General features: G+C 42.2%; 3 protein-coding genes, 1 long non-coding RNA gene and 1 pseudogene across 8 annotated transcripts; 2 read left to right on the top strand and 3 right to left on the bottom strand.

Annotated features, from left to right (window-relative positions):
- The first annotated feature begins 67,750 nt into the window (after nt 1-67,750).
- On the top strand, nt 67,751-72,423 carry LOC105726672 (protocadherin-8). Of its 2 annotated transcripts, none has more exons than XM_012466195.3 (3): nt 67,751-70,302; nt 70,776-70,983; nt 71,473-72,423. In XM_012466195.3, exons 1-3 carry the CDS (start codon nt 67,963-67,965, stop codon nt 71,844-71,846), a joined length of 2,922 nt encoding a protein of 973 aa, XP_012321618.1. In that variant the 5' UTR covers nt 67,751-67,962; the 3' UTR covers nt 71,847-72,423. The 2 variants fall into 2 exon arrangements, with proteins under 2 accessions (XP_012321618.1, XP_012321617.1); XM_012466194.3 differs by having other exon boundaries at nt 67,751-70,593.
- A 21,254-nt stretch (nt 72,424-93,677) lies between these two features.
- Nucleotides 93,678-108,271, bottom strand: LOC135273843 (peptidyl-prolyl cis-trans isomerase A-like; annotated as a pseudogene).
- A 61,778-nt stretch (nt 108,272-170,049) lies between these two features.
- On the top strand, nt 170,050-205,028 carry CNMD (chondromodulin). Of its 2 annotated transcripts, none has more exons than XM_012466197.3 (7): nt 170,050-170,240; nt 170,706-170,846; nt 176,146-176,286; nt 183,901-184,014; nt 195,836-195,989; nt 200,018-200,184; nt 204,507-205,028. In XM_012466197.3, exons 1-7 carry the CDS (start codon nt 170,088-170,090, stop codon nt 204,720-204,722), a joined length of 1,086 nt encoding a protein of 361 aa, XP_012321620.1. In that variant the 5' UTR covers nt 170,050-170,087; the 3' UTR covers nt 204,723-205,028. The 2 variants fall into 2 exon arrangements, with proteins under 2 accessions (XP_012321620.1, XP_012321621.1); XM_012466198.3 differs by having other exon boundaries at nt 170,156-170,240; nt 200,006-200,184.
- A 16,138-nt stretch (nt 205,029-221,166) lies between these two features.
- On the bottom strand, nt 221,167-258,703 carry SUGT1 (SGT1 homolog, MIS12 kinetochore complex assembly cochaperone). Of its 2 annotated transcripts, XM_064373614.1 has the most exons (14): nt 258,205-258,703; nt 258,060-258,117; nt 251,849-251,939; nt 250,969-251,038; nt 250,199-250,269; nt 248,065-248,160; nt 246,962-247,015; nt 246,565-246,581; nt 245,288-245,310; nt 243,598-243,694; nt 242,401-242,508; nt 233,108-233,198; nt 229,305-229,486; nt 221,167-221,288 (listed from the first exon to the last, which is right to left on the bottom strand). In XM_064373614.1, the coding sequence occupies exons 1-14, from the start codon at nt 258,240-258,242 to the stop codon at nt 221,187-221,189; spliced, it is 1,098 nt and encodes a 365-aa protein (XP_064229684.1). In that variant the 5' UTR covers nt 258,243-258,703; the 3' UTR covers nt 221,167-221,186. The 2 variants fall into 2 exon arrangements, with proteins under 2 accessions (XP_064229684.1, XP_012321622.1); XM_012466199.3 differs by lacking the exon at nt 248,065-248,160 and having other exon boundaries at nt 258,205-258,699.
- A 5,619-nt stretch (nt 258,704-264,322) lies between these two features.
- On the bottom strand, nt 264,323-281,933 carry LOC105726675 (uncharacterized). 2 transcript variants are annotated; one of them, XR_010341653.1, is made up of 4 exons: nt 281,755-281,933; nt 273,134-273,276; nt 268,077-268,324; nt 264,323-265,738 (listed from the first exon to the last, which is right to left on the bottom strand). It is a non-coding gene; the product is annotated as an uncharacterized LOC105726675 (long non-coding RNA). The 2 variants fall into 2 exon arrangements; XR_010341654.1 differs by having other exon boundaries at nt 264,323-265,559; nt 268,245-268,324.
- Between the last annotated feature and the right edge of the window lie 6,425 nt (nt 281,934-288,358).

The raw sequence follows: 288,358 nt of genomic DNA, 5'->3' as shown, positions 1-288,358 counted from the left end.
ATATAAAAACTATTAATGCAGCATTTTACCCCTTTATCATACTAAGTTTTCAAGATCTAGTATTTTACACATCTCAATTCTGCCACTAAATTTTTGACGGTTAAAGAGAAATATCTGAGTGTGATGGCTCGCACTCGTAATCCCAGCTACTCAGGAGGTTGAGGCAGAAGGATTACTTGAGGCCAGGAGTTCAAGACTAGCCTGGGCAACATAGCAAGACCCCAATTTCTAAAACACAAAAACAAAAACATTTTTTATAAAGTCCTACCAGAACAATAAAATACTCATTTTATTTAATAGAAAAAAATTTTTTACACTGTTTCAGTTTTTAAATTTTAATTACAGTTAAAAATTCATTTTCTCAGTTGCACCAGCCACATTTCAACTACTCAGCTGTTACATGTGGCTAGGCTACCTCACAGCACAGACACAGGTCTTGTAGTCCAAGCTGACAACAGGCTCTGAAGCCTGCCAGCAATGAGACCCCTGCTCCTCCCCAGAGGCAGCTCAGCCAGTCATGAACTCAGGCTGTTAGAAAATTTTTCCTTTGTCTTGAGCTGAAAACTGCTGCCCTGTCCTTTCCATCTTCAGACCCCAGGTATGTTTCCCAGAGTCTATCCCCCTCCCTATGGGGTGATGAGAGAAATCCCACAGCCCAGCCAGCCCCAGGGCTCCAGCAGCCCAGACACTCCCAGCTGGCTCTCCTGAGGTCTCCTTCCTACAAATCTGTCTGCCCAAAGGGCACCACATCCATTTAAGAGGAGTCAGGCTCTTTGAGAAACTCATTCTCATTGCTGTCCCCTTGATCAGGACAGAGGGGAGGTTGGACCAGAGGAGCAGTTAATAACAGCTTTTCCCTGAGGCAAAGTGGCTCTGCTCACACTGGGCTCACACCATAAAAAGAAGCTGCACAGCACTGACCCGGAATACAGGGAAAGAGCCTGCAAAACACTGAGCCCCCGGTATCTGGCAGCAGATGTTTTCAGATAGGGCATTTTTGGGGAAAAGGCGAGCAGAGCAGGTGAAACTGGTAAACTGTGATACACATAGAAATACTAGTTGTACATGAATGGGATCTTACGATAAATGCTGTTAGCATAGACATCTTACCCCGCTCCCATCAGCATCCTCACCTCATTGCATACCCTCACCCCTGTAACTCATTTTAAGAACTCCGCCTGTGTCCCAGATTTTCATCTGTGCTTGTATAATCCAGTACAGCCCTTTATATACACATGCACATGCGGAGTTTGAGCAGCTTGTCATGGTCCATTTTACAAAACAGAGATCTTCTTATACACGCTCTCCTGCACCTTGCTTTTCTCACTTAACTCTCTTTAAGCTGGATGAGAAAACAGAGCCTTCTGACTCTATTTCCCACTTATCCCCATTCCGCCCCTAGCCTGGTGGGCTGGCAGGAGACAGACCGCAACATCACTGGAAGGTATGCCCCTCTTGCAACATGTGCTCTGGGGTTCTGCTTATCCTCGCTGCCAAAGCAGGACTGGCTCCCTTGGCAAAGCAGAGGAGAGATCATCACCAGGACTCCGCCGGCTTCAAAGTGGCTGGGAGTGCGATTCTTCACACGTCAGTCAGCCTGGCCAGCAGCCCCACTTCCCATGCCCCGCCCCCACCCCTTCGGTGCTCTGTGTTGCAGTATGCACACAACCTCTCCCCATCCCCAAGATTCAGGGAGCATCCAGGAAATTGAAACTCAAGCCACTAATTGAAAATTAGTGCAGGTTTGCAGGTGTGATGGGAGTTCTTCACACCAGGTGTACTGAGTTGAAAGGAACAATTATGCAGTGAGTCCAGAAAGGAACCCTCATTCATCTTAGAAATCGATCACTACCCATTTTTTTGCTCACCTCCCTTCTCCCATCCTTGCCCCCACCCCTAAGACCCAGGCAGCAGTGGTGCCCCTGGCACGAGCCAGCTCTATCCTTCAGCTTCACTTGACCTCAGGGAAGGAGTAGAAGTACATTCTCCAAAATGTTTCCTGCTCCAGTGTCTGAAGTACCCCCCGGAAATGATGAGGAAATGTTTCCTTCATCCATTTTTAATTGCGGCAGATTATAATTACATTCTTTGGGAAATAAATACTTAACCACCTTCCCTTAGATGTTTTTTCAGGCCCAGGGAGGACGGTGATGTAAAGCTTTCAGTTAATAGCTTAGTTTATTCTGGTGTCATTTCTTTTATTTCCTTTCGGCTTGTTATTTATGGTTTAAATTTTCTGCACCCTGGTGCTTGGCCTGCTTTCCTCAGGAGGATAATTAAGAAAAAGAATTTGGATGTTCAGGCATTTTTTACCATTGGGCTGGAGGCAGTAGAAGTGTTTGGGGGAAGAGAGGGAAACGTGAGAGAAAGGAGCAAACACCATTGCAGTCACCACCAAAACCTCAAAATAAAATCCAGTGTTTTCCTAAAGTGCATTAAGGTGTTATTCTCGTCATTTGGAAGGGAACAACCCATTATCCTAACACTCAATGGATTCTGTTAGACAAATACTAAGTGACAGGACTCTTGCATGTGAATAAATTACCATAGAACTCCTCAGTGACCAAACGGTCCTATAATTGCAATGGGATCGAGATTCTCCGAAGTATGTCTGCCCCACAGCCAACCCGATCTTGTCTCACGTCTGTGAGTCTGTAAGACAAGCGGGATCAGAACAGAAGCCAAAATAAAACTGAAAGAATGCTGCTCCCATTACACAAAGCAGTGAGTGTTTAATCAGACAGGGGTCATGAATTGCAGCCTTCAAAATAGAAGGGGAAAAAAAACACTTTCTCCATGTGTGACTCCTCCTACCCTTGAAGACAATCACAATGAAACTGACAGATATACCTCGGAGGTCAGCTTCAAGAATCAAATCGATTTATTTAATAATTTAGGAATCACTTCCAGCCATCTCTCCCATTAAAATCTGAGGGGCCATTGTATTCTCTATTTCCTCGGCACCTTTCCTTTCTCTTAGTTATGCCTCGCTGCCTTTAATAAATAAGTAACACAGAGGGAAGAAAACACTTATCTGGAGTACCTCGCCTTCGCCTTCACGCTGCAGAGCTGATTCTTTTCTACCTGGAAATAAACGGAATCGGGAACAATCTTTTCTCCCTCAAAGGCTGGGGCGAGAGGGTTAGGCCCCTTAGTGCAGTCGTAGCAACCCCGGAGTCCAGAGTACCGCTCAGACAGGAGAAGAGCTGCAGAATAAATAACGTGTTAAGACAAACTCGGAGGGGCAAGGGCTCATCCCAAAGGCTGAGAGAGTGTGCACAGGCACCTCTCCGGCTAGCAAAGGGCAGGAAACCACTGCAGCTAGTAGGGGAATTCCGAGAGCATCAAAGTAAACTAGGATCATTTAAGAGTTTATTACTCAAAAGTGAGGGCTGCTGAACCCAACAGCAGTTATAGTTCCTCATGATGCTTTGAAGAAAATGGGAAAGAGATTGCTATTATACAGTAGGTCTCAGAAAGCAAACTAGCTGATGGAGCAGGAGCGCAGCCGACTCATCTAGGGCTCTTCCCTGCTCTCTAGCTCTGGGCAATGCATTCCTCCTTCTCACCTTGAGGTCACTGGGGATGTGGAATCCCCAGAGCTGCTGATCACTTGCAGCAGGGCGAGATCTTGCTCCCTGCAGAGCCACCCTAATGATAACATGGGAGCCATACTGGTCATGGACAACACTGACTTCATCGACCACCCTCAGCCTCCAGGGTTGAGCTGGAGGCACAAATGACATTCATTTCCCAGCTCCTGTCTGAGCCCTCTTCCTTCCACCTGCCATTTCTACTATTCACAGATCATTTTCCAGCTTTCCAGGGTTACTCCCCAGTAGAAAGCTGCCCCTCTTTCTTTCTCCAATCCTGGTCTGTAGCTATTCTAATTTTTTTTTTTTTTCCCCTATAGGCATGAAGCCTTGACCCCAGGAATTCCCCCCAGCCCTGGAGGACATGCATGTCTTGCCAGTGATCATCCAATCATATACTGTCTTTCTCCATGCCTGTCTCCACTTGCCAGACTGAAAGCTCCTTAAGGGCAGAAACAAGCCTTTTGGGTTTTGTATTCCCATACCCAGCATGGTGCACAGTAGGTGCTTAAGAGACATATGTTAACTAAACATTGAGGGAAGCTTAGTTGGCTCACTGCTGACAGATATGGGGCATTTGCCACTGGTTTATAGAGTAAATTGTGCTTCCCAGGTTTTTCAGGTAGGAGAAAGAGAAGGAAGAGGGAAGCACAAATGTCTGTCTCTCCTGGAAACCAGAATCTAGAGTCTTCACCCCACAGCTACTGGGAAGGTAATTTATCCCTGCCAGGAAAACACGGGCACCAAGCCACATAGCAACTTCTCTCCCTCCACAAATTAATCATGATTCCGGTGTTAATTCCATAAATTATTCATGAAGTCAAATATAAAAGTATCACAACACTCCCATCAGCTATACTGTGCAGCATCATACGCGGGAGAAATTTAAACATAAACCTGGAAGCTTCTCCAGTTTGCAGGAAGTTCTGATATGGCTAAATGCACATTAAATTTAGCCAAATGCCCTTTTAAAATAAATATTCATTGAACACCCTGTCTGTGCTAGGTACGATGCTGGGTGAAACCGAATAAAGGACAGTCTCTGCAGTAAAGGACATAGTCTCTCCCCTGCAGTCAAGAAGAAGAAGCCAGAAAACATCACAGAATGTTAAACGCTGAGCAGACAACATAGCAAGGTTGTATATATAGCACAGTGGTTAAGTCTCTGTGCTGTGCAAACAAACCTGGATTCTAATACCAATTCTTAGCTGTGTCCCCTCGAGCCAGTTAATCTCTCTAAGCCTCGTGTCCTCCCCTGTCTCCTCATCTGTTAAGTGGTATGACTACAATAATAGTATCTATCTCACAGGGTTGGCCTACAGAAAGAAGGCAATTAATGTTGGAGATTAACGTGATTAGCACTGCAACGTTAACATTACAATATATAACACACTCTCTGGGAGGCAGAAAAGGTTTCTTGGAGAAGGTTTCAAAGGCTGCCTAGGGGAGAATGAGAAATGTGGGAAAAAAATAAAAGTTCCATATTTTGTTAGGCTTAGTGCAAAATCAAAGTGCAGATCCCATTTTTTTGTGGTTTTTTTTTTTTTTAATTAAGACTTCAGGCAACCTACAGAATGGGATAAAATTTTTGCAATCTATCCATCTGACAAAGGGCTAATATCCAGAATCTACAAAGAACGTAAACAAATTTACAAGAAAAAAACTATCCCATCAAAAAGTGGGCAAAGGATATGAACAGACACTTCTCAAAAGAAGATATTTATGCAGTCAACAAACATGAAAAAAAGCTCAACACTGGTCATTAGAGAAATGTAAATCAAAACCACAATGACACACCATCTTACACCAGTTAGAATGGCGATCATTAAAAAGTCAGGAGACAACAGATGCTAGAGAGGATGTGGAGAAACAGGAACACTTTTACACTGTTGATGGGAGTGTAAATTAGTTCAACCATTGTGGAAGACAGTGTGGCAATTCCTCAAGGATCCAGAACCAGAAACACCATTTGACCCAGCAATCCCATTACTGGGTATATACCCAAAGGATTATAAATCATTCTCCTATAAAGACACATGCACACCTATGTTTATTGCAGCACTGTTCACAAAAGCAGAGACTTGGAACCAACCCAAATGCCCCTAATAGACTGAATAAAGAAAATGTGGCACATACATGCCATGGAATACTATGCAGCCATAAAAAAGGATGAGTTCATGTCCTTTGCAGGGACATGGATGAAGCTGGAAACCATCATTCTCAGCAAACTAACACAAGAACAGAAAACCGAACACTGCATGTTCTCACTCATAAGTGGGAGTTGAGTAATGAGAACACATGGCCACAGGGAGGGCAACATCACACACCAGGGCCTATTGGGGGATGGGGGGTAAGGGGAGGGAGAGCATTAGGAGAAATATCTAATGTAGATGATGGGTTGATGGGTGCAGTAAACCACCATGGCACGTGTATACCTATGTAACAAACCTGCACATTCTGCAATGTACCCCAGAACTTAATTTAAAAAAAAAAAAAAGACTTCCAAGAGAGTGACAGCAGAGCATTAAAGCAAGTCAAAGTCCTTCTAAAAAAAAAAAAAAAAAAAAACACTGGGCACCTGCATAGGTCATAACCCATAACCCCAGATGCTGTCCCTGAGAGAAGGCACGCTCCCTACAGTCCCAAGCATGGGATTGGTCCTTGCCCTGCAGGACAGGTGGTTTTGACTTCCTAGAGACCAAATTCTAAGCCTCAGCCATCTCACAAATGATGTTTCTGACTGAACTGCAGCATCAGAATTCACTTTCAAATTCAAGGTAGCCAGATAATCCACTTGCTAAAATCAGGTTGTGTGCACATATGTAAATGATGTAAATGCACCTCCCTTTCCTCTGATGCTCTCTGTCATGCACAAGGAAATGCATGAGGCCACTTCCCCAGGTCCCTTACTGGGTCTTAGACTACTTGGGGGAAAAAAAATCTTCAATGGAAATCACCAAGTCTGAGAATCAGGACTCCTGGGAACCAGCTCCAGGCCCTCCACTCAGGGCAAGTCACCTTGTGTCTTCAAACACCAGTGTCCTCACCTGTGAATTGCAGAGACAGAATCACTGATATCTAAAGTTCTTTCTGGATAGACTATTACATATTTCTGTGGAATAGCAGCAGGAGAAAGAAATAAAAGCCTGCAAAGCCAGAGTAAAGTAATAATAATTTTAAAACAAGCTCTATGCCTGCTGATTTTTTAATATACCATTTCTTGTCTGGAAAAAAAACCATATTATGCAAAATAAAACGCTGTTGAAAATTCCCATAATGTCCCCATGTGTGTTTCATTTAGCAGGTGTGGTGTATTTCATGCCATTAAGGCTTTGTTTAATAGGGGCTCTGAAGCCCAATCACTGATAATATTCTTATTTAGACCACTCAGCATGAGGAGCATATATTTCCTGTACATCATTGGCTGGTTTTATTGCTTAAAACATTTGCATAAAGCCAAACAATTATCCCCAGGGGATGGATCATTTGCTCCTGCTTTTCCTTACCTGAAGTTGCCATCCTTCAAACCCCCTTCTTGGAATCACCTCCCTGGAGCTCAGTTGTGAAATTATCCACTGAGTAACAAAGCCCAGGAGCTTGGGCAGACTCCCAAAGGCTTCTAGGTCGAGGGCTTTCTTCTCTAGAAACTCACCTGAGGGATCTGGTGTCTTAGAACGGTGGTTCTCAAACGGTAGCGTGCGTGGGAATTACGTGGAGGGCTTCTTAAACACAATTCCAGGGCTCCACTCCAAGTTTCTGATTCAGGAGATCTGGGGTGGGGCCTGAGCAGTTGCGATTCTAACAAATTCCTAATGATGCTGATGTTGCAGTCCCAGAACCACACTGTGAGAACCACTGTATTTAAAAGAAAAACATTAATTGTATCAAGGTCCTGGCCAACTCATAAGATAAAGACCTAAACCACAGTCAGGTAAAAGCTTGCCTTGCTAATGAATGAAAGGCAGGGTTCTTAGAAATGCTCTAAGGTCGGGCCTCTCCTAAAGGGGGACTCCTATCTTCCAACTAGGCTTCATCCGCTACGTAGAGAGATGACTGTTTTCCTGACGGTCATTCATTTCTGGATACTGTGGAGCACTGGAAGGGGAGGACCAATGACTCGCTGCTCACGGAAGTCTTTGGTCTGCCATGAAAAGAGTCTTCACTCTCAGCCTCCAGCATAAACACATTTCCCCGAGGTTGCGCTGCTCCCTAAATCCTTAAGCCAGCAGCAGCAGCATCACCTGTGAGCTTGTTAGAAATGTAGAATCTTAGGCCCCAACCCAGATCTACTGAACCAGATTCTGGCTGGATTTATCAAGATTCCTAGCAATTTGCATTCACATTAAGGTTTGAGAGGCACTTCTCTAAGTACCATGGGGATGGAGAGAAACACCTCTGATACCAAGGAGATAGATTTCCAAAGGTGAGTCTCCTTCTCCTGTGGATTTTAGCCTGGTTAGAGTCTAACTTGAAGAGAGAAAAGACATACACATACATTAACACCCCTCTGCATCTCCCAATCCAGTCCTATTGCAGCCAGGTGTGTTCTTCAGGTCTACGCGTGAAAAGGGGTTGAAAGTTCAGGTGCCTGAAAGTGCTAGGTAGCAAGTAATCAATGCATGAATCAGGCCTAATGTAAGCCAAGAGTGGCTGATGACACCTTTGACCAACTGGAGAGTGCATTCTCTCCTCAAGGTTTTCAGCTTCAACATTTTGAAAACACCGTGCTTGCCAAACAGAAGTGTTAGTAGGCTGGGCTGCAGGGCTGCGAGTTTTTGATCCTTGAACTAAAGTGTAATAGTATTAGCTAAAACGTACTGACCACTTACTACAAGTAGACACTGTTACCATTAACCCCATTTTCTACTTGCGAAAACAGAGGCATAGGCAGACCAAGTAACTTGTCTCCAAACCATGCAGCTAAGGAAGAGCAGAGCTGAGATTTGAACCCAGGCAGTGTGGCCACAGGAATGCCCACCTCCTGTAGCAAGGGCCACTTCTGTGGGGAAGAGTGGCACCTGTCCTGAAGGTAGGTAGAAGCAGATTCTATTAGAAGAAACCAGAGTTGTCAGGTGGTCTTCGATGGAACAAACATAATTGCCCACCCAAACTGGGATGCTTTTGAGACTAAAAGTGGCGTTATTAATAACTATGTACAGTCAACAGGTATATGCCAGGATGGTCCCCAACAAATGGAGAATGTGGGAGGACCCATAGGTGAGCTCTCTGACTGGCCCAGGGGTTTAGGATGGTCTCTGCCATGCAGAGGACAGGCAGGAGCCAAACAGGGAGCAGACCCTGAGTGGAGGATAAAGAAACTACACCTGGAGGATCACCTGAGGTCAGGAGTTCGAGACCAGCCTGGCCAACATGGTGAAACCCCCATCTCTACTAAAAATACAAAAATTAGTCGGGCATAGTGGTGGGTGCCTGTAATACCAGCTACTCAGAGGATGAGACAGGAGAATCACTTGAACCTGGGAGGCAGAGGTTGCAATGAGTCGAGATCGTGCCACTGCATTCCAGCCTAGGCAACAAAGAGCAAAACTCCATCTCAAAAAAAAAGAAAGAAAAGAAAGAAAGAAACCACGGCTGAAAGCAAGACCATCTCACTGTTAGGGGTCCTTTCCTCCATTTCCGCCTGCTTTTCTTTTGTTATCCTCAAACTCTAGTAAAGACTTGTTAAAGTACCTCTGACTCACCCCAGCCATCACCCAAGTCGTTGGACAGAAACCCCCAAGAAAAAGCACAGAGCATGGAGCATGGCCCACTCTTCCCTGTCTGCCTCACAGAGACTCCCCTCTGTTATTATCCAACGGAGGATAAAGAGGGAACTTGACCTAAAATTACAGTTCCCTCTTAAAGTCTCTGTAGCCAGAACCCTATCCTGGAATCGTACCTTGATCATTTTCAAAGAGTTTTCACATGCCTTTCTCATTTTGCTTTGGCCACAACATGGGTGACAGGTTACACTAACTCCATTTTATGCACGAGACTCAGACAAGAGCAGTGAAATCAACCAATTCTGAAATGGAGGCAATCAGACCTGATGGAAATCAGGTTTGACTGGGCTGGGTCCGGTAACTGGGACTCATTACCGTTTCTTTCCTTGAGGAACTCTCACAGTGACTCTTGGGTGTTTCCTCTTGAGTAAATAAAACGAGTAGGGAAGCATCTTTGTTTCGCAGAACTGGGTTTGGGCGGCAGGTCCACACAGGAAGCAGCCCCTGGACGGTACCCAGTCTGTGCTCAGCCTCTGCCTCTCCCGGCTGCCAGCAGCTGCCCTTCCCGACAGCCCCAGCCATCCAGATGGCACCAAGAGCCTAATTGCCATTGTTAGTACTCATGGCTCATTCCAAAAGAGAGAGGAACAGGCAGGAGAGAAAACAGCCCTTCTCTCTGCAGAGCCACCCATTGCCAGTGTTTAATACAGATGAGCATCTAACTCTCTGACTCCTGTGTCCACAGGAAAGCACTGAAGCCCCTTTGTGCGAAGGAACCATATGGAAGCCATTAGGAAGGGTGCCCTTGCCACTTATTGGCCCAACTCTCCTGAAGAGACATTAGCCTCAAAAATTAAAAAGCCTGACATGACCAAGTCGTGGTGAACATGTGGTGCTTCTGGATCTCTTACACAGCACTCTGCTGAGGAGCCTGTAAACTGGAACAACCACTTTGGAAAACTGTATGTTATCTAGTAAGGTTGAAGATATCCATTTCCAGCAACCCAGAAATTCCACTCTGAGGTGTGCACCCTATAGCAATGTGTGCCAGGATGCACAGGTAGAATGTTGAAAGTAGGCTGGGTGTAGTGGCTCATGCCTGTAATCCCAGCTACTCGGGAGGCCGAGGCAGCTGGATCACCTGAGGTCAGGAGTTCGAAACCAGCCTGGCCAACATGGTGAAACCCCATCTCTACTAAAAATACAAAAATTTGCTGGGCATGGTGGTGCATGCCTGTAATCCCAGCTACTCGGGAGGCTGCTGAGGCAGGTGGATCACTTGAACCTGGGAGGCGGAGGTTGCAGTGAGTGGAGATTGTGCCACTGCACTCCAGCCTGAGCAACAGAGCAAGACTCCGTCTCAAAAAAAAAAAAAAAAAAAGTTGAAAGTAGTATCATTCATAATCACCACAAACTCCAAACCACCTATATGTCCATCAGCAGATTAGATAAACAAGTTGTGGTAAAAGCAATCAATACCATTACCATTGTTATTATATGAAAATGAATAAATATAATCTTAAGCAAAAAAAAATGAGACAAAAGAATATACACTGTAGGATTCCACTTATATAATGTTCAAAGTAATCAAAATATAAGAATTATCCAACCACACACTGTAATGTTTAGGGATGCACTTGAGTGTGGTCAACATTAAGGTAAAGCAAAGAAACTACTACCAGAAGTCAGTACAGCGTGGCTAATTCTGGGAGAAGAAAGGAATTGTAGAGGGGGATGAGGAGTTACTAAGGTGCGGGCAATATTCCACTTCTTGACCTGGGGAAGGTGGCTACCCAGTGTCCGCTTCTGTATGAGGATGCCTTTGTGCATTATTCTGTTGATATGTTCCACTTCACACACACACACACAACAGAAAATGGTAAGAAGAAAGGCAGTTCCCAGGCCTGATAGCAGCTGCCCCCTACTGGAACCCAAGGAAAGTGCAGGTTCAGAGGAGGTATTTGGTGGGTGGGAGAGGGTGTTGAAAGGAACACAAGAGCCTTTACAGCCTCAGAAAAAGTTGTACCCAAATCCCTTTTGGAATGTTTCTTAAAGTTTTATTCATGAGTTGTTAAGCACTTTGTTTAGCAAATCGGTTTATCCCAACCACCTCTCTGGAGGTGGCAGATGGCACTAAAGAAAGCCTCCTAAATGCAGCCGGATCTGTTTGCTCACCCTCTGCTCAGGCCTGGGCCACTGTTCCCAAGGCTCAAAGAAGCAGTCGGAGAAGGAGGGGAAAGGGGGGAGGGGTTTATCAGCAGTCTGCAGAGTCTGTGAGGATGGAGAGAAACATGGTATTTACAAGAAACAGCAGCCCCAGAACTGAGCCTTTTCCTTTGCTGGACAGCCCCGCAAATGCACACCACTACTGAAGCCTGGGAAACCCCAGCTGCTAAACATAACCGCTGGGGCAAGGGCAGGGGTGTGCAAGAGGCAAAAAGCATGGGGGCATTGATTTGTATGAAAATCCAACAAGGAATTGTGTAAGAGTGAGGGTGAGCACCAAGGGGATGGAATTCTTAACTCCTTGATGCAGTCAATAGTCCCATCTGGTCCTTCTGACTGTGGGAGAGAGTCTGCAGTGAGGCCTTTTCCAGGCCCTGACAATTCATCTGAAAAGGAAAAGCCGGCACAGACGTTTCCAAGGGCTTCAGTCCTGAGTGGGACAGGAGGGAAGTGAAAACAGGACAATGAGACATAGCTCTATTATTTAATATTTTGTGAAATGGCATAATGGGACTGTTCATTAATCAGGTTAAAATGTGATTTTTCTCTGTGCCTCATGTTAGTGACAACCCAATTTAATAAAAGAGCAGGCACTTAGAGTCTTTGGGTCTGTGCTTTTAAGTGACACTTTGCATCTCTTACCTTTTCAAATTTGAAGATATTTGGATTTTCCTGCTCTAACAAAGACCTCCCACAGTTCCTGATAGATTGTTTCAGGGACTTTAGAAGCCATTTCTAATTTGTTGCCTTGAAAGAACTGTCCCCAAGCCCAAGGTTTCAGGCCAGGCACAGTGGCTCACATTTGTAATCCCAGCACTTTGGAAGGCTGGTCAGGAAGATTGCTTGAGCCCAGGAGTTCAAGACCAGCCTGGGCAACATAGCGAGACCCAGTCTGTCTCTACAAAAAAACTGCTTTAAAATTATCCAGGCATGGTGGCATGTGCCTGTAGTCCTAGCTACGGAGGAGGCTGAGGTGGGAAGATCGCTTGAACCTGGAAGGTCCAGGCTGCAGTAAGCTGTGCTCATGCCACTGCACTCCAGCCTGGGCAACAGAGCGAGACCCTGTCTCAAAGGGGAAAAAAAAGGCTACAAGAAATAGGTTACGTATAACTCTCCATTATTCCCCAAACCTGTGTTAAGTGCTGACTAGATGCCAGGCCCGGAGTGCACTGTGCCTCTCGGTGGAGGTGACCTCTGTGGGGAAGGAGAGTGAGACAGTGTGATTTGGGGTGGTGAACACTCTGATGCATGATGGCAGGGCATGCTGGGCATGTGGAAGGGGCACCTCACCCAGGCTCAGAGGCTCAGGGAGGGCTGCCCAGAAGGAGTGACGTGCAAACTGAGATCTGGAGGAGAAGCAGAAGCTGGCCGGGTGAATGGCAGAGGCCAGCAGTGTTCCGGGTAGAGGAAACAGCCCACGCAAAGGCCTGAAGAGAGGAGAAAGACGGCATGCCCAGGCTCAGAGTGGGGAACCGAGGAGTGGGGAGAAATGAAGCCCAGAAGCAGGAGGCTCCAGATCATGAGGAACCTGGAGGCCATCGGAAAGAGTCAACTTTTCTTCTAAACTCATGAGAAATCTCTGAATGGTTGGGAACAGATTTCTGGATTAGAAAGATACCATTGTGTAGAGCTTGGATTAGGGGGAAAACAAGACAGGCATCAGGAAGACCAGGTGGGAAGGTTCCTCTATATCCTAATGTGAGATGACAGTGAGCAGAACCAGGAAGTGAGGCTGAATGGGGACTGGGGACACAGGAGAGGAAGGGCTATGCCTATTTTGCCTCACTCCTCTGGTAAAAGAAAAACTTCAGAATACATTGATTTCCAAGACAAGCAATCAATCACTTTCTGTTAAGTGTGAATGTGTACCTACTATGCACCAGCATGGAGCAGCGCATGGACCATTGCTCCAACAATGCCGAGAAGCCGCTCAGCAGGCATGCTAACACAGCACCATTCCAGCCTCGTGGGCGAGGGCTCTGGGGTCAACCTGGTTTAAATTCTGGCTCCACTTACTCTCTATGTGACCAGAGATGTGGTATTTAATCACTTTAAACTCATTCTCCTCTAAATAAAGTGGGAGAAAAGTGCCTGCCTTTTAGGTTTTTGGGAAAATTAATTGGGATAACACATGTAAAGAGTCCGGCACAGTACCAGGCACAAAGTAGTTGTTCCATAAATGCAGCTGGTGCTGCTAGTGGTGGTGGTGCTGGTGGTGGTGATGGGTGGTGGTAGTGAACTTTTCAGTATTGCTTTCAATTCTACAAATCCTGTCTTAGCATAGCTGGTAAATCCTGTGCAGACATGCGAATATTGTTCTCTGCATTTTTCCTGTGGTTGCCGTGCAAGAGGAAGTCAATGCTGTGGTCCCGAGTGCCCCACCAACAACATAGCACAGTTCAAAAGAACATTGATCAGACACTTACAGGAGTGGGGATGCAGTGAGCAGTGAGATGCTGCCAGCATCAGTATGGTCACCTGAAGATGGTGACAATGACATCTCTGAAATACAGGTAACTCTTTATTCTCAGATTCCATACCCAAGAAGTCTAAATACAGTGGGTCTAAACAGCTTCACTGAGCAACACAAGGGTATAAACTGACAATAAGAAGACCAGGAACACACCCTGGATTGCAAAAAACACTACATGCATGGAGCTCAAAACATTCTCCTATAACACAGTGCTGAGCGCTGCCCTGAACGCTGTTGCCTAGGCAGCAAAACATCCAATGATGGACTGTGGAACAAGGAAATAGGAAAACAGACCTAGAAAAATGGCATGACCTTTGGGAGACTGAAAAGCAGAATGAGGCCAGAGCTACATTTAGCTCCACACTAAACCTACGCTTTATAGACCAAGAGTGTCTGACTTTCTTCTGAGCACCACTATCTGCTTTTTTAATTTTTTTTTTCACTTTACCAACAACAGGTCAAAACAGAATCATCCTCAAGTGCTCTAACACTGAAGCGAATCAAGCTGCAACTCAGCCCCATGGGGCTGAAACCATATGGAAGATGGATATAATAATAGCGAGGTAGTAGAAAATGTTTTGAGATTTTAAGCAATGTTCTCGTGCCCTGCAATACCTTCAGTCCTTCTACCCACCCCTTTCTCCCCAGGCAGACACTTCAGCATCTAACACTTACAGCCTCAGGAAAGGAATGGCACGGCAGAATCGCTGAGAGAAAGAAAAAGTCAATTCCTGATGTGGGAGTTTCAAATCTGAAACTCACAACTGAGTTTAAGGTGAAGACTTTCGCATTCCAAAAGCTTAGGAGAAAGCTATTGTTTTAAGGAGTTCAGTAGAGAAGATGGGTGCAGTCAAAGAGGAAGTGAAGGCAGCTGGACACTGATGTGTATCCCCACCACACCCCCTGGTAAGTGCCGGTGGAGAGGGCCCCGTAAAGACCCCCACAAGGATTCTAGAGGATGTGAGAGCTTTCCAAGGGAAGGCAACAAGAAGGCAGTGGCCTGGGATGGCTGTGTAGGGACCGAGGCAGGCAGACTCGAGAGAGCCTTGCAGAGCTTCCCTACTCCCGGCGTGTGCGGAGCAAATAGATCTTCCATGTGTCCAAAAAAAAGAACAGAAATGACCAAGTAAAAGACACATCTGGAGAGGCCTTGCAGATGACAGGAGAAAATGCAACCGCCATCTTTGCAGACAGAAGCCCGAGAGCTCGTGGGAATGGAAGGGAGGGAGAGCAGGAGGTCATAGCTACCAAGAACCAGACCTCCTCCCCAAAGAATCAAGTAGGCTGAGATCCCGAACTGATTGAGTTTAAATTTCCCCTACCTGGCTGAATAGAGACTTTAAAAATAAAAAAAGAAGAAAAAAACAAGAAGTCACATAGTACATTTTTGCACTTCTATGTGGCATGACAGAGTACTATCCTACCCATTGTTATTGGTAAGTATGATAGCTGCCCCTGGTAAATCACCTACTATATGCCAGCCACTGAGGGTGGCACATTGTACCAAGCCCTGTACAAAAATTATCCTCATTATTTCTCCAAATAATATTCTAAGGTGGGATATTATTCTCTCACTTTTAAAAATAAGAAAACTGAAGCAGAGATTTGAGTACTTGCCTACAACCTCACAGTTATTAAGCAGATCTAGAATTTTACCCAGGTCTTTCTCTACACTGGGGCATAGCCAAGTGGCTTTTGCTTGACTAATAGACCTGGCACAACCATAGACAGCAGGGATAGAAGGAGGTGCCGAAATTCACATCACACAGTGAGGCATACTGGCAAGGGCTGTGTTGCCACCCTTTACTCACATAAATGAGCTGACCTCTCCATGGGCAAGCACCCCAGTGACTCAGCATCAGTGAACCGTGTTCTTGCCAGGATTGGCGATGGATTTCCCACAACTCCTCAAGCCCATGCACATATAAATGTTTGCACACACAGTAATCCCAGGCAGAGAGGTGTTAGCCCTGCCAGGCTGCAGATGCCCCTTGACACCGCAGCCTGGCCCAGGACCAGCTCAGGCACCCGGAAGGACAGACCCAACAGGAGTTTTGTTTGTATTTTAAGAGATATCACAAATCCTTGTTCAATATGCATTTAGGGATGATTTATCATTTGCTCAATGAGCTGATAGCTTCCTGCACTCTTTGATTTTAGGCCTCTCATCCTGCCTGGTGGAAATGATGATGGCAAGGCAGCAAGCCCTGTCGCAGGCTGGGAAGGAGTTATTTCAAACTGGCAACGAAATAATCCTTTAAGTAACAGATTTGAGCTAAAAGCGGAGTTTTGCCCTAAACAGAGTCATTTATATAAAGTCATTGGCTTCCATCATGCACATCCTCTCCTCCCAAAGAGTAGGATTCCAATCAGGATGTGGTTTCCCCCACACAAGGATATTTGAGGACCATCTGAAGGTTGCAATTCAGATTGCAAGCATTCAGTGCTTAATTGTCACTATAGCTAACAGCAAATCCTTTTTCTTCCAAATTAAATCCTCCCTTCTAAATCCTAAAACCAATATCTTCAGTCCTTTTTACTTTTTTTCATTCCTTGCGCATCAAAATCCATATTATGTTGACTCTCCCTCCCCAGTAATCCCCAAAAGTGTCCTTTCCCTGCTCCCTAGTTAAGCCCCACATTCAAGTATAAATCCATTCCTATAACAATCCATCCAGCCTCTCTAGCATGGCCCACCCAGACTTTCTGCTTCTGTGTTAGTTTCCCTTTAACTTTTTCAGTAGGGCCCATTTTACCTTCCTCTAGTACCACAAAAGCCCAGATAAGAAAAAGACTCATTTGTTTAAAAAGCAAAAGGAAAATATCTGAATCAAATTTGATATGATCTTTCACCTTTACACCTGTTCTCCTCCTTCCTGCCTCAGACCATGGATTCATTGTTGGTAAATGAGATAGATTTTCTTCCATTGACATAGCACCCAATAATACAAGGGCACTTATTGAGCACCTGTTCTGTGCCACACATGAACCCTGCATGATGCTGGCGATATAAACATGTGTTCTTGCCAGGACTGGCAGTGGATTTTCTATAATTCCTCACGCCCATCCACACATAAGCACACACACAGTATGTAGGGGCAGAGAGGGGTTTTTAGGCCTACATGCCTCCAGGCGCCTCCCTGCATCCCCACCTGAATGCATACAGTTTGAATTGCAACCTTCAGATGGCCCTCAAATATCTCAGCATGCAAGGAAACACCTCAGAATTAGAATCCTATTGTCTGTGAGGTGAGAATGTGCATTAACGGAAGCCAATGATTATAAATGACACCGCTTAAGGGATATAAAAATAAAAATAATAAAACACAAGCTCACATTTAATGTGCAGAAAATGGGCATGTTCACAACAACCCATAAATACTTCTAACTCCAGCTCTCAGCTCAGGAAGATAATCTTTCTCACTTCTTTGTACTTCCATCCGAGCACTTACTCACAATGAATTGTAATTGCTGGATAATCTACCTATTTCTGCCACTATACAATGAGTTCCTTGAAAGCAGCAACTGCCTTATTTGCTGTTGAGTCCCCAGTATCTGCCACAATGCTTTGTACCTGGTAACAAGTATGTGCTCAGTGACTATTTCTTGAATAAATGAATGAATGAACTAATAAGTGAAGCACCATAAGAACGAGTAAAGGTGGATTGAGAAAGATTTTAGGAGAGGTAAAGCCTGAGCAGTGCAAAGGCTTGGAAGTGTGAAACTTTTTCAGGCACTAATGGAATGGCAGGTAAATGAATGCACCGGAGCACTGGACCATTCAGCCTCAGGAAACCAAGGTGGACAGCAGGTAGCGCTGGGCTGGAAAGAGCCTCACGCACTCAGGAGGTTGGATATGATCCTGTGCAATAAGGACCTTGGTGTTCTGTCCTCCCAGTATCCTCCAACCCTCTCAAATTACTCCTTCTCCTTCTGGTAAACATACCAACGTATAGCTGCCTTTCATTCAGGAGAGGAAAGTGTGATGGAAATAGAATTTCCTAAGGTCCACTCAACAACAAAATAACCCCAAACAACACAATTTAAAAATAGGCAAAGAGCTTAAATAGCCATTTCTCCAAAGAAGATATAGAGATGGCCAATACATATCTGAAAGACACTCAACATCCCTAGTCATTAGAGATATGCAAATCAAAATGACCAGATACTACTTTACACCCATTAGGATGACTGCTATCAAATAAACAGAAAATGGCATGTATCGGTGAGGATGTGGAGAAATTGGAGCTCTTGTGCATTGTTAGTGGGAAGGTGAAATGGTAATACCACCATGGAAAACAAGATGGTGGATCCTCAAAACTTTAAACACAGAATTACTGTATGATCCAACAATTCCACTTCTGGGTATATACCCATCTACCCAAGAGCAAAAGGTGGAAACAAGCCAAATGTCACCAATATGATTAGATAAACAAAATGTGGCATATACATACAATGGAATATTATTCATCCTTACAAAAAGAAGAAAGGAAACAAAGGAAATGCTGATACACAGTACAATGTGGATGAACCTTAAAAACATTATGCCAAGTAAAATAAGCCAGACACAAAAGGACAAATATTGTATGATCCCACTTATGAGGCACCTACAAGAGGCAAATTCATAAAGACAGAAAGTAGGATAGAGGTTTAGTGGCTCAGAGTAGAGGAAATGGAGAGTTATTAGTTAATGGATACAGAGTTTCAATATGGGATGATGAAAAATATCTAGAGATAGAGAATGATGATAGTCACACAATATCATGAACTTAATGCTGCTGAAATATACATTTCAATGTGGTTAAAATGATAAGTTTTATGTTAAGCATATTTAACCACAATAAAAATATTAAAATTAAAAGTTACTAAGGCCAGGCCAGGCGCAGTTATACACACCTGTAATCCCAGCACTTTGGAAGGCCAAGGCAGGCGGATCGCCTGAGGTCACGTGTTCAAGACCAGCCTGGCCAGCATGGTGAAACCCTGTCTCTACTAAAAATAAAAAAATTAGCCAGACATGGTGGCAGGCTCCTGTAAACCCAGCTACTCAGGAAGCTGAGGCAGGAGAATCGTTTGAACTCCGGAGGTGGAGGTTGCGGTGAGCCAAGATCGCACCATTGCACTGCAGCCTGGGCATCAGAGCGAGACTCCACCTCAAAAAAAAAAAAAAAAGTTTCTAAGGCCTTGTTTTTTCTTTGACATGGCAAATTTGAGGGACTGGGGAGCATCCCATAGTCACCAAATCTCCTCATTTTCTCTGCCAATTATAATGCTGGAACACACTGTTTTGGGTACTTCCTCTGTTATCCACTAAACCGCTTCACCTCTTCAAATTCTTAATGAATGTGAGTCTTTCCATGACACATTTCAGTCATCTTCCAGCTTTGAAGGGCTTTTCAGAATTCAGTGGGCTCAGAGGTGAAAACATAGCACCTCTTACAATTAGGTTTACTTGTTTCCCACTAATGATTTTACCTAAATTATCCACCTAGGATGCCAAATTTTTAGCACTTAGTGTTTTTGAATACATGAAAAGAACTGTCTGCAACCCATAAGTAAGAAATATAATTTGCTTACCTATAGGTGAGCAGGAGACTGTCATGACCCCTTGAGGGAAGGTTTTTACCAATTTGTGCGAGAAAGAAAATATCTGCTTCTTGCCTTCAAGAAGTGCCGTGTCTGGCCAGCCTCCTTTAACAGCCAAGTCACGCTCAATTTCTTGAAGGGATGGTGTTGGGGCAGACAGGAAGGCAAACAGAGGTGCCCTCAGGGACCATTGCACAGCACCTGTGGTTCTTTACACTGAATATTAGTCAGTCATAGGTAATCAGTTGAAACATTAATTGACGTTCGCCAGTATTTCCCATAATTGCAATACTTTCCACCACTCAGGCAGATGAGAATTATGTTCTTGTCTCCTCAGGGAAGGCCTGACATAGAAGAAAATGAGAGCAATAGTTTGAGAGAAAAGAGTTTTGAGTTTCAAAAGCCTAGGACTTGGGGCATAAACAAGAGACTTGGAATAAAATGTGATCAGTCAGAGCCAGTATTTCCTGTTCCTGAGAGCCAGGTAAAGTTTGTCCCAAATGAGGAAAGGAAAAAAGAACAAGAGGTTTAGAAACCTCTAAGCCTCTGAGAAGGGCTCTGTTCCCTGCCCCTGCCCAAATCAACCCACATCAGATAGCCCCAGAGAATGCCAGAGCCTCCTTCGCCCATGCCCCAAGAACCCAAAGGTCTGGCAAGACCGCCGAATGCCCACCATCAGCTGAAGACAGGAGCAGTAGAGGAGACATGTTGGGTTGCGCGTGAAGGTGGAAGGGCTTGGTCAGCTCTCTGAGTTTCCTGTGGCCCCAGAGTGACCAGGGAGCAACAGTCATGAGCATGTGTCAGGAAAGCAGCTAAAAGAGAGCCAGGCTGGGAGAAGACATGGTTGGCACACGTTCCCAGGTGCAATCCAGATGGATAAATAACTGGTCACTACCTAAGAACAAGGATGTCTTAGCAAGTGTGTGTTCACAGATGGCAACTCAGAACCAGAGACCCCTCCTCCATCACGTTCTGTGAAGGATACAAAGCCCTTCCACCCACCAGCCCAAGCGTGGCCCCCATCCCAGGAAAGGGAGAGGAGACTCTGAATTCATTTAAATTAAGTTTCTGCCTCTTGGTGCAACAAAAATTCAAATGAGAGATTCTGAAGTGATGGAGGTAACAGAGTAGTTCCATCTCTTAGAAACCTGAATTTGTGGTCTCTGATTCACGCCTGCTACATATGAATGTGTGTGTTGCTTGTTAATATCCAGTGAAGTCATGTTTGACTCAAGGGTTAAGTTTTAAAATTGGCCCATGAAGTGAAAGCCAATTGTATATTCACAATTACCCTTGAAAAACTCTTAATTTACTTATAAAAATAGAGTACTGTGCCATCATTCAATAAATTCAAAGCAGCCAGCTTTTTCTCCAGCTTTGAAACAGATTGATGGTTTCTATTTTCCAATTGAGCACCAAATATAGTAACTGGCTTTTGTTTAGAAGTATGTTCTTCAAAAAAATAAGTATTTTATCTTAAAATGCTAAAATCACACACACGATTTCATCACACAAAGGAACCAAGACCTAGTAAAGAAAACAGAGTCCTGTGTTCCCATCTCACTTTAGGGTACGCTCTCCTGAGGGGAAATGGAAGGAGAATCTGACCCACAACTTAAATTGTCATTTACTCCTTCTCAGAGGGCCTAACGCTGAATTCACATGCCTGAGACTTCTCCATATGTATTTTGTGTGGCCTGTGTTAGCAGCACCTTTAAACCTAACTTATGTAGGGGTGATAACAGAGGCATTAGAACCACAGCACTGCCATCTTGAATAGGGGCTGGGTAAAATGAGGCTGAGGCCTGCGGGGCTGCATCCTGAGGAGGTTAGGCATTCTTAGTAACAGGCTGAGATAGGAGATCACAAGGTACAAAGACCCTGCTAATTAAACAGGATACAGTAAAGAAGCCAGCCAAAACCCACCAAATCCAGGATGGCTACAAAAGTGGCCTCTGATTATCCTCACTGCTCATTATGTGCTAATTATAATACATTAGCATGCTAAAGGAAACTCCCACCAGCACCACCACTGTTTACATAAGCCATGACAAAGTCTAGAAGTTACTCTATATGGTCTAAAAGGAAGAGGAATCCTTAGTTCCAGGAAATCTCCACCACTTTCCCAGAAAACTCGTTACAGGTCCCTTGTTTAGCATATGATCAAGAAATAACCATAAAAATAACCAAGCAGCAGTCCTGGGGGCTGCTCTGCCTATGGAACAGTCATTCTTTTGTTTCTTCACTTCTCTAATAAACTTGTTTTCACTTTACTCTGTGGACTTGCCCCAAATTCTTTCTTGTATAAGATCCAAGAACCCTCTCTTGTGATTTGGATCAGGACCCCTTTCCAGCAACAGTGATACTTATGTGAGATGAACATTCTGGAAACTGTATATCAGCTGTAACTTCACATCAACCTTGAGATGAGACTTATCACTTCTTCACATTCACCAAAAGACCCACTCACTCCAAAACATTCTTCAGACATGTTTTCCTGAAGGTTTTGCAGCTGAGTAAGAGGAAGCGTTTATATCACACAAAACACAGCTCTATGTCAAATATCCCCATGAATGTCCCTCCCCAGCCTGACAGCCACTGGGTCCTCTTTCCTTTATCACCATCCCTGTCCAGCATTTGGCCCTCCAGGGTCCCCTTTCATACCCGTTCTCCTTCCCACATTTCTCAATCTCTCCACCTTTTGCAAATAGACTTCATCAATTCAAACTTACATTCTCCCCGCCATCAAGCCTCTTAACAAAAAGACACCTCTACCTACCAGAATCCACTGTATTAAAAGGTAAAGGAAAATGGGTAACCTTTTATTTTCTATTATACATCATCTATCACACATTAGCTCATAAATGTAATCTGAATTTAATTCACCACCTTGACAGCTACCACTTACTATTGAGCTAAATATGCTAGATGCTTTATATTTGTTATCACAGTTACTTCCTACAATAATTCCTGGAATGGTCTCCGATTCACAAACAAGGTAACTAAAGATCAAACAGTTGAAAGTAAAGTCTTATGTCCCAAGTCACATAGCTCAACCTAAAGTCCATAAGTTTCTTTACCACACTAGGCTGCCTTCTGCCAGGGAGAGTAAAATGGCTTTCTTACCCAAGCTTCTTTTTCATACCAGATTTGTCTAGGCAGCCCAATTTTCAGATAACCCACTCTGGAGTGGTAGCTAAAGACACAACCACATAAACCAGGATAACAGTGCCCAAGAAGAAAACTATAACAAACACTGTTAGCCAGCTAGTCTAACCTCATCTACACACCTTCCAGTTAGGAGGGGGCTACCTGACATAATTCTGACCCATGACATATAAATGGAGGTCACTGTATGGGGCTTCCAGGAAAGTTCTTCAGAAGAGAAACGCCAAGACTTCCCTCATCTCCCTGCCTAAAACACAGACGCCATGCCGGGAGGTGCGGCAGCCGTCTTGTAGCTAGAAAGACAAAAGCCATCTCCTGAGATGATATCATGGAAAGGTGGAAAGAATCCTGAGAATATGGCTGAGACATATTTCAATTCCAGATCATTTACCCTGGTCTAATGGATGGGAAAAAAAATACTCCTTATTTCCTGAAGTAAGGCTTTCTGTGACTTGCAGTCAAAGGCATTTCTAACAGATCCAGTTCTCTCTGCACTGCTTTACAATTGATGAGTGGTCTCTTTCCTACTATCAGACACACCTCAACAGCACTCACTAGCCAAGCACTGGCCACTGTCCGCTGTACTCAAACCGTGATCTTCACTTCTCAGATTAACAAAAGTCAAAACTGTCCTACCTGGGGGACAGAGTGGAACTTAGCAAATATTACAACTGAATGAATCAAAATTATACAGGCTGTGCCCCGGTGGAGTATGTGATTAAAGGGACTAAAATAATCATATGCTCATGGGGAAAGTTCTTTTCCTATTTTCATAAATTTTGTATTTAATAACCAACTCTTTCTGGGTAGATGGTGTCTCTGCTTAGTCCAGCAGGGCCCCCTGATGCACAGTGAGATCTGAAAAGCAGAGCTAAGATTGGAAAGAGAAATTCTGCTGTGTCACTTTCAAACCACTAAATGGGTTCCCTAATGATTCTGGGCTAGGAGTTTTGAACATCTGAAAACCAAAGGAGACACTAAGTCTGCTAAAAAAAATTAAAAGAAGCACGTTGGTGGTTGGCAGCCAGTCCCACGTTGAATGCCAGCAATGGGCATCTGACCTGAGCGGCATCCCCTGCTATAAGTCAGATCCCCACCAACAATAACCCACTTCCCACTAGTGTTAATAGGAACACCACCCGGGAGCATCAGGGCTTGCCACATTCATCTCGCACTGGGCACAGAAGAGCCCTCGGCCTTTCTGGGCAAGCCAGGCAAAGAGCATCACAGGACTTGCTGCACCACAACAGGACTGGGACATATCAAAAATTTAGACATTAACCCCTATTTACAACATTTGTTCACAGCATACGGCCGAGAACCTTTTTAGTAAATCACTTGAGATAAGCTGTCTGGCCCCAAATAAAAGATGTTTGCCAATTTCTTGGTAAGGCAGAAGAAGAGCTCTTTATCAAAAGCATATTAGCATATTTTGCCTCATTAATAACTTCACTGCAGCATTAATTTGCCTAATTATCACATTTGGAATTCAACATGGTATCTAATTAATTCCGAACCCAAAAAACAAATCCAGAATTATAAAGCACACTGACATGCTCCCGCCTGTGCATTCCTTCTTTCCTCTGTGTGTGCATTTTGTAAGCAAGTGTGTGTGCTCTCGTGTCTCCTCAGTGAGATCATATTCTTTATTCTGTCTCATGTAATAAAAATCCATTATTTTAACACAACTTTTCTTCTAATGAGGAGATTATCTCCCAGGCCTAAGAGTTTTTGTTTTCCAAGTCATCTTCAGGCCTCTTTCTTTCATTTCCTTTGCTTTCTTCTTCATCATGGGTCTTTCCTAAGATTTAAAGGAATGCAGACTTTCAGAGCCAAAAGGTCTCGACTTTGTGACATAAGGAACTATCATCACTTTTCTCTGTCAGTCAACACCTTCTGTAAGTAAACTAAGACTGTCCACATTTTTCCCTCCAGAGAAAGGTCCTCCTAACCAATTTTCAGAAGCCCTGAGTAAACATTAGATGGCATTATCAAAAATAAAACTCAAAGCGTATCAGCTGAAACTTCCTGAAAGGTTTGAGCTCTTGAAAAAAAAATGAAACTGCAGAAAACTTTTGTTCCTGGGCTCAAACCAACAGCTTTTTACTCAACAATATCACTCTCCATTCACCCATGCACCTCTCGCTTCCCACAAGGATATCTAATGGTAACAACAGACCATATGCTACCATTATAGTGGAAAAATACAGAAAAGGCTTAGATCTGCATGACATTGAAGGCAGATAAAATAGCTGTTTAAGTAAATGCTCTCTCCTCTATGCCAGCTTTGGGGCTATTTTTAAAGCGTAGTTAAAGTTGTGGCTAAAGCCAGATCAGGTCAATGTACTAGGGATATTCAGATTTTTGTTTTTTGTACGTTAGGTTCTGGGGTACACTTGCAGATCATGCAGGATTGTTGCATAGGACATACATGGCAAGGTGGTTTGCTGCCTTCCTCCCCACATTACCTATATCTGGCATTTCTCCCCACATTATCTCTCCCTACCCCCGCCATCCCTCCCCTAGTCCCCCCCAACTGACTGCAGTGTGTGATGCTCCCCTCCCTGTGTCCACGTGTTCTAATTGTTCAACACCCGCCTATGAATGATACCACGCAGTGTTTGGTTTTCTGTTCTTGTGTCAGTTTGCTGAGAATGATGGTTATTCAGATTTTAAGAGGCATTGTGAAACACCCAATGGGAAATGCAGCTCTAGCAATCTAAGATGGAAAACGTGGAGCCCGCCATCTTCAGATAATGCCTCCTAACTCAAAGAGCAGATATTTATAGATTACAAGGCCTCTCCTGCTATAGGTCAGATCCCCACCAATAATAATCTACTTCCCTTGGCAGATAATTTTCTAAATGAATGTGTATTTCAAATACTCCTAAACTAGAAGCTTACTAGGTTTTTTCCTCTAGACTATACTCATGACCAAGAATAGTCCAAATCCAACAGTTCAAGCACAAATATCAGCAATGACCAAGAATAAAAGATGTAGTTGTCCTGTGAGTTGAGTTTTTCCTTCTGATACGTGTAGCATCAACATGTTTCTGAAAGCACTTCCAAAATGCCCAAAATGAACACCCTTGAAACTAGTCTAGCAAGTTTCCACACTGCACAGGCCATGGTAAAAGGAAGACCTATCTAGGTCTTGGTATCTTATCATAATATCCTAGCAACAGGAGTAGATCACAAATATCTCAATATTAAAGACAAAGGCCTAATGAACACATGAGCCAATAAACCTTCAACAGAAAAATTAACCCATTTCAAGCTAACCTATGAAATAACATCATCGTCAATACTTTTTTATCCTGGAACTGTCAGACTGTTCATCTGAGTCACTGACCACTCCAGCCCCAGAGTCTGCCCTTTACCAAAGGGAGGATGTAACAGAACCAAATATCTGCCAGACCCCCAGCCTTATTCCCACTGACAGACACAGGCTTTGGCTAAATTATCAGTAAAAGAAGGGAAAATGCATTAAAGGCTATCTCGTGCTCCTCTGAAAATAGGCACGAATCCACATCGTAAACCTGCCACACCATCAGGAAAGATTTACTGCTTATTCAGGAGACACAGAAGCCCAGAATAACAAGGGTCCAAGGTTAAATAGCATAAGCAAGGAACTGTGTGAGCAGCTCTGGCCACCTCCCGCCCCTGCATCCTCACTTCTGTGAGCCCAGGAGGCATGGAGTCACTTTTCAAACCTCGAAAATGTTTCAAAAAATAAAAAAACAAAAGCATTTTCTTAATCCTTCATGCTCAATAAAGACTGTACAGACATAAAATCCCTCATTTAAATGCCTGCAGTTTTAATATAAAATGTATTATATAGGAAAAAGATTTTATTACCATTAAATGCTTGCTGCAATCCAACAAAAGAAAAAACTGACCTTGATTCTAAATCTTCTGCCTTCCCCCACCAACCTTTATTATCCTTAGTGTTACTTACTGAACATACTTTCATTATTTCTCTTCCTTTTTAGAGAAATAATGATTTTTCCCTGGAAGGTTAGAAAACGTGCATTGTTTTCTCAAGACAATCCAACAGACTGTTTTGTAAAGAAATGCTAATACAAGAATAACTTCTGCTCTGGAGACCAAAAAAAAATCCCTCTATCTTAGAAAATAATAATGGCAATTGGCTTCCTCTGGTCTTGCAGATTCAATTCAGAGAACAAGTAGTAAGGCGAAAGGAAAGTGATATCTTAAAAAAAAAAATCCTTCTGGAATTTATATTTAGAAGATTCTTAGGAAAAACAAAAAAAGGATAAAAATCGTCACTCTGTCTAATGAAAACAGTCATTACTAGATGTAAAACCAAGACAGCAACTGTGACCTCACTAAGGCGATGTATGCCTGTCAGTTAAGGTTTCAGAGATAACAAATGGCACACTCAAATTGGGCAATCCAAATTTCTTAATAAAGTGGCCAATTTACAAACGTGTGGGCAGTGTTTAGTGAAAGCACAAGGGACAGTGCAGTCCCCAGGAACTAGCAACAGAAGGAAGCTGTTGCTCCCCCAAAGCCCAAAGGGTAAGGGGAGGGAACAATTATTAAAACCTTGAGGGCACTTCACGGAGAAGGCCACCTGGCAGAAGCTGTGGCATTCAGCAGAGAACCAGAACAGAGGGAAAACTGGGGATGTGAATACTTGATGAAGTAGTCATTAGAGGCCAGTCTGCCAGGCACAGAGCAGAGTGGAGAATAGAGAATGGATCTGGAAGGACAAACAGAAGCCATCTAGCACATGAGGGCCAACAAGTTCAAACAAACACACCAACAATAAGAAAGAAAGTAGAAACTTGATCAAACCAGTCATTAAGAGCCTCATAATAAGAATGGTGAATTCACATAAACTTCCAACATCAGACAGATCCAGATTCAAATAAAGCCCAGCTCTGCCAATAACTGCATGATGTTGAAAATCTTATACACTGAGGCTGTTTCTTCCCCTGTAAAATGGGGGTAATACTACACAAACATTCACGAATCATACCTAAGATAGAGCCAAGTACTTACCGGACTCTCGATAAATACTGGTTCTTCCACCCTCCCTACTCACACTCCTTTCCTTTCTACAGAGACTTTTAATGGAACTCAGGTTACAAAGAAGAAAGAGGAGAGTCGAGTCACATGATTTTGTGGGTGCAGACACAGCTTGGTGTCACAGCACTGGAAGAATCAAGGACACCTCGTTCCACCACTAGTTTCTGTGATTTTGTCCAGCAACCTGTTGACCAGATAATGAGCCTGGAGTGGCCAAACTCAAAGCGCTGGAAGACCCTTTCCTGCATCATGTGCTCTCCCGCTCTCTGTGGACAGCTCCTTGTGAAGGTGGAATTGCTCTGGGCCTGTCATGTGCTTGGGCTACAGTGGGACTGGCAGATCTTCAGCCTTCTGCACCTTTTTTTCCTTTATTTACCTCGAATCAGAAGCAAGTGAGTACCCTAATGGGACTGACGCCAGACTGTGCACAAGTCCCTTCTAAGAACCTAATGCTAGGCTCTTTGCTGAAGAACAATGTCTGTCTGTTTCCATTCATCTTCTGAGAGACTCTCCATCTCATTCCTCAGGGCTGCTCCCCCTTCCGCCAGCACAAAGATCGGTACCTCTCTAGCTTTCGTGAGACATGAGGAAAAAAAACTTTACAGCTCTTCTGCACTAAAATGTAATAACTTTCTCCACACGGCTGCACAAAGGATTTCTCTGGGAACAAGGGACCAAGTTTCACAGTTGCATAAATATAAACTAAAGTAGAAATCCATCTTGGAGTCTGCAGGCACACAGTCAACATTCCCATTTTTCAAGAGTCTCAAGGTCATTCTTCACTATGTGTTCTTTTGGCTCAGCTTTAAAATTAAGCTGGTTAAATAATTCACGAAATCATACCCATTAAAATATGAGTATTTCTACCAAAGGAAACTGCCTTTTTTTTTCTGTTCACGGTGGAAGAGCCCCAGACAAGCCCCTACCTAGGAAAGCAGTAATGTTCTGCCACAGCAAGTGATGAAGTTTCAGAGAGAAGCTTGCAATTTCGTCTGCCACTGCACACAACCAGTTTTATCATGAAAAGCCAGCGCCATATGCCAGAGGAGACAGGTTAAGCCTCTTAAATGTTCCTGACAACAATGAGCTTTCATTTGTAAAAAGTAAACATCTGCCTCCTGGGGAAATAATCTACAAAACAATGGGGATGGTTATTTGTTTGTTTGATTTATTGTGACTGCACTAGGGGCTGGGGAGTTTCAGAAATCCACGATGTGTCAAAATATGGATAATTTCTTAAACATTAAAAAAAATTGAAAGCTTTTTTTAAAGACATCAAAGAAGAGCTCTGCCTGCTATAGATACTTACAGGGAAAAGCTGATGATTTCAAAGATTAGGAAATTGACGACCAGAATTCAGGCATTGGCTCTGCCACTACTAGCAATGTGTCTTGGGCAAATTATTTAACATCTCTGGGTCTTATTTTCCACATCTGTAAATGAGGGTCAAAATGGACTCTATTCTACTAAGTCAAAGGGTTATTCTGAGGCACTGATGATTTACGACTTTAAAAGTACTTTTTAAACTGTACAGAAAAACAAATGTTAAGGTGGTGGTTGGCATTAAACAGACAAAGTGGACATTTTCACTCTACACTTTTAAAAGTCAATGGGAAAATTTATTACCTAAATGGAAAAAGAAATTTCCTCTTACTTATGAATCTTCCTTGGAAATGTCTGCATCCCCCAGCTTAATATGGCTGAGTGTGCAGGTGACAATGATCAACTGACTGTCCCCTGTTAAAAGCAGGGACTATAGTGATCACTGGCATGGCTTGGAAGAAGGAAAGGTAATCAGCCTCGTCATTATCATCATCATCAACCCCTATGGTTTGCAAACATCCTTTTGGTCATTTTTTAATTTGATACCCATAAAAGCTCTAAGTGGGTATTTTTAGGCTTGTCTACAAATGAAAAAACTGAGATTCAAACAGACTTTAGATTATGCATAAGTAGCATGGACAGTATTAAAATCCAAACCCAAAGTGGAGAAAATAGTAATGACTGTCCCTTTCTGTTTTGTGCCCTACTGGTCCCCACACAGGCATTTAGTGTGGTACATGTAAATGCCCTCTTACCTTGCTTGCTGTCTTTCTTCCCCTACCAACTGCAGAAGAGTCCTGAGTAAGAACCAGTCTCTTGATCACTTTGAACCCCTAATCAATCCCTAACACAAAACTTGGCACATAGAGGCACCAGAAAGGATTTCTTGAAGGAATGGGAAAAGAAAGTGAAGAGTAGAAGAGGAAAATGATAGTGGTTTTGTTCTCTTTCCTTCTTTTTCTTTCTTTTTTTGCTTAACTTGTAGAAAATTCTCTCTACTTCTGAAATTCCTTAGGCTGTGGGAACAGGCCCCTCTCTTGGGCTCAATTATGGAGTCCATAGTTGGAAGGAAGCCAGTGAGTGCAACAAGATTCAGGGAGGCTCCAGGCATGTGCAGCTGATTGGGGAGGCAGTACAGAAAGGGGAAGTACAGCAAAATGCCTCCAGAAATCATTCCAAGAACCACTCAGGGAGATGCGTGCCAGAGTGTGACCAAAGCTGTCTACTGTATTCTGGACCCAGACCACACAGGGCTTCATCAGCTAATACAAGCAGCCAGCACTAAATAGGAGTTGGAAAAGTGAACAGCATGGATACCACAGCGTTGCTTCAGCGTGTGCTGTATGACTCGCATCTTCGAACAGATAATCAAATGCATCTGCACTTAATGACACCTCTAAAGGAACAAAATGAGCAGCTTGAGCAAATCATTTAAAAAAAACATTTTACGCAAAAGCTTGCTGTAGACCTAACAGACTGCCACTAGCATATCCCTTTCCTTCCACTTCAAAACTAGGTACCTTCCCAACTTCACCAACACTCCATCCCCCAGATTTACAACCATCATACTTTTTTTTGCCTTAAAAAGTTTTCAATTTGGGCCGGGCAAAGTGGCTCATGCCTGTAATCCCAGCACTTTGGGAGGCTGAGGTGAGTGGATCACCAGAGGTCAGGAGTTCAAGACCAGCCTGGCCAACATGGTGAAACCCCGTGTCTAGTGAAAATACAATAACTAGCTGGGTATGGTAGCACAGACCTGCAATCCAGCTACTTGGGAGGCTGAGGCAGGAGAATCACTTGAACCTAGAAGGTGGAGGTTGCAGTGAGCTGAGCTCACGCCATTGTACTCCAGCAGGGGGTGCCAGGAGCGAAACTCCATCTCAAAAAAAAAAAAAAAGTTTGTAATTTGAAGATACCAAGCATATGCAAAAGTGAGGGGGAAGCAGAATGCACTCTCATGTACTCAAAACCTATCCTCAACAACAATCATCTCATGGCCAGGCTTCTCTCACCAATAACCCACCCTCCCTGCCATCTTCTTCCCTACATAGGATTATTTTGAATCAAATCTCAGACATCATATCATTCCATCCATAAATATTTCAGTATGTATCTCCAAAGATAAGAGCTCATTTTTAAAGCATTTCTGGCACCATTTTAAACCTTCTCCTTTATCTTTCACATTTAATTTATCAATAACTCATAATAGTTATTTTTCTGTCATGGTGTTTCCCTCTTGTTTGTTTGTATTTCTGCAAACCTCATCCTGATCTTAGTTCTCAGCTTAGAAAACTGAAAATACCTCCTACTCGGTGTCCTCACTCTAAGCTACAAGCCATCATGTGTTAAGCAGTCTTTAACATTGTTCATCCATACCCTCTTATTATGCCTTGTTCAAGAATCCATGGTAGAGACCTCTGTTTCCCATTACCAATATTAGACTAATCCTCTTACTAAAAGAAACTTGAAATTAGACATAACGTATGAGGCAACTGTTCTCACAAATAATGTACAAACTCACAAAACTGATTTCTTCAGAGATAGGAAATTGACAAGTTGAGCTTCCATCTCTACACCAAGGACAGTTTCTCAACAGTGTGTTAGTAAGCTGGAGTCCAAGCAGAGCACAGCAGCCTGGATGAGCTAAGTAGGCAGAGACCATAGCTTGAGGCAGTCAAAGTGGGTGGAATCTATGAGACAAGGCACAAAATTGAGGGAGCTACACAGAGGGGTCCTCAGAAGTCCATGTGGGTATCTCCACAAGGGCTTAGCCAAAGACTGAATTGTACATGTGTAGGGAAAATTAGATAAGGCTACTCAGAATGTGGCCACTCTGGGATTGAGTGCAGAACAGAGATATCACAGGATAGATAAGCTTTGTTGGGGGATGTTGGAGTTCCAGCTCTGCAAGAGGGGAAAGACCTCAGTAACACCTTGTTTACAGCCCAAGCATCCAGCTGAGACACCAGAAATGCCACTACTAAGAGTAAGAATCACACCCCAGAGCAATGCTTAAAATAGTCCTACCCTACCAAAGTTTAAAACCAAGCTTTCACAAGTTCAACATGCCAGAAAAAACACAGACTGGAGATCGAGTCTCATGAGTTTAAAGAGCTTTGAAAACACCTTGGGTTTCCATGGCACTTCCTAAGAAAGCATGCAACCAAGTTTATACAAGTTCAACGTGATCTATTAGTCATTCCACTACCTACTAAAACAAAAATAAATGGAGGAATATCACAAGATTCAGTCTCTACACTGATTTATTCACAATATGCAGTATAAAACCAAAATTGACTGGACGCACACATACACACGTGTGAAATATAATGCATAATAAACGGAAAAAGCAGATAGTATGAACTGACCTGGCTGTGTTCCATATATGTAATTTATTAGACAAGCTATTATAAACATATTCAAAGAATTCAAAATATGTTCAAATTATTTTTAAAAATTCAATCTTTTGGGGTTTCATGTTTTTTGGTTTGTTGGGGTGGATTTTTTTTTTCCTTTTATTCCTGGCAAGCAGTGAAAACTAGACTTTAAAAAAAAAATTTAGAGATAGGATTTTGCTGTTGCCCAGGCTGATCTTGAGCTCCTAGCCTCAAATAATCCTTCTGCCTTGGCCTCCCTAGAGCTGGGACTATAGGTACATGCCCAGCTTTGAAAATATAATCTTAATGCATGAAAAGATATAAGCATTCAGCAGAGATAATGGAAACCTTAAAAAAATGGAAACACTAGAATGAAAAGCACAATAACTGAAATGAAAAATTCACCACATGGGCTTTCAGCAAAATAAAAGAGGCAGAAGAAAAATTCAGTGAATTTAAATATGAATCAATAAACATCCTATCTAAAGAAGAGAGAAAGAGATTATATGAAAATGAATAAAGCCTCAGAGACTTAAGGACAATATCCAACAGTCAAAAATATATAACTGAAGTCCCGTAAGGAGAATAAGGTGATAATAAACCAGGAAAATTATATGAGCAAATGGATGAGCTGTGAGACAGAGCTGAGCAGCCAGGCATCAGAGTAGCCAATTAAAGCAAAAAGCCAAAAATGAAAGAATTAAGCATTTAATCACTTACTGTGATGATATATGCAAGAGGCTAAAACAGGAAAACATCGACTGCCCTTTGTTTCATTCTTCCCTTGGAATGGTGTACCTGTTGAGGCTCAGGTGGGCCAGAGCAGATGCAGAGATGGTCTCACTGTAGACAGAGTCTCAAATAAAAGCCCATAGCAGTTTTATGAACCAGGGGGTCAGGAGGAGGAGCAGGGGGAGGGCTAGGGCAGAGAATTGCTGGGTGTTGGGTCAGAGCGGGGAAGAGCGTCTTCAAGTTTTCTTCCTCTTCCCTCCTTAAAGTCGCCTCAGTACAGGTGTCTGAAGAAGACTCTGCACAAAACCTCAAATAAAGAGACCTAGGAATGTAGATGCCAGCAATGAAAATATGCAGGCCAGGTGCAGTAGCTCATGCCTGTAATCCCAACACTTTGGAAGGCCAAGGTGGGTACATTGCTTGAGCTCAAGACCAGCCTGGGCAACATGGTGAAAACCCATCTCTACAATAAGTACAAAAATTAGTTGGGTATGGTAACATCTGTAGTCCCAGTTACTTGGGAGGCTGACGTGGGTGGACAGCTTGAGCCCAGGAGGTGGAAGTTGCAGTGAGCTTAGAGCACTCAGCACTGCACTCCAGCCTGGGCAATAAAGCCAGACCGAAGAAAGAAGAGAAGAGAGGAGGGGGGGGTGGAGGGGAGAAGAGAGGAGAGGTGAGAGGGGAGAGGAAGGAGGGGAGGGGAGGGGAGGAGGAAGGGAAGGGAAGGGGAGGGAAGAGGAGAAGAGCCTGACTGGCCAGGGGAACCTGAGTCCTTGACTTTGGCTCCCTTCAGGGACTGCAATGCACTGTCTGTGTGCCAAGTCTGTGTGAAGAGGTCAGCTTTCTCCATGAGGCCTACTATGCAAAGTCTTCTGAATTTGGTCAGGCCCAAAAAAATCACACAAGTGTGTTTAACCAGAAAGAATAGCTGAAAACGTCTTGTATTTGGTTGAAAACTTTAGCTTATATATTCAGGATCTCAGTGAACCTCAAGCAGAATAAATATAAAGAATATTACACCAAGTGCTTCCTTGTCAAACTGTTGAAAGCCAATAGTAAAGGGAAATTTTGAAAATAACCAGAGGAAAACAGACATTACATGCAGGGGAACAATAATACAAATGATGGTTGAGTTATCATCAGAAAAGGGGAAACTTTAAAAAGAAGGAGGAGGAAGAGGAAGAAAGGCAGAACAAGAATGAAAATAAATAAAAAATCAATTAAAAAATAAAAAAATTTCAGAACAAAGTTCTCTGAGGACAAAATAAAATAAAAAAGATGAGGGCCAGAAGTCAAAGAAATCACATCTTTAAAACATTGGAAAGGAAAAAAACTGTCAACCCAGAATTTTATATCCAGCAAAAATATTCTTTAAAAACCAAAGTAAAAAAAGACATTTTCAGACAAAAAAAAAAAAAAAAAAAACGCTGAGGGAATTTGTAGCAAGCAGACTTGCACTAAAAGAAATGCCGTCCCGGGTGTGATGGCTCATGCCTGCACTAAAAGAAATGCTGTGCCGGGTGTGATGACTCATGCCTGTAATCCCAGCACTTTGGGAGGCTGAGGCAGACAGATTGCTTGAGTCTAGGAGTTTGAGACCAGCTTGAACAATGTGGCAAAACCCCATCTCTTCCAAAAATACAAAAATGTGAGTCAGTCGTGGTGTCACACACCTATGGTCCCAGCTACTAGGTAGGCTGATGTGGGAGGATTGCTTGAGCCCTGGCGGTGAAGGTTGCACCTCCAGCCTCAGCAACAGAGCAAGACCTTCTCCCAAAAAAAAAAAAAAAGAAATGCCAGAGAATGTTCCTAGGCTTGGGAAAGGATACCATATGGAACAAGAAGAAAGAAAGAGCACCAAAACTGGTAAACATGTGGGTAAACATAAAACATTAGCTTTGTTTCATCTCATAATTTTCTCGAAGAAAACTACTTCAAGCACAAATAGTAATAGTGTGAGGTGGGATTTACAATTTATGTCGAAGTTAAAGATATGACAAACAGAACAAAGGCTGGAAGAGAGAAAAATGGAATTATACTCTTGAGGGATTATTAATTTGTGAAGTGAGAAGTAGGGAGTTTGAATTTTCAGGTTTGAAGTAGGAGGAAGTAGGAAGGGTACCATACTGACTGACACGTGACAACTACAAAATCACCTACCAAAAACCGAGTGTGACTCCTCTCCAGGTATTTGATTTTACTAATGTTTCCTAAAAAGACTTGAGACCCACAAAAAAAAAAGGCCATCTCATAATAAAATGGTAGGCTATGGTGCTTGAATTTTGGAGTAGAAATCTCTGCTACTACCACCTTAAGTCATCTAACACAGACAACTGCCTATTCTGCTGATGTATATGACCAGGCCTGATTCTAACTTTCAATTTGCTACAATCTCCAACTTACTAGAACCTCCTTTTCACCCTAGTATCTGAGATATATAAGAATATGCTTTAATTTTTATATTTTACTGCATATTGTCATGTACTGTATTGCATGTCATATCTTGAGTTATGTTTTACTATAATGTGTTAATGCTGTAACAAAAAATACCATTTTTAAAGAAGAAAAAGATACATATTGCATGGTATGTTATCTTCTAATCTATTATATATTATTGTACCAACTATTTTAAAATATGGCATTTTCTATCACAGGCTTGGGGAAAACACACATAACAGAAAATCAGCAGAGATTACAGCAGTCCTGAAAGCCAGCACAGTGAAAAGGAATAGAGGGAATCTTCCTGAATTCTTAGAAGCTAAGCCCTTTAGCTGGTCAACATACCAGAAAGGAATAATGTTATGATGATTAGTCAGCATTAATTCAAAACTTGAAGCCAGAGTGAAGAACTTGCAACGGCCCATATCTATCAGTCAAATTTGCCTCTTCTGTCTACCTCCCTCCCCCGACAACCTCTCTCCCTTTTTCCCTCTGCTCCTCACCTATTTCACCAGTCTCTTTCTTGTCATTCTCATGGGTCCCCTAAATCATTTCTCTGAGCTCCCTATAAACTTTAACTCCATCCTCCTCTGGGGCCAACCATTATTTCTTAGACCCTGTCAGGCCCAAGTTTGTAATGCGAACCCCTTCACAGAGACCATCTCATCTTAGACACATAAATCTGCCATCATGAAATAAAGATTTAGGCTTTAGTCGTGCCATTTTATTCTCTGTCCCTGACTGCTTTATAATTTGGGGCTGGCAAATTCTAATAACAGTATATTGATGCTTTGATGTGTTTGTTGCCCTGATGGACCAGAGAGCTATAAACATCTTACAAACAGTCCACTTGATTTTGCTGGCTCTTGAATTCTCCAGATGTCAGGACACTAGTTAAAATAATTTTTGATAGCCTGAACCTGTTACCACTTCAGGCCTCAAGCCCGGACCTTTGCAAATCAGCCGGCAGAGGGGGCGGTTTACTATTCCCACATTTTTAAAGTTTTCTTCTGATAATATTGCCCGAGTGGATTTCATCTTGCTAAAAGAGCATGAGGTCAGTGCTGCTACATCTGACAGCTGCTGTCCATCGTCCTCAGATGTCGGGGCAGTCAGTTGGTCACTCTCCCATCTCCATACTCCCTTTTCTTTCACTGCTTCTGACCGCTCTCTCTGATTTGCCCTCTCTCCCAGCACCCAGAAAGTCTGAGGTGAGGAGAGGGTGGGGAGGTATGTCCTTTCCAATCTGTGCCTCTCTGTTTCTTTTCTGTGCAGTGTGTGTACACCCATGTCTAACTCATTTTTTCTGTTTGGTCAATAATTCCCTCAATTTTTATAGAGTGCTTTCTATGCACAGGCATTGGGCAGCAGCAAAATATAGAGCTTATACTCAATTGGAGGCAGGAACAGCAGACATGAAACAACTGAATCGACATTACAAATGTGAGAAGTGTTAGATGGAAGGCCGGGCGTGGTGGCTCACGCCTGTAATCCAAGCACTTTGGAGGCCAAGGCGGGCAGATCACCTGAGGTCGGGAGTTCAAGACCAGCCTGACCAACATGGTGAAACCCCATCTTAAAAAAAAAAAAAAAAAAAAAGTGTTAGATGGGAAAGATACTATAAGGGTATGCAAGTGATGACTCAGCCCAGTCCAGAGTGGCAGGGAGGACTTCTAAGAGGCATGATTTTGAGCTGAGTAGAACTTAAGGAGCAAAATGGTTAAAGGAAGAGAGGCAGAGCAAATTGGAGGGGCCAGGACAAGAGGTAGAAAGAAATGTGGCCCTTTGGGGCCCTGGAAGATAGCTTTAGGGTGACTAGGGTGCCAGAGGAGAGTGCCAGCAGGTGAAGGCGGTGCAGTGAACAGGAGCCAGTTTTCAGAAGGCCCACAGGCCATAGTAAGGACTTGGGGCCAATCTGATGTAATGAAATTTGAGAGATTCCCAGTCATCCATATTATCAATTGCAGTCAGCTCTATAACCAAAAACCAAATCCACAAATATTGAGACATTGTCCAATTTCTAATGCCATTTAAGGCAGAGAAATCTAAATCCTCCAGCAACTGCAGCTCTGAGTCTCTGCTGTCCTGCCCAGGAATGCTCCTGGTTATATCAAGTTAACTGAAACAGCACAGTCAGCTGCAGTCCTGGCTAAATGGGCTGAGTGTGATCCCACCTTAGCCAGAGATGAGGCTCTGCCTTCATGCCATCATAACTTTCAAGAGGTCCAAGTACCCTCCTCTCTCATCTTTGGGCACCTGTAAATGTGCCGGTGCTGTTCATATATTTGGGGCAGATGGGGTATTGGGCAGAGTCTCGATGCACAGATGAGCATTGCTCCAAATGTGAGCACTCGTTGGACAACAGGCTTGATGACTAAGAATGGGTGGTCCTCTCTGGGTAGCAGTTAGATGGCCTCAGGCTGCTCAGCTTCCATGCAGCAACCTGGGACTAGCCACCTTGCTTACGCAAAGAGGCTGCCTTTCTCAGCCTTGCTTTCTGCTTGGTCCCATGTCCCCCTCCTCTCTAGCCTGCAGGTCTATGTCAGATGCCTTCCAGGCACTCCTTCAGTTCCACTCTCCCTTCTTCTCCACCACACTCCATAATCCAGAAGTTTGGCCCATGTGCACGACATCAATGAGCTCCCCTGCCCTCCAGTTTCTAGTTAAAATCAGCTCATGGGCAGCACTAGCGGGAGAACAGAGGGAGAGAAGAGAATATGTTTTGGGTTTATTACTTCGGCTCTCTCCCTAGGGGTCACCATGGGCTGACAATCCTCAGCCAAAGGTCGTTGCTCCTGCGAGATGGGTCTCTCCAGACAGCTGGTCTCACTGGCTCCAGGTACTGCTCCCTCTTTCTGTTCCTTCAGGCCTAGGGGTGGCAACAGCTCCTGGTGCTGCTAACCCCTGGACACTGCACCATCCCTTCTTGCTCTCCCTACACTCTGCCTGCATCTTTGTAAATAACACCTTTATTAAACTCAAAGTGCCTATTTTAGAGTGCCAAGTTTCCCTCCCCAAACCTAACAGATATAGCATGAGACTCAGAGCAGAGCAATCTCAGCATTCTAATTCCATCTTGGGCCAATGACTACTTGTTTTACATTTCTGGAAGATTTCCATTCAGATTCCCTGATGACTGACCTGTGTATACCCTCGAACAAAGTGAAGGAATTTGGCAAGTGTGGAGGAAAGAGAAACACGTGGATGATGTTTAGCTCCTCCCCTTTCTTAAAAGGCACCACCTAATCTGTGTCCCCCACCGGCACCCCCTACCTCCAGCCACATTGGTCTCCTTACCGTTCTTTGACCGCACCAGGCACAACCTGCCTGAAGTTTCACAGACCCTGTTCCCTGGGCAGTAGTCTTCCCAGCAAAATCCACGTGGCTCACTCCCTTGCCAGCTTTAGATCTTTTCAATATCACCTTTACAACTAGGCCTCTCTGCAACCCTGTTTAAAATTATCCCCACTCCAGCATCCCCCGCCCACTTCCCTGCTTCACGTCGCTCCATACCACGTGTCACTTTCTAACATACTCTGTAAGCATTTATTGTGTTTACTGATCATACACACACTCCCACACCATCGCATGAAGGATCTATGAGATGCTCCAGGAAGTCTGGGACTTTGTCTGCTTGGCTCACTATTACAACCCCAATAATCAGAACAGAAGCTCACCTGCTATTTGTTGAACAAATGAAATCCAAGTTTCAGGAAGAGATGTGTGGAAGGGAAGTGGTTGCATTATTTTGGCCCCCAAACTTCCGGTCTCTGGGCACAGCCCCTTTCTGCCAAGTCCTCCTTCAGTAAGGGTCCATGCTTCATCGACAGCATTCTGCAGAACAGGGAAGATGAGCTCTGGTGGGTGGTGCCAGATCTTGTCACATCCAGTTTGGCTGAATTCATGGGGAGGTGATGGGTCATTCCCTCTTGTCATGTCTCCATCTCAGAAGCTGAACTATGCACTGGAAGAATAAAGTTTCTCTTTACCTGGGAAAATGACCTCACTGATCCAGGAGGAAGATACGCACTTCAAGCAGATATATCCATTCACACTCTTCGTTTTGAGAGCTCCTACTACATGCTAGGCTTTGTGCCAGAAGCTGAGAAAGTAATGAATAAAATATGGTCCTTTCCCTCCAGGTGCTCTGACATACCGTGCTGGACTTCTATGAGGTGAAAAGATGAAAGGCATTCTCTTCTGTAATACAGAATCAACACATTAGACTTAGCCACCGCCGTGCACTGCTACATCACTAAATGCGTGGGGAAACTTTCATACCAGGAGAGGCAGGCCTTGGCCCTGCATTTATAGGCTCTGAGAAATCGGAGACACGGTCTACTTCAATATCTGAGACCCAGAGAGTGAAAGCCCAAAGTCTGGGTGAGTTACCACCACATTCTGGGACTGACAATGACCACAAATTTCTCGAGGCAGGGACAGAACTCTTGGGCTCAGCACCTGCAGAGTCCCTCACAAATAAATTTGTTTTGAGTGAGTGAAAAAAAGGAATGAATGAGAAAAAATAAAGGAGCTAGGTGAATTAAAGTCACAAGTGGGTCCGATAGTCAGCATATCTTCCATCACTTCTAAACTGTAATAGCTATGCTCCCAGAGCCTGCAGGTGTTCCGGCTGTCCACTGAAACTGGTGGGCTGACAGTCAGGGCCGCAAGAGGGGCTCAACATTAGGAGAACAAGCTCAATGGTAAAGATGAGAAACAGAGAACAAATCAGTAAATTTAGTTCAAGATTAGCTATTTGGACCCTCAGGTGTCAACTGAACATTGATTATTCATTAGATAATGCAATTTCACTCAACAAAAAGCACAGCAAGAGCCCTGGGTGGTTTTAAACAGCAGAGTTGGCTATTTGTACCCTTTGCGTTCATGTGCTCTGTGAGAACCTAAATGCAGTTTCTCAGGAATAATGCCCAGACACAGCTTTTTAAGATAGCTATCAATCTGGCCCACACACATCACTCTTTTCACAGGATTTCCATTAAATTGCAGTAACTATCTCCAGGAGGTGAGACTTCAAGAACCAGAATCAAGGATGCAGGCTCCAGGATGACCAAGGGGTGAGGGACAGGTCACACGGTGGCCTGTGCAAAGGGTTAATTCTCTGAATGCTGGGCTCAGAGGCCCAAGAAGATGGGATCAGACTTAGAGATCCACACAGGCCACCTCCCAGCTGCTGCTGGATGTCTCTGTCGTTCAGGTGGGGCTGATAAAAACTCTTGCCCCATTGCATCTCAGAGTAGCACCAGGAGTCTGGTGATAAAGCAACTAGATATGGAAATGACAATTTAATGTGCAAAGCAGATGTGTGCTGCTTCTGCCATTTCTTGGGCATAGTAAAATGTACAGGGTGTCAAAACCTCAAAACCACAGCTTTAAAACGCAGTACCTGTTCTAATTCAGTTCAAATTTCTAAAATGATGGTTGGCACCATCGTCGTGCAATCAGTCTGAGCAAGCTTCTGTCAACTCCTTTGCAGATGCTTTCAGTCCTGTGTATTTCCAGAAAGAACAGTACTTTTCTGTGAATAGTCTGCCAGCTGGTCTGAGAAAAGCAGGTGCAGATCTTTTTTAAATACCATATGTACTTGCATGCTTTCCCTGTACTTGCACACTCCCCTCCCTCCCCCGGCACGATTTTGAGAAAGGATTGTTTTGGTCGTTTTTTTTTTCTTCTACACAATTTTCCCCAAGACTACTATGGTCAAAAGCAACAGTTATAAAAACAATAACAAGTGTTCATGCTAGTCATTTTAACTTCAAAGCAGATTCTTAACACTTTGTACATGACATTCTGATTGTTTGAGGATCTGTCTAACCCAGGAAGAATGGCGAAGGCTGTTATGGAGAAGGAAAGAGGAAATTGGTCCTCTACCTCCTCGGACCTGTGTAAATGGTGGCATCCCATTATCTCGACAGTGGGCTAAGAATGGCACTGTGCTGCTCAGTCGCTGTGTTTCCCAGAATCACCGAGGCAAGAAGCTGGCTGCACTATTTCTTTGTGGCCTTGCCATCACTGCCATCCTGCCATTGCATTAGATTTTTTCATTTTGGGCATGAATGAAAATACAATCGGAAGACCCCAGCTATCTATGATACAAGCCTAGAATAGAAACTAGAGAAATAAACAGCTCCAGCACCGCACTCATCACTCTTGCAGGTAGAATCCTATTACATTTAAAAGTGTCTTTTGAAATTCTGATTAGCCTGAAGCATTTGAAAGCAGACAGTTATGCAGCAGCCCATCTATAAAGCAAAATTCTCTTACTATCTGACAGCTTCCCAGCCTTTTGACCCTACACCTTCTGGAAACCTTTGGTCAGCCTCCTGCCTCCACAATCAGATGTTTTTGAGCTCACTGAGGTAAAGACCCTCCATCCTTACCCCACAGAGACACATGAAGCTGGAGGCAGAGGGCAGAACCAGTCATGTTAGGAAAACAGTTACATAAATTGATCTGAGAGAGCAGACAGCACCAGTATAAATGCCACCAGAGGGACACTGACTTCATTTACTCATTGATTCAACAAATATTTATTGAGCACCTACTGTGTGCCAGGTACTCTGCTGTATAAGGATACAATGGTAAGAAAAACAGACACTGCCTTCTCAGGATGTACAGCCTGGTTAGGGAGACAAGCGTTAATTAAGTAATCGCATAATCATAGACAGCAGCTGCTTGGGCCAGAGCAACACAGCAAGGTCTACAGGGTCCTGAGAGTGTGTGGTGAGAGCTCTGACCTAGCCATGGGAGCCAAGGAAGACTTCCAGAAGAAGCAACATTTGACCTGAGTTCCACACAGTGAAGATATGAAGGAAGAAAACCAGGAGAGCCTTCACAGTGGAAGTTGTTCTGGTCCTACAGTTCAATCCAACCTGGATAGACTCAGAATGCCCAGTATGCAGCAAGCTACCTCACTCAGGCCAAATGTCTGACCTGCACAGGACCAATGAGGTCTCTTCTGTCATTTCATATGTTCTGAGAATTTATTCTTGGTCAGATGCTGTGTTGGCCCTTTGTGCATATTATCACGTCCATTCCTTGCAGCATCCCTGGCGAGTCAGCAGTGTCACTATCACCATTCCATAAAGAAGAAACTAAGGTGCAGAGTGGGTAGAGCAACATGTCCAAGGCCAACCAGCCAGTGAGAGTCTGTGCCACGATGTGAAGCCAGCTCCAGCAGCTGTAGAAAGAATATTTTGAGGCTGGGTGTGGTGGCTCACCCCTGCAATCCTAGCACTTTGGGAGGCCAAGGCAGGTGGATCACCTGTGGTTCTGAACTGTGTGCTCCTCACTCCACCCTTTACCATCTCAGAGCAAAGATTTTGTTTCATCCCAGGGTAGCAATTCATCCTTCTGAAGGCTGAGATGTTTCTTCTTTAGGTCTCACCAAAATTACTCTTGTTTGAAAGTAGCACCTTCCTCCCCTCTTTTATGAAATATAAGCAACAATTTGCCCACAACTTTTTCATAAAGCACCACACACATATACATAGACACACACACACACACACATACACACACACACACACACATTTTTTTTCCAAAATTTATTTAGGTTCAGGGGGCAATATGTGCAGGTTTGTTAAACAGGTAAATAGCACGTTGCTGGGGTTAGATGTATTAATGGGTTTATTCACCCAGTTAATAAGCATATACCCAGTAGGTACTTTTTTGATCCTCACCCTCCTCGTTCAGGTAGGCACTGGTGTCTGTTGTTCCTGTCTTTGTGTCCATGTGTATCCAACGTTTAGCTCCCACTTATAAGTGAGAACATGCAGTATTCAATCTTCTGTTCCTGTGTTAGTTGGCTTAGCATAATGACCTCCAGCTGCATCCATGTTGCTGCAAAGGACATGATTTCGTTTTTTATGGCTGCATAGTATTCCATGTACACACACAGCTTTAAATGCTTGAAGACAGAATATGGGCACCACTCAGCTTTCTCTTCTCCAGAAATAACAACCCCATGTCCTCTGTAAAATGGAAGTCTGTACCTAGAAGCAACAATAGGATTGCTTGGAGCAAAATAAAAATGAACAAAGTCCTAGTGGGGTCAACTACAACATTTCAGCAGCTGTGAAAAGAATATTTTTGAGGCCGGGCATGGTGGCTCACACCTATAATCTCAGCACTTTGAGAAGCCAAGGTGGGTGAATCACCTGAGGTCAGAAGTTCAAGACCAGCCTAGTCAACATGGTGAAACTCCATCTCTATGAAAAATACAAAAAATTAGTTGGATGTGGTGACATGTGCCTGTAGTCCCAGCTGCTCGAGGGGCTGAGGCTGGAGAATCGCTTGAACACGGGAGGCAGAGGTTGCAGTGAGTCAAGATCATGCCATTGCACTCCAGCCTAGGCAACAAGAATAAAATTCCATCTCAAAGAAAAGAAAACAGAATATTTTTGGAGGCAATAAAAGGAAATGTTTTTGAAGTTGGAGCCAAGTTTCAGGGTTTTTCTACAACTCTTTAATTTTCAGTTACCCCATCTTTCTTTTTTATTTGCATGAGACTCCCAAATCCTAAGAACTGAGCTTCTGGTTCTCCCCAGGAATGCAGCGGAGTCAGTCACTGTAACACATGAAACTAAATCATCAGGAGGATTGCTAGAGGATTGCACAGCTTCTTCCAATATTACTGATTTCAGGGACAGGTTCTGACGGACAGCCAAAATTTTTAAAAGGTGCTAAAACTCAGTGTATTTGCATTTACACATTGTAAATCTCATTAGAGATGTGTCGGCGTGCTGGGTTCCAGTGTGGAGAGCTGGCAAGGCCCTGCTGCTGGCGAACGTGGCATGCTGCCAACCCCAGCACCTGTCACATGGACCATAAGTCAGTTGCACCAACTTTCACTGTATGCTGCTCACCACCTTGTGGGTCACACAAAGATCAATCCCAAAGTTTCGTTTGTGGCCTTGGCTAATCAAGATGGGTGGAACATTCTGGAGGTATTCAGGGTACAGAATATACTCCTGAAAGAAATGTACACATTATTCCTAGCTGGAGTTCTGATCCTACATTCTTGAATAGTCTCCTAGTCTCGTCAGCTGGGCTTAACTACACATGAACTATCTGTTCATCAGGATTAGGCTCATTTGCTTATGCTTTAGCATAACCAACATAGAAGCTTATTTCTCTCACATAATGCAATCCAGAGAGCTCACAGGGTGGCTCTGTGATAACGGGGACTCAGCCTCCTTCTAGTTTGTTTCTCTGTCATCCTCAGTACATGACTTTCACTTCATGGTTCACGGTAGCTGCTCTCACTCCAGCTATCACATATGTATTCTAGACCATTGGCTGACAAATTGCAGCCCATAGGTCAAATCCCATGTTCCACCTGTTTTAATAAATAAGGTTTTATTGGAACATAGCCACACCCATTTGTTCACATATAGTCTATGGCTGCTTTCGCAGCTTAATAACAGAGTTGACTAGTTGCAATAAAGACCATACGGCCCACAAAGCTGAGAATATTTACTGTCTAGCCCTGTACAGAAGAAGTTTGCCAACTCCTATTCTAGATGATAAAAATAAAGACAAAGAAGATCACAGCACCCCAGGCCATTTTTCCAAAAGTCACAAATGACACTTCTGCTTACATTTTATTGCCAGAATTTATTCTCATAACCATACCTAGCTACAGGGAAGACTGAGAAATGTGGTCTTTATTTTAGATGACCATGTGCCCAGATAAAATTCAGGGATATCTTTCTACAAAAGAAGAGGAAAAGGGATTTGAGGAGTCACTTTGTCCTCCAAGGACCTTTTTAGTGCCTTAGACTCAGAACAGAGACAGGATGAATGGCTAACTCTGTCCCTTCCCTAGGGCCACAGATTGACTTTGTCCCTCTGGGTTCTAGCACCCAGTCAGGGTTCATGGAAACAGAACCAAGCAAAGTCGAGTTCTTCCCCCTAATGACTACGGCAGAGCTGGCCCAAAAAAGCGACCCCTGCCTCCTCTGCCTTGAGCCACTGCTGGGTTCTGCTTGCCTTTAACAGAAAGGCTCACCTCTGAAGGCAGGCAACCCAGGCCCCTGTTACCACATCATCCACATAGGAGGGACAAAAAGCAGTGCAAACAAGGATGGGTTAAGAGACAGAAGCAGTAAGTGTCCATCAACGGATCAATGAATTTTTTAAATGTGGTATATATACACAATGAAATACTATTTAGCCGCAAAAGAGAATCAAACTATGTCTTCTGCAGTAACATGGATGGAGCTGGAGGTCATCAAGGGAAGTAAGCCAGGCACAGAAAGTCAAATATTGCATGTTCTCAAGCACAAGTGGATGCTAAAAAATGTGAGTGCATGGGTTTAGAGACTGGAATGATGACAATGAGACTCAGGAGGGAGAGGGAGTGGGGAGGTGGATGAAGAGAAATTAGTCAGTGGGTACAATGTACATTATTCGGATGATGATACCCTAAAAGCACTGACTTGTCCACTATACAACCTATGCATGTAACAAAATCCACATGTACCTCATAAATGTGTACAAATAATTTATGAAAATTAAAAAGTATTTTAAGAGACAGAGGCAGAGAGAAAGAGGTGTAAGAGAGATACCCGGAGAAAGCTTTAAGGTAGGTATAAAATTTTGTTTAAAAATCCAGCTGTGAGAAAAATATTCATCACTTTATTTTCTTTACTAAACCCAGCTGTAACCCACCATCCTACTGAGCTAGTCAGAAATTCATTGCAGTGAGTACTGGGGCCTCCTTCTCCAGATTCAAGCAAAAGTCCCACGGGCTTCTGTAGTGACACCTCCCCCCACCATCAATGAGTCATGGCAGGTACTCCGGGACACCATATGGTCTCTTCAGGTGAGGCTGGGAGTCCCAGAAAGCAAGACTCCCTAGAAGCACCACTCCTTCCCAGGCCTTGCCCTTCCCCAGGGCATGGCACTCCTGTTTCTTTCCCAGCAAAGGGAAAACTCATAGTACACCGTCATTCATACTCCCAGAGGTTTACCCTTTTCTCTCCTGCACCTCTGGCTCTTTAAGCAGCTTCTATTCTATGTCCAGTGAAAATCCTGTAATTAAAGATTATCTGTTGGAATGGAAGGTAGTAAGAAAAAACGTAAAACTTAATATTTTATAGCTAGATAGGCAAGTAGATAGATGTCTATCTATAAATATAGATACAAAGATTTAAACTCTGTCTGTCTCCCCTACCCTGTAGCCCATTTGCATGTTTCTGTGGATCCCTGTAAATCTCGACCTCAGGCTGGATTTCCTCCTGTACAAGACTGTGGGGGAGTGGAATGATTGGGAGGTTCGGGCAAGAGGAGGCCATCTTGAGCGCCCCCTGGAGGCATGTCTCCAAAGAGCCTGAACCTGCTCTGATAACCACACTAAATTTAAGCCTATCCTAAAAAATCATGTATGTGGAGGTCCTTGTTGCCAGTGGAAACTGGTGTTTGGAGGAAATAATCAGGCGCCACTGATGAATGGACTTAGACAGGGGCCTGTAGCGGCCTCCTCAGGGTGGGATAAGCGGAGTTAATATTCAGCCCACATGCACAAGTAATGTGCTTATTGTTAAAATACTCAAGTACAGCTACAGTGCGTGGTATAAATCACTAGTACTGCCCTAGCCTCTCCCTCAGTTATCTCCTCAGCTTCCTACAATCCAGAAATTAAACAGCTAATGCTTGGCTCAATGGGAAGTCTGCAGATCTTGCCCCAAGGCTAAGGTCTGTGTCTATTCTAATTGGTCAGTGTCCATGACATACCAGTTGTTGAATATCTTGAAATAACTCCAGATGATATGTTTTAAATGGGAAGGAATAAGGGGTAAGGTGAGGCTTCACTTCAGGAGTCACCATGCACTTATGTGCAAGCTGTTCACTGCACAAGTTCTCCTGACTGGGGAGTCAGCGGGAATTCCAGCCTGTGCTCTGTTTGTCAAGCCATGTGTCCTGGTGTGGGACTGCATCTACCCAGAGGAAAGAAGACTCTTTCTGATGTGAATAGAGGTGCCATGTGTTCTAGCAGCTGGCTCACTTCAGAAGCTCTTTCAAGCTTCCAGGCCTGGGTGGAAGAGGGCCTGACATAGGATAGGGGCCATAGGCTGGAAAGTCAGAAATGGCTTCAAGAAACATCTGGAGGCATCATACAACCCTAAAAACGAACTGATAGGGCCAGGTGCAGTGGCTCACACCTGTAATCCCAGCACTTTGGGAGACCAAGGCAAGTGGAACGCTTGAGGTCAGAAGTTCAAGACCAGCCTGGCTAACATGGTGAAACCCCATATCTACTAAAAATACAAAAAAAATCCAGGTGACGTAACACACACCCATAGTCCCAGCTACTCAGGAGACTGAGGCAGGAGAATCGCTTGAACTCGGGAGGCAGAGGTTGCAGTGAGCTGAGATTAAGCCATTGGACTCCAGCCTGGATGACAAAGTGAGACTCTGTCTCAAAAAAAAAAAAAAAAAAAAAAACTGATGGTTAGAGGAGATGAGGGAGAGTGAAAATGTAAACCTGCTTCCTATCTGAAGTATCGAAAGACTCTGTGATGGTGACAGAAAGAGAGATCAGAAAAAAATTATCAGTTGGAGAAATGATGTGATGAATTTTGTTTGCTGCCTACTGAGTGGGAAATTATAGTAAGTATACAAACAAGATGCCCAAGTAAACCAGAGTGGGAGTGCAGGCGAGTGGTCAAGGCTGCCGATGGAGAAGCTGGGGTTCTGCACATTGCAAACCTTGAGGGGCACTCCTGTTTCTTTCCCAGCAAAAGTCCAGTGAAAATCCTGTAATTAAGGATTACCTGTTGGAATGGAAGGTAGTAAGGAGAGCAGACAGAGTACCCAAAGAGCCCGTGACAGCAAGAAGGTGGTGAAGTAGGGCTGCAGCTTCATGTAATGGAAAGCACTTGGGTTTTTGCACCATTAGAATTGGATTTAAGTCTTTCCCTGCTACTCACCAGCTGAGAGCCCTTGAAGACATTATCTTCTCTGAGCCTTGGTTTCTTTGAAACTTACCATAATAATACCTACTTTACAGAGTTGCTAAGAGAATTAAATTAGGTATGTGAACTGCCTAGCAGAATGTGTGGCGAAAAGCAAGTGCTCGACACCGTTACCATCGTAAGAGGCATTATTGCTATTATTATCAGCAGAGGGCTGCATTTTAAAAAGCCTTGGTGAGTACCTACAGGGCAGGATAGAGCACTTGCAGAGCCAGCCAGGACAGGTGAAAGGGATGTATCAGTGGCAGACTTCCCAAGATCTGTCCTAGGATGATACCCCTTTCTCCGAGAGACAGAATTTAATATGTGAGTGTGATTTTAATAAATGACATGTATTATGACCTTATCTGTGTATGAACTAGAACCACTTTCAAGCTGGGTTTGGCAACAGGACAGCTGAAGGCTGGGAAGCAGTGACACCATAACCATAAAGGCCCTTGATGAAGAAGAAAGATTCAGCAAAGGCTTAAGGCTTCGGCCAGCTGGAGTCAAGCAGGGGTGGCTGGCAGCCCGCCCTGTCTTAAAGAACCAAAGTCAGTCTGGAGGCTCTCAAGGAAGAGGGGTCAAATGTTTCCAGTTATGGACCCAGGAGAAGGCTGAACAGTCCAGGTGCCATCCCCATCTGCATCTGTGGCATCAGGACTTCCTAGTAGTGTTGTCTAAGTCCTGACCAGCCTTGAGATGCCCGTGTTGAGTTGAACCTTTGACACTGAGCCTACCTTGCCCCCAGGTCCTGACTCACACTTACTAAAATTAACCAAAAGGAGTCTTCAGCATGTGTGCAGGGCAGGTAGTCAATATCTGTGCCCCTGATACAACTCAGGGAGATGTTATTTCAGAAGAGCTCTAAGACCAAGACAGTCAGGTGAATATAGTATTCATTTCTCTTTGGAAAGTAGGCAGGTATAAGTGATACATAAAACAGTATTTTAACAGAGAATTTAAAGAATTGGAGGAGGCACAGGGTACCATCCTGGTCTCCTTGTCTGAACACTCTTAGTTGGTTAAATGAAGTGGATAATTCTTACCCTACCTATCTCAGAGTAGAGGTGAGGGTTCTGTGATATAAAGAATACAGGTCTTTTATGAACTGTAAGGCATTATATATATTAGGCCATAATGCTGATGGAGATGCTTAAACTAAAGAGACATTAAGCTAGTTGTGCAGAGAAAAGTGTGGGTGGAAGAGGACACAGGAAAAGAAGTGGCTTGGGGTAGCTGCTGAAAGGCAAGTGGGAGGCTAGGGCTGAAGTCCGTGGGAAAGTTTTGATGCCCTTGAACCATGGGGTGGGGAACAGTGGTAAAGGGAAGAAAGGAAGCACTCTCTTTAACTGGGGATAGGAGGGATTAGAGGCTGGATATTGGTTAGACAGGAGGGTGTTCACTGCTTCACGCCCTACACACATGAAGAAGACTCCTTTTGGTTAATTTTAGTAAATGTGAGTCAGGAGACAGGGGGCAGGGCAGGCTCAGTGTCAAAGATTCAGCTCAACACAGGCATCTCAGCCCCGTGGGCTGGGACTTTAGTCCCCAGCTCTTTTGGATACTGGTGGTTATAACTGAGCTTGGGGGTACACAGCAGCAATTATTCTTGCCCTATGTATACTCCTTGGAGAAGGAAGGGGCTGTCACTTGGCCTGAAATAGCCCCTTCCTTCTCACAAGGAGCTCACCACATCATCTCCTCTCCTTCTCAAATGAATTCCTAGAATCTGACCTCCTTTCCTGGGCAAATCTCTATCTATAACTAACCACCTTACACTAAAGTTGGTCAATGGTGTGACTGTCTTCCCCACTGACCATCATACCCTAGAGGGCAAGAGCATATACTCCAGTGCCCAGCACTGTGAATGACATGTAATGAATTAAATTCTCTTGGTTCAATTCTTCCTAAATACCATTCACGATCCCTTCTGCAAAGATTACCCGGCAAAAAATATTTGTTCTTCAGCCTTCCCTAAATGTTAATATTCATATAAATGTTGCTCTCAGTATTTTTCTTTTTTTTTTTGAGGTGGAGTCTCACTCTGTCACCCAGGCTGGAGTGCAGTGGCATGATCTCGGCTCACTCCAACCTCCACCTCCCAGGTTCAAGCAATTCTCCTGCCTCAGCCTCCCGAGTAGTGGGGACTACAGGTACATGCCACCACGCCTGGCTAATTTTTTGTATTTTTAGTAGAGACGGGGTTTCACTGTGTTAGCCAGGCTGGTCTCCATCTCCTGACCTCATGATCTGCCCGCCTCAGCCTCCCAAAGTGCTGAGATCACAGGCGTGAGCCACCGCGTCCGGCCTGCTGTCAGTATTTGTTTAGATGTCCTGAGTACTTCTGTCCATGTGCTTGCAGACTTCTGCAAGCAGGTGGTTTAACCAAACTGTAAAGCACTCAGCAGGCCTAGTTCCACACTCTGAAAGTTGCTTAGTAAAATGTTTTTGATCTTGGTGGTCGGTTGATGGTGGTAAAAGTAAAAGCCATTAGGACTTTAATTAATAAAGACGCTTTCTGCAAGTTTTCCCCAAGCGCAAGTGAGAGGACATGTAATCACATTACCAATACTCAATCTTTCACTCTCGGGAGACTTCCCCACTAATTAGTCTGAAACTGTAATTTAGCCTATACTTGAAGGAATGTGTCACATGAGGACACTTCTAATTTATTTCTGACCTTCTTTGAATTTAGAGGTACATATGCCATTGACCAGCATTCCCCCTAATTGCCACTTTCCTGCCACCAAAAAAAAAAGAAGAAGAAGAAGAAGAAAAATAAGATCATGATTTGTCTAAGACCTGAGAAGGGAAGGCAAGTTCAGAGTATTTCCTAGCATTCTGCTTGTCTAAAGGTTTTGTCCAACTGTCCTGCTCTGTTTTCTCAAGCCTTCCCAACCAATGAGCTTTCTTCTACATTTCCAGGACTTTGAAATGAACAAAGAAATGTAAGCAGAAGTGATGTCTGTCATACTTGGGTAGAAACTTTAAAAGCCAATGCACAACTTGTTCCATACCCTCTCCCTTCTGCCATAGCAAGGAGAAAGTTCCAGATGGTGGCTGCTCAATAAGCGTGAGTCTCCATGTGAGGACAGCACGTAGGACATCCCCCAGCCAATTCATGATGGACATGGAGAGTAAGAAAGAAAGAAACTTTGCTGTTTGAAGACACTAAGACTTGGGGGTTGTTACTGAAGCATAATGTGGCCCATCCTGATGGATGTAATCATCCTATGTCATGGAAACCTATCCCAGACTTAAACAAGTTATATTTGCTATTGCCCCCTGTATTTTCTCCTAGAAGCCTACCTGCACAGTTGACCCCAGTGGGCAGCCTTTCTAGTCCTTATAGATTTCATGACACCTTATTCGTAGAATTCCCTCTCCAAAATAATCTACTTACAACATTCCACTCCTGGAGAAAGCCACTCCATTCCTCCTTTTCCAAAAGTCCAGCAAAAGCCTCCACTGAGGTTTGATGGAAAGATGTGTAATCTATCACACATCCTATATTGTTCCCTTTTTCCAGCTCTCAGCCCTGAAGGATGCAGGGCCCGGCAGGGCCCCCTGGCCACTGAGGGAACAGGAGTCACCCAGTCGCCGTGTTCTGACAGCTTGTCACATTATTTTTCCCTGTGGGGGCTCTGCTCCCTCCATCTAACCTTCTCCTCTGTCCCCTGAGACCAGAGGCCTCTATACAAGGCCCCCGAGGCAAAGCAAAGCAAGATTGATGCCCTATGAACAGCCATGCCCGGGAGGGCTTGCGGTTCAATGCATAGAGCAGCCCATTCTTCCCCATTTCAGGTTCTCACACTGGACACCAAAGCGGGAGCTCAGAGCGAAGACAGCAAGAATTCAACCTTTGTTCATCCTCCGAACACAATTGATCCACCACACTCCCCAGTCTCCCCAACACAGGCCCTCGCACCTCGCCTACTCAAAATCTTTCTAAAGGTATCCCAGACCCTTTGGACAGAGGAGCTAGAATCAAAAGTTGATTCAAAACGTTTAATTGTAGCATGAAAAAAAACCCACTCATTTAAATATTGGCCAAGGAGAGGCCCGTCTCCCATTCCCACACCACCGATGTGCCTTTCTCCCCACTTGCCTCATTAAAGAAAGTGGTGTTTGAGGGCCATAGGCTGGGTAATCCTGCTACAGAATCATAAATTAGCATGAATGCTAATGGTTTACTTGCATTCCCAGTCCCCTGAATGGGCAGGTAAAAGCCTCCTAAGGGCTCAGGCCAAGAGCAGGGCTCTGGGACTTCCAGGGGCTGTCAGGCAATACATATAAAATATTTTCATCTAAATTCCCTGAGAGGTTTCATAGACCAAACACTTCTGAAGGACAAAGAGACAACTGTAAAATTACCTGAAAATAAATGCTTCTAAAGTGGTTGGAAGGAATCCAGGGTAAGGGGAACTCGAAGGCCAATAACTAATCCATCAGCCTTTTTTTTTTAAATCCCACATCTGGACTTTTTTTTTTCCTAGGCCATAGCCTGTCACCATGCAGTTTATCAGCTGTCACTCCATCTCGATTGTGGGTGACGTGAGATCAATGGTCTAAAACTGCTCTCAGATCTATAGAGAAATTTATAACACCAGGCTCCACCGTGTCCTGACTAGGCCTGGGTCCCAGGGTTCTGAGGCAGAGGCTGCCATGCAAACTTCATTTCCATTTCAAAAGTAGATTGTGACCCACTTAAAGCAAGTGAGTTCAAACTGTCAGATGCAAAGGAAGACCTAAGTCAGAAGTCTTCTGCACTTACAGAACAATGACTTTGAGAGGGAAGAAAGAAGATTAGCCAATGATTAAAATTCTCTCTGCCTAGAAGAGGCTCTAGCGTCCTGCTTTAATTTCTTTTAAGTCATGTGGGATTTATTAATAACAAAACCCTAAATTTGTCCCAACATGTTTTAGGCTCTGAGACTAATTAATCCATCCAGTTTATCTAACTATAGAACTCCTGCATGTAGTTTAAGCACAGATTTGTGGTTCTTCACCGAAGGTTTGCTTCATTACCCACAACCTTTTTTTCTCCTATGAACTCTGTAGTCTTTCCTAATTCTGCCTCAAAGTGCCCAAGCACCATAAACAAGGCCCTAGGAACCCAGGACACATCTCATATCCCACACCCTTCAGACAAAAGCCTCCAGGGAAATTTTTAATTTCTCCCCAACACACACTGAATCCTTGGGGTCATAAGGGATATATCCCTAGGCCATGGACAGCTGTAGAACCTCCCACTTCCACTCCACTTTCATGGTCAGATGTCCAACAGAAGATACACTGAGGTGCCACTAAATTTGCTTGTGGTTGAACCCAGAGAAGCCTCAACTTACTGAGAAAAAGTAAATCCTCTCTCCCACCACCATCCACCTGCATTCTTCTTGGAGCTAAACTCAAGAGGAGGCTCCCAGAAGGAACTGCATTCTCCAGATGGCTAGAGAACATCAACCATCACTTGCTTCAGCTCCTGGTTGGAGGGAGAAGGTGGGATTCATACAGTAGGAAACACAGTCCTCAGAATCAGCCTATAGATGAACAAGTGCCACCACAGAGCACTCTTCTCTCCCCTGAGCCTCTTGGAATTTGGCCTTACCAGTCACTCGCTAGTCACCGTTCCCCAAACAGCCACTTGAGAGAATTACCCATCGCCTTCTTTCCAGATCAAAGTTTCACCAGTGCAGTCTTCTTTCTCCACTTTCCCTGTACCTGATTTTCTTTCACTTTACCCTGTGAGCCTATTTACATCGGGGTGACATCCTTCAATACTCTCCATTGCCTTAAGGGTGAAACCCAAATGCCTTAACATGGTACACAAAGCACCCACCTGCTCACCCTGGCTTTCACGTCTCTGTACTCACTAGATCCTTTCATAGACCCTTATGTCCCAGCCCTGAAATCTTTGTGTCACTTGCTGTTCCTCCTGCAAGGAATGCCTTTTTCACCTCCACCCCTACCTTCTCCCTTTGTACCCCAACTAATTTCTGTTCATCCTTCAAAACTCAAGTGTCACCCAAAACCTTTCCCTGAGTACTCCCATTTCCCAGCACAACTAGGCCTCCCTCCTCTGGGCTCATATGGTCAGGCAGAGCATAACTGTATCACTATTCTTAGGCCCTGTGCCACATGTCCAGGTGTTCCTCTTCCTCAAGAAGCCGCCTGTGATCAGCTCACACGTCTGCACCTCACAGCACGTCTCACACCCATTTGGGTGTGAGACATTTACTCTATCTCCCCAGCCTCAGGGATGGCAGGATCTAACTTTTTATTTCAGTACACATTTACATTTATAGAAAAACTGTAGAGATAGTCCAGAGAGTTCCCATAACCCCACATTCCCTGTTACTAACATCTTACATCACTCTGGTACCTTTATTACAATTAATGACTAATATTATTATCTAAAGTCCATATTGAGGACGGATCCAAGATGGCCAATTAGGAGCAGCTCAGGATTGCAGCTCCCAGTGAAAGTGCGGAGGGTGAGTGAACGCCGCATTTCCAGACGGATTTTTATTGCCCACAGACCAGGAGATTCCCAGGCAGAGGAGCCCCACGGGTCGCCAATGTGGCTGTTTCGGCCGGCACCCCAGCACAGTGGTTCTCCATACAAAATATACGGGTCCGGGCACCGTTTTAGCTGGCAATTGGAGCTTGGGGAAGACAGAGTCACCCATTCAACTGATAGAAAAGGAGACTGAAATAGGGAGCCACGCCACGACATTCCCGGGCAAAAAAGTGCCACGAATCTCAGCACAGCTGTTTCAGCCGGCTCAGTGGTTCACTGCACGGGAAATCACACAGATCCCGGCACCTTTTCAACAGGCAACTGGAACACCTGGGAGACAAAAAAAAAAGGCTCTGAGGCAGGGAGCCAGGTGATCAGGCTCAGCTGGTCCACCCCTACAAAAAAAGAGCAATCTGAAACGCTCTGGATTGAGAGTTTCACAGCAAGCACAGCTGAACCCGGGACAGTCCAGCTCTGTGGGGGAGGTGTGTCCACCATTACCGAGGCACTCCACCACTACAGAGGTAGTCCGCTATTGCTGAGGCAGCCCACCATTGCCGAGGCAGCCCACCATTGCAGAGAGAGTCCACCATTATAGAGGTGGGCCACCATTACTGAGGCAGTTCTGTCTACACCCACATAAACAGGACTGCAGGGAAGTTCACACAGCAGCTGGGTGGAGCCCACAGCAGCTCAGCAAAGCCTCTGCAGGCAGACAGTGACTAGGCTGCCTCCTCGCTGGGCAGGGCAGCCCTGAAAAAAGGCAGCAGCACAAAAGAAACTCATAAATAAAGCCCTAACTCCTCGGGACAGAGCACCTGGGAAAAAAAAGGGGGGCGGGGTTATGAGTTCTGCTGTAGCAGACTTAAACGTACCTGCCCAGCAACTCTGAATGAACGACGGAGCTCACAGCTCAGCACTTGAGCTCCTATAAAGGACAGACTGTCTCCTCAAGCAGCTCCCTGACCCCCATATATCCAAAGAGTCACCTCATAATGGAGAGCTCAGACTGACATCAGGCAGGTATCCTTCAGGGACAAAGATAGTAGAAGAAACTGGCAGCAACCCTTACTGTTCTGCAGCTGCTGCAAGTGATCCCCAGGCAAGCAGAGCCTGGAGTGGACCTCAGCAGTCCTACAGCAGAGGGGCCTGACTGTTAGAAGGAAAACTAAGAAACAGAAAGAAGTAACTTCATCATCAACAAACTGAATGTCCACTCAGAGACCCAATCTGAAAGTCAACAACTACAAAGATGACAGGTGGATAAATACACAAAGATGGGAAGAAACCAGCGCAAAAAGGATGAAAACACCTGAAATCAGAACACCTCTCCTCCTACAAGGGATCACAACTCCTCACCAGCAAGGGAACAAGGCTGGATGGAGAAAAAGTGTAATGAATTGACAGAATCAGGTTTCAGAAGGTGAGTAATAAGAAACTTCTGTGAGCTAAAAGAACATGTTCTAACCCAATGCAAAGAAACTAAGAACCTTGAAAAAAGATTTGACCAAATGCTAATGAGAATAAACAACTTAGGAATATAAGTGAATTGATGGAGCTGAAAAACACAACACGAGAACTTCACGAAGTATACACAAGTTTCAACAGTCGAATTGACCAAGCAGAAGAAAGGATATCAGAGGTCAAAGATCAACTCAATGAAATAAAACGAGAAGGCAAGATTAGAGAAAAAAGGGTAAAAAAGAATGAACAAAGCCTCCAAGAAATGTAGGACTATGTGAAAAGACCTAATCTATGTTTGATAGGTGTACCTGAATGTGATGGAGAGAATCAATCCAAGCTGGAAGATACTCTTCAGGATATTATGCAGGAAAACTTCCCCAACCTAGCAAGGCAGGCCAATATTCAAGTCCAGGAAATACAGAGAACACCACAAAGATATTCCTCAAGAAGAGCAACCCCAAGGCACATAATTGTCAGATTCACCAGAGTTGAAAAGAAGGAGAAAACGCTAAGGGCAGCCAGAGAGAAAGGTCAGGTTACCCACAAAGGGAAGCCCATCAGACTCACAGCAGATCTCTCAGCAGAAACCCTATAAGCCAGAAGAGAGTGGGGGCCAATGTTCAACATCCTTAAAGAAAAGAACTTTCAACCCAGAATTTCATATCCAGCCAAACTAAGATTCATAAGTGAAGGAAAAATAAAATCCTTTGCAAACAAGCAAGTACTCAGATTTCATCACCACCAGGCCTGCTTTACAAGAGCTCCTGAAAGAGGCCCTAAACATAGAAAGGAACAACCAGTACCAGCCACTCCAAAAACATACCAAATGGTAAAGAGCATCAACACAATGAAGAAACTACTTCAACTAACAGGCAAAACAGCCAGCTAGCATCAAAATGGCAGGATCAAATTCACACATAACATTATTACCCTTGAATGTAAATGGGCTAAATGCCCCAATCAAAAGACACAGACTAACAAAGTGTATAAAAAGCCAAAACCCATCAGTGTGCTGTATCCAGGAAACCCATCTCACGTGCAAGGTTACACAAAGGCTCAAAATAAATGGATGAAGGAAGATTTACCAAGCAAATGGAGAGCAAAAAAAAGCAGGAGTCGCAATTCTCATCTCAGAGAAAATAGACTTTAAACCAACAAAGATCAAAAGAGATAAAGAAGGACATTACATAATGGTAAAAGGATCAATGCAACAAGAAGAGCTAACGATCCTAAATATATACGTACCCACTACAGGAGCATCCAAATACATAAAGCAAGTTCTTAATGACCTACAAAGAGACTTAGACTCCCACACAATAATAATGGGAGACTTTAACACCCCATTGTCAATATTAGACAGATCAACGAGACAGAAAATTAACAAGGATATCCAGGACTTGAACTCAGACCTGGACCAAGCGAACCTAATAGACATTTACAGAACTCTCCACCCCAAATCCACAGAATATACATTCTTCTCAGCACCACATCATACCTACTCTAAAATTGACCACATAATTGGAAGTAAATCACTCCTCAGCAAATGCAAAAGAACGGAAATCATAACAAACAGTCTCTCAGACCACAGTGCAATCAAGTTAGAACTCAGAATTGAGAAACTAACTCAGAACCACACAGCTTCATGGAAACTGAACAACTGGCTCTTGAATGTTGACTGGATAAACAATGAAATGAAGGCAGAAATAAAGATGTTCTTCAAAACCAACGAGAATGAAGACACCACATACCAGAATCTCTGGGACACATTTAAAGCAGTCTCTAGAGGAAAATATATAGCAATAAATGCCCATATGAGAAGCAAGGAAAGATCTAAAATCGACACCCTATCATCAAAATTGAAAGCTAGAGGAGCAAGACCAAAAAAACTCAAAACCTAGCAGAAGACAAGAAATAACTAAGATCAGAGCAGAACTGAAGGAGATAGAGATACAAAAAACTCTTCAAAAAATCAATAAATCCAGGAGCTGGTTTTTTGAAAAGATCAACAAAATAGACAGACCACTAGCCAGATTAATAAAAAAGAAAAGAGAGAATAATCAAATAGATGCAATAAAAAATGATAAAGGGGATATCACCACAGATTCCACAGAAATACAAACCATCATCAGAGATTATTACAAACATCTCTATGCACATAAACTAGTAAACCTGGAAGAAATGGATAAATTCCTGGACACTTGCCTCCTCCCAAGCCTAAACCAGGAAGAAGCCGAAACCCTGAATAGACCAATAACAAGGTCTGAAGTTGAGGCAGCAATTAAAAGCCTACCACCCAAAAAAAGCCGAGGTCAAGACGGATTCAGAGCCAAATTCTACCAGACATACAAAGAGGAGCTGGTACTATTTCAAACAATCCAAAAAGAGGGAATCCTTCCCAAATCATTTTATGAGAACAACATCATCCTGATACCAAAACCCGGCAGACACTCAACAAGGAAAGAAAACTTCAGGCCAATATCCATGATGAACATAGATGCAAAAATCTTCAATAAAATACCGGCAAACCGATTGCAATAGGACATCAAAAAGCTTATCCACCATGACCAAGTAGGCTTCATCCCGGGGATGCAAGGCTGGTTCAACATACGCAAGTCTATAAACATAATTCACCACATAAACAGAACCAAAGACAAAAACCGCACGATTATCTCAATTGATGCAGAGAAGGCCTTTGACAAAATTCAACAGCCCTTTATGCTAAAAACCCTCAATAAACTAGGTATCAAAGGAACATATCTCAAAATAATAAAAGCTATTTATGACAAACCTACAGCCAATATCATACTGAATGGGCAAAAGCTGGAAGCATTCCCTTTGAAATCTGGCACTAGACAAGGATTCCCTCTCTCACCACTCCTATTCAATATAGTATTGGAAGTTCTAGCCAGAGCAATAAGGCAAGAAAAAGAAATAAAGGGTATTCAAATAGGAAAGGAGGAAGTCAAATTGTCTCTATTTGCAGATGACATGATTGTATATCTAGGAGACCCCATCGTCTCAGCCCAAAATCTCCTGAAACTGATAAGCAACTTTAGCAAAGTATCAGGATACAAACTCAATGTGCAAAAATCACAAGCATTCCTATACACCAATAACAGCCTTAAAGAGAGCCACATCAAGAACAAACTGCCATTCACAATTGCTACAAAGAGAATAAAATACCTGGGAATACAGTTAACAAAGGATGTAAAGGACCTCTTCAAGAGAACTACAAACCACTGCTCAATGAAATAAGAGAGGACACAAACAGATGGAGAAACATTCCATGTTCATGGTTAGGAAGAATCAATATTGTGAAAATGGCCATACTACCCAAAGTAATTTACAGATTCAATGCTATCCCCATCAAGCTACCAATGAAGAACTGGAAAAAACCACCTTAAACTTCATATGGAAACAAAACAGAGCCCGCATAGCCAAGTCAATTCTAAGAAAAAAAAACAAAGCAGGAAGCATCACACTACTGGACTTCAAACTATACTACAAGGCTACAGTAATCAAAACAGCATGGTACTGGTACCAAAACAGAGATATAGAACAATGGAACAGAACAGAGGCCTCGGAGGCAACACCACACATCTACAACCATCCGATCTTTGACAAACCTGACAAAAACAAGCAATGGGGAAAGGAGTCCCTGTTTCATAAATGGTGTTGGGAAAACTGGCTAGCCATGTGCAGAAAGCAGAAACTGGACCCCTTCCTGACACCTTACACTAAAATTAACTCCAGATGGATTAAAGACTTAAACATAAGACCTAACACCATTAAAACCCTAGAAGAAAACCTAGGCAAAACCATTCAGGACATAGGTGTAGGCAAGGACTTCATGACTAAAACACCAAAAGCATTGGCAACAAAAGCCAGAATAGACAAATGAGACCTAATCAAACTCCACAGCTTCTGCACAGCAAAAGAAACAGCCATTAGAGTGAATCGGCAACCAACAGTATGGGAAAACATTTTTGCAATCTACCCATCTGACAAAGGGCTGATATCCAGAATTTACAAAGAACTAAAACAGATTTACAAGAAAAAAACAAACAAGCCCATTCAAAAGTAGGCAAAGGACATGAACAGACACTTTACAAAAAAAGACATACATGAGGCCAACAAACATATGAAAAAAAATGCTCATCATCACTGGTCATTAGAGAAATGCAAATCAAAATTACATTGAGATACCACTTCACTCAAGTTAGAATGGCGATCATTAAAAAATCTGGAGACAACAGATGCTGGAGAGGATGTGGAGAAATAGGAACACTTTTACGCTGTTGGTGGGAGTGTAAATTAGTTCAACCATTGTGGAAGACAGTGTGGCGATCCTCAAGGACCTAGAAATAGAAATTCCATTTGACCCAGCAATCCCATTACTGGGTATATATCCAAAGGATTATAAATCGTTCTACTATAAGGACACATGCACACGAATGTTCATTGCACCACTGCTTACAATAGCAAAGACCTGGAACCAACCCAAATGCCCATCGACGATAGACTGGACAGGGAAAATGTGACACATATACACCATGGAATACTATGCAGCCATCAAAAACAATGAGTTCGTGTCCTTTGTAGGGACATGGATGAACCTGGAAACCATCATTCTCAGCAAACTGACACAAGAACAGAAAATCAAACACCGCATGTTCTCACTCATAGGTGGGTGTTGAACAATGAGAACACATGGACACAGGGAGGGGAGTATCACGCACTGGAGTCTGTAGGGGGGAAATAGGGGAGGGACAGCGGGGGTTGGGGAGTTGGGGAGAGATAGCATGGGGAGAAATGCCAGATATAGGTGATTGGGAGGAAGGCAGCACATCACACTGCCATGTGTGTACCTATGCAACAATCTTGCATGTTCTTCACATGTACCCCAAAACCTACAATGCAATAAAAAATAAAAAAATTAAAAAATAAAGTCCATATTTTATTCAGGTTTCCTTGGTTATTCTCTGATGTCCTTTTCCTGTACCACAATACCACATTTACCCATCATGTCTCTTTAAGCTCTTCTTGGCTGTGACAGTTTCTCAGATTTTCCTTGTTTTTGATTATTTTGACAGTTTTGAGGCATATTGGTCAGTTTTTGCAGAATATCATCCTTCGGTTTGGTTCTTATCTGATTTTTTTCTCATTATGAGACTGAAGTTTTGTGGTCTTGAGGAATCACAGAGATAAAGTGCCATTTTCATCACATCATAGCTAGGGTGTGTACTATCAACACGGCCTATCACTGTTGATGTTGACCTTGAGCACCTGACCAAGGGAGTGTTTGACAGGTTTCTCCATGTAAACTTAGTCTTTTTCTCTCCTCTTCATACTGTATTCTTTGGAAGAAAGTCACAATCCACATAGTTCATACTTAGAGAGTGGGAAATTATGATCCACTTTTTTGTGGGCAGAGAATCTACTACATAAGTTGTTCGATAGGCTTCCTTATGGTAGATTTGTTTCTTCTTTCCCATTTATCATTTATTTGTATCAGTATGAATACTTTAGTTTTTAATCTCTGTTTCCACACATTTATCACAAAGTCTGGCACTTAGTAATTCTCAATAATGTGGGTTGAGAGAATGAAGGTGTTACGGACTGATCTCCGAAAACTCCTAAGTTCAAGGCCTAACTCCTTGGACAACAGAATCTGACTGTATTTGGAGGTAGGGCCTTTAAACGGATAATTAAGATTAAATGAGATCATAAGAGTGGGCTCTAATCCAATATGACTGGTGTCCCTTTAAGAAGAGGAAGAGATACCAGGGGGCTCAGCACACAGAGAAAAGGCCATGTGAGAACACAGAAGGCAGCCATCTGCAAGCCAAGGAGAGAGGTCTCAGGAGAAATCAACCCTGCTGGCACCTTGATCTTGGACTTCCTGCCTCCAGAACTGTGAGAAAATTAATTTTTGTCATTTAAATCACCCAGTGTATGGCATTTTGTTATGGCAGCTCTAGCAGAGCAATACGGAAGGGAAGCACAGGGTCAAACACTTTTTGTACATTGGCTCAGTATAGGTCAGCAGGGGGTTACCTGCTTCTCCTAGACATTTCAGAAGGGAAAGTCCCCTTAAATATTCTGCTCCTCCAGAATTACGGACTCCTGTCCATTAAATATCTGTATCTGTAGGTGGTTTCAGTCTGAATACATGGTTTTTATAGAAATGAGTAGGGAAAAAACTCTACTGAGAACTCCTTTTTGTCATCATCTGATCTCAACTAGTGAGTAAGGTACCAAATGGTTTTGAAATGACATGAGGGCATGAAAATTGCTGGAACCCTCATGCAACCACCGTCTCTTTCCTTTGGGATCTATATGCCCATCGCTATACTTATTATTTCCAGGGAGGAATGAGGGAATTGGGGAGACAGTTGTTACTAAAGAAGCAGACAGGAAATGGGAGAGTTTTTTTCTTTCTGAACAAATCCCTCACCTATAAAATAGGAGGTTTAGATTAAATAGTCTTTGATGTTTATTCCCTGTGCTTTAAAGGAAAAACTAACATATGTTCCTAAGCACCTGATATTATATCATCTCACACAGTCTTAAAAACAACCTTGCAAAGTACTATTATTATACCCATTCTGCCAATAAGGGAACTAAGTAAGATACAGAGAGAGGCTGAGTGCAGTGGCTCACGCCTGTAATCCCAGCACTTTGGGAGGCTGAAGCAGCAGGATCACTTGAGGTCAAGAGCTCAAGACCAGCCTGGCCAGCAGGCTGAAACCCTGTCTCTACCAAAAAATACAAAAATTAGCCAGATGTGTGTGGTGGTGCACGCCTGTAATCCCAGCTACTCAGGAGGCTGAGGCACAAGAATCGCCTGAGCCCAAGAGGTGGAGGTTGCCTTGAGCGAAGATCATGCCACTGCGCTCCAGCCTGGGTGACAGAGCAAGACTCTGTCTCAAAAAAATAAAAACAAACAGCAAAATACAGAGAGAAAATAATTTGCACAAGTCACACAGCAAATCAGTGGTAATGATAAGATTTGAGCCCAAGCAGGATGATTCCAGATCCTGCAGTCAACAGCTGTGTTCTGCTTCCTATCAGGTAAAGTAGGTCTCCCAGAAGGTCCTGACACACAGAACACACAAAATGATGAGTGGCCCAAGATCTGGAAATGATCCAGGGTCTGTGAACATCTGGCACTGGAACCAATCCAAAATCAATGTTTAAATAACAGTTACCTTCACCCCCAAATTGTCTCATTGTCTGACCGCTGAATTTGAATCGGGGATATGGAGAATGCTGCTCTGTGGTTTGCTATACAGTTTAAAAGTCACCATGCCAGTACCGACCACCCAATAAATACACGGAGAGAGAGATAACTTAAAAAAAAAATAGAGTAAGCATTTGGAGCGTAGAAAACAGCTTGGTTGCATTTCTAGAGCACCAACCCCAGTAAAACCCAGAGGCTTCAGAATTCGATGAGATTTTTGCAAAGTGTGCTTTCACTACAAAAATGAATTAGATGCCCCGAAGAGCTTCCTCTGTTCTTTGCTTGGCCGAGCACTTGCTGCAAACTTCCCTGAGGGGTTTGTCCAATGGAGTAAGCCTGTAGGAGGAAAAACCAGGGCCCTGGGCTTATTTTTAAAGAAAAAAAAAGTAAAAGGTTAAAAACATAACCCCTCTCTTCATCCATCCTTAGAATTACACTTTCCAGTGAAGTCTAGTTCCCTTTCCTGGTAGATATAATCCTAATTAAAAATAAATTACATGCTGTATAGAACTTGAAATGGACAAGATAATCCTATTACATATGAGAATATATCCTGATTTTCTTTCCCGCTAAACTGTGGGAGATATTAGATCAGCCTGAGCCCCTCATTGTCGCCTCTTTGAAAACTTTCCTAGAGCCCTAATCCATCACGTGACGCCCGTGTCAATCTCGGTGTTTGCACGCGAGTTTCACAATGCCGGCATTAGGCTCGGTAACAGAAACCCAGCTTTCCGGAGCCCGCAACATTTGCATGCCGAGAAAACGCCGGCCATTGTGGAGCTGTGTTTGTTCTCAAGATTGCGAGACAGTTGCCGGTGAAGTTGCTAAAACCGAGAGAAAGGGGCTCCTTTGAGCCTGCCCAGACCTTTTGGTATGATAACAAGGCGATTCGAGCGGCTTTTGTGGGGCCGGACCAGCGCCGGGGCGGGCGAGCTCCCCTCCTTTTCCCCTACTCCTCTCCAGCGCCACCTCCCCGGACATATTTTCCTCCCCGGGGAGTTGCTGCGGACGTTGATGCGCTATTTTAAATCGTATTTCCATAATCGAGCGGCTGCCCGCGGCCGGCCCGGAGCTCACGGTGCTCGCGTGCCTTCACACCTCCACCGCCGGCACGGAAAGGCCTGTGCTGGCCAGCCGCGGCTGGAGACTCGCGGCTCCCTTCCCCGGCTCCCCGGCTCCCCGGTTCCCGGCTCTCAGCCTCCTGGCGCCGCCGCCGTCGTGGCTGCTTCCGAGCGACAAAGACCTGGCCGCGGACAAAACGCTGTGGACCTGCTACCAGCCGCCCTACACCCCTCCTCCCGCCTCCTGGCTTTCGCCTAGGTTTATTTCAGCCTTGAGAATGGGCATGCTGACGCGGAAGCGCTTTGAGTAGGAATTGCAAGTAGTTCCGTATCTCTTTTTGTCCAAACCAAAAACCTAAACTTGGACAGCTCATGGCGGGGGCTCCCAAGTCCAGCGCAGAACTGCGAGGTGCAGGGGCGGAGGGGGCGCTGGCTTGAGGTCCGGATCCCAGCCACTCGCGGCCGGACTGTGCTCGCGGGAACAGCTGAAATCCCTTCCCCTGGGACTCCGGCCCCATTGCCTTCCTCCCACTTTCCCCACCTTCCGGGTCCTCCGCCGGGCAGGAGCCGCGCCAAGCTGGGCTGACCTGCCGGGATTACGCCAGAGGAAGCGCCGAGGCCGCTGTCCACCAGCCAAGTTCTGAACCTGTTCCCGTTTGGGCCTCCAGGGGAAGAGGGATGAGGAGAGACGACGTTAGCCTAGGGACGCTAAAGGTCACCAGCCAGCCCCAGGCTGGGGTGGGAGTGTTGCAGGGCTCGGAAGGAAATGCGTGTGACCCCCGCCAAGGAATATCTCTTGGGCGGGGACAGGGGGAGGGCAGGATATTAAATGGCACTTGGGAGGTGGAAGAAAGCAGAAGAAAGAGCTGAGATTTGGGCTCCTGTAGGGGGCGCTCCTCCTTCCACGTCCCCGCGCGGCTGCAGATGCCTGGCCTTATTGCTTTTAGCATTCCCAAGGCTGCAAGGTGCAAGAGGAGGAGAAGGGAACCGAGAGACACACCGCTCTGAGGAAGCCTCCAGCCACACACCGTCCTCCTCCCCAGTCTCATAAGAGCTTTTATTTATGGATGGCTGGGGCTGAATTTTCTGCTCTCTGACAATTCCAAGCACCTCTCTCATCCCCACCACCCAGCTCCCTGCTTGGTCACCCTACTCCAGGGAAACTACTGATCCTCTTATGAAAAGACCCCCAAAACACACTGCCTCAAGTTTGAAGGAAAGGAAAACATGGATAGGACGCTGACAGCAGGACTAAAATTGGGATTCTGAAGAATGTTTACTGAATGCAATCTGCTTACCAAACCCATCACTTAAAAAGAAAAAATTTTTCCAGTGAGTGGCTTTTGATTTTTACCTTTCCTCCTTCGTATGTATTTGCATAATCTGCTCAATCAAGCCCTTCAGTAAGAATCATTAAGAAACCGTCTTTTTCCAGATCCCAGCTCCATCTCCCTGGCCTTCAGGGATGGGAAGGGGCTATCTGTGGGGCAGCGCAGCCCCCGGCCAGCCCCAGTATCCGCCCAGTCCAGAGTTTGGCAGTGCCGAAGCTCCACACTTTCCTAAGCAGATGGTTAAGTTCCCCCACGTTTGTGCCAGGTTTCAACGTCACGCTGTGATTTTGTTCTTCTGGAACCGGACGAGTGTTGTTTCCCAGAGTGGCCCTATTAGAACAGAAAGAAAATCCTCTAAATAGGCGGAACAAGGCATCAGGAGGAAAAAGTTCTCTAAATGCACTTTAATACGAGCCGGGTATTGTGTGGAATTCAGCGCCCATCACCGTTTAGCCGGAGAGTTATGGCAGTGATTGGGGATGAATAGAGGAACATAATGGATACATGTGGCGTTTGCTCATTATATTCAAGTTAGCCCAACTCTGCTGTGGAAACTGTTCAACTTTCTCTCCCCTTAGCTTGTCACAGTGAAATAATACAGACATTGGGGCCTCCAATGGGATCGCCTGCCACACCATTCTATTTCCACTGCTAACGAGGGCTTCATAAACCTTTGATACAGTCTGATCTTTGAAACCTTTCCAAATCTCCTCAAGCTTATGCTAAATCCTATTTGGAACTTTTTTTTTCCTTGCCTGCTAGCGCCCAAGGCTTAAGAAAGCCATTTGGACAGTGACATGCATACTAACATATCGCGGGGCTCTTTTCCGAAAGGGAAGTGGCAGCTCTGATCACTGGGGCTCACATGAGCAAAACACAATTGCGTAAACAAATTTGAATAAAATCAATTTCCCCTTATACTTCAGGCTTCTTAATCGAGATGCTATTCCAGGCACCTTAGGAAGCTAGGAGAGAAGGAAAGCAGAGCCTCACTCAGCAGAGCAAGTATGTGGGTAGGGGGCTGCAAGGCTTTGGAAGCCCCAGAGGTGCAAAATGCCGAATGTGTGTGTGGGCGGGGGTTGTGGGGAACGGGGAAGCTGGAGCCACTGGGGTGAAACCCCAGCGTGTTCGCACTTAGTTTTAGCAGTGGCACGGAGGAGGGGCAGGCGACAATTAACAAAACCATCCACTCCTTTTACTCCGGGAGCCCTGTGCTAACTCCTCTATATGCAGGGTGCCGACAAGAAAAGGGGGAAAAGCAAAAGGAGTTAAAGAAACAAAAGAAAGATTTCCTAATTTTCCTTTCTTGTTTTCCCCTCTAAGCCTTTCCACATTAAAGGGATTGTCAGAGGCAGGCGGAGAAGCGACGCGAGGGGGAGGCGGCCATTGGCTGCCCGGCTCGGGTGATTAGCATATCGGCGGCTATAAAGGCAAAGGCGGCGCGAGGCGGCGCAGCTTCTGTGATAAGGAAGGGAGAGTCGCAGGTTGAGGGCGGGTCCGCGCTTCCTCAGAGCCCGCCGGAGCCGCGGAGCTGCAACCCGAAGACTTCTCCCGCACAGGGCTCGAAAAGGGCGTGATTCCGAGAGCCTGAAACTCACGCCAGTACCTGAAAACCAGGGAAGACTCTCTTTCTTAGCCTTTCGGATAGCACTTGAGGCTGGAGGCATGAGTCCTGTGAGGCGTTGGGGCAGTCCTTGCCTTTTCCCCTTGCAGCTGTTCAGCCTCTGCTGGGTGCTCTCCGTGGCCCAGAGCAAAACAGTCCGATACAGCACCTTCGAGGAGGATGCCCCCGGCACGGTCATCGGGACCCTGGCCGAGGACCTGCATATGAAAGTATCGGGTGACACAAGCTTCCGCCTGATGAAGCAATTCAACAGCTCTCTGCTCCGGGTGCGCGAAGGCGACGGGCAGCTGACCGTCGGGGACGCAGGCCTGGACCGAGAGCGGCTGTGCGGTCAGGCCCCGCAGTGCGTGCTGGCCTTCGACGTGGTCAGCTTCTCACAGGAGCAGTTTCGGCTGGTGCATGTGGAAGTGGAGGTGAGGGACGTCAACGACCACGCGCCGCGCTTCCCCCGGGCCCAGATCCCGGTGGAAGTGTCCGAGGGTGCGGCCGTAGGCACGCGCATCCCCCTGGAGGTGCCGGTGGACGAGGACGTGGGCGCCAACGGGCTGCAGAGCGTGCGCCTAGCCGAGCCTAACAGCCCCTTCCGCGTGGAGCTGCAGACGCGCGCGGACGGAGCTCAGTGTGCGGACCTGGTGCTGCTGCAGGAGCTGGACCGCGAAAGTCAGGCCGCCTATAGCCTGGAGCTGGTGGCCCAGGACGGCGGCCGCCCGCCGCGCTCCGCCACGGCTGCCCTAAGCGTGCGCGTCCTGGACGCCAATGACCACAGCCCGGCCTTCCCGCAGGGCGCCGTGGCCGAAGTGGAGCTGGCGGAGGACGCACCCGTGGGCTCCCTGCTTCTCGACCTGGACGCGACCGATCCCGACGAGGGCCCTAACGGCGATGTGGTGTTCGCTTTTGGCGCCCGCACCCCGCCGGAGGCGCGCCGCCTATTTCGGCTCGACCCGCGGTCGGGCCGCCTCACTCTGGCCGGGCCGGTGGACTACGAGCGTCAGGACACCTACGAGCTGGACGTGCGGGCGCAGGACCGCGGACCTGGGCCCCGCGCTGCCACCTGCAAGGTCATCGTGCGCATCCGCGACGTCAATGACAACGCGCCCGACATCGCCATCACCCCGCTGGCCGCCCCAGGCGCGCCGGCCGCCTCGCCCTTCGCAGCTGCCGTCGCCGCCGCTGCGCTCGGGGGAGCGGACGCTAGCTCGTCGGCAGGAGCCGGGACGCCCGAGGCTGGCGCCACCTCGCTGGTGCCGGAAGGGGCGGCGCGCGAGAGCCTGGTAGCTCTGGTCAGCACCTCGGACAGGGACTCGGGCGCCAACGGGCAGGTGCGCTGCGCCCTCTACGGGCACGAACACTTCCGGCTGCAGCCGGCCTACGCGGGCAGCTACCTGGTGGTGACCGCGGCGTCGCTGGACCGCGAGCGCATCCCCGAGTACAACCTGACGCTGGTGGCCGAGGACCGCGGCGCGCCCCCGCTGCGCACCGTGAGGCCCTACACAGTGCGCGTGGGCGACGAGAACGACAACGCGCCGCTCTTCACGCGGCCGGTCTATGAGGTGTCGGTGCGCGAGAACAACCCGCCTGGCGCCTACCTGGCCACGGTGGCAGCCCGGGACCGGGACCTGGGCCGCAACGGCCAGGTCACCTACCGGCTGCTGGAGGCCGAGGTGGGCCGCGCTGGGGGCGCCGTATCCACTTATGTCTCGGTAGACCCTGCTACCGGAGCCATCTACGCGCTGCGCAGCTTCGACTATGAGACGCTGCGCCAACTCGACGTTCGCATCCAAGCTAGCGACGGTGGCTCCCCTCAACTTTCCAGCAGCGCCCTAGTGCAGGTGCGCGTGCTGGACCAGAACGACCATGCGCCGGTCCTGGTGCACCCGGCGCCAGCCAATGGCTCCCTAGAAGTGGCAGTGCCTGGGCGCACCGCAAAGGACACGGCCGTGGCCCGTGTGCAGGCCCGGGATGCAGACGAGGGAGCCAACGGGGAGCTGGCCTTCGACCTGCAGCAGCAGGAGCCTCGCGAAGCCTTCGCCATCGGCCGCCGCACGGGGGAGATAGTGCTCACCGGCGACCTCTCGCAGGAGCCACCGGGCCGCGTGTTCAGGGCGCTCCTGGTCATATCCGACGGCGGCCGTCCCCCGCTCACCACCACCGCAACTGTCAGCTTCGTGGTAACAGCAGGGGGCGGGCGCGGGCCGGCTGCACCTGCCAGTGCCGGAAGCCCCGAGCGTTCCCGCCCGCCTGGCTCTCGGCTCGGGGCGTCGGGGTCAGCACTGCAATGGGACACGCCGCTGATCGTCATCATCGTGCTGGCCGGGAGCTGCACACTGCTGCTGGCCGCCATCATCGCCATCGCCACCACCTGCAACCGCCGCAAAAAGGAGGTGCGCAAAGGGGGGGCCCTCCGGGAAGAGCGGCCCGGGGCGGCGGGCGGCGGAGCCTCAGCTCCCGGCTCCCCGGAGGAGGCCGCCCGGGGAGCCGGGCCCAGGCCCAACATGTTCGACGTGCTCACCTTCCCTGGCAGCGGCAAAGCGCCCTTTGGCAGCCCCGCGGCGGACGCGCCTCCGCCTGCGGTCGCCGCGGCCGAAGTGCCGGGCTCAGAGGGCGGCAGCGCCACTGGGGAAAGCGCCTGTCACTTCGAGGGGCAGCAGCGGCTCCGCGGCGCGCACGCCGAGGTGAGGCCTTCCTTCGGCTGGGCGCCCCCCTCCGTGCTCCGCGGACAGGCTGGGGGAAGGGAGACTGGAGGGGTAGGGTGGGCGCGTGCAGGTAGACACTTAACCTGTGGCACTTGTTTTTTCTTTTGTTTGTTTCTTGTCCAACCCTCCCCCCACTCCCATTCCCCTATTCCCTGCTGCAGCCCTATGGTGCCTCCCCGGGTTTTGGAAAGGAGCCGGCGCCCCCTGTGGCTGTCTGGAAAGGACACTCATTCAACACCATCTCTGGCCGGGAAGCGGAGAAGTTCAGCGGCAAAGACAGCGGCAAAGGGGACAGTGATTTCAACGACAGCGATTCCGACATCAGCGGGGACGCTCTGAAAAAGGATCTCATCAACCACATGCAGAGTGGTGAGGACTCTTCTTTCCCGCCAAATTCAGCATTCGTCCCTTCCCTCGCCTTCACCACTGCTTGCCTCCCCTCAATCTCGGTTCCCACCCACTTCCCTCTTCCCCACTTTTTCTCACTCCTCCAGTTGTGGATCTGGGCCTGCCTCATATAGTGAATTTCAAAATGCCAAGTCGAGGCAACTCCAGCTCTTGAATAAAGTACACCCTCCTCCTGTTAGGCAGCAGCATGTGTGATATTAGCCATTAAAAAGGGGGTTCTGCTTATCAATTTTTTTTTCACTTCCAGCTGAAGAAGCTGGACAAGCTTTTCATTAAGATGGCTTTACAGGAAGCAATGTGCCTTCGGCTTGAGACACGGTGTCTATCTTTATGCGCACAGGCTTTCCTTTCAGCTGCTCTGACCCAGGCTGACATTCTGAAGATGGAAGCCTGGGTGTGTATAATCTCAGGAATAATCATCATGCTGTTTCCTTTTCCCTTTCGTGTTAGGACTGTGGGCATGCACTGCTGAGTGTAAGATCCTGGGCCACTCTGATCGCTGCTGGAGCCCATCCTGCAGCGGGCCCAACGCACATCCCTCACCTCACCCACCAGCCCAGATGTCAACCTTCTGTAAGAGCACGTCCCTGCCTCGGGATCCTCTGCGCAGGGACAATTACTACCAGGCCCAGCTGCCCAAGACAGTGGGTCTGCAGAGCGTCTATGAGAAAGTACTGCACAGAGACTATGACAGGACAGTCACTCTGCTCTCCCCTCCCCGTCCAGGGAGACTCCCAGACCTGCAGGAGATCGGGGTACCCCTCTACCAGTCCCCCCCTGGCAGGTACCTGTCCCCGAAGAAGGGAGCCAATGACAATGTTTAATCCCATGCTGCATGTCTTCACACATCTACAGGTCACTCCGAGAAGCCCCTAAGTTATTGACCGGTTTCAGTGTTGTATATATAAATATGCAAGATGTGCCTTAAAATGAAGTTGTTGGAAGCTATTTCCAATCACATTGGTACTGTTTGGTATTTGCAAACAAAAACGTAGTTAATGTAATTTTTATGAAATGTGTGCAGTATTTAATTTTTCTTATCATGCTATTGACTTTAATTTCACTTGCAGCTTGCCATTTTCTTAGTGTTTTTAACCTGTACATTGTGTAATGTAACGTTTGTATATAATGAAATTTTGTTATATTTTTATATAATAAAAGCTAAAGTGGAAGTTATTGCCAAAGGAACTGTCTGGAAGACAAAAAAACAAAACATGTTGGAATTAATTGAAGTTTATCTTTCACCTGAAACAACCTAGTGTTTGAGAGATTTTGCCTTGCCAAGTATAACTTGTATATCTTGACTCTGTGGTAGATTTCAAGTTCAATGTTATTTAATTACATTTGGTTTTCTGTAAACCGTGTCAATTATAAGCACAGTAATAAAGGATTTGTCATGTGTTTGAAGAATCCACTAATTGCTTTTCATGAAGTTGCCTATAGTTAGACATTCACAAATAATTTGAGTACCAGAATGAAACCTTCTTTCAAGTGCTAATTATTTGGGTATTATTAATTTTCATGACAATATTAAACCTGTGGGATTTCAAGTATTACAAAATGTCACCCAAGTATTAAAAATATGTGTTGATTTCATAAATTATGTGCATCTCCATATGCATTAGTCTATAAAATCCCTGCTCTCATTTATTCACTAGATAAATATTTATTGAGCATCCACCAAAAAGTGAAGAAAGCTAAGTTTGGGTTGTTCATTCACTAATTAAACAAGCATCTGTAGAACTTTTCCTAGCTGCTGGTAACTCCTCCTCAAGCTGGAGTTTGAGGTGAAGAAGTCATAGTCCCAAGGAGCCCTCAGCTTATTCGGGATGTTAGTATCAAAAAGACTCACATCTTAGTCTTTTGGAATGTAATAGGTTCCCACTACATTCTGTCCTACTTCCTCTTTCCTTGCCTTCATCTGGAGTCAGTCTCCAAAGTAACTATCAGCACTATCCCACTCAAATTTATGGGCAAAAATGACATAATGTTTCAGATTCACTTTAAAATAGTCTAGAAAAAAAAATAGGGGGCTAAGTGAAACAAGATTGATTTGATAAGATATTGGTAACTGTCAATGCTAGCCTGTGTGCATGTGAGGTAGGGAAATTTCACCAGTATCTCTATATGTTTGTGTTTGAAAATGTACATACATAATGCAAAGTCTTAAAAAAGACTCGAATACCATGCCTATGTCTTATACTCTATGCATTTCATTTGAAATTAAAATGATGATAATCATAATGAGACCTAACATTTACTGAGAAAGTCCTTGTGTGAGCAGAGCTCCTTATCAAGCATTCTGCATGAATTATCTCATTTAATCGGGAAGTATCATTAACTTCATTTGGCAAATAAGGAAACTGAGGCACAAAGAGGTTAGATAAAATGCCAAAAATCACACAGCCAGCAAGTATCCAGGGTGAGATTCAAACCTAGGTTATTCAGTGCAAAAAATAAAATGCAGTAACGAAACAAGTTTTTTGCTTGTTTTTTTCTTTTTTGGTTTTTGGTTTTTTTGTTTTTTTGGGGTTTTTTTTTACCTGAAAGAAGAAGTTAGGTAGAAAAGTCTCGAAGCGTTGCCTTTACCGCATGATTTCTGTTTAGCCCCTTATATTTGTGAAGTGCCTGTGTTCCTTTAATACTAATTATAGAGTGTGCGGCACTGTAATGAATAGAGGAGCCCTCAAAGCTGCCTGTTGAAATCATAATTGAAACCAGTGGTGGCTCCAAGTTGAACAGCAGGGTGGGTACACACGAGTGCTTCACCACCCACGGCCTGTGCAAAGTTCAGCGGTTTCTGCAGGCAACGAAGCCGCACATGCCCTGACAAGCTCAGACTGCCCAGATCATGGATTCCAAAAGAAAACATTACGGCTCCAGAGCCATGATGGCCAGGCCCCAGATAGAACTACCATTATAACATCTAAAACTTTATTCTCGAGCCAGTCCCATCAAATACAATACAGAAGAATGAATGATCCCACTGCAGTCTAAAAGCACTCAGTCTCCACATATGTTTGCTGCTTTTGTCCTTCAAAAGTAAAATAATGTTATTGCCATTATTTTATTTTGTACTGTGCAAACTATTTCATTACTCCAAATATTTGGGTTTCAAAATCTCTGACTTCACTATCACTTTTTTCCTTGGCAAAATGACCACTATCAGATCTTGTTTTGATTTGGAACATTAAAAAAATCAAATATAGGCTGGGTGCAGTGGCTCATGCCTGTAATCCCAGCACTTTGGGAGGCCAAGGCGGAAGGATCACAAAGTCAAGAGATCGAGACAATTCTGGTCAACATGGTGAAACCCCGTCTCTACTAAAAATACAAAAATTAGCTGCGCGTGGTGGCACGCACCCTGTAGTCCCAGCTACTCAGGAAGCTGAGGCAGGAAAATTTTTTGAACCTGGGAGGCAGAGGTTGTGGCGAGCCGAGATCACGCCACTGCACTCCAGCCTGGGCAATAAAATCGAAACTCCGTCTCAAAAAAATAAAATAAAATACACAATTTCAGTCCTTAACATTGTCTGCTTAAACAAAAAAGTTGGGGGTGGGGGGTTCCTCTATGGGCCAGCAGCAGAAACTCTCCAAGAAATAGGAGCTGTGCAAGGGAGGCTTTTCACTTTTCTCCAGAAATGTTTACTCTCAATCTCATTTTGAAGAAAATATATTGCTTTATTAAATTAAATGAGATAATATATATACAGAATACTTGACACAATTCTTGGCCTATAGTTAAGTTCCCACTACAGTCTATCCTACTTCCTCTTTCCTTGCCTTCTTCTGGAGCCAGTCTCCACAGTAACTATCAGCACCGCCCCCCCACTGAGAAAGACAAAGTAGACTCAGGATGCCCAGCCTTTTGCTCTGATCCTATTTTGCTGTCTTCACTTCCTCCACTTTCACCAAGTAGTCCAGAGCCTCATGTGTAACCAACACTTTACAAACAAGCACGGCTAAGGTGTATATCATTGGCAAAATCACAGGCCTTAGAGGTTTGTGATTATAACACAAATTCCTCTCTGGAAGTAGAGGCCAACAACGCTTGGGCACCTTAGCAGTGAATACTGGGAAATGAGAAAGCCCTTGGGGAAGGCAGAGATCACCTCAAGAGAGAAAGCTAAAACCAGACTGTACCTATTTCACATTTTTGTCTCTGGCCCCATTGACTTGGATGTTCTACACATCTTCCTATAATAAACATCTATAAGGAAACCACTTTAGAAAGTTAAACTGTTCATGGTTTCAACATCTATTGAAAAATGCATTCTGAAATAGAGCAAAAACAGGAGGCATGTCTCTAAATATAAATATATACATATATATATATGCATACAGAGGGAAAAATATATATTTATAATGAGGATGAGTTCCATGCCGTAATTAGCTAAATATCTGGCTTATTTCACTTGGCAAATATAAGCTTTTAGCATCTAAAAATTCCATTTTAGAAGACAAGCATATTCACTTTACTACTGAATATCCAGTAATAGGATAATTGGAATGCTGTAAGCTCTGAAAGCAAACTGAAGCAAAGAAATACAATACTTGATGGGGCGCTGTGCTCTGCAACAACTCAGAAGAGCTTTGAAATGCTGTCTTGGTTTTCAACAGCTATGCGATAACTCAAAAGGTTGTTTATTATTCCCTTTCTTCAGAGAGAGACAATCTGCAATAGAATTCACCAACAGGTTCAAAGTCAGCTAGTAAGTGAACAGCAGGTAGAAAGAGACACCAGGCTATTTTAAAAGCCATCACTTAAACCACCAGATTAAATGTGCAGGGGGGAAAATCATTCATTATCAAAGTCAGGATTTGTTCCCACAAAATCTGTTTAAAGAATTTCAAACATGTCTAACCGAAGTCTGCATAGTTTAATATGGAATTAGGAAAAATCCATTTACCAACCCAGTGTGACACTTTGCTATATCACAGACACCTCCGACTCAGGATGCCCAAATGAAAGCAAGCCCTCTTCTCTGCTATCACTATAGCCAAAACTATCCCTCTGGCAATTGTTTTAAACTCAATATATGGGACTGCAAATTTTAGACCAGACTCGAAAGGCAAAAGTCATTTTAAGACTCTAGCCTATTTCATACTCCCAATAATCCAATCACTTATCAAGGTCTATTAATTCTAAATTCCAAATATTGTTTAGTTGTCCCTTCACTTCATTGTAGCAGATATGATGCTCTGTCCATGTCCCCACTGCTGACCTCTGAGTCTACCTCTGCTAAAGTGGACAGTTCCGGTTGCACTATGGCAGTTTCCATTTCAAGCACCCATCTCTGCTGATGCAGACTTGAAGGTTGTTCAACCCCTGCACAAAGCAGTCTGGAAGTACTGAGACCTACAGAAGCAACCCTCAACCAATGAGGGATAAGTTGGTGGTTAAATATCCCAGCTTTCCCATCTCTCAGAGGAATCACTCTGAGCAGTGATTTGTAGTTCCCATGAGCATCCCCAGGGAACATAAGCCCCAGTTGCCCACAGCAGCAGCCCACCCAGTAACACCTCCTTTACTGGCTTCCCTGCCTTTCCCTGCTCACTTTCCTTACTGCCTCGCTTGCGCTTCCTGGGATCACTTCCCAGATAAGCCACCTGCACTCAAGTCCTTGTTTCAGTGCCTGGGTTCAGAAGGACAGTCCAAGTTAGGATGGCTGTATAATAAGAATAAGGGGGTTTTTTTAAGAGAATACTGTGTTCCAGGCACTTCACCAAGTATTTTATGGGTATTATCTCATCTTTACACTCCCAATTGTACATTAAACCATCTTATATATGGAAAAAACAAAGCTTAGAGAGGTAGAGTAAATTGCCACAGGTCACACAGCTAATATTAGATGGAGTTGGAATTAAAATCAAGGTCTGTCTGAAACAGACTAAATCATACCACGGTCTTCAAGTTTCATTGCTGCTTTTTTGGGTTCCAGCACAAATCTCCTATCTGCTATCTTTGTGTCCAATGCCTGTCCCCCTCCACTCCATCTTCCACACTGCTGCCATAAAGGTCTCTTTCTAAATGTCAGATCCTGTCACTCGTGATTTCACATCACCTTTAGGTTAAAGTCCAAGTTCTCCCTTTTGTGCCCTGCCTCCCTCCTCAGCCAGTCCCACTGCTGCCTTCTCTCCCATGCCTCTCACACACCTGATGCTTCAGCCGGAAGAATTACTTTGTTTCACCTCTCATTTCTGATCCTTCCTCCTGGAGTGGCATTCTACTTCCTCTCCCACTCTCCCCACCCACACTTTCTCTTCTCTGACCCATTCCTCTTAGCCTTCAAGACTGTTTAAGATTCACTTTACTCGGAAAGACTTCTATGCCCTGCCTTTCCCAAGCCCCTCTCCCACCCAACAACCAGGCAGGCCTTGACCCCCTGTGCAGCTTCAGCACAGAGCAAACTGAAGTCAATGTTGCTTCGCTTGTCTATCTTCCCTACTGGCTCATGAAGTCAAGGACTATATGTGTCATTCAATTGAATATCCCCAGCACCAGATACACTGGTTGGTACATAATCAGGATTCAATTTTAAAAAGCAACTTGTTGAATGGAATGATTCCCTGAGCCAAGCACAAAAGGTCATGGAATGATTCCCTCAGCCAAGCACAAAAGGTCATGGTTATGCACCATAGCCAAGAGACTACATCCTCTAGTCACCTTATCTCCCCACAGGGGGTCTGAGCTAAATAAGCCTCCAAATCAGACACAACCAATCAACTCAGCAACTCTTCCACCCTAGCTAGTATAGTGACTGGAGTGTTGGGAGGATGCAGGAGCAACACTGGCCCTGACCAAGTCCAAGTGACCTTACCCACAGAAGGTCGAGCCTTCCCCTTTTCCTGCCCTAATGTAGCAGGATCTTTTTAGACCCAACTTAAGAGAGGCCCAGAAGTTTCTGGGCCGTCTCATGTATCTAGAGATTGATATAATCTAGTCCATTTGGGTACCTAAACCCACGTGGCCAGAATAACTTAGATAATTGTCAAATTTCTACTTTGTTCTGTGCAAACACAGCAAACCCTAAAGTTGATGAAAACATCAGATTGTTTTCTTTGCTAAGTGTTAGTTTCTTATTTTATTTGGCCAAATTTTTCTTCCTATCAATTCTAGGAAAATAGCAGTATAGGGGTGAGGATTTGCTTCTAATGAATGTCACTAGATGATCAAAGAATGTGCTGGGCTATGAGGATGGGGGTAGAATCTCATTTTTATTCAGCAACTGACTTTCAGCCACCATTTAACCTCGTTGTGATTCATTCTGCTTATCAGCCCAAAGTCCTTAATCACCACCCTCACTGAAGGTTGGAGAATGAACTAATGAAGATGCTTAAGTGCCTCCTGGAATGCTAAGGACTCAGTCAGCTAAAGAAGAAATCCAATGTCGCCATTTGGTCCCTGGTATTCCTATCTGTGTCTGTGGTGGTGCATCTCCCAAACTATGTCTACAAGCAAGAGCTAGTAAAAATCACATTCTACATCATTATCTTGATATTTTTTAAGTACTCATATGGAACTCTTAAGCATCTTTATTTAAAAAAGTCCTTCAATTCCTCAATTTTAGATTATTGTTTTAAATCAAATTCCTGAAAAACACAGTCTGGGATGGGGATTCTCCTGAAAAACACAGTCTGGGAAAATCATTCATTGAGGAAGCACTCACAGAAACAAAGAGAAGCAACCAGGCTCTGTGGCTTATGCCTGTAATCCCAGCATTTTGGGAGGCTGAAGCAGGAGGATTGCTTGAAGTCAGGAGTTCAAGACCAGCCTGGGCAACAGAGCAAGGCCCCTGTCTCTTGAGAGAGAGAGAGAGAGAGAGAGAGAGAAGCAAGCATGCTAGGGTAGGAGAAAAGCTCAACAAATGGTGATCTATCAGCCTGGCCCCATCCAGAGCTCTGGAGCATAAATTGGTCATCCCTTGAGGCAAGAGGCCAGCTTTTTAATACCCCGCATCAGTCACTGGCCTCTGGATGGGGGAGCAGTGGTTCACTGCATTACTCCCATGGCAAGAGGACTCCACGTTTGGTTAATGGCAATTCTCTCGAGAAAAGAGCCACCATGAGCCTTTTGCAGCCAGTGCTCTTAATGGCCAGGAAGGAGTACACAGGTTCTTTAGGTGCATGTATGTGGGGAGGGCCCCAACGGAATCTAGTCTATCAGTGGTTTTCAAATCACAATCACCTGGAGGGACTGTTAACACAGACTGCACTGGGCACAGTGGCTCACACCTGCAATCCCAGCGACTCAGGAGGCTGAGACAGGAGGATCACTTTAGCCCAGGAATTTGAGACCAGCCTAGGCAACAGAGTGAGACCCCATCTCTAAATACACACACATATACAAACACACACAGAGAGACACACACTGCTAGACCCCAGCCCAGGAGTTTCTGATATTATAGGTTTGGGATGGGATTCTTTAATTGACATGGCTAACAAGTTCCCCAGGTGATGCCAATATTGCTAATCCAGTGACCACCCTTTGAGAACCACTGCACTACAGAGATTGATTATGCAGTGTTGGGCCAAGATACACCTTCTGACATGCTATGATTTGGTCAGGTTTTACCCAGCTATAGAATATAATCTTCAATCACTATCTTCAGAATGTTTGATTCTGTTGTCAGAAAGCGGTCCCATCCAGACCCCAAGAGAGGGACCTTGGATCTCACGCAAGAAAGAATTCAGGGTGAATCCATAAAGTGAAAGCAAGTTTATTAAGAAAGAAAAGGAATAGGCCGGGCACAGTGGCTCACACCTGTAATCCCAGCACTTTGGGAGACCGAGGCAGGTGAATCACCTGGGGTCAAGAGTTTGAAACCAGCCTAGCCAACATGATAAAACCCCATCTCTACTAAAAATACAAAAATTATCCAGTCGCGGTGGCAGGCACCTATAATCCCAGCTACTCGGGAGGCTGAGGCAGGAAAATCGCTTGAATCTGGGAGGCAGAGGTTGCAGTGAGCCGAGATCGTGCCATTGCACTCCAGCCTAGGCAACAAGAGCAAAACTCAGTCTCAAAAGAAAAGAAAGTAAAGAAATAAAGAATGGTACATTGGTTGCTCCGTAGGTAGAGCAGCCCCAGGGGATGCTGGTTGGCTATTTTTAAGGTTATTTCTTGATAACATGCTAAACAAGGGGTGGATTATTCATGAGTTTTCCAGAAAAGGGGTGAGCAATTCTTGCCACTGAGAGTTCCTCTTCTCCCCTTTTCAGACCATATAGGGTAACTTCCTGACATTGTCGTGGCATTTATAAACTGCCACGGCACATGGCACTGGTGGGAGTGCCTGTTAGCATGCTAATGCATTATAATTAGGGTCTAATAAGCGGTGAGGATGACCAGAAGTCACGTTTATTACCATCTTGGTTTTGGTGGGTTTTGGCCAGCTTTTTTACTGCAACATGTTTTATCAACAAGGTCTTTGTGACCTGTATCTTGTGCGGAACTCCTGTAACTTAGAATGTCTAACCTCCTGGGAATGCAGCCCAGTAGGTCTCAGCTTTATTTGATCCAGCCCCTATTCAAGATGGAGTCACTCTGGTTCAAACTTCTCTGACAATTCTATGCTTGTCACAAACACAAAGAGCAGGCATAAAACCCCTGAGTAGAGAAGGGGTAAAATGGTGAGTGTGGAGGTTACAGTGAAAAAGGCAGGGCCCTTGTCTCATCTACCAAGGCATCATCAACACTGCTTCCTGCCTCCTCCCCTTTTCCCCCACACTCTTCTCATCACAGCACTCAGATAGGAGGTGCAGGAAGAGGCAAAGAGGGCATGGAGAAGTCTGCTGATAATCAGCCCCTGCTGGACACAGATGGCCAGGCCCCCTCTGGAGTGCCATGCACAGCTCTGAGTGGTACACCTTGCTGGGGGACACAGAGCAAGTGAGGCATGTTCAGAGAGGAGGGATTCAGAGATGAGGGGACTCATTGCAATAATATTTTCTGAGGGAGACCTGGTAAACGATCCATAATGATGCAAGATATTCATCTTGCATCAGTATCTTGGGCTATCTCTAGAGGTGGTAAATCCTTGTTACTGGAAACTTTCAAGCAAAGGCTAGACAATCAGCTGATGGAATGAGGTGGGAGTGGAGGGCACCTGGATTGGAGGTTGAATCAAGTGTCTCCTAAGTTTCTTCCCAAGCCTATTAGTTGATGACTTTAATGGTAATTTTAGGTGTCAGCTTGGATGGGCTAAGGGATGCCCAGATAATGAAACATTATTCCTGGGTGTATCTGTGAGGGTGTTTCTGGAAGAGATTAGTATTTGAATCAATAGACTGAGTAAAGATCTGCCCTTAACAATGTGAGTGGACATCAGCCAATCCACTGAGGGACTGAATGGAACAAGAGTGTGGAGGAAAGGCAAGTTTCCTCTTATTGAGCTGGGACATCCATCTTCTCTTGCCCTGGGACATCAGAGTACCTGGTTCTTAAATCAGTAGTCACCTCCCTCACCCCATACTCCCACCTTGTTCTCAGGGCTTTGGTCATGAAATGAATTATGTGACCCATTTTCCCGGTTCTTATCTTGGAAACAGCATATTGTGGAGTTTCTCAGCCTCCATAATCACATGAGCCGATTCCCACAATCAATTTCCTCATATACCTATATGGTTCTATGTATTCTGTTGGTTCTAATTCTCTGGAGAACCCTAACCAGTACAATGACTTTATGCAAATTATGGGTGCATTCTTTCTTCCATTTTCTAGATGTTCTTAGGATTCTGTCCTGCTTTACCTGATTCTCAAATGACAGAAAGTTTAGCACTCTAGCTCTTATCCCAGTTGGCTTGTAAGAGCCCCTCAATTCCTTCCAACTTTCTGAAAAGTGCCAGAATAATTCCTGGTTCCCTGGTTGGATGCTTAGCTGATCTGGGAGACTAAGGCTGTTATTTTCTCCTTTTATGGTATAAAGCCCAAGTCTTGCCCCTGTGAAATTGCCTTTGATATGTTGTAAGGTATTTTCAAAGCCAACTTGTCACTTCTAAAATACTGCTCACAACAGCCCTAGGAGAGCAGATGAGGTTGAGCGGCCCATCATACAGAGAGGGAAACTGAGATTTTGAGATTATCAGAAGCAGGTGGCTTCCCAGCCTCTTCCTAGGGTTTCCACCTTATCTCTTTCTTTAATGCTTATTAAATAGAGATATTTATCCATCATGCTTCTCCAGACTTATAAATTCACTGTAAATCATTTAAGAATTGAGTCGCCGGGGTTGTGTTTTGGCCAACCTCCCACATTCATTCATCCCAGACTCATGTTCTAGAATACAAAGGCACTGTGATTCATTTCTACTCTTCAGCTTCACTAATCAGAGAAGCCCATTGCTCTTGCCACGCACTGGGTGATATAACGGAAATTTCTAGGCCGAGGGCATTAGATTCAGATGCAGCTAAAAAGAAATGTCAGGCAATCTGATTTAGTGTAGCTGTGGAGATGTGGGGAGAAGAAAAGAAAAGCAAAACTAGGTTGTTTGTGCTCTCTCTTGCTCCTGAAGCTGTAGACACAGACAATTGCCATTTGCTTGACCAAATCATCCGTGTGGGAATTGCTAGGCTTAAGTAGTCCCAACCAGACAAAAGGAATGTGCAGGCCCAGACGGTGCATGGGAAACCAATTTATAATAGGCTTCCAGCCCCCCATGAAATGTAACGAGATCCAGAAAATTATAATTTCCAGAACCCCTCTTAGAAAGAGTCCTGTGTGCCTGGCATTTTGGGAAGGGGGCCTCAGGCACATCAGGGTATAGGGGAAGTTGGCTGCTAAACTGCCTTCCAAGGGGCAACTATCATAAATTGTGTTGCTTTTTGTCTGCTGAGTGGACAGGCGAGTTTGGGGAAAGCTAAACTGCTGGGAGGAGGAAACAGTGATTATCCTCCTCTGCCCTTTCCTCACACAGCGCTCTGCTTCAAAATAAATGTGAAATGAATATTTAAAGAATACAGGCTTAGGGGACTAAAATCTTACTTATAATGTTTCAGTTCTTTTATTTAAATAGATCTACAATGAATATGACAAAACATTAATATTTGTCAATTCTGGTTAGTGGGGCATACAAGTGTTTGTTATATATTTGCTTTTAATTTTAACTACCACAAAATAGTTCTGCTTTGAAAGATCACGCCATTTATTATCTGGCCCAGGGCTTCCATAAGTCTTTATTTTGTAATATAACACTGCCCCCATTTTCTCCCCTACCTTCCTACCCCCAGCTGAGCACTGCTCTGGATAGGATAAAGATCAGTGTATAAGTGGTGACCATGATCACAGACTGAAGATATCTTGATCACATGGATATCCTCGTCAGAGAGAAGCATATGAGGGTCTGGGATGATAGATGATGCCTCTGAAAGCCCATGTCTTCTCCAGAGACCACCTCAGTGTCAGTGCCACCATTCCCATTGAGCCGATGTGAAGAGTACAAGGCAGTGTTTATGCACCTGGCTTGGCACTAGGCCAGGATCTGTCTCTAAGAGGGCACTGACAGCATAAATGAGCATCCTCCCTGGCACTGCTTGTAGGCACCTCTTTAAGGATGTTGACTATATGATGTTCACATCCAGTCTAATATGGCCACGCTTCTGTGAGTAAACATGATCTCTTCATTTTGAAAGGCCTTATCCTTATCTAAGGAAGAGACAGAAAGGGGGAACTCAGATGATGGCTGATATGCTTAGGCTCTGTGTCCCCACTCAAATTTCATCTTGAATTGTAATCCCTAGGTGTTGTGGGAGAGGCCTGGTGGGAGGTGATTGGATAGTTTCCCCCATGCCATTCTTGTGATAGCGAGTGAGTTCTCATGAGATCTGATGGTTTTGTAAGGGGATCTTCCCCTTTCACTTTCCACAAACTCTGGCCTGCTGCCATGTAAGCCGTGCCCGCTTCCCCTTACAGCCATGATTGTAAGTTTCCTGAGACTTCCCCAGGCATGCAGAACTGTGAGTCAATTAAACCTCTTTTCTTTATAAATTACCCAGACTCGGGTAGTTTCTTTGTAGCAGTGTGAGAATGGACTAATACAGTGGCCTTTGGGTAGATCAGAGAGGCAATAGTTCTCAGTGTATTAGGTCTGGACATAAAAGATTCTGGATAGGCTTGCAGTAACTCTGAGGAGAAAGAAGGTTAAAGCAGTGTTTCTCAAAGTGTGATCATTGGACTTCTGGAGATTCTTTTGAATCTTCTGGAAGGTCCACTAGGATAAAACATAATAATACTAAGATGTTATTTGTGTTTTTCACTGGGTTGACATTTGCTCTGTTGATACAAAAGAAACAGTGGGTGAAACTACTGGTGCCCTGGCACTAATCAAGATAAGAGTGCCACACTACTAATCATTGGATTTCTTGCACTTACAGAAAAAATGACATTGATGAATCAGTAATAAGTATTACTTTCATTAAATCTCGACCATTGAGAATATGTCTTTTAACATTCTGTGTGACAAAATGGACAGTATGCAGAGAATACTTTTGCTGTGTTCAGAAGCACTATGGTTGTCTCAAGGAAAAGCACTTAGCCCAGCTGGGCACAGTGGCTCACACCTGTAATCCTAATACTCTGGGGGGCTGAGGTGGGAGGATGACTTGAGCCTAGGAGTTCAAGACCAGCCTGGGTAACATGGCAAAACCCAATCTCAAAAAGAAAGAAAGAGAGAAAGAAAAGTGGGGAGGGAGGGAGAGAGAGAGAAAAGGAAAGAAAGAAAAAGCAGAGTTCTCTGCTGGTGATGATACTAACAAATGTGAATGTTTCAAAATTTAGTCGATCTACATGACTCAGTCAATCAATATTTTCCAAGTGGCCAGTAGATGATGTAACAAAGTCACGCATAGGTAAATGACCTGTTTAAAGTGCAAGACAAACCAATATAACAAGAGATGAAAAGTTCATTGATATGGTTTTAGATTCCAGGGCTACTAACCTCTAAAATACTACCACTTGTAAAGTTTTGGTATAGAAGATCACAAAGAAGGCCACGATTAAATGAAAGGCTAGTAAAATAATCTTCCCTTTTCCAACTACATATCTATATGATACTGGATTTTCTTCATATACTTGAACCAAAACAACATATTGCAACAGCTTGAATACAGGAGCAATTCTGAGAATCTAATTATCTTCTATTCAGCCAGACATTAAAGAAATTTGCAAAAATGTAAAATAATGCCCCTTTCTCATAAAAGTGTTTTGAAAATATACTTTTTTATAGTAATTATATTATTTTGTTAATATGCATTGGGTTTATTTTAAATTAGTTATTAATATTTTTAAGAATCTCAGTTTTAATTTTAATACAGTAAATATATATAGATATAACCTTCATAAACAAAGTCTTTTAGGGTTCTCAGTAATTTTCAAGAGTGTTACAGACCAAAAAATTTGAGAACCACTGAAGTAGAGCATTATGTGAAAATTAAATTAATAAATATTATATATAAAGCATGTGTCTTATAAAAACTGCCTAGTTATAATATTAATAGCCAATATATATTTACTATGTGCAAGCACTACTATACGTGTTCATTTAACCCTCACAATACCTCTGTGAGGTAAGTACAATTATCTTTTTAAAGATGAGAAAAGTGAGGCACAGAGAGGTTAAGCAACCTGTTCAAAGTTAAACAGCTAGTAACTGGTAGAGTTAGGATTTGAACCCAAGTAGTTTGACTCCAAAGTCTGGGTTCCCAATACTTATATTGTCAGTACCTGTTGATGTTGATGTTAGTCATGGTTAGTAATGGTTGTAAACTAGATTCTACAGTTTCACATGCTATATTTATTGTCCTCATTATTTTAGGCCTCTTTATAAGGTGTTATTTAATATTCCAAAATAGTCTCAAATCTGCCATGGGATATTAGGGGACTGGAATAATGGGTGCTATTAATGGAGAAAGCAGTACTACCTCCCATTTTTGTGATGGAAACAGAAATTCACAAAGAGCTCAAAAGAATAAGGGCTGAAAAGTCCAGCTGTCCTTCCTCATGCAGAGATTTCACATCTACAGTCAACCTTACGGGTTTCATATTACCTTTGTTAAGGAAGTTGGCACCTTCCCTAAATATGGACCCCAGCCCTCAAGAAAATGGCAATCTAATTGAAGGGGATAAAACAAACATATGAAATAACAGCTAGAACAGATGACAGTAGCTAATTAAGTGCTAAATTAATATGAAACCAGATTGAACTTTTAAAAAAACTCTCTTAGATGATTCAGAAAATACTTTGGAGTCTACAGTGCCTCTAGGTCATAATTAAGAACAGTAATTATTATTTTACTCCTGATGTCACAGAATTCTGAGTTAAACTCTTTCACATCTCAATTTGGCAAGTTTTTTCTCCTCCACTGGTAACCCTGGATTTGGTTCTTAGTTCTCCCCTACGCCCACATAGAGTGCTTTTTTCAGAATGAGCTTTGCTGGGTTGCTATCAGCTACCAAGCCTGCACTAAGGGATGCTTTTTCTGTGCATCACTGGGATATTGTTGAGGACCTTTGTTACAACCCACGAAGCTCTTTTTATGGGTGATGCCTGTCAGGTACTGGTACCGACAATGATTGGACTTCTAGAAGCTACTGGTCTATTTTGCTTTCATGCACATCATGAATGTTATATGTAACAAGGTTTCTTTTCCCGTTTTGATATATAGATGTTTAGAGCCAAGTTTGTGGCTAACATGTCGCAGGTGGCCTTTTTAGTATATATTTCTATTTTGATCTTACTCTCGGCTCGTTTTTAAGTTATATTCTTTCTTCTTTTGTTCCTAATTGTAATTTGCTAGCTTATATTTTACTTATCCTTGAAACCCAGCTTAAATTCTTGCAGGAATAAGGTGGGTTATAGATAACTGTTTCTTCTGCTACCAATATGGACTTGTGCAAGTCCTTCAAATCTCTGGGCTTCTTAAATGCTCACCTCTAGAGTGCCTTTCAGCTCGAACTTGTTATGATTCTTAATAGTGGATATATCAGAATTATGGTTAACAGGATCTTTTAGGGCAAGGTTAACAAATTGAAATGTGCACTAAACATACAGTATTAGCTGTGATCCTTCTTAGATGTTACCAATCAACAAGTGTTTTGGAAACAGATGCAAAGAGTGGAGAGTGGAAACACTGCCTTCACAATACTTCCCTCTCGTCTTTATCTGCAGCGAAGACATTTTTGCAGTGCCTTCTTGAGCACCTACTTTGTGTAAGGCCGAATGCCAGGAGCAGAAATGGCAAATAGAATATGCAAGATCTGGTCCCTGCACTTGAGAAGCTTAGCGAGGAAGGGAAACAAACGCTTAGGAAGCGTGTACAAGAGAAGGAGGGGTGGGAAAGGGGAGAAATGCTAAATGAGGGCTGAGATTAAAGGGCCAAACTCCTTAGCTCTTATAACTAAAGCACGATCAGCCTCCACCAGAGGAGAGGCACTGAAGCCAGGGAGTCCCTTGGATGACGGTGCTGTGGCAGCAGCAGAAGATGAGACCTAAGACCCACGGGGAAGAAGACGGCTCACCCTGCTGCTGGTGCCAGGGCTCCACTCATGTTCATCCATAATAATGAGTGCTTCACACGTGAGTTCACTTGTCTTTCCAGGCTCTGCCAAGTTTATGTGCCAGATGGCACTTGCCTCCCACATCTGATTTACTGTAGGGCAGGCCAGCTGTGCCTCAGCCCAGGGCAGGCCCACATCTGGCAGCCAGTTGGCAAAATTCTCTCCATATGACACTTGTGTCCCCATATCATATTCCCCAGAGCAATTCTCTGTCAACTTTTTTTTGTTTTTCTCTTCTCAGCTTATTCCTATGACTATTGTTGAATATCTGTTGGCAACGGATCTGCTTAAGCACCTTTATGCCAGAGAAAAGACTCTCACTGTGAAATGTAAATAATGCTACTACCACATTCTGTAGTAAAAATACTCATGGATAAAGTAAAGTGACAGACATGGGTGGCTGCATACCCAAGAATTATTTCTGCCTTTTTCCTGTGTTTGTAAGGATGACTTTATTCAGGGAGGCAACTCGCTCCTGGGAGGACCTCAACCACCCAACCCCAAAGGATGTGAAGGGATTGCTCCAATGTGACTTTATTTCCCTTTCTAGTAATTGGTTTGAGGATGTGAGGGTGACCAGGACTGGCCAATGATACATAAGTGAAAGTATCCTATGGGGACTCTAGAAATAATTTTGCTCTCTACAAAAAGAGAGAGAGAGAAACCAAGAAAAATAAAAACATGCATGTACACAAAGGCTTGTCCCTGAGTGTTCAGAGCAGCCTTAGTCATTCCAGCCTGTATTAGTTCATTTTCATACTGCTATGAAGAAATACCGGAGACTAGGTAATTTGTAAAGAAAAAGAGGTTTAATGGACTCACAGTTCCACATGGCTGGGGAGGCCTCACAATCTTGGTGGAAGGCGAAGGAGGAGCAAAGACACGTCTTACGTGGTGGCAGGCAAGAGAGTGTGTGCAGGGGAACTGCCTTTTATAGAACCATCAGATCTTGTGAGACTTATTTACTATCAGGAGAACAGCATGGGAAAACCTGCCCCCATGATTCAGTTACTTCCCATTGAGTCCCTCTCATGACACATGGGGTTTATGGGAGCTGCAATTCAAGATGAGATTTGGGTGTGGTCACAGCTAAACCATATCACAGCCCTAAACTGGAAATAACTCAAATGTCTGCCTGCAGATGAATTGATGAACAAATGGTGGTATATTCAAACAATAGACTACTACTCAGCAAGAAAAGGAGTGAAGCTCTGACACATGCAACCACACAGATGAGTCTCAGAATTAGCATGCAGCACTTGAGTCCACACTTTGTGTCCCATTTCTTTTTTTTTTTTTTTTGAGACAGATTCTTGCTCTGTCACCTAGGCCGGAATGCAGTGGCATGATCTCGGCTCACCACAACTTCCGCCTCCCAGGTTCAAGCGATTAACCACCCTCAGCCCCCTGAATAGCTGGGATTACAGGCATGTGGCACCACACCCAGCTAATTTTTGTATTTTTAGTAGAGATGGGGTTTCATCATGTTGGTCAGGCTGGTCTGCAAACTCCTGACCTCATAATCCATAATTCACCCGCCTTGACCTCCCAAAGTGCTGGGATTATCGTTTGTGTCCCATTTCTATGAAGACTTAGAAAATATCAATTTAATCCATAGTGATAGAAGGCAGATCACTAGTTGCTGGGAAATGGTGGGGAGATTGACTGGAAAAGGGCTCAGAAGAACTTCTTGGGGTGATGGAAGTCTTCTGTATCTTGATTGGAATGAACATTATACAGATGTACACATTTGTCAAAACTTATCTGGCCATATACTCAAAATAGGTATACTCTGTTCTATGAAATTCTATTGCAATAAACTTGAAATGGAATGAAAGAAGTAACGAGAAAGCTTGTACCTTCTTCCTGTATGAAAATTGTTGTACAGAGAGGCATGCTTGGAGCTGAGGCAACCATTTTGCAGCCACAAGATGATAAACTCGCAGTTCCCAAAACACGCACTGAGGCACCCTGGAATGCTACAGTGAACTCCAGAGGCATCACAATTTAAAAAACACAGATAATCAACATATCAAGCATCACGAAAACTGCTAGGACCAGACAGTTCATATTTTCAACATTAGATTGCACTACATTCCTTTTGATAATATCATCTTTATAAAGTGGGGTTTTCAGCAGTTGTGGTTTTTTTTAAAGTACTGTGCAAAAATGAAACTGCAATGTGAGTCGCGGATAGCAATAAGGTTCAGGAAGTTGCACAGTGCCCATCAGGATCATGGATCCCATTAGTAAGTAATTGTAGTTATTTACCAATGAAATGAAAATACTTTGTCTTTCAATGTATGTGTATTTTTTTTCAAAGGCTACTAGATTATTAGGACATGAATATTTATTAAATTGTTTGGATCTATTAATAACTACCCAACAAAAACATTTTAGGTGTTTATTTTGGCCTAGTGGCACCAATAGAGAAAAAAACACACTGAGACACTAAGGGTACCATGAACCAGAAAGTTTGGAAACCTCTGTAATAAACCTAAGAGTAAAAATCTCAATGAGTACAAATATACAGTTAGATAGAAAAAATAAGTTCTAATCTTTGATAGCAGAGTGAGGGACTGTAGTTAACAATGACATATTCTATTTAAAAATAGCTAGAAGAGAGGATTTGAAATGTTCCCAACACATAGAAATGATAAATAGTGGAGGTGATGGACACCCCAAATACCCGACTTGATCATTACACAGCCTATGCATGTGACAAAATATCACATATACCCCATGAATACATACAAATATGTGTATCAATAAACATTTTTGTTTAAGTCAATATGCTAAGGAATGGCTGAGCAGATAAAAAGAGCTAGGGTCTTTGGTAATATCACTGCCTTGCCACACACACATACAATGAAACACCTACCTCCAAACTTTTATGTGAGATACATAAATGTCAACACAGTAACTGTCTTTATGGCCTAAGCCACTATGATAAGACTAAAAAGTCAAAAAAATAAATAGGAAGAATCATCTACATACCCCACATCCTGACTTTCCTCCTTGGAAGTAAGGCATGTATCCTTTGAGTGCCTTCTCTATGCATCTGTACGCAAATAGTTATCATCTCTAAGTGTGTTTATAACATAAATGTAACAGTTTTATAACTTGATTTTTTCACTTGTGCCTTAAAGAGTTTTTGAAACTGCTGCTTATATCACACTGTGTGAATGTGCCATTCCATTACAGATGAATATTCAGAGGATATCCAATTTTTAAGATAAGCATCATTGTGGTGAATATCCTTGTAAATGTTTCTGATGCAACATGCCAGTATTTCTGTAGCTATAGAGATGCCTTGGAGTGATGATTTAAAGAATGTACAAATTTTAAATTTTGAAAGATAGGATAGGCTGAACCAATTCAGCAGCGAGTGAGAGTACCACCTTCGCCATGCCCTTGTTAAAGCAGTCATGGTGGATGGCTCCTTATCCAGGTGATAAGGATAAGCCCATTCCCCTTTCCAGAGATGAGTTTAGGGAGGGAAATGTGACCCAATTCTGGGTTAATGAACCATGAAGAAAAATGTGCCTGAGGAAACTTCTAGAAAGGTTTCCTTACTCCTAAAAGAGTCGCAAGAAAAAAGATCTGCTCTTCTTGTGAAACTTTTCAGGACTGGATATGGTATCTTGAACTGCCTTAACCCTTTTGCCACTCTAAGAGTTACAGCCTTAGGATGAAGTTTGGCAGAGCAAAAAAGAAAGAAGGGCCAAACGTGGTGACATGCCTGTAATTCCAGCACTTTGGAAGGCTGAGGTGGGTGGATCACAAAGTCAGGAGTTCAAGACCAGCCTGGCCAAGATGGTGAAAGCCTGTCTCTACTAAAAATATAAAAATTAGCCGGGCGTGGTGGCAGGCACCTGTAGTCCCAGCTACTCGGGAGGCTGAAGCAGAGAATTGCTTGAACCCAGAAGGTAGAGGTTGCAGTGAGCCGAGATCAGGCCACTGCACTCCAGCCTGGGTGACAAAGCAAGACACCCAGGCTGGAGTGCAGTGGCCCGATCTCAAAAAAAGGAAGAAAGGAAAAAGGAAGAAAGAAGGAAAGAAGAACCCTGGGCTCCTGACATCATTATAAGTCACTGACCACACCAGGAACTGACCTTATATCTAGATATTTGGTTATGTCAAACAACAAAATCACAAACTCTTCAAGGTAGTTTAAATCATGTGTTTATGCTACCTACAACCAAAAAGCTTACTGATATATATGTGATATTATTAAATGGTTTCTATCACTTAAAATTTGTGCTCAATCTTAATGTGGATAAAAATTGACATCACATTCATTCGCATTTTCCTTTTATTAATAATGTTATTTTTCACATGTATGTTGACTTTTGCATTTCTTCTACTGTGAATTGCTTATTCATGTCCCTTGTTCATCTTTCTATTGGGTTGTCTGTTGATTTATAAGAGTTCTTCAAGTATAATATATATTAATCCTTTGTGTATCTTATATCTTGCAAATACTCCCTCCCACAGAGAATTTTTGTGTCTTGGATTTTTTTTGGTTTGACATAGTCAAATCTATCCATTTTTTCTTTTCTATTTTTTTAATCTGTGTCTTACATAAGAAGGCCTTCTCTATTTCAACATGATTTTTCTTAAATCTCCTATTTTTTCAATATTTTAAAGTTTACATTTTATGATTAGCTTTTTAATATGTCACCCATTTATTTTTGTGGTGGCACAAGGTTAAATTCCAACTTTATTTTTCAAAATGAATAGGAAGTCGTCCCAACATCGTTCTGAACATCACCTCCCACTACCTGAAATGCCATTTTCATCAAAAACTAAACTGCCATAAATCGATTTGTATTTCTGGATCTTCTATTCTGTATTACTAATCTGTCACTTTTTGTACAGGTTTAATTCTAAAACCTGAGGACCACACTTTGATATCTGGGTAGGGCAAGCCCCTCTGCCACTACTTATCAAAATGTTTCCCAGTTAGTCTTGTGCTTTTTCTTCCCCGGATTAATTTTAGTTTATGTTTGCCAAATTCTGGGGATTTTATTTGGATTGCAGTGACTCCAAAGACTGCCTTGAGGAGCACTGTCATCTTTACAATGTTGAGTAATTCCATTTTGAGAGTGTCTCTCTGTTTTTAGGGTTTGATTTTTGGCTTTTATAATGATGTCGTCATCATCATGTCACAGTTCTTTTTTCATTATTGCTCTCGTCCGTTTCTTGTTAGGGTCCTCATATCAGTATTCTTGGTGTTTTGTGCACTTTATTGTGAATATGATTTGGATCTTTTATTCTTCTCATTTTCTAATTAGTTATTTCTAGTATATAGAGAAGCTATTAATGTGTGGAGGTTAATTTTGTGCCTAGTCATCTTACTGACCTATCTTATAGGACCCTACTCTTTGTCAGTTGATTTGCTTGCACTTCCTAGCTAGGTTATATAAAATACCGTTCTTCATTTAGTTTAACGTGTTTGACCTTGACATTATTTCATCTGACACCAATATGACCATACTTGCTCTTTTCATCAACCTTTTGCTGGGAAATACTTCCCCATGTTTTTATTTCAAATCTTAATGTGTGTGCACATGGTATGTATGGGTTGTTTATTTGATTTAGATCTGTTTTTTAAGCCAGGTGCAGTGGCTCACACCTGTAATCCCAGCACTTTGGGAGGCCGAAGTGTGTGGATCACCTGAGGTCAGGAGTTTGAAACCAGCCTGGCCAGGCATAGTGGCACATGCCTGTAGTCCCAGCTACTCAGGAGGCTGAGGCAGGAGAATCCCTTGAACCCAGGAGGCAGAGGTTGCAGTGAGCCAAGATCATGCCACTTCACTCCAGCCTGGGTGACAGAGTGAGACTCTGTCTCAAAAAACAAACAAAATATTTGTTTTCTTGTTTGTTTTTTGTTGTTGCTATTTACTTTTTATTTCATAATCATAAACTTAACTCTGCAATCCAGCTAGGCATGGAAAGGGATAAGAAAACCATGGAACCCAAAGGGAACTACAGCGAGAGCACAAAGATTCTAGCATCCTGTGAGCAAATGGGGTAGAGGGGTGCTCTCCTGAGCTACAGAAGGAATGGTCTGGTGGTTAAGTTAAACGCAAGTCAAGCTCATTAGAGTTGTCCACAGTCAACAATGGTGATCTTCCTGCCGGTCTTGCCATCCCTGGACCCAAAGCGCTACATGGCCTCCACAATATTCATGCCTTCTTTCACCTTGCCAAAGACCACATGTGTGCCATCCAACCACTCAGTCTTGGCAGTGCAGATGAAAAACTGGGAACCCTTTGTGCTGGGTCCAGCATTTATCATGGACAAGATGCCAGGACCTGTATGTTTCAGGATGAAGTTCTCATCATGAAATTTCTCCCCATAGATGGACTTGCCACCAGTGCCATTATGGTGTGTGAAGTCCCTACCCTGACACAGAAACTCTGGAATAATTCTGTGAAAGCAGAAACTTTGTAATCAAATCCTTTCTCTCCAGTGCTCAGAGCATGAAAGTTTTCTGCTGCCTTTGGAATCTTGTCTGCAAACAGCTAAAGGAGATGTGGCCCAAGGGCTCACCATCAACAGCCATGCTGAAGAACATGGTGGGGTTGACCACAGCTGATAGTACAGGGCTCCCAGCAGTGTCTGCAAAGCCAAGATCTGTTTATTAAACAAGACTGTTGAAAATCAAATCTTAGAGCATCTTTCCATTCATTCATTCAACAAATATTAATTGAAGGACTCAGCAGTGAACAAAACCAATTACAGTCCCTGCCTTCATGGTGCTCACACTCCAGCATTTGACATACTCTACTCACACACTTGCTGTGATCCCTGTTGTGTCTGAATTTATTTCTGTCACCTTGTTTTATGCTTTCTCTTTCCATGTGTTTTATTATTTTTCCACCTCATTTGCCTTTTATTGGATTGGGATATTTTCCTCCTTTACTGGTCTGGAAATTACACATCTTATTTCTATTTTTCTAGTAGTTGCCAGTACATTTTGACAAATGATTAAAATTTAAATTTGCTATTCATCCCTAGATTTACTATCTGTAGCTTCTCCTTAACTGTATGAAACTCTTAGACACTAACAGCGTTTCTGTCCTACTATTCTCTCCTATGACATAGTAATTCAGAAATTTAGTTCCAGACTATTATGGAACTAAATTTGCACTATACATCATGTTTATTTAATTACAACTTTCACTGATGACTTTGCTCAACATTATTTTGCATATTCCACAGTCTTGCATCTTAAATCCATTTTTTCTTGTTGTTACAATTCATTCCCAAGAAATTCTTTCAGAAAAGTTCTGTGAAAGGAACACTTTCTGAGTCATTACATGTCCTAAATATCTCTTTATTTTGCCCCCACACTAGAATAATAGTTTGAATGGACATAGAATTCTAGGTTCAAAGTTCCCACAGAACTTTGAAGAATTCTCTGTGTTATCTTCTTGTGTTCCATGTGGCTGGTAAGAAGTCTTGATGCCAATCTGATTTTCACTTCTTTGCAGGTGCATGTTACAGAAACAACTTAACTGCCTTCAGCCAAGTAGGGAATTTGGTGACTCATCCCTGGGAAGTCCAGAGATGGAGCTGGCCTCAAGTATGACTGAGTAGTTCAAACGGTGCCATTGGGGTTCTTTTCTATGTCTTGTGACTCTGTTTGTCTGTATTACTTTCTGTATGTTTGGCTCCTTCTGTACTACTTTAACAAGCTTCCTCTGCAAGAAAGACAACTACATACAGCTGTAGCCAACATCCCTGTGAGCCACATAACCCCAAAAGAAAGAGACCAGTTTCCCCATTAACACATGAAATCCTAGGGAGCTCTTTTTGGTCCCATGCCCACTCTGAGCTAATCACTCTAGTCAGAAGTGGGATTCTCTGATTAGTCATGTGTGGGTCCCAGGCTTCTCCCTGTGACCTGGGTTGGGGTGGTCCTGAATTCATAGTCCCATCTGAATGACATACAGAGAGGAAGGAAGGAAGGAAGGAAGGAAGGAAAGGAGGGAGGGAGGGAGGGAGGGAGAGAGGGAGGGAGGGACATTCTTACCGGAAGAAAGGAGAGAAAAAAGCAAACAAGAAAGCTAAAACTGTAACCACTATTGTCCACTATAGTAAATGGGATTTCTTTTTCTCTCTGGAAACATTTCAAATTTTCTTTTCACTAGTATTTTCTGGTGTGGATCTTTTTATATTAGTTTCGTTAGCTTTCAATGGCTCCTTTTAAGTAAATGATTCATGTCTCTCCTTAGCTTGAAGAAATATTTCCTCTATTATCTCCTTTCTGCCTCTGACTCTGTTTTCTGACTCTAAATTCCTGTTCAGTTGGTGTTTTGGGCCTTCCTGGACTAATCCTTTTTGTATTAACTTTTCCCTGTATTTCTTATCTCCTTGTAGTTTTGCTCTACATTTTTTTTCCTAAGATAATTTATTGTTGAATAAAGAAGTCACAAAGCAAAATGGAGTGGGACAGATGTCAAAGATAAATTGAAAACATAATTTCTGTCAAATGCTATTCTGGATTTCCTAAATTTAGAAACAGGAAAAGTGTCAAATGAAAAGGTACTTTTTCAAATTAAGTCTTTTTAAAAGTTCTGTGATTTGAAAGGAAAACAACTTTTCACTAAAAATATCCTTATTACATGAAAGCCATAATTTAAGAGACCAAGAAAAAAGCTTTTTAATTAACAAATAAACTGCATCTCCCGGAATCACTTAGGAATGTTTGTTTTTAATCAGTGGGTCCTAAAATCACTGCTTCCACATGACAAACTAACACGAATCTACTATGGATTGACATCATCTGATCCACAATGAAGTTTCCCATTTTTCTTCACACATTTCCTTTTCTGCAACTTTCAGCAAAAAGAGGAAAAGAGGATTAGAAAGAACTACAATTGGTTCCCTAGTGAATGACTTAACAAGATAAAACCTGCTTTTCCATTTGCATTACACATTCACAATCATTCACTCCTACATACTTTACTGATATATTTCAGACTCTCTCCACACCTAGAATGATTTGCCTGAACTTATCACCGTCCCCCTAAGACCAAAAAAAAAAAAAAAAAAATCTCCTAACGATACCTCTCAACACTGTGGTGTTCCATCCTCCCACACAGCTCCCTCCCTCGCCTGCCACGCAGCCAACAGTGTTTCCTGAACACCATCAGTGTCTCCAGGGGGGTAGATTTTGCTCTAAATTCTATTAGATTTCCTGAGCTTTATCTTCCAAATCACTCATTTAGCCTTTTCTATTGTTCAGACCCTTTGCTGAATTTTTCATTTCAGATTTTTTACTTTCCAGAATTATTTCTTCATTTCTGGTTCTTAAATTTTCAGAAGAACCTGGTTTAGTTGTTATTTAATGAATGCATTTTGATCATAGGTTGGTTTTTTTTTTAAACTTTTCTTCTGTTTCCTGAATTGTCTCATCTTCTTTTAAGATCAGCAGTTCTTCCTAATCCTAGTACTTCTCTTTCATGCTGTTGGTTTTCCTCATATATCTGGTACTCATTTGTAGTCTTTTCATACTGTGATCAGTGTAAGCAGCTGACAAGTTTTGGAGTGGAATTTTCTGCAATTGTGTTGACTGGTTTCCCCAAAAGGCCTTTCCTCTGAAAAAACTCTTTGTAAGGGGAAGAAGGTCCTTACAGGAAAGCTTGGGCGTGAGGCAGGCATGAGGCTGGGGGGCTCTCCCCAACTGCCAAAGGAAGGAGGACTCTACTCTAGCAATAAAGAATTTCAGTGGGTTTCCCTTTGGGAAAGTGGGTCTTTTCCTTCTTTATTTCTCTCCTCTTTCTTTTCTTTTCTTTTTTTTTTTTTTTTTTTTTTGAGATGGAGTCTCACTTTCTTGCCTAGGCTGGAATGCAGTAGTGCAATCTCAGCTCACTGCAACCTCTACCTCCTGGGTTCAAACAATTCTCTTGCCTCAGCCTCTTGAGCAGTAATTTTTGGATTTTTGGTAGAGATGGGGTTTCACTATGTTGGCCAGGCTGTCTGGAACTCCTGACCCCAGGTGATCAGCCCTTCTTGGCCTCCCAAAGTGCTGGGATTTCAAGCATGGGCCACCACACCTGACCTATTTCTCTCCTCTTTCTGTCTTTTATGAAGTCTGACATTTCTTCAAGGACACCTTGGTTATGTCCCTCCCAGGCCTCCAGTCACTTCAGAAGCCCTCCCCTACAGGATACTTTCCCCTCCTGTGTACTTTACCAGCCTTGCTGTTTGGTCAGAGGTTTAGTAAGAGTTGTAACTTGCCTTTCTGGTCTGAATCTTAATTTCCTAACAACTGCCCCAGGACTCTCTTCCTGTTCACTGCATATGCTAAAGCTGAGCTCGAAGTTTCTCTGGTTCTCCTCTTACCTAACAGTAATCTTCTTCTAGGTGGGTTTTGGATGATGGTTTTCTCAGCTCTTTCCAATCCCATTCATTTGAGGAATTTTTCTCAGTTTCTGATGTTAATCTCCTTTCATTGCATTGAGGGAATTGGAGAGAAAGAAAACTGTGTTCCAAAGCACATATAAATTCTTTTATATATTGCACTCCCCAAGGAGCACTACAAAGGAGTCAGTTTTCTAGAATTTAGGTGATATAAACAAAAATTTTTTAATTGCTTTTAATGTACTACGTCAGATACTATGCTAGTCACATTACATACATTTCCTCATTCAATATAACTTCTCTCTTTTTTTTTTTTTTTGGATGGAGTTTCACTCTTGTTGCCCAGGCTGGAGTATAATGGCACAATCTGGGCTCACTGCAACCTCCGCCTCCCAGATTCAAGTGATTCTCCTGCCTCAGCCTCCCCAGTAGCTGGAATTACAGGCATGCACCACCACACCCGGCTAATTTTGTATTTTTAGTACAGACAGGGTTTCTCCATGTTGGTCAGACTGGTCTTGAACTCCCAACCTCAGGTGATCCACCCGCCTGGGTCTCCCAAAGTGCTGGGATTACAGGCATGTGCCACTGCACCCGGCCCCAATTCTCATTTTTAAACATCTCTATGAACCAGAGATGAAGACTGAGATGGGGAGATGAAGAAACTAATGCTACACAGAGCAACTGCACAACTCACCCAAAGTCACACAGCAAGTAAGTCAAACGACGAGACTAACCCAAATCTCTCCAACCTCAAAATCCAAGAATATTAGATGCTAGATACACTATCTCCAAACAAATGGCCAGATTATTTTATTGTAATGTAAATCTGCATCTCGAATACTGATTGAAATAAGGGAGCCAATATATCTCTACTATGCTATAACTTTTTGCAATGGAACTTAAGAGAGTCCACAAAAGAAGTCTTTCAATTATTCCATGTGAAGGAGAATTAGAACATGTGGCATGCTGGGAATTAAAAGCAAATTAAGTTCTTTTCCTCCTCAGATATTTTGCATCTTTGGGCACACGTTGTCTTCTCTCTGCTTGAGATAACTTTTTTTTTTAAGTAAATCCTCCCCACTACCTTTTTCATAATGGGTCCCTTCACACTCCACTAAGAAGTCAACTCCCTAAAACAGTCCTCTCGTAACTGCATCTAAGATAGGTTCCCTCCTCTCCCACCCATCTTTCTAATTCAATATTCTGTTTCCTCGCTTAACACAACTTCTAATTGTTTTGTTTACTGTTGGGTATTTTTGTTTCTGTTTTTGTTTATCTGTCTTCCCCACTAAACTGTAGGCTCCAGGAGAGAAACATATGTTTCTTACATCAGCCTCTATTTGTTAAACAGTTAGTTAAACCATAGTGTTATTAAGAAGTAAAGTATGGCAGGCACGGTGGTTCATGCCTATAATCCCAGGACTTTGGGAGGCTGAGGTGAGTGGATCATTTGAGTCCAGGAGTTCAAGAATAGCCTGGGCATTATGGCAAAGCCTCGCCTCTGCAAAAAATTAAAGAAATTAGCTAGGCATGGTCATATGCACCTGGAGTCCCAGCTACTCAGGAGGCTGAGATAAGAAGATCTCTTGAGCCTAAGAAGCAGAGGGTGCAATGAGCCAATACTGTACCACTGCATTCCAGCCTGAGTGACAGAGTGAGACTCTGTCTCAAAAATGAAAATAAAAAAGTAAAGTAATTTTGCCCAAGCCAACAGTCAGTGAAATGTTCAAGGTTAGTAAAAGAAGAGAGATGTAAAAGCAAACGACCTGGAAAATCCTCACACTGTATAATCATTTCATAAACAATCAAAAGTTAAATGTTGAACCAGAGAGCTCACTTCTCTGTTCTCTACACATTCTCTTCTCAAGAAACTGCTTCCCCAGCCTTCTGCTGAAATCCCTGGCCAAAGATGATTGATCTAAAAGAGGTCACCTAATTGGACCCATTTTGTCAAATAACCATCTTTAGAATAATCCTATTAGTCAAATAGAATTGCTTATTGGGGAAATTTGGCTTGGGGACTCTGGAATTCTCCGAAGATCAGGGAAGAGGCAGAGATGCTTGGTGCATGTGTGACTTAAGAAAACCACTCAGCCAAGAAGAGAAAAATAAATCAAGATGACAGAGGGAAGCAGAGCCCCTGAGGCCTCTTGGTGGCTTTTGTTTCAGGAACTGAGCCCCACTCACCCCCATGGGAGCCCCACTGTTATCTCTGCTCCTGGACTCTGTGAGACAAATTTTCCTTTTTGCCTAAACCAACTTGAGCAAACTGTGGCCAAACGGCCCCTGATGAAGGCAAGGGTAGATTGTTATTTCTCACCTCTCTGTGTGTGCGTGAGAGGGTGTGTGTGTGTGCTGAGGAAGGGGCTATTTATTTAACCTTATTCCAAAGGCCTTCCCCTTTGTATATGGAGATGATAAATTCTTTCTTACAATTAGGTCCTGTCTTATGCACCAGCAGCATAAGCCATGGGGTATCATTTCTGAGACACCCCAAAAGTCCTTTGCGTTCTCCAAACTCCTCCTACTCTTAAAATTGTACATTTCTATTTAATTATTGGGCTTTAATCTTGTCTTCCTGAATCACTGTTTTCTGGTAAATGGGTTCCTTATAAGCAGAGACTAGCCCTGTTCATATTTGAGTTCTCACAGCACATAGACTGGTAGAAGAGTGGAACGTGGTGGGAACTCCAGCTGGAATAAATGAATCTAATGGGAAAATATGGTGAGGAGGGGAAGGTGTGGGCATCACACTCAGGCATCCTCAATTCCACCATTTTGGGCTCGATTAGTTTCAATCCTAGGTGAGTTGTAAGATGACAGTTACAAAGAATTGACAATTTCTGAACTGGGTGACAGACTCTACATCTGTCTTTGCAGTTTCCATTTGCTTTTATAAGCATTAATGCCACCTGGCCAGATTCATTTAAATGAAGAGAAGCAGAAAGGTTTATGTGCACAAGGGGATGGAAAGGCATAGAGGGGGAAGAAAAGAAAAAGAAAACTGCCAGGCAGAAAGGTGGAATCATCTGAATGTCTCCCTCCTGCTTTCTTTCTTCACCACCCTTGCTCTATTTCATAAGTTTTATTGCCATCTTGACATTATCTAAATTATGATTTGAAGTTCATTCAAGCAGACTCACTCATGGTTACATTTGTAAATTTGAAAAAAACAAATTTAATTTCTTTCTTCAGGAAAAAATGAGCCTGATAAATACAACTAAGGGACTGTTCATGTGCACCCAGTGACTGGAACAAGCAGATGCATGGTTTTAATATCCATTCTTATAAGCCTGGAGGTTAGCCTCTCAACGGTACCCTGCAGGATTCCACACCATCTTTTCAAAGCACTTCACTAATGAGCTGCCATCATTTGTGCAAACAGCCTTGTGAGAAGGAGGAGGCTGTAGCTGTTCCATTTACGAATAAGAAGAGTGAGGTTTGAGGAAAGTAGACCAGTTTTCCCAGCTGTACAGTAAACCCATATAGGGCTCGGAGCTCTGAGCTCCCTGCACCTGATCCCAAAAGCTACGTTACTATTTGAAATGAGACTCCTTCAGACAATGAATTCTTAGATTCTGATGTGGCTAAAATGGGGTAGAACGAAGAGAGAAATTCCACAAATGGAGATAGACTTAAAGCATATGATATACAACATCCATGGACTTACATCCAAGGCAAAGATACGATTCTTTTTTCACATGGCTCATGGACAAAGGCTTTAAGAAAAATAATAGCAGTCTCAGGAATCATGTTCTTCCTAACAAACGTGAGTGGCACACTACTCTACGTGGATATAGGCCCAAGGCCCATACACGGGCTAGACCTGTGTATGCTATTCTGGGTCTAGCCCAGGATGTGAGTTTAATTGGAACTGTTTTAATTCACATCTGGAATTTTCCAAAGAATAGCTCATTCCCTAATTGGCCCCTTGAGTTAACAAACGGTTGCTATTTTGATGACTAAGTTTTTCTATCTGTAACAACTTCTTTTACTCCCTTCAGTTCAACACACATTTACTGGGCAAGCAACAATGCTGGGTATTGAGCAAGGCAAGGAAGGAGAGAGAAGTTGGGAAACAAAGATAAATAATATGCAGTCTGTTGCCTCCAGAAAACATAAAGCCAATTTGCATAAATAACTGATTTAATTATAAGGCAAATGGAATTCGATACTATAAAAGAGGCAAAGATATGGGAAGGCAGAGGAAGAAGTAATGAGGGTTATAACAGGGAATGGAAAGAGGCAAGAGGCAGGGAATTACAAGGCTTCATGAAGGAGGCAGCCTCTGAGCTCGGCCATGTAGAATGCATACAACGTCAATCGGTGAAGAAGAAAAGAATTCTAGGGAGAGGGAACAGGACAGAAAAGACAGATGGAAGTAGAAAGGCTAAGAGTGACTAAGTTGGAAGTGTGAGTTGAGGACAGATTGTGAAGGACCTTGAATTGAGTTTTGCAGGCAGTAAGGAGTCACTAAAGATTTTTGAGTAAAGGCGTCAAGCACTCCCTGGCCAGCCTGAAACAACTGGGCTACTTCTAAGAAGCAATGAACTATTATCTTATGTAAATCACCCTATTTGGGGGCCTCTTTGCTACATCAGCTTAGCCTTACCCTAACCAATAAAAAGTCCCTCATTTTACAAATGAGGAACCTGAAGCTTAGAGGAGAGAAGTGACTTAACCAGCATCGTGTTACCATAACTCTACCATGTAGAACCAGGGCCAAACAGGAAATCTGGGACTAGGTCTTCCATGGCCCCAACAGATGAGATGATGGTGGTCGTGGTGTTGGTGGTGATGGTAATCGAGGGTGATGATGGAGATTTTTTGTTTTTGATAAACTGTTATTTCAAGGTTTTGTTTTTATACCTCTTCTTTACATTTTTCTATTTTTTTAATGTAAAAGTATGGAACAGATTAGCCATACAATCACTTTAATCAATTATTTGTGGTGATAACTTCCCCATAACTTAATTGGCAAAGTTCTTTCTCAGACTAACAGTACTACGACATCATCTAAAAGTCACCTCAAAATGACAGAAGAATTCATTAAAAACCACTAATGTCTGCAGGGTTTAAAGATGTGAAGTGTCCGTTTGGAGAATGAGAAATCAACGCACGCTGACTTTTGCCATCCGGGTTTGTCACGCTCTGTGTCCGTGGGATGACTCACATTGCTGAAGCCCGTTTAATTAACATGCTTTTTCTGTGCTGCTACTTCCATTCTAACAAATTAAATGTTTAAACAGCCAGTGCAAACATTTAGATCTGAGTCAAAATTGTTTGCACTCTGCCAGTTTAGGCATTTAATTTATTATAATCCTTTCCATAATACATAACTTGAAAGTCATTCTTTTGCACTGAAAAATATTGTTAGTATTTCAACTGATGCTATTGAATCTGAAACTATCAGAATGTGATGTGAGAACGAATTTGGACTATAAACAAGGCCAATAAATGAGATAATAAATGAATCCTCATCTGCCCTAACCTCCTCAGTTGACCAAGGGATAATAGTGACAGGTGCCGACTCGGGCCTGACTTTTGTCCCATAATCTCTGCTCTTGTGGAGAGATGCCGCAAGATGAGATGAGGATCTTAGAAGGCTCCTAAACATTTCTTCTTAAGACCTTTCCTGGATTCTGACCTCTTCCTCCCTGCAGATATTTTTTCAGCAGATAGATTAGCTAGCTTTCAACAACCTTCCCCTTCCCTGGGCTAAATAAAGTGAAAATGCACTGGAAGAAAAATTCTAACAAAAGCTCCATTGAAGCAATGTTGACTGCACTGATAAAGATCCCAGGCAAGCAGCCAAAGCTAGTCAGAGGGAGGTTCCAGAGGAGTGACCCTGTTTGGCCCCAGGTGACCACAAGGTGGCAGTGAAGGTCTTTTCACCCTCCCCATAGGCACCACCCTCCCCATAGGCACCGCCCTCCCCATAGACACCGCCCTCCCCATAGGCACCGCCCTCCCCATAGACACCACCCTCCCCATAGACACCGCCCTCCCCATAGGCACCGCCCTCCCCATAGACACCACCCTCCCCATAGACACCGCCCTCCCCATAGGTACCACCCTCCCCATAGGCACCACCCTCCCCATAGACACCGCCCTCCCCATAGGCACCGCCCTCCCAGGCCCGCGACCCCCAGATACTGTGCCTCTTCCCCACTGTCTCCCAGGGAAGCAAATGCGTACACCCAGATCTAAAAACCCGACATTTTCACGTTTTTAATAAAGGTAACTTTGTGTTGTATTGCGAATAACATGGAAACTGGAAAATGATTGAAAATTTCCCCCAGTATCTCTTGCTTGAAGAAAATGGAGCATGGCGTTGGAACCAAGAGGAAAATATCGTAGAGTAATAGATGCTGGTCATGCAAACTCATTAAATCACAGCTTTCTCATCTACAGAATGAGAGGTTAGGCTCCTCTCACCCGTGCGGTTTCTTCAGATATCCTTCCAGAGAGAGTAGCATGGATCAAACTCATCGAGCAAGGGAGGGGAGTGGGTTTCAGGAGGCAGCAATCAGCTTGGTGCTGTGTGCTAATGAAGGTCACCTGCCACAGAAAACCGGAATGCATTCACCCTCTGGTTCTCCAGGCCTCTATCTCCTGCTCAGAAATCATTCAAGGTCTTCCACAAAACATTCCAGATTGTTTATACTTTGAGATTGAATTATACAGAGTCAAGCTAGGTCAGATTTTATAATGAAGCTATATCTACCCAAAAATTGGCTGGTGGAAGAAAGGAGGAAATCGTTGAATTCAGCTAATGTGTTGTTTCTGAAAGCAGTCAACTCAGATCAATCCAGCTTTGTTTGTTTTTCCAAATAATGTAGGTCATTTAGACACAAGATAGGGCTTTCTCCTAGAGCCAGCTCAAGGAACTACCCATTCAAAAGGGCTTTGCTAAATGAGAATGGATGCCTGCCCCTCAACACACACTCACTATTTAAATGCCAGGAGGGTTAACTGAGAATTAACAGACAGAAGTCTTCCCACTGAACGTCTATGCTGAGGCATATTTTAATATTTTAATGTCTAAGGGTTGTAATTCAATGAAGCATTAGCTTTTCTAAACCACTTTTTAAAGAATTAATCATAATTAGCATGAATTAAATACTCATTATGTGCCAGACAGTGTGTTAAGCACATTATATGTATTACCTCACCAATTCTTATTCCAACCCTATAAAGAAGAAACCGATACTTCCCCCATTTTATAGATGCAGAAACTGAGGTTTCAGGAGATGAGGTCACCTACCCAAGGTCACATGACTGGAAAGCAGGTGTGCATGCCTGATTGCAAAGTCCCAGCTCTTGAAGGCAGTTTATCCAGCCCCAGTTCTGTTTTTCATTTCTTCATAATCCTCAAGGATGATTCCTTTTTTTGCTGGCATCTGTGCCAGTTTTACACATTTATAAGTATTTTAATATTTATAAAATGAGACCAACTCATCAAAAATTTGCAGAGGACAGCCCCAACTCCTTGTAGTGAAAAGAATACCAGGGTCACTTAGGGTTGCTCTCCACCTCTGTACCATTTACACCATGTGGCTGTTGGTCCCAGGCTCTGCATCAAATTTACCACCTAAGAAGACCCTACACTGTCAAGGAATCCACCACAGTGGCCTCAGCTAGCTTCAAACTGCCTTTCCTCTTGTCTTAATGCTCAGTGAACACAAAGAACAGCCGACTTTTCCTTCTGATTCTGAACTTGAGGACGATCAAGAAAACACGCAATTCTTGAGCCAGATATGACTTCAAGAGGTCCTCTAACCCTGTCTTCTGCTTCCAGATAGGGACTGTATAACTAAAAACAAATAACAAGTCACCAAATATGAACAACCATCACTCACTTTTTTGAACATTCACGAGAGTGCAAAAAGTTCTACCTGTATCAGCTCATTTTACAGTGGGGGAGACTGAGGCACAGAGAGGAGAAGTGACTTTCCCAAAGTCATACGAGTAGGCAAGGGTAGAGGTGGAATTTGAATGAAGTGTCCTCTGAATTTTATTTGCTAAATTCCTGTTCCCTCTCCCTGGCCTAGGTTGATGTGGGGAAGACAGGAGCAGGCACCTGGAGTCGTAGAATCATGGGCGAAGCACCGAAATGGTAGTCAACAGGGGTTCCTGAGCCTCCTTTGCCTCTAACCGGCAGGGTTTCTTTAGATGAGCTCCCCCCATGCCTGGGCTTCAGTTTCTTCACCCTCAGATTTACCTAAGGGACTTTTTTTGACTCTAAAATTCTAGGATTTGGGTTCAACAAGGCTAGTTGGGAGAAAAGCAGGGCAAGAACATAGCAAGTTGGGAAACCAGTGGACCAGCTGGTGGCCACAGCTGTCCTGTTCATTCTGCTGGAATTCCGCACCAGCCAGTGACTTTTCCTCACGATTTCCACATTATGCATTCACATCAGACCTCTGTTTTATCTTCAGCATGTTAGTATTTCGCATTTTTATTTTGCCAGTTATCTCTTCTATTAACCCGGGCACTCTGCAAAATGACTTGTCATTAATAACATGAACTGGCTTTTTCAGTTTAGACAGAAAGGAAGATACGGAATTGAAGGAACTGTGTTATCTAATGCATTTTCAAAGAGATTTGTTTGGAGAGAGTGCTTGTTAGAAATACCTAAGCAGAGCATCAAACCTTTGACAAAATATATATTTGAAATATTGCATAGAGGACTTTTAGGGATTAGAGTCTACAAGCATGCATTGCTTCAAATTTTCTGATGAAATTTTAGCAGCAAATATATTAGAATCTTATAATCACATTCACGAATGCCAATGCCCAAATCACAAATCCCATCTCTACTGGATATGGATTTGAGGGTATTTTTGTTCAGGAAGGTATTGTTAGCTTTAGGGTTTACTCTGCTTGTTTACCTTTTAAAGACAAGCACAGAACTCGAGAATTGGGAGAGTCCAGATAGATTATTCCCAATCGCACTGTTCTATAGATTAGGAAATTTAACCCAAGTGCAGAAATGCCCAAAGGTCATACACCATCACCCATAGCCAGGACTCAGACCAGCTGCTTGATTCCTAGTCCCTCATTTCCACCCTTATGCCAACTGTCATGTTCCGCAAAAGGACAGAACCAGAAACAAAGGAGCATCAGAAGACTATGCCATTAATCAAATGATCTCTGAGCCTAGAGATGGATGTCCCAGTGCTCAATCAGAGTCTTAGAAAAGGGTAAATAGATTCGATATAGGGAACGTCTGTAGAACATGGGGAGCAGGTGGGGAGGGCTGAGCTAGTAACTAACGCCCCAGGGGCAGAGGCCAAGCCTGGTGGTTGACTTGGGAGCAGAGATTTATGTGGAATGTGCCTCATATAGAGATACTGACAGGACTTTGACAGGCAATGCAATGGGAAAAGAATGGGATGCGGGGTCATGGGAGCTTTGATTGTGAACCCCAGCTCTGTCTCTCACTGCCTGTGACCTTGGACAACTACCTTGCTTCATCTCTCTGAGCCTCAGTGACCCCATCTGCAAACTCAGACATTTTTGTGTGTGGTACAATGCTGTGAATGTATAAATTTTAATATTGTGGCTTACATTTGTAAGTATGTATTTATGATACAGTCATAACTGGCCAATGAACCACAATGTGCCTCCTTTCCAGAGACACAAGCAACAAACTAACTCAAGGAAACAGGGCCTGGGTTTGAACTCCTACAACCAAAGTGGCCACAAATGATGCAGTGTAGACATGGATTCCCAGTCCATCCTTTCCATTCCACCAAGCCACTACTCTGCCTGCGTTTGTTTACATTGATTCAAACCCCATCAGAGCCAGGGAAGACACTGCTGTTATTGTAAGGGAGGCCCAGGACTGGCAGAGGGGATGCACTAAACAGCCCCTGTGGGTGCGAAAGAGAGTGCAGGCAGAGCAGTCTGCCCCCGGAAGGCTGGAAGGATTCTGCCACGGATTTGGAGAGGCAGGCAAAAGACGGCTGCCCTTTCCAAAACATGCACCCTCCAAGGCCTGCCAATAGGTCAGCTTACCATGGAGGACCCGAAGTGAGCCCAGAGCCTTTTAGGGACACATCTGCGATTAATGTGTAATGTAACGGGATCAACTCGGAAGCCGAGAGGCCTTAACTGCAGAGCTTGTCTGGAGGGAGATAATGAGGAGGAAGAAAAGGCCATTGAAAACAGAAAGTCCAGATAAAAAGCCCAGAAACAGATTAGGTCATCCCAGGTTTATTGTCCTGGAAGAACCATTTCTCCAAGAGTGAAAACCTTGCAGTCCAGTTGCTAAACAAACTGACCCGTGGATTGTTTTACCTTCCTGGCCTCATGTTACCTCCCTAGATCTTGATTCACCTCCCTGGGTCTACATTAACCTCCCTGAGTCTCTCTTGGTTATCTTTCAGCTCTAACACCAGAGATTTCCCAGATTCTAAGTCGTAAGAAACATACAGAAAGTAAACTAAATAACAAGTTTCCTTGAAATATTAATCAATCATGCTTTCCTTTTATGACTCGCTTTTGAATCAGTCAGAGGCATTCGTGTGGCCTCAAGGAGAATTAGGAATGCTTTAGTGGGAATGCAAAAGGAAGAAAATTTTTTTTTTTTGCTTTCAAAATAAGCCTTCAGAGCTCAAAATGAAGCCCTGGGGGAAGTCGGGGAGAGTTTTCATTATAACCATGGATGGAAAGAAGAGAAGGGGTGGCCACTCGGTGAGGGTTACACTGGACTGGGATGGGAATCAAGACCCAGGATGGGGTGGGGGATGGGTTGAGAGGAGGACACCAGACTTGGTGAGCAGGGAGGACACCCCAGGGAAAAAGGAGCCCTTACGGTCAGGGACCAGAACCGGAAGTCTCACGACAGCCAAGTCATTTGTTTTTGTTTTTTATTTTTTTCTTTTTTCTTTTTTGAGACAGAGTCTTGTTCTGTCACCCAGGCTGGAGTGCAGTAGTGTGATCTCAGCTCACCAAAACCTCCACCTCTCAGGCTCAAGCTATCCTTCCACCTCAGCCTCCCAAGTAGCAAGGACTACAGGTGTGAGCCACCACCCAGCTAGTTTTTGTATTTTTGGTAGAGACAGGGTTTCACCACGTTTCCCAGGCTGGTCTCGAATTCCTGAGCTCAAGTGACCTGCTCGCCTCAGCCTCCCAAAGTGCTGGGATTACAGGCGTGAGCCACAGGAAGTCTCATGACAGCCAAGTCACCCTTGACTCCTGCCCTCACTCACACTCCACGTATACTCCATCAGGAGAGCCTTTTCTGCCTGCAGAATGCATCCAGAATCTAATCACTTCTCACTACTTCTGCTCCTGCCGCCCTGGTGCCAGCCACCAGCACTCTCACTTGGCTTACTACACACCTCTCAGTGCATCTCCAGGCCCCCGTCCTACCCATACCTCTTCTCAGCACCGCAGTTGGAGCTGTATGCCATGTATGTCAGATCCTGTGATTCCCTGCTCCATTCCTTTGACAACTTCCCCAAGCATCCTCAAAGCAAAGCCTTTAGTCAGTCTCCCAGATCCTACCATGATTGGGCTCCTGTGTCTTCTGTGACCTCCTGTCATCTTTGCTGCTCCTTGAATATGCCTGACACTCTCCTGCCAAGGACCTCTGCATGAGCCTCCTCTTCCATGGATGCTCCAGCCATCCTCATGCTGCCTTCCTCTCCTCCCCAATCCCTGCTTAAGTCACCCTGCTGCCAGCTGCCCCATAAACACTCCCAATTGGTCTTGCACTAATTGCCTTTTAAGATATTACATAAGAATTTGTTATGTTTAGCCCTCCTTGTCTCTCTTCCCTACTGGAATATAAGCTCCATGAGGACAGACATCCTTGTTTTATTCACCAAAGTAGCTTAAGTACCTAAAAGAGTGCCTAGAAGGTGCTCAATAAATATTTGTTGAATGAATGAATGAACGAAACCATACGCACCCACTAAGCAATGTCTATGTGGTCCAGGCTGAATGGCCCGGCAACCACTGTTGGGTGAGTCTTCAATCAGCAGCTGCCTACAGACTGTCCAGCAATAGAAGATCCACCTGGGCCCCAGAACTTTTCTGGGCCTCATCCAAACCTGCCCCATACAGATACCTCCCCCCTTTAACTGCTAAGGAGGCTGTGGTGGTGAGAAGGGAAACACTGCATAGTGGGGACGCCCACTCATGGCCAAAGATCTGTTGATGTTCCTTTGTTCTATTTTATGCAGCAAAATTTTATCGAATGCGGAAGCCAGTAGTGCTCAGGCCTTGGAGAAATTTTTAAATGAGTCCACATCAGAATAAGTAAATAACGCTTATAAACCAATAATAATAATATAGGAAACCCAACAGAAAAATGGGCAAATGACTTAGATCCTTCACAAAAGATGATCTCCAAATGGACAATAAATACAGTAAATTGGTTAATTAATCATAAGAGAATTACTAACCACAACTACAATGCAGCATACCCATCAGAATGCCAAGAGTGAAACGTAGGAAATTTGTGTTGGCAAGGAAGCAGGGCAATGCAGGTCTCAAACACAGCTGGGGGAGTGTAGTTGTACAACTGCTTTGGAAACCATTTGGCAGAATCCACTGAAGCTGAACAATCTCATACCGTATGACCCAGCAATTCCAGTCCTAGGTATGCACCCAGCAGAAATGCATGTATATGCTCATAACAGATATGAACCTGAATGCTCACAGCAACATTATTTGTAAAGCATAAAACTGGAAACTACCTAAATACTCATCAACAGTAGAACAAATAAATTATGCTTCATTCATTCAATGAAATTTTTTAAATGGCCTATATCTACACACAAATATATGAATGACTCTTACAAAAGTCAGACAGGAAAGAGTACATACTGTATGACTTCATCTGAGTAAATTACAAAAACAGGTGAAATAATCTATGGTGCTAAAAGTCGGGATGGTGATTATCCTGGTGAGGGTAGCAGCGACAATAGGGGCTTCTACAGTGCTCATAATGCTGTTTCTTGATTGAAATGTTGATTGCATAGGAGTGTTAAGTTCGTGAAAATTCATCTAGGTCGATACACATACTATGTGTACTTTTTGTGTAAGCATTATATTATACTTGGAATTTACCTTTTTTTTTTTTTGAGACAGAGTCCCTCTCTGTCACCCAGGCTGCAGTGCAATGGCACAGTCTTAGCTCACTGCAACCTCTGCCTCCCAGGTTCAAGCAATTCTCCTGCCTCAGGCTCCCAAGTAGCTGGAATTACAGGCACATGCCACTATACCCAGCTAATTTTTGCATTTTTAGTAGAGACAGAGTTTCTCCATGTTGGCCAGGCTGGTTTCAAACTCCTGACCTCAGGGGATCCACCCATGTTGGCCTCCCAAAGTGCTGGGATTACAGGCATTAGCCATCATGCCCGGACTCAAAGAATTTACTTCCAATGAAGGGGACAGACACATGAGCCGTTCCTCATGCTGTAAGGTGGAACAAAGTAGGTGAAAAGCAGAAATGGAAGCCATGTGCTACGAAGGCCAAGAGGGACAGAATTCACTCTGACTTGGAGATGCAGTTCACAAAGAAAGTGGGCTTTGGGGAAAAGGTTAAATACATGAATGGAGAACAATCCAGGCAGAGCAAAGGCCAGAAACACAATACCAAGCATGCCTCATTTGAGGGCTGAGAGAAGTTTAGAAGCCAGAACTTGAGGGAGTGGGGAGGGAGGGGAAGGGAGGGAGCACCCCACGGACCCCGCCTTTCCTACCTCAACACGTTGGCATGTGTTGACTTTAGATCTCCTCTAACTGACTTTTACAAAACCACAGTATGTTCACAAGTATTAGCAATGTCACTGCATGATCAAAGGCATTAAGAAAACACTGCACACTAGATCTTTCTTGGAGATTCATAATATACCTTAGCATATTAAAAGCCTATAACATCCTGCAATCATGAAGCCTGCTGAATTCCGTGTTTCTCAAATTTAGCTCACTGTGGAATCTTTTCATTTTCCTTCTTTCTTTCTCATTCTTTCTTTTTGAACACATATTAAGATGCCATCTGATCACACCTAGTAGGTAATGCCATCTGCAGTAACAAAGAAATCCCAATTTTTCAGTGCCTTCCACAACAAAAGTTCACTGCTTACTGACATGGTACTATTAGTGAAATGCAGGAGTCACTTGTCAGTGGGTGGCCATCCACGGTGATTCAGGGCCCAGGTTTCTTCCATTTGATGACCTTTCCATTGCCTGGGATTCAGAATCTTAGCATCCTAGTCGGCAGACGAGGAAGACAGAATGGAAAAGCAGGCTCACTTCTTGACCACCTAAACCACTGATAAGAACACTAGTTACATGTCTCCATCTGGACACAAATGCATTTTGGAAATGTAGTCCCTGGTTGGGCAGCTATTCTATGGTATTAGAGAACACAAATTTTGTTGTGGTTTTTCTGCCATGTCCGTTAACTGAATATATTCCCTAAGCCATTGCTTTTTGTCATCACACCTTTAATCATGCCATTCGTTTTGCCTAGAAAGTCCCTTCCCCTCCCACAAATTCTTTCTCCAATTGGCAAATTCTTACCCTCCTCTGGAGCCCAAGAGAAAGGTCACCTGCTCCATGAGCCCTTTCCTGGCCTTTTCCTTGCTGATCTCTGTGTACCCACACGACTTTGGTGAGAGGTCATCAAAACCTTGTGTCTATTTCCAACCAGAAGAAGAACCCTATATGGGAAGGTCTCTACCTCAGATACCTTCATATCCCCAGTGCCCAGAGCTATGCTTGATGAAACAGTCAGGGCACAATAAATGGAGTGGGAAGGAAGGAAGGAAGGGAGGGAGGGAGGGAGGGAGGGAGGGAGGGAGGGGGGAAGGGGGGAAGGGGGGAAGGAGGGAGGGAGGGGAAGGGAGGGGAGGGGAGTGGAGGGGAAGGGAGGGGAGGGGAACGGAGGGGAGGGAAGCGGAGGGGAGCAGAGGGGAGGAACTGTGGCATATGAAGGAATATATTAGGAGGATGTTGCCCCCTCCAATCTGTTATTCTGTAATTAACAAGGGTAAAGGGGCTTTTTATAAGAGTTTTCCTCCTCTTAGGAGCCCAGGGGTTAGACATATGCTACTGTAGGCAATTTATGCTCTAATCTTTTCCTCTGAGTGTTTTTTGTAGACAGCCTTTAACAGCATGCAAATTTGCACCCTTTTGCTCATTCAATCTCAGGATTGACACTAATGTAAACAATTATTGAAGTCTCATATCTGGAAGATGCCTGGGTAATTGTTTTGGTCTGAATGCAGTCAAGCTGTACTTGATGCTATATAATTTAAAATAACATAATTAAAATGGGTAAGAAAAATCCAGACAAGCCAGGCACAGTGGCTCATGCCTGTAATCCCAGCACTTTGGGATATTGAGGCGGGTGAATTACCTGAGATCAGGAGTTCAAGACCAGCCTGGCCAACATGGTGAAACACGGTCTCTACTAAAATACAAAAAAATTAGCCAGGCATGGTAGTATCCACCTGTAATCCCTGCTACTCAGGATGCTGAGACAGGAGAATCGCTTGAACCCAGCAGGCAGAGGTTGCAGTGAGCTGACATTCCACTGTTGCACTCCAGCCTGGCCAACAGAGCAAGACTCCATCTCAAAAGAAAAGAAAAGAAAAATCTGGACAAGACTTACCACTCTGAAAAGAAACTGTAAAATGTAGTCTCACAATCTTTTTATTGTTATTCTCAAGATAAAATATTATTCCCAGAGAGGTTCATCAGTCTTTCTTCACCAAAAACCAGAGGAGGCACCTGACCAGAGAAGCTTCGCCTGCCTCAGCCCAGGGTGACCCAGGAGTCAGCGGCCCTGCCCCACCCACCCCACTCCAGGAGCCTGAGTCAGAATTTATTCTGCACAGCTCAGGCAGGACTTGAACCCAGAACCACAGAGTGAGCTCTTGTCAGCTGTGCTGAGTAAGAAATGAGAAATGTTGCAGGTCCTGAGGTCAGGTAGGTGGACAGTGGGATTCCTGAAGGATTCCGCGCCACCTGGCAGGAAGAACAAAGCGAGTCCCTGATATTAGCACTGACTTGTCTCTAAGCAGCATAAACAAGTTACTCAATCTTTGCTGATCTTATTTTTGTTATCTTTAAAGAGGGACTAACTATATCTATCCTCCCTTATCATCTCAGTGTGTTGCAAAAAACAAATCAGATCAGAAATTTACATTAAGCCAAGAGTGACCAGGAAGAGGGAAGATATCCGGACATCCTTGCTACCCTGGAGTTGTATGTCTTCCAGACACAGGTGCTGCCGCCCCCTAGGGCGTCCCTTCTGGCATCTCAGTTATTGCCCAACCACACAAAAACAGAAGAGCTGCCAGGAACAAGAGCTGGAGCCTGAGCTGCTGAATGTCCCACTGCCTCGACAGTGGATATGTGTTTGGCCAGGGTGTCATGGGGGCTATCGCTAACCATGACCTTAATATCTGACCCCACATTTCACATCTATCCCAGACTTTAGACAGAGCCATTCCCCTAAAAGCCAGTTTGATCTGAGGCTTGATGCCTTGTTTTCAGCAGCTTTCCTTCCCAAGACATGCTGGCTTCATTGATAAGTGTTGCTAGCTCTTTATCGACATCATTTTAGAAAAGGTTGCCAAGGCAACAGGATTCAGGAATGATTCTCATTACCGTACACTTCCCAACAAATGAGTGTCTGTGTACGTGGTCTCAACCAGTATTAGCACTCCCCTCTGCAAGCTAAAACACCAACACTTACAGTTTGCAGCACACAATTCAACATGTAATTATATATTGTCCCTAGTAATGATAGGCCGTCTTAGCGAACAATGCAGCTGTGGGCACCCATGCCAGCTCCCATTAACACCTCCTACGCTGGCATCCTTCTTCACTGATGGGCCAATAATACATATTTGTAGAAGCCATAAAGAAAGCCAAGATATTCACAAAAACATTTATCGACCAAACCTAAACTCTGACTACTGAACACTGCCTCAGTTTCCCTCATGTAGGACCCTGTGGTTCCCACTGCTGGAACTGGCCAAACTGTAATTGTTTTGTTTTACCCATTGGTTTCCCAGGAAGGAAATATCAATACTCTCACTGTATCCAGGGTTTGACAAAGACCAAGTGAGCCCATTCAAACTGGGACAAATTCCTACATATTTTCTAAAACTACGGAATATGAGTGAAACCACAATGTCAAAATAATCTCCAACTTCAACCCTGGTGCTTCACTGGGATGATGTCCCTGCTCTGTACCCAGAACTAGGAAACCTACACCAACCTCTTAGAAAGGTCAGACTTGACTTTTCTTCTTCTCTAGGCTGTGAAGGAAATCCATAGTGACAGAAGAGTTGAAGGGGGAAAATATAAATAATTTTAAATCTCTATGTGGATTATAATATATAGCTCTTCCTCTCCCCCATCTGCTCCCTTCTTCCCCAAAAAAGCTTTAGAGGAGATAATGGGATTACAGGAGGTCTGGGATTGTAAGCACTGAGTTGCATTTTAAAAGAATTGGTGGCTCCAGGTCATTTTAATCAAGTTGCATGTCAGTTTGCAAATTTTCCAAATTAGCTGTAGCTGGAGGAGAGGCAAGATGCCTTTCTTTCCTAAAGAATCAAAACAGATTGTTGTGACATGTTCTCAGTCATAATGACAGATTGGAGCCGCTGTTTGTGGTACAAGTCAGAAAACAAAGCAACTTTTTTTTCCCAAAAATTGTAACACTTGATTGATTTCTGTTGAGATTTGGGCATCTCTCGGTTTGTCAGTGATGTTGATGAAGTTCACGAAAATCTTAAAAGCCAGATGCAGACACAGAGACTGATTTAAAGACTGGAAAGAAAGGTTCTTGGTCTTGAGGGCAAATTTTAGGGATGCTTAGTTTGGATGCTGTTCAAATGTTGTTCCCTTGAAAAGAGAGGGTAATAGAAAAGGAATAGTTGGCACTCCCTTATCCCGGGCAGCACTCTGCTTCTGAAACAGGAATACTCCTACAAATAAAAGCTATGCGAGCCATCCTGGATAAGACCGGCTCTGCACATCAGACCAATGGATCATGCCCAGCCTGGGGTCTGTGTATCCCCCGATCAGTCCATGCAAAGGTCAGTCCTACAACACACCTCGTCAGAATGGCTGAGGCACAGAAGACTGGTTTTCACGAACCAGACAGGAAGGGTTTTAGACCTGTCATTCATCTTGAAGTCACCCAGTAAACAACACAGCTTAAGACTATGGTTCCTGAATCCATAAATAGAATATTGAATTCATATTTGCATAACACAAGGGAGGAAATAGGAAGCCAGGGAATGGACAATGATGGGATACGCTAGAACAATCCCTTAAAATGCCAACAAACCCCAAAATAAACAAGCACCTTCCACATTCTCAATAGCTCAGTTTCCCTTACCAACTATTTCTTACTTTCTTCTTGAACCCATTCCTTGTCTTAGTCCAGCTTTGAGGGTCACCTCCTCCCCTAGAGAACTTAGAGACATGAGAATGAGTGTGTTTTCAGAAAAAGAATAGAAAATAGGGGAATAGGCCCTGCATGGTGGCTCACGCCTGTAATCCCAGCACTTTGGGAGGCCAACGCGGGTGGATCACGAGGTCAAGAGATTGAGACCATGTTGGCCAACATGGTGAAACCCCAACTCTACTCAAAATATAAAAATTAGCCAGGCGTGGTGATGTGTGCCTGTAGTCCCAGCTACTTGGGAGGCTGAGACAGGAGAATCGCTTGAACCTGGGAGGCAGAGGTTGCAGTGAGCCGAGATTGCGACACTGCACTCCGGTCTGGGCGGCAGAGCGAGACTCCGTCTCAAAAAAAAAAAAAAAAAAAACAAAGAAAGAAAGAAAATAGGAGAATGATCCATTGAGCCGAAAGTTGCATAGATCTGCCATGAAAAGAGATACCAAGGGAATGAGAGGAAGAGAAACAGTTCAGAAGTATAATGAAAACTCGGAGAATTGAATGTCATCGAGGCACTCGGAGGAAAGAGCTTCAAGGAAGATGGGTTGCTAAGAGCATCCAAGATTACAGAGTATAAGGGATGGGCACTGCACAGCTCGACCACTGGAGAGCGGCCCCTGACCTCAGGAGTGCCATGTGAGTAGAAGCTGGGGAAGGTCACCACTGAGGAGGTTTAAGCTGCCCCAGGGATGAGATAATGTTGGTGGCAGATGATGATGACTGGTAAAGAAGCTCACCAGTGAAGAGAAGAATTGGGGGAGTGAGTTCAGTTGGGTCAAGTGTGTGCCTGAAAGCTGAGAAGGGCCAGTGGAGAAAAAGAGAAACAATCCAGACTACAGAAGAGAACACAGGGTCCCGAATGAAATGATGGCATCCAAGGCTGGCTCTGTTGACAAAAATACCCACCTTATCTTCAGAAACCACCAAGTGGAGGGCAGGGGAGGTGACAGACCAGAGACAGATCGGAGTGGAGGGGAGATGGCCAGAGATCACTCCAAGGGGCCTCAGTCTTCTCATGACCATCTGCCTAGTTAAGATGGGGGCAGGGAGTATCTGAAGAGAAGGGAGGACATTTGCAAGCACCTTGGATAGAATAGGATGGAAGGGGAGAGGGGAAAGTTTTAGGCAGACAATGGGGATTGGATGAAGAATCAAAGTGAGCTGGGTAGGAAAATAAATGCATTAAAACCCTGAAAGATCAGCAGTGGAAAATATTCCCAAGCTCTCTCTTCCTTCTTTTGCTGGCCTAAAACAAGGTCACAGTCCAATCAGGCCTCCTAATATCCAGTAAGATCAGCAGTGGGTAGGCTGTTCCTCGGGGCTCTAGTCCTAGACTCAAGGCTTAATGAGTCACCTGCTCGATATTTTCCACTTCAGGTCTTTGGCTTTCTGGGACCTCAGTCCACTCAACTGCAAAATTGACTTACAGGATCATGTCAATCGCCAGATGCTGCAGAGCGGAGTAGCGGGTCCAGCTTCTGCAGGTAAACGAACTGCCTGAAAGGAAATGAGCAGTGATTTCCCAGGGAGTCCCTTCTGCAATGTCGTTATAATGTCAGCTTTTGACAGCACAATGGTTTCAGTGGAAGACTCTGGAGCATCCTGTGAAAGTGCCTGAGCCTTATTAAAATGATGTCAGGGCATGCTACATTTCATGTCTAACACACATGAAAACCCCACAGTGGAAGGACTTGGTTCTCAAGCTACCATGATGCCTAGACCCTGTGCATGTGGCCTATGGTATCCCCCAGAGGGGCGTCTTCTCAGCACTAGCTCCAAACCCCAGTATTTGTGTCTCCATGAACTTGTACCTTTCATTTCCTCTGCATTCTCCTATAGTCAATAGGTCACGGCACATGGTGCCTCTGGGCCTCGTATGTTCAGTATGTTTTATTGAGAGCCTTCTCTTCGGCCTCTCCTACAAGCGTGGCACACTATCTTATGTTATTTTTATTTCATGAGGTTGATGTCATCATCCCCCCTCCTTTTTTTTTGAGATGAAGTCTTGCTCTGTCGACCAGGCTGGGGTGTACTGGCGCCATCATAGCTCATTGTAACCTCTACTCCCCAGGCACAATCAGGTAACACCCTCCACCTCAGTCTCCCAAACAGCTAGGCCTCCAGGTATGCACCACCACACCAGGCTAAGTTTTTAAATTTTTTTTATAGACATGAGGGTCTTGTTGCCTAGGCTGGTCTCAAACTCCTGGCCTCAAATGATCCTCCTGCCTCGGCCTCCCAGTGTGGTGGAATTATAGGTGTGAGCCACTGTGCAGTCCAATCCCACTTTTACTGATGGGAAAACTGAAGCTCAAGGAGACTCAGTTACTGGCCATGATCACACAGCCAGTGGTTAAAGAACTTGAACTAATGTCTATGTGACTCCAAAGTGCCTGCTCTGACCCTGGTGACACTCCAAAATCACCACATCACAATGGGGCATGAACTGTAACTGAGCACACAGGGTGGGATCCCAGTCTCTGTCAGGGGCAGTGAGGCCAACACCATCTGCACCCAGGAGCCCCACAGCCTCACCCAGAGGATAAATCTAGAAAGGTCCCCTGTCTGCACTCTCCCAGGGCCCCAAAGTCATCAGCGCCTGCCCAGGGAAGCTGACAGGGGCAGCAGATGTGCCGTGTGAGCAAGAACAGGTTGCACATCCACCCCTGAGGTGTTGGCATCACTTTCCCAGTATCCCAGGGCAAGTGTGAGCAGCCCCCGCCAGCTGGGCCTGGGTGCTGCTACCCCTCCACTTCCCTGGCTCATATATTCTCTCTCAGTCAACACTGACAGCACTCTGCGGATACCTCCCCAGGGCTTGGCCCCTGTGTCTTTGCAAGCAGGGCCTGGAGGAGAGAATAAAACAGCATGCAGTGATCCTTTAAAACACCATCCCATCCGACCTTCACAGCAACCTCGAGGCTATTATCATCCCCGTTTAATGATGAAGAACCTGAGGCTCACAATGGTGGGATCACTTGCCAATGCCCCCTAGCTGGTCAGTGATGGAGCCAGGACTTGATTCTGTAACTCTCTGCTCCAAAGCCCGGCCTCTCACCCAGGCCCCCACTCCAGTTCTCCCAATGGACTTGTCAGAGGAAACAACTCAGCTTAGAGGCTTGACCTTAGTCCTGCAAGAAGCTGGACTGGCTGGATTACCTCATTCAGTATCTGCATCAACCAGTCAGCAAGCGTTTTTTGGTGTATTGTGTTTTGTTTCTTTGGGGCATGTGGGTGTGTGCATGTGTGTGTGTGTTTACAAGCCTTTGTCTTTGAGACAGGGTCTTGCTCTGTCACCCAGGATAGAGTCCAGTAGTGTGATCATAGCTCACTGCAGCCTTGAACTCCCAGGCTCAAGCACTCCTCCTGCCTCAGCCTCCCAAGTATCTGGGACTACAGGTGTGCACCACCACATATGGCTAATTTTTTAATGTTTTTATAGAGATGGGCTCTCGCTACGTTGCCCAGGCTGGTCTGGAACTCCTGGGCTCAAGTGATCCTTGGCCTCCCAAAGGGCTAGGAATACAGGAGAGAGCCAAACAAGCGCTTTTTAAAGCACCTTCCAGGCTATGAGGGGAACCAAAAGGAAACGTGTGTGTATTACCTATCCCTAAAGTGCTCACAGTGGGGAGGGGAGGGGAGGAGAGGGGAGGCACAGGGCGGCGGTGCGGGGGGCGTGCAGCGGTGGGTGGGGGGCGGAAGTTGGCACTCAAGAAACAAAAGCAAAGGAAACCACAGGCTGGCCCTGGGCCTGTGGAATGCAGTGCAGGGGAGGAAGCTGAGGCAGGGGCAGGGGGAACAGGGAGGAGGGCCTGGAAATCCAGCAGCATTTGGCCGTGTGGAGGGGCCGAAGGGTTGGGGATGCAGGCAGAGCTGGAAGAGGGCCTTCCTTCTTAGGGAAGGTGGCCATGACCCAGGGACAGAGCTGGCCTCGCAGGTACTGCTGGGGATGGAAGGGATCAGAGAGAAAGAAGAGGACAAAAGGTAAAGAATATAAAAATAAAAAACAGTGGTGAAGGCAGAGACAACGAATGGTAAGGAAGGAAAGAGGGGGAAAAGGGAGATGGGGAGGCAACCCTTGGCAGAGGCATGGGGGACACGGGGGAGCCCACAGTTAGGAGGCTGTGCACTCAGCTTCTTGTAGGAAGGAAGAAGGCCCTTTAGAATGTCTACCCTAGTCTTTTGAAAAGAGCTCAGGACATGTGGGAGGAAAGGTATCTGGGACTAGTTCTGCAGTGGCCTGGATGATGGATTTCTCAGCAGCCACCTTCTAGGAGTGGGGGCTGCATGCCTTATCAGTACCTTTCAGGCTGCAGGGTGGTGGCAAATGGGGGTCTGTCTGCTGGGGGTCCCCTGGGCAAGGCCAGTGCAGCAAGGCCAGCACTCTCATGACTCAGGAGGGCTAATGAGGCTCCTGGAAAGGCCTGAAGACACCAAGATGGTGGGCACTCCTCAGCTAGCGCGAAGAGCAGAGGAGCTGAAGTCACGGCTGAAAGTGGACCCCTCCTCTCCTGGCAATGGCTCAGCCGAGGAACTAAGGGGAAAATCCTGAAAGCCTCAAACTCCATGCTCCTGTGCTCCCTGGAAAATCGCAGACACAGAAGGGGAGCTCCAAACACGACTGTGTGGAGGGGCAGCCTCTGCTGACATAACGGAAAGAATGGCCTGGGACGTGGATGGGAGGGATGAGAGGGGGGCAGCTTCGCAGCTGGCATGATTCAAAACGTCATTCACGTTACTTCTAGATTGAGTTTAGGATAAACCTCCAGATTAGCCTCAAATGCAAGCTATGAAAATAGAATTTTTAGTGTTTGAAACTTGCCTAAACTTTAACATACACTTTGTGGCCAAAAGAGAGGAAGAAACAGAGACAGAGAGAGAAAGAGAGAGGCATTTTTTTCTTCAGGAGGAATGGCTAGCATTTATAGTTCTCCCTTTACCTCCATGTGAAACAAATGCAGATGTTTAAGCCTCACTGCTTTCGAGAAAATCATTGTGTTCTGTTGTGTGTGTGTGTTTGTGTTTTTTTTTTTTAATTTTAGATCGAGTCTTGCTCTGTTGCCCAGGCTGGAGTGCAGTGGCCCCATCTCGGCTCACTGCAACTTCAGCCTCCCAGGTTCAAGAGATTCTCCTGCCTCAGCCTCCCGATAGCTGGGACTACAGGTGGGTGCCACCACACCTGGCTAATTTTTGTATTTTTAGTAAAAACAGGGTTTCACCAAATTGGCCATGCTGGTCTCAAACTCCTGACCTCAAGTGATCCACCCACCTTGGCCTCCTAAAGTTCTGGGATTACAGGCATGAGCCACTGCACCCAGCCCATTATGTTTAATGATTAATATAGACAGCCTGAGCACTGACCACTCAGAATAGATGCTGGACCTAATAACCAGATGGCCCAACCAAGGCATGGCAGCTGACCATTAGCCTGGCTGAATCTCGCTCACATGCGTGCATGCAGGAACACGTGTACACACACACACACACACACACACACACACACACACACACACCCCACTCATGCCAGAAAGTTCTGCCCCAGTTTGCTGGTTGCAGAAGGACCAGGTACTAAATACCAGATGCATTTCCAAACTAATTTAGCAGGGCTTAGTGATTGTCTAAAAATAATGCTTCAAGTCAAGTTTCTTCAATTCTCTAGCTGCAGTTTTTAGACACAGCTCCCCTGACCTTTTCAGATTCTTGCTATACAATTTGCCTCTTGTTCAAATAATTTGCAATTACCACACACCAACTAGTTGCTGATAAAGGCTAAATGTAAAATACCAACAATATCCGACTACAAAGCGGGGCTTAAGATTAGGGTAGTTAGTAACAATGAGGATCAAGGAGATGGGAGGAAAACGCTAGGTTTAATTGCATATTAGATGGCGCCATCACAGCTATAAGACAAGTGCTCCAATTCTTGGCGAGACAATCCATTGCCCTCAGGATGGAAACTCAAATCCATAGAGAATTACAGACGCTAGTTTTCTTTTAGTTATTAGACTAGTTGCAAAGAGCAGAAACCAGGTGCCTAACCTGCAATTTCTTCCTCTCCTCATCCTCCTCCCCCTTGCCTTTTCTTCTTCTTCTTCTCTCTCCCTCTCTCTCCCTATCTCTCTGTCCTCTCATTCTTCCTCCCTCTTTCTCAAAATTTTCATCCTTGTTTATAATGGGCTGGGCACTGTACTAGGCACTAGGTATATAAAATGAGAAAGACCATGCCTACCCTCAAGGAACTTACAGCCCACTGGGAGAAGAAGTCACAGAAAATTCAAATATGGCCAGGCATGGTGGCTCATGCCTATAATCCCAGCACTTTGGGAGGCCGAGGAGGGCATATCACAAGTTCAGGAGATCGAGACCATCCTGGCCAACATGTTGAAACCCCTTCTCAACTAAAAATGCAAAAATTAGCTAGGCGTGGTGGTGGATACCTATTCGGGAGGCTGAGGCAGGAGAATTGCTTGAACCCGGGAGGCGGAGGTTGCAGTGAGCCAAGATTGCACCACTGTACTCCAGCCTGGCAACAGAGTGAGACTCCATCTCAAAAAAAAAAAAAAAGAAAGAAAGAAAAAATTCAAATACAGTGAAGGGAAGTTCCAGGCACACCAGGAGCACCTAATAGTGGCAATCTAGTCAGCCAAGAGTCAGATCAGCTCCTGCACCAGGAAGGCCCCTGGGGACGGCACCAGCATGACAGGGCTTTGAAGGATGAGTTGTCCACAGTGCCCTGAATGTCCTGAGTAAAGTGCAGGGCCCCAGGGCTATGAAAGATCTGGGCAGGTGCAGGAGGTGTTCAGTGCCTTCGGCTCAACACCTAAGGTGAGACAGGAGCTGAGCTCTGCCTAAAGCAGCCTCTGACTTCCTCACCGCCTCCATCCGGTAGTGAACGAGGTAACTCCTAGGTATCTGAGGTTTCGGCCTCACTCGTACAGGAAGGTGTGAGTGGGCTTTGAGGAACTACAGAAGAAATCTCTCAGATGGCTCCTTTTTTACCTATAAAGGGAATCTGGAATTCCACCACTGAAATTTCATTCTTTGGAACCTAGAAATCTTGCATCCTTATTAAAGTATAAAGTTCCCTGGAAAGCCTTGCACTCAAGTTACAAGGAGGGTCCAGGTGAAGAGGTGAGCATCTAAGAGCAACACCCTGTGAGGCCCCAGAGGGATCAAAGACTCCTGGGAAGGGTTCTTGGGTGAGGAAAGGAAGAGGGACTGAGTTTACTGACAGCAAGAAACATGCCCTTTAAAGCATAATGAAGCCAAAATGAAAAAGGGGCATGTTTTTCTTTTGTGATTTCAGAAGTAGGCAGCATTGGTAACTCTCCCCTTACCTCTATCTGAAGCAAATGCAGACACTTAAGCCGTCCAGCTTTGGAGCGTTTCATTCTCTCACCCTGCAGACTGTATGGAGCACCCACTGTGTGCCAGGCTCTGTGCCAGGCTGGGACAGGAGGGGGTGTCAGAGGGCTTCTTCCTGCCCTCCAGTCACTTCATGTGACTGGAGCCCCTGGCACTGGGGCCAGGGAACAAAGGTGCCATGGTGGTGGGCAGTGCCCTACAGACAGGCTCCCTGCAGCTGACTTTGCTCAAAGACCACGCCCAGCGCCCTGCAGAGAGGGCCGGACAGCCGCAGGATGCATCAGCAAACAGCACCTTGACAAAAGGCTTACCCAAAATCCAGTGCCTGCAGATTAAAAAATAAACCAACAGGTGAAATGAACATTAGAGGAGCAACCTGCCGAGCCTCTTAATCTGTCACTTAAATCTAGGGCTTTTAGCTATAATTGAACATCCTACTGTGACTATTATGAAGAGGAAGAGGAGGAGGCATTGAAGTTGTGGTTTAGGAGGGTGGAGGAAAATAAATTTTCCTTCAAAACTAGTCAATAACAATGCCTTTGTGTTAAAGGGATGGAGTGCTGGCCCAGTCGCTACAGAGGAAAACAAGACAGCCGGTCACGGAGGGTGGCAGCTGACTCACCGCAGAGGCTGCCCATTACCCTGAGTGAGCCTAGAGGACCACTGACCGACCCGAGGACTGGAAAAGCACCCCTGACTTCTCATAAGCTTGAACAGAAGCCTCCCTGGCAGATAACTACAAGCAATATCATCCTAACTACTCAATCTGACTAAAAGAAAGAACAAAGGAAAGAAACGGAAGGTAGCGGGGGAGGAGGAGGGAGAGAAGAAAGGAAAAAAGAAAGGGAGAAAAACCCTCCATAGACTATGGCATCAAAAACTCCATTTACAAGCTCTGAGAAGATCACAGGGTACAGGAGTGATTTTGTGAAGAACAAATTCTTTCAGGCTAATCACCACCCAGCCTCATGGGAGTTCAACAGGGAGCAATAGCTCCTTCTCTTCTGGAAAGAGAGGATCTTCAAAGCATTCGGTCCCATTCCATTCGGAATGGCAGTGTGATATAAAAACAGGAGGTAGTTGTGGTGCCTGTATTACTATTATTATTTGACAGAATTGTCTTTGAGAGATTGTTCTCCTGCCTAAGAGGGAAATTAGACTGAGGGAGTGAATTGTTTCTACAAATTTCTTCTTTAGAGAAATTGGGCTCCTGGGGTAAGAAGAGGCATAGTGAGGGGTCTGCAGTGGACACCTCAGCAGGCAGACTCATTGCATCTTAATCTTCACCAGGAACCAACTTGAACGCTGGATGTGTGACCTTGTGAGAAGTTGGGTGGCACTAAATTTGCTGTAACTCTCTTCAGAAAGGATCAAAATGAATATTGTACTCCTCACATCAAAGCTTTTCCCAAGAACACCAAGCAAAGGCCACTTTCTTGCCCATCTGGAGTCCCTGCCTTTTAAGTGATGAGAACAGATCCTGAAACACTCCCTTCTTCAAGAACTGTGGTCAGAGCCAAGGCAAGAGGAGTGGTGACCCCCTTCAAACTTCCTTTCTATAAACGTGAGTCACTTGGAACACTCCCTTCAGCTCATCATGCCAGAAATACAATGGCTGGCGCCTTGTTCGCCATCTGAATCTTAATTCCTACACCTCTTTGATCCCTTCCTTGTCAGGGGATGAGGCTCGCGGGAGGAGTGAAAGTGCCATGTAATTTGGGCTTACTCCTTAAAGCACTGAATCGTAAAAAATAAACAAGGAACCTGGTCGTATTGCATGCCTTCCTGCTGAAATAAACACAGGACATTTCATACTTGAAATTTTATGATTCGGGCCATCGTCTTGAATAAGCATTATATTGTGCACTTGTAATTCACATACAGTAGGTAATAAAAGGCTAAGTAGTGGTGATTTCCACCTGGCTGGCTGATGCTTTTAATGGAAACTGATTTTTGAAGCATTACTTGTTATTAACTACTTTTCTGTAAGTCTCCTCAGAATTAACCCTATCAGGGTTAATGAAGGAAATGTTAAAAAGATATGGCTCAAGGTAAGAAGCTCCATTACAGAGATCAGAAACCATGTCAGTAATTCATTCCCAGCATGGTTGTGAGCAAGGAGACTTGAATACATGCTCTTGTGTAATGAGGGTGGTGCTCATGACAGGGAGAGTGCGTCAGTTAGGATTCTTGGTGTGAGCAACAGAAACCAACTCTGGTAACTTGAGCCAGAAAGGGTATTTATGATGAGAATTCTAAGCGGGTCCCAGTTCAAGGAAGAGCTGAACAGCCAGGTCCCAGAAAGAACTAAATGAAGGCTGCTTCCATCCTCAACAACAGAACTCAGGGACCCCTCCCTAGGATGCTGACAGTCCATCATTTCACTGCAGTCACCTCCAGTGCCTGTGTGTCTCCACTCAAGAGCAGACTCCTGGGAGAGGTGATGGCAATTTAATTGGCCCATTTCGGGCCGTGAGTCTATGCCTGCAGCCAAGTAGATGGAATCCTGTGTTTGCCATACAAACCAGAGAATGAAGAAAGGGCATCTCTCCCAAAGAAAGGAATGTTGAGTGGACAAAAAGAACAGAGCTCCATTAAAGACAGGCTCACTGACATAAATCTACACATTTTCATATTCCCTAAAGTCTAGACACCCCTGGTTTCATCTGAATGTATCTTCCTATCCCCAAAGCTGGCCTATAACCTGTTCTTCCCTCAGAGGTCGTGGTGGGCAGAATGTACTCCCCTGCCTGCTCCACAAAAAGTTCCATGCCCTAATTCCCAGAATCTATGAATAGGGGCCTTTGCAGCTGTGATGAAGGTCATGGACTATAAAATACAGCAATTAGCCTGGTTTACGCAGTGGGCTCACATGAGTCACGGAGATTCAGGACAAGGAAAAGTTGGAGAAATCCTGAGCATGAGAGGGACGAGACACGCTGCTGCTGCAGAAGCGCCACACAGAAAATGCAAGAAGGAATCCAAGCAGCGCTGAGGAGCAAGGATCAGCCTCGGACTGAGGGCCAGCAGGAAACCAGGGACCCCATCCCACAACTGCAAGGAACTTAATTTAGCCAACAACCTGAACAAGCCCAGAGCAGGGTTCAGACCTGGAGCTTCCAGAAAGGAACCCCATCTTGCTCCCATCTTCATTTTAGCTTCGAAGCAGAGGACTCAATGAGGCCACACTCTACCTAAACTTCTCACCCATAAAACTACGAAATGAAACTTTCTGTTGCTTTAAGCCACTAAATTTGTGGCAATTGGTTACGGCAACAATAAAAAACCAATACAGAGCCCATGTGGAGGTGTCAGCCACTATAACGTTAGTGCCAGCACCCGATAATTTTCTTGGTGACTCTCCAGTGGGGATAAGCTCTCTGGGTTTATCAACTTGGCTCCAGGTCTTCTCCTGCATCATCAGCAATAACAAAAACAACAAACTTAAAAAACTATTTATTAAGCACCTACCATGTGGTATATCCGTTATAGCCATTGTAATTTTTAGTCCTCACCAAAAAAAAAAAAAAAGATTTTACAGCTTAAAAAGTCTCCATGTCACTGCATTTTAGAACATGAGGACAGTAATAATGCCTACCTCACTGGCATTTTACAAGGATTAACTAAGATACAGAGAGGTTGCATAACTTGTCAAATTCACAGAAATAGGAAGAGAGAGCTGGGATTAAAACCCCGTTCTGTCTGACTCAAACCCGTGTGCCTACTAAGCCGCACTGCCGCAACAATAAGGCTGTGGGGCACACGAAATAACATGCCACTCAACTGGAATCCAGTATCGCTTCATGACCTCAAGGTTCTCCAGGGTCTTTGACATACGGGGCAGTGGAGAGAGCACTGGGGTCATCTGATGAGGTCTCCATCCCTCTACCAACTGGTCTGTGTGAAAGTTGGGGACACACTGAAAGTGGCAGCCGCTCTCAGTTCTCCTTGGTCTCTAGTCTCCCTGGGCCCTCTTGGGTCTCCCTCATGCAACATAATCTTCCAGTCAGCCAGGAATACATGGAGGATTTATCTCTGCTCTTTTGTGGTACTCTTTTATTTCCAGGATCTCCTCATCAGATTTCCTGCTAGTCCACAGCTCACCCCAACTAAGAACACAATCTTGGACTGGCAAAGTCACAGGATTTCCTCATTCTTTCCAAGTTGAGTCTTCCACATTTAGCTAGCAAAGCCACAGGTTTATACACACACACACACACACACACACACACACACCCCAAAGTGAGTCCAACTCTCCCGGCAGCAAATTGCTAATTTTCATGGCCAGCCCCGCGCTTTCAAAGCTGCAGTTCTGGCCAACTGTGCTGGTGGGAGAAGATGGAGCAGCTCCAAGCAAGAAGGCCAAAGATTCCTGCTACTCTTGCCCGAAGTTCCAGTAGTTTTTCAGGAATAAAACTTCACAATCTGTTGTCTGCCTTTGGTCAATTTACAGTGCTTTGAAATGGTTATTCTATTCCGATTTTCTGCTTGATTAGTGAAGAGGAATCACTGACCTCTCAAGCTGCAGTAATGGAAGTCCCTCCCACCATCTTCTCAAGAGACCCCGGCATGGAGGCTCAGCAGCTGTGGGGAGTCCTCTACTTACTCGTCCTGTCCACTGGCCCAGACTAGCCCCAGAACTACTCCAAGGAGCTGATGTCTATGCCTCTCACAGCTATCTCTCAGAAACCCCGCTCTCCACACCTCCCAGCTCTTCCCTGGGATAGACAAAATGGAGTCAGAATTTTTCAATAAATACGATCTATTTCTGTTACACGTATCTCATCTAATATCAGGAAATGCACAAGTCTGCCTGCTGAACCTTCAGCTTTGACTGTCTCTCTGTGTTTTTCGCTGCACTTAATGAACCATAACTGCCCCCAAATACTTTCACTCTCAGACTATCAGAGCCAACATTCCAAACTGAGTATCAATTCACCATTGCATTTATATGAAAGAACAAGAAAAAGCTTTGTTTTCATGGGTTTTTTTTCTACTCAAGCCTTGTTCCTTGTAGCTGACAGCTTAGCCTTGGACCATTTTAGAAAAAGGATCAGAATGGTTTAGCCTTTTACCCCTCTTTATTTTTGCTACACTATCCCTACGTTATTACACTCCTTTCATAACTCTCAGAAAGTAAAGCAACAGTCCTTCACGGCAATGGATGTGAAAGTCATCTAGTGAGGTAGTAATGTTATTGCAAGCTGCTCACAAATCTAAATGCAATCCAAGCATCATTGGTAGTCTGAATAAATAAAATAGGTAAAACACTTTTCAAATGCATGTACATCTTCATTGTAAAGTGCTGGCAAATTTACAGTAGCTAGTATTATATTATTGTACATTTCTCTAACATTGAATATCAAGTCAATAGCTGCTATATCACACTGGAAATGGGGAGAAAGATCAATGAAATTTATCAATGTAAGAAAGTGTTCCTCATTCTCAGGCCGGGTGCAGTGGCTCATGCCTGTAATCACAGCACTTTGGGAGGCTGCGGCAGGTGGATCGCCTGAGGTCAGGAGTTCAAGACCAGCCTGGCCAACATGGTGAAACCCCATCTCCACTAAAAATAAAAAATTAGGTGGACATGGTGGCCCACACCTGAAGTCCCAGCTACTCAGGAGGCTGAGGCAGGAGAATCACTTGAATGCAGGAAGCAGAGGTTGCAGTGAGCCAAGATCATGCCATTGCACTCCAGCCTGGGTGACAAAGTGAGGCTCTGTCTCAAAAATAGAAAAAAAGTAAGTTTTCCTCATTCTCAAAAAGATTAGGAATCACTGCTCTGGAGAAACTGGACCTCTAGTCAAACAGCATCCTTTCCCTTCTTTGGCCTAGGGTAGAAGTAATATTAGGGACTGTGTTTATAACCTCCCCCACCCCAGCACCACCTCCTCTGGCTCATGCCCATGATATTGGCCCAGTGTTGAGAGTCTGATCTGGGAGTCTGCAGAGCCAGCTTCCACTGTGGTATGCCATTACTTGCTGGAAAATCTTGGGTCTTTTGCTTCACTTTCTTGGACCTCCATTTATAAAACAATATCACTAAATGGTGTCAAAGACCCTTGCTGGCTCAGCCATTATTTGACTCAATAAATTGTAATTCTAGGCATCTTACACACATCTTCCTCCTCATAAACCCCAGAATGGCCACACATCTTTTACAGATCATTGTATTTTCCAGCTAAGTGTCAACAGTCTCTTTGCTTGGCTACTGGCCATAAAATAAAGTTCAGGGTATAAGTGGCCAACAGCATCAGGACTCAGATGGAGGAACACACCTGTGTCAATAACCACCACCATTTACCGAACACTTGCTAGGTGCAAGGCACACTGATAAGTGCTTTTTGTGTATTAAGTCATTTCATCCCCTTAACACCCTCTGAGGCATCCCATTATTTACCCCTCTCTCCAGGTGAGAAGACCCAAACCCTTCCCCAGCCTGCATCTGCATCATCTTCATATCCTCTAGATGATCTTCTCCTTACAGAGAAATGAAGTATGTATTTGTTCTTAGAATAGAATTTACAAATGTATAAGCCATCACCATGTGGGTTCCTTTCATGAAACACAGCAAGATTCAAGGAAGAAAATAAAAGGTTCATTTAACTATTACCATTGAACATTTCCTTCTCTGAAGCAAATGTCAAATGTCTATGTAATTATCCTTAACCCTCACTGGCAGCAGGAAAGAATTTGGCGAATCAAGGTTTGCCACTCCTTTGAGTTAATCTTAAAAGAAGAACACATAAAGCAGTGAGAAAGGAATAAACTGGACTGAGTTCCTAGCTGCTGAAAGCCTTCAGTGATGAAAGAAATCACAACTTCTGCCACTGAGTCAATCAGCCCCAACCCTAATCCCTTTGATAACTTCTTCAACCAGAACCCAACCCAAAGAAGACAAGGCTCATCCATTAGAACATACCAAATTAGAACAAAAATAAGCAAACAACAATTACACACAGGCTTGGGGATGTCGCTATGAAATCATCCTCAATAGATAATGCTTGTATATATATGTATAAGAATAGATTTGGAAAGTAACATGACAAAACAAAGCAACAACCATTTTAATCTGATTAATAATTTTTAGAAAAAGGGGCAAGGGTGAATTCAGGAAACAGCTGCAGTTAACCGGCTTAGGTCAAACCAAGATGGATGCACGGAGATTGTGGGCTGCAACGCAGGTGTGAGAGCAGCTGATGACCCAGTAACCAGAAATAGGCTAGAAACCGCAGCGAGAGTTAGAAGGAGCTGGGTATGCCTGTCACATGGATAGGAAGGACTAAGCCAAGGGGCTTCAGGTATCTGTCTCTGTTGGCTGCCTCCTGTATTGCTTCAGCCTAAAAGAGCTTTGCATAGCTTCTGACACTAACAATAGCTAATATCCTATTTGTGAGTTCTTACTATGGGGCTGGCTGCATGCCAAGAACTTCACACACATTATCCTGATTTCATTCTCCCTGAGTCCTAGGAGGAAAGCACTATTCATCCCCTTTTATAGATCAGAAAACTGAGGACTAAGCACCTTGTCCAAAGGCATGTACTGTACTTAGGAAATGTGGAAGCTACCGGTCAAACTCAGAAACCTTCACTCCGGAGCCTTGTGCCTAATGGCTTCCTGATTTCCTAGTCACCGTGCAGGTTTTCCTTGAAATGGAAAGGAAAAATGTGATACAGGTGGTAAAAGATCAAAGCCCAATTTTGCCAAATTCGCAAGTACGTTAGGTTGGGCCTGGGCAGGGGACAGCAGGAAGCAACAGGGATGACACTGTCAGTGGGGACAGTGGCACCCACCCCCCATTCCAGAAGTGACTACCTGAGTACCCAGGGGCTCACCCACAGAGACCTGGGGTGGGAGTGGGGGTGGGGCGCAGAACGCACCTAAACTCTAAGGAAAATCCTGCTTAGGTAGGAGAAGGTGCTGTTGCCATGGCTACCACAAATTCTTGGTCCAATTCTAGGGCAGTAGCTTGACTCCTAATTCAGAGAGGCCTGGTTTTCAGGGTGGAAAGAAATGAAATAAAACAGAAAAGAATCAGAGCCTCTCTCAGCCACAGCAGCCCTCCACAAAGGGGCAGTGTCTCTACTCAGCTCGCAATCTAAACAGATTAACCACAAATGCCGAGAGGCCACTGAAAGGCGCCTTGCAGAAGATGAAGCGCCCTTTCATACCTGACAGTATCCCAGATGGCGCTTAGCATGGCTTCACTAAGGAAGCTGCCAGAATAAATACACACACCGTTCCGACCGGATCTCGTTCCACTCGTGGGTCTCCCGCAGCAGCCTGCAGTTGGCCCCTTACAATGCTGGCTTTTTCCCAGCCAGTCAACTCTCATTTTCGCAACCAAGCTAAGCCCTGGAGGCGCTGGGTGCTTTCCCACTCAGCTGCCCGCAGCTCTGCCTGCAGCTCTTCTAGCCCTAAAAGCCCCCTGTTTAAACAGAGCTGGGCTGTAACTCCTCTGCAATGATGGCTTGCTCCTCAGGCCCAGCATGAGGAGTCCTGAGGCCACCGCCTTGTCCTCTGAGTGGTGCCTGCTTTGCTGACCCCAGCACACTCCCAGGCATACATGCACTGCCTACACGCCTGGAAAGGCACCCCAGAGTCCAGGACCAGGGAACTGACTGTAGGAGCTTACCCTCCCCATCAGGTGACCCAGCACGGCCACCATACTATTCCGGAACCCACCACGCTCACCAGCTAGGAATTGTGCAAACTGGGTCCTGCTTCTCCATTTTATACCCCTTCCCTGACGTGCCAGCAAAAACATTCAATGCCTAGGATGAAAAAAACAGTCTACCCAAATCTTAAAGCTTCCTGTACCTCAGAAGGAGTTAAAAATAGTGGAACCAACTAATTAGAGCCTAGAGACAATAGGTTCCATAATCCTTTGTTTTTACATTTATATCTTAGCTCGGGCAGAAATTATTGAAACATTAAACAGAATTCTAAATATGAGAAAGAAAATCTGTATCCCATTGTTGGACCCTAATGAGTTAAACTAGTTTCACGTGTCTGCATGCAACTGCTATTGCGTTTTCATGTTTCTAGAGAACTTTTGCTGCTACATTGCACCTGAAATTGAATCTCATGAGGAGAGTAAACCAGGCTTTATTATCCCCGTTCCACAGGTGAGGCCGCAGAGGCCTAAGAAATCCAGATGAACTCCTCAAAGGCAGTGGCTCAGCTGTTCTCTCAAGACAGGGCCACAGCACTGTTTTAGTGAGTCTTGGTCTATGGCTCAATCCAACTTCTCCAGAATAGCATAGGTTCCTGCCGTGCCCATGTCCTGGGTTGACCCGAGGCCTGAGTGGATTGAGGAGGTAGGTTTTCCTTTCATAAGCAGTTATCAATGATTGCCTTGAGGAAGGGGAACTGCGTGACTGGAGTCAGCGGTGAGATTTTTTTTTTTTTTTACTGTATACCCTTTTATGCCTTTAAAATTAGGGACCATATACATGAATTGATTATTCAGAAAATAGTCAGCACTTCATTTTAAAGGCGTTCCCTTTACAAGTCAATTTTATCCTACTTCCAAACTAATGGAATTGAAGCATGTTGTAATTACTAAGATCCTTAAGCCCACAACATGGGCTGTGAGCCCATATCATAGACGGACTCACAACCAAGCTCAAAGGAAATAGACTGAGATGGAAAACACTGCACACAGGTTGCCCAATTACACCCAAAAGGGGCACAGTTCCGTGGAAATAAAACAGCCAGCTTTTAATTATCTGTGTTAGAAAAAAACGTCATGGGGGTAGGTAAGCTACAATGTAAGTAAACATTAAAAGTTATATATATATACAGCTTTGGAAAGTGTACAATGCGCTTTGGAATATAGATCTGTTTTCTTCCATGGACTTACAGCACTAAAAACTAAATAAACCCAAAGGACTAAAATATTGGGAAGCTGTCTGTAATTTCCCTCTGTGTCTCTTAGGATGCTTTTGGTTACTGAAAACAAAAATCCTAACTGATGCTGACTTAAACAATGAGGAAATTAACTGTCTCACTAAACGGATCAGGATCTCAGGGTTTCTTGATCCCCCAGCTTAGCAATGTCAGCAGGTCCCAGGTCCTTCCATCCCTTTCCTCTGCAGTCCTCAGTGCTGGTTTCATTCTCAGGCTTGTAGCAACATGACAGAAGAACTCCAGGCATCACCTCCCGATCTAACAAAGTCAAGGAGAAAAAGGAAACACCTTTTCTTAGAAACAGAAACCTCTCTCGGAATCTTCCCACCCTCACTTTACCCCCAGACATCCCTGCATGCGTGGTTTCAGCACGTGTCCTTCCACAACCAACCACGAGCAACGGAACAGGATAATTGCAATAGGCTTAAACTAATCAAAGGGAGAAGAATGGATGTTGGTCAGTCAGACACCACATCCTCTGCACACGTCCTCATTCCCTGCTTCCCTGCAGTCACTCTGTAAGGGCATCACAGGCAGTAGACTGAGATTTCTGACTAACCCTGAACCTCATTTTACATGTAGATGCCCCCCTCCCACTTCCTTCTTTTTGGTCCCGCTAAGGAATGGTGATAAATTATCCATTTTAGTTTGAAGTTCCTGCTACCTGAGTGCTGTAAGTAATGCAAATAAGAATAAACAAAGGTAATGTTCACATCATTAAAAGACAACTTAGTCTGAATCGGGGATGAGTTCGGTAAGCCATTAAAAGCAAGATTTGCCATGAGGGAACAATAATAAGCTGCCAGCCCCGTAGTCAAGGTGAATGTGTCTATCAGGATGGGTATCTTGTGCATTATTGTCATTTCCAGAAATCTACCTGAGCCAAGAGTATGTTTCAAGGCTACTGATCAGATGAGGGGGTGTCGTGAACAGGTGTCATTGATTCAAAGGTTCCTGTGCAGAGTGGGATGGGTAGGTCTCGTCCTTGGCTACTGCCCCTGCCCCAGAGGCTCAGAAGTGGACACTCGGGGAGTGTGCTTATTAAAGGCATACAGTCCCACAGGAGAAAGAATGGATTGATGTCACTAACTTGCCGAGGTAATAACCACCTCAGCTGCACAAAGCCCCAGTTGGAGGTTAAGAAGAGAATTGCCTACAAGCAATTTACACAGAGCAGCTAAGAAATAAAGCAGTGTGTCAGATGGACCACTGAAAAGCAGCATGGGAATCTGCTGTTCCCTTTTTTTCCTAGAAAGAAACAGAAGGTACAGCCACTGGCCACATTTATTTTTGGAGCAGAGAGAAGAGAAATAGAAAAAGATGTAGACATATGGATTGATCCGATTCAACCCTAGAGAAACATCCATCTCAGCATGTCAGGGTTAAGAAGGGCCATGCACTTGTGACCTGCACCATCAGAACTGCACAGTTTGGTCTTGCTTTTTAATAGTAGAAAGAGCAAAAATGCCAGGATGGGATCATTCTGGAATCAAAAATTGGAGAAACAAAATCCCTGATTCCTCTTATATCATATACAGCCACACTGTGTTCTCGAGCAGTGCTTCTCAGGCTTTGGCATCATAAGAGTCACCTGGGAGCTTGTACAAAGGCTGAGTCTGACTTGGGCGGTCTGGGGTAAGGCCCCAGGGTCTGCATTTCTAACGAGCTCCCAGGTGATGCTGATGCTGCCATCTGGGATGTAAATTTTGAGTGGCCAGGTTCTAGGCTACCTACGGTACAGCGTAAGTTCTATTGAGTTCCCGTTGGTGGGATTTTAAGATGTGCAGATTTTCAGACAAGAAAAAGCCTTTAAAAGTCAGCTAACACAGTGGTTGTCAAAGTGTGGTCAGGGAACCTGGGGGGTTCCTAAGATTCTTGAAAGGGTTCATGAGATCAAAACTATTTTTATAGTAAACTAAGATGTTAATTTCTCTGTTTCACTCTCATTCTTTCACAAGTGTCCAACAGAGTTTTCCAGGGAGGTTTTGATGTGTGAGATCATGAAGACTAAATAGAGAAGCAAATCTAAGAATCCAGCTGTTTTCCAATAAGCAAGAGAATAAAGACTTTTGTAAAAATATACTTTTTAAGTCAGTTAACAGAAATTAACATCAAAAGCATATTAAAAAATGTCTCCTACAACCCAACAACAACAAAAAAGCCCAATTTAAAAATGGGCAAAGGACTTGAATAAACATTTCTCCAAAGAAGATATACAGATAGCCAATAAACATGCAAAAAGATGATCAAACCTCACTAATTATTAGAGATACATACATTAAAACCATAATGAGATACCACTTCACACCCACTTGGATGGCTATTTAAAAAAAAAATAACAAGTATTGGTGAGAATGAGGAAAAATGGGAACCTTTTGTGCTACTGATAGGAATGTAAAATGATACAGCCATTATAAAAAAAAGTATGGCAGTTCCTCAAAAAGATTAAACATAGACCCATCATATGGTTATGTATATACGCAGCAATTCCACTTCTGCGTATATACACAAAAGAACTGAAAGCAGGTACCAGAATAGATATTTGTACACCAGTGTTCCTGGCAGCATTATTTCGTGGTAGCCAGAAGGTAGAAACGACCCAAATGTTCACTGAAGGATGAACAGATATACGAAATGTGGTATACACATACAGTGGAATAGCATTCAGCCTTAAGGGAAATTCTGACATGTTTTACAACATGAGTGAACCTTGAAAACATTATGCTAAGTGAAATAAGCCAGACACAAAGGACAAATATTGTATGATTCTGCTTCTGTGAGTGATACGGTTTGGATCCGTGTCCCCACCAAATCACCTGTTGAATTGTAATCCCCGGTGTTGGAGGGGGGACCTGGTGGGAGGGGACTGGATCATGGGGGTGGTTTTCTCATGGGCGGTTTAGCACCATCCTCTTGGTGCTGTTCTTGCGGTAGTGAGTTCTTGTGAGATCTGGTTATTTAACAGTGTGTGGCAGTTCCCCCCTCAATCTCTCTTCTTCCTGCTCTGGCTGCGTGAAGTGCCTGCTCCCATTTCCCCTTCCACCATGACTGTACGTTTTCTGAGGCCTTCCTAGTAGCCAAGCAGTGCTGCCATGCCTCTTGTACAGCCCACAGAACCAAGAGCCAATTAAACCTCTTTTTTTTTTGTAAATTACCCAGTCTCAGGTATTTTTTTATAGCAATGAGAAAACAGACTAATACAATGAGGTACCTCGCGTGATCAGATTCATACAGACACAAAGTAGAAGGGTGGTTGCCAGGAGCTGGGGAGAAAGGAGAGTGAGGAGTCATTATTTGATGGGTATGAAGTTCCAGTCTGGGAAGATAAACAAGTTCTGAAGATGGATGGTAGTGATGGTAGCACAACAGCGTGAATCTAATTAATGCCACTGATCTGTACACCTAAAAGTGGTTTAAATGGTAAATTTTATTTATTTTTATTTTTTTGAGATTAATTAAGTCTCACTCTGTTACCCAGGCAGGCTGGAGTGCAGTGGTGCAATCTCGGCTCACTGCAACCTCTGCCTCCCAGGTTCAAGCGATTCTCCTGCTTCAGCCTCCCAAGTAGCTGGGATTATAGGCGCATGCCACCATGCCTGGCTAATTTTTGTGTTTTTAGTAGAGACGGGAACATCTTGGCCAAGCTAGTCTTGAACTCCTCACCTCAGGCGATCTGCCCACCTCAGTCTTCCAAAGTGCTGGAATTACGGGCGTGAGTCTGTAACATAATTTTATATTATGCATATTTTACCACAATAAAAAAAAGCTAACTTAACTCTCTGGTAATATATGAAGGGGGGAGACAAAAGATTATTGTGAACTGCTGAGCAGAGAAGCACAGCTGGCTGGTGATGGAGACCAGACAGAACCCCTGGGACCTAACTCCCAATTCTGTGTTTTTTGGCTTCAGAACTCTGATCCTGTGCTGCCCTGTGATGATGAGTAGATGCAAAAGGGTGTAGTGAAGAGATAGGAGGACCAGCTATCAGGAAACCAGGATTCTAACCATAATTCTGTCATTCCTGGGCGTGACACCTGAGAGGAGTCCTTGACTTTCCTGGGACTAGTCCTCTGGTCAGTAAAATTCAGAGACCAACAACATTCTCATCAGTGAAATAGAATGTCTCCCAAAATATTCTACTTGGAATACTGGTGTCAAGAGATATCTGTGGGGAAAAAGTATGGCTTTGTAGTCAAATATTTGGGACATGCTGCAAACTTAATCCCTCTTTTGGATATTCACAAAACACATTAGCATGTTAAAGGATCTGGAAAGTTCTGTGGTAAAGAAATCTGTTCGTTTCTCTTTACCCATGATCTTATGTTGGGCTCCCAAAGCAGGCACTGAGCCAAGGATTTGAGTACAAGCAGTTGATTTGGGAAGTGCAGGGAAAATGGTAAGGAAATCAGGAAGGAAAGTCAGTCTTAAAGGATACATAATCAAGTTAGCTGCCCTGGGGACAACCAACTCACAGTCCCACTGGGGAAATGCTAGAAGCCAGAGTAGAACACAGTTCAGTAACCACACCTAAGAGTTGGGGGTGCTGGGGTGTTTATACACCACCTCCCACCAGTCATAGGCTAAAGACGGCTTATGGTGAGTGGCAAGCTCCTGGCACTCTTACCCCATTATTTAAGGACAGAACAGCCCTCTGTGGCTTCAGAACAGCCCTCTGTGGCTTCAGAAAGGGCCCTAGACGAAAAGATTCAGACTTGAGCTGCTGGACATCAGCCTCTTGCGCCAAAGCAGTAAGACTAGAGGGATACAGCAGGGCGCAGGCAACATCTGCTACAGCAGCCTTTCCCAAACTGATGTGACCCTGGAACACCTCCTACCTTATTTCTCAACACCTAAGAAAATCCTACAGAACTTAGGAAACAAGGCACTCTGTAAGATCCCTCTGGCTCTAATGTTCTAATGACCTCTGATTTTAAGTTACTTAAAAAAACTTATGATCCCAGTTCCAAGCTTAACGACCGTTCTATTTCTCAGCCTTGAACCCACCCGGCACATGCTGGGCAAGGCTGGCCTCCTGCCGGAGCTGGCTGCAAAACAGGCTGTCCAGGCACAGCAGGTGGAACAGATCAGGGGCCTGCCCTCTTCTCCCGCCCCCTCTTGTGCCTCAGATCCATGGGTGTGTGTCTCAGGCTTTTCTGAGAATGCATCATCTGTGAGAAGTGGCAATCTCTTCTTCAAACGCACACATTCCTTGGCTATTATTAAAAAGTCAAAAAATAACAGATGTCAATGAGGCTGGGGAAAAATGGGAACCCTTTTACACTGTTGGTGGAAATGTAAATTAGTTCAGCCAGTAAATTAGATTGCAGTGGTGCAATCTCGGCTCACTGCAACTTCTGTCTCCCAGGTTCAAGTGATTCTCCTGCTTTAGCCTCCCAAGTAGCTGGGATTACAGGTGCACGCCACTACACCCAGATAATTTATGTATTTTTAGTAGGACAGAGTTTCACTATGTTGGCCACACTAGTCTTGAATTCCTGACCTCAGGTGATCTGCCCGCCTCAGCCTCCGTGTGTGGAAAGCAGTTTGGAGATTTCTCAAATAACTGAAAATAGAACAGCCATTTGACCCAGCAATCACATTACTGGGTACATATCCAAAGGAAAATAAATCACTCTTCCAAAAAAAAACCGACATGTACTCGTATATTTATCACAGCACTATTCACAATCGCAAAGACATGGAATCAACCTAGGTGCCCAACAGCGGAGGGTTGGATAAAGAAAATGTGGTACATGCTCACCACAGAATACTATACAGCCATAAAAAAGAACTAAATCATGTCCTTTGCAGCAACATGGATGCAGCTGGAGGCCATTATCCCAAGCAAATTAGCACAGAAACAGAAAACTGAATTTTGCGTATTCTCACTCACAAATGGGAGCTAAAGGATTGGTACACACAGACATAAAGACAGGAACAATGGACACCGAGGACTACAAGAGGGAGGAGGGAGGGAGGAGGCAGGGCTTGAAAAACTATCTATTGAGTACTATGCTCACTACCTGGGTGATGGATTCAATCACACCCCAAACCTCAGCATCACACAATAAACCCATGGAACAAACCTGCTTATGTACTCCCAAATCTAAAATGAAAGTGGAAATCACACACACACACACACACACACACACACACACAGAGAGAGAGAGAGAGAGAGATTTCTTTTAAAAGGAGAGCTCTTGTCTAGGTTCTAAAGTTTGCATATTAAATTTTTTTTCTCCAACAGCAAACTGATCTCCTGTGTTCAGAGAGAACTCTTGTCTGAGCCTGGGTAAAATTTGAGACCAGAGATCACTAAGGTCTAATATTATACCTGTTTGTAATGAAGGAAAGAAAGAAGGACAAATCCTTAACCAAGAAACGTTTCTAATTCCTCCAGACAAATGGGCTGTCCTTAAAGAAGTCACATGCTGACGAACAGTGAGCCCCATCCAACCCCACCGTCAGCGTTCTCTCTCAGAGCCAGGCAGTTTGAAGGCTTCCTTCAGGCAGAAAAAATTACACTGGCCTTGGTTCAAGCCTCCTCACTTTCTTTAGCTGACAAGTCTTAAAAAGAAATCAAGAACCAGAAAGAATTAGAGGTTTGCCTATTTTTCCTCACAGTCAGAGGCGGTGCTGCTTCTAAAATTCATCTTGAGGTTCCATTTTCAATCTCTTTCTCCCTGCACAAACACATCAATAATCGTCCCATTATACACATACCTGAACTATATTTACAAAATGCAAGTTTAAATTATCCTGCAAATTGTATTAACACTGTGAATAAATTTAAGGACGTCCATGTGAGACAGAAAACCAGCCTATTTCTAAACAACAAATACCAATGTAAAATCTATCCAAGTCAGTTCAGTCAAGAGCCTGGCTCTGTGCTGAATGCTAAGGAGACAACAGGCTAGACTCTCTTTTTTTTTTTTTTTTTTTTGGATACCAAGTGTTCACTGCCACCTCCACTTCCCAGGTTCAAGCAATTCTCCTGCCTCAGCCTCCCAAGTAGCTGAGAATACAGGCGCCCGCCACCACTCCCGGCTAATTTTTTCTATTTTTAGTAGAGACAGGGTTTCACCTTATTGGTCTGGCTGGTCTCGAACCCCTGACCTCAGGTGATCCACCTGCCTCAGCCTCCCAAAGTGTTGGGATTACAGGCGTGAGCCACCTTGCATGGCTGGCTAGACTCTATTGAACTCCTGTTTTTGTAGGCAGAAAAAGGTCAGATATTGGCAATTTAATGTGGGTCAGCCTTATACGAAAATGAGTCATACAAACCCTGGGTTCAAGGAGTTTGCAGTTCAGGAGGAAAGACTAACATGTAAACGTACAAACAGTGTGCTAAGGAACTGAGGGGGTAACCAGGGCAGGTGACTTAAGGAAGAGTTTTGGCCTTTTATGTTAAGAAAAAAATCAAATATGACACAACTATTTTAAAAAGAAAAAGTCTCCCACAGTCCTTGCTCCAGAGGTAATTTACATTATCAACAGTTTAGTGTATTTTAGATTTTTTCTTTGTACTTTTATTTCTGCTTTTTTTAAAGATGGAGCCAGGCATGGTGGCTCACGCCTGTAATCCCAGCACTTTGGGAAACTGAGGCAGGCAGATTGCTTGAGCCCAGGAGCTCCAGACCAGCCTGGGCAACATGGCGAAATCCCATGTCTACAAAAAAATACCAAAATTAGGGTGTGGTGGTGTGCCCTTGTAGTCCCAGCTACTCAGGAGGGTGAGGTAGAAGAATCACCTGAGCCCCAGAGGTGGAGGCGAAAGAGAGAGAAAGAGGTGGGGAGGGGAAAGAAATTTCTTTATTTCCTTTACTTTCTTAATAAACTTGCTTTCGCTTTGCTCTACGGACTTGCCTCAAATTCTTTCTTGCGAGAGATCCAAGAACCCTGTCTTGGGGCCTAGATTGGGACCCCTTTCTAGTAACAGTCCTCCTGATGTCATAAATGTCCCTTTGGCGATGCACTTACACACGTGTCTCTTCCATGTCTTCAGAGGGCATTAACTCCCTGGGCCTCTCTAAGGTAGCAGCAGAACCAAAGTCCATGTCGGATCATCATTTAATCACTTATCAAGTAATAGAGCAGGAAGTGCTTAAGGTGGACGATGGTAGTTTGGAAATCAAGGAGGCTGTGATGGGGACGGAAGTGGAGGTGACAAAGGCTTCAGCAGTGGCGATAGAATTGATAAGGACAGGTAGAGGCTTGCTGAGGCCGCTTCTTCTTGTTTGGTAGCTGTCTTCTCTGAAATTTGAAGGTAGAGAAATTGTTGAAAGAGAAAAAAGTGATTCAGACCCAGAGGAGAATTGGAGAGACAAAGGCTGTGTGAAGTGTAGCAGTCCTCAGACTGAAGAACCAGAGCCCCAGGGGATGCAGAGGCTTTCCTAAGGACTCAGGGCACAGATGGTTCTGGAGAATTAAGTTCCTCATCCTCCATTTCCTCTGGTTAATTTGCCTGAGGATATGTCTGCAGCTAAGGTCCTGGAGAGTTGCCTTCCCCCCTCCCCCTTTGCAACTCCAACGTCCACTGTTAGCTATTATTTTGTTTGTTGTTGTTGTTGACCATTTCCTCAGAGCATATATTTTCTATGTTGTGGCACAATTTTGCTCAGAGAAGAGTCTCATAAGATGCCCTGGGGAAAGCAAGGAAAGGATATGATCTATAAATGTCAGGAAACCAGGAGAGGTTTTCCAACATCCTGTGTGTGATGAGAGACAGCCAGATCGGGCTTTTATTACACTCTGTCTGATCAGTGTATCAGATGGGATTCCACCATGTGCCTGGCTGCATTCTGTAATCAATGGTAAGTTGTCAAAAATGATTTTTTAAATGAATTGCTTAGACTACACTGTGCCTTGAGAAAAATGGCCCTGGATTCAGAAAATCTCATTTTTTTTAGAGAGGCAATTTTAGTAGCTAAATATTTGAATGTAGTTAAATATTTATGGATTCACAATGTTAAATATTCACATTACCTCTGGTAGGTAGATGTTTCTTATCATCATCAGTCATAGACTCACAGATTCATGTGTCTCTCATTACCTGCTTCTTCAGTGATTCTTCCAAGTCCTTTCCAGTGATCTAATTGCTCCTGCAACCAGAACATTTTTATCAACTTCTGTTAATTAAAAGGCTCAACTTCCAATGTGCCATTCCTAAACCAGAATTAGTACCGAGAGCTATAATCCTTCCTGGAGTAGCTTGGTCATTCACCCACCCTGCTCCCTCCTTCCTCCATGATAACCAGTCACCTCCAGCTCCAGCTCAGCTCTCTGTTACTTGTTCCTTCTGACTCGCTTGTCTTAGTCCCTTTGTGCTGCTATAACAAAATGTAATACCTTAAACTAGGTGGCTTATAAATAACAGAAATTTACTGCTCATAGTTCTGGAGGCTGAGAAGTCCAAGATCGAGACACCAGCAGATTCAATGTCTGGTGAGGGCCCATTTCCTGGTTCATAGATGGCGTCTTCTCACTGTGTCCTCACATGGTAGAAGGGGCAAGCTAGCTCTCTGGGTCTTTTTTATAAAGGCACTTATCCAATTTATGATTAATTAACCTAATAACCCGTAAAAGGCCCCATCTCCTAATACCATCACCTCAGAGGTGAGGATTTTAACATATGAATTTGGAGGCAGCACGAACATTCCGAGAATAGCATTCTAACTCTTCTGTCCATCTGCAAAAGGAAAAGTCAGGCTGCCCCTGTGGGTCTGCAGGAGCTACAGAAAATGATTAGGGCCAATCTGGAGGGATGTCTTCTCATAAATCTCACAGGTTGGGCCAAAAGCACTAAGACTGAGCTTGTTCATCCACTTACTTCCCTTATTTGATCATATATGACCCAGGCAAGCCCACTCCACACTCATTCATCCTTCTCACTACTCATTACCTCCATCATGACCTTAATGTTGACTCCCAGAGAGAAATCAGTAAGAGATGCAAATAGGGTCTGTGCGATATACAGCGCTGCTGGTGCTAGTCCCTAAGGTCCCTGAAACTACCCTTCATCTTTCTCTTCAATTCATCAAACCCATGTCCTTCCAATTAATGCCTTTTTTGATTAAACTAGTTTGAGTTGGATTTCTGTGTATACATCCCAGACTGTAATCATGAACATATATGCAATGTATGAACTACTGTTTACCATCACAATGGTAGCTTATCTAAAGGGTCTCAGTTCTATTTTTCCACAAAATAAGAAGACCCATCTGACATGTACTACACGCCAGGAATGCGTGGATAGATGAGCTGTTCCTTCATCAGAGTCAACAGACATTCTCTGGGTGCCTGATGTAAGTCACTGACCTCACAGTCTTGCTATCCAAAGAGGGTATTTACCTCTAATTATGACAATTGTCATAAGAGAGGATCAAAATACTTGCTGTGGTGGCTCAGGTGGGAACAATGATACCCCCATTGTGGGAGCAGGAAAGGCTTACAATTGATGAAGCATTTTAGCTGGGTCTGGAAGGTTAGGTAGGGTTTCAGCCAGCAAGGATTATGAGAAGGAACTTTACAACCAGAAAGCCAGGAAAAGCGAAAGCAGAGAAGCAATAACACGCGGGGCAAGCTTGCAGACCAGCGGCATCCACACTGGCTGAAATGTTGGGTGTATGAGCATGAGCCTGGGAGAAAATACAGGGAGAGAGGATGCAGCCACATGATGTGGGGGGAGACCTACCTTGTGCTAGGCCAAAAGAATGTTCTTTTAATTTGACAAACAATGGAAAGAACTCTCAAAATATTTCTGAGTCAAGGAATGATGCGATCTGAGCTCTACTTTAAGAAGATTAATCCAGCAGCATTGTGTGGGATGATTTGAAAGGCAGGGAGAATGGGGGCAGAGAAACTAGTAAGAAAGCAGATGCAATAATCTTAGGCAAGAGATAATGAGGGATTGAACTAGGACAGTGGAGATGGGAAGGGGGAAATTGATGGATGGGAGAGATACTGCAGAGGTAGAAAACTGACACGACTTGACAACTTTAAGTATGAAATCCTTCACAAACGTGTGCATCATTCTTATTTGGTGTTACTTAGAGTAGTCAAGATATGCAGACCATCTGTCACTGATGCTAATGAGGCAGTCAGATTTTATCCTCATTTGAAGCAGGCTGTCAGAAACCCAGAGACCCCAGGCTCACAGGACCGTGTAGTAATGGAATATCACAGGGTCGGCCATTACCAGGGCCAGTCAGCTATTTAGTGCAATGCCCAAAACAATACCAGGCTCCTACACCCCCATCACCTCCCCAGGTAGAACACCTTGGCAGGTACCTGAACTATCACTGCATTCATGAATTTTCCTAAGGTCCAGTAGGACTATGTTACACTTGGAGGCAAAGCTGCTTCAGAGCGCCTCCCAACCTCACAAGCAGGCCCAGGGCTCAAGGTAGGGACAGAGAACAATCTTTAGAGTCAGGAAATAGGACTACCTGTTTCTCACCTGCCCCTGCAGCACCCAGCACAGAGTCAGCATGTAACACTACACAGGAAATGGATGAAAGAATGATTCAATGATGAAATGAAGCTGGCCATAGTGGCTCACTCCTGTAATCCCAGTGCTTTGGGAGGCCAAGGCGGGAGGATTGCCTGAGGCCAGGAATTCAAGACCAGCCTGGGCAACAGAGTGAGATCCCCATTCTAAATTTTTTGTTTTTTTAGAGACAGGGGTCTCACTTTGTTGCCAGGCTGGAGTGCAGTGATGTGATCTCGGCTCACTGCAACCTCTGCCTCCCAGGTTCGTGAGATTATCAAGCCTCGGCCTCCCAAGAGGCTGGAATTACAGGTGCCCGCCACCATACCCAGCCAATTTTTGTATTTTAAGTAGAGACAGGGTTTCACCGTGTTGTCCAGACTGGTCTCAACCTCCTGACATCATGTGATCCACCCAGCTTGGCCTCCCAAAGTGCTGGGATTATAGGCATAAGCCACCACACCCAGCCTACAAAACAAAAGTATTTTTAATTAGTTGAGCATGGTAGCATAGTCCTAGCTATGGGGGAGGCTGAGGCATGAGGATTGTTGAGCTCAGGGATTTGCGGTTACATTGAGCTATGATCACGACACTGCACTTCAGCCTGGACAACAGAATGAGACGCTGTCTATAAAAATAATCATAATAATGACGAACATAATAATTGAATGAATTCTAGGATTTCTAGAATGTCCAAGCGTTCTATGGAGGCCCCAGCAGCTGCCACCCCCCTCCCTCCACCAGCATCATATCGCTGCACGTCTCCTGAAGCATCCCAGAAAACCTGAGCTCTCCCTGGCTGCTGCCTGCAAGGTGGTGAAACATGACCCCAACTGCAGGAGACAGGGGTGAGTGAGGAGGGCCTTGCAGAGTTATGAATCCTCTCCGGCTCCACCTTCACTGACTTGGAAGGCCATAATGTTTGTTCTCTTAAGGGTAGACAGAAGAGCTGAATATATCAAATAATCATTTTTTAATTTAAGTTGGAAAAGCATTTGGGAATATCAACGGTGTGAACAATTCTCACAGCCAAATAACATTCAAGGCGCCCACCACAGTGACTACGTATGTCTCAACGCTTGTTTTCTTCCTTATCATCCCTCTATTGCTTCAAGCCATGATTTGATGAATCTCAGTGCCAGTAAAAAAGCAAAACTTATTAAAATTGTGCTGTCGAACTGTTGTAATTTTACTTTGTCATGCATTCGGCTATTTAAAAACAATGTTCCCTCCACAACCCTTGAGCCCTAAGCTTGGAAACAACACCTGCCTCAGGTTTTTCTGCTTCTTTCTTGCACAAACAGAAGTTTTTCCTGTAATATTGGGGTCTACAAAGGTCCAGAAAGAGAAATCTCTTGTTGTTCCTCCTCCCTCTGACTACATGTGGGTTGTCATTACGGTACATGTGTGGCATTTTGAGATTGAAAAACTACAGTGATCAGAATTCTGCCATGCCACACCCCAGGAGGAGCTGTTGGAAAAGGTCTGAGCAAAAGGCCCTGATCTCTGTTAGATTTTTGTTTATTTATTTTTTTGAGACACAGTCTCGCTCTGTGACCCAGGCTGGAGTACACTGGGGCAATCTCGGCTCACTGCAACCTCCACCTCCAGGGTTCGAGCGATTCTCCTGCTTGAGCCTCTCAAGTAGCTGGGATTACAGGTTTCCACCACCATGCCCAGCTAATTTTTCTATGTTAAGTAGAGATGGGTTTTCACCATGTTGGCCAGGCTAGTCTCGAACTCCTGACCTCGAGTGATCTTCCCGCCTTGGCCTCCCAAAGTGCTGAGATTACAAGCATGAGCCACCACGCCCCATCATCTATTGGGTTTTGACCATGTCAACAAGCTGGGCCCTGCAGATGAGCTGAATGGAAGAAATTCAGGAATTCTCAAGGCCATCCTACAACATCCTGCACCATGGAAGGTATGGGCTACCCAGTCTTTTTCAGGTGAGAGAATGCCATTATCAAGGGTGATGGTTCCCTCCCTGGAGACCTGGTGGCCACTGGTGAGCCTAGGCCTTTGAACCAACTACACTAAATCTACCCTTCTTGAACCAGTCTCAAGAAGGTGGTGAAAGTGTCTCGGGCTCGGTGGCTCATGCCTGTAATCCCAGTACTTTGAGAGGCCGAGGCGGGTGGATCACGAGGTCAAGAGATCGAGACCATCTTGGTCAACATGGTGAAACCGCGTCTCTACTAAAAATACAAAAATCAGCTGGGCATGGTGGCGCGTGCCTGTAATCCCAGCTACTCAGGAGGCTGAGGCAGGAGAATTGCCTGAACCCAGGAGGCGGAGGTTGCGGTGAGCCGAGATCGCGCCATTGCACTCCAGTCTGGGTAACAAGAGCGAAACTCTGTCTCAAAAAAAAAAAAAAAAAGAAAGTGTCTCTGTGAAATCATACCAGGAAATGCTGAGGAAAGAAACAAGATGTTTGGGGACCTGGCCGGCAGTGGCACCCAGACTACTCGGTGGCAGAACTTTGTGAAACTAAAGTAAGGAATCAGCACTCTATGATTACATTCATTTCCTCCCTCTTGTATTTCTGTGTTTGGTTTGGATTTGTTTTTCCAGGGCATTTCCTGATAAGATTCCCTTGGGAAAAGTCCAACTTTACTTCAACTGAACCATGGGCAGAAAGGATGCAGACACCTGGACCCAAGCAATGAACAAAGATGAGGCCACCACCCCACGTGGCGCTTGGCGGAGTGGTGACAGAAGCTCAAGTGGAAACAGGGAAGGGTGGGCAGAAGATGGTGGGGTAGGCGGGAGAGAAAGCGAAATGTGAGAGCCAGAGGCTACAGACCCTCTGGGGCTCCTCCTGGGGTGCTCCCTCTCACCCCCTTCAGCTCCTCTAGCCTCTAACTGACTGCACTGAAGAGCGTGGGCTACCAGCAGGGAAGGGAGAAGAATATGAAGAGCATGGGCTTTGCACTCAGACATGCGTGGGCTCAAGGACTCGCACCGTCGCACTTGGCTGTGTGACCTTGAACATGACTTTGAGCATCCCTAAACCTCTTTTTTTTTCCATTTGCTAAAAGAGAGTAACTAAAGTACCATTATGCATGGTAGATTGTTGCTGGAATGAAATGAGACGATAAATGCAAAAGTTGAGTGGAATTGTGTGTTCAGCCAGCCCATCAGCTCTGCTTCTTTTGGGAAAGCGTCCCTCTTCTCTTAGGGAATTACCCTTCCTCCCCCAACTTCACCATAGCAATCCAAATGGGAGTTGCTGCCTTTCTACACGACCTCAAAGACAGTGACAAATCAAGAGGTGATCACCCATTCCAAGCTATGCCAAGCGTGGATCACACCCCATAACTACTGTCATTGGTCCAGAGATGAGTGTGTGTCCTAAGCAAGTCACTGAGACTCTTCAAAAGGAACTGAGACAGCAGATATAGAAGCCCCTGGCTCCGGTCACCCGGACCTTCTGCAGTTTGGCTGCATGCTAATTTGAATTTTGGTTATGTCCTATACAGCCAAAAGAATCCTGTAGCAGCCAGAAGTGGGGTATTTAAAGTAACAGAGCCTGAAATACAGAACTGGCTGAATTAAGGTGGATATGGGGGTTTTAAGAAACATCTGCAAATTATTTAACACTCCTTCCATCAAGAGGTAAAGTCTCTGTTCTCTCTTCTTGAAGTTGGGCAGGTCTTGGTGACTGGCTGGATTAACAGAATGTGGTAGAAATGACACTGTATGATTTCTGAGGTTAGAAAGGAAAAAACCACGGAGCTTCTGACAGTTTTTCTTGGGACTCTCACTTCGGGAGCCTTTCAGTTACCACGGAAGAAATTCAGATCCTTGAGGCTGCCATTTGCAGAGACTGCGTGGAGGAGGTTGCCTGAGGAGCCCCAGCTGTTGGAGTCTTCCCAGCTTGGTCACCGCCTTCATGGGATGAAGGCTTTGCAAGAACCCTCCAGCTTCTCTCTGATACCATGAGTAAGGACTCCCTCGCTGAGCCCAGTCAGCCCCCAGAATCGTGAGCAAAATAAATGACTGTAATTGCTTTAACCACTGTTTGGGGTGATTTGTTGTGCAGCAACAGATAACCAGAACAGCAAGTGAAGGCAGTCAGGATTCCTTCTTTCTGATGGCAATCTTTGGTAAGAGTCAGTTAAGCTGTTTGTTAAATGATTACCTGCCGTGTCTGGGGACTCAGCCCACTGAGACTAGAACTTTAGAGATTTGGGCAAATTGAGAGTGCTTATATGTATCTATAAATTGCAAGATCATAAGAAGCTTCTCCTGGAACTGATGAGAAGGAATCAACGTCACCAATGATGTGGTTGTGTATACAAGATATATGTGAGTTGGACATGACTTTGAAATATTTCAAGATAGTGAGGAAATAAGTATGTATTTAATCGTTCCATGGGATACTGGCGTTAAATTGGATGAGCCATTTCTGGAAATACCTTGGAAGGAGTGTGTGTGTATGCGTGTGTGTGCACGTGCGTGTGTGTGCACGCACGGGCGTGTGCACACACATGCATTCACACCCAGGCACTGAATAGCCAAGGGTGTGGCCTGTAATGGTCTATTTTTCTCTTTACCCTGCACTCTTTCCTTCTAAATATAGCCCTTTCTCTCTCATCTCCTCAGGTTCACCCTCAGTAGAATCATCCCTCCCATCCCTTTGCTAGAGGGTCTGAGGCTGCCATTATCTTATCATGAGGGGTTAAGAGGTAAAACCTGGCCCATGCTGGACCTCTCAGAGGTCTTCACAGCATTGCTCAGACCTGAGCAGGAATGCAAATAGCAGAGTGGGAGGGAGAGACCCTTCACGCTCTGCACCTGAATCTGTAATGATGAAAGACCAAATCTAAGAGTGGAAATGGTCCTAGCCTCATGCAGGACGAAGCCAACACACAGAGAAAAGACTTGGTGGGAGACCAGAAAAGCCCGTATGGTGCTTGAGTACCTACCTTTGCCACCACTGAATTTACATCAGCCAGAAATTCACGGCCAGCACTGTTTGATTCGATCATCAGCAATCCAAAGAATCTTTTAACACAGTTCCAGGACCATAGAAAGCACCCAATAAATGCTTTTCAAGCCTGTTTTCCACTGCTGTGCTTCAGCAAGAAGGAGAAAAGTCAACTATGCATGAGAAATGTGTTCAAAACCACACTCCATTGGGGCTCAGTGGGCCACGAAGTCAGCTCACTCCAACAGCCTCCTGTAAAGCCCTTAAAATACAGCAGTGCCCAGATCCCACCCAGATCCCTGAATGAGAATTAGGGATGGGGCTTAGGTGCCTGTGTATTGTTAAGAATTTCATGGGTGGACTTCTGACTAAATAAACACAGGTGCCTATCTCCACTTCCTTCTAAAACCCCATAAAATGACAGCAAAAGAATTAAGGAGCTAAAAATATACAAAAGCAAAAAGAACAGGAGTAGAGCCAACAGCAGATGAGAAATGTCAATAACATTTTGTACCATAGAAACTGCATGAGAGGCAACAAAGAAAACCGAATCTAAGTGCCCATGGGAAGGCAACCAGAGGCAAGCCTGTGGGTACCACAGGACCCCAGAAAGGCCCAGGAATGGGTCATATGTACCAGGTACCCTGAAAGACAGAGGGGCAAGGCAGGGCTGAAAACAGGAGGATTGGATACAACCCTGTGCGAGAAGTTTGTGCCCTGATAAATGTCCCACCCACATAGCCAGGCAACAGCCCTTCCTTCAGCAGCAGCAGATGAGCTTCACTCTCTAGGGGGGATCAACAAGCCAGGTGCTGGAATCTGGGACTCGGGCACAGGTGAGGGCAAGATGAGATGCCTCTAAGATTAGGAGATTTAAAATATCACAGGCTGAATGGAGAGAACCTCCATCCTTCTTCCCTTCCTGCTTCCCCAGCGCTGGAACTAAATGTAACCCTTCAAGACAAGAGCATAGAGAGGAATCCTCCCACAGAAAATTGATAGGCTCAAAAGAAACACCCACAGGTAAAAATCCCCACCCATTGACGATATTAGATCACAGTCCTACCCACATGCTCCAGGCTTCCATTTAGCTTTTCAGGGGCTCTCATTTAGATATGAATGACAGCCAATGATCCCCAACACATGAGGAAAACTACTTCAGGAAAAGAGACCAAACCATAACATGGGACAAAGGAGAAAACAGGCAATGCAGGAAGTAGAAGAAAGCTTCTTTAAAAACTGTAATTAATATGCTCACAGGTAGGAGAAGATATTACAGCAATGACACTGAAATAAAATGCTATTTTTAAGAACCATTTGAGAACAAGAAAGATTATGGCAGAATAAAAGAAGTAAAAGATAAAGTCTCAAAAAGCTCACAGAAATTAGAATTTTTAAATGGAAAATAAAAGAGAAAAGGTGAGTGATCATTCAAAAAATATTCCAAAAAGTGAAAGCATAGAGGAAAAATGTAACCGCCCCCAAAAAAGCTACAAGAAAAATGCTTAGAACTAAGGACGTGCATTTCCCTTTTATGATGGTAGGAGGTAGAAAATCCAGTCTCAAAACCCAAAAACCACTGGGTAACTGCTCATTTTATCTCTACAAACTTACTTTCACAGGAAATACATGGCGATAATAAAATAATTACTACTTACTGAGAGCTCGCTCTATGCCAAGTGCTTGCTGTGTCTTATATGCCTTATATCTCATTTAATCTTCATAGCAATCCTATGAAATTGGTGCTATTATTTTTCCTGCTTGCAGATGAAAAAAACTAAAACTTAAAAAAGTTAAGTAATTTAGGGGACGATCATTCAATCCAAGACTGCCTGTCCTAACGATTACGCTATTCTGCCTCCTGCCTGTTAATACAAACTGCGTATGTGAACACACACACACACACACACACACACACACACACACATCTTTACCTGTGCTGCCGTTTACTTTTACCTCTTGGGTAGCTGCTAACCAGTTTTGTTATTTGCTTTCTTTTGTTCTTTTGCTTTTCAGAAAGACTTAATCCTTTTTGCCACTTCACAGTCTCAATTTTTAACTAAATTGGCCATTTTCTGCTTTTCATTTGGGAGCTTTGCACACAGAAATGTGAAAAATAGCTCAGTCCTTAGGCTTGCTGTACCAGCTCATATGGCCCTTTAACCTCACAGTTATTCTTTGGAAGTCAAAATCCCCTGGAAAAGAAAAATCTTCCTTTTGTCCCTATTTGATTAAGTAAGAATCTACTAAGGAAGGACTTTGCAGAGATGCAGAAGAGTTCACATCCCCTGTGAAATGCAAAGACCAGCTGGGACACAATGCTGATAGATCTTGGGATAGGAACAAGACTGCCTTTCACCAAGGAATGTTTTATTTGAAAGTGTGAAGATAATGTCAACAGTGTCTGTCTTTGGGCTCCTCTCTAAAGAAAGGGCATGTATTCAGCTAGGCTGAGCCGGCCCTCCCTGAATAAAGGCAATGACAGAATCTTTCAAGGCATGTTGGCTCTTATGTGAACACTATGGTACATTGGCACTGAAAGCTTATAAAATACCTCAAAGGCTACAATGTTACTGCACAGTAAGGAGAAGTTTTTCTTCAAGGATGCACACATGCAATTTCTTCCCTCCTGTCTGTCTATCTAGATATTCTTTTTTGTTTTTTGAGACAGTGATTTGTTCTGTTGCCCAGGCTGGAGTGCAGTGGTGCAATCTCAGCTCACTATAACCTCTGCCCCCTGGGTTCAAGCAATTCTCCTGCCTCAGCCTCCCAAGTAGCTGGATTGCAGGCATGTACCACCACGCCCGGCTAATTTTTTTTTTTTTTTAGTAGAAACAGGGTTTCGCCATGTTGGCCAGGCTGGTCTCGAACTCCTGACCTCAAGTGATCCGGCTGCCTTGGCCTCCCAAAGTGCGGTGATTACAGGCATGAGCCACCGCGCCTGGCTAACCTAGGTATTTTTCAAGTGTCTGTTTCCACAGTGTGTCAGAGGATCTTCTGTTCCACAAAAACTGTGTGTTACTAACGTCAACTTTTTAGCAGGGACCATCTCTTCCAGATTTGCAAAGGGTGAAAAGAATAATGAGGGAACCAGGGTTGGCTCCTTAATATGTGTCATCACTGAAGCAAATAGAGAGGTTAAGACAATATCCAGCACCAAAAGAAGAAAAGGCAGGTACAGTGATGGGTCGACTTTCGGGAGGGGACTGTCCTGTGAGTAGTTGAAAACAATTCTGTAGTAACATGAGAACATTATTTTGCTAAGTCACCAATTATGCCTTTGACTATTTAAGGGATTATTAAAATCTTGACGATCATCTGTAGATCAAATTAAATGAATGGCAGCATTCAACAAGGTATAAAAATTATTAAATCATCCAAAGTTTATAATACTCAATGCATTCCACTTTTAATATTCTTAAATTAATTTGAAAAAGTTAAGCCAAGCATGGTGGCTCATGCCTGTAACCCCAGCATTTTGGGAGGCCAAGATAGGAGGATCACTTGAGCCCAGGAATTCCAGACCAGCCTGGGCAAAATAGCGAGACCCTGTTCCTACAAAAAATTTTTTTTAGTTAGCCAGACGTGGTGGTACCTGCAGTCCCAGCTACTCTGGAAGCTAAGGTGAAAAGATTACTTGAACTGGGGCTGTCAAGACTGCAGTGAGCTGTGATCACCCTGCACTCCAGCCCGGGGAAGCAGAATGAGGTCCTGTCTCAAAAAGAAAGCAAGAAGAAAAAGTTGTTAAAATAATATTTTGCAGAATATCCAGTTTTTTTCACATCATTTCATTTGGAGCTTTAAGATACATTCATGAGATGAATAAGCCTACTGTTACTCTCCCCATTTTACAGAGAAGGAGACTAAGGCTCAGAAAAACTAGATTTGTCCAAGATCACACAACTAGTAAGAATAATGGCTAAATTATTATAGTACTTTACAAGACACAAAGCGCTTTTAAATTCATCATATCCTGTGGAATTCTCCCAATAGTCCTATTAGAACAATGTTTCCTAGCAGGCCCATTTCTCAGCAGTAAACTGAGGCTTTGAGAAGTGAGAAAGTTTTCCTTTTTAAGGTCTCACTGTTGCTAGGATTGGTCAATTCAATACCCACATCCCAGATTCCAAATCTCACTCTCTTTCTGCTAGAAGTCAAATCCAGGTCTACTGACTACAAATCCATTGCACTTTCTGCTAAACTACCTGGCCTTGAAGAGCATAGAGTAATAAATCTTCTTCCTTCTTAACTGGCATTTGTTGGACTGGATCTTTTGAAAGCCTTAGCATCCTTGGGCTCCGTGTTGATTCTTTCAGCTCAGTGGGTATTAGAGCAGTTGTCTACCTAACAGTCCATTTAAAATGATTTACAAACAGAAGATGCCTTAGAAACTATAGAAGTCTCAACATACGGAAGTATGACTGTAGTTTGGATATTTAACCCTCAAGCCTCATGTTGAAACTGGGTTTTCAGTGTTGGCGGTGGGGCCTATTGGCGGTGTTTGGGTCATGGGGGCAGATCCCTCATGAATGGCGTGGTGCTGTCCTCACTCTATTAATTCCTGCAAGAGCTGACTGTTGAAAAGAGCCTGGCATCCTCCTTCTTCTCTCTCTGACTTCCTCTCTGGCCATGTGATCTCTACACATGTGCTCCCTTTACCCTCTGCTGTGAGTGGAAGGAGCCTGAGGCCCTCATCAGAAACAGAGGCTTGGGCCATGCTTCTGCCACCCAGGCTGGAGTGCAGAGGCATAATCTGGGCTCACTGCAACCTCCACCTCCCAGGTTCAAGCAATTCTTCTGCCTCAGCCTCCTGAGTAGCTGGGATTATAGGCACCCACCACCATGCCTGGCTAATTTTTGTATTTTTAGTAAAGATGAGTTTTCGCCATGTTGGCCAGGCTGGTCTCAAACTCCTGACCTCAAGTGATCCGCCCGCCTTAGCCTCCCAAGGTGCTGGGATTACAAGCCCAGGCCACCACACTCAGCCTGGGGCCATGCTTCTTGTACAACCTGCAGAACTGAGTGTCAAATAAATCTCTTTCTTAAAGAAATTACGTAGCCTCAAGTATTTCTTATAGCAGCACTGAATGGACTAAGACAAGTATGTTCATATATAGCACAAAAATTTTACATAGAAACCAAGACAGGCTATGATTTTAGAAGACCTAAGCATGTCTCCATGTGACATCGTGAAGGCCTCCACCAGGTCAAAGCATGCAGTAAGGTAGTTTCAAAGTGACACTCAAGCAGCCACCTACAGAATATCTTGTCGTCCTGAAGACCCTAAACATGCCTCTCAGAGTAATCTAAATCAAAGTCCAATGTGGGAGACAAGAACAAATCTATTAACAAAGTCCAAAGGTTATTAGTCCTAACGTGGCATTCTGTCACTTTTCTTATTTTTTTAATTCAAAGTTAACTTTATTTTGGCATTGATTTTGGTGTCTGGTATAATTTCATTTTTCAAGCAAAATTTAAAGACTGTCATTTCCACACACTTGCACCCAATGAGAAACAGCTTTGGTGACAACTTTTTTTATTAAATTTCCTCATGACCAAACAATAGCGCTTCATTCATCTGAATTGAAAGACAAGGTTGTCAGAAAATCTGTAAACTGTTTCCACACAAATCCCCAAGTACTGTGAATAGTGCCTCTGTCCAACTTTTTTCAGAGGTCTGGCTTCGGCACAAAACTTGACTCAGTAGGTTTCATAAAAACCAATCTTCAGATGCCATGAATGCCCAGTGGCTTTTCTGTTGACTCTGAAAATACCATCTACTGTATCTAATCTCTTCATGGGGCACGCTCATTAGTTTAGTTTCCACATTTCTGATCTATTTGAAGGTTCTTGCATGCTCGGGGTACAGTTTTGAGAAATCAAAATAGTTTATTGCTTTTTATGTTTTATACAAAATAATAGGGGTCACTTTTTCTTTTCAACATTTTTACTTTCCTAAACAAAGCAAAGGCAGGGATGAGGGGGAAGAAAACTTAATAGTGTGTTACAAAAGTCCAGCGTTTTTCTGTTTTCGTTTCTCTAATTCTTATGTAACTATGTAGATAGTCTTTGAATTAATACCGAATCTCAATGTCAGTGGAAATCTTGGTCCCAAGAGAACTGCCAGGGATTTAAAACAGAAAATAGCTCACATGATATATGTAGCTGGCATCAATCTGAGAAGCCGGCTTATTAGGGAAGCTTCTCTCTGAAATGCAGCACGAAAGGCTGAGCTCATCGCTGCAGATGAGATCTTTCTTGGCTTAGCAAGAGAAGGTAGAGCAGGTGCCTATGATGAGCCTCAGATTACGTATTTGATTTTTTGCAATTAAATGAAAAGTTAGGAACCTCGTGATTGTTCACATTTGTTTTTGCTACAGCTGCTCCCAGGAGAAACAGTATTTTTGCCATTTGTAAATTGGCAGTAACACCCAGCTTTTCCTTTATGTCATGGCATATGTTATCAGCAGTCTTCTGTTTCTATGCTCTTTTAAATCCCTGCTTAAAATTCACTTTTCCTGTGCTTTCATGTGTGAAAGCCCACCAGTTTGCTCCGCTCCGCCACTCCTGTGCGTCTTCGTTTAACTCAGCACCTGTTACATGCTAGCCACTCTCACTGGGCATCTCCACGTGTTAGCTCATTTCCATGCTCTCAGTAACCTTCAGGGATAGGTGTTTTGGTTTGTTTGTTTGTTTGTTTGAGATGGAGTCTCACTCTGTTGCCCAGGCTGTAGGGCAGTGGTGCAATCTTGGCTCACTACAACCTCTGCCTCCTGAGTTCAAGTGATTTCCTGCCTCAGCCTCCCAAGTAGCTGGGATTACAGGCATGTGCCACATGCCCAGCTTATTTTTGTATTTTTAGTAGAGATGGGGTTTCACCATGTTGCTCATAGGGATAAGTTTTGATGTTCTGATTCTACAGATGACAAACCTGACATTCAGAGATATAAAAACTAACTCATCGGCTGGGCAAAGTGGCCCACACCTATAATTCCAACACTTTGGGAGGACGAGTCTGGCAGATCACTTGAGGTTAGGAGTTCAAGACCAGCCTGGCCAACATGGTGAAACCCCATCTCTACTAAAAATACAAAAAAATTAGCCGGGCATGGTGGTGTGTGCCTGTAATCCTAGCTACTTGGGAGGCTGAGAGAGGAGAATTGCTTGAACCCAGGAAGCAGAGGTAGTGGTGAGCTGAGATCGCACAACCGCACTGCAGCCTGGGCAACAGAGCCAGACTCCGTCTCAGAAAGAAAAAAAAAAAAGTAACTCTATAGTCACAAAGTTTGTCAGTGGGATAACTGGGATTTGACCTCAGGGCTAGTGGACTCCAGAACCTGGCCAGTCCATGCCAGCATGGTGTTCCTTAAATGATGTGTGTTTAAAGGTCACACGATCATGAGTTAGATTCAGCAGGTCTTTGAGATCATCTCGTTCAAACTTCTACAGCCTCAAAAACAATTCCCTCTACAACATTCCAAGTAAATGGAATCTCAGCCTGTGCTTGAGTTGTTTTTAAATGAAAAAAAAAATGTAGTAAATGGCTGTGAATATGATCACACTTACATATAAATATTCATCCCATGGTTGAGTTTCTGCAGCAATGCTGTATTTGGGAGCAATTGTGCAAACAGCCATGCTCAGGATGGATCAGAGAATTTCCACCAGCAGAGCCGGGCACCCAGGAGAGACCCAGCAATGAGGTAAAATCAAGAATTGCAGTCTTTGTTGCTGTTTATGTGCCTTCCTGGGACTAACAATCTTGAAAGTGGTCCCCAAATGGGATGAACAGCATCCTTTTAAGACGGCACAAACAAGATCAACGTAACACAAATTCAGAAAGAAGGGAGATCCATCACAATCCCACCAGCCGAACTCATCTGTTTCCATTCTTCTCGCTTCCAGTCCTTGCCCGTATGTAAACATGATTTTTAGAGTTGTAATCAAGTATACTTGCAATTTGCAATTCCACTCTGCATGTTTAACATTATATCATCACATTTTATGATGCTACACAGTCTGCATAATTACAATTTTTAGTGACTATATGGTAGTCCATCAAACTGACACAATGTAATTTACTTAACTACTCACTCTTAAGTTGTTTCTGGTTTTTCTTTATTATGAATTACTCCACAATGATCATCTTCATTTTTATTGATTTTTCTCTTCTTGTGGATGATTTCCTTGGAGCCAAAAATTGGTACACTCTTTTAAAAATAGATGTAAATGGATTCTGTTTTAAATTTTGTGACACGCCAAATATCCAAGGCCTTAGTGGAATTAACACCATGTGTGTTATTCTTTTGCATTTTATTTAGTGTTTAGGTATCTAACGGGTTTGTGCTGTAAAGAGCTAAAATCCGTCTCTCACTGAGTTTACTTGCTAAGAGTAAGTATGAAGAGAATTTTTTAAAGAGTAAAATAATTTCCCAGTCTTCCCCAAATAAATGTTTCTTTTCTTTTTTTTTTTTTTTTTACTTTTGCCATCTGTCTCTCTTTTGTTATCTTTTCTCTCTTTTTTAAATTTCAACTTATATTTTAGGTTCGGGGGTACATGTGCAGGTTTGTCACATGAGTATGTTGTGTGATGCTGTGGTTTGTGATACAAATGATTCTGTCACCCTGGTAGCAAGCATAGTATGCAGTAGGTAGTTTTCAGCCCCTTCCCCTCTCTCCCTCTCTCCTCCCTCTAGCCATCCCCGGTGTCTAAACGCTAGAAGAAAACCTAGGAAATCCCAACCTGGACATAGATCTTGGCAAATAATTCATGATTAAGTCCTCAAAAGCAATTGCAACAAAAACAAGAATTGACCAGTGGGCCCTAATCCTTTCTATTTCTAAAGTCTGCCACATTCACCTCACATGGCTCAGCAAACACAGGTTTTTAAGTAGGAGGTTTTTGTTATTGAATTGGTTACCAGACAGGGCCCCAAGATGGGAGGAGGCCTGGACAGGGTGGACGTGCAGCAGGGGTCCAGTTAAGAGACCACAGCAATAGTCCATGCTTACAGGATGAAGCCCTATGAGATCCATGTGGAGACGTGGGGACAGGAAGTAGGGATGGTCAGAAGGGCGCAAATGCAGGTGACATTTCTCAGAATGGTCAGGGGTTGAAGATCAACTAGGTGTGCAATTGAAGAAGTATGCTTGTTTGGCAGCTCATTTTCAAATGATCCTGCCCCAGGCTTCGGAGTAGGAACGACAGATACCTGCGAACTCAGATTCTTCTGAAGTACTTCAAAATCTCTGAGCTCACCTGCCAAAAATGCTGCCCCAGGAGAGTCATTTGTTTAAGCTGACATCCCACCTCCCCATCAGTCTCTAGTTACACTGCAACCCACTCTTGAATGAATGACATATTATTATACACAAGGTGGTCCTGAGGAAGAGGCCACTGGGCTAGGGAGTCAGGGGACCTGAGTCCTAGTCCTTGCTATGTCGTTGTGGTAAGTCCCTTGGTCTTGCCCAAATTCAGTTGATTGATCTGTATAATGAGGATAGTAATGACAATCTGCCTGTTTGACAAGGTTTTGAGCTTCATGTGACCTCTTGCATGTGAAGTGTCTTTGTAAACTCTGATGTGCTACAGAGATGTTGGAGGGGTGAGGGAGCAGAAAGGGGAGGTAGGAAGCTGGTCAGATCTCCAGCTGTCATGGTGGAAAGCAGAGTCCTAAATGAATAGAATACAGGATAGGTAAATTCTGATGAGTGAGCCTGAAAAGTTGCCTTAGTTTGCTCAGGCTGCTGTTATAATGAAATTCCACAGATTGGGTAGCTTAAACAACAGATGTTTATTTCTTACAGTTCTGGAGGCTGTAAAGTTCAATGTCAAGGTGCCAGCAGATGCAGTTCCTGATGAGGGCTCTCTTCCTGTCTTGCTAACAGCCACCTTCTTGCTGTATCCTCACCTGGTGGAGAGGGTGGGCTCTGGTTCTCTACCTCTTGCTATAAAGAGATGAATCCCATCATGGGCTCTCCACCCTTGTCATCTCATCTAAACTTAATCACCTCCCAAAGGCCCCGCCTCCAAGTACCATCACACTGGGGGTTAGGGCTCAACATATGAATTTTAGAGAGACACAAACATTCCGATTATAACAAAGGCTAATATTTGAGGACAAAGCACTGATGAAAACAGACCTGAATGGGAGGCTGATGGGGTTTCAAGCACCCAGGACAAGAGGATGCCTGAGGATCCTCTTGGTGGTGAAGAAGGTTGTGAATCCTGCTTCTGTCACTTTCTAGAGCCGTACAACCTGGACAGGTTACCAACTCTGCCATACCTCAACTACCTCATCTAACATGGAGACTCATTTAATCACTCACCAGATATTTATTGAGCAGCTACTGTGTACCAGAAACCGTTCTCAGTGCAAAGGATCATAAGAAGGCGATTAAGACAGATTTAGTCCCTGCCTTTATGAAGCAAGCATCCCCATGAGACGTACCAGTGCCCTGTGGGGGTCTCATATAATCTACATGGCATGTGCATAGCAAGTGCTCTGGAATTGCTAGCTGCTATTATCATCTATTTCACCATTTTTCCTGGGGCTGGTCCTGTTAAGATGCTATGTGAATAGAACAAATGCATAGAAAGCCAGGGTATTAACCCAGAGGTCCATTCATATATCGCATCTGTTTGTATTTGCTTTGTGGATAGAACTTCCAGGGTCACCCTCGTACTGCTCATCTCACTGGGTAGCCAATATCTGTGCTATTCAACCATTCTCTGGGCTCTCTTCTCCAATGAGTCCAGAAGGGCATTGCTTATTTAGGAAATGACATGTTCCGAGTTATTAATACATTCCAAATATTAAAATTTCAGTCGAAGCACTGGGAAAATCATGGCAGGATCATAATTTAGGGAGGCCAGGTGGCTAATGAATGCTTGGTGCCCAGGAATATCTTGATTCCTCTGCCCCTCTCTCTCAATTAACAAAAGCGCTGATGATCTCGGGGCTGTTTCTGGCCAGCTGGGATAAATCAGCCCTCTGGCAGCTGCCCAAATGATGTATTTTAAGGGCACAGGCCATGTGGCTCACGATTGCAAAGCAATTGGGGTCACTGTGTTTGCATATGGATGAACTCGCTGTGCAGGGATCCTACCCACTTACTGTGCCCGCTGTGGGTTGACACTCAATAGCTATTCAACAATGATAAAGAGGAGGCAGACCTAATGACCCTTCAGAATGCTCCCCATCTTCATTTCTCTCCCTTCCTATTTTTATTACTTTCAGCACAGAGAATTCAGTCCATTTTCCTATTTTCACAGTCCTTATTCTCCTTAGAAGTTTGCCACAACTGACAGAAGAAGGTATCTGGGTGACTACGGTTGGAAAAAACATACTGATGGGTTGAAAATTATCAGCCTGGCCCATTCTCCTTGGTGATTCCAAGGCAAGTCACAAAAGTTAGAGTTGCTTTGAATAAACTATTAATTGGATGTGCTGTTCTCTGGGGAAACCCAGGGTAAGTCCCAGTGAATGGGCATAGGTGGTAATTGCTCTGTTGTGAACAGTATCTAGAAGTTCCTGAATAGTCTGTCTTCATTCCCCTGAGCAATCATCTGTGGCACCAAGGAGGTAACTGACCTAGTCCCTATTCAACCATTCAATAAACATCTACCAACAATCTACTGCATGCAACACACCATATTAAACATGGGAAGGTTCCTAAAATGTAGAAGACAGCCCCCAGAAAGCCAGGAGCTTGCTGTCTTACAAAAGGGATCAGGAATTTACAAAATAAATACAACATGAGTCATACAGTTTACACAACAACAGTTCCATGATCATTGTGATGTGTGATCACAGGTCCTGGATTTTCTGGGCTCATCTAACACTTCATTTTCTCTGCCATTATCCCAGAAATCATTGAAATATTCCAAAAATTCCAATAGTCAAAAATACAAACTACATTTCTCAGACTACCTCTACTATTTGAAAACAAGACAAAAGTCCTCTGTCAAAGCAGAAGTTCTGATGAAGGCTACTTGCCACACGACTGTTCTTACCATAGGTGACTGGCCTTTCATCACTCTGCGGTGGTGACTAACAAGGAGCATGAGCCTCTTCAGCAAAGTCTTCTATGCAATGACTTGGCACATGTTTTCGATGGTCTTTGCCCTGCTTCTCTTTTCTTTTCTTTTCTTTTTTTTTTTTGAGACAGAGTTTTACTCTTGCGACCCAGGCTGGAGTGCTCAGCCTCCTGAGTAGCTCAGATTACAGGTACCTGCCACCATGCCCAGCTAATTTTTGTATTTTTAGTAGAGAAGGGGTTTCACTATGTTGGGCAGGCTGGTCTCGAACTCCTGACCTCAGGTGATCCACCCACCTCAGCCTACCAAAGTGCTAGTATTATAGGCATGAGCCACTGTGCCCAGTCCACTTTTCTTTTCACATATAATTTACTATCCATCTGCCCAATGAACAACAGTAAATAAGACACAGATCTGAACTCCCAGAAGCTTACATGATGGTCTGTTGGGGACAACAGGCAATTAAATAGGCCAAGAGGAAGGCAGGAAAGTGACTAGAGCTTCAGATGTGCTTCAAAGGCATCCAGACTTGACTCTGATGGAACTAGGAGCCACAGAAGGATTTTGAGCAGAGGTATGAGCAGATGTGAGTTGCACTTCAGAAAAGGTGATGTCGCTACCAGGTGAAGAGATGAAAAGGAGCTAGACTGAAGACAGTGAGGAGGTTCTTGCGTTATCCCAGAGATGACTGCCTCATAAAACTCCACTGAAAGGGGTCTGAGTTCTTGAGAGCTCAGAGTGAGATGGAGCCCCTACACCAAGACACAGTCGCCGTGAGGGGTGCAGGGGCAGAGCATAGCTCTGATTATTTCTACATAGCTTTATGTTGCTATGCTCTGTGCAGATCCTGCACGCTCTGGCATTTGAATGAGAAGGAGGAAGCTGAGAGACACATGGTAAAGATAACTTGAAAATTAACCTATCTGCGTGGACTAATATACTTTCTAAAGGCTCAAAATTTGCTAAACTTAAGGCAAGAAACCCTGCTTTGATGATTCCAAAAGGCAGATAATGAATGAATGCCTGGTATTTAGCTTTGGAATGTGATTTATTCTGGAGTGTATCTGTCATCAGTGCAATTTTTTTTTTTTTATTTTGCCAATGTAAAAATGTTCCCTGCAGTAACTCCAAATAGGCTAGACAATAGGAAGTAGAAAAGGAAAAGAGCCCGTGAGCCAGTTCGTGGGCACAGGGATGTAAGGTCTGTAATAATGCAAAAAAGCTAATTGCCAGTCCAAGAGCAGCGGCTCATGCCTGTAATCCCAGCACTTTGGGAGGCTAAGACAGATCATGAGGTCAGGAGTTCAATACCAACCTGACCAACATGTGAAACCCTGTCACTACTAAAAATATAAAAATTAGCCAGGCATGGTGATGAGTGCCTGTAATCCAAGCTATTCAGGATGCTGAGGCAGGACAATCACTTGAACCCAGGAGGTGGAGGTTGCAGTGAGCCGAGATCGAGGGATGCACTCGAGCCTGGCAACAGAGTGAGAATCTGTCTAAAAAAAAAAACGTTAATTGTCTATGATAGCCAGGCAGCAATGCCCTCTCACCTCCCAGTCACCTAGATTGTAAACATTAGTGTCATCATCAGAAAATTCTAGAGATGCTTCAGCTGCTTGACTGGAGTAATTATGTGTTAGTGATCCTGCGGAATTCCCTCAAAGGCTCTCCTTTGTCTTTAACCACTGTCCCTAAGCTGCTCCTCTTCTAATCTAAACACCAGAGTGTTTAGAAAGCAGTAGTGATGGAAAGCTGTATGTAAAGGTAACCACAATAATAGTGCCATTAATCGGAGCTCTTCACTGCTCCCCAACCCTTCTGGAAGAGGGAGGTTCTGCATGGATTCCTGGGAGACAAGGGGCTGTTTCTGGCTCTCCACTGTCCATTCCAGGACTTTGTTCCACCACCCTCTCTGCAAAATCTCTATTTCTGACATTCATACATCCATTCATACCACCTTCTCTCTCTCACAGGGAGTTCCACATAGAATATTCTCCCACGCTCCCTGGGCATGGTGGTTCACGCCTGTAGTCCCAGCACTTTGGGAGGCCAAGGCAGGCAGATCACAAGGTCAGGAGATGGAGACCATCCTGGCCAACAGGTGAAACCCTGTCTCTACTAAAAATACAAAAATTAGCTGGGCGTGATGGTACGTGCCTGTAATCCCAGCTACTTGGGAAGCTGAGGCAGGAGAATTGCTTGAACCAGGGACTTGGAGTTTGCAGTGAGCCGAGATCGCATCACTGCACTCCAGCCTGGTGACAGAGAGAAAACTCTGGCTCAAAAAAAAAAAGGAACATTCTTCCACTCTCTGTCACAATTTCTGCGACTCCCTCACAGGTTTTTTGGTTTTTTTCCCTGTCAGGTCCCTATCATGCCCACAGCAACTGCTATGCTGTAAATGTTTGCATCCCCCCTGCCAAATTCATATGCTGAAAACTAATCCCCAATGTGGTGGGACTGGGAGGAGGGACCCTTGGGAGATGATGGGTCATAAGGGCTCCTGGAATTAGTGTCTATAAAGAGGACTGAGGGAGCTTGTTTGCTCCTTCCACCGTGTGAGATGCAGTGAAATGTTCTGTCCTGAACCAGAGGCTGAGCCCTCATTAGACACAAAATCGGCTGGTGCTTGGTCTTACACTTCCAAACCTCCAGAACTGTGACTGATAAATTTCTATTGCTTAGATGTTACCCCATTGAAGGTATTTGATGATAGCAGCCTGAATGGACTAAAACAGCAACGCCAAAATGCACACTAATTTTCACACCCTTCCTTCAATATCCTCGACTCCTAGATGCCTCATTATCTCCAATCCTTTGTTAGTATGTCCACATCTCAGACCACATTTTTATGCAAAGTTGGCTCACCTCTGAAATCTCAAAGTCTGAGTTCTCCTTCTCTGATTACAACCTTCACAGTTTCTCCCTCTCCTGTCCCATCCGGACACCATCATCACACCAGTCCTTCCCTATTTCTGGTTCATGAACCCTTCCTCACTTCATGGACCTTCCATCCCAGCCCATATTCTAGAATTGCCTAGCCCCTGACTTTCTCCCCTCCTCAAGATGGTCTTTAATATCCAACACCTGACTGGGCACAGTGGCTCATGCCTGTAATCTAGTACTTTGGAGGCCGAGGCAGGAGAATCACTTGAGGCCAGGAGTTCGAGACCAGCCTAGCCAACATGGAGAAACCCCATCTCTACTAAAAATACAAAAATTAGCCGGGCGTGGTGGCATGCACCTGTAGTCCCAGCTACTCGGGAGGCTGAGGCAGGAGAATCGTTCAAACCCAGGAGGCGGAGATTGCAGCAGTGAGCAGAGATCGTGCCACTGCACTCCAGCCTGACAGAGCAAGAATTCATCTCAAAAAAAAAAAAATCCAGTACCCCCAATATCTTCCAGATTCCTCTAACCTGCTCTGTTCAGTCAGGGCAGATGGGGAGTCTTGGCTCCTTCATATTCTCCAGCCCCAAATGGTCACTGCTCTGATAAATTCTTTATTGTATTCTTCATACAACTGTTATCAACTTCTCCCGCGCTCCACAAGCCCGGCTGTCTACTCTCAGCAGATGGTCTTCTCAGCTTATTTACTGACGCTATCAAGAACTACATCCGCACTTGAATTTTCACAGCTCTTCAACTTAACATGTCCCAAACTCATCCAGTGCTTTCTACATCTACCCAGTTGTTTGTGCTTGATACATTGTAATAACCTACCTTGGGCTAGCATAACTGACTCCATTTTAGCTGTGAACTCCAACCTGGCTTCCCCCTCCTTACCACAGCCCCTCTGGGTGCATGACTGGGTCATGCTGCACTTAGAAGCATTGAAGCAACTGTTCTTAACACTTGTAACCATTGTAACTGCGTCCTGCTTGTCATATCTCCCCACTGTTATTGTAAGAAAAAAATTTTCCTTTGATCATTTTGTAGAAGGAGCCTGATTGCCCTCTTCTTGGTAATTGTATGGAAACCACCTGTGCCCACAGCCCCTTCTTCTAACTTGCTTTTCTGGTCCTGTAAAATTCTGCTTCAACTGGGTACTCCCCTCCCCTACCTAAATCAAGATACAAAAGATAATCAGGCCCCTTCCTCCTGCCAAGAGAATTTTGAGCATTAGCCGTCTCTTGGTCCCCAGCAAAACAATAAAGGACTCTTAATTTGAACTCTTAATTTAATTTGGAGGGTGGCACGTTCCTTCTAACTCGCTCGGTTACAACAACATGAGGTCATCCTGACTTCCTCTCTCACTCACCTCACACTCAACCAATCTCCAGAGCTTGTTGATTCTACCTCCACATGGATCTGAAATCCTAGTGGATGCCTTAGGATTCATATTTCTTCCCATCTGCATCATTTACAATTATTCTAGTTCAGATCAACATCATCTCTTGCCTGGACCACTGCAACAGCCTCCTAAAAGGTCTACCCCTGGGCCATGTTCAGTGTTCATGCCTGTAATCCCAGCACTTTGAAAGTCCAAAGGAGGAGGATCAGTTGAGGCTAGCAGTTCAAGACCAGCCTAAGCAACATAGCAAGGCACTACTTCTACAAAATAAATATATGTGTATATTAACTAATCAGGTATGGTGCATGCCTGTAGTTGTAGCTACTCAGGAAGCTGAGGCAGGAAGATCACTTGAGCTCAGGAGTTCAAGGTTACAGTGAGCCTTGATCCCACCACTACACTCCAGTCTAAGCAACAGAGCCAGACCCAGTCTTGCTCCCTTACTGCTTTTTCTGCTGCCTTTTCTTTATCTATAACATCATCATGTGAACACACCACCTTAAAATTGTTGAAAATATGCCACTTTAGAAGAATGTGCTCAGAGGATGTGACTGGTCTCCATACCCACTACTCACCCCTCACACCCTGGTCAGCTGATTTCTGTATATTATGTGTTAAAAATGTGTGAATGAGGCCAGGTCTTGCATATCCCCCGACTCCCCACCTCTTCAATGTCTGTGTGTCTCCGAAGTATCCGAGGGGAGGGGCCCCCTCCTCGATCCACTAACTCCCCTCATCTAACTTCCTTACATTCATCCTTCTTCCCCTCACTTTGAAAGTTCTTGAAAGAATTGTCTCCATTTGTAGCATTCACTTCCTCCCCACTTACTCCCTGTTATTTAGTGTTCTAGTCAATTAATTATTGAATAGCTAATATGCCTTCACAATATAGAACTCAAAACATTCCAGAAGGTTCACAGTTTAGCATCTTCTTTCTACCGGTCTCCCCAAGCTTCACATTTTCCTCAGAGGCAACCCCCACTACCAGCATCTTGTTTATCTTTCCAAAAAGCATATACTTACTTTATTCTTATTTGTATTAAAATGGAAGTATTTCTACACATTTTCCACCCTTTGCTTTTTTCACTTAAAATATCTTAGAGATTATTCTGTTTACATCGCTATATCCAAAGCTGCCTCATTCTTTTAAAGGGCTGCCAAACCCCCACAGTGAGGATGGATCATAAATTCTCTACTCTGGACATTGAGGATATTACTAGTGCTTTGTTCTAACAAACATGCCACAGTGAGCATCCTGCACATATAGGATTTTTCCACCCTTGTGAGTGCATCTGTAGGATAGATCCATAGAAATGAAACTGCAATTTGCATTTTGGAATTAAATTGCTCTCCATAGAAGCTATACCAATTCACCCACCACAACAGTCCATAGATTTATTGTTCCTCATACTTTTCAACAGATTGTTTTAATAAGTGTTTTTTATATTTTTCCAGTCTCATAGGTGAACCAGTCTACTTTTAATTTGCATTTCCTTTTATGAATGCTGTTGTGGCCAGGTATGGTGGCTCATGCCTGTAATCCCAACATTTTAGGAGGCCGAGGTGGGTGGATCACTTGAGGTCAGGAGTTCGAGACCAGCCTGGCCAAGACAGTGAAACCCCATCTCTCTTAAAAAGAGAAAAATAAGTTGGGCGTGATGGCTGGTGCCTTTAATCCCAGCTACTTGGGAAGCTAAGGCAGGAGAATCACTTGAACCCAGGAGGTGGAGGTTGCAGTGAGCCAAGATCGCGCCACTGCACCACAGCCTGGGTGACAGAGCAAGACTCTGTCTCAAAAAATGAACAACAACAAAAAAGCAAAACAATGCTGTTGTGCATTCTTCTTACATTTAAGAGTCATTTGTATTTCTTGTTTCACCAACTCTCTGTTTCCATCCATTGCCCATTTTTCTACTACATTTTCAGTCTTTTGGCTTTTCCCAGGAAAACTCTATATAAGAAAACTATTTACTTGTCTGTGCTGTAAGTTGCAAATATTTTTAATCACTCTGTAACCCTTTGCAATGCGTCTTCTGTGCCCAGTGAAGCAAACTGAACTACTGTCTCCCTGGTCTCCCATTGCCTCCTGGTTGTGCCCTCCCAAGGCCTTTCTCTGTGCTCATTTTTTTTGGCAGCATTTGACACTGCTGACCCACCCTTCCTGAAAGTGCCTTTTAAAATGACATGCACTAGTTTATATCGCATCATCTCCCACCTCTCTGATGGTTACTTCTCTTATTCCTTCACTGAAATTTCTGTGAAGAATGCCCTTGTGAAAAGAGGTCTTCAAACTCTGCCCCAGAGATGAGCTCTGGCTGGAGATATTGCTGGAGTTTTTCCCAAGCACCATAAGTCTAACACGACGTGCAGACAGCTATTGCCATAGCTGAGTCCAAGGCAGGCTCAGACATTTCCTTGGCTCTTTTACTTTTCATCCGCACATCAAGCTCAACATGTCTAAAACTGTTCCTTCCAACTTTTTCACTTCCCTAGGGCTCCTACCACTCTTCCAATCCTCCTAGGTCTGAAAACTCAGTTTCCCCAGCCCAGGAGTCACCAAGTCCCATCAATTCTCCCGTGAAGTTCATCTCCTCCACTTCTCCCCTCCTTCCCAGCCCCAGGTCATCATGCTTGTCACCGCACTCTTCATCATGTGTCTTGGATGATTCTTCAACACTTTCTCCTTCTGCAGTCCTGCACATGCAATCTCCTGCTGCCCTTTGGGGAAACCTCAATCCCTCCCATGTGCCAGTGCCCCTCATTTACACCTCAGCAGAGGGCTCTGCACAACGCTAGAACCCAGCGTGAATTAAGGAAGCCTGGATCCAAATGCAGTACCATGTATTCTGGAACTGGAAGATGGCATTTCCAAAAGCGAAAATGTGTGTGCGTATGTGTGTTGTGTGTGTGTTATTTCTGTGGACACAGTACTGTGTGTGTGTGCACACGCGCTTTGCCATTGTTGCTTTTGTTTGCACTTGTTTAATTTATTCAACCAACCAGCATGCACTTTTATTCTGGTATCCCCGACTCCTTCCCTCCAGCCTCCCTCTACTTAGCCCTCACTTTTGCTGCGGTGGTACCAATCCCCTAGAAGAACTGGTGGCAAGGAGCCATCTCCAAGACCCTGCTCCGTGCTCCAGTCCCAGGGGCCATCCAGCAATGCCAGGCCAGTGTGAAGGTGGCCTAACCCTGACACTCTTAGGCCAATGTCCCCTGTCCCCCTGCACCACTCCGCTCTCTTCTCCTTCACTTTCCATGAGCCATCTTCCCCACCCCCACCCCAACACACACATACAAAGATCCTACAGGAAATGGCCTCCAGCCAGGTGTCACAGCAGAGTCCGCTGACATTCGAAGACATCCTGAGTGCATGGCTAATTGCTCTGGCACCTAAGAATTTCTTTGGGTCCCAGCACTCAGCATCCCGCTCTGAGGGATGCAACCACCCCCACATTCAGATTCACCGGGATGCTGTTTGGGGGGCCAGTAGCCAGGATAGAGTGAGGAGAAGAGGGCATCCGCGAATGCAGGACGAGCTGCCCGGGGCGGGAGAGAGAAGGGAGGAGAGAGGTGAGGTGCTGGAAGGGGTGGGGACCGCTGGGCTGGCCCAGGCGGGACCGTGCACCGTGTGTGCGCGCGGCGTTGAAATGCCCTGCACGTCGGGGCAGCGGGACAGAGCCCAGGACGCGCGGGAAGTCTCCGAGTGCCTCGCTCCTCCCGCGGCAACCATGACAGAGAACTCCGACAAAGTTCCCATTGCCCTGGTGGGGCCTGATGACGTGGAGTTCTGCAGCCCCCCTGTGAGTGCCGCCCGGGATTCCACGCGCAGGGCCCGGGATGCGTGAGTGGTTCCACAGCTCGGGCTCAGGGATGTGTGCCCCCGAATGTGTGTGTGGCGGGGGGATAAATTTGGGTCCCAAATGTGTGGGTGGGATGTCGCCCCACGTGTGAGTGTGCAGCTGGCAGGGCATCCACAGGCGGGTGCGGAGGGGCGTCCCGTGGCCGGTGGAGGTTGCAGGTCCTGGGCGACGGCCCTGCGCTGCGGGGTTTGCCCACCGCTCTTCCACGCCCGACTACAAAGGACTCTCGGGAGGGAGCGCGGCTCAAGGGCACCCGTGGGAGCCCGGGAGAGCTGTTTCCCGCCCGACTCCCTACTCCCTGGGGGCCACCGCGTGGGTCCCGGGTGCGCGTGGGTCCCGGGTGCGCGTGGGACCCGGGTGCGCGGGGCACAGACGTGACGGTCCCTCTCCCGCCCCGGCCCGCAGGCCTACGCCACGGTGACGGTGAAGCCCTCCAGCCCCGCGCGGCTGCTCAAGGTGGGAGCCGTGGTCCTCATTTCGGGGGCGGTGCTGCTGCTCTTCGGGGCCATCGGGGCCTTCTACTTCTGGAAGGGAAGCGACAGTCACGTAAGTCCAGACGGTGGCGCGCGGGGACCCCCTTGTCGCCCACGGTGCCCCTAGGGGGAGCCCGAGCGCGGGCAGGCGAGGGGCGCGCGGCTGCCGTAGGGACCCTCATGCCCAGCGTGAGCGTCCCTCTCCCATTCCCACTCTGCCACGCGGCTTTCCACCTCCGGTCAACGTTGTAGAAAAACAAGTGAAGGTTTCACGGGAGAAGATTGAAGCATGGAGTAGGGGAGAATGCAGTGGACGGTCGGAGAAAAGCCGTTCTCGGCTCATCTCCCGCTAAGCAGTGGCGCGACCGTGGGGAAGGCACGTCACCTCTCGGCCTCAGTGTACTCGGCCTTAAGGGAAAAAATGGAACTGGATGATCTCTAAGGCCTCTCCCTGTTGAGAAAGGCTGTGGATGTAAAATCCGGAACAAAGATAGTGGAAGAATATTCAGACGCATAATTGGGAAGGAATTTTTGCCTTTCAGAAGGTTTTTTTGTGACCTAGCCATGAACATTCCCTTCTCTCTCTAGGGGGGAAAAAAGTCTAACTTCCTTAAAGGTAGAAAATGTCTTTAACAATTAATTCTGGCTTAGCCATCACATGTGATTTAATAGTAGATGTTTCACTAACTGCTGTCCTACTTTCTTTGTATGCAACTATTTATTTTAAAGCTCCATGGGCTCTGGAGGAGTATAAAGACTGCTTCTAAGTTGACTGGGCAGAGTTCCAGTGTGTTCTCTAAATACTCTGAATGTGTTCACCTATGTGAAAGGGGGCATTTTATCTTGATGACCACTGCCAGGTCTGGTATAAGCTTATTTCGACTAATGGAAAAGAATTCCATCTCCAGGGCACACACAAAGGGCTCTTTCAGAATCACTATCCTCAGAGGATCGGTGACTGCTGTTTTTTTCTCTCTCTCCTCCCCTGAAATGCAAAGCATGAGCGAATTCCAGTACTTACAGAAAATGGTGCTGAAAGCAATTCAACCATTTTACACATCACATCTTCTGCAGTCACTGCATAATTTGTATTTTTAACTCAAATGTCTAATGTAGATAAGCGTGCCTTTTAGCACCGAGTCTGTTTTAGAGACTATATCGAATTTACAAGCATCGATTTGTAAGATCAGAATTGCACTGTATTTTGTGTGTATTTGAAAAGTGCCTTAATGTATTTGTATTTTAAATATAAAAGCTGGGCCAGATGCTCATGTTTGAAACAGCAAATGTGAATAAGAGAATGATTTCAATATCTACATCTCCACTAATAGTGGGGTTTGGATTGTCATCTCTTTGGGAAACTCTGTGGTTTTAGAATGTAAATGCTATCTTTTGGATAACAAGGCCTCAATGGTATAGGTCAATGGGGAATAACAATAGCTTTGCTTTTTTTTTTGTAAAGATTCTGGTCATGATATATTTTCAAATGAATGCCATTTGGCACTTAATTATTCAAGGTAAACATCGCTAACTGACAGGCTTCTAAAAAGAGAGATTAAACAATCACACTGAATAAGCACAGCTCCCTTTTTCATACCTTTACTGCAAGATGGTTGGTTGTCTGGTTCAGGAGAGCAGTATTAAATTCTAAGAATTCAGAGGAATAGTGAATCACATTTTATTGCCAATAATCAAAGTTATTGCTATATCCTACACAGTGAGGAGAATGAAGAAAATCATGATAGTTTTTTTTTGTCCCTGATCCGTATTATCTAAGTATGAAAAACAAATCACAAAATACTAAATAGAGTAAATTTGGCACCATCTACGCATAGCACATGCACAGGTCTGCTTTCCCTGAATACAAATCTAAATAGCTCAGACAAAATGTAATCAAAAAAGGTAAGTCTTTGTCAAACAGAAAGACTTGTCAAACCAAATGGATTATCCACTCTTTGGGGATTATCTGTGCCTCCGCTCCTCTATATTGGTTTATAGAGGAGAAACAGCTGTAATTCAACTCCTATCCCTTTCATGTGGGTAAATCCCCTTAGGATAGGTTTACTCAAATTTAGCTGGAGGACTGTGAAGCACCGGCGTACTAATAATCAGGGACAACTGAACTGGGCTCCAATACTGAGGCCATTTTTCATCCACATTATTGTAAATGGAACGAGGCATTGAAATATGGGAAGTTTCCACCAATATGAGATAACTGACAACCGCACCCTGTGGGATGAAGGAAGGAGATCATTGCTCGGGGCCTTTCCTCTCAGACTAATTTTTCTAGACATTTTCCCAAACACTATGTAATTAATGTTATAGAACATAGGCCTTATTAAAAACTCATTAGCAAATATCCTTGGCTGTAAAAGGCACCATATTGAGTGGAATTTTGGCAAATAATAAATTTCATCTTATTTGGATAAAAATATGCTTGGGTGCCCACAGTTCCATGGACTCAGAGCAGATAAGGTCATTGCTGCTCCAACAGCCCAGCCTCATCACCAGCTCAGAGTCTAGTATGTTAGAAACTGGACTGCCTCCTTCCCCTACTTCTTTCCTCTGCTGTCCCCATGCAGATGGCGTGGTGCACATAAAAGGTGGGCTGCAACTGCACTACCGAGATGCCCTCCCTCCAGCTTGTCCAATCCACGCCCCACGGGCTGCATGCGGCCCAGGACGGCTTCGAATGCAACCCAACACAAATTCGTAAACTTTCTTAAAACATTATGACTTTTTTTTTTTTTTTTTTGAGATTCTTTTTTAAAAATCTCATCAGCTGGCCGGGCACAGTGGCTCATGCCTGTAATCCCAGCACTTTGGGAGGCCAGGGCAGGTGGATCTCCTAAGGTCGGGAGTTCAACACTAGCTTGACCAACATGGTGAAACCCCATCTCTACTAAAACTACAAAATTTGCCGGGTGTGGTGGCACATGCTTGTAGTCCCAGCTACTCAGGAGGCTGAGGCAGGAGAATTGCTTGAACTCGGGAGGCGGAGGTTGCGGTGAGCCGAGATCATGCCATTGCACTCCAGCCTGGGGACAAGAGCGAAACTCCATCTCAAAAAAAAAACAACTCATCAGGTATTATTAGTGTTAATGTATTTTATATAAGGCCCAAGACAGTTCTTCTTCCATTGTGGCCCAGGGAAGCCAAAAGATTGGACATCCCTGCACTTAGTTAGGGAGGCTTTGTTGGGGTAAAGACAGCCGGGGTAGTGGCGGAGGAATGTGAAATTCAGACCACAAGTCACTCTTCTGTGTTACAGCCTTGTCTCCTTAAGAACTGCTGAGAATTTGAGAAATGGTTATGTTCTTGAATGTTGCATTGCTTTATTAGTAAAAGCTTATGTGTGATGTTCTTTTAAAAAAAAAAAAACAGAGCCTCTTGTCACATGAGTGGAAGACACTCACATGGGCGTTGTCTGCCAGGCTCCTTCTGACAGTCATCACTCACCCATATGAACAGTGGATGCTCAGAGAGCACCGGACAGAACCGAGCCTGCTCTCCAAACCTCACCTGCAAGAGTCCCATCTCAGCCAAAGAAAACAGGTTTCCCAAACCTGGCTGATCATAAGGGCCACCTGAGGGGCAAGGGGAAGAGACGGGTGGGCTGTGATCTATCTTCACTAAATCAGAACCCCTAGGAGTGGTTCTTGTGATCAGAGGAGCCCAGGAGACAGTAAGTTACAGACATCTGAGTTCCTCAGAAAGAGACAGGGAAGGAGGGGCAATGAGGGGTGGTTGAGCTGAAATGGGACACTGGTATTTTCTGTCTGCTGAATGAACGCTGTTCCTAAAAGGGTGCTAGATAGCAAAGCCATTTCTGTATCTCTGCTGATAATAAAATAGTGCACTGTAGGTCCTGTAATAATGAGTTTTCTGCAAGAAATGATGCAACAATTACAGACCCTTCTTCCAGTGTTTGTCCATGTAGCAGTCACTCTTAGTATTGAGGGGGAAAAATCAGACTTGAATTGAATCTGAGCTGTTTGAAGTTTTGACTGGCTGACCTGACATTAAGTAGCAACAGTTTTTCATTAGTTCTCATTTCTCCCCTTTAAAGATTTATATATATGTGTATATGTACATTATAATTCTTATATAAGATATGTAATATATGTAAGATATACATATACATCTAAATCCAAGAAAGAAAGAGACCCACTTCCTAGCCCTGCCACAGAGAAAGGTCTAACAGGACAGCAGCACACTGAACAGGAGCAGCATCTGAATTATTTAGAAACCAGTGCAGCAATCAGGTGTCTGAGCCCTTTATATCAGCTAATTAGTGGCAAAGTTTAAAAAAAAATGTTTTAAGTATTGACATTTGTCTTTCTAACAAAATGCTACTCAGAAATGCAACACATAAGACAGAAAAAGCAGAGCCACTCTGGTTAGACTGTGAATAGACAGGAGAGAACAGAGTGCCACGATGTCATCTTCACCTCTGAGCCATGCCTGTGAAACCCCAACAGTTCTAAGGACATAGATGAAAGCCACCTATGAGGTCCAACTTCATTCTATACTCGTGGCAACTCACAAGATCCAGAGATGAGTGGTGTGGCCACCTGTTTTCCTGATTCCTGGATTGGTGCTTTTCTGCAGTGCCAGGTCCCTGCCCCTCTTCCACATACCCCACACGTCTCATAACAAGATTCCCTGCGGCACCATGCACCTGCCCCATAGAGTCATTCAGGGAGTAGCTACCATTTTGAGCTGAAAGAGATGTGCACATTGGCCTTGCTCTCCACACATGCTGCTCGATACCAAGTGTACCCTGGTCCTGTCTGCAGTCCTTTCCATATACCTAATACCATATATCATACACCTAAGGCACTCCATGCATAATCTTGACCAAAAGATGAAAACAAGTTTGAAATGAAGGTGCCACTGCAGACGTGTTCAGCTGGGAACCCAGTTAACCTTCTGCCTCGTCAATTTTCATTTATCCATCAATGGTTCTCAGCCCAGATGCGTAATAGAATTCAGCTTTAGAAAAAGAAAGGCCTATGCCCAAGTGCCCTCCCCACAGCTTCTGACTTGGTTTGTCCAGGGTGAAACCCAGGCATGGTACCCAGAGAGTCTACCCAGATGTTTCTAAAGTACAGTTAGCATTGCAAATTACTGAGATATTGGATAAGTGTCAGAGACTACCAAAGGTTTTACTCTTAAGGTATTTTTAAAGAAATCATTGCATTAACTGATTGCTGTATGAATGAAGTCTTCGTATATAAATGTATTCTTAGTAAGGACTATCCCATGTATCCCTGAAACACATGGACACTACCTCATACACTGCAGTTCTAAAGATAAGCCCTGAATTTCTCAAAAAACAAAGCATCACTAATTCTTATGCTCACTTTCAGATTTACAATGTCCATTACACCATGAGTATCAATGGGAAATTACAAGATGGGTCAATGGAAATAGACGCTGGAAACAACTTGGAGACCTTTAAAATGGGAAGTGGAGCTGAAGAAGCAATTGAAGTTAATGATTTCCAGAATGTAAGTATATTTCATGCATTTAGAGAGTTTAACCAGGCAAGCCTGGGGGACTTTTCTAATTCAAGGAGAAGCAGCATTTCTCACATACATCCAAATGGTAACTGTCCTTTACAGTTGTAGACCACTAATCCACATGTGTCATGTAGCACATTCTCACTGAGAAAGGACCAAACTTTGTCCTTCATATTTGCAAAAGGAAAAAAACAACACTTCAGTTGTAAAATACCAAAAACACAACCAAAAACAAAAAGAACCACCTTTATTGAATTCATGTACATAAGGATTTAACTGTTTTGAAAAAAAAAAAAATTACTTCTAGGAAATTAAAGGTATGTCCCTAGAAATCAAAATAAAACTTGATTTTTAAAAATGGAAGAAAAAAATCCCCACAATACCACAGCACTGAAAAGAGCAGGTTCTTCTTGGAATTATATAAAGTCTTGGCAGAAAAACTTGAAGGAGCTATTTCTTTTCAAGCAGATTTCTGTAACGTGATGAATAAAATGCTCAAAACTATCCTAGCATATTGTAAGATTTGAAATTTAAATTTCTGAAGAAGAGGGAAATTTTAATGACCTAATAATCTCATCAACAGGTGGAATCTATTTATATACTTTCTCAATTCTGATTTCTTATTTAATCCAGAAAATTACCATGAGCAAATTCTCCTATTACAGTATATGTTTTCTGACCATAGCATTTTAGAGATAAAACATTCACATCTCCTTTGAAGAGACTGTTTGTTTTGATTTTTTTTAACAAAAATTTAATTTACAGGCAATTTGAGACGTTAAGCTGTGCAGTAATGTGTCAGTGTACTCTGCAAACCAAAGTGTCACTCCAGGCCTAATTTCCTGCTGGCCAACATAAATATTTTATGTTCTTTCATGGTTTAGGATGAGGAATAAGCATCACTATTTGTGTTCTCCTGTTAAATCTGCAGATGTAGTAGGTGAAACTTCATAATGAAAAAAGCCTCTTGAAAAGAATGTCTCTTCTGATAGTTTATTGGTCCACAAACACCTCATCGACCCATATTCCTCTGATTGATGAGAAAAGCTGAAGATGCTTTTCATTTGAGTGAAAGCACTCCTCTTGTTGGCACCAAAATATACCTCATAAGTCCATTTGAATACCCAACAGATGCCAACATTAGAGCTACTGTGATGTTAGATATTATCTGATCATGACAAGGACTGGTATGTTCAGAATGGTCTCTGCCCTGGGGGCAGCCCCTGCAGCTCTGTATGTGCCCAGCTGCACTTTGTTTAGTCATAGCTTTGCAAATGATTTTGGTCAATGCACAAGTATAATTCCTCTGCACCTATTAAAGGCTTTTACTGCAAGACCCAGGACAGGGTAAAATCATTTTTTCTTTGTACTACTCAATACAAACTAATAAAATGTGACTCCCCAACACACATCATTCAATCCAGAAATTGAATACCTGTGGTGTGCCACAATGTTAAGATATGCAAAGGGAGCTACAAAGATGAAGAAGAAAAGATTCGTCTTTCTTGAGATGTTCATGTATCAAAAATATTCTTTTAATATATTTTAATCCCAAACCTATATTTCTGTTTTATAATCCTTTGGTTCTTTTCTAATAATGGTATCGACTGTGTTTTGTTCTCATAGACCAACAGGGCCACAGATATTTTATAAACTGATCAATTCTCTTTGATAGCTTCCACATTTCTCTAAGTCAGAACTGGTGAGTAGAACATTTTTTTGATGGATAGAACCTGTTATGGGTTTAAACAAGCCTGAACTTTTGAAAACACATGAATCAGCCACTATGGTACCTACGCTATTACTTTCTCCTGTATTTTGAATCATCAAATTCAAGAAGCATATATTGAGACCTACTGTGTGCAAGGGATGGTGCTAAGCAGGGAAAATGCAAAAATGATTGACGCTTCCCTCAAGGACCCTCCAGTTCAGTCCAGGAGGCAGACACACACACAGAAACAGCTTCAGGTTAGCCTGGAAAACGTGTGGCAATGAGCTATGAACAGAGAGGAAGCATCCTTGCTAAACAAGGGGTTGGAGCAGGTCTCACAGAGGTGGTGACAACCAAATCAGGTCCTGAAAAGTGATTAGGATTTCAACTGTCAGAGAGGTAGGGGAAGGTTCTCTAGGCCCAGGAAAAATAGTGAACACGAATGTGCAGGCTTGCTCCAGGGTTCTGATTCTAAGTAGTCCAGTTCAGCCTAACGTGGAGAAGCAAAGAAGATGGGGATGCAGATGAGGCTAGATTATAAAAGGTTTTGAATTGTAAATGAACAGTCTCCCTGGTTCACTTAGGACCCCACCAAGATTTTAGTAAAGCGAAGTGGAAAACAACCCCCCAGGGAGGGCAGCGCTGAAAAAAAGTGCTCCAGGCTCTCCACCCTGAGAGATATAAAAGTGAAGTTCATTCGTTTTGTATGAGTTACATTCTAGTTATACCCTCACAAGCACCAGTGCTGTTGCTTTAAGCCAACCCCCTTGGACTGCATGCCCCATTTATATAACAAAAAGCCTTAGAAGTTAAAAGAATAAACTGATGGGCATAGGGGTGTTCACTGTATAATTCTTTTAAGTTTATAAATATTTGAAATTTTTTATTTAAACAGCTAGAGAACGTACAGATAGCATAACCTATCAGTTCGGCCTCCAACTATAAGATAAGGGAAAAATAAAATGAAACTAATGTATAGTAAATATATGGACTTCCTATGTAAATATTCAGCCAGATGCCCTAGAAGACATATAAAGTCAAACACGTATAGCAGTAGTTGAATGACTGTCAATGCCACAGCCCAAAAAAGACGGACACAAGTGTGTGTTGGCAATTTAAATACTACGTAATTTTCTCAGTGAAGAAAAGTACTGTTTTCTCTCCATTTCACAGTAATTGCATTCCTAGGAAACTTGTTGTACATTAAGACTGTGCCAAAAATTACTTGGTGTTTACATATAAAACAATGTTGGGTTCTAGGCATTGATATTTACAAACAGGTTTTTTTCCTCCAACCCAGGACAGTCAGTTCTTCAGGACGGCCCCAGGCTCTACCAGACCTGACGTCCATGGGCCCTGTGCAGTAAAGGCCAGGAGTGCCCCCAGTCTTTGTGACAACAAAAAAAGTCCAAGGATTTCTAAACTGCCCTCTTGGGGACAGGAACTCCTACCATCCTTGGGAACCTCTGGTTTAAGCCATAGAAATAGATGAGATACCTTAGAAAGAAAAAAAATGTACAGCTAAGGTAAGATTGCCTCACTCTTTTGATAAAAGAATGTTAGATTCTTGGACTCTTCACTCCTCCCCCTTGCTAGCAAATTTCTTCATTATCACCAGCTTCTAAAGCCTTGTTTGTTCACAGAAACAGGAGGTTTGCTTGGCTTTCTTGTGCTTCTTTTAGTTCCCTCTGTTTAATCTCTTAATATATCTGGATGCTTGATGTGGAGTTTTAGCTAGATATGGTGGTTAACACGTGTGAATTCTCTCCCACACTTCCCACCCCATGGGTGTTTCAGTTCTCACTGCAGTGTGTCGACTGTCAGAACCAACTTAATGCTAGGTTCCCATTCAGTGCTGTGAATCCTTCAGTAGAATCAGCTCTCTCCTTTGGGGATATGGTGATGATTGTATAGCGTTCCCTCCACACATCTCACATTCAGGGGATGTGTTTGAAGTTAAGAGAATATGTCACATAAGGAGGCATCATCTCCCTCACTATGAGTCCTAAATTTACATGCCAGATAAGAGCAGCAGCCCTGCAGGAGCCAGCGTAAGAGAAAGCAGTTACTTTCCACGCGTGTTCCTCAGGCTGCCAGTGGAGCGTCACTGGAGGGCTTGTTAGAAACGCAGATTTTAGGCCCCACCCCAGACCTACTGAATGGGAAACTGGGGGTGGGGCACAACACTGTTTCATTTAACCAGTCTTCCCGGTGACTTTTTCTTTTAAAAATTACATAATACTTTGTATCTTTATAGGATATATGTGATATTTTGTTACAAGAATAGAATGTGTAAGGATAAAGTTAGGGTATTTGGTTACCATTTCTATGTGTGGGGAACATTTCAAGTCCTCTCTTCTAGCTACTTTGAAACATGTAATACATTGTTGCTAACTATAGTCACCCACTCTGCTTTTGAACATTAGAACTTATTTATTCTAACTGCATGTTTGTACCAACCATTAACCAACCTGTCTTCATTCCCCCAGCTCCACCCACATACCCTTCTCATCCTCTGGTATCTATCATTACTTTCTACTTCCATGAGATCAACGTTTTTAGCTTCCACATGGGAGAACATATGGCATTTGTCTTTCTGTGCCTGGCTTATTTCATTTAACATAATGACCTCCAGTTCCATCCATATTATGCAAATTACATGACTTCATTCTTTCCTATGGTCAAATAGTATTCCATTGTGGATATATACCAGTGATCCTTCTGCCTTCCAAGTAGCTGGGACTACAGGCACACAACACCACACCTGGTTAATTTTTTAATTTTTTTTTTTTTGTAGAAATGGGGTCTCACCGTGTTGTCCAGGCTGGTCTCGAACTTCTGGGCTCAAGCTATCCTCCTGCCTCAGCCTCTCAAAGTGTTGGGATTACAGGCATGAGACACTGTGCTCGGCCCTTTTTTATTCTTTTTCTTTATTTTTGTCTGACTGGCTTATTTCAAAAGACTTGTCTTCAAGTTCTGACATGCTCGATATAGTCTACTGTTGAATTTTTTTTTTTTTTTTTTTTTTTTTTTTTTTTTTGAGACAGAATCTAGTTCTGTCGCCCAGGCTGGAGTGTTGTGGCACCGTCTCAGCTCACTGCAACCTCTGCCTCCCGGGTTCAAGCAATTCTTTTGCCTCAGCCTCCTGAGTAACTGGGATTACAGGTGTGTGCCACCATGCCCAGCTAATTTTTTTGTGTTTTTGGTAGAGACGGGGTTTCACCATGTTGGGCAGGCTGGTCTCGAACTCCTGCCCTCAGGTGATCCACCGACCTCAGCCTCCCAAAGTGCTGGGATTACAGGCATGAGCCACCATGCCTGGCCTCCACTGTTGAATCTTTTAAGTGTATATTGTGTTTCATTCAATGAATTCTTCAGTTCCATAATTTCTATTTGATTCATTTTTATAATATATATCTCCTACTTAAATTTCTCATTCTATACTAAAATATGAATCAGAAATTTTATTTTCTGATTTCTTTGTCATGTTTTTCTGTATTCTCTTGTATCTCATGGAGCTTTTTTAATATCAATATTTAAAATGTTTTCTGGGATTTCATAAATTTGTTTTTGATTGCAATCTGTTGCTAGAGAATTATTGTATTCCTCTGGAAGTGTCATATTTTCTTGCTTTTTCATGCTTCCTGTATCCTTGTGTTGAAATCTGTGCATCTGTTCTAACAGTTGCTTATTCCAGTTTTTTAAATTTGTTTTTGTAGGGGCGGACTTTTGGTGTTAGTTAGGTAGGGCACTTCAGCTTTGATTCTGGGTGCAGGCGTCAGTCTAGTCTCTGTATGATTTTTTTTTTTCTAAGTTGTAAACAGCATCAGTGGTGTCTGTGATTCTCCTTGGTGGCTTAAGGTGTGGTTGTTAATTAGACTGTTCTGAAGTTTTGCTGGATATCCAGGGGATTTCTGATACATGGGAAGGTTTGTGAGCCACTGATACAAAAGAAACTTGGGTCCAAAGGTTATTGTGATCATTTAAAAGCTTTGTTACCTTCAACACCTTTCTCCTTTATATGGTAGTCTTCAACTCTGGCATCAACCTTTTAAATTATAAACCCTTGGGGAGCTTTTAATAATACCAATACCAAGGCTCCAAAGCACACCAGTCAAATTGGAATCTCTGGGAAGAGGCCCAGCCATCTGTGTTCTTAAACCCTCTCCAGGGAATGCAGATGCAGTGAGAGCCAAGCCTCTGCAATAAGCCTCGGAGTTCCTCTTCTGTAAAGTGGGGATAATGCCCCTGTCTCTCTCTGAGTGAGCAGTAGTGCTGGGAGAAATCGGTGAAATGAGTTATATATGTATACATGATTAATTAAGCCACAAGGCAAATAATAAAGAGGTTGAGGAAGAATAAGCCTTTTCTTCTGTGTTCTGCAGTCCGTTACTCACCAGCTTCTGCAGGGCTCCTGGCTCCGTGACTACATAAGGTAGAACTATCCATGAATCCCCTGCAGCACGACTTACATTTAATTTTCTTCTTCATTGTAAAGGGCTGAATCCTGACCCAGGATCCCTAGGTTTTAAGTGTTTTCTTCCCCCATTCCTTATCACTGGCCCTGGTACCATTTCTATATCATCCCAACACTTGTCTCAACTCAACAGAGGACCAATAAGGTTCAGATTTGTGCTAGTATCTACATTATTATACCATAAAAATTGTAGACCTTTAATATTATTTTAGGTTCACTAGTCCTAAAACTAAAAACAGCAGTGGGAGAGTAAGCATTCTTGGGACAGAACATCCTGTTACCCCTCATGTCCTCTGTGGGTGGAATCTGGGCTGTGCTGTCAGCCAAGACTGGAGCTTTGTGGCTGATGTTTCCCTTGAGGCAGGTACTAGGCAGATCCAGAGAAGATACTGTTTATACCTCTCAGGAGACAAAAAAAGACAAAACATCCAAGTCCTTGGGTAAGGTATAGAAGCAAAGTTCAGGACCTGGTGCTGTAGAAAGTTTTACTGCTTACTCTGCACTCAGTAACAGAATTCTAAATTCAAAGAATTAATTAATTTGACCAACATCTTTTGAGAACCTTTGTGGGGTCACCAAAAAAGAAAAAAAAGAAAAGATTTAAATACTGATCTCGAGAAGCTTATACCTGGGTTGGCCGTGTATAGATGAGTAAGCATCCCAGCTGAGGAATGAAGACGGGAGGACTCATGGGAAAGCAGAGGAAAGACAGTTGCTTAGGCTGAGATGTCCAGAGAAGCCTGCACAGAGAAGGTGGCAGGTTATCTGAGCTTCTGAATATAGATGGAATAACTAACATATTCTGTCCCAGCTTAAATATCATCCCCTCATTGAGTTACATCCTTTGACTATGCTGTCTAAATTACCACCCCATCATTCCTGTCTTGTTTTTCTTCATAACAGTTATTACCTGACTTTATCTCTGTTGTTTTTGTTTTTGAGACGGAGCCTTTCTCTGTCACCCAGGCTGGAGTGCAGTGCTAATCTTGGCTCTCTGCACCCTCCGCCTCCTAGATTCAATCAATTCTCCTGCCTCATCCTCCCGTGTAGCTGGGATTACAGGCACCCGTAGCTGGGATTACAGGTGCCCACCACCACACCTGGCTAATTTTTGTATTTTTAGTAGAGATGGGGTTTCACTATGTTGGCCAGGCTGGTCTCGAACTCTTGACCTCAGGTGATCTGCCCACCTCAGCCTCCCAAAGTTCTGGGATTACAAGCATGAGCCACTGCGCCCGGCTGTTTCTTATTATTGGTAAAAAATGCTAAAAGGTAAGTTCCATGCAGGCAGTTCCATCTCTTTTTTTCATCCCTATCCCCAGCACCCAGAACAGCATCTGGAACACAGTAGACTCTCAATAAACTGAGTAAATGAACAAATGGATAGATGGATGGATACACTTTTGTTTCACAGGGCATCACAGGAATTCGTTTTGCTGGAGGAGAGAAGTGCTACATCAAAGCGCAAGTGAAGGCTCGCATTCCTGAGGTGGGCGCCATGACCAAACAGAGCATCTCCTCCGAACTGGTGGGTACCAATATGCCTGAGACAGTGCAGTGTTTGGCAAATTGTTTGAAGGCACAGCTCTTTCGGTTTTTATTTTTATTTTGATTGAGATAGAGTCTCGGCCTAGAGTGCAGTGTCGCGATCCTGGCTCACTGCAACTGATTCTTCTGTCTCAGCTTCCCGAGTAGCTGGGACTACAGGCACACCACCGCTTCCAGATAACTTGTGTATTTTTAGTAGAGAAGGAGTTTCACAATGTTGGCCAGGCTGTTCTTGAACTCCTGGCCTCAATTGATCTGCCCGCCTAGGCCTCCCAAAGTGCTGGGATTACAGGAGTGAGCCACCGTGCCCAGCTTGAAGGCACAACCCTTTTGGTTTCTAGTATCTGGATAGGTTCATGACCAGACCATAAATTCTATTTCTTCTCTGCCAAAGGAATTTAAACTGTTTTTGTCATACTGGGGTCAAAGGATTCTTCTCACATGATATAGTATATTTAAACTTTTTGGGAAGCCACATTTTAAAGTGCATAAAGGGGCTGGGTGCTCATATGGCCTTATTTGCCTGAGGTTAGGGAACTGTCTGATCTGTGGTTAAAACTCCACAATAGATGCAGGCATGGTGGCTTACGCCTGTAATCCCAGCACTTTGGGAGGCCAAGGTGGGTGATTCATTTGAGGCCAGGAGTTCAAGACAAGCCTGGGCAACGTGGAAAAACTCTATCTCTACTAGAAATACAAAAAAATTAGCCGGGCATGGTGGTGTGTGCCTATAGTCCCAGCTACTCAGGGAGCAGAGGTGGGAGGATCACTTGAGCCCAGGACATAGAGGCTGCAGGGAGCTGAGATTGCACTACTCCATTCCAGGCTGGGTGACAGAGAGACCCTATCTCAACAAACAAACGAACAGACAAAAAAGAGACTCCACAATAAAGACAAAGGACTCCACAAGATAGAGTCTTCATTTAAGGGACCCACAACAGCTGATCACACAGCCTCCACTGGAAAGCAGCCACAGGGCACTCATCTCCCACCCCCACGCCAGCCAGCTTCACTGAGGGTGGTTCTAATCATTTTGCCCTACCTTAAGCTGAGATAGCTCCTCCTACAACTTCTTCCCATTGGTTCAGGTTCAGCCCATTGAAGCTACACAAAGTATATCTAATTCTTTTTCTATGTGTCAAACCTGTGAGTTTTAAAACATGATTCTTTCATTTATTATTAACAACTTGCCTTTGAATTTGATTTTTTAAAATTTACTTTAGGAATTGTATACAGAGTTCTAAAGACACATTTAACAACAATGCCTTACTTTTAATGGTAGTTTAGGGCTTACAAAGTGGTCCCATTGATTATTGCCTTTTATTTGAATTGTGGCAGGATAAGGTGGAGAGAAAATGGGCTTTGAAGTCAGAAAACATGGGTTTACATCCCAGCTCTGATACTCCCTATGGATATTGTCGTCTGCAAGCTGGGGGTATGCATACTGCACCGGTGGCCCTTGGATCTACTTGATGGTTGACAGAGGGCTGCTGCTCATTGTTGTTAATTTTATTATGATCATCTTTGATACTCCCAGCATCCCTGAGAGGGAGGTAAAGCAAGTATCAGCTCCCTCAAGGCAAAAGAGGAAAACTCTGGGTAAGCAAAGGTGCCTGGAAACTGCCTGAGTGTTTGCCCCCATAGGAGCAGCTGCAGGCGATGTCTCAAAACAGAACAAAACAAAAGCTAAAAAACAAACCTGTGAGTTCGTAAAGCTGGCTACCATTCCCCTGTTTTCTCTTTTCTACTCCATTTCCCCAACATCCATCCTGTGAGCTGTATTCCAGACCTTCCTCACTCCCGTGATTCTCCCCTGATGGTGTTCCAGCTGGTTCATTATGAGCTGTGCTGTTAAGAATCAAAGGCCATCTTCTCATTGTGAATATGTTATACCAAGTATAAAAATGGGACCAAGACCTCCTTTGTTCAGACCCTTGAACTGCTTTTATTGCACTCCCATTTTTTGTAGTCATATCCCTCAGTTTCTGTCATGAAGACTTTAGTGAACTAGAATCCTTGCCATTTTCCCTGTAAACATACCCAGAACTTGTTCTCCTCTCCTGCCTTCTACAAGGACCAATTCCCCAATGATGGCTGACCCAGATTCAATCATAAGTTTGCAGTATATTTTCTGGGTTTTAAATACATTTTTCCCCGATTTTTAAAAACAATACTGTGTTACTGTAGGAAATTTGAGAGATATATAAAACTACAGAGATCGCCAAATAGGAACAGCTCCAGTCTGCAGCTCCCAGCGAGATCAACAGAGAAGGCAGGTGATTTCTGCATTTCCAGCTCACTCTCTGTGGGCAGTACCCACTGTCTAACCAGTCTCAGTGAGATATTCTGGAATCTTCTGGTCTGTGGGTTGCGAAGACCATGGGAAGAGTGTAGTATCTGGGCTGGAATGCACCGTTCCTCATGGCATGGTCCTTCATGGCTTTACTTGGCTAGGGAACGGAGTTCCCCAACCCCTTGTGCTTCCCAGGTAAGGCGATGCCCTACCTCGCTTTGGCTCACTCTCCATGAGCTGCACCCACTGTCTAACCAGTCCCAACGAGATGAACCAGTTACCTCAGTTGGAAATGCAGTGCCTACACCACCAGAGCACTGGGTTTCAAGCACAAAACTGGGTGATCGTTTGGGCAGACACAGAGCTAGCTGCAGGAGTTCTTTTTTTCATAGCCCAGTGGCACCTGGAACACCAGCAAGACAGAACCGTTTACTCCCCTAGAAAGGGGGCTGAAGCCAGGGAGCCAAGTGGTCTGTCTCAACAGATCCCACCCCCATGGAGCCCAGCAAGCTGAAATCCACTGGCTTGAGATTTTCGCTGCCAGCACAGCAGTCTGAAGTGGACCTGGGATGCTCAAGCTTGGTGGGGGGAGGAGCGTCAGCCATTACTGAGGCTTGAGTAGGTGTTTTTCCCCTCACAGTGTAAACAAAACCGCCAGGAAGTTCAAACCGGGTGGAGCCCACCACAGCGTAGCAAAGCCACTGTAGCCAGACTGCCTCTCAAGATTCCTCCTTTCTGGGCAGAGCATCTCTGAAAGGAAGGCAGTAGCCTTAGTAGGGGCTTATAAATAAAACTCCCATCTCCCTAGGACAGAGCACCTGGGAAAGGGGCAGCTGGGGCACAACTTCGGCAGGCTTAAATGTTCCTGCCTGCTAGCTCTGGAGGGCAACAGATCTGCCAGCACAGCACTCGATCTCAGCTAAGGAGCAGACTGCCTCCTCAAGTGGGTCCCTGACCCCTTGTGCCTCCTGACTGGGAGACACCTCCCAGCAGGGGTCGACAGACACCTCATACAGGAGAGCTCAACCTAGCATCTGGCAGGTGCCCCTCTGGGACGAAGCTTCCAGAGGAAGGAACAGGCAGCAATCATTGCTGTTCTGCAGCCTCTGCTGGTGATACCCAGGCAAACAGGATCTGGAGTGGACCTCCAGCAAACTCCAGCAGACTTGCAGCAGAGGGGCCTGACTGTTAGAAGGAAAACTAACAAACAGAAAAGAATAATATCAACATCAACAAAAAGGATGTCTACACAAAAACCTCATCTGAAGGTCACCAACATCAAAAACCAAAGGTTAATAAATCCATGAAGATGAGGAAAAAACAGCACAAAAAGGCTGAAAATTCCAAAAACCAGAATGCCTCTTCTCCTCCAAGGAATCACAACTCCTTTCATGCAAGGGAACAAAACTGGATGGAGAATGAGTTTGATGAACTGACAGAAGTAGGCTTCAGAAGGTGGGTAATAACAAACTCCTCCAAGCTAAAGGAGCATGTTCTAACCCAATGCAAGGAAGCTAAGAACCTTGAAAAAAGGTTAGAGGAATTGCTAAATAGAATAATCAGTTTAGAGAAGAACATAAATGACCTCATGGAGCTGAAAAACACAGCCCAAGAACTTCATGAAGCATACACAAGTATCAATAATTGAATCGATCAAGAGGAAGAAAGGGTATCAGAGACTGAAGATCGACTTAATGAAATAAAGTGTGAAGACAAGATTAGACAAAAAAGAATAAAAAGGAACGAACAAAGCCTCCAAGAAATATGGGACTATGTGGAAAGACCAAACCTGTGTTTGATTGGTGTACCTGAAAGTGACAGGGAGAATGGAACCAAGCTGGAAAACACTCTTCAGGATATTATCCACGAGAACTTCCCTAACCTAGCAAGACAAGCCAACATTCAAATTCAGGAAATACAGAGAACACCACAAAGATACTCCTCGAGAAGAGCAACCCCAAGACACATAATCGTCAGATTCACCAAAGTTGAAATGAAAGAATGTTAAGGGCAGCCAGAGAGAAAGGTTAGGTTACCCACAAAGGGAAGCCCATCAGACTAACAGTGGATCTCTCTGCAGAAACCCTATGAGCCAGAGTGGGGGCCAATATTCAGAACTTTCAACCCGGCATTTCATATCCAATCAAACTAAGCCTCATAAGCAAAGGAGAAATAAAATATTCTACAGACAAGCAAATGCTGAGAGATTTTGTTACCACCAGGCCTGCCTTACAAGAGCTCCTGAAGGAAGCACTAAACATGGAAAGGAAAAACCAGTACCAGCCACTGCAAAAACATGCCAAATTGTAAAGACCATCGACACTATGAAGAAACTGCATCAACTAATGGGCAAAATAACCAGCTAGCATCATAATCACAGAATCAAATTCACACATAACAATATTAACCTTAAATGTAAATGGGCTAAATGCCCCAATTAAAAGACATAGACTGGCAAGTTGGAGAAAGAGTCAAGACCCATCAGTGTGCTGTATTCAGGAAACCCATCTCATGTGCAAAGACACACATAGGCTCAAAATAAAGGGATGGAGGAATATTTACCAAGCAAATGGAAAGCAAAAGAAAGCAGGGGTTGCAATCCTAGTCTCTGATAGAACAGACTTTAAACTAACAAAGATAAAAAAAGACAAAAAACAACATTACATAATGGTAAAATAATCAATGAAAGAAGAGCTAACTATCCTAAATATATATGCACCTAGTACAGGAGCACCCAGATTCTTACAGCAAGTTCTTAGAGACTCTCAAAGAGGCTTAGGCTCCCACACAATAATAGTGGGAGACTTTAACACCCCACTGTCAATATTAGACAGATCAATGAGAAGAAAATTAACAAGGATATTCAGGTCTTGAGCTCAGCTCTGGACCAAGTGGACCTAATAGGTATCTACAGAATTCGCCTCCCCAAATCAACAGAATATACATTCTTCTCAGCACCACATCACACTTGTTCTAAAATTGACCACATAATTGGAAGTAAAACACTGCTCAGCAAATGCAAAAGAATGGAAATCATAGCAAACAGTCTCTCCTACCACAGTGCAATCAAATTAGAACTCAGGATTAAGAAACTCACTCAAAACCGCACAACTACGTGGAAGCTGAACAACCTGCTCCTGAATGACTACTGGATAAGTAATGTAATTAAGGCAGAAATACATAAGTTCTTTGAAACCAATGAGAACAAAGACACAATGTACCAGAATCTCTGGAACACAGCTAAAACAGTATTTAGAGGGAAATTTATAGCACTGAATGCCCACAGGAGAAAGTGGGAAAGATCTAAAATTGACACCCTAACATTACAATTAAAAGAACTAGAGAAGCAGCCAGGGTGGCTCATGCCTGTAATCCTAGCACTTTGGGAGGCCAAGGCAGGTAGATGATGAGGTCAGGACTTTGAGCCTGGCTAAGATGGTAAAACCCCATCTCTACTAAAAATACAAAAAAAAATTTACCTGGACAAGGTCGTGGGCACCTGTAATTCCAGCTACTCAGGGAGCTGAGGTAGGAGAGTCACTTGCCTGGGAGGCGAAGGTTGCAGTGAGCCAAGATCATACCACTGCACTGTAGCCTGGGCAACAGAGCAAGATTCTGTTGAACGAAGGAAGAAAGGAAGGGAGGGAGGGAGGGAGGGAAGGAAGGAGGGAGGAAGGGAGGAAGGAAGGAAGGACTAGAGAAGCAAGAGCAAACAAATTCTAAAGCTAACAGAAGACAAGAAATAATCCAGATCAGAGCAGAACTGAAGGAGACAGAGACATGAAAAACTCTTCAAAAAATTATTGAATTCAGGAGCTGGTTTTTTTTTTTAAAGATTAACAAAATAAATAGACTGCTAGCCAGACTAATAAAGAACAAAAGAGAGAAGACTCAAATAGACACAATAAAAAATGATAAAGAGGATATCCCCAGTGATCCCACAGAAATACAAACTATCCTCGGAGGATTGTATAAACACCTCTATGCAAATAAATTAGAAAATCTAGAAGAAATGGATAAACTTCTAGACCCATACATCCTTCCAAGACTAAACCAGGAAGAAGTCGAATCCTTGAATAGGCCAATAACAAGGTCTGCACCTGAGGCAGTAATTAATAGCTATCAACAAAAAAAAGCCCAGGATCAGACAGAATCAGTTAAATTCTACCAGAGGTACAAAGAAGAGCTAGCTGGTACCATTCCTTCTGAAACTCTTCCAAACAATAGAAAAAGAGGGATTTCTCCCTAAATCATTTTATGAGGCCAGCATCATCCTGATACCAAACCTGGCAGAGACACAACAAAAAATGAAAACTTCAGGCCAATATCCCTGATGAACATTGATGTGAAAATCCTCAATAAAATACTGGCAAGCTGAATCCAGTAGCACATCAAAAAGTTTATCTACCACGATCAGTTTGCCTTCATCCCTGGGATGCAAGGTTGGATCAACATACATAAATCAATTTTAATCCATCACATTAACAGAACCAATGACAAAAACCACATGATTATCTCAATAGATGCAGAGAAGATCTTTGATAAAAATTCAACACTCCTTAATGCTAAAAACTCTCGATAAACTATGTATTGATGAAATGTATCTCAAAATAATAAGAGCTATTTATGGCAAACCCACAGCCAGTATCATACTGAATGGGCAAAAGCTGGAAGCATTTCCTTTGACAACTGGCATAAGACAAAGATGCCCTCTCTCACCACTCTTATTCAACATACTATTGGAAGTTCTCACCAGGGCAATCAGGCAAGAGAAAGAAATAAAGGGTATTCAAATAGAAAGAGAGGAAATCAAATTGTCTCTCTTTGCAGAAAACATGATTGTATATTTAGAAAACCCCATTGTCTCAGCCCAAAATCCCCTCAAGCTGCAACTTCAGCAAAGACTCAGGATACAAAATCAATGTGCAAAAATCATAAGCATTAATAACACCAATAACAGAGAGCAAAATCATGAGTGAGCTCCCATTCACAATTGCTACAAAAAGATAAAATACCTAGGAATACAACTTACATTGGATGTGAAGGACCTCTTCAAGGAGAACTACAAACCACTGCTCAAGGATATAGAGGGACACTAACAGATGGAAAAACATTCCATGCACATGGATAGGAAGAATCAATATTGTGAAAATGGCCATAATGCCCAAAGTAATTTATAAAATCAGTGCTATCCCCATCAAGCTACCATTGACTTTCTTCACAGAATTAGAAAAAACTACTTTAAATTTATATGGAACCAAAAAAGAGCCCATATAGCCAAGACAATCCTAAGCAAAAAGAACAAAGTCTGGAGGCATCACACTACCTGACTTCAAACCATACTACAAGGCTACAGTAACCAAAACAGCATGGTACTGGTATCAAAACAGATCTATAGACCAATGGAACAGAACAGAGGTCTCAGAAATAATGCCACACATCTACAATCATCTGATCTTTGACAAACCTGACAAAAACAAGCAATGGGGAAAGAATTCTCTATTTAATAAATGGTGTTGGGAAAACTGGCTAGCCATAAGCAGAAAACTGAAACTGGATCCCTTCCTTACACCTTATACAAAAATTAACTCAAGGTGGATTAAAGACTTAAACATAAGACCTAAAACCATAAAAACCCTAGAAAAAAACCTAGGCAATACCATTCAGGACATAGGTGTGGGCAAAGGCTTTATGATTAAAATACCAAAAGCAATGGCAACAAAAGCCAAAATTGGCAAATGTGATATAATTAAACTAAAGAGCTTCTGCACAGCGAATGAAACTATCATCAGAGTGAACAGGCAACCTACAGAATGGGGGAAAATGTTTGCAATCTATCCATCTGACAAAGAGCTAATATCTAGAATTTACAAATAACTTAAATTTACAAGAAAAAAAAACCATCAAAAAGTGGGCAAAGGATATGAATAGACACTTCTCAGAAGAAGTCATTTATGGGACCGACAAACATACTTAAAAAGCTCATCATCACTTGTCATTAGAGAAATGCAAATCAAAACCACAATGAGATACCATCTCTCACCAGTTAGAATGATGATCATTAAAAAGTCTGGAAACAGGCCGGGTTCGATTGCTCACGCCTGTAATCCCAGCACTTTCGGAGGCTGAGGCAGGTGGATCACGAGGTCAGGAGATCAAGACCATCCTGGCCAACATGGTGAAACCCTGTCTCTACTAAAAATACAAAAAAAACTAGCTGGGCATGGTGGTGCACGCCTGTAGTCCCAGCTACTCGGGAAGCTGAGGCAGGAGAATTGATTGAACCCAGGAGGTGGAGATTGCAGTGAGCCGAGAACGTGTCACTGCACTACAGCCTGGGTGAAAATGTGAAACTCCGTCTCAAAAAAAAAAAAAAGTCTGGAAACAACAGATGTTGGAGAGGATGTGGAGAAATAGGAGTGCTTTTACATGGTTGGTGGGAGTGTAAATTAGTTCAAACATTGTGGAACACAGTGTGGTGATTCCTCAAGGATCTAGAACCAGAAATACCATTTGACCCAGCAATCCCATTACTGGGTATATACCCAAAGGATTATAAATCATTCTACTATAAATACACATGTACATGTATATTTATTACAGCACTACTCACAACAGCAAAGACTTGGAACAAACCCAAATGCCCATCAATGATAGACTGGATAAAGAAAATATGGCACATATACACCATGGAATACTATGCAGCTATAAAAAAGGATGAGTTCATGTCCTTTTCAGGGACATGGATGAAGCTGGAAACCATCATTCTCAGCAAAGAAACACAGGAACAGAAAACCAAACACTATGTGTTGTCACTCATAAGTGGGAGTTGAACAATGAGAACTCATGGACACAGGGAGGGGAACATCACACACTGCAGCCTGTTAGGGGCTGAGGAGCTTGGGGAGGGAGATCATTAGGAGAAATACCTAATGTAGATGATGGGTTGATGGGTGCAGCAAACCACCATGGCATGTGTATACCTGTGTAACAAACCTCCATGTTCTACAGATGTATCCCAGAACTTAAAGTCTGATAAAAAAAGAAATAAAACAGTTGAACTCACGGGGATAGAGAGTAGAATGATGTTATCAGAGGCTAGAATGGTTGCGGGGAAGGGAGGATGGATGGTTAATGGGTACAAAAAATAGTTATAAAGAACAAAAAATAGAAAAACTAAACAAGATCTAGTATTTGCTAGCACAGCAGGGAGACTGTAGTAAAAAATAATTGTACGTTTTAAAAAGAATAACTAAAAGAGTATAATTGGATGGTTTGAAACAAAGGATAAATGCTTGCAGTAATTACCCTGATGTGCTGGTATCAACATATCTTAGGTAACCCATAAGTATATACCTACTATAGATCCACAAAAATTAAAAAGAAAATAGATGTAAGAATCTTAACTAAAACATTAGTCAAAGGAATATAGCGATAAGTTGAATAAGTAACATGTCATGACAAGGTAAGGTTCATTTCAGGGATGTACAAATGGTTCAATACTGAGACATCTTAGGAAAAAAAGTATAGATAATAAAATTACCTACAATTGCATAATCCACAAAAAGCTAATGCTGATGCTTTGGTGAATTTTTTCCGTGTGTGTGTTTGTGCGTGATAGTCTTTCCATAAGTGAAATTATACTGTTGTACATGCTTATTATTGTCATAACTTTAGTTCTTCTAAAATGTAGATTACAATGGACATATGCTTTATCATATGATTATAATTTTAAAAGTTTTTTATTCTTAAATACTTCAAGTATCTTCAATTTTTCATTACGTCAAATAATAACAATTTATTTTTAAATACCATTATTTACCACAGTAAATAAATTCACCATGATGGTGAAAGCTTTTCTATTTAAATCTTTGCATCTGATTCTTAGGCCATAGAGGTAGATGATTCGTCCTGTGTTTTAGTTGTTTGTATCATGCATGATGGATCCTCTAGTGGACAGAAACAAATTCAGACAATACATTTGTGTGAATTAGGAATACGTTTGGCTGTCAGTACTGGAAAACTTCCCTTAGAGTAAATTAAACAAACCGGATCTGCTTTTCCCCACAGTAAGCAATGTGTAGGCAGGTGGCTGCAGGCATTGGCTCGGTGGCCAGCAATCCTGTGATTTTTAAAAATCTTGCCTTCCAGCTCCAATCGTGGTTGCCACTGCTCAACCTCTTCCTAACTTCCTTAGTTGGCATTCAAGTAAAAACGTCAGGAAGAAAGAGGTTGAGCAATACCAAGCACGACTTCCCTTAGGAAAAGCAGAAGACCTCCCAGGCCCCCAGCATACTTTGGCCTGGATCGCTCTGGCTGGCACTGGTCACCCAGGCACCCCAGACTGCTGGAGAACTAGAGAAAGCAAGTGTCTCTCCTGGGGCTGGGCTCATTGCTGCTTCCAATAAAAGAAGGACTATGTCACAAGGCAGGTGGGGAGGAAGGAGATTGGGTAGGCAACTGAAAGTACATACCTCAAGATTTATTTAACATTCTCAGCTTGGAGGATGCATCTATATGCATTATCCCAATCACCCCACTCTTCCCCACACACTTTAGACTAAGATGGGGTAGATTTATGTACCACTTGCTTTCATAAATTTTTCATCAGTTTTGTATAACTTTAAAAAGCTACAGTACTCAAAGAGCATTCATTTCCTAGATGGAGCCATTTAATTTAAGGTAAATAACTGGATTACCTGACTGTTAGCTTCCTTCAATAACTTTAAGTTGTTTTAATGCAGCCATAAGCCTGAGGGAGAAAGCATAAATGAAGTACTGCTTTTAGCTAAAAATTAGGATAAAACATTTTAATTTCTCCAAGCTATTGCAAACTAATAAATACATGAAAGGAACAACCTGGCAAGATAAAATCTGTCTCCTGGGTTATCAAACCATTCTCAGCATCTCACTGTGGAAGAAAATCCAGGGTTTAACTTTGAAATCTCAGTGGTGTGCTTGATGCGAGGAACATCTGAAATATGTGTTGTTATAACTGGGAAATGGAGAAATGGTTTATGTTAAATAATACTTTGAACTGAAGACATTAAAGAACCAATCACTTGCTTTTTCCATTGTTGTTTGGAAGCTGCAGAACAAAACCCCACAAGATTTTCACTTCAAATGAAGGGTTCCTCTATCCTTTGTAGGATTCCAGGGTTTGTTCAATTGCTTTTCCTCAGAAACATCTTTGATCAAAAACATTAGATTAACCTAAATCTCAAAGTTGGTATCAAGTAATTTTCACTTCAACTCAGGGTACCTATATTCACACGGTACAGCTATCCAGAGGCAGGGCCACAGGAGGAGGGGTGCTGAATATTGTGAAAAGAGCTACAAAGAGAAGAGATTAGAATCTTAAAGTGCACACATGTACACACACACGAGCATGCTCGGAATTCTCATTAATTTTTCATAAGGCAAAATAACCTTTTAGCAACACGTGACTCTTAATACTCAGCATGTTTCACTGTTCTCTTTGCTCAAATGCAATCGTTTTTACTTTCAGGAAGGCAAGATCATGCCAGTCAAATATGAAGAAAATTCTCTTATCTGGGTGGCTGTAGATCAGCCTGTGAAAGACAACAGCTTTCTGAGTTCTAAGGTGTTAGAACTCTGTGGCGACCTTCCTATTTTCTGGCTTAAACCAACCTATCCAAAAGGTAACATTTTAAATTCTCTTAATGCTGTTTACAACTCTCCCTGTTGATGCATGTGAGGTTCCTTCAAGCCCCTCCAAAGGCCTGAGCATGTAACAAGGAGGATAAATCAGGATGCACGTCGCAGTGTTCTCAGTAATTAGCATGAGAGATGAAAGCAGGAAAATGACAGCCCATGACTGTTGCAGGGAAGGGAAGGAGCAGTAGGGTTAACAGGAGGCAGGCTGGGAAGACAACGCCACAGCATTACCTGCAGCTTTTATTTATGATGCTCCCACTTCTTTCCGCTCTGCCCCTTAATCTCAGTTGTTTGCACCTTCCAATTTTACATTTTTTTATTTCTAAGTCATAGAATCAAGGGCCTAAGAAACTGTCATACCGCCAAGTCTTTATTGTGCTCAAACCTAGAATTATGGGACAGCCAAAAGCTGCTGTGGGTATAGGCGGAGATTCCTCAAGTTCAGAGCTTGAATATTAGCTTCCATGTCCAGTGAAAATAAATGCAGACTCCCTGGGGTTCACAGCTAGGTTGGAGCATATCTTTGAGCTATTTCCGGGTGACGAAGGACAGGTGAGCTTGGTGGGGCTCACTCTCCCTCCTGAGTTTCTCCTGTCCCCCAAGTTCTCTCACTATTTCTACCGCAGTCACCACACTGGCCTCCCGAAGGCCTATTTTGTAGCTTTGCGTCAAATGTGGGGAAAAAAGGCCTTTCTCCTAGCACAGCTGAGAGAGGCTAATGTTTTCCAAAAGATTTTATGGAACTTTATGGAACACTAGGAGATAGCAGCATGGAAATAAACAAAATATAGGCCTTTAAAACCACTAGGCTTGGTGGACAGGCAGGGAGAAGACCGGGCAGTTAGGGTTTAATAGGTACCGTTTCACTTTTTGTAAGGGGAAAAATATTCTAGAGAGTGGTGATGATTGCACAGCAATGTGAATGTACTTCGTGCCACTGCATTGTACACTTAAAAAATGGTTAACATGGTAAATTTCATCATGTATATTTTACAATTTTTTAAAATAATACCCACCAGGCTTAGGAAGTGCAGGTTTCTGATTCTGCCATGACTAAATTATTCTTATGGTTCACAAGTCCCATTCTTTCCCAAAGGTGGATAAAAGCCTGGGGGAGGCAGATAGGATTCATGACAAGCACTGGCAGAGCCGCCTGGCACAGTGGGCTGAGAAGGATCTCGAGACCACGTGCAGGCTCTGTAAGAAAGAATTCCATACTCAGGCAGCAGGGGCTGGCTGGCTGGAGGGGGCAGGAGAGGGGCTGCCAAGTGGGCCAAGGAGGTGGTCGCAGGTGGGGCAGGAGAGGCTGCCAAATGGGTGGTCACAACTCCCAGTTCTATAACGGCTTGCCACTGGCTTTGTATTCCACACCTGCCACCACCTGGGTGGGCCTTCTTATTTCCATGGCCCAGGGACTCTCACCTTTTCCAGTTGAGGACAGGAGTCTGCAGTGCGCTACCCGTTAGAGCTCTCCCCAGTCACATTGTCTGAGGACAAGCCTCTTACCCAGAGAGTTCATTCACTCATTTGAGAGACACTCATGAGGGCCACTATATGCCATGTACTTATAGGTACTTGAGGTGCATCCGTGAATAGAATACATAAGAACGCATGCCCTCAAGGAGTTTTACATTGTAGCAAGGGGAGACAGTAAATAAACATTAAATTAACATAAGAAAATTGTATAATATGATACAAGGTGCTATGGAAAATCACAGTGCAGGGCCGGCCATAGGGTGGGCATTGGTGATCAGAACACAGCATTACTGTCAGTGCTAAGACAACTGATCCAATGAGTAATTTCTCACCTGGGGAAAGAGCTTGTTCCCTACACATCCAAGATAAGGCCTGGTGCCTCCTAGCCCAATAGCATGAGCACATCTTAAGTATTCAATCACCACAACATCCGCACAAGAATTACCGTATTGTGTACACGAGAAAAGTGGAAAACACCTCAATGCCCCCAGATTAGAAAAGGTACATGTTGACATATCCAAAAACGGAATATTATAGATATTAAAAATGAAGGACTCCCCCTATCTCTCATAAGTACAGTTATATTTTATAATACAATCAAGAAAATAAGTCCCCCTCTGATGATGCCAGGATTCCTACCAGATAATTCTAATGAAAACCCCACACTCCGGGGCCCAGCAGCCCATGTCCTTGGATCTTGAAGCCAGCAGGTCATCAGTGTCACACAGCTATATTATCAGAGACACTGGGAATGGCAGCTGGACACAGGTCAGAAGGGAAGGGGGAGAGCTAACACCTGCAGAGCTCTATGTGTCAGGTATGGTACTTGAGCATTACGCTTTGTCCTCACTTAATCTTTACCAACAACTGTTGGGGTAACTACTCATTCCCATTTTATAGATGAAGAAACTAAAGTTCACACAGATAAGTATTGCCTAAGGTCATTTAGTTCGTTAAAAGAAGCAGAATTGTGATAAAATCCAGGTATTACTGGTGCCTCTCCAACATACTATCTATGGAAGCTACCAATGGCTTTAAGGCACATCTGAGTTCTCCTAAATAACAAAGCATGAGATAATCCTCATCACCTAATATTTCAGTGCTTATTAGATGCAACACACTGTGCTAAAACCTTTAGACACAGATTCTCATTAACCCTATCACTACCCTATGAATTAGATATTATTATCCCCATTTTACAGATAATGAAATTGAGGCTAAGAGAGACACCAAAAACCAAGCTGTGTGGTACTTTCTACTTTTTTCTTTTTCTGAGATGGAGTTTCACACTTGTCACACAGGCTTGAATGCAGTTGGTGCAATCTCAATTCACTGCAACCTCTGCCTCCCGGTTCAAGCGATTCTCCTGTCTCAGCCTCCTGAGTAGCTGGGATTACAGGCACCTGCCACTACGCCCTGCTAATTTTTGTTATTTTTAGTAAAGATAGCGTTTCACCATGTTGACCAGGCTGGTCTCGAACTCCTGACCTCAGGTGATCCACCTGCCTCAGTCTCCCAGAGTGCTGGCATTACAGGCATGAGTCACCACTCCTGGCCTGTATTTTTGTTAATTGGCAGCCATCAGCCCTGCTTCAGGACCCATGAGGCTGTGTGGTAAACTAGAGCCAGGAAGTTTGCACTGGGCACCTAGCTATGCCTGTGATCTTGGCCAAGTCATTTGGCCTTTCTGAGCCTTGATGCCCTCATGTATAAAAGCATTTGCTTTTTCTATTCCATAGGATTTTTAAAAAGAATAAACCAAGATAATATTTCCCTTGCAAACTGTAAAGCTTTATACTGATACAGTCAATCCATTAGGAATACTTAGGACTGCAATTAACAGAATATTTGATCAACAGTGGTTTCAACAAATACAGGTTTATTTTTTTCATATAGCCAGGAGTCTAGAGAGAGGAGGTTTTTGACACTATCAGCTATTCAATGATACCATCGAGTCTCTTTCTGGTTACCATTTTACTACCTGTAGTATGCTGGCTTACGGTGCCTATCACTTCATAGTCATAGTTGGCTCTCATAACTCCAGATATCACATCTGCATTCAAGAAAGGAAAACAAGACAGGGAAGCCTATCTGTCCCCTTTTACCGAGAAAACAAAAGCTTTCCCAGAAACTGCACTAGCATATTCTGCTGATGTCTCCCTGGTTAGATATGTCTCACCTGGCCACTTCTAATTGCAAAGGAAGCTGGGGAAATGTGTGGTGTTTTATTTTCTCAGCCCCAGTAGTGACAGCAGACCAAAAGAAAGAGGGGAGGTGGTGTTGAGGTTTGCCAGGCCATCTTACAATGTTGGTTTCAATTCCTATTACAAAACCAAATTCAGATTATTTGTATGTTTAACTACTGGCCCAAGACTCTAAAATGTGCTTATTACAAACATCAGTAAAAAAAATTTTTAAAGCATCTGGTCGTGCACACACTTTGATTTCCTTTTCATATATTTTTCACACTGACAAACACAGATCTAATTTCCTTAATTTTTCAAATAAAGGGATTAATTTACAGAAATTTTTGCAGAAATCCAGAGGGAAAGAAGAGAAGTGGTAAGAAAAATTGTTCCAACTACCACAAGAAGACCACGCAGTGGACCACAGGGCAGCCCAGGGGCTGGAAGACTGAATAATGAAACCAGACCCAGTGTTCAAGAGGACTCACAAGCCTTCAATCCCGACAATCCTTACCACGTGCGTGTCGGTGCTTTATGACATGCTTAGACAGATGCATTAAACATAGTGCCGAGGCCGGGTGTGATGGCTCACGCCTGTAATTCCAGCACTTTGTAAGGCCAAGGTGGGCGGATCATGAGGTCAGGAGTTCAAGACCAGCCTGGCCAACATGGTGAAACCCCGTCTCTACTAAAGATACAAAAAATTAGCCAGGTGTGGTGGCACGTGCCTGTAATCCCAGCTACTCGAGAGGCTGAGGCAGGAGAATCACTTGAACCTGGGAGGCGGAGGTTTCAGTGAGCCAAGATCATGCCATTGCACTCCAGCCTGGGCGACAGGGCAAGACTCCGATTCAAAAAAACAAACAAACAAAACAGTGCTGAAATGGTGTTTGTACTTGAGATTTCAAATGATCATTTAGTATTCAACTTCTCAATTATTTTAAAAAATACATCTTCATTTGATGCAAGATTTTGCTTGTTTGTTTTTGAGACGGAGTTTTGCTCTGTTGCCCAGGCTGGAGTGCAGTGGTGTGATCTCAGCTCACTGCAACCTCCACCTCCCGAGTTCAAGCGATTCTCCTGCCTCAAGTCCCCAAGTAGCTGGGATTATAGGTGCCTGCCGCCACACCGGGCTGTTTTTGTATTTTTTTTTTTTTTTTTTTTTTTTTTAGCAGAAACGGGCTTTTGCCATGTTGGGCAGGCTGGTCTTGAACACCTGACCTCAGGTGATCCACCCACCTCGGCCTCCCAAAGTGCTGGGGATTACAGGTATAAGCCACCGTGCCCAGACTGTTGCAAGGTTTATAATTAAGGGTAAGAACACTTAAGCATTATCTCTGTAATATAAAATCCTGATTGGCTGGTAACCCTTATTCAGTTGTTTTCTGTCCTTTCCTCTCTCCTTTTTTGAGTCACATGCAAATTCGTGAAAACAAATTCGTATCAGGAATTTGATTATTTGAAAATGTTTCCTTGAGTGCTCCCTAGAGGCAACACAAGGAATGGGAAGAATTCTCATTCCCTCTTTATGTCCACTTTATTCATTTATTCAACAGACATTCATTTAGGCACCTGCTCTTTACCAGGCTCTGTGCATAGTCAGGTGAAGCTTCTGCCCTCAGGGGCTCTCAGTCCAGTTAGAGAATAGACCCATCTTAGATGTAAGACACTTTAGGGTGAAACACTGAGAAGTGATATTTGTGAGGATGACACACAGGTGCTAAAAACTCAAATCTTCCACAATATATTTGCCATTATACTTTGCAGGTAATGAAAAAGTAAAATAAGTATTTATTTGTAACTAGCTTTTAAAATAAAAAATATGGGCTAGGTGCGGTGGCTCATGCCTGTAACCCCAGCACTTTGGGAGGCCAAGGTGGGCAGATCACTTGAGGTCAGGAGCTCGAGACCACCCTGGCCAACATGGTGAAACCCCGTCTCTACTAAAAATACAAAAAATTAGCTGGGCGCAGTGATGAGCACCTGAAGTCCCAGCTACTTGGAAGGCTGAGGCTGGAGAATCGCTTGAACCCAGGAGATGGAGGTTGCAGTGAGCCGAGATCATGCTATTGCACTCCAGCGTGGGTGACAGAGCAAGACTTCGACTCATAAACAAATAAAATTTAAAAATAAAAAACACATGCAGAAATTTTTAAAAAAAGTCCAAAAAGGTATATTATGAAAAGTGTTTCCCATCCACCCCAGACACCTTCCTAAAAGCAACCTATTAACAATGACTATTTGTCCAGTTTCTTTGCGTAAGTACACACACAGACACGCATACATACACACACACACACACACACACTTTTAAAACAAAACTTTTATACCTTGCTTTCTTTCCAGTTACAGTATTTTTCCTACGTAGTACCTCATTCATTTAATGGCTATTCATTTAATAGTAACTCATTGTATACATAAATGTACAGAAATTTAACTAGTTATGCTTTCATGACTACAAATTTTTCCTTTTTGCTGTTGCAAGTGCTGTTACAGGATACCATCTTGTACTTGACTTGCAGGATTATGAGAGAGAGTAAATCAAGGTAATGCAGGTGGAGCTCTTAACACAGGGCTTGGCACACATAGGTGAGCAGTAGCTTTCTCAATGTTAGCCATTAGTATTATGCCTCTTTGTACACACATGGAAGTGTTTCTTTAGCATAAATACTGAAGCATGAGTCTCCTGCATCGACGTAGATTTACATTTTAATGGAGGATATCAAATTGCCTTTCAATGAATTACATCGGCTGTATGTCTGCAAACAGTAATGAAAGGACCCACTTATTATCAAACTTAAAAAAAAAAACTTTCACCAATTTCTTGGGTGTAAATTGTACCTCCTGGTTGTTTTATCTTGCCTGTCTTTAATTATGTGTAAGGTTGAGCATCTTTTCATATATGAAGTCATTTACACGTTTTTCTATGTAGCCTATTCAGTCCGACACTATTTCATGTGTTGCAAATATATTTTCTAGTTTATCATTTAAAAAATATTTTAGAAAAACTTGGAGCAAAAAGTATTTTCTAAATAACCAAAGGCTTATCAGAAAATTCAGGACACCACACTTCACTCCCTTAGCCTGAATAATAATAATTAAAAAATCTGAATAGGCAAACAAAATTTAATATAGTTTATTCCCTGGAGAGCTGGGCGGGCTAAATCTGGCTTCAGGAGTGAGGGCATTAGCACCTTTATAGAAGGGCAGGATGTGATTTTGCCCTGGATCCAGTCTTGGAGTAAGATAATAAATGATATTTTGATGACATAACTTGAATATAGGTTGTATCAGATCATGTTGTTAATTTTGTGATAATGGCAATGTGGTTGTAAATTTAGGAAAATATCCCTATTTGGGGGTATATTATAATGAATGGACAGATGGATGGAATGTCACAATTCCTTCAATTCTCTTTAAATTCACTTCAGAATTTACTTTAAAATACTAGTTTTGCTTTGATGGACATATAAATTATTTATCTTTTGCTGTTGCAGGAAGGGGAAAAGCAAATTTGACAATAGGTTAGCAACTGTCCAATCTAGATAATGAGTCTATTGGTGTTCAATATATAATCTTCTCTACTTTCCAGAATGTTTGAAAAAAAAATTTTTTTTTTTGAGATGGAGTTTCGCTCTTGTTGCCCAAGTTGGAGTGCAATGGCGCAGTCTCGGCTCACTGTAACCTCCACCTCCCTGGTTCAAGAGATTCTCCTGGCTCAGCCCCCCAAGTAGCTGGAATTACAGGTGTCCTCCACCACGCTCAGCTAATTTTTATTTTTAGTAGAGATGAGGTTTCACCATGTTGGTCAGGCTGGTCTCAAACTCCTGACCTCAGGTGATACACCTGCCTTGGCCTCCCAGAGTGCTGGGATTACAGGCGTGAGCCACTGCCCAGCTGAAATTTTTAATAACCTTCCCCCATCCCAAACTAAGATGAAAGACTTTTTGTTTAAACACCAGAATCAGCTGACTTTAGGAAAGAGGATCAAATTGAATCAAGAATTTAAAGATAAGAGCTTCTTGGGAATGTTTACTTCCAATACCATATTAAAAATAATACAGAATCTCTACCTTTAGAAGTAAATCCCTGAAAAGGAAAACCAGATATGCAAACCGGGCAGGTTTGGGGGAAATGGGAGTTCCTTTCTGTTCTGTAATCTCACCAGCAGTGAAAATGGAGATTTTTACTTCATCAATAAAATCCTGTGTTTATGTAACTATACTTACATAAAGAACTAGAAAGTAAAGTTTAAGGCCTTGAATTTTACGTGTTTTTGTGGAGTTTTTTCCTGAGTCCCCTTTGTCCCCATTGAGATAACATCCCCATTCTGTACTGAAATGAAAGCAGGAGAAACCAAATGACTTGTGTTCTCAGAGCCAGTGCAACTAGAATTGAAATGTCTTTAGCCTAGATTGATGAATTTCAAAATGTGCTTCTAAGAGCCCTGGAAGCTGTTACTGCAAGAAGCCACAAGCTTCTGACTTAGAATTAGCAGTGGCAGAAATGCTACTTTTTATCAGAATGCTTCCTTTTTGCTTTCCTACTTAAAACAAGCTGAGTTACTGAGTGGTAACCATGGTTCATTAAAGGCATGGAGAAACTTCAGGATATTGTTTTAAAAGACAAAACTTTCTAGTCAGTGACAAGTGAGGTATGCGTAGAGTCCTTGGTGTCAGAAGGAATTCTGAATGACAGCAGGTTAACAAGATTGACTCTTTAGAGCAGATTACACTTTCTTGTAGCAGTGGAAAATTCGCAATCTTATTTAAAAATAACATGCATGCTATGACCTTCTCATTATGCAGTTATCACAAATAATTATCTTTTATTTCACAGCAACAGGAAGGGGAAAGCATGACGTTCGACCCTAGACTGGATCACGAAGGAATCTGTTGTATAGAATGTAGGCGGAGCTACACCCACTGCCAGAAGATCTGTGAACCCCTGGGGGGCTATTACCCATGGCCTTATAATTATCAGGGCTGCCGTTCAGCCTGCAGAGTCATCATGCCATGTAGCTGGTGGGTGGCCCGTATCTTGGGCATGGTGTGAAATCACTTCATGTATCATGTACTGTAAAGTGAGACAACCAAAGCAGCATAAGGCATGTTGATGCCAGTGGGACCACAAGGTATTTTTACACTCAACCTGAGCAGTTATTCTTGAAAATCTTAACAGAATTTTTCTCAACTGTTTTCCAGAACTTTAGTATGTGCAAATGCACTGAAAGGGTAGTTCAAGTCTAAACTGCCATAACCCCTTTATTATGTTTTTATTTGCTTTGCTTTGCCATAAGTCTTCCTTGCTTGTATCTTTAAAGCTATTTTGAATAAACATGAACAATTATTTACAATTTGTCAAAAATCTCAATTGTACACTTGAGCTCCTTTTAAGTCGTGAAAATAACTCATTATTTGAACAGAATTCCTCAATTGTTCTTAATCTTTTTTGTTCTTCCTCTTGTAAATGTGCCCCCAGAATTTCCAGATAAAAACATACATTAGCAAAAAAGAAAGGATATATAATGGAATCTACCTAAAAGTGAACATTTTTAGCCTCAGTGTGGAAGCTCATGGGGAATTATTTGAGTGCACTGGCATGTGACCTGCGTTAACAGTCACCTCCAGGAAAAAGAGCACTAGGATAAAGAAAAATGCAGTCCAAGATAAATCAGACTTGTGGGGAGGAAGGACTTTATTGACATTCTGAAAAGCAGGTCTTCACACCTTTCTCAATCTGTTTTCAATAAGTGGTCACTGGGCATGAAGAAGCATAACGATTTTTACCTTTGTAGTACAAATCAGGCTGCTACTGTAGTCCAATTACCAAATAAGTTACTCTCCTAGTAACAGGGCTGACAGTGTTGCTTGGCAGATACAGCTGAGGAGGAATAGCTTATTTATGTATAAAGACACAAAGTAAGTCTCTCAGGAACAAGGACTGTCTTTAGAAACTGAAATATTAGATCAAGAAGATGAGCAGGTATTTCATATTTCAGACATTTCAGTTTTGCATTTCACAGTTTGAGAAATAAACAACCTTCCTAAGGAAAATAAAAGTAAGTTTTCCAAAACGCAGGATTCTGAGATGACAGAAAGGTCTCGATGCCACGATCTCACTACACTCTCATATTCAGAATACATCTTATTATTGTGTATTCCACAGTAAACCCCTAATACTGGTGTTTTCCAATTTAAAACCGTTTTCAGATGAACACTCAGACCCCTCCATTTAATTAAATATATAGCAAACGTAGGTCTCTGAAGAAGAGGAAAGACACCATAATGACATGTAATGGTCACACTGTTCTCAGAAAGCACCTACTTCCTGCAGTTATGAATTTTATGTTTAGTCTTTAAAACTGTTGTTATTCTATTAACTAAACAAATTTATGTGCCAATGGCTCTGCATACCATCTCCCACCCCCATGGCTCAGCAACCTGTACTGGGTTCTAGAAAGAAAGAAAATTATTTTGCGATCCCAGCCCAAAAGAGCGTATGGTCTTACGAGAGATACAGATAATCAGGGTTCAGCACACCACAGCCTTGATAAAGATGGAGGCAACGGGCTTCTTGGAGAATGCCTACTCTGTATTTTCAAGGATGAGCAGGAGTTAGCCAAGTGAAGGTGGCAGAGGATTCGCATTTCAGGTAGAGGGAGTTTGAGTAAGACCAGAGATGTGAAGCTGTATAGTACAAGCAGGGAAACAGCATTCAGATCAGGGTAGGAAATATCAAGATGGAATTGTAGGCAGAAGCTTTAAGTGGCATGTTAATTTGGGGATTTTGTGTTTGCGTGTGTGTATAGGAAATAGGGAACCAATGAAAAGTTGCAGGCCAAGGAGGGAGCTGGTTTTCACTTTAAATGAATCCCCCTTGGTAGCTTCCCATGTGAAAACTGAGCAGGTGCCATACAGGCCAAAGAGGCATCTTAATAAGGACAGCAGGTCATAAGGGAATGCTGCCTTTTGAAAAGATGCTCCCTTTCAAAGCTTCTTAATTAGATGAAAATATAGGAGGTGGACAATTTACTTCTAACAGGTAAAGGGATTATGCTGTGTGGAACGTCACTAAATACCCAAGGACATCAATTTAACAGAAAAAAATTAGGATGATTTAAGAGGAGGAAAAATTCAAGGTTGGATTAAGGATAGGAATGACAAAGGAGACTTAAATTGTATTCAAGAATGAAAATAAGGGTCTACTTTGAAAGAGAAGTGGACAGATGAGCATTCAATAAAGGAAGAGAGAACAGGGAAGAATTACAAACTTCTTGACAACGTGGTACTAATTTCCCAAATTACCTTTAACCAGGCCAGTCTAAAAGTTGCAAATACAGCCCAGTTTGCTGTGCTGAATCTTGACTGAAATATCAGTATGTGTGTATAGACATATATGTACTGTTGGTACTTTATTACAGATACTCATTTAATTCTCAGTGGTGGTACAAACCAATCCTGATGGAACATCTCAAGTTAGATTTCAAGGTCCTAGTTTGACTCTGAATGGAAGGAAAGATGTGACAGCTGCCATTTAGTCAGCACATGGAAAATGTTTTCTGGCTGCAAAAACTTATGTGTTTTTACACCTCCCTTTCTACCACCACCTCAAATAACCATGACACTAAAAAAGTAGACAGACTAAGAATAATCACGTAACCCCATCAAGTTTATTTCTTAAATCAGATTTTATTATACTGAAATACAAGCTACATTTTTACAAAATAGAAATTCTTTGGGTGGATTGACTTATTTCTGGATAAGCTAAATATGCTGATTTGTTTTATGAACATGAATTTTATAAAAATGGTCACAATATATTTTTGAAGTTAACTGATTTATTGAGGGAGTAGGAGGGAGCTGACAAAAGTCTACATGCATAGACAGTCCTAAAAGTATATCTCAAACATGAAGATGTAAATTTGAGAGTTAATGATACAAATTGCAGCAAAAACATTTTACAGGCAGAGTGTGTTTTGGTGTTTATAAAAGAAAGCTGAAGTCCTTTTGAAGGGCTTTTGTACATATATGCATGCTCATATACTATATGCATATATAGGTGTGCTTCATTTTGAGAAAGTCCAATATAACTCTAGCATTAAATTTACAAAACAGGTTTAGTGTTGACTGACTGAAGAACTCACCACAGGTTTTACTTCAACTGCTTACATTCAAAAGTATTCAATTTACGATTTTTAGGTACTTACTGTGTAAGGTAAGTACATCTATACATAAATACTTTTATGCATATATAATCTAAACACAGCGAATAGCTGAAGCTATTTTCTAAGGTGTTTGGCTTAGTGAACCTTTTTTTACATCTTAATAGTTTTAAAATCAAATATATAGGAGTCAGTCTTTATTAGGGTGTATGTTATCACAAAGGGATAAAAATCAGTAATGGGACTGGAAATAGTATAACCACTAAGTTATAAACCATCTGTTTTAAGAGATACACCCCACTTTAAATCCCCTCTTAGTAATTTGCAGATGTGTTTTGTATTCCTGTTCTCACCTTTGTGCCTGCTCCTTCGCAAAAATTCTCTTCACACCAAATTCTTAAAACTGAATCAGAACCACAGGAAATCCACCCCCCTTTCTCTCTTCTGCACATGGCTACAAAAATTCTAATAGTAACAAGATAGTTTGAAAGAAATACCTCTATATACTTTTTACTAGCATTGTATTTGCAAACTTACTTGAAATCACTTTTTTAAAAAAGCAAGATCTCTATGGCTTCCTGTCCTTCGGGGTTCCTTCTAAGGTACGAATTATTTAATTGCTAAGAATTTTATTTTCAGTTGTCTATATTTCATCAGCCTAGATAATTAACCATCTTTTATACTAAATTTGCTGTATGCTAAGTTGAAGACCTATCATAAACTAGAGCAAAAACTTTTTCTTAGGAGGACTAATGCTGTTAAAGGCAAGTGGTTTCGTTTCAATTAAAACTATATTCCTGTCTGTTGTTACTGAGGTAACTCTAAAAAATTAAGTAGTAAAAAATATCTCCATGGGATGTGCCCTAACACAAACTACTCTGCCTATTCAACCAGCACCATAATTTTTAACATTCACTTAGCACCTATGTGTAATTAAACAGGCATCATCTGAGAACATTCCAGTTGCTAAATAGTATCTCATTATTAATTAGTATATGCCATGGCTCTCTCTATTTCTCTGCTCAGTTCTAGTAATATTTTAGCAGTGACAAAGTAGTGTCTAGCCCAAATATTTTCATTTTGTTTCACTTTGATTGAAACAAACATTTAATTTTCTTTCATCATGTGCTGTCACATAGTGACATGGATTCAATAACTTAATCATAATGACCCCCAAGGTTCTAATCAAAGAAGAAAAAAAGGATCGGCTAGCATCTCTCATCTACCTTTTAATTTCTACGTTTAGAGAGAAACAAAACCTTCAAAGGAGCAAGCCCCCAAGTAGCTTTACCTCTTCTTTAAACTTTATTGGAAATAAGGCATTAGAGGTGATTAGTGCTAATCTCACTTCTGTTTTCTTTACTCCTTGACATCACTGTGTTCTACATGCAGTCCTCCAGGTCACCTGCTTCAAAACCATCAGTTCCTTAAAAACAAAGATTTACTGGATCCTCTACCAAAGGTACTAATTCAAAATCTCTGGAGTAATGAAGGTCTACATTTTTAAAAACAAGCTTCCCATGTGAGGGTTACTCACCAATAAGCTTAAGAACGATTACCCTATATATTATACAAAATATCTGCCCAATGTTAATTTTAGTTGTCTGTAGGTCAGCAGAGGATTAGGGTAAATCAGTTAAGCATAGTGGCTCATGTCTGCAATCCCAGCACTTTGGGAAGCCAAAGGCAAGAGGATTACTTGAGGTCAGGAGTTAAGAGAGCAGCCTGGGCAACACAGCAAGACCCTATCTCTACAAAAAAAAAAAGAAAAAATATTTTTTAAAATTAGCTTAGTGTACTAGTAGTGTAGTCCCAGCCACTTGGGAGGCTGAGGCAGGAGGATCACTTGATTCCAAGAGTTGGAGATTACAGTGAGCTATAACTGAGCTGTGTGGCTGGACAGCAGAGCAAGACGCTGTCTCAAAAAAAAAAAAAAAAATTAGGATAAATAAATTTTAAGAGAGAGTCTATCACCAACTATCTAAGTGAGTTACACTAAAAACCTGTTATGAAGAAAAGAGTATATGAGATGATGGCACTCTGGAAAAAGTGCATTTATAAAACCAAAGGTTTGGACTACATAGTATTTACGATCCATTCCAGCCCTAAAATCCTGACTTAATTTTTCTTTGTCTTCTCATATTGACAAGGGATGGAATGCAAATATATGTTTGCATTCCAGAGAATAAGAAGTTCCAAAGCCACCTCTAGTCTTGGCAGATGGCCCATAAAAACATGCTCTGTTGATCTGACTTTAACAACTCTAAAATAAAATCCTATGCTACACGTATTCCTAAGTCCCTGCTCACAACCAGTCATTTTTCAATCTTGCCTTGGTACTTATTCTGCTGTAATTGTATTTATATGTCAGAACGAGAAATAGTTTGGCTAAACCAAGATTACAGAAACATTTGCTATTACCTATAGTTTAATGTGTTAAGGAAGAAAAGGGCAGAAATAAGTTGAGTATTCAAGTTGAGGGCTTCCAATATGCCCATTAAGTCATATATCGTAACTCAAATTCACATCAATACCATCAAGGTACTCAGAATAAAACAGCACTGCAATCCTTGTTAGATGTATAAATTCCAGTTTCCTTTCTAAAATCAAGTGCTAACATTTATAGTAATTCCAGTGACTGGGAAAAAAAAAAATGTGTATTGATACAGCTGCACTTTTAAAAAATGATGTAACTTCTAATTTAAAGTGTCAATTTCACATATTTTTTCCCCCATTTCCTAACTCCAATAAAATGACAGTGAAGAAATAAAACAAGCATTACCCCTCAAGGACAAAAAGCATGCAAGAGTTGGTATTGGACTCCTTAAGGGCAAAACTGGGCTTTGGAGATTCCAGAAAACAAAATGGTACAATGCCTTCAAAATGCTGAGGGAACATTCTTTTCAACCTCAATTTGTACAGCCAACCAAACTATCACTCAATGTATGCTCAAGTATAAAGATAAACATAATTTCACTCACGTTAGAGTTCAGGTATACACAACCTGCCCCTGCCAATCCACCTAGATGCTTACTTTGAAAGCTACTGGAAGATAAGCTTCAGCAAAACGAAAGCAGAAACAGAATGGTGAGGGAAAGCATACTAAGTGACCAGCCCAAATTACTGCAGAGATTGAGATTTTGGAGGTTTGGAGAATGGTCGCTAAAAAAATTTTCCACAGTTGCCTCTGAGGACTGGGGTGGAGGGGAGGGCAGAAGACTAATGCTTTTTATTGTAAACCCTTTAGTACTACTTCTTTATATGTACATGTTATTAAAATTAAAAAAAAATTTAAATGACAACTGGTAACATTTTGAAAACAGAGAACAGGATTTCAAATTAAGCTGGGACAAGCCCTGGCCCAAGCCACCACCTCACTCCTATTACCTGCAAGGCCCTACATGACCTTTGCCCTCCCCTTTCCCCTTTCACTTATCAGTTAACTCCAGTCCATGCTCACAGTGCTCAAGCTATACAGCCTCCTCGGCTTGCCACAAACACATCAGGCACATTCCTGCATTGGGGTCTTCACATGTGGCGTTCCTGTGGATTGGTGAGTTTTCTCTAGAAACTGCATTGCTTACTCCTTCACTTCCTTCAAGTCTACATTCAAATGTTACTTGCTTAGTCAGTTGATCACCTGTATCAAACTAACTGCCTACTGTACTCTTCTGTTAACATCATTTAACATAAATTTTGCTTCTTTCCCCCACGACAAGCTAAACTCCATGAAGGCAGGGAATTTTGTTTACCTATTCCCTAGCTCAGTGTCTGACACACATTTGGCAATCAATGAGTATTTGCTGAGTGAATAAATGAATGAGTGGATGTCATGAACCAATTTCTTTTTCAGTTACCTGTATCATTCTATTACATATCTTAAAGTAAAAGCTCACTCAAAGGAAAAGTATATGGCTTTTGACAGCAAAGACTTCAAGGGCCTCAAGGGTGTTAATACTGTTTAAAAATAAAGTATATAAACCTCATCAAAGAGAGTTTTCTACTATTCAATATCTCAAAATTTCTTTGGGGATTCCAGAAAACAAAATGGACTGGCAAGCAATTCAAACTTTTGTCTCCAAAGATTGGTCTGCTTATAAATTGACTCACTGTTGGTTTCCGGATTGCTACATATGTTCAAACCTAATTCCATGCCTCTTTTAAGATATGGCTTCCCCTGTACTCTACCCAAGACGTTTGGGCTCAAGATTTTTTATGAAAAGAGGACTAACATAGTTAGAAACTAAACTTCAGTGCGTTCAATTAAAAACAAACCAACAAAAACAGCTGGGCACAGTGGCTTATACCTATAACCCTTTGAGAGGCCAAGGTGGGAGGACTGCTTGAGCCCAGGAGTTTGAGATACCAACCTGGGAAACACAAGGAGACCCCCTGTCTACACAAAATTTAAAAATTAGCTGGGACTGGTGGCACACACCTGTAGTCCCAGCTATTCAGGAGGCCAAGGTGGGAGGATTGCTTGAGCCCAGGAGATGGAGGCTGCAGCAAGCTGTGACCACGCCACTACATTCCAGCCTGGGCAAAGAGCAAGACCTTATCTCAAAAAAATAAATAAATAAAAATCAGGATGCCCCTCCGCAGTATCTCAGAATTAAGTAGCAAAAGTACTTGGACAAAATCCCACTGGTTTTGATTAGTTACATAACTGTTACTACCTCTAAAAATATAGGTAAAATTTGCTCTCATGGCTATGGCTTAAAAACATACTTAAAAATTACAATCCTGTCAGAAACAGTGGTGCATGCCTATAGTCTCAGCTACTCAGGAGGCTGAGGCAAGAAGATCACTTGAGCACTGGGCTTTGAGGCTATAATGCAGAATCATCACACCTATGAACAGCCACTGCACTCCAGCCTGAGCAACATAGCAAGACCCCATCTTTTGGAAAACAAATTACTATTCTATTTACATTGACAAATAAATGATAAACTTTAAGGGCTTGATACTTTTAAAAAACCCCAATTTAAAAAACTATAGTTTAGGATGGAGTAACTTCCAATATCTGAGTACATCCTCTGTGAAAGGCACAGTGCTATGTATCAAAGATCCAAAGCTTAAGTAAATAACACTGACCAAAACACACAAGGTAAAACAAACACAGCGGCAATTAGCCCTAAAATATGTGACACCATGGTGCCTCCACATCACAACTAGAGTTGCAATGCATTTCAGTAGAGGGCATGGAGCAGGGAATCTCATAAGAGTACTGATATTCTAACAGGTCTCACAGAATGAATGGAAGCAAATAAGGGCATCTGTGTAGTGGGAAGACCATGAGCAAATCCATCCAATTTTGAGAGCATATTCTGTAGGTACCAGGTGCTACACATAGAAAGATGGAAGCCAGTCCCCACCTCCCAAGAAGCTCAGTCACATGGGGGAAGAAATGAATCAACTGTAATGTACTGATCTGACAAACAAGGAATAGATCAGCACTCTCAAGCATGCTCATGACCCACTGTGGTTTTGCTATGACTCCATCAAAGGATCCAATGACGTCTCAACCATAAGCAAATAACCCAATCCAATGCCACAAATGTCAGTAACAGAGCAGCAAGATTAGACAGCTTTCCTGGAGGTAGTATACAAACTCAGTTTTAACACATTAGTAGGAAACTGGAGATGCCCAGGAAGGGCAGAAGGAGGAATGAAAACACATGACATATTCAGATACAGCAGAGATCTGAACACTAAAAACAAAGAATATACAATAGAAATTTTAAGTGCCCTTTACAGAAAAAGTCTGATTATGCCTAGAAGATTCTTGTGTGGCTGGGAGCTTTAGTACACAGCAAAGCAGTGACAAGAGATGAGGCTAAAAATTTTGGCTGGGGTTGAATTCTGAAAATTCTTGAATAGTAGATGGCAGACTCACCCTCCTTTAAAGAATTCCAACACTCAACAGGACTGAGGGGGAAAAATAAATCAAGGACTTTATATTTAAGCAGCATTTATTGATCACATAATTTGAGTCAGGACTTAAGTTGTTAAATCCTCACAACCCTGAGGGTTAACCATCATCCAGTGTTATAAATAAGAAAAAAGTTGAGATAAGTCACTTGCCCTCAAAACACACAATTATGAAAGTATCAGAACTGGGAGTGTAAGAGTCTGCATTCGTAAGTTACTACTTCCATTACAAAACAGCTGTCTCTGTGGTAAAGTGTAATATTTTTTAAGTCAATTGTTCTGCAATAGCAAAATAATAATAAAGTCAAGGAAAAAGCATGTTTCATAGTCACTGGATATATATCCTTAGCCTAAGCTCATTACTTATGAATGTGTTCACTTTCAGTCAATTCAAGCCACAGAGAAAGTTTAGAGAACAGATAATCAGTAAAAAGTGGTAGTTATGGGGAGAGCTCCCAGCTGAGTAGGAGCCCATATTAATATCCATACAGTTGTATCTGTTCCACACTGATTCATTTGGGGCAAGAAGAATGAGACTGATGAACTGACTCTTATAAAAACATCTATCAGCTTCTTTTCACTGATGGAAATAAGACAATTTGTGGTTTATAAACAACGTGATTTTATACCCTGTATTTTATTTTATTTTTTTTTTTACAAATCCTAATAGTTTTTTACCTTCTGTTTTGAGCTTTGAAATTAAAATGAAAATCAGAGAACTTCTGAAGGAAGTCCCTTAACATTCTACATATAGTTTATATTTTCTGCCACCATTATATTTTATGATTCTTTATAAAGTGCTGCCAAAAATAATTAAGTAAAATTATTAAAATTAAAAACTTTTCACGAACTCTTATACTCTCCAAAGTACAGATTTTATAAATTACACTAACAATTGTTAACTAGCTGATATACTTTTCCTCAGAGAGAATTCCAAATCTTGAAAGACTGAACTTACAACACAAAAAAAGCTTCTCTAGGATTTACACCTTCCAGCCTGAGATCATCTGATGTTATCTGTAACATGAAGCACTGCTCTGTGCACTTCACACACATGGATACATAATTCTAAAACCCTTAGACCAGATATTTTTATGAATTCAGAATTTTGAATTTTAGAAGAAAATGCAATATAGACCATTTATAGTTCTCCTTTATCCACAGTTTTGCTTTCCACAATTTCAGTGACCCACAGTCAACTGTTGTCCAAATTTTCACATAAATTTTACTGCAGTATATTGTATAATTATTCATTTATGATTAATAACTGTACCTAATTTATAAACTTTATCATAGGTATATATGTATAGGAAAAAAACGTAGTATATTCAGCATTCAGTACTGGGGGTCTTAGAATGTATCTGCCGCAGATAAGGGGCAACTGCAGTATTCTGTAACAATTTAGGCAGGACTGGTGCTAGCATTCTATAATTAAACATACTAATATTTCTGCAGCAAAATGTGACTATTCATATTATAAATTCAGGTCGGGTTTTATGCCACTTGTCATACAGATGGACAAAAAACAAAAAATATTTTGAGCCTTTTGGATTAAGATAAGTAATTGTGGAGTTATATAAATTCATTCAACTCATAACAGAGCATGAGGCATGAGGTGGATCCTATGTATCATCTCCTTTATATAGATGCAAAACTGAGGTGCAGAGACATTAAGCACCTATTCATTGTCACATAGCTAGTAAGCAATGTAACTGGGATGATCCCAAACAGGATGGATTCAGAGTCCATGTATCTAACCACTAAGCATACTGTCTTTTCATGTACTTAACAAAAGCATCAAATATGTATTAACAGCATGTGCAATTGTTTATTATTTAGAGCTTTGGTGGATGCAATGTAGCGTATGGCTTTTTTAAAAAACCGCATATAGGTATTAAGGACTGTTTTCTTAACTCCTTCTAATAAACTGAAAATTACCTGTAGGTAAATAGTACTGTTTTTGAAACATCTTTTTGTATAACTGAATCCTTTAATTATAGGAAAAAATAAAGCCAGTGATATAGGTAGAAGTCTTAAGGAAAAATAAAAAATCCAAATGTGAAGGAACAGCAAATATTTAAAAGATTCCAGACAAGCCAAAATTAAAAAAAAAAAAAACAACATACATATATATATATAATGCTAACATGGTTAGTAAAAAAGAAGTAACCTCAATCATTCAAATTTTATGGAGAAATCAATGATACACAAATCCTAACATGTCTCTAGGAATAAAACCTTGAAACAATCTCAGCATTTGTACAATGGAACTGGTATGAGAGCTCCCAAGTTAAAGGAAAAAAAATTTCATTGGCATCATGTGCCAGTCTTCTTACAACTGCAATAGTTGTTAAAAGTATACTGTTTCTCTGTAATGATCTGGATTTGAGAAAAACAGCACCCTCTCAAAAATCAGACTTCTTTGAATTACTTTCTGTATGAGGCAAGAGATTTGGATTCCTCATAAGCTTTCCTTCTTAAGAAAGTGAGGATCTCTAGGAATGTATCTTCCCAGCTCATATATAAGAATCAGTTCTTGGACAGGTGCAGTGGCTCACGCTTGTAATCCCAGCACTTTGAGAAGCTGAGGCAGGTGGATCACAAGGTCAGGAGTTCGAGACCAGCCTGACCAACATGGTGAAACCCATCTCTACTAAAAATACAAAAATTAGCCAGGCATGGTGGCACACACCTGTAATCTCAGCTACTCAGGAGGCTGAGGCAGGAGAATCGCTTGAACTCAGGAGGCGGAGGTTACAGTGAGCCGAGATCACGCCACTGCACTACAGCCTGGTTAACAGAGTGAGACTCTGCCTCAAAATAAAAAAAGAATTAGTTCTTTAACTTGCATACTCTCTGCTTCATTTCCAGTCAGCTGATTTGGTAATAAAAATCATTTATTCCACACCTAGCTTACTGACCTGATCACAGGGTTGCAGATGTCAAAAGCATGGGTAATGGAGTCTGACACGCCTGGGTTAAATCCCAGCTCAATTACTTACTAGTAGAGTGACTTGGGCAAAGAACTTCACTTTGGCCCCATCTTTCTGATTTGCAATAATGGGATGCTATTGAAGGGCTATTAAAAATGAGATAGTGACACCCGGTTCATAAGAAATGTTAGTACACAGTAACTACCACTATTTGCAGTAATGGGTTAGCACTGTATATGATTTTAGCTGATTTGGAGGGGCAACTTTACTAAGGTAGGAAGTGAGGCTAAGAGTTAAATTAATCTCAGAAACAAATCACAGGGATGGCTTCAAATAATAACATTTGTAGGTAAATCAGTATTTTCCCCACAAGTTCCCAAAATAAAACCTCTTGGTGCATGTAAAATGATCTTACAATTTTAAAAATGCACAGACAGAGAAAGGGGAAACCAGACCAAAAGAGATGATCTCTTTTATTTAAAACTACGTATGACCCTTCCCTGCACAGAAATCAGCATTTTGTCCTTTTAGCTTTTGGTATCTCTCTAGTTCCTCTAAGCAGAAATAACTGAAATCTATACTCTTACAGGGTTATGGTAGCAGGTGTACTTCTACCTAAAGATGTACTTCTTTAGAGCCAGTAACAAACGGTAAGTGGCTCTAGTAACTAACAAAAACAAACATATCACCTAGAAACCTTCTACCTATTTTTGGAAATGTCAGTAAAGCTACAAATTCAGGGAGATGCACACAAATATGAACAGGAAAGATTCCAAAGAAATCTAATCAGCATTAGACTGATTAGATGGTAAATTAATTTGCAATTTTGCTCTGGGTCAGTGATACATCTCAGAGATCAATAATTTAATATGTAGGTAGCTGAGGAAGGAACACAGGAAGGAAAAGTGGGAAAGAATAGCCAAAAAATATTTAAGTACTGAACTAAATTAAAATTTCTATCTAAATTATTCATAATAGTATAGTGATATATCTCTATTTTAAATATTTACTTGAAGTTCATGGCTGGGTGTGGTGGCTCACTCCTGTAATCCCAGCACTTTGGGAGGCTAAGGCAGGCAGATAACTTGAGCTCAGGAGTTCAAGACCATTCTGGGCACACAGTGAAACCCCATTTCTACAAAAAAATACAAAAATTAGCCCAGTATGGTGGTGCATGCCTATGGCCCCAGCTACTTGGGAGGCTGAGATGGGAAAAATCATTTGAGCCTGAAAGGTGAAGGCTACTGTAAGCCGAGAATGAAAATGTGGGCCAGGCACAGTGGCTCACACCTGTAATCCCAGCAGTTTGGGAAGCTGAGCCAACGGGATTACTTGAGCCCAGTAAGTAATCCTGTTGGCCGAGCCTACAGTGAGCCATGATTGCGCCACTGCAGTTCAGCCTGGGTGACAGAGCAAGATTTGGTCTCTAAAAAAACTTTTTTTTTAAAAAGGAATGAATATGTTTTTAAAAACTGGAGTTACTAAGGCAAAGCATCCTCTTTTTCCATTCTATTTCATTTCATTCCCTATAAAGAGAAAATAAAGTGTCAAGTGCAGTGCTAAAGACTGAGCTTGAAAGTTGGCAATCAACTCCGAATAGGTATTAAGACGTAAGATAGGAAATTATCAAAATTGACCTTGATGTTCCAAACTTGTGGTACAGATATCTAAAGAGATTACTAGATAGCAGAGTTCAAAGAAGCAGATTATTCTATTCAAGATTCTTTGAAGACAGTGGGAGAATTCTGGAAAGTCATCAAGGTGCAAATTATTATTATGGAAATCAGAAGAGATGAAGTCTACAAGACCAAGACAGACATGTATTCCAAGACTAATCTTAAAAGGGAAAGGAAACACTAAGAGGAAAAAAATATGCATTCTGAAGAAACAGAAGGCTAATTAGAGTCCTAAGAAAACCAAAATTTGAGAAATGAAAATTGGGTCTAGAAACAAAGAGGGAACAATTTATAGCTACATTGAGATAGCAGAGGATAAGAATAGAGTTAAGAGGCTCTTAATCAGAATGAAGTTTTTTGTTTTAACTTTCTGGAGGCTTACAAGCTTCCATTATCTAGAATGACTAAACAAAGCAGTACTTTAGAGTGGGATTCTTGGGCAGCAAGCTAGCCTACTTTTCAAAATTCCCTTGACCTATAAATCTAATGCATTTGACCAGGTGTATTTTATAATGCTTTCAGTCATGTGTTTCACAAATTCCCCTTAGATCAGCAAAATTCCAAATCCCACAACACTTAGCAAATCTAGCCAATAGGTAAGCATATTCTAGATAATACATCCTTTAAAAACAACCAAAATTAGTACTAGATTTTTATTTATTTATTTACTTTTTTGAGACGGAGTCTCACTCTGTTGCCCAGCCTGAAGTGCAGTGGCATGATCTTGACTCACTGCAACCTCTGCCTCCCAGGTTCAAGCAATTCTCCCTGCCTGTAGCTGGGATTACAGGTGCCCGCCACTACGCGCGGCTAATTTTTGTATTTTTAGCAGAGACGGGGTTTCACCATGTTGGCCAGGCTGGTCTTGGAACTCCTGACCTCAGGTGATCCGCTTGCCTTGGCCTCCCAAAATGCTGGGATTACAAGCATGAGCTACTGCACCTGTTCAGAAACAGCTATTTTAATAGTGTCATTTTTAAGAAAGAAAAAGTTTTAAGTGGCAAAAATATGCTTCTTTATTTAGAATCATGGACCTTTAATCACAACTCTAAGACTCTATGGATTATTTATAAAGGAACTAAGAAAGGCCTAAACCTGTTAAAGATTATGAAGGTTGGCAATGACAGAAAACTTGCTAGAGCTAAGGATTCTTGTCTCTGGTGTAGTGCTGTACGTCCTCAACTATGCCTCTGCAGCAATAGTCTTCCTCTTCATCTTAGGATTAATGGTACTGAGAAAATCTAACATACAGAATACAGAAGTCACTATCCTATTTCCCTAAGGAGAAAACTAGAAATCCATCCAAGCAAAAACTTAATTTTGTCTTTTCCTTCAGTGTTCAAGAACAAAAAAAGTATCTAGTAGCTCTAAATGGGCAGAAGAACAACTGAAAACTCCAGAATGCTTCAACAAGCTGTAACAACAGGTTTGGGTACTATCTGGTATCATCCTACTGGAACTTTCCTTATTAACTCCCCTACATTCCACAACAAAGACTGGAAGGAAGGAGCTGAATTCCTGTTTTGGAAGCTGAAATGATGGCCCATTTGCCTCCCACTCATCCTGCTCTGAGGGTATAGAGTAGTGCCTTGCCATACAAATGTTAGTGACACCTAACAGAGCTGAGACCAACCTCTGGAGTACTACAGTTGAGAAAATTATGGTGAGCAAATAAAGCCAGATCTATAGGTCGTCTGTAGCCTATACTTTATAACAGCTTAGACTGTAAACAATTTTAATCACAGAACAATTTTCCTGTCTCAAAAGTATATTTATAATGAGTTCAGCATTCAATCTTTCCACAGTTCCTTCATGAATGTTAATTTTTTCCCTGCTACATTTATAAGCTCTTTGCAGTTAACAATCATGTCTTTTACTTTCTGTATTCTCATGATATCTATATATTCTAGGCATTGCGTAAATACTAAACATATACACATTAATTTAGTCTCACAGCAGTTACCATAAACCATGAAACCAAAGTAATCATGGAGACATGACAACAGAGATTTTCTAATAAAGAAAAGAATACCAAAAAAAAAAACCCGACCAATGCTATAATTTCAGGAATCCTCCTGTGGTGAAAGAAGCAAGTGGAATTGGGCTTTCCTAAAACCTTCTTTGCACCACCTTCACAGATTATCCTTGGTATAATTAAATTTGCATTGTCTTAAACTCAGATCTATGTTTTATACAGAAATTTGCAAGGTAAGAACCAAAATATCTCAGTGCAATTAAAATTACAAATTCTTCCCATTAAAAGAACTAAATGGGAATTCCCTGTGATAATTTCTCAAAGTTCATGTTAAAAACTTAAGAAAAAGGTAAATAAACCAAACATCTTCATAGAAAAACTGTATTTACAACTCCATTCAAAAGCAGTTTTTCAAAGCAAACACATTGTAACACTGAAGGTGAAAAATCTATGCTCACCCAAAGCTGCCAGGTCTAATAACTTACTGACAGAATACTACATCAAAAATAAGGCAATAACCCAAAGTATAGAATTAAAGATTTCTCTATCCCCAACTAGATAGAATCCACAACTAGATAGAATGAATCTAACTAGGAGCAAATGACACGCTTCATTCAGTTTCACTATGTCTGAAATCTTTCAGGACAGAAGTGATAAAATGTAATCTTCATTCTTCATTAGACTTGAACACTTAAATGAAAATAATTTCTAAAGCACAAAGAGGTAAAGAGGTATAATCTTTCAAAAAGATATTCAGTGTTCAAAATTCAAGAATGCAATATCAATTCACAATGGGCATTAGGTGAATATACACAATACAGTAAGAGCAAATTAATTTATTTAGTACTTTTTCCATTCCATATCATCAGGAGGATTGATTTCAACTTTCCTTTTACCTACATCAGACCAGTTGGTACTCAAAACTGTACCACCAGACTCCATCTGCAATGAAAAATAAAAATACATTAATTCCCAGGCCATATAATCAAAATAGAATATTTTTCTAAAAATGTTCCAAGCACAGAGCCCCAAATATTGGCTATTACATAGAGCTCAATATAAACTCTGTGCAATACATGTATTATACATAATAGATTACACACAGACAAAATACATAGCTCAATATAAACTCAAACCAGTATTTTTATTTAATCTTAGGCATTCCAGAGGTTAACAAGTTCCATAAAATCTGAAAAGGAAATTCTAAAGTAGTCAGGGAAGTGCACCATATCTTCCTTTGCTAATCAGCATAGACAAGTATGTGGAAAAACTATCTTCAAATGAAATATTATTAGCTCCCAAAGACAATGATTACTGTAATCTCTTTTGCTGAAGACCATAAAGACCAGTCAAAATAATCTCTTTCTATACCAGCTGAAGAGATTAAGGAGCTCTACTTTGTGCTGTCTTTGTGCCAAACACATGCAAGTTTACTCCGAAAATTTTTAAAAATCAAGACACACATATGCAGGTATAGAAAGTCAGTGTCTCAGTGAAGAACTGGTTATTTATTTACCATCTACTGAATCTACCACCCAGCAAGCATATTCATTATTTAAAAAAAAAAAAACTTACCGACTTTCTTAACATGATAAAAACCAATGGATTTGAACCACATCAAAGAATAGTGTAAATTATTAAAATATAAACATTTAAAAATGACCAACTGTGTTAGTGGCCAATATATACAGTTACATATCCTGCACATTGGAACCTCAATGTAACCTCATGTCTGACATACTCTATTGAGCTCCCTTACATGGGCTTTTTTGCATGGCAGTTGTGACTTTACTTATCTTCCAAACATGAGATGTCACCACCTCTCTGTAGCTTTCTCTGACCTCTTATTTCTCTACTCCTAAAAAATTTGTCTTCTGTGTGAGCCTAATTATCTAATTAACATGTGTCACACTGCATTGTTGCAATTTAAGGTTCTATCTTCTAGCTGCTTTCCACCCTTGATCTTCAACTAATGCTGAGAGCTCATTAAAGGCAAGGAGTATATTTTACTAATATTCATATCTTAAGTTCTAAGCACAGTGGTCTAGCACATAACGGGCTTTAAATAAAATGACTGAATTACATTTGACAAGTCTGTGTAATAAACTACCCCAAGGCCAGGTATGTCGGCTCATGCCTGTAATCCCAGCACTTTGGGAGGCCGAGGCGGGCAGATCATCTGAGGTCAGGAGTTCAAGACCAGCCTGGCCAACATGGTGAAACCCCATCTCTACTAAAACTACAAAAATTAGTCAGGCGTAGTGGCATGTGCCTGTAGTGCTAGCTACTCCAGAGGCTGAGTCACGAGAATCACTTGAACCTCGGAGGCAGAGGGTGCACTGCACCACTGTACTCCAGCCTGAGTAACAGTGTAAAACTCTCTCTCAAATAAACAGACAAACACAAACTACCCCAAGAGGACCTTCACTTTTAAAACTGAAAAAAAGTGGATTTAGTTTATAATGTGACCATATTCTGATGACAGTTATTTCCCACCCACCCCCACCATCTCTCCTTATAGACTGTAGGGCAATTTAGCATTTTCCCTCTGATTTGTTTGTATATCTTGTTCTTTTGTCCCAGTTAGATAAGGAGATCATAGAGAACAAGATCTATTTAGTTTATTTCGTATTCCTACAACGACAGAAGCCCCTGGTATGTTCCAGATTAATGCTGCTGCCCAAATGGCTTACTTTATGGTCATACATAATTTGCTTATAATTATCAAAGTTTCTAGGTGAAAATAAGTGTAGATTCTACCTTTGATGTTTGATTTGATTGACATCTTTGATCTAATACATGGTTGATTTTGTCTACCATACTTTTAAAAGTCAAAAGTGAGAATGGGCCAGGCACAGTGGCTCATGCCTGTAATCCCAGCACTTTGGGAGCCCAAGGTGGGTGGATCACGAGGTCAAGAGATCAAGACCATCCCGGCCAATATGGTGAAACCCCATCTCTACTAAAAATATAAAAATTAGCCAGGCGTGGTGGCACGCGCCTGTGGTCCCAGCTACTCGGGAGGCTGAGGCAGAAGAGTCGCTTGAACCCAGGAGGCAGAGGTTGCAGTAAGTAGAGATTGTGCCACTGTACTCCAGCCTGGCGAGTACAGAGCAAGACTCCATCTCAAAAACAAAACAAAACAAAAAAACAAAAGTGAGAATGACTTCTCCTGGGAAGATTGAGTAGATGTACTTTTCCTATTCTTTCCAGTAGTAAATCTAAATACCCTAGTCACTACATATGCAACAAAAGTAAAAAGGCTCTAAAAGGGGCCAGGTGCAGTGGCTCACACCTATAATCCCAGTACTTTGGGAGGACAAGGCAGGAGAATTGCTTAAGTCCAGGAGTTCAAGAATAGGCTGGGCAACATAGTGAGACCTTATCTCTACCAAATAGTAATAATAATAATTAATAAATAATAAGAAAAATAGCCAGGTGTGGTGGTGCAGGCCTATAATGTCAGCTACTTGGGAGGCTCAGGTGGGAAGATCACTTGAGCTCAGAAGTTCAAGGCTGCAGTGATTCATGATTGCACCACTGTATTCCACCTGGAACAACACAGCAAGACCCGGTTTAGAAAAAAAAAAAAAAGACACCAAAAGGTAAAGTGAAGACAGACCTACTAGAGACCCCGGGACTTAAGAAATGACGTGGTACCAAATTCTCTGGGTTTTCCTTTGCCTCCTATATCCTAGACTTGGAGCTGAAGAAGCTGGAAACACCAAGTGGCACAAACAAACAAAAAAAAGTCCCAACAAACCCCTGCTCTCTCTTGCCAAGAGATCAGGAAAAGGACACTGCCTAGGAAAACAGAAAACTTTCAGACAACAGGCCAAGCATAGTGGCTCATGCTTGTAATCTCAGTACTTTGCGAGTTCAACACTGGAGGACTGCTAGAGCTCAGAAGTTCAAGAGCAGCCTGGGCAATATGGGGAGACCTCGTCTCTACAAAAAAATAAAAAAAATTTAACTCTACAAAAAATAAAAAAATTTAACTGAACTTGGTGGTGCATGCCTGTGATCCCAGCTACTCAGAAGGATCACTCGAGTTCAAGTGGCCAAGGCTGCACTGAGCCACGACTGCACCACTGCACTCCACCCTAGGCGACAGAGAGGGACCCCATCTCAAAAGTGAATGAATAAACAGAAATAGATCATAGAAAGGTACATTTTAAGAACCTAGAAAAATAAGAACAAAGTGCACCTAAAGCAAGTAGAAGGAAGAAAATAATAAAAACAAAAATGAATGAAATGTAGAACAAAAAAATAGAGAAAAAACGAACAAGCTAACTGGGAGAAAAAATTCAATAAAATAAGCAAATCTAGCCAATGGGTAAGCATATACCAGATAATGTGTCCTTCAAACCTCTAGCAAGACTAACAAAGAAAAAAGAGAAGACATAAATTATCATTTTAAGAATGGTAAAAATATCACTATAAACCCTGCAGACATCAAAAGAGTAAGGGAGGCCAGGCACAGTGGCTCATGCCTGTAATTCCAGCACTTCAGGAGGCCAAGGCAGGCAGATCGCTTGAGCTCAGGAGTTACAGACCAGCCTGGGCAATACGGCAAAACCGCATCGCTACAAAAAAAAGATAAAATAAAAATAATGTAGCTGGACATTGCGGCACATGCCTGTAGTCCCAGCCCCTGGAGAGGCTGAGAAGGGAGGATCACTTGAGTCTGGGAAGTTGAGGTTGCAGTGAGCTATGATTGCACTACTACACTCCAGCCTAGGTGACAGAGAAATGCTTTGTCTCAAAAACAAAAGACAAAAACAAACAAAAAGAATAAGGGACTATACAAACACTGACAACTTGGACAAAATGGATCAATTTCTCAGAAACACAAACCATGAGTCATCCACCTGAAATAGATAATTTGAACAGTCCTATAAAAACTTCTAGGTTAACTAAATTTATAACTTTAAATCTCCTAATAAAGAAATCTCCAGACCCAGATTGTTTCACTGGTGAGTTCTACCAAATACTTGAAGAAAAGTTAACACCAATTATACACAATATCTTCTAAAATGTAGAAGAGAATGCTTCCTAATTCATTTTATGAAGTATTACTCTGATGCCAAATCAAACAAAGATAGCACAAAAATAGAAAATTACAGACTCATATCCCTCATAAAGATAGATATAATATAACCCATAAAAAAACATTAGAAAATGGCCGGGTGCGGTGGCTCACGCTTGTAATCCCAGCACTTTGGGAGGCGGAAGCGGGCGGATCACGAAGTCAAGAGATCAAGACCATCCTGGCTATTATATATATATTTTTTTATTAAAAAAAAAAAATTAGAAAATAGAACTGAGAAATATACAATATGACCAAGTAGGGCTCATGCCAGGCTGTCTCAATACTTGCAAATCAATCATATTAATCAGATAAAATCACCATATTAACAGGCTAAGGAAGAAAAATCATATATCAATCAACACCTACAAAACATCTGACAAAAAGTCAACGTTAAAAGCTAATGATAAAAAAAATTTCAAAAAAATAGGAATACAACAGAACTTTCATAACTTAACAAAGATCATCTATAAAAAGACTTACGGTCTCTTTCTCTATCTCTCTTTCTCTCTCTCTCCTCTGTCTCCCTCCCTCCCTCTCCCTTCCCCCTCCCCGCCATGTGAAAGTCTTTCTGTCTTCTCCTTTCTTCTCTTTATCTACCTAAAATAAATAACTTTTCTGCAAAAAAAAAAAAAAAAAAAAAAAGACTTACGGTTAACATTATACTTCATAATGAAAGAATACTTTTCCCTTAAAATGGGAAACAAGGCAAGGATGTCCACTCTCAGTACTCTTAACTCAACAGAGTGCTGAAGTTGCAGCCAGTGAAATACAGTAACAAAAGGAGATAAAAGGCATACAGACAGAAAAGGAAGAAGTAAAACTCTCCATATTTGCAGATGAAATAAAACTATCCATATTTGAAGATGATTGCCCACATTAAAAAAAATGACAAATCTATCCAAAAATATTCCTAGAACTGAGTCCAGCAATGTCACAGAATACAAGATACACACAAAATTAACCATATGTCTACAGTCTAGTAATGAACACCAAAATTATATATATAATATCACTTTACTCTAAAATTTACATGGAAAGACAAACGAGTCAGAGTATCTAAAACTAATTGCGAAAATAAAGGATAAAGTAGGATGAATGAGTCTACCCAATTTCAGACTTACACAGCAACAGTTCAAGACAGTGGGACTGACAGAGGAACACACATATAGATCCCATACAGCTCAATCCAACAGAATGGGGAACTCAGACTCACACAAATATGCTCAACTGATTTTTGAGTAAGGTGTGAAAACAATTCAATGGAGAAAAGATAGGTGCTAGAACACTTGAACATACTATCCACCCCACAAAAAGGAATCTCAAGTTAAATCTCACACTTTACATAAAAATTAATTCAAAATGCATCACAGACTTAAACGTAATATGTAGGCCAGATGCTGTGGCTCATACCTGTAACCCTAGCACTTTAGGAGGCCAAGGCCAAAGGACTGCTCGAGGCCAGAAGTTCAGGACCAGGCTAGTTTTTCAAATTTTTTCTAGAGATGGGGGTGTCTCTGTGTTGCTGAACCGGTTCAGCAACACAGAGACACCCCCATCTCTAGAAAAAATTTGAAAAACTAGCCAGGCATGGCAGCATGCACCTGTAGTCCCAGCTACTTGGGAGGTTGAGGCATGAGGATCATTTGAGCCCAGGACTTTGAGGTTACAGTGAAGGGTGACTGTACCACTGTACTCCAGAGTGGGTGACAGAATGAGACCCTATCTCTAAATTAAAAATGTAATTTGTAAAACAATATTACTTTTATTTATTTTTTAAATAGGATAAAGTCTTTGAGATTTAGGACTAGGCAAAGAGTTAATAGACTTGAAACTAAAAGTGTGATCCATAAAAAGAAAAACTGGTAAATTAGACTTCATCAGAATGAAATAGTTTGGCTCTATGAAAGACCCTGTTAAGAAAATGAAAACTACAAACTGGGAGAAAATATCTGCAAACTACGTATCTGACAAACATTTGCCAGACTTGTGATCATCAGGGATCATGGAAGAGTAGGGGTGGGGTTCATGAGTGTGGCTATAAAATAGCAACATGAGGGATCCTTGGAATGCATGAAAATGTTCTGTATCTCACTCTTTTTTTTTTTTTTAAGAGTTAGATTGAGCTGTATGTGATCTTTTTGTATGTATATTCTCACTCTGCTGCCCAGGTTGAGTGGAGTGGCACAATCACAGCTCACTGCAACCTTGAACTCCTGGGCTCAAAATCCTCCTGCCTCAGATTCCGGAGTAGCTAGGATGACAGGGGCATGACACCATGCCAAGCTACCTTTTACATTTTTTGTAGAAACCAGATTTTACTATATTGCCCAGGCTGATCTCAAATTCCTAGCCTCAAGGAATCCTGTGGTCTAGCTCCCAAAGCACTGGGATAAAAGGTGTCAGCCACTGCATGCAGCCATTAACTGTCAATATCATGGTTGTGACACTGTACCATAGTTTTGACAAAATGTTTCCATCAGTGGAAACTTTGTAAAGGGTACAAAGAATCTCATTTCTTATGACTGCATGTGAATCTACAATTATTTCAAAACTAAAAGTTTAATGAAAACTTTTTTTTTTTTTGAGGTAGGGTCTCTGTTGCCCAGGCTGTAGTGCAGCGGCACAAAAAAACAGCTCACGGCAACCTCAACCTCCCAGTTTCAAGAGATACTCCCACCTCACCTTCCCAAGTAGCTGGGACCACAAGCACACGCCACCAGAACTAGTTAATTTTTTTTTTTTTTTGGTAGAGATAGGGTCTCTCTATGTTGTCCAGGCTGATCTCAAGATCTTTAGGCTCAAGCGATCCTCCCACCTCAGCCTCACAAAGTAATGAAAAAAAATTTTTAATCAATAGTGAGGCTGGTCAAGGTGACTCACACCTGTAATCCTAGCACTTTGGGAGGCTGAGGTGGCTAGATTGCTTGAAGCCAGGGGTTCGAGGCTAGCCTGGGCAATGTGGCAAAACCCATTTCTACAAAAAAAAAAAAAACTAGCTAGGTGTGGTGATGCATGTCTATAGTCCCAGCTACTGGGGAGGCTGAGGTAGGAGGATCACTTGAGCCCAGCAGACAGAGGTTGCAGTGAGCCAAGATCACACCACTGCACTCAAGCCAGGGCAACAGAGAGAGACCTTGTCTCTTAATAAATAAATAAACCGTGAAAAGCACAATCATGACCAATTACCACATATTTCTTAAGTGTGAAATACCTGAGCATCAACCACATGAACTATTAAATTATTAAATACTAATTTTAACTTTCTACTATAAATGTGTCTTAAAAGAAAACGGTCATATTTCCAGAGCTACTGGTATTAATAAAAGCCACATGATTACAACTGCAAGGTAATAATCTACACAGTTCTAAAGTGACGAATTGTTACTAAAATCTTGAGGTCTAATTTACGTATTTATGCTGCCCTGACAAAAAGCCTAAATTTTCTTAATAAAGAGAGTTGTTAAATTAATGAATAATGTGCACCTTCTACTTGCAAACACTCTTCTGGAAAGTTTCCCATCTATATTCTTCATCTCTAACATTGAGACTACATATGATTCTAGAAGGGAAACAATAGAAGTTCACTCAGCTACTGTGATAAATCCAAGTAAGATGACCCCATACCAATCTCACTCACTGATTAAAAAAAAATACCTACTTAGGATAAACCACTTGTTTCTCATCTCTTCCGTAAATTTTCAACTTCCTCAAAAATTACTCTTAGAGCAGAAACGTTCAGACAGACCTTATTCAAAAAGTTCTCCCAGCTATAGTACATGCAATTTGGTCTCACATTACCAATTTTCTCTTTTAAAATATGTAAAATTTGCTCCTATATAAATTTCTTTAAAAGTTTATATTCTTACAAAGGATTTGTTCATGGCACGTTTCACTTCATCAGAACCATCTGAATAGATCTGCTGAAATAATCTGTTTAAAGCTGCATCTCCCTCCAACTTTTCGTTCTTTTCTTCTTCTTTTATCTCACCAACCAATTTATCCCAATTTCTTGTATAAGGAGATGATGATGGATACAGGTTCTTTACATCTATGAAGTAAAAAGGCAGAAGTAATTAATCAATATGTTTCACTATGTCAGGAACATGCAAACTTTATGACTATGTATATGGAACATCTTAGCAAACAGTTTAGGTTACTGAATTTCATGTATGCAATAAATGTCTTTCTGATATATACATCAATAACAAAATTCATATTTCTAAAAACTGAGTCAGTTACCATAATGTAAAATCTGGCAATTTCTTTCGAGCAAATTAACTCAGTAAAGTGTAAACTTTTGATATGTTATACAAAATCAGATTAAAAGCAGTTCTTCAAGTTGATAACAGGAAAAATTAGATGAAAAGTATACAGGAACTTTAATGTTTTCAGAAAAGTTGCAAAGATAGTACAAACAATTCTAAAAATGAAAGTTTTTTAAAGGCTGCCTAAGAAATCTTTTGTAACTAAAATTTTAATAAATGTTAAAAATGTGACTTTTTCTAAAGTACTTATGTATCTTTCAGAATATAAATAGCTTAAAAATAGAAATAATCATCCATGCCACTCCATACTCTCCCCATATCAAAAATGCAAAATTATTTCAATAGGCAATAACAATAAGTAATTCCTAAATGTTTAAAGTACGAGACTTGATGATCTAAAGTTCAATGCCCATATCCCATACACCAAGCAAGTAACAGTATTTGTAAGGCACACTGGGGTAAACAGAGGCTGCTTGCAGCCAGAGAGGCTACTGGCCCACAGGCTCGGGGTACTGCCAAGACTGCACCAAAGACCAAGGGCATCAAGATTTTGGCACACAAATAATTAGAAAATAACTAGCCAACCTAGTAGCTGTAGGAGCAGCTCTGGTCACCGTTCACTGAAAATATAATGACAGCCTCAAATGTCAGTCACATATATAATTATAAAATTTCTAGTAACTACATTACTAAAAAGAATCAGGTGAAATCCAGTCACATTTAACTTAATATATCAAATATAGTATATTCTGTCATGAAACCAAGAGGCTAGGCATGGGGGCTCACGTCTGTAATCCCAGCACTTTGAGAGGCCAAGGTGGGAGAATTACTTGAGGCCAGAAGTGTGAGATCAGCCTGGGCAACATGGTGAGACCCCCTCTACGAAAAAAAAAAAAAATTAGCTGGGCATGGTGGCACATGCTGCAGTCCCAGCTACTTGAAAGGCTGGAGTGGGAGAACTGCTTGAGTCCAGGAGGTCAAGACTACACTGAGCCATGACAGTGCCACTGCATTCCAGCCTGGGTGACAGAGCAAGACCTCCCCCACCTCTCGAAAAAAAAGAAACCAACAAAAAAAATGAAGATATTTTAAATTCTTTTTTTTCATACTAAGTTTTCAAACCATGGCATATATTTCACATAGCACATCTCAATGCAGACTAGCCATATTTCAAGTGCTCAACAGGTACATGTAGCCAGCAACTACTGTATTAGACAATAGAGCTATAGTTTTCAAAAAACCCATTTCGAAATTTCCCCATCTGTACTGTATTAGGACACACAGATACTAATCTAAATGTTCCTCCCAATATCGCTCTCTACATCCCTTTTGTCAAAATAGCCGAGAAACTACTTAATATCCACTGTTTTTCCACTCTTTCTCTTCACTTGTAAACCAACTTTCTCCATGCCCATTCCTCTTCAAAACAAAACAACACAACACAACACCACCACATAGTTTTTTTCATGGCCAAATATATTATTTTGAAAATCCTATCCACCTTCCTTCAACTAGATATCCTTCTATCTTTGTACATTTTCACTAGTAGACAAAGAGAACAAAAAATGCATGCCATGGTAAGTTAAGAGCCTGGGAAACATGGATTTAATTAATCCTAATGCTGACTCCCAGGAAGGATGAGAATAGAGGTTTTAATCTCTATTTTATAGATAAGCAAGTTGGCCCAGATAGGTTAAGTGACCTGCCCTTATCTACAGTCTCCAGCTTGCAATACACAAGAATCTGACAAGCATATTAATTTCTTACAAAAACAGGACAGGAATAATATCATCTTGAATATCTAAGGTGGTGAGTTTAGAAAAAACTTGGTAACTATAACACTAAAAAAACCTTAATTTTTAATCTCAGAAAAACTATTAACACCTGGATATGGTAGAACTACTGAGAGATGAGTAATCTAACTTCCCTCCTCATTCACTATCATATCAAATAACTGCACAGATATTCACCTCAGCAAAGATTGTTTCCATTGTTACAAAATGCAACAATAAGCAGTACTCAAGGAGTAGACAAGGGGTTAACAGAATAACTGGACCCAACTGAGCAGACCTAGGTTTTAGTCCTAGACAATGAGAACTGCTGGATAATCTTGAGCTTAACCTTTCTGAGCCTGCAAAATGAGAGGAATACTAAGGGGCTGCCTGTTATACAGGGCTGTTAGAATTAAGTAAGATAATACATTTAAAGTGATTAAAATTTTTTAAAGTTTTCAGCTACATATAAACCTCAGACTAAAAATCTTGGAGTTAGTCCCAAGAAAAGCACATACATCTTTCAAATAAAGTGTGAGGCAGATGCTTAACTAAATACCAACTAGATATATTTAAGTCCTTAAAAAGTATCTGTTGGTGTTGATCTCCTGATTTTGAAAATTATACCATAGACTACTTAAGACGTAATCATTGGACTAGTTACAACACTATCACTGGGGGAAACTGAGGGAAAGTTACATGGCAATCTCTTATTTTTGTAACGTCTAAATATAAAATTATTTCTAAAGAAATAACTATTCATACACACACAAATGATATGTTCAATAACTCAGTGTTTTCTAAAAGGTGCCAAAAGAAAATATGTTTTCTGTTAAAGAAAGCAGTCAAAATCAGAAAAAGTAGCTAAGATACATATTAGCTCATTTCAGTCATTAAATCAGACCATTACTTCTAATAAAAAGAAATTTCCCTCCACTCATTAATAAGGCTATTACTATAAAATTTAATCTTAGGTTGTAGTTCTGAGTGTGCTGTGAATTAGTATAACAGAAAAATTCTTATCTAATCATTGCATATGCTTAAAATTCACCTCAACACAAAGTTCTGTTTCTTACAGGGTTATATATACAATGAATCCTGGTTTTCTACTCTTCTCCTAGACTTTCCTAAGGCATTCATTACCTATGTGTGTCCATCTCTAAACTGGCAATATGAAATGGGGTAGATACTTTACCCTGTGAAGCCCTGAAAATTTCAGGAAGTTAGATGACAATATCAGTAGAAGTAACAGAAAGGAATAAATAAGATGGGGGGAAAAGGGGGAAATATATCAGCAAAGTAAACCAACTTACAACTCAAAAAGAGACAACAAGAAAAGCCAATACACAAAAATAAACATCCTCCAACTGATGTCATAAACTTTACATAGTAAACAAAAAACCCCAACTCCCTCTGTGATTTTGCTGCCATTCATTTGTATTCTTAGAATTTGAGAAGTTAGAACTTTCACAGGAAGGCTACTTTATATTCATTACAGAGCAATCTTATTACATTCAATGTATCTTATCTTGGGAACATAAATAATGAAAGTAAAAAGCATGTTCATTACTATTTAATTTCAATTACACAACACAATATGAATATAAAGCTCATCAAGGCCAGAAAACAAACCTGCTATGAATTGTTTTGGCGTAGGCACATCTCCTTGCCCCTCTAGCTTTTCCCATCTCACAGCCTCTGGCTTTTTCAGTTTAATTTCAATCTGGAGAAAACACCAAATAAAATCCATTAGTTAATATAAAATACACAAAACAGTAAAAACTGCAGTTTTCTTAAGTTATCAAAGTTTTGTAAGAATAGTCTCTTTGACAGTTTCTTTAAATTATAAAAGGTTAAATTTGAAAAACTATGAAACAATTTTGTTTCTACACTCAAAATTCACCCTTGGGAAAAAAACAACATACGTACTCTATAAGCTACAATCAAGAAGCTACAATCAAGAAGAGACTTGAAATACATATGCCTTTTTTTCATCCAAAGCAGTGTTCTGAACCAAGAATGATTCTGCCCTCCAAGGGACATTTATTCAGCCATGTCTGGAGACACTGTGGGTTGTCATATTGGAGTGAGGGGAGAGGTGGTAATGACATCTAGTGAGTAGAGACTACAGTTGCTACTAAACATCCTACAATGTACCAGACAATCCTCCAAAATGTCAGTAACACCACTATTGAGAAATTTGATTCTAAAAGAATGACTGCATTTACATGTGCATTAACCTGTTTTACAGTGGAGAAACTTATTTCACTGTATAAACATAATACAACTAACACTAACATACTGGCAATCATTCATTCAACAAATAATTACTAAACACCTACTATGAGACAGTATAATCTTCAAGGCTGTGCAAGATTTTTATTTTATTTTTAGAGACAGGGTCTTGCTGTCTTCTAGGCTGGAATGCAGTGGAACGATCACAGCTCACTACAACGTTTAACTCCTGGGCTCAAGTGATCCTCCAGCCTCAGTTCCCAATTAGCTGGGACTACAGACATGTGTCACCATTCCTGGAATTCTGTTTTTTAATTATTTGTAGAGACAGAGTCTTACTAGGTTGCCCAGGCTGGCCTCAGACTTCTGGCCTCAAGCCATTCTCCCACCTCAGCCTCCCAAAGTGCTAGGATTACAGGCACGAGCCACCATGCCCGGCTGGATTTTTAAAATATTAAATACATACCCTCAACCATTTGGAAGTATGTGAGATACTTTAAGAAAGTTACTAAAGTTCTAAATAAGTAAATGTTCTAAAAGCTCAGGAGAGACTACACCTGACTGTGAAGAGGAAAGGCTTTATAGACCTTGAAGGGTTTTGAAGGGTAGATGTATTTGCAAGAATAAAAGGTAGGTCTCCAGAGGCACAGGGAATGGCCTAACCAAAGCAGTGGGGTATAAAAGGACACTACATCAGAGAAGACTAAGTTCACTTATTAAAATGAAAAGTTAACAGTATCCTAATAGCATCTTTTACTCTCTAATCAAGGCTAGCCTCGAATCTATCCTTACCCCTAAACACACACAGTCACGCAGCATTTTATCTACCTTTTGTTTTCTTTATTCAAATAATGTTCTCACCTGTTTTCAAACTGGTTAAAATCAGCATTTTTAGTCCAAATATTAAAGTAAGCACTGTAATAAACATTATATAAAATAGTTTAAATTAACTGAATTAGAATTTTATATTCTAATGTTTTTTTCCTATGAAAAGGATCACTACTTTTGTAAACAGAATTAAAAAGTCAAAAGGCACACTTAAAAAGAGAAGTCTATACATCCTTTGGTTCTTTGACTTCTTTTTATCAGATGACTCATTTAAACTAGCAATTCCTAGTAATCCTTATACCATCTGCATTTAGAAAGCACCTTAAAATACCTTAACAAAGTGCTAACATAGGAAAATCTACCAATATTTTTAATCAGACATGAAGTGATGGTATATGTATATGGGGTATGTGGTCTCGAGTGTTTATTTTTATTTTCTTTAGGAGCAAAAAAACGTAATAAAGAATTGTTTTCATAAAAGAAAAATATGAAACAAATGTCAATGAGATAAGGGCAAAGAGTGGTAATCCCAGCGTTTTGGGAGGCCAAGGCAGGCAGATCATCTGAGGTCAGGAGTTCAAGACCAACCTGGCCAACACGGCGAAACCCCATCTCTACTAAAAATACAAAAAGTAGACAGGCATCCCAGCTACTTGAGAGGCTGAGACAGAATTGCTTGAACCTGGGAGACAGAGTCTGCAGTGAACTGAGATCGTGCCACTGCACTCCAGCCTGGGCGACAGAGTGAGACTCTGTCCAAAGAAAAAAAAAAGTATAGTATCTTTGATGTAATTTACATGTTTAAACTCTACACACACAAAAAAACTTATTTCATAAGAATCTCTAGAATTCCCTAAAGTGAACTACAATTAATTTTTTATAAAGTAATATATACCATCAACATTTTCTCATACACAGTATTAAAGCGACAGTACTTTGGTTACTTTAAGTTGTCACTGCTACAGTATTTATCAAAAGGGGACATAAATCCAATAGGAGGCAACGACACAGCAACAGTTACTAAAAATAACTGTTAATATTATCTGAAAAATTAAAATTGCATCTTGCTTCTTTAATTTTCAACTCATCTAAAAAAATGAGGGCCTGGAAAGTACTGTGTATATCACCACACTAAACTTGGCCACAGGCCCCTATATTCACACTTCACATTCCCGTAACTATGTATATACTGTCTATAAAAAGTTCCTTGTTTTACCTGAAGAGCAGCACAGAGTAGCATTCGCATTTACTGAAAGGTACTATAATCTGAGTAACTGTGCAGTATGAACAAGAGGACTTTATAAAGCCAAAGGCAAAGCTCTTAGTAACAACCTATTTCAGCTGACACAAGCTGACCTCAACTTGAAATTATATTTAATCCATTCAATAAAATAGCTGCATGTAATAAACCACTTAAAGTAGCTTTTTAAAAAAGGTAAAAGGGGCCAGGTGTGGTGGCTCACACCTGTAATCCTGGTGCTTTGGAAGGCTGAAGTGGGAGGATCACTTGAGCCCAAGAGATGGAGACCAGTGAGCCATGATCACTTCACTGCACTCCAGCATAAGCAAGAGTGAGACCTTTTCTCCCTCTCCACAAAAAAAAAGTAAAAGGGAGGGACTAATTCCCTATTAATTCACTTTCAATGTTTGTACATGCTTTTAAAAATGAAGTTTTAAGTCTTGATGATTCTAGCACATAGTTCCAGAATTAGCACCAGTCCAATTGCAGAGGTTTTTATTGCAACCACTAACCAACCATTCTATTTTAAGTAAAAAATACTTTAAAAGTAACTTAAAACTTTAGTAGATTGCTTGAATGTTGCTCTCATACGTACAGGGAAAGCTCTCAAGGTGCTAATATCTCAAAAGAGTATTCGCAGATTATCCATAAGAATGCCTACTGTGCTGGATCATTAATTCTCAACATTATCATGTATTACCATCCACTTCTAAAGTTTCTTCTGCATAGCAGAGAGTTTAATTCTTTGCAATCAAAGAAACTTCAGATTTAATGAGATGTCATTACTCTTAAGCAAATCATGATATCCAGATACCACCATCTTAAGTGGTAATAAGATCACACTTACCACTACAGACTGACATGAAGGGATCTTTCCCAGAGACTAAAGAGCTAGGGCAATTTATTGGCAAACTTTTGAGAACCATATACTTCAAGACTGTACTCATTAAATAATTGTTCCCCTGATCTTCAGAATACAGCCTTCCCAACACACTCTGAGCTCTTTGCACATTTAATTGCATCAAATTCCTTTATCTGATAATAGCTCAGTCTTTGAGCCCAAACTAACAAACCTACCTTGTTTTCACACTAAAGTATTTCTATAATCACTTTATAAATGTGAAAAAAGGGCAATGAATGGAGAACTGAAAGGTCTTCCCAGGCTTCTAACAGCTCATTTCAAATATTTGCCAAGTACCTACTCTGAACCAGAAACAGAGCTGGTACCTAAGGACACAACCTCTGTTCTTTTTAAAGTAATTAATCAGAAGAGACACTCCCATAAACAAAAAGATTCCAGTATGTGCCATGAGTAGTAACTGATCTATGTATCGGGAAATATCGAGTTATCTGAAAGGAAACATGCTAGAATGTTATCTGACTGGTGAGTCTGAGTGATTACTTCCTAAGCTCCTTTATCTTTTTCAGATTTTCTATGACATGAACTTACTGCATTTACAGGCTGAATAAAAATCTAAATAACGAAAATAAAACACTAAGAATAGTACTAGAAACATTTATTAAGCTCTTATTACATAACCTGTGTGCTACATGCTTCATGTGTATCATCTTACTTAATAGAATCACCCTATAAAAAAAGATTGTTATCCATATTTTAGAGATGAGGGAGCCAAGATACGAAATAATTTGCTGTAAGTGCCTTTTTTAGCCAAAATTTTTGCTTATTCTGAAGAAATAAGCAGGGGTTGATAATAAGATAAAAATCAGTTGTATAATTAGAAGAATCACAAATAGGTGCCATTGGTTGGATGTATTACCATAAGCAAGCAACTTAATCTCAGAGAGCCTCAGTTTCTCCTATGAGACTAGTAGGCCCTGATTCATTTAGGGTTCTCAAAAAGATTAAATGACATTATGTATGAAAAGAATAAAGAACTGTGTCTGGCAAATAACAACAGAATGCTGTTAACAGTATCCTCATCAGTATAATCAGCTGAAAAACCTGGGCAAATTATTGAACATCTTTAAGTTCCTCCACCTGTAAACTAGGGATAAAAATACCTAGACCATCCAGTAACTACCAGAATTACATGAGATAATACACAGTACAGTGCCTGGCATGTTATATAACAGTCAAACCAGCTATTGTAATTCTCCACAGGTCAAATAAAATGGGACTGGTTAAATAAGCTACAGTATATGCATACACTGAAATACTTTGCTATTGAATATGTAAAGGCATGATAAAAATATCGACAAAGTGTAGCTGTTTAAAAAATATGTAGAGCAAAATTCTTCTTTTAAAAATATACAAATATACATTACAAAATATGGGAAAAAAATACATTCCAAGATCTACAATTTGTGAGTTTTAAAACTAATTCAATTAAAAAAAATCAAACAAATGTCACTATTATCAACACCACTGTATCAAAAGAGCAAAACAAAACAATTTTTAAAACTCTCATATCTATGTATCAGACAAGCAGGAACATCCTGCCCAGATACCCCATTCTGTTACATTATCACCAGGATTTTTCTTTAACACACATATATTCTTCTATGAACATTAAGAAAAGGGATTCACTCTAAAACTTCTCACATTTTAGTGGGTAAAGAGGAAAGGAGTCTATTTTGTTCCTAAGACATACATTTTTATTTCTCATAATTCCAGGCCTTCGTATTTTATAAATGTATAATACAGAAAAATTACTATGACTAAAAACAGACCATTTTCACAAGGGCAAATTCACCCAAAAGACTGAGAATTATTATTATTATTATTATTATTATTATTTTTGGGAGACGGAATCTCACTCTGCCACCCAGGAGGCTGGAGTGCAGTGATGCAATTTCTGCTTGCTGCAACCTCCAACTCCCGGGTTCAAGCAATTCTCCTGCCTCAGTGTACCAAGTAGCTGGGACTATAGGTGCCTGTCACCACGCCCAGCTAATTTTTTTCTATTTTTAGTAGAGACAGGGTTTCATCATGTTGGCCAGGCTGTTCTCAAACTCCTGACCTCAGTGATCTGCCCGCCTTGGCCTACCAAAGTGCTGGGATTATAGTTATAACCCAACATGCCCAACTTAAGAATTCTAAATCTTAAAGGGAATAAAAATTAATTTTTAAAATGAATATTTTACAATATGGGTGTCACTAAAGTCACAATTCTGAGACTGTGATGAGAGAACAGTGTCATGAAATTAACAAGATGAAATGAAAGAAAAAGTTTCTTAATTTTTCTTTTTTTTTTAAGAGACCTTCAAATCAAAGTTTCTTAATTTCTAAAAAATTAACAGGCTGACATGAAAGCTGATATTCAGTAAAAGCTAGCCATAACTATCATAGATACTGAAAAAATATAAACCCTGGCTTGGAAAAACGTATTAGATATTACATTGTAAAATAGTTAAGAAATGCTATTTCATTAATTTCAGGGTTTTATCTTTTCCTACTTTCATCACAAATTATATATCACTCAAATTAATAACATTTAACCACTGGCTACAGCAACATTCGTTTCATCTTCAAGGTGGGAAAGAAAAGAGAATTTCCAAAAGCAAAGAAATCGCCCTTTTAAGCTGCAAATTTTACAGATCTCTAATATTAAGCAGATTCTCTTCTGAAAAATGCATCCTTTCTCAATTCACAAAGGTCCAAGATATCTGAATGATCAAGATATCTGAACACATGAAAAACAAATTATTTTAGTACTATTCTCTCTTAGTGTCCACGAAGTAAGCCTCAGTAACCCAGAGATTTTATTTTTAGTGTTTTAATATTGTCTCCCTCTACTGTATGCAAAAGAAAATTCAAAGACTTTTTCATTTATTTCCTTTAAGACATAATCAAGAAAACTTCTTTCAATTGTTTCCCCCCAAATAGCTTAAGAGTTAGTAATCTAACAAGATTACGTGTGTGTCAAAATATATATAAAATGTGGAGATACCAGGGTCAGGACAAGAAACATAATAATTCTTTAGAACACAACCTTAGAATCTCAAACTTAGAAAAACCCAAGCAAAGATGTACTAGTTTGGTTGGCAGTCAGAAGTGTATCTATGTCTCCTGGGCCAGGCTGAACAATTTGGTTAACTAGGTAAACTTGGGGAAAGTATTTAAAGTCCTTTAACCTCAGATTTTTTTCCACCTGCAAAACTAAGAATAAAAATACTCTGCCAATGTCATGGGACTAAAACCAGAACCCAATTTTCATTCATTCATTGAATTAAGCACTCACAGTGCAATGCATGTGGTGAGGGCAGCCAAGTTTAGGAAATAAAAATACAGCATGAAACATACTTACATAATAAAACGTTATTCATTGTTTATCTGAAGTACAAACTTAAGTGAGTACTTTATCTGGGAACCCTAACTGGAGCACATACAAAGATACAAATAAGACATGCTTCTTATCCTCAAAGGCTTACATAGGAATGAGGGACATGAAATGTACACATAAACGAACGACTATACAAGGAAGAAAAGTAGTCACTTGGCATTTAAAGAGGAAAGGGGCAGAAAAAGCAAACTGAGAACACAATATAGTTGAAGAATGGTTAAAGTTAACAAATCCAAGACTCAAAAGAGAAAAAAGAATTAGAGATGAGAGTGCTTAATTACATCCTCAACTCTAGCCACACATCTGTATATTTACCACACGTGATATTCTTTCACCATATGAGGTGGCTCAGTAACACAAGTTCTTAAGTCATTTATCATTTATTCACACTCAATTTAAATTACTTCAAATGGACATGCATTAGCAATCACTCTCTCTTTTTTAAACAGTCTCACTCTGTTGCCCAGGCTGGAGTGCAATGGCGTGATCTCAGCTCACTTGCATTAGCAATCTCTTGATAGACATATACCAAAAAAGTCAAATTCATAATTTTCTGAACTACAGCCATCTCAAATCTACCTAGAGTTTTGTGTTGGATTACTCAAATTCTTTTATTAAACAAATTCTATACTATGTGGATATGACCAGTGACAGACTAAAATCCTGGTAAGATTTCATCCCTTTCCTCACCTTCTATTGTCCCATGCAGCTATTTCATAAATCTGCCTCATAATTAACCAGCTTTGTTCTTGACAATCTCCAAATAAATAGGCAGAGCCTTTTTAACTAGGTGCAAAAAACTACTTCACTTTGCACTTCCTGCTCCAACCTTCTGCAGCTGTCTCCTTTCTGCAGGCCTAATTATCATTCTTCATGACACAGGCCAACCCTGATCCTGTTTCACAATAGGAAACTTCCCATGTCCTTAGAACTTCAACTTAACAAATATAAACAGTATGCTGTAGGACTTGTGTATAACAAAGAAGTAGTAGGCCCGATGCAGTAGCTCATGCCTGTAATCCCAGCACTCTGGGAGTCCGAGGAGGGCAGATCACGAGGTTGGGAGATGAGCCCATCCTGGCCAACATAGTGAAACCCCCATCTCTACTAAAAATACAAAAATTTGCTGGGCATAACAGTGTGTGCCTGTAATCCCAGCTATTCGGGAGATTGAGGCAGGAGAATCACTTGAACCCAGGAGGCGGAGGTTGCGGTAAGCCGAGATCACGCCACTGAACTCCAGTCTGGCAACAGAGCTAGACTCTGTCTCAAAAAAAAAAAAAAAAAAAAGCCTACCTACATCATTTATTCCCATTAACTCATCATTTATCATATACCTTCACACAATTCTATCCAGCTGAAAGGATTCCAGTCCACAGCCCTCTTTTCAAAGGTGCTGAAAGTTCAGTCTTACAGTCATTTTGTGCCTAGACTAAATTCACAGGGCAAGCAAAGATCCACAGTCAGATTTTCAAATTTTCAGTTCAGTACATTTCCTACCAAATTACACTACTATCTACATCTTTTGAGTGATAAATATTCCCTGAATATTAATTCTATTGTATATCTTTACTTCTTTTTAAAAATATAAAGGAATCTAAAATTTAGTTTAATTAAATAATTCATTCATTGTTCCTTCATAATAATCTAAAATCAGTTTAATTAAAAAAAAAAAGGTCAGGCATTGGAGACCAGCCTGGCCAACACTGTGAAATCCCGTCTCTACTAAAAATACAACAATTAGGGTGTGGTGGTGCATGCCTGTAGTCCCAGCTACTCGGGAGGCTGAGGCAGGAGAATCACTTAAATCTAGAAGGCAGAGAGGTTGCAGTGAGCCAACATCACACCACTGCACTGCAGCCTGGGCGACAGAGAGTGAGACTCCATTTCAAAAAAAAAGAGATTCATCTTTATAACAGTTTATATTTTTAACTGTGTGAGATAGTGTGAGAAAAGTATTTGTACATCAAAGCAGACAAAACCGACAAGTTCAAGAGAAGAGATATTGCCAGATCAAATCTTAAACACACGCTGAGTTTATCTATCTTTTTAAAAAAATCTTATTGAAAAACATTGTATCTGTCCTAATAAGTGCACAAATGTCACACAAACTGAGTGGATTTTTAGACTTTACTGTACTAGAATTTAAGAGGTAAAATAACCCTGATACTCAAAAAATGTCATCCTTATTTTCCTGTCCCTTTTAAAGATATGTGGCTGAAAGAATCTATAAGCTTATAAACACATGGGTGATTAGTTTACCAGTACTTCAATAATTCTGAAATATTACTAGTAACAACCCTTTCAAATTGTCTTACCTTTGTTGAAAGTACTTTAAATGTGCTCTGTTCTGGTATTATAGGATGAAGAAGTTCCAGTTTCAAATTGTAATCCTCTCCAGAAGGAAGTTTAACTAAAGCAGACAACTAATGAACACAAAATTAGCATCACATTTTGTAAATGTATATAATGGAGGGCAAAAAACTTAGATGAAATAATTACATAACTTCGATAATGTTACAAATTATTTTAAACAATATATATGGAATATTAAAGAACCTGAAAAGGTTCTCAAAGATTCAAGAACCTTTTTTTCCCATCTGATATCCTTGACACAAATTCTTACATACACATCGTTAAATAGCAGAAACGAGTTTCATAATATTTATCATATATTTAATCACACCTATTTGACATTTAGATCTCAAGAAAACAAAATATACAAAAGCAAAATGATATATAGTAAAAGGCTATTCGTGTGCAAAACATCTAGTTCTACCACTACCTCTTTTAAATCATCTTTCATGAAGCTCTCTACTAAATGCTAAGAAATCAAGTGGTTAAAAGTCAAACTCATGAGGTTAGGAACGGTGGTTCATGCCTCTAATCCCAGCACTTTGGGAGGCAGAGGTGGGTGGATCACATGAGGTCCGGAGTTTGAGAACAGCCTGGCCAGCATGATGAAACACCGTTTCTACAAAAATTAGCTGTGCACAGTGGCATGTGCCTGTAGTCCCAACTATGCAGGAGGCTGAGGCAGAAGAATTGTTTGAACCCAGGAGGAGGAGTTCAATTGCAGTGAATTGAAATCACGCCACTGCACTCCAGCCTGGGCAACAGAGTGAGACTCTGTCTCAAAAAAAAAAAAAAAAGAAAAAAAAAGTCTTACTCATTTAACATGGTTAGTCAATTCTAAGACATGTGTGATCACAAAAGTAACTAGACCTTTTTCATGAAGTACACAAGTACAACCAAATCACATTATTATCTTACTAATATAACCTAGTTCTGCTTTGAATTTCAAACCTAAAGAAAAAAAAAAGCACATCTAGCTATAACTTACAACATATTTATTCTTATCTCAAAGCGATGGCTTCAGATTTTATTCAGCATTTTCCACATCATCTCAGGAAGAAATGGCATTTATCTGATAAACTGTTATAGATTATTCTGCAATATACTAAATTTGCAAACAATAGTAATCAACATTGAAAAATGACTTAAAGTCTAATGACCTGTTTTTCTGAAAATTCCACATTTACATCATTCTTCTGAACATTCTTGATCATAAGCGTAATGACTACTTGAGATTCTGTTTGATACCAGTCATACCTATTACAAAACAAAAGAAAAATAACATTTCTAATTTTCTTAAAGCTGTTGTCAAAACAAAAACTAGTCTGATAAATAACAAGAGCTCCATCTGGAGGAAGAAAACAGGAAAGTAGCTATTGATTCACAGAATCAACTCTATATAACTAGTTTTTTATGCTCCATCCTAATGAAAAAAAACAGTAAGGTAGATGGTGTTCAAACTGTTCCAGTAGACTTAAATACTTACATGATTTTCTGGGTTCTGATTCATATCTCTAGCACTATTGTGCTTAAGCTAATATAAATATTAAAGATGTCATTTATTTTAAACAGCTAATATTAATATGCCATCAACAGAGTTCTACACTCTCATTTCACCCAAATACTAAAGATAAACCCTTAAATCCCTATTTTACAGAGAAGAAAACTTAAGCTCAGAAAGGTGAAGCAATAAGCCAGTCAGCAGTAGTAGTGCACTGGACCCAGGTCAGCCTGAGTCAACACTCCAATAACTGAAGTTGGAAGCAGATAGACTTGAGCACAGGAAATGGGGCAAATGAGCTAAAATTAAAATCATATAAAGTTTAACTGTGGCAGGCACAACATTAAAAACACTTTCCTTCAATCTCAAGATACACAAGAAGACTAATGGTTCTAGATTCTAATTCTGTGCACCTTTTGCAGCGAAAGCTCTAGAAACGTAGGAATTCTCACTTTCAAATTAGACTAGATTAAAAGCTCCCTGAGGGCAGGGCTGTTTATTCTGTCCCTATTACACTCCTAGGATCAAGTACATTAAGTCAGATGTTAGATTAAGTCAGATGTTAGATTATTTTATGCTCTGGACACTTTATTATTTCATGGTTATGTGCCCTACTCCTGCTGCTGCCACTAGGGCAAGTAAAAGTTCCATTATCTACTAGGTGCTTGGAGTTTCATTCTGTGTCTCCCTACAACGACCATGGATAGATTGTTTTAACATTTCCAGGCCATTTTAGGTAATGATATCCAAAATCACCTTGATTAAAGAAGTGAACTTTAAGAGTCTCAGTTCCTTTTGTAATTCAGTAAGGATGCAAAACTCCAGATCAATAGCTTGTGTTTCTTTCTGTTACAGTCCTAAGAATAGAAGCTATACACAGGCTAATGAATAATTAAAAGTCAAAGACTTGCTAGTTGTTTATTCAATATTATAACTGCTGCCCTCAGCAATACTAACTTTCAACTCATACAGAATGTTCCCATGCAAAATTTGCTCCAAATATAAAAGGCACGGTAAGTTACAATTCTGTTAAGTCTACTACTAACTTGTTTACCTATGAAGTAACATAAACTTAACTGGAAGAGACTCCCCTTAACATATGGAAAGGTAATGTAATATGAAACCAAGTGAAGCAACTTTAAAGATGAGAAATGATTTAAATTTAACTTAACTATTAATCCTTAAACAGCCTTAAAATTAGCTTTACATAAGACTATTGCCACTATGTTAGAAAACAAAAACTTAAGGATCACATGGTAAGAATTTGCTTACTTTGTATTAAATTACAGGGTTTTTCCCCCCTTTAGGCATATTTATCACGCATTGTTTTATGAAAAAGAAACACTTACTTGATTTTTGACTGATGAATCCACTGGGATGCAGATTGATATTGGCAAGTTGAAAGAGAAAGATTTTTACAAGTCAGTTTAGCGACTGTATATTAAAATACACGTATTATATTAATTTACCCAACACTGCAGTTATTTTGATATGAAATAACTACATGAAAACTTTCAAGACAAAGTATGGTGACTGTAATTGTTAAATAAAACTAGTCTTCAAAAAATTAGAATGTTCAGCATTTAAAAAAATCTTTTCAATTTCAGAAAAGATTTTTTTCTCTAAAATAGACGTTTAAATAACAGAAAACTTCTAAAGGCATGATTAGAAAAGGTTGCTTATATAAAATGGTCAGTTCTAAGATTCAGCAACCCCCTAAACTAAAAGAGCATTGTTTTAGAAATTGTTTTAAAGAAACAGCATATTGGACAGGCTTGATGGAGCATGCCTAGAGTCCCAGCTGCTTGAGAGGCAGAGGTGGGAAGACTGCTTGAGCCCAGAAGTTTGAGGCTAAAGTGAACTATGAAGGCACCACTGTACTTCAACCTGTGCGACAGAGCAACACATTGTCTTTTTTTAAAAAAAATTAAAGTTACTTTTATTCAATTCCACTATCTTTATTAACTGAAAAGACTTAAAAGTTTTCATGTCCAAAACAACACTACACTACACTGAATTAGAGATAAACATTTCCAATTTTCTTTAACTTTTGTGTTAGCCTATCATAAAAAGCCCTACAACTGATTCAAACTGTTGAACCTAAATAAATGTGATAAGGTGTAGTAAGGGAAAAATAATCATCTTGACCATACTAAAACATACGAAATCAACTTTAACCACACACTAAATTCATTAAAATAGCCCAATAATTTTCATGACTAGAAACTTCTATAATTTATCAAAAAATGATTTTATTTCAGTTCCTAGAGGAACCAGTACTTAAATGGAATTGCTTAATATTTAACCAGCAGTGAGCTCATCCTGAGTCTTGTCCCAAATATATCTGGTATTTTTTTTTTTTTTTTTTTTTGAGACGGAGTTTCGCTCTTGTTACCCAGGCTGGAGTGCAATGGCGCGATCTCGGCTCACCGCAACCTCTGCCTCCTGGCTTCAGGCAATTCTCCTGCCTCAGCCTCCTGAGTAGCTGGGATTACAGGCACGCGCCACCATGCCCAGCTAATTTTTTGTATTTTTAGTAGAGACGGGGTTTCACCATGTTGACTAGGATGGTCTGGTATTTTAAATTTAAGTAAATAAAAACATGAAGAAAAAACTTTGGACTTACCACCTCAGATTCTGAGCCTATTAAAACATAAAAAGGAAGCATTTTCAGGTAACAGTAAATTTATAAGCAAAGTTATTTATATGATTTCTATAGCACAAACATATTGATTAAGCAAGCAAATTCTCCATACCTTTCAACTATAGTGGTTTCATTTTGTATCCTGAATTCATTTTGGGCCCCTTAGTAATTTCTTACTGAAATACCATACAAGCAAATCCACCCAAATCTCCCTTTCAACGTAAGAAGCTATGCAAAACCCAGTATATCTTTGGAAGTCCACATCTAAGGAAATGTACACTATTTAAACTAAATCATAAAGGTAAAAACAAATCTGTTTAAACCAAAAAATTTCAGATATTTACTTTTTAAATTGAAATACCACGGGAGACCTACATACCATTCTGAGCTTCTTGACACCTTTTAATCCAGACACTGAAATTACCATCTGCACCTAGAAAGAAACAACTGACTATAACATCACTCCTCTGCACAACCTATTAATCAACAAATACTTACTGAATACCTACTACATCTCAGGCACTCTTCTAGGCACTGGGGAGTCAGCAGTGAATAAAATCTGTCTTAACAGATCTTATTGCCAACTCTGTTGTAGTTATAAATATACCAACAGTTTAACATTTAGATGTTCATCCTGAAACATTCTGATTTTTAAAAAATTTTAACTACAGCAACCTTATTAATTTCACAGAAACAATCTACATTTCCCCCAATCACTCTGCTCTTAAGAGAAGCTTCTTCACACACACAACAAAATCAGATGTAAATCAGATTCCCATATGCCATCAGTTAGAGTGGGGAGGAGGCTTGCTATCTGGGAGCTGAGTTGAGGTCCAAAAGCCTTTCCAAGCCCCAGCTTGCTCTTCAATGCAGCTACCTGTTCAGTCCACTATTCTCTCAGTGGCTTTATCTGTTACCATGCCTTTCCTACAAACACCAAGCATCTTTAAAGTATGTGAAGTTTTGTCCTATCTTCAAGTTACATGGCAGTTGAGAGGCTATAGGTGATGTATTACATATTTATAGATAACAGTGTAAATGTATGCATAAACAAATTATTCATTTCTGGAGATACAGAACAATGATTACATTTAAACAGTCACAGTACATAGTGAGATATGTTAAAAAAATTTAAAAATTTATTAATTCTAGTTAACTGCAGGCAAGATTAATCTGAAAATTTTAAATTAAAAACTTCTTAAAAATTTATACTCTACTAATTTATAAAAGAAATCCAACTATACAGGCTTAATAAAAATTTTAAATAAACTCTCACACACGCACTGTATTCTAGAGAACTACTGTATCAAAATCCTAGATTTGAGTAACCTATTATTTTAAATAATCAGTAACTAAAACCAAGCAATCTATCACACAAAGAGTGGCAAAGGCAAAAATTATTTACCCTGTCTTATAAAAATAGAAGCCTGAAAGTTTAACTTAAATTTTTCTCAGATTTTGGCTGGGCATGGTGGCTCACGCCTGTGATCCTAGCACTTTGGGAGGCCAAGACAGGTGGGTTACTTGAGGTCAGGAGGTTGAGACCAGCCTGGCCAACATGATGAAACTCTGTCTCTACTAGAAATACAAAAATTAGCCAGGCGTGGTGGCACGTGCCTGTAGTCCCACCTACTCAGGAGGCTGCAGTAGGAGAATTCCCACTTGAACTCAGGAGGCAGAGGTTGCAGTGAGCCAAGATCACGCCACTGCACTATGACCTGGACGACAGAGTCTGAGCCTCCGTCTTAACAAAACAAAACAAAACAACAACAACAACAAAAAAAACAACAACCAAAGTTTCCTGGATTTAAAGATAAATTTATTTCTAAGTGAAATATCCTCATAGCAATTTTATCAAAGAGGCCTTTTTCTAAAGGCCACCTCTGAAATAACTATAGAATAAATGTCAATGGCATGATATTAAGATATTACTCAAGAAAAGAGTTTAGGAGCCAGATGCAGTGGTTCATGCCGGTAATCCCAGCACTTTGGGAGGCCAAGGCAGTAGGATTACTTGAGGCCAGGAGTTCAGAGGCAAGTCTGGGCAATGTACCAAGACCTTTTCCTACAAAAAAATATTTAAGAAATTAGTTCAGTGTGGTGGCACATAGTTCCAGTCCCAGCTACTCAGAAGGCAGAGGCAGGAGGACTGCTTGAGCCCTGAAATTCAAGGCTGCAGTAAGCTACAATGGTGCCACTGCACTCAAGCCTGGGTGACAGATCAAGACTGTGCCCCAACTCCCCCCAACAAAAAAAAAGAAAGGAATTTTAGGCAGGAAACATTTCTATTGCTCTTAAAAGGAATAGGGCTTAGAAATGTTGAGAGTGAGACTGGGCACAGTGGTTCACGCCTGCAACCCCAACACATTGGGAGGCCTCAATAACAGAGCGAGACTCTATCTCAAAAAAAAAAAAGAGAGAAAATGTAAAGAATGCTAAGACTCATGTTTCTTCAGGGTTTTCAAATATATACCAAGGCACTAGGTAACTTGACTCTAGAATTTGCTAAGAGTGCAGATACGCTGTTTGCTGACTGAATAGCCTTACTATTAATGTACTAAAACTGGGATAAGCAAGTCTGAGAATAAGGCTATCACCCAGACCTCTCCTTTTGTAATTTGTAGCTTCCATTTGCATAATCAGTCCTAAAATCCTTTTTTCTGAATAGCTACACAGCAGAAAAGCAAACATTCAAAGCAGTACAGATTAAGAATGTAACATGCAATACTAAGAGTGGAGTTTCTTAACTCCAGTACTACTGACATTTTGAACCACATACTTCTTTATCAGGCGGGACTGTCCTGGGCATTATAGGGTATTAGTAGCACCTCTGGTTTATACTCATTACATATCAGTAGCACACCCCCCCACCCACCATTCATGACTATCCTCTTTAGACATTGCCTAAAGTTTCCTGGGAAACAAATTGTTTCCAGTTAAGAAATACTTCTTTAGAGAATTGTGATAAAGTTCTATCATAACATAAAGATAAAATGATAGTATAAGAAGGATTATGTAGTCTCCAATTTTCTGAGATTACTCATAATCTTAGTATTTTTCAGATTTAAAAATTATTGGCTCTTACAATGTCTATATATGTCTAGATGTCCACACCACTGTGATACTTTTCAAATATTCCCCTCAAAAATATAACATTAAAAGTCACAATACTCTCAAAATTGTGTTTCTTCTGTACTCGCTCGTAATTTACCCAAACATACACCTTACTTCTCCATAAAAACCTTTAATGTTAAAATTTCACATCTCAGCAATCTGAGTAACTTAAAATGAAGAGACTTCTGACCATGAAAGCAAATTAAACTTTCACTTCTCCATTAGAAAAAAACAAAGCCAGACTAAGTAGAGAGAGCATGTTAAGTGTTTACATGCAGTTTTTTACTTCTAATGGTAAAGTTTACCGTAATTTAAATGCCAAATGGCTAATTTAATCAATTTTAAGTGATCTCATATCTGCAATCCATATGAAATGTAATTAAGATGAGAAAAATAGTTATTGGGCTTCTACAATTAATTTGAAATTAACATTAACAAAATTCAGCTTTGGTATTTAAGATAGAAACAGGTAAGTTTATTAGAGCATAATTTCAATACTTACTATCTAATTTTTGTCCTTCTATAAAAGTTTCTAGAGCAGCAGCATAGTTTTTTTCATGGTATTCACATATTCTGCATGAATATATTTAAAACAAATTAAGACACACACAAAAGAGTTGGAAAATAGCTTTCTTTCTAAATAAAAAAACTTAGTATTTTCTACTGTTGAAAGAAAAAATTTAAGTATATGCTAATAAACCAACAGACTAATATACTGTTAACATCTAGTACAATTCCTAGTAAAATTCAATTTTAGAACTCAGTTCAGAAGAAATCTGTCTTTAAAATTGTACAGACTTGCTCATTCCAAAATGTAATTATACAAAGGAATAAAATAAGTTTCTTACTTAAAGAATAGCTATACTTATCAACAGAAACAAAATGAGATATAAAGTACATAGATATAGAGCTTTCATAGCATTAAATGTAGCCTATTCAGTTTGGCTGAATAGGATGTTCTCCAGTCAATCAAATATAGTAAATTCCAAATGATAAACAAAAAAGGAATGTGAAATCTATCAGTTTCATCTATACCTTACAATTACTTCAATCATCAGTATTTTAAAATTTACTAAGTATAGATCTCCTATCACATACTATGGTTAACAAAATAACAAAACCCTAAGTTGTATTTAAAACAATCATATCTCTGCTATACAATATACAAATACAGAATTTTACCACTTATATAAAACTTGCAATGAACTCATTCAACAAATTAAACACCTACTATCTATATCAAGCTCAACAATTAGAGTAGCTACTGCATACCCTTTTCTCAACATAGCAGTGGAATTATTTGGATTGAGTTCAAGAGACTTCTTTGTATCAGCAACAGCAACTATGTAGAAAAACATGGGTTTTTAGTCAATTATTTACAGATCCTAGCAAATACACACAATATATAAATCAGTTTTAGATTTCTAAGTTTTCGAGTTGCTAGAAATGCCAAATGGTTTTAAATTAGGAAAGCTAATACATGATAGAATTCAAATAAATATTACTTTTGTACCTTCCTTTTGGCTTAACATTTAGCTTCTTTCCTAAAGTTCTTCAGTCAATGAATACAGCTGTGTCACAAAATTCATCTCCTTGTCTCATTAACACCATTTACGTAATTTGACTCCAAGTATTCAGTTTTTCCCTCTTCAGATTCTTGATCAGAATAATTTTTTAAAGTTACAAAATATAGAAATACATTACTCTTTAAATATAGGTGGTCTTGTTATGTGGCCTGGGCTGGTCTTGAACTCCTGGGTTCAAATGATCCTCCTGCTTTGGCCTCCCAAAGTGTTGGGATTACAGGCATAAGCCACCATGCCTGGCCACATTCTTTTTTATATTAAAAAAATACAAATGAGTATTGCATTTTAATACTGTCAAATAGTAAATGTGATGCTATTTTTTATCAGCATACCCATTAACTACAAATTAAATCTGCATACGTTCTCCACCCAATGAAGGAAAAGAGACATCCATAAAATTTAAATGGGTGTTGCTCAACATGTCTGTCACATTTGACCTACTTTACCTTCTATAAAAGACCAATTTAAAAATTCTCAAAGACAACCTTTATTTGATTAATTTGTCATGGGTAAAATGCATAAGTAACTTATTAAAAGCAGACAATATACTTTGTAAGAAAAGTTACCACAGTAATTCCCAAGAAGAATGTGGCAATAAGCTCTTTGACAATAATATTGTGCATCATCTGGTTTCTGTTCCAAAGCCTTAGTCAGCTCCTACAAAAACAAACATGTTGAGTGTCAATAATAGCTTTCAAAAAGCCATCAAATTCTAATTAAAACATAAATTTTAATCAAATAACTTACTGTCAGAAGCTATTTGGAGGAAAGATAATAGGGATATAACCTTGGAGTTTTTCCTTATAATACAATCAGTGTCTCCCCCACTTCTCCTGCCCCTCCTCCCAAAAGTAGACAATCTAATGTAGTATCTCTGTACTGTAAAGCATTTAGTTCCTGGCATGAAGAACTCAATAAATGGTAATTATTATCACCTCATATATTCTGAAGAGTTTGTTATATGCATTGGCCATTACAGATTTTCTCCAATTTGGAGAAGATTCAAACACCACATAGAATTTGAGATTCTCAGAAAACATGAAGCTGTCCTATAAAAAAAAGACTAGAATTTAAATCTAGCACTGAGGGAGGTTAAGACAATCAATACATACACAATCAAGTTTACCTGGCCCTCTCCTATCCTTTATCAAGAGCACACAACTCTAACAAAACCAAACTAAACATTCTGTTCAAATCCTACAATCTAATAGATGGCTGTGTCAACTACCAAGAGTTAACATTAGGGACACTGAAAGTTTTTCAACCTGTGCAGTCACAACATATAGGTGTGGTAGCTGGAAAAATCATGATGCAAAAGATTACACAAATAGGGAGATCAAGGACAACTGCAGGAACCCAGGAACACTTTTATTTTCTGCCAACTGCCTACAAACTCTAGGGATGTGGTAGTTTTCTTAAATGGTAAAATTATTTCAATTGCCACATGTCATTGACTTTGCTTTAACCTAGTAGTGTGACTTTCACAAAGTAACATATACAGATGCTCCTCAACTCACAGGGAGTTACAGTCAATCAACAGAAAGTGTGACTCAAACCAAGAGAGCAAAGAAGCTTTAAGATGCTACTTCAAGGGCCTCACTGTGTAGCTTGCAGGCTGTTACAAGGAATTTGGACCTTAGGAGTGATGGAAGGGCATGGAAAGTTCACTGTTAGTAAGAGAAAGAGATGGTCCTATTTACTCTTTTTTTTAAAATGTCATTCTGGCTGCAGTACAGTGAATAAATGATCAAATCAGGACTGGAAACGGAGCATTCTTAGGAAACTACTACATTAAGTCTAGGCTAGAAAAGGATCTTAGCCACAGAGGTGATGAAGAGAAATACAATGAGTTGGAATATACTAGAACCAGCAAGACTTGCTAATGGGTGAACATGTGGGATAAGAGAAATTGAAGATGACTTCAGGGTTTTGGGCTTGTCTAGATCTGTACCTGGCATCCAGTAAGCACTTAATGAAAAGTATTGTTTTCTCTCCTTGCAGACTTTTTTCAGCCTTTTCCCCAGTCTCTACTTTGACCTCATCTCCTTTACCACAGAATATGAAAATATTTGCCTCTCTATAGTCAATCTTCTCAAAGTCACTAATAACCCCTTATCAAATCCAATTGATTCCTACCTGACTTGATCTCTCTGTAGCCCTGGACAATAATAATAAGGCCTTTCGGCTTACCATTCTGTTGCCTCTTAAAAACTAATGTTTTCCTTGGGTTCAGTACTTAAGACTTCTTCCCCTCTAGAAAAATCCTTTGATTCCTTAACTATTGGGGGCTTCACATACGTGTTGATGTATGCTGATGACTCAAGTCTATCTTGAGCCTAGACGGTGCTCCCGAGCAGCATTGGCATATAGTTTTTTCTAGACTTTACCTGAAATGTCCCAAAGGCAACTCATATGCAAATATGCACAATCTAAAACTACTTTCTCTCCTCCAACCTATTCCCCCATGCTGACTGTGATCTTCTAAGTGCTATCATCCTAAGTGCTATCTAAATGAATGGCACCAATTCCTACTGCATTCCCCCAGCCAGAAACTCAGGAGTCATCCCTTATATTCCAATCGTCACCAAGACCAGTGCATTTTACATGAAACAACTCCCTTCCATGCCCTCAATCACTGCCCTACATGCAGATATTCATCTTTGACACGGTCTGCACCATTATCTTCCTGCTATCCACTATCCCTTGTGCCTCCTCCAATTCATTATCTACTCTGTTTTTAAAGGTTTTGTAAATCAGAACATTTCATTTCCTTCCTCCAAATTCTTCACAGATCTCCATGATCATATGATAAAACCGAAAACCCTGTGCTAGGATTTAATGTCTTTGATGGCCTGGCCTCTCTCCATTTATCTAGGCTTTATCTCCTAGCACTTGCCTCTTCACACTTTATGATCTAATATTACTGAACCACTTGTATTATTCCCAAAACAGAACAGTCATGAGCCAGGCACTGTATTAAGCATATAGGGTACCCTCACTTATCTTCACAATAACCCTTTCAAGGTCCTATATATTCCCATTTGATAGATGAGAAATCTGCTCTGGAGTGTTGACAGGAACTTTACTGAAGCTACACAGTTATCATAAAACCAGAATTTTGACCTAAGAGTTTCTAATGCTAGAGCCTGGGCTCTTAACCACCATGCATACTGGGCCTCAAACCAATCTCAAAATTCACACATTTTCTCTCCTTACTGAATTCCAACCTCCTCTATAAAGTTTTTAACACCCTCAGTCAGCTTCTATTGTTCTATGCTCTTTTATACACAATCCCGTAACAGGAGTTAATTCTATTTTAATGATCTGTTGACTCCTCTGTCTTTCCACTAGATTGAAAACTCACTGTAGTCTTTTCATCTTTAGACTCCTGATTTCCAGTAAAGCATTCACCACTAATGCCCATTCTTTGTAGAATGAATGAAAAATGTGAAACAGCTTATGTGATAAGAACATTTCTCTTTTACTCCTAATTGGATGATCTTATATAAAATACATACATTTTAACATGATACCAACTGACCTGAATCCCAAATGGCTGTTAAAGTAGCCCTTGGGAAAATCCAAGGGAAATACACTCACACTCACCGAAGTTTGAGTCCTACTTACCATTACCAATCATATTATAATTTATACTGACCTGTTCATCTTTGTGAGGTCATCTCACAGTTTAAAAAGAACATTTCTGGCCGGATGCGGTGGCTTACGCCTGTAATCCCAGCATTTTGGGAGGCCAAGGTGGGCAGATCACGAGGTCAAGAGATGGAGACCATCCTGACCAACGTGGTGAAACCCTGTCTCTACTAAAAAATACAAAAATTAGCTGGATGTGGTGGCAGGCACCTGTAGTCCCAGCTACTCGGGAGGCTGAGGCAGGAGAATTGCTTGAACCTGGGAGGCGGAGGTTGCAGTGAGCCGAGATCGCACCACTGCACTCCAGCCTGGAGCCTGGCGACAAAGTGAGACTCTTTCTCGCAGAAAAAAAAAAAAAGAACATTTCTTAATACAACTGGTTCTTATCGTGATCATCCTCCCCACACTCAAGGTTTCTAATTCCAGGTCTGGAGTGGGTCCTGAGAATTTGCATTTACAATATGTTTATGCTGCAGGTGATCTGGAAATCACACCTTTGAGGATCACTGTTCTATAGCACTAGACTAAAATTCAGGAAACCTGTGTCCTGAGGCTCCCCTTCTGCCTGTAACTGGTATGTACATGTCTATGACAGATCATTTGGATTTATCCAGTTTTCTCTCTTTTTAAGAAATGGGGTCTCTTTATGTTGCCCAGGCTGGTCTTGAACTCCTGACCTCCCGAAGTGGTGGGATTACAGGCGTGGGCCTCCATGCTCAGTCAGGTCTCTTTTTCTGTACACTGAAAAGGAACGATAAGAAGTACTGGACTACATGAGACTTAAGGACTTTCAATAAGAATTTTCTACTACTAGGCAGGGCGTGGTGGTTCGCACCTGTAATCCCAGCACTTAAGGAGCCCTTGGTGGGTAAATCACGAGGTCAGGAGTTCAAGACCAGCCTGGCCAAGATGGTGAAACCCCGACTCTACTAAAAATACAAAAATTAGCCAGGCACCATGGTAGGCACCCGTCTGTAATCCCAGCTACTCAGAAGGCTGAGGCAGCAGAATCGCTTGATCCTGGGCAGCAGCAGAGGTTGCAGCAAGCTGAGATCACACCACTACACTCCTGCCTGGGCAACAGAGTGAGATTCCAACTCAAAAAAAAAAAAAAAAAGAATTTGCACTTCTCATGAATTGCCAGATGATGCTGATACTGCTGGTCCAAGGGCCACATATTAAAAACGAAGTTACTAATGCTAGTCACGTGACTATTCTAGGCAATTCTTCTCCTAGGTACTTACAACCAAAAGAAATGCATGTGTTCACCAAAATACACATACAAGAGTATTCACAGAAGCTTTATTAATGCTAGCTAATAACTAGAAATAACCCATATATCCACTGTTGGAATAAACTGCGCTGTACTTACATCTATACAACATACACAATTATACAATGCGGTATTACATAGCAATGTAAAAGAACTACCACGTCACACAATATGAATGTATACTCACGTAATGATGAAAGCAAAAACATTCAACAAAGCATCTACTAAGCCTACATTCAACAAAGCATCTACATTCAACAAAGATTCTGGGTCATGAATGAGTCAAGAACAAGCAAAACTAACTGATGGTGATGGAGGTCAAAACAGGAGTCAGCAGGACAGTAAGAAGAATTACTGGCTGAGGAGCATGAAGGTGCATTATGAATGGTGATACTCTGTATCTTGATCTGGTGGTGTACACACATGTAAAAACTCATCAAACTGTAGACTTAAAATCTGGGTTATTTACATGATTCATATATGTCTCCATAAAAATTTTTAAAAGTAAAATAAGATGGAAAATGACAATAAAATTCATTATGTTAATATCCTTTAAAAGCAACTTTTATATAAACTGGATTTCTAAAGGAAGCAGGTCTAAGAGGACAGTAACAAATGTAAACTTAATGTTAATAGCTGTCTAGCTAATATAAGAAATTATGGAGAAAAATTCTTAGTGCTTCCTGTAACATTATCCCCAAACCGATCCCAGAAGCCTTATTCCCGGTTTCTAAAGGTCTATATATTTAGATGTAAAAAACATATTTGGACCCTAAAAGGCCTTACAGGACCTGGGGCTCCTGGTTTCCTGTCCAACCTTATCTATTAATCAAATGGGCCCTCGAATACACAGGGCCTTTTTGCTGCTTCATACAGAGGCCAAATTCATTCTTACCTCGGGATCCGCACTGGCTCTTGGTCCTGCCTGGAATGCTCTTTCCCCAGAGCTGCCAAGTTAACTTCCTTTGTGCCTTCAGGTCTCCGCTCCAAGACCACCTCAACGGAGGCTCTAGTACCATGTGGCACATTTATAAGTCATAGCTAGAAAAGATGCTGTCTTGCCTTAAATTGTTATACTTTCTTATGTCAGATCATAACAAAACAGGATTTCCTCTTTTCTGTGATGTAACGCAAAGAAAAACCTCCTGGCTAAATTCTGTGATCTTCAGGCGCTCCTTTAATTCTTATTATTTAATTCTTGCTCTTTCACATTCCTTTACAGCTTTATGGTTTGTCTTCACTGCACACCGACAGAAAGTGATTTCTAGGTTAGCTAAGTATATAACCGAGACTTTAATCCACAGCAATCAGCGCCATTGCACATAGCAACTCCAAAAAACTTTTTGACGAATACACAAATAAGGGAATAATGAACTGTGACAAGACATCTGGAAAGTTTCAGGGACGTGAGGGAAAAGGTTTTTGTTCCAGTAGACTGACTTCATGCAGACACTTTTACATAAGAATGGCAAGAATGATTGTCAAACGATAAAAATAATTTCATCGAGCCCAGAGTCCACTTTTCTCTTCTAGTCATAAATACCATTACAAAAAATCCTTCCAGCCCAACTACAGATGCCAACTATGCTCCCAAGAAATAGAGGAGAAGGTTTTTCTCAGGAGCTGGAGGAATGCAAGAGTCTGTGAGTGGAAAGAGCAAGATAGGAGCCTGGGGTAACGCGGCTACCGTGGGACAGAGAAAGGAGACCGAGAGCGCAATACCCGGGCTGAGACGCAACATCAACAGCAGCTTGGGTCCCTGTTCCGCGGTGCTGGGAGAAGGCGGATCAGCCGGGACCCGAAGCGGCCCAGTTCCCCTAAGTAGAGTGGAGGAAGCAGAAATGGGCTCTCACCTCTAACGCCGCCTGGGGGTCCTCGTCGATTAGAGAATCCGAGAAGCTCTGGAAAAACCTGTCAGGAAAACAACGACTTCAGCAGGGTTCACTAGCCAAGGAAAGGGGGATAAAATAAACAGCAAAGGGAAAGAAAAACACTCACCTCCGGGACGTTGCAGGTCCTGCTGCAGCCGCCGCCATCCCTCGTAGTCACTGTTGCTGCCGCGAGAGCTGCTACTATCGCGGTTACCACCTCCGCCACCGCCCAAAGGGGAAACTTCTGGAGAAACACCAACCGAGCTTCCGTCCTAAGGAGCCAACGAGCAGCCACGCAGTGTGCTACTAGCGAGACGGGAGGCAATTTACGGGCGCGGGGCCGGCTGGGACAGTGGAGGACCGATTCCTTCCAGCCCGCCCCCCGGCCCAGGAGCAGCACTGGCAGTCCCCGCCCCTCGCAGCCATGGTTACAGAAGCTTGGGACCTACACGTTCTCCCTCTTTTTCACCGCACCTACGCCGACGGGCCCTTCTACAGAGCTTTCAGTAGTAGCAGCTTAGAAGCACTTTTGTAACGTACTGTCATCCCTCAGGAACGTGTGGCAGTTAGGGGCATTTGTAGATCGGTTAATAATGCAAGCTACTGCGAGCTCCATTTTCCCTAATTTTTAATCATGGCTGCCACAGGGAGCCAAGCCCTTTCGTCTCCGTTACGTCGTTCGCGTCTGCGTGGTCTCTTCCGGGAGCAGAGACCCGGATGGCGCGTAGATTCCCGCGATCGCTGGGCTGGGAATCCTAAACGGTTGTTACTCGCCGGAAGTCATTCTGCCCTAATAGCGGTCTAAACGCCATCTGGTTCCTGGGGCGACGAGCCACGCACCGGTACTATTCCCTTCCCCGCAACTCCACAGCCCAGGCTTTCTTTAGTGGGCTTCCCAGACCAAGAAGGAAAACCTTTTCCATCCGAAGGTACCGAGGGTCGGTACCTGAAGTTATCTCAGTGCCGCTTGGTTTCCTTCCCCAGTAGGTCAGCCTTCCCTCAGCGCCCTTTGATCCACGCAGATCGGATGGGGAAAGCTGCCCGCACATTCCAGGGATGAGGGCAGATTGGGAAGCGGGAGGGAGTGGACTTTGTCTAACTGTATACCACTACCAAAGTGTGTTGATGTAGCTTTATAATAAGTCTTGAAGTCCTGTAACTTATTCTCCCAAGGTTGCTTTGGGTTATTCCAGTGCCTTTGTATTTCTAGATGAATTTTGGAATTAACTTGTTTAAAATAAACAAAAACTACTGGGATTTTTACTGGGCTTGCATGGATCTATAGATCTGTTTGGGGAAAACTAATATCTTAACATTAAGTCCTTCAATCCATGAATATCATTCTTCCCCAACATTTATTTAAGTGGTCTTTAATTTCTCCTGGCAATGCTTTGTAAATTGCACACGTATCTATATTTTAATGCAGCTGTGCTTGGATAGATTGCAGCATAGAGATAATGCACCTTTCATTAGATTTATTATTATTTAGTGTTTTGTATACAGTGTTAAATGACACTTTTTAATATTCGACTCGTTGTAAGAATATAGAAATACTATTGATTTTTACATACTGACCTTATATTCAAGCATCTTGCTAAGTTCCCTTGTTATTTGTAATACTCTGTAGATTCTTCCGGAATTTGTGATCAAAATCTTGCAATCCGTGAATAAAGATAGTTTAACTCTTCTGCGTTAAAACGCGCGCTCTGAATGAAAAGACAACCCCGCCTCAAACAGGCTTTGTGTGAGCAACAGGCTATTTATTCACCTTGGTGCAGGCGGGCTGAGGCCGAAAATAGAATCAGCGGAGGGCGGTGGAAAAGGAGTTGGTTTCATAGGTTGTGGGGGAGGCATTGGAAAGTTACAAAAGGTAAGTTTAGGGCGGTTTTTTGCAAGCTGGGAGGGGGTCGTAGGCTGTGGAGTCACGAGGTTCGCCAAGCTAGAAGGAGGTCTTAGGGTGTGGCGTCAAGAGGTTGTCCAAGCTGGGAGGGGGGTCATAGGGTGTGGTATCATGAGGTTGGCCAAGGTCAGTTACAAAGTCCAATGGTCTTGTCAATTGAGGCCAGAATAAGAAACAATAGAGAATGTCTCTGAGTTAAATAGGTACCCCAGGGGTTGATCATTTCTTCCTCTTTCCACAATCTTATTCTATTTAACGTTTTCTAATTCTGGAAGGCCCTCCAGAGGTCTCTGTGCGGTTCGTGGGAGTCGTCATGCCATCCATCTCGCGGTCAGACCTTACATTCTGTAAACTTTATACCTTTTATTTTTATTTTTGCCTTTTGTTTCTGGCTATTACTTTCACTATTGAATAGAAATAGTGATAATGTACTTCCTTGTCTTGGAACATCATGAGGAAAGCATTAAATGTCAAGTGCTTTTTCTGCCTTTATTGAAATGTTCATTTGTATTTTTTAGTGTTATTGTGAATTACACTGGTTAACTTTCAAATGTTATCTAAATGGCCAGTTGTCCTTCTAGACCCCCATTGACTCCATTTGGGATGGCACTGTAAGAAGAGAGGCAGAGCCAGGCAATGGAGCTCAGGTCTGTAATCCCAGCACTTTGGGAGGCCAAAAATGACGGACCACGAGGTCAGGAGTTTGAGACCAGCCTCGCCAATATGGTGAAACCCCATCTCTACTAAAAATACAAAAATTAGCAGGGCATGGTGGTGCACCCTTGTAAGTCCAAGCTACTGGGGAGGCTAAGGCAAAAGAATCACTTGAACCCAGGAGGCAGAGGTTGCAGTGAGCCAAGATCACACCACTGCACTCCAGCCTGGGCAACAGAGCAAGACTCTGTCTCAAAAAAAAAAAAAAAAAAAAAGGAGAGGCAGAGCCAGTGGAGACAAGGTTTATTCAAGGTTTATTCAGGACTTACATATAAAAGTGGTCCAGTGGTGGTATGCTGGATAGGAGAACTGCTACTGTTTGTAAAAAACATACAGTCTATGTAGTATTTTCACTTAGCACCCTCCTTCTGGCAACCTCCATTGAACCCAAAACAAAGGGCCTTGATCCCCTGTACAGCCTGTGTTCCAAGATATGGGCTAGGGGTGTGGATGTCCTTCATAGATAGGGAGTGAATCTCAGGGTTAGCTACTCCTAGTTTCCTTAGCCCAGGACTCCAAACGTAAATTCTTCTTAGACCATAGGGTTATTCTCGAGAGAACATTACCTGATTTCAAGACTTGTCAACCTTGTGGTATTGGCATAAAGATAAACAGATTAATGGAACAGAGAATCCATAAATAGACCCATACCATATGTGGACAACTGATTTTTAACAAAGGTCCAAAGGTAATTCGGTGAAGAAAAAATAGTCGAAAAGGATAGACTTTACAACAAATTAGATATACATATGCCAAAAAGTGAGTTTCATACATATCTTGTACCATGCACAATTAACTCAAAATGGACTATGGGCCTACAACTCCTATAAAACTTCTATAAGAAAGAAAATCTTTGTGATTTTGGGTTAGGCAAAGATTTCTTAGCACACCAAAAGCATGATCCATAAAAGAATTTGTAAATTAGACTTCACCAACATTTAAAAGATTCTACACTATGAAAATATTTACAATCACATCTCTGATGAAGAGCTTGCATCCAGAATATATAAAAATCTCTCAAAACTCAGAAACTATAATTCAATAGGGAAACAAATTAAAACCACAACCATATACCACTACACACCCATTTAAATGGCTACAATGAGAAAGACTGACAATGTTGGCAAGGATGTAGAGCAACTGGAAAACTCATACACCACTGGTAGGAATGTAAAAAGGCCCAACCATAAGATGATTTAGACCACTGCTAGACAATTAGCACCCAAGAGATATGAAATAACATGTTCATGCAATATTTCTACAGGAATGACTGTTTATAGAAGTTTTAATGGTTAATAGTTGAAAACTGGAAACAACCCAAATGTACATCAATAGGTGAACAAACAGTAGTACAGCTGGCCAGGTGTGGTGGCTCATGCCTGTAATCCCACACTTTGGGAGGCCAAGGCAGGCGGATCACCTGAGATCAGGTGTTCAAGACTAGCTTGGCCAACATGGTAAAACCCTGTCTCATCTAAAAATACAAAAAAAAAAAATGTGGTATGTATCTATAGTCTCAGCTACTTGGGAGGCTGAAGCAGGAGAATCACTTGAACCCAGGAGGCGGAGATTGCAGTGAACCAAGGTCACAACACTGCACTGCAGCCTGGGCAACAGAGTGAGACTCCGTCTCAAAACAGAGAAACAAAAAACAACAGTAATATAGCCGGTATAGCCGTATAATGGAATACTACTCAGCAATAAAAGGAATGAAGCATTGCTACACTCTACAATAGGGATAAATCTCAAAATTATTATGCTAAGTGAAGGAAATCAGACAAAAATAGTACATTTTGTATGATTCCATTTATATAAAATCCTGGACATTTTAAAAACTCATCTGTATGACAGATAACAGATCAGTGGCTTACTGGGTGGGGGGAGGGGGTTGGAGAGCAGGGCAGAATTTCAATAATAAAAGGGGCACAAGGAAACATTTTGGGTTAATAGGGATGTTCACTATCTTGATAGTGATGGTTTTACCATTGTGTATATATATATGTAACACTTCAAACTGTACATTTTACATGTGTGGGGTTTGCTTTATATCAATTATAGCCCTATAAAGCCATTTTTTTTAAAACACATTTAGAGCTATAGATAAGAATTGATAGTCATCAATATATGGATGGTGGTAAGCAACATGAGAACACGATCATGAAAACAGATAAGGAGGCTAGGCACAGTGGCTGGCTCACACCTGTAATCCCATCACTTTGGGAGGCCAAGGCAGGAGCATCCCTTGAGCCCAAGAGTTCAAGACCAGCCTGGGCAACGTGGTAGAACTCTGTCTCCACAAAATAAATTAGCCAGATGTGGTGGTGCATACCTGTAGTCCCAGCTACTCCTGAGGCTGAGGTAGGAGGATTGCTTGAGCCCAGGAGGTCAAGGCTGCAGTGAGCTATTATCATGCTATTGCACTCCAACCTGGGCAACAGAGCAAGATCTACCTTAAAAAAAAAGCAGGGGCGGGGGGTGGCAAGGACAATATATAGTTTTCTCATTTAACAAATATTGAGTCCCTACTATGTATAGGTATTATGCTACGGACTGGGGATACTAAAATGACTGCAATCTTTGTACTTAATAATCTTGTGTTGGAATCATGCATATCAACAGGCAATTATTATAGTGTCATATATGTCTAAATGGGAGAGATTAAAGGGTTCTGTGAGAGCAGTCAGAAGATTTTGAAAGCTCAGAGAAAGCTCTCAGAGGAAGCAATGTCCCAGCCGAAGCCTGAAGAACATGTAGGAGTTAACCAGCATGAGATAAACTGCTGAGCAGAGTGGCTGGAAAGCAGAACTAGCGCAGTGATTTGGGAAGTAGAACTTCAGGGATGTTCATCTGCAAAAGCCCCTTCAAATCCTCTAATTTATTATAAATTTGTATGTATTTTTCCTAAATAAATCCCCTTCCAACTTCCACAACCCCACCAAATTGTGTAAATTTTGGCCCTACAAAACCTGGATTTGTCCTTAAGTAGGTCTTTTTCTTTTGGGCTACTTTAAATTTTGCCCCTTCTTATGTTTGGGGAATTCCTTGAGTCTTCCCACTGAGCCAGTCTTCCTCTATAAAAGCTGAAATACCAAACAACTTAACTGAACTTGCACAAACTTTAAAATTGGTAGCTGGTTAACAACAACAAATCAAGGCAGGACCTTAGTGTATCCTCTCCAGATGCAGCAGCACATGTGTCAAGATCAAATTTCCAAAGCAGCAGATAGTGTTACAAAGCACAGTGTGTCAGTGCTTGGCAACAGTGGCTACAATTTCCTCACCCAACCAGTTATGCAGTATAGTTCCAGGATTTATTCCTAGCCATGTGGCTCAGATTGATGCTGATTCTCTAGTCCTTTTGGCCATTCTGTAGCAGCACAATATTCTTCTAATACAACTTACCTTATACTGAAAACTACAATCCATCTCTGTTGCTTATGACTAAGAATCCAAACTGATAGACAATTTGGTATTTGGAAGTGGAATGCTACAAAACAGATCTGGAATGGTGTGTAACTGGCCAGGTGGAAAAGGCAAAATGGAGGGCATTGAGACACAACTGTTTCAGGCTGGGAAAATAGTGACTCTGAGACAGGACATCAAACTCACACCATAAAGAAATGTACCATAAAGTCTTCTTCCCAGTGCTCATACCACATGTGACTGTTGAGGACAAGACACCAGGGAGCCACAGCCTGCATGTCCCACCAGAGATATCAGAGATGAAGCTGGATAGAGTATCCGGACGAGATTCTGGCTGATTCTCTTTGGGAAATAAATACATTTTTCACATGGGCATGAACATTTTTGAATGTATATACAGAAAGGTCATGTATATATAAACATAGGATACTTCATTCCTCCTTTCTTTCCTTGCTGTGGAGCCTCAATTTTGTTTCTCCAGAACATGACTAAGTCATTTGTAGTAATCCGACATCCCACATTGTTGGGATCCCAACCCCACATTTTTGGCCATACTGGGCAACAATATGGTTTAGGAAGGGGTATAATAACTAATCTAGCCAATGGGCCATGCATGAGATGTCTGCTCAGGGATTCTGGGAAAGGCCTCCTTACTGATAAACAGAAACACAGAATAAAGGACAATAACAGTGGTATCACAGGTCCTTCCTTGATAAACAATGTTGAATCAATGATTTGGTGTAGAGAGACCAAGTACTGAGAGCCATGTCTTACCCAGGAGTTGGTGACCAGAATATGTTAGGGCTACAGAGAGTCAAGACATAATATAGGGGCAGATCATACTGGTCCTTGTAAACCCTGTTCAGAAGTTTGCATATTCTTTGCAAGAAATGAGGGTAACTTAAGGGTGAAACATGAAGATGAATGACAAAAACTTTTCAGGATGTAAATTGCCTGGGCTACATGACTGATTGGATGTGGATATCAGATGTGACTGAGCCATGTAAATGGCTGAGATTATCAAAGGAGCATCTCACTTGGGACCACTCTGAGTAGCAAGAAATAAACAATACTAGTAAAAAATGCAAACTGTACAGCTTTCCCATGAGATACAAATTCAGTAGGTATGGGGTGGAACCAAAGAATTTGCATTTTACGAAAAACGTCAGCTGGGTGCAGTAGCTCACGCCTGTAATGCCAGCACTTTGGAAGGCCAAGGAGGAGTGGATCCCTTGAGCCCAGGAGTTGAAGACCAGACTGGGCAACATGATGAAAACCTTTTTCTACACAAAATACAAAATCCAATTAGCCAGGCATGGTGCAGGCCTGTGTTCCCAGCAATTCGGGAGGCTGAGGTGAGAGGATCACTTGAGCCCTGGGAGGTGGTAGTTGCAGCGAGCCAAGACTGTGCCACTGCACTCCAGACTGGGTGACAGAGCGAGACACTATCTCAAAAAAAAAAAAAAAGAAGAAGAGAATTAATTAACTCTGAAATAGTTGGCCTAGGAACCCAGTTTGATGGAGGAATTTGAATGTTAAGCTAAGGATTTTGGACTTTATCCTACAGTTAGCAAGAAAGGCATTGAGAGTTTCCATATATGAACAATACGTATTCCCAAGGAATCTTTTTATTTTTTATTTTTTTTAAGACAGGGCAAAAAAAAAAGAGAGAGAACAGAAAAAAGAAGCAAAAAACACAGTAAGGCCACTGTAGTACCGTTAACAATTCAGGTTAACAATTCAACACACTCAGAGCATTTCTCTTTGCTTCCTTGCCCTCTGAACTGTTCAATAAATAGTGAAGAACACAAAGGTAACTGCAGTATTTATTTCAGACCTGCTGTTGCTCTCCAATTTGAAAGCAAAACAGGAACATTAAATTTGTCACAGTTTAAATTGATAAAGGTAGACCTCTATCAGATACAGGTGCGTCTTGACTTACAATGGGTTTACTGGGGGAGGGGAAAATATCATAAGTCAAAATGCCTTTAATACATCTAACCTACTGGGCTTCAGAGCTTAGACTAGCCTACCTTAAACATACTCATAACACTTACATTAACCTACAGAGGCAAAATTAATACAAATCCTGTTTTATTATAAAGTGTTCAATAGCTCATGTAATTTATGGAAACAATGTCCTGAACATGAAAACAGCATAGTTGTATGGGGACTCAAAGTACGGTTTCTACTGAATGTGCATTGCCTTTGGAACCATCATAAAGTCACAAACTTCTAGTCAAACCATCGTAAGCCCCAGACCATCTGTTTATGAAATGCTCCCTAGGAGCCCTATGCCAGATACCATGCCTAAGTGTTTTCTAACTTTATATACCATATTCAAAAGGAGCCTGTTAATAAAGATGTTCCTGAAATCATGGAAAGTATTAGTCCTTCCTTTCTTTTGCAGCTGACAGGATTTTTAAAAGAACTGTTAAGCCACAAGCATATTTCAGCAGCTGTTTGTTCTTCCTAGTATGAGTACTTCCTCCCTCTGCCAACATCGCTTGCATTCTAGTTTGAGGAAATATTCACAAGCACAGTAAATCAGTCTGTTTTCAGAAATTGCTTCGTCTTTGAATTAATATATTTTATAAAGCAGGTTTGCTTTGGCTCCTTAAGATTTGGTTACTTAGAATAAAATCTTCCCAATTTAATAGCCAATTTGCATACATGTAAAAATGCATGAATTTTAAAAGCACCTTTAGGATTAAGAGGATTTTATCTGTATCTACAGAATTTAACGCTGATTACTTCAGCAAGTTTTAGAGCAATTTTAAGACTAGTAGTAAGACAAGAATCTTAAGATAATACATTATTTAGAAACAAGAATCTAAGGATAATACATTCTTTAGAACCAAATGTGTAAATGGTTAGATGAAGGATGTTTTAACAACATGGTCTCAACTGTGGAATTATCATCATCTTTCAAAGCTACCTGCAAAAAAGGGACAATGTCCTCACTGGCTAGTGAAAAGCAGAAAAATTTAAGGAATTCTCAGCAAATTTTTTATCTTTTAAAATACCGATGGTCATCCCCTAAGAAGGTCAATGCACCTGTCTTTTCTAAAAACAAAGCAAAAACAACTCTACAGAAAGATATAATCAAGGATTAAATTTAGGTTGATTAATAAGCAATGAATTGAGTTCATAAGCAATACTACCTCCAGGATTTTTAATTTCTTGGCAGGGATAATAGTGACATTAAAAGCAAGCTTATGCTTTCCTAGTATTAAGGAGAAGTAGATTTATTCACAACCAATTTCTGCTTCAAAACACTTCCAAGCATACAACAAATGCCATCCTGAAAGAGGGATTCCCTATTTAATTGTCTCAGTTTATTAGAATATGGATGGTCTTTTCATTCTAGATAACATGCCCTTGTTTGCTTATTTTTGTAAAGGAATTATCTTGAATCTGATAATTCTGGGACTTTACTGACGGCTAGGCACTGCATATCTTTGTTATGTGCCCATTTCCATTCATTCCTTAAAATATTATGAAACACTGTTACAAACAAAAGAATATGTATAGTATAATGTATAATTATAATATGTATAACATATAGTATAATATAACAACACATAATAACATAAAAGCATGATGAAATGACCACCTGTGAACCTGCCGTCCAACTTAAGGAACAGAATGATAGTACTGTTGAAGCCCCAGGTGTCTTTCCTCAATTACCCTGCCTTCCTGAAATACCATATTATGTTGATCTTTTTTTTTAATAGTTTTATCACCTTTATAGCTAAGAAAGTATATTCAAAATTTGGTTTTTGAATTTTATAAAATACTATTATATTGCATGCATTCTGCTGCAACTTTCTTTAGGACACTATGAAGATATCTGTACAGTGTTTTGAAATTCATGTAAGTATCTGCACTCTAAAAGTGAATATCTGGCAGAAAAAAATCTCAATCAATGTATTTTATAAACCCTTGAAATTACCACTTACCTGCTTCATTGTTAATTGGGAACTCCCACAGTTTCCCTTCTTTTGTCCACTGGATCAGCTCTTCAAACCCATTCTGAAGGAGTGGGTTTGAAGAGCTCATCCTCCTAAAGTGCTGGGATTACAGGCATGAGCCACCGCACCCGGCCAAAATAGTTATTCTTAACAAACCTGTTCAGGTGCTTCTTTAGTAACTGTAGTAACTGCCAAGATGTCAAAAATATTAAGTCTCTTCCCCATGAATATTTTTCCTAAGACAAAAAAAAAAACATTTTAATGAATATATTTTAAACTATCAACAAAAATTATGAGAAAATATTTTAAGTGAAATAATCCTATGTAAAACCTGAAAATAATTCCACTGACCCACATCAAATATCTGAGCTAAACTGCCACATTTTTATGGCTGATAAACTAAAACAGAAACATGCACTTGAACTTTTAATTCATAATACAACAAATCAGTTAAAGCAATTTAATTTCCAAAATATCTAATTGAAAAGACTAGCTTAATTTGCCATAATTTTTATTTGTTCCCTTTTATATTGAGGTTTTAAAAACTCCATGTTGTAAAACACCATAAAACTATGCTAAAATAGAAGCTGTTAAAGTCAACATTTGTTTTTAAGGGCAGAAAATACTGCCATGATTAATTACAAATTATAATTATAAAAGATTGCATAGGTAAATCACAACATTACCTCTTATAAAGCAATCATTCTATAATTTTAAAATAATTATTAACTTTCTATACATGACATTTTAAATTAACTATTGAAATTGATTAATATCAGAGAGTTAATAGGTAACAGTTTCTTGCACATTTGATAATCAACTGCTTTATGCATCAGTTTACATATTTACTTGAATAAAGTTACTGACAGATTAAAATCCAGTTTATAACCTGGAGGGTTAGTTTTAAAAATATTTTTGAATTTTTTTATGGACTAAATTATTTTTCTCTATTAAACAGAACTAAGTCAAAAAATGCAAATACCATGTGAAAGTTAAATAATGTGATCTCAACTCATACAAGCTTTCCTCTAGCAGGTTCCCAAGTCATTTGTAAACAAAGGCTTTCATTTTCCAGAACTTTCTTCAGTGCCTTGCATTATTCTCCCTCAACTGCACATCTGGTGAACAGGATGGTGGATTAAAGCACCTCACAGCAGAGGGAATGCCTTGGTAAAGTACTGAACTTCAAAAGAGAAATGTACAACAAAGAAATGGAATGGACATTTGCTGAGCACCTGCTATGTACCAGACAGTTTATAAGTGTTTCTTTTCTATTCCTCAAGAAAGCCCCCATTTAAGCTAGGTTTCACTTTCAGCATTTTATAGCTAGGGAAACAGGCTGATGGAGGCTATAAAAGGTATCCAGTCACGGAGTTAGTGGCACTTCCAACATTTTGAGGCAGGCCAGTGTGAACTGCCAATCTCCAACAGAAGGAATCAATCCACGCCTGGGTTGTCTAGGGTCGATACCCCAGACACTACCCGAGTCATACTAGGGTGAACAACTTGGCATCTCATCATTGCTTCCCCTTTAGCTGACTTTTTAACACACTGAAGGCACAGAAACTCCTTTCCTACTTGTTTAGCTTCTCCTTTGCCACCTAATTTTTGAAATATTAAATACCAAATCTAGTATTAAAAATCAAATATGCCATCTCGATGTAGTTGTATATTATGTGCAAGATGAATGATTCAGCTAAATATTCTCGAGTACTAACTGATTCCGTTAAATTTTTTTTTTTTTTTTTCTGAGACGGAGTCTTGCTCTGTCACCCAGGCTGGAGTGCAATGACGCAATCTTGGCTCACTGCAACCTCTACCTCCTGGGTTCAAGTGATTCTCCTGCTCAGCCTCCCAAGTAGCTGGGACTACAGGCACATGCCACCACGCCTGGCTAATTTTTTTGTATTTTTAGTAGGGATGGGGTTTCACTGTATTAGCCAGGATGGTGTCCATCTCCTGAACTCATGATCCACCAGCCTCAGCCTCCCAGTGAAATTTTCTTAAGTAAAACTCCAAGTACACTTTCTACTTTATTCAATAATATGAATATGTAACAGATACTAAACCACCTTAAATTAGTAATTCAAATAATATTCCAAAGTTACCATAAACTCTTGAACTTTCTGTGTTAACTGCTGACCACCTTTTCCCACTTTCCTGTATAAATCAGTAATTTAACACTATGAAGGAGTTAACTCAAGTGCCTGATTTTACTTAAAACAAATCCACGGAATATATAATGTATTGAAAACACTCCAATTGTGAGCATATCCTGCTATAAAGACAGGTTAGGCCAGGTGCGGTGGCTCACGCCTGTAATCCCAGCACTTTAGGAGGCCGAGGTGGGCGGATCACTTGAGGTCAGGAGTTACCAGCCTGGCCAACATGGTGAAACCCTGTTTCCATTAAAAATACAAAAATTAGCTGGGCATGGTGGCACATGCCTGTAATCCCAGCTATTCAGGAGGCTGTCAAGAGAATCACTAGAACCCAAGAGGCAGAGACTGCAGTGAGCCAAGATGGCGCCACTGCACTCCAGCCTGGGCGACAGAGCAAAACTCCATCTCAAAAACAAAAAAACAAGTTAATTTTTGTCATACCATGCCAAACATTGGGCTTCTCCTTCCCAATACCACTTTCAGGGTTTAAAGTAGAGAAAGAATAGAAACTTTATGCAAATACAAACCAACTTTAGATTCTAAAATAACTATGTAAGACATGGCTCAGCATCTTTAAGAACTTCAAATCAGTAAATTCAAATGGCCACAAATAATCTACCATTTTAAGGAATTATATAAACTTTTTTTCCTTTCACCTTTCTTTTCATTGATGGTGGGTCACTTCTCTAAGATATAACAGAAGATAAGCATATATAGAGATATAAGGGGTAAATGAATACACAGTATTAGGCATTTATATTTAAAATGAAAAATAATGTTTCTCATAAAATACTCATTTTTTCAGAATTCAGTCAGCTCTATTTATTCTAAATCAAAGGACCCCTATTCATTGTGGGTAAATGTGAAGCATGGCCCATTTTGATTCAATGTATAGAAAAACGCAGGACTGGCTAAATCCAGCACATGGTTCCCTCTATAGGAAGTGGTGTATAGAGAATAAGAACACAGATATAAATGCATTCATGATGCTCACATTTCCAACAGCAATAATATACACATGTAATAAAGTAAATCTACAGTTAAGGTAAAACCTAACTATACAAACAAAACCCAGCTGACCACAAAGCCTGATATCTTTTTCTAAGATCAGCAATCTTCTCCTGGCCAGGATAATTGTCACAGCCTTGGTCAAACTGAATCTGATGCTCTGTTCTTACACTAACTCTAGGTGTGGCACATCTGGCAACTTTCATATCTGATATTATGTTACTGAAACTGAAATAATAAAAACGTCAAGTGTATTAGAAATCTTAGCTACAGAACAGAAATAAACCTTTTTTTTTTGAGACAGAGTTTCGCTCTTCTTACCCAGGCTGGAATGCAATGGCTCAATCTCGGCTCACTGCAACCTCCACCTCCTGGGTTCAAGCAATTCTCCTGCCTCAGCCTCCCAAGTAGCCAGGACTACAGGCATGCGCCACCATGCCCAGCTAATTTTTGTATTTTTAGTAGAGATGGGGTTTCACCATGTTGACCAGGATGGTCTCAATCTCTTGACCTCGTGATCCACCCGCCTCGGCCTCCCCAAGTGCTGGGATTATAGGCGTGAGCTACCGCGCCCGGCCAGAAATAAACTCTTAAACAGGAGACTGATAATTCTTACTTCATTTTTATGCACTAATTATATAACATAAAAAGTTACATTTAAATTAAAAAGTCATCTATTAACATTCGCATAACACAGAACATTACAATTTATGTTTACTTCCATCTTTTAAAGATGTTCTTCAGAAACCTTCATTTGAAACATAAAAGTGTCCACGAAAAATTATTCTGAGAAAGTGAAAGGAAAGTACAATCGGTATCTGCATACCTATCACCTACATTCAATAACTAAATTAAAACCAAGAGGTAGCCATATTTATTTATTGCCTTGTATTGGTTCAAACACAAACAAAATGGGTCACTGAACTGACAGTCCAGATATCCATTTTTCTTTTTTCAAAATTACAATTTCTTTCCGGGATAGGGTCTTACTCTGTCACCCAGGCTGGAATGCCCTGGTGCGATCATAACTCAATGTGGCCTCAAACTCTGGACTTAAGCCATTCTCCTGCCTCAGTCCCCAAAGTAGCTAGAACTACAAGCACACACCACCATGCCCAGCTAATTTTTTTATGGTTTGTAGAGATGGTGTCTTGTTTTGTTACCCAGACTGGTCTCAAATTCCTGGCCTCAAGTGATCCTCTTGACTCAGCCTCCCAAAGTGCTAGGATTACAGGTATGAGCCACCACCCATGGCCATTTCTTTTAACTTCCTGAAATAAATCTAGTACACATGCTCATTGGGAACAACTGATTTAGATTGCTCTCCAAAATGAAGCAGTGTTACCACTTACTACAATGTAAGCAGCAAGTAGTGTAATGTAATATAAAATAATGAGAGATGAAGAGAATAAATGGAAAGATTAAACATAAGAGAAAAAAACAGAAGAAAACAGACCTGAAGATTGCCATATGATGCATATGGCTTAAACATAAGAGAAAAAACAGAAGAAAACAGACCTGAAGATTGCCATATGATGCATAAAACCAGCAAGCTATTAAATTGAAAAAAAAAAATTACCTTTCTCAGAAAAGCTATCTTATTCTGTTATTTATTTTTAATAACATTACTGAATTTATCATTTATTTTTTCATGGACGAGAAACTGTAACTTCCTAAAAGGAAAGTTTAACTGTTCAATTGGTCTCTTAAAACTATAATCTTACTTAAGACATAAGATTTTTAAAAACTTAAATTGCTAAAATTCCACTTATATGGTATATTCTATAGGTAAATTCCACTTATTTGGTATATATTATATATATTACTTACTAGTCATATGAAAATGGCCTATTTTGAGATATAAACAGTACTGACCTAATTTTAGGTCTCCATCCATCTCTCTGTGCCCCTGACTCTTCCTCATGCTACGGAGCTGCCTGAGCAGCTCTGGCTTGTTTGCTTGTCAAAAGGGAGCAGCAGACGCAGCTGTTACCAACTCGGGACTCAGGGGCTTGCTTCTGAAAAAAAAAATGAAAAAAAAATGAGAAAGAAAAAAGAGAGATTGCTTATTATGCCATTAGTTTAGTGAAAAGTCTGGTGATTTTTGGGGGAAAACTTTCTGTTGTTCCAAAAAGTATCATTCAATTCCATTTCTGACAAAAGCAAGAATTCTCAACTATTAGGTACCAGTTTTATATAAACTTTGAAATGTTAAACTTTAAAATTAACAGATACTTGCTGAAGCACAACACTAACTCAGAACAATATATTAAGGTGGAGAGACAAGGGATCAGCCTCAAATATTATAAATTAGTGGAATTTTCAATTAGATGCTATTGTATTTCAAAAACAATATATCATAAAAAGAAATATTATAAAAAGAAAGCAAGCAAATATAAAGGCAGCTTGACCTGTTCACAGAAGCTTTACTCATAATAACCCAAAACTGGAACCAACCTAAAGGTCTATTATCAGAATGAAAAAAAAATTGTGAGATAGTCAAACAATGGATGAACACTCAGCCCATGCCAACATGAATGACTTTCATAGACATTAGATCAAGTGAAAGAAGTTGGACACAGAATATATTCTGTATGATTCCATTTCTATCAAGTTCCAGAACAGGCAAAACTAATCTGAGGTGAAAAAACAATCAAAACAGCAATTACCTCAGGACAGAAGGCTACTGACTGGGAAGGTGAAAATGGGAAACAGAGTGTCTTGTTAAGTGTGTGGGTCACATGGGCTTATCTATTTGTCAAAACCCTCCAGCTAAGATTTGTACACATCAATGTATGAAAATTTTACCTGAAAAAAAAAAAAGGCCACAAATCATTATCAAGTAGGAGATGGAAAGTGGGTGAAAGATAGATAATACAAGAATGGCAAAATGTTGATCACTGTTGAAGCTGGGTGACGGTACAAAGGGGTTCATCATTTTGTGTTCTTCACATACATTTAAATTTTTCATAAGAAAAAGCTTTTAAAAGCTTCCTAAATAAATTAGAGCAAGTTAATTTAAAAAAATTCTATTATAAAAATAAAGTAAATTATATACAACATTTTTTCCTCTTTTTTTTTTTTTCTTTTAAGAGATTAGATTTCAATGTATCATAAAGTCTGACCTTGAAGTCCTGGGCTCAAGCAACCCTCCCACATCATCTTCCTGAGTAGCTAGGACTACAGGCATCTGCCACCATGCCTAGCTATTTGCAACATTTTTAAACTCACTGAGAACTGCCATCTCAGTAAGTGGGATCCAAATTAATATTTTATTATGACTGGCTTTCTATATTACAATCTATTACCTAATATGCAAATGAACGTTCCCAAATTCCTAAAGTTCTTGGAGAAAGATTTTAAGGACTTAGCTAAGATATGGAAGATCTAAAATCTGATAGAAACGGAAGAAAAATGGAAGAATGAAAAAAGGGGTTGAGTGTAGTGGCTCATGCCTGTAATTTCAGCACACTGGGAGGCGGAGAAGGGAGGATCATTTGAGCTCAAAAGTTCGAGACCTGCCTGGGCAACATGGTGACACCCGTCTCCACAAAAAGAAAAAAAAATTGCCAGGAGTGGTGGCATGCGCCTATAGTCCCAGCTACTCGAGAAGCTGAGTGGGAGGATCAGTTGAGCCTGGGAGGTTGAGGCTGCAGTGAGCGACGATTGTTCCACCACACACAGCATGGGCCACAGAGCAAGACCCTGTCTCAAAAAAAAAAAAAGAAAGAAAGAAAAAGAAAAAAGGAAATCTAACAGTTAAAATGAAATATGCTTTCAGAACTGTTATCGGTGAATAAAGCTTTAACCTTATTCCAAGTCATTGTTATTTCTTTCATAAACTACTTATAAACTTCATTTTCAACTTTTAATATATGTATTTGATCAGAGTAAGCAAAGAACATAGATGAATATTCATTTTCTAGAATCTTGCATTTCACAACAATGGTTTCCTTCAGAGTTATAGTCTCTGGCTTTATAATTTATAATCCCCATTATAAATTGTGGGGAGCCTGTGTTACTGAATAAGATAATTTTCACATACAGGATCTTTCTTCATATATTTTAACAATGTAATGAGAACTTGCTAAAGTATCTTTTCGGGCTGTCCAGTGGCTCACACCTGTAATCCCAGCACTTTGGGAGGCCGAAGCAGGTGAATCACCGGAGGTCAGGAGTTCAAGACCAGCCTGGCCAACATGATGAAACTCCGTCTCTACTAAAAATACAAAAAATTATCTGGGCATGGTGGAGGGCATCTGTAATCCCATCTACTCAGGAGGCTGAAGCAGAAGAATCGCTTGAACCCAGGAGGCAGAGGACGCAATGAGCTGAGATCACGCCACTGCACTCCAGCCTAGGCAAAAAAGAATGAAACTCCTTCTCAAAAAATAAAAAAGTATCTTTTAACAATCTATTCTATCCTGTAATTAAGACTATTTCATAAATACATAGCTTTCCCCTTCACAACTTTTTTTTTTTTAGATAGAGTCTCACTCCATTGCCTAGGCTAGAGTACAATGGCACAATCTTGGCTCACTACAATGTCCACCTCCCAGGTTCAAGTGATTGTGCCACCCCAGCCTCCTGAGTAACTGGGATTATAGTCCTATGCCACGACACCCGGCTAATTTTTGTAAAATTTTTTTTTTTTTTTGTAGAGACAAGGTTTCACCATGTTGGCCAGGCTGGTCTCAAACTCCTAACCTCAAGTGATCTGCCCACCTTGGCCTCCAAAGTGCTGGAATTACAGGCATGAGCTACCACTCCCAGCCCCTCCCAAATACTTTTAAATCATCTGTAGTTACTTATAATACCTAATATAACATAAATGCTACATAAATGGTTGTTATACTGTATTTTTTAATTGGTATTTTTTTCTGTGTATTTTTTAAAAAATATTATCAGAGGTTATCTGTGGCTGCAGAACCTGTGCATACAGAGGGCCAACTGTATACTGCTCCATTCCTATCAATAGCATTATATCCTTGTCAAGATGGTTTCTCAGAAGTGGTTGTGGTAAAAACAAATAACTGAGGAAAATTAATGTGGAACAGGGGTGAACATGGTAATGTCCAATCTTATTACAAGACTAGGTCATTAAAAAGAAAATACAATTTCCTCTTGACTCAGTTTCTCTTGAGACACCCTCCCTGGAACCCAGCCACCATGCAGTGAGAAAGCCCAGGCCACAAAGAAAGCCACATGTTGCTGTTTCTGCTAACACCCTCAGCCAAGGTCTCAGCTGACAGCAGCATCAACTGCCAGACCTATGAGTGAGCAAACTTCAGATGATTCCAGCCTCAGACTCCTAAGTCCTCCAACTGAGGCCCCAGATGTCATAGAGCACAGACTGGCCTTCCCCACTGTTCTAGCCAAACTGCTAACCCACAGAATCTGTGAGCATATGAGTAAATGTTTTATGCCACTAAGTTTGGGAGGTAGTATAGCCACAGAACAATATCAATGGGAATTTAATATGTAATACAAAGAAAGAAAAGCAGGCTATGTGTAGGGCTAAGGGCCCCACAGGGTTGTGGGGTGTCCCTTATGCTGTGCTGGGATGCAGGATCTGACAAAGAGACAGGACACAGAAGTACAAGCAAAACGCAGCTGGTCTCAGGGGGGCCACACCACCTATAGGCGGAGACAGGCGAGGCCCCGAATGTCCAGAAGCATCTGTATTTATTGGGTATAGGTTAGGGGGCAGGGTAGTGAGTGAAGTCATCTTTAAGGATAGGGATAGGGTCGTGAGCAATAAAATAAGGGGTCCACCCCCATTAGGTCACCTAGGCCAGGAGGTGGACACTGCGCAGCAAGGGGTCCATTCCCATTAGGTCACCGAGGCATGGAGGTGGGCCGCGCACAGTGAAGAGGGTGCAGTGTGCAATACCTCTATCTATGGGCGTGCTACTCCTAAGATTTATAGGAGGATGCTCAAGTCCACAGCAGTGACACAGCTGTCAGGGTCTATCGCCACCTGCTGGCAGCTTCCAATGAGTTCTATAGGAAGATGCTTTTTAAGCAGCACAGTAACAAGAGATGATAAAGTTCACAGTCACCAAGGTGCGATTATCCGGAGAGGTTTCGGGCCCTCGATGCTCAAGGGATTGCCAGTCTGAGGGCAGCCTTCCACAAGAACTGGAGCAAGGTCCTACAACTCCTTTATCAGGAGGAGTGGCTCTTGCCCCAAGCCTGCCATGCAGCAGGTATCTTTACAATACTGAATGCTGCCGCCTGGGCCATGGATTCTTGTCCTAGTATAACTGGTTTTCCCTAAATCATGCTCTGCACTGTGTCTGCTCCAGACATTCCTCTGACTGTAAGCTGCTTGTTCCTTAATTCATGCTCTGTACCGTGTCTACTCTAGGCATTCCTCTGATTATGAATTAAGATATAGTTATACATATATAGGGAAATAACTGAAGGGTAAGATATTCTTTAGGCACTCATTCTATGAACTAACATATGATTATATATAGAGGATTATATAAAGGGAAATAACTGAGTAGTAATACTATAAACTGAGATATTCTTCAAGCCCTAATTCTATAAACTAATATATGATTATATATAAAGGATTATATAAAAGGAAATAACTGAGTAGTAACACTATAAACTGAGATATTCTTCAGGCTCTAATTGTGCCAGGATTCTGCTTAGCTCTCCTTCCTCGGTACCTATATGGGGGGTTACACACACTATGCACAAAGCTATGATGACAGTGCCTTATGAAGCAAAGATCATGACTAACTTAATCCCATGCACCTTGGAGTCCTTGAAAAGTGGGGAGGGGAGGCAAAAATCATTAAAAGACACCTTTTAAAAACTCAAAACAAATGTACCTCATTCGCCAGTCTTTTGATGTAGGATCAAAGCCTCTTTTAAACATAGGACCACTGATAGAAGGTTCTAAGACACATCTTTTATATATATCACACCCATCCTCCAGTATTTTCAGTTTTGGTTTAAGTGGAAAAGTGGAGCAAGAATGTAGCAAAGCTTACAAAGCAATCTAAGTGTACTATCCTCCCGCATATGTACATTTGTCTCACTCATACTTAATTGGAAAGAAATTTTTTGAGTGACTTTTACTGACTCTTTCCAAAGCATTCAACTCATTTTACCATTTCTCTAATATTTAATTAAATTATAGTAAAGAGCATGAGGGGACATAAACAGGTCTGGGAGCTTTAAAAATGTCATTCTTGATAAATATTTATATATGCTTATGTGTGCATTATTTATTTCCATACCCTTATATAGAACTGTTTTGTTTCTAAAGGAGGAGGAGGAAGAGGAGGAAGTATCTATTATGGGTAATGATTGTCTGAATTAGCTTACTCTACCACCCAATTATACTTTCTAGAGGTATTTTTGATACAATGTAGAAACCCAGAAGTTCCATTAAGATGTTAAATCATTCTGGAAAACAGAAGCCTGTATTATCAGTTTGTTCTGATAAGAGAAGTCAGTGATGGTTTTCCTAAAGCCACATACCTTACTATTTGAATTAATGACATCATGAAATACATCATTATGTATCACTAAAAAAAATACTGCCATTTAACCTACAATACAATGCCAAGGTATCACTGGTTGCACTTAGAATTAAATATAATACTCTTTTGACAAGCACAAGTAATGATAATGCTCTGAGGTAACCAAGAAAGCTGAAAGCACTGATAGTTACTGGTCAAAGGAAGTCCTATAGAGCAGTTGTAATCAACATGCTAAAACTTTATTCCAAAAAAAATCTTTAAAATGGAAAATTTCAAATAAGTGAGTCCTTTACAGACATGAAGCTACCTTCAAATCAGGATGTAAATGGTATTGTTAATTAACAGCTTAAAGAGGCAATTAAGTAAGTGGCAGTTAATAACACTAATAAATATGTAAGAGTGTGGAATTCTTGATGACATCACTTCTCTTTTCCTTTGACTGGATTGTATACAAATATCGTCTTGTTATTTAAATATAATACAGTAACAGCATTTCATTATACTACATTCAAGACTTCCCCTTTCAGACTGACTTTCCATTTTTCACACTTCTATATTAAAATGCCCCTGATATAAGAGGTTTTTTTTTGTTTTCTAAAATACATTACAGCAAGTAATTATTAGGGTCCCTGTGTTTACAAGCTGATATTTATTCTTCACTAATTCAACTTGGACTTCGTTAATTCAACATCTCCCAAGTACTCATATTTAAAAATAGTTTTTGCCAAAAGAAAAAACTTACTGGAGTTTCAAAAATTAGTTTCAAACAACATTCAAATTACAATTAAATTTCTCTCTTCTTTGGAGCATGTTCTGTAGCTCTTTGAAGCCTGCCAGTTGTAGTTTTTAAGTGGTCTGCTATTGGGTGGCTTTGTTGTTTGTACATTAACTGTGCTTAATTCAACTTTTGTGCCCTTAATAACGTCTAAGTCTTTTTTTTGTATTTTCCTTTATACTGTCTTGGATCTCTGAGGTCTCCTTGGAAGAATCAACAGTTCAAATAGACTGCTCAATTTTCTTGCTACAGATCGTGCTGTTAGTGCCAAAATATCTTTGGATATTATTTTTTGTCCTGGAAAGACGCATTAAAGAAAAAAATGAAAACTACAATGCAGGCTAATAAAGCAAAAAACTATGTGTCTAAAATTTTTCTCAATTCAAGCCCTTTCCATTTGCTTTTTATAATTATTGTTAACAACCATAACAGCAGCAACTTACCATTTATTAGCATACACTACATGCCTCACCATGTGCATTATGTTTTATGTACATTTGACATACACACATTAACTCCCTATGGTCTCCATTTTGCAGACAAGGAAACTGAAACAGAGAAGTAACTTACCCAAAGTCATGCACCTCACAGCTCACTAAGATCTAAGACACACTGGTGTGCCACTAATAAGTAGAGGTGTGCTGAGATATTAATCACCTGCTCCTTGGGGTGGCCAGGGGAGGCCTAGGGGTGCTGGTGCTCCCAAATCTGTTCCTTCCCTCCATTTACCCCAGAGTTCAGTAGATAAACTCTGACATGGTTAATAAATGACAATTTATTATTCTCAAAACCAAATCTGACTGCCGTGAGCCGAGATCGCGCCATTAAGAGTGAAACTCCATCTCAAAAATTAAATTTTAAAAAATAAAGTCAATAAAGTTAATATTAAAGTTATTTTAACAGTAAGGTGGTAATCAGAGGATGGAATGAATCTCACATATAATCTTTACTATAATGTTTTCTTTTGAGACTACTATCATATCACAGAAAGCAATCTACATTACAGGAAAATCATGTATAAGTAACTCCATAACACTAAAATAATAAAACTCTACACCTAACCTCCTCCACCTGAGGTTGTTTCCATTGACAGCATCTCATCAGTACTTCAAATGCAACACCTTCAAAACGACATTCAAGACTTCCCCTTTCAGATTGACTTTCTATTTTTCACACTTCTATATTAAAATGCCCTGACATAAAGAGATTTTTTTTTTCTAAAAACTATAACATATGTAAAAGTCTTTCTCACCCCTGGCCCTGCATTCTTCTGCTAACATTAAGGATACTCTAATCCTCCAACACAGCCAGTTGAAATCTTTGCTATCTCTGACCACTCTACCATTATCCCATGATGTCACATACCCTTAATTCTACCTGTGCAGTTTATATCCTCCATTCAGCTAGCTGATCCTTCCCATCTTCACTACTACTAACCTGCTTCAGCACTGTACTTAACCAAATTGCCTTCTGAGTGTTATGCATGGAATTTTTGCAGTGGAATTAGGCTTTCATAATAATAAAGTTCTTGGAGAATAAATAGCAAAACCAAGAATGTCACAACACCTTTTCTTTCCTGGCTAACTTCAACCAGTGGTCCACCTTCATTTCATCAGCCTTTTCTTACAGAAAGGATATCCGGAGTCTCTCCTGCAATGGTTAGGTGTCCCTATTTGCTCCTCCAGCAATTACTTGTTGGAAAAATAGTGGACTCTATACTTGCGTACACTATCTCAGCAATTACTTCATTACACAACACTTGTATTGTCTACTTGCTAGAACTACACGCTCCATGATGAGAAGACTGCCTTACTTGGGGTTTATAACAAGTACTGGCAGGCTATAAAGTTTTTCAATAATGAACTAAAGAATAAATGAAGGAAACAGAAATGAAACTATCAAATAAATCTTGGGAGGCAAAAGATAAAACAACTTCGCTTTTGGAGCTTGGATAAACTGACAGGAGATGATGACAAGAGGAATGAGGCACAGCGACCAGGCTAGGCTGGTAATCGCAGCTCTGTTTTCTACGCGCGCTATGACCTTGGGCTAGTCATCTTATCTTTTCGGGATTTTTCTTTTCTCAGATTTAAAGCCCAGCTTCTAAAACCCAGCAGGTAATAACATCGACCCCAGGAAGTCAGGGGATGACTGAAGGTACAGAACAGGGCACCGGGATTCCGAAGACCTGCGGGGCTAAGAGCGCTGAACTGCGGTACCTGACCGTTCCACAGCGAGCAGCGAGTAGCACAATTACAGCCGCTGATGTCTCCGGGCTTCCAGAGAACAAACGGTGGCAGGAAAGGGGGCGCAGAGGTAGGAACGGCGAGACTCTAGGAAACATAGCGAAGACACAAAGCCAATCAGGAGTGCAACTGAAATAGCGCGTCCCGGTGCCAAATACGTCCCCCGCACTGTCTTCCGTTTCCGGTCTGGCGTGTTCCTCTCCCTTTGCGTTCTGGCGGGCAACCGGGGCAGGTAACTGGACACCCCGGCGGGTCGGGAGGAGCCAGCTGCCTCCAGGCGACCCCACCCACTCGCGATTCCAGTGCTAGAGGCAGAGTCCTCGCCAGAGTGCAGCAACGGTTCGCTGGCCGAGGCGGATCTCAGAACGCCCAACTAGACCGTGGAGGGCGTGATCAGCTGTGCGGAAACTTCGGAAAGGGCCAGTGAGATCAGTCTGTTCTTTAACAGACACTACCGTGCGTTGTGTGGAGGGAAAGGGTCTATCTACAGCGTTCATCGCGTTTTCAAAATGCACCATGGCCACCAAAGAGGTTTAAAAAAATTACCACAGGGCCTGCTGCCGGATGTAATAGCGCTTGTTTTCCGTCTTTATTCTTGATGTAGAGTCAAAATAAGACAGGTTTCATTTTTCACAAGTGACTTTGGGCCGGGCGCGTGGCTCACGCCTGTAGTTTCAGCACTTTGGAAGGCTGTGGAGGGTGGATCACCTGAGATCAGGAGTTCGAGACCAGCCTGACCAACATGGTGAAAGCCAATCTCTACTAAAAATGCAAAAAGTAGCCGGGCGTGGCGGCGCATGCCTGTAAATTCAGGCTACGCTGGAGGCTGAGGTTTGGACGAATTTCCTGAGGCGCGCGGGAGGCTGCTAACTCGGGCTCCCGGGGAGTTCGGCAGGCAGAGGCGGATGCAGGGAACCGGCAGCTCGGCGGGAGCGTGGGAAAAAGCTGACGCGCCGTCGCGAGTTCCCGCTTAGGGAACTTAGAGTTTTAGTTTATCTTCCTTGTCGTTCGGGGGCGTGTGCTGCCCTACCGGCCCGCGCTGCAGCAAGCCCCGCCGCTGCTCCCTTAGGCCCACTCAGAGGGTGGGTGGGAGGTGACACCGGTCAGCCTTTCCCGCTCCTCTGTCTCTTGCTGCAGTGGGGAAGGCAGAAGCCGCGAGGCAGGCCAGTGGTGCAAGGTGTTCCCGGCTTAATCGCACCCTGCGTGGCTCCAAGGGCTGGCCGGGCTTTCGTGTCGCAGGTTCCCGCTAAATGCAGGATTGAGATCTTACCATGGTTCTTTTTAATAGTGAGAAGTTGTCTCTGTGCTATGTGGAGATTAGGATGCTGTATTACTCTTGTTAATGGAGCTCGTGCTGTCGACCTGTGAGGTCTCAAAGTTAAGTTTTAATTTGATCATGAACATACATAAAGCAAATTCTTATGGATATTAAAGGATTATTTATATAGTCTAATTTTATCATAGTTTAAAAATCTTAACAGAGTCGGTTATCAGTGAGGGACTTTAATGAGGAATTTGAAAAGGGAACCAATAAAATCATTGCATTTGGGTGCAGTCTTTAAAAATAAATTTGCAAAAAATTCATTCTACGCCTATTTTTATGAAAAAAAAATCCCATAAGGTCGATGAACTCCTATTTGGAAATAGAATTTTTATTAAATACCCGTGCAGACCGGGTGTGGTAGCTAGGCTTGTAGTCCCAGCACTTTGGGAGGCCAACGTGGGTGGATCACTTGAGACCAGGAGTTCGAGACCAGCCTGGGCAACATGGTGAAACCCCGTCTCTGCTAAAAATACAAAAATTAGCTGGGCGTGGTAGCACCTGCCTGTAGTCCCAGCTACTTAGGAGGCTGAAGCAGGAGAATCACTTGAACCCGGGAAGTGGAGGTGTCGGTAAGCCAAGATCGTGCCACTGCACTCCAGCCTGGTCGACAGAGTGAGACAACGTCTCAAAGAAAACAAACAAAAAAAAGATACAAGGAGAGACTTGGCTTTTACCTGTCCTTCATGAAGAAGGGAACCATGAGCCAGAAGAAACGTGGAGTTCCCAACCTTGGAAAGGCATGAGAATAAACCCAGCAGGAAACGTTTGCTAATGTGTTTTGTGATGCTAAAAACACAGCTTACATTGAGCAGATCTTCCTGAGATCCACTAACAGAACCTTTGTGACTGAATGCTATACACAGTACACCCGGGGATGCTTACTTTGTTTTAATTTGTAAAAAACAAACTTTTTTTAAAAAATGGAAATATAAGTATATTATTTGTGATTCTAGAATAGGGCAACATCTCTTTCTGTCAAGTTGAATGAGTGTTCAGCGAGTTTGGCTTTATAGGCACAAAAGGGCTGAAGAAAATTAGAAACAGGGAACAAAAGTCAGATTGGTAATTTCAAAGTTACCTTCCTTATAGAGTTAAACAGAGGGGATTTCCTTGTCATGCTGGCTCAGGTAAACTAGGCCCCCTCTGGTGCTGTGAGTCTCCTGCTTTTGGAAAACTGACCCTGATTTCAAAGTTCAATTTGATTACTTGGCACTTAACACAAGTGATTATTCGGGTTTGCTCTGGTGTGCTGGGGGCTAATACAGAAAGCTTGTCCAAAACTATGGCCTCCTATAAACTTTAGCATCTTCAATTCAGAAAAGTGCATGAACCATAAATATGTTGATGAAAATGTTTTTTTTTTTTAGATGGAGTCTCACTTTGTTGCCCAGGCTGGGTTCAAATGATCCTCCTGTCTCAGCCTTCCAAATAGCTGGGCTTGCAGGCATGCATTACCGCACAGGGCTCATTTTTGTATTTTTAGTAGAGACAGGGTTTCACCATGTTGGCCAGGCTGGTCTCAAACTCCTGCCCTTAGGTGATCTGCCCGCCTCGACCTACCAAAGTGCTGGGATTACAGGCATGAGCCACTGCACCCAGCCAAAAATATGTTTAAGAAATGATCACAGGGTTAATTCACTCACATGAACCTCCACCTGGATCAAGAAATAGACTATTAGCAGTAGGGCACACGTTTTTTGATATCATTTGATACCCAGTGGAAAATCCATTCTTGAGTATAAGCAGTCCATCCAAATTACATTTAATAGTTACTTCATCTTTTTTCAATTTTTTATAATATCCTTCAAATGGGTTTTTTAAAATCCTAAAAACTCTTGACAAAGGAGATGGAAATTTCTATCTCAATTTCACAATTTCTCTAGGGGAAGATCTTGTCCCAGTTACCCTGTTCTTAATCTACTCTAAGGCAGTGCAGACACAGTAAATTACCTCCCTGCTGCATGAGGGCACATAGGCTGTGACTATGTGAAAGTGCCTGGCTGAGGATCACAAGTGGGAATTGAAGTTTCTCTACCAATTGGTTCCTTCAACTATCACTTTCTTAAAAAGAGGCTTTCTTTGACTACCCTGGTTAAAGTAGTTTCCCTGCCGTATCTAGTCACACTCTCTGGCAGGGATTGCTGTTGTCCACTTATATCCATTCTCCTCTGGAGTTTTAGTCGAACACATGGCCACAGAGGTAGAGATTACATTGCGCAGCTTCCCTTGCAGATAGATGTGTCATGGGCCGGAAGTTCTAATCGATAGAATGTGAACAGAAGTGATGTAACCTTAAAAAAATAGGCATGCATTTCCCACATACTTTTGCTCCTTTATGCTAGCTGGAATACAGACCAGATGATAGAAGTTGAAGCAACTAGACAATGGAAAGATAAAAATTTGCAGACATGAGGGTGACAAAGGCATTCTACCTGTGTCTTTCACCACCTCCTCCAGAGAGTTACAGAGGAAAAAGTAGGAATCCACTTCCATGTTGTTTCAATGTATTTTTGACTCTCTATTATAAGTAGCCTAGGCTGTACCTTAACTAAGCTACCCTCTGTGTCAAAACATTGTTTCCTTTTACAGAGTATTTATCAATGATCTGAAATTATCTCATATATTTATGGCTAAAATGCTTATTGTCTATCTTGCCATGATAGAGTATGTGCTTTGTGAAGGCATGGACTTTGTCCTATTAGCCTCGGCAATCTCAGTTCTTAGAACTAACTGTAACTAGAATTAAAAACTGTGCTCGAAAACCATTTAGTGAATAAATTAACTGTTTCCAAGTCAAAAGGAAGAAACAGGTGCAGAGACGTCTTAAGTAATTTACCCAACTTCATGAAGCTAGTAAGTGGCAGAACCACGTTCAAATTGAAGGCCATCTGACTGTAATATTCTTGTTCATTCTGGAACAGCTGAAGGTCTCTTACTTTAGCCCTGTGTAAAAGTCACATGGGGGTGTTTGTTAACATACATTACTGAGTGAGTAGTAGCTCAGACACACTGACTCAATAGAGCTCAATCTGAGAATCTAACAAGCACTCCAGGTGATTCTGCAGGTGTTCCTCTGACAGAGCTTTGAGAAACATTGCCATGGCCCTATGGCTTATTTAGCTATTCAAAACTCTGCATGTCCTTAGAATACACATAAAGAAAAAGTTGATAGAATTGGTACAGTACTAAAGGTAAAATTCTGAAACAACATGGATGGATCTCAAAGGCATTATGCTAAGTGAAGGAAGCCTGATATAAGACCTATCCTGTGTGATTCCATTTACATGACATTGCAAAGACAAAGCTACAGGGACACAAATCTGCTCACTGGTTACCACGGGATAGAGATGGAAGGAAGGAATTGATGACAAAGAGGCAGGAGGAAACTTTTGGGGGTTATTGAAACACTCTATTAAGAGATTGTTGGCCAGGCGCAGTGGCTTATGCGTGTAGTCCCAGCACTTTGGGAGGCCGAGGCAGGCGGATCATGAGGTCAGGAGTTCAAGACCAGCCTTACCAACATGGTGAAACCCCGTCTCTACTAAAGATACAAAAATTAGCCAGGTGTGGTGGCATGCACCTGTAATCCCAGCTACTCAGGAGGCTGAGGCAGGAGAATTGCTTGAACTCGAGAGGCAGAGGTTACAGTGAGCCAAGACCAGTGCATTCCAGCCTGGGAAACAGAGTGAGACTTTGTATTCAAAAAAAAAAAGAGAGAGAGAGAGAGATTGCTAAGACTCTGGTGGGCTTATTTGATCATTCACATTTGTCAAAACTCACAGATTTGTACACCTAAAAATTGTAAATTTTACTATATGTAAAATACACCCCAATAAACCTGACTTTTAGGCTGACCATGGTGGCTTATGCCTGTAATTTCAGTACTTTGGGAGGCCAAGGCAGGAAGATCCCTTGGGCCCAGGAGTTCAAGACCAGCCTGGGAAAACCTATACAAAAAAAAAATTAGCCAGGCATGGTGCACCTGTGGTCCTACCTACTTGGGAGGCTAGGGTGGGAGGATCACTTGAACCCAGGAGGTCGAGGATACAATGAGTGGTGATCGAGCCATTGCACTCCAGCTTAGGTGACAGGCAGAAACCCTATCTCAAAATAAATAAATAAATAATTTTGAATTTAATTTTTTAAAACATAGGATAGTTCTAGTTGGCCATAAATTAAACCATAAAGAGAATTTCAATAAACTCCCCCAAATGTCATAAATCTATCCTTGGAAAAACTATAACTTGTGCAATGTTTGTCCAGAGCAATCATTTGTCAGAGTGACAAAAATAAAGCCAGAAAGTAGAAAATGTTTTTCCTCCTCTAACTTTCTATTATGGTATTAGATTCACTAATCATTTTCTTCCCAGGAACCCCTGGAAATGCACTTTTTAGAAACAAGCCACCTTTGGCAAGAAATAGCAAATCAGCTGAAATCGGTCCTGATATATTATTGATCAGTACTTTGTCCTAGATACCTCATGAAATTCTATACTAATTAACTCAACAAACCTTACAGGAAAATGAAGAAACAAAATCATCACATATTCTAGTTATCCATTGCTGCACAACAAACCATCCTAACACTTAGTATCTTAAAATAACTCTCCTGGTTCTGTGATAGATGAGCCTCAGCTGGGTAGTCCCTATCTTGATCTCTCATGTGGTTGCCATCAGATAAGACTGGATGTCCAGGATGGTTTCTTCACCCACCCATCTGATGCCTCAGCTGGAATAGCTGAAAGAAACAGGGGCTGGCTGCGTCTCTCTCCACTCCTTTACCTTTTTTTTTTTTTTTTGAGATGGAGTCTCACTCTGTTGCCCAGACTGGAGCACAGTATTATGATCTCGACTCACTACAACCTCTGCCTCTCAGGTTCAAGCTATCCGCCTGCCTCAGCCTCCAGGGTAGCTGGGACTACAGGCGTATGCCACCATGCCTGGATAATTTTTCTTTATTTTTAGTAGAGATGGATGTTCACCATGTTGGCCAGGCTGGTCTCGAACTCCTGACCTCAGGTAATCCACTTGCCTTGGCCCCCTAAAGCGCTGGGATTACAAAAGTGAGACACTGCACCCGGCCTGCCCCGTGACTTTTGTGCCTGGCTAGGTTGGGCTTCCTCACAGCATGGCATCTCAGCATATTTGGACTTCTTACAGAGCAGCTGACTTGCCTTAGAATGAACATTCACACAAGACTAAAGCTGCACAGCATTGAAAGTCACATAGCGTCACTTGCATCTCATTGTATTG

Source organism: Aotus nancymaae, unplaced genomic scaffold (assembly GCF_030222135.1).
Source record: "Aotus nancymaae isolate 86718 unplaced genomic scaffold, 86718_ANA_hifiasm-v0.15.2.pri h1tg000009l, whole genome shotgun sequence".
NCBI lineage: Eukaryota > Metazoa > Chordata > Mammalia > Primates > Aotidae > Aotus > Aotus nancymaae.
Note: the sequence above shows the minus strand (reverse complement) of the source record. Positions and strands in the feature narration are given on the sequence as shown.

Coding starts and splice junctions, on each gene's coding strand:
- LOC105726672 (XM_012466194.3), top strand. CDS start 67,963: ATGAGTCCTGTGAGGCGTTGGGGCAGTCCTTGCCTTTTCCCCTTGCAG. Junction 70,594..70,775: donor TCCGCGGCGCGCACGCCGAG/GTGAGGCCTTCC, acceptor TCCCTGCTGCAG/CCCTATGGTGCCTCCCCGGG. Junction 70,984..71,472: donor CATCAACCACATGCAGAGTG/GTGAGGACTCTT, acceptor CTTTCGTGTTAG/GACTGTGGGCATGCACTGCT.
- SUGT1 (XM_064373614.1), bottom strand. CDS start 258,242: ATGGCGGCGGCTGCAGCAGGACCTGCAACGTCCCGGAG. Junction 250,270..250,968: donor ACTGCTATGTTGAGAAAAGG/GTATGCAGTAGC, acceptor ATATTCATGCAG/AATATGTGAATACCATGAAA. Junction 221,289..229,304: donor GTGCCATGAACAAATCCTTT/GTAAGAATATAA, acceptor TTTTCATTGCAG/ATGGAGTCTGGTGGTACAGT.
- CNMD (XM_012466197.3), top strand. CDS start 170,088: ATGCCCTGCACGTCGGGGCAGCGGGACAGAGCCCAGGACGCGCGGGAA. Junction 184,015..195,835: donor AGAGCATCTCCTCCGAACTG/GTGGGTACCAAT, acceptor TTTTACTTTCAG/GAAGGCAAGATCATGCCAGT. Junction 200,185..204,506: donor ATCCCGACAATCCTTACCAC/GTGCGTGTCGGT, acceptor TTTATTTCACAG/CAACAGGAAGGGGAAAGCAT.